The 258,594-nt window shown below is 40.3% G+C and overlaps 7 protein-coding genes and 2 long non-coding RNA genes across 16 annotated transcripts; 5 read left to right on the forward strand and 4 right to left on the reverse strand.

Annotated features, from left to right (window-relative positions):
* Positions 1–1,810: 1,810 nt before the first annotated feature.
* On the reverse strand, positions 1,811–5,387 carry LOC137850077 (uncharacterized). Its single transcript, XR_011092242.1, has 4 exons — positions 4,330–5,387; positions 4,108–4,247; positions 3,691–3,769; positions 1,811–2,175 (listed from the first exon to the last, which is right to left on the reverse strand). It is a non-coding gene; the product is annotated as an uncharacterized lncRNA (long non-coding RNA).
* A 6,004-nt stretch (positions 5,388–11,391) lies between these two features.
* Positions 11,392–31,079, reverse strand: SLC35F2 (solute carrier family 35 member F2). Of its 3 annotated transcripts, XM_068670381.1 has the most exons (10): positions 30,821–30,969; positions 29,785–29,847; positions 29,006–29,191; positions 25,578–25,753; positions 24,903–25,030; positions 19,746–19,905; positions 18,135–18,291; positions 17,275–17,327; positions 16,457–16,611; positions 11,392–12,717 (listed from the first exon to the last, which is right to left on the reverse strand). In XM_068670381.1, the coding sequence occupies exons 3-10, from the start codon at positions 29,038–29,040 to the stop codon at positions 12,499–12,501; spliced, it is 1,083 nt and encodes a 360-aa protein (XP_068526482.1). In that variant the 5' UTR covers positions 29,041–29,191; positions 29,785–29,847; positions 30,821–30,969; the 3' UTR covers positions 11,392–12,498. The 3 variants fall into 3 exon arrangements, with proteins under 3 accessions (XP_068526482.1, XP_068526483.1, XP_068526480.1); XM_068670382.1 differs by lacking the exon at positions 29,006–29,191 and having other exon boundaries at positions 30,821–30,968; XM_068670379.1 differs by lacking the exons at positions 29,006–29,191; positions 29,785–29,847 and having other exon boundaries at positions 30,821–31,079.
* Positions 31,080–39,804: 8,725 nt separating this feature from the next.
* LOC137850421 (uncharacterized) lies at positions 39,805–51,485 on the forward strand. Its single transcript, XR_011092534.1, has 3 exons — positions 39,805–40,144; positions 42,989–43,201; positions 47,468–51,485. It is a non-coding gene; the product is annotated as an uncharacterized lncRNA (long non-coding RNA).
* Positions 51,486–53,313: 1,828 nt separating this feature from the next.
* On the forward strand, positions 53,314–66,023 carry RAB39A (RAB39A, member RAS oncogene family). The gene is made up of 2 exons (XM_068670383.1): positions 53,314–53,912; positions 62,788–66,023. The coding sequence occupies exons 1-2, from the start codon at positions 53,560–53,562 to the stop codon at positions 63,212–63,214; spliced, it is 780 nt and encodes a 259-aa protein (XP_068526484.1). The 5' UTR covers positions 53,314–53,559; the 3' UTR covers positions 63,215–66,023.
* Positions 66,024–74,145: 8,122 nt separating this feature from the next.
* Positions 74,146–107,104, forward strand: CUL5 (cullin 5). Its single transcript, XM_068670388.1, has 19 exons — positions 74,146–74,535; positions 80,984–81,093; positions 83,425–83,524; positions 84,832–85,008; positions 86,551–86,692; positions 87,824–87,969; positions 88,046–88,126; positions 89,313–89,406; positions 92,133–92,263; positions 93,004–93,111; positions 93,699–93,763; positions 96,758–96,890; positions 97,426–97,557; positions 98,189–98,312; positions 99,076–99,251; positions 99,369–99,530; positions 100,230–100,348; positions 101,651–101,774; positions 103,428–107,104. Exons 1-19 carry the CDS (start codon positions 74,512–74,514, stop codon positions 103,620–103,622), a joined length of 2,343 nt encoding a protein of 780 aa, XP_068526489.1. The 5' UTR covers positions 74,146–74,511; the 3' UTR covers positions 103,623–107,104.
* Positions 107,105–112,743: 5,639 nt separating this feature from the next.
* On the forward strand, positions 112,744–127,519 carry ACAT1 (acetyl-CoA acetyltransferase 1). 2 transcript variants are annotated; one of them, XM_068670463.1, is made up of 12 exons: positions 112,744–112,857; positions 114,569–114,616; positions 116,738–116,855; positions 117,680–117,775; positions 118,782–118,882; positions 121,253–121,396; positions 123,206–123,356; positions 123,922–124,017; positions 124,500–124,613; positions 125,019–125,083; positions 125,661–125,818; positions 127,154–127,519. In XM_068670463.1, the coding sequence occupies exons 1-12, from the start codon at positions 112,801–112,803 to the stop codon at positions 127,272–127,274; spliced, it is 1,269 nt and encodes a 422-aa protein (XP_068526564.1). In that variant the 5' UTR covers positions 112,744–112,800; the 3' UTR covers positions 127,275–127,519. The 2 variants fall into 2 exon arrangements, with proteins under 2 accessions (XP_068526564.1, XP_068526575.1); XM_068670474.1 differs by lacking the exon at positions 112,744–112,857 and adding an exon at positions 113,096–113,287.
* Positions 127,520–128,084: 565 nt separating this feature from the next.
* Positions 128,085–150,047, reverse strand: NPAT (nuclear protein, coactivator of histone transcription). Of its 2 annotated transcripts, none has more exons than XM_068670449.1 (18): positions 149,866–150,047; positions 146,967–147,085; positions 145,332–145,392; positions 144,029–144,101; positions 143,517–143,557; positions 142,185–142,415; positions 141,604–141,685; positions 140,415–140,547; positions 139,731–139,822; positions 139,560–139,647; positions 139,179–139,275; positions 138,682–138,807; positions 136,245–137,927; positions 133,413–133,528; positions 133,215–133,323; positions 132,095–132,152; positions 130,237–131,386; positions 128,085–129,379 (listed from the first exon to the last, which is right to left on the reverse strand). In XM_068670449.1, the coding sequence occupies exons 1-18, from the start codon at positions 149,900–149,902 to the stop codon at positions 129,302–129,304; spliced, it is 4,374 nt and encodes a 1,457-aa protein (XP_068526550.1). In that variant the 5' UTR covers positions 149,903–150,047; the 3' UTR covers positions 128,085–129,301. The 2 variants fall into 2 exon arrangements, with proteins under 2 accessions (XP_068526550.1, XP_068526540.1); XM_068670439.1 differs by having other exon boundaries at positions 141,604–141,688.
* On the forward strand, positions 150,013–218,551 carry ATM (ATM serine/threonine kinase). Of its 4 annotated transcripts, none has more exons than XM_068670401.1 (63): positions 150,013–150,136; positions 151,218–151,310; positions 151,393–151,505; positions 152,633–152,778; positions 153,189–153,353; positions 158,833–158,998; positions 159,295–159,533; positions 160,342–160,505; positions 160,875–161,038; positions 162,393–162,764; positions 163,319–163,513; positions 163,850–163,945; positions 164,946–165,171; positions 166,946–167,077; positions 167,786–167,911; positions 168,031–168,120; positions 169,096–169,267; positions 170,432–170,631; positions 171,158–171,240; positions 171,349–171,504; positions 171,971–172,046; positions 172,200–172,330; positions 173,765–173,885; positions 175,336–175,512; positions 176,133–176,302; positions 176,617–176,863; positions 177,466–177,581; positions 178,481–178,607; positions 179,459–179,658; positions 179,985–180,156; positions 182,192–182,356; positions 182,631–182,763; positions 183,799–183,894; positions 185,213–185,384; positions 186,027–186,168; positions 186,820–186,996; positions 187,453–187,627; positions 189,908–189,995; positions 190,345–190,500; positions 191,558–191,660; positions 192,352–192,440; positions 192,535–192,637; positions 193,609–193,757; positions 194,737–194,841; positions 195,376–195,495; positions 196,383–196,617; positions 198,544–198,711; positions 203,459–203,578; positions 204,567–204,781; positions 205,324–205,531; positions 206,463–206,576; positions 206,971–207,129; positions 208,338–208,476; positions 208,810–208,892; positions 210,210–210,350; positions 211,255–211,371; positions 212,122–212,271; positions 213,373–213,538; positions 214,785–214,871; positions 214,957–215,071; positions 216,628–216,691; positions 217,361–217,497; positions 217,618–218,551. In XM_068670401.1, the coding sequence occupies exons 2-63, from the start codon at positions 151,224–151,226 to the stop codon at positions 217,799–217,801; spliced, it is 9,204 nt and encodes a 3,067-aa protein (XP_068526502.1). In that variant the 5' UTR covers positions 150,013–150,136; positions 151,218–151,223; the 3' UTR covers positions 217,802–218,551. The 4 variants fall into 4 exon arrangements, with proteins under 4 accessions (XP_068526502.1, XP_068526518.1, XP_068526511.1 ...); XM_068670417.1 differs by having other exon boundaries at positions 217,621–218,551; XM_068670410.1 differs by having other exon boundaries at positions 150,045–150,153.
* A 22,245-nt stretch (positions 218,552–240,796) lies between these two features.
* POGLUT3 (protein O-glucosyltransferase 3) lies at positions 240,797–255,245 on the reverse strand. Its single transcript, XM_068670487.1, has 8 exons — positions 254,936–255,245; positions 249,414–249,611; positions 248,093–248,379; positions 246,836–247,052; positions 245,242–245,438; positions 244,225–244,419; positions 243,096–243,200; positions 240,797–242,236 (listed from the first exon to the last, which is right to left on the reverse strand). The coding sequence occupies exons 1-8, from the start codon at positions 255,138–255,140 to the stop codon at positions 242,111–242,113; spliced, it is 1,530 nt and encodes a 509-aa protein (XP_068526588.1). The 5' UTR covers positions 255,141–255,245; the 3' UTR covers positions 240,797–242,110.
* Positions 255,246–258,594: the final 3,349 nt, after the last annotated feature.

Raw genomic sequence — 258,594 nt, forward strand, 5'->3', positions numbered from 1 at the left:
CTGAACACAGGCGTCTATTGTTTGTGTCATTATCTGCTGAGCACAGATTCCAGCACTGAACACAAATGCAGGGCATTGGTATGCCGGAGCTCCTGCGCTCCACGGCTTGTGTTAAATGGGTTCACGTAAGTGCTAGTGTAAATGGTCAAGCTCATTATTCCCTCCCAGGAATATGCTCGCTGGGTTTTAGATGAGAAGGAAGTGCTTCTGTTGACTCCTGCGGCTTCTTCAGACACCCAGAGCAGCGCTTGCCTGCAGCCCTGTCACTGCAACGCGGCCTCCAGTCAATTAGGCCATTTCAAAATGCAAAAAGAATATTTGGTGTCACCAGCAGATGGTGAAGCTCTGGAAGGAGATAGTCTGGATACATTTTCAGGGAAGAAGAATGAAAGAATAAGCACATAGAACTGAAATGTTGCTATACCTTAGAACAGAAATGTGGTTTTCTGGGTATGTTCTGCCTCGGCTGAGCAGTGGTGTACGAGGGGGCATTTTCCTGCACTGGATCATAGTCCTGTCTGCAGCAGTGAAATTTCCAGAAGACTCTACTCCTGGCACAGCCTAAACAGAAAAATAACAGTCCTGAGAGCTCCACACCCGTATAAAGATGCGTACACCTTCTCCCCTCCTGGTGGTATAGCACCTACCTGGCATCATGTTGGGGCACTGGTCTTTTTTGGGTGACTGGTCCATATTCTAAATGGGGCACTTTCAAAACGACAATATTACCTTCGGCTTGCTTTTGTATCACACTATTAGTTCAGATCCTTATCTTAGCAAGTTAGCATCAAAACGTCACCACATGATCAAAGCACTGGAATTTACACTACTTTCCTTCTTTGCTTGAAGAAGTGAAATTATTAACTAGGTTATTAAAATAAAATTTTAACACTGTATGCATTTACAACATTTTGCTTCCACTAATTAATTTCCAACTGAATGCCCCGCCAGAGGATCAGCTTACTACTGAAACAGAGGTCACAGCATGCAGAAGCTTAATTGGAAGAGAAGAAGTCCCAGAGGGACACAGCCCCACTGCATCCCCACACCGGGCTGGACCAACAGCTGCCACAGGCCAGGCAGAGCTGGAACTGCATGAGATTGTGCAAATGCAGCTGCAGGGCTTTGCTGCTGTGGGGCTCTGTCCTTACTGCAAGCACCAGAGCATGCACAGGAATGTGTTATCTTCATAACGAAGAGCCTGTCCACCTGGCCTTCAGCCAGAGAGGGGGAAGGTTATGGGAACAGAGGTTGTGCTCATCCAAGGGGCCACATCCCACCTGCCTGACCACAGTGTTGGGAGCCACCATAGATATCCCTGCTTCCTCAGCCAGGATGTCCACCGTCAGGCAGGGCTAACCTGGCTATCATGGAAAGGGGATACCAGCACGCACAAGTTCATTTTAGCGATCATTAATCAATATGACCGGGCATGTGACAAAACTCATCTGGAAAAAGCATCCATAGTTCAGTCACTTGCTGGGAGAAATTAGATTGGCATCCATCTTCTGCTGTCTCTTCCCTTTTTTAAGGGAAGCATGTGAAGGACTTGGTTTCAGGGACATCACTCCATCAGCTTTGTCTGCAGGATATAGGACACAAACCTCCGAGTTCTTCCTTGAGGCTATAGGCTGATCCAGTAATAAGTAACTCAATGTGCAACATCCCCAATTTATAATCAAAATTGAATATTGGATTATTTTAATGAAATTTCTCAGATCTGCCACTTCTGCTAATTTGGCAGTCAAAGGACTAGGGAAATTTCCCTGTGGAAAACTTTGTAGTAGTATCACCAAATTAAAAAGCAAAATTCAGGTCTTCTTTAAAGCAATTTTAATTCAGTTTGCTAAAAAAAAAAAAAGCCTCTAAATTCTACCAGCCATCTTACAATACTACCAAAAGACTATTGTACTATTTTTGCAGAAAGAAAAGGTAGCAGTTCTTCAAATTCTCTTCTTTTAGTACAGAGATGAAAGGTCTTTTTCTTTACAAAAAGTTGCCAGCTCTTAGTAGACCATAATCCTTGTAATGGAGTCTTAAGGTTAACTGTCTGGGATGGGATATTTGTCTTTTGAAATGTCTTTCATGTTTGGATAAATCATTCCCTTCCCTCGATGCAGTACCTTCTTTTTTCCCAGCCATCGTTCAAACACCATCAGAAAACCTGTGAAGAAACTGTAGAGGAGAGACAACAGACGAAATTACAAGGACTTTTGCAAACACCTAAAGAAAATGCAGATGGGTATTTGACACAACATTTTACTGCAAAAATGTTTTATTAGCAATAGTCAAAGTAGGTCACTAGAGTCTTTGAAGTGGCTCTCTCAATCCACTGGGTGACACCACAGAATTTGCAGAATTTGCAGAGCAGAATTAAGGGGTGAGGAGTGTGCTCTCCAAACCCAGCGCCTGTCCTCTACTAAAAATAGACTTCAGTGAAAGAAAGCAGGACCCAGGTATGCGCATGGGCTTGACATTTAAGAGGCTGTCGCCACACTGGCATTAATGAAGTTTGCACTAACACTCGTCACTGCTTGTTCCTGGATGAAGTACATACGGATTCCTGGCACCCAAAAGATTCACTGCAGAAACGACACAGCAGAGGGGAGAAAAGGACATTAAGAAGGCATCTGTTTTGGGGGTGGGGTGGGACTCAGTCTCCTGAAATGGTGTCACAACAGGATTGTTCTGCTCATCCAGACCCTGGACAATGGAAGAACTGCTGGGCCCTCCCTGTTCTACTTCACCTGAGCTATCTGGTGGTGCAGCTCACCTCTACCACAGCTTTCACCTGATAAAACACAGAAAATAAAACCAAAGGCCATCAGATCCTGTCCTGTGCTGACTGGTCTTCCCCGGACGAATTTGGGGAGGATGAGCAGAGACTAGAAGCTCTTCATGGAAGGCAGGTGCACGAGGCTCAGTTTTAAGGCAGGGATTTGACCCACAGGGACAGGAGCTGTGTCACACCACCTGTAGGCAGGGGCTTCTTCAAGCACCACTCCACATGGGCAGCAAGGGCAAGGCTGCACCAGCCTGGGCTCCCATTGCCCTTGGCAGAGTCCAGCAGTCTCCTAGAAGACCTTGCCCATCAGACAGCCCCTCAAACCATGTGTCAGGGCCTGAAAGATGCATCCTGAGTTTGAGGACATAAAACCATTCTTCTGGTGGACTACAACTCAGCCTTCACACCTTTTCAGACTCTGTGAACAAAAGGAAATCTCAAAATAATAACTAACATCCTAAAACCACTGAGGATTTCCACAGAGACCAGGGAAGACCAGGACCAAGTACTGTGCAATGGACTTGGAAGCAAACATCATATGGACACCACATGGGCAGGATCCGGTGTCACTCCCCACTGGATGCAGTTTGCTCCACTTCAGCAGAGCTCCCTTCCAGGAAACCAGAACCTGAGCACCAGCCACAGTATGTGACATTTTTTAGTTCCCCAGAAAAATACTTACTGCAAGTCTGAGTGTGAAGAGACACCTAGTTGGAGAATTCCTTTTCTTTTTCCTTCCTGGTGGACCAACCTCCCCAAGAAGAAGTTGTTTTTTTACAGCATGTGGCAAGAATTATATTCATACCAAGCATATCAGGGAAAAGAAAAAAAAAAAAAAAAAAGGAAATACAAGGCAAAGACTTAATGTGGTGATCTTTTGGTGTTTCCCAGAGCCTGCTACGTACCAACTTCTATGAAACCATCAATGCCTTTCTCTGTGCAGAAGCAAATCCTCTGGTAGAAGCTGCAGCTCTTCCACTTGTGCTAGAAAATTGAACAGACCAAGTGTGATGGTTTTACCCTGCTGGGCAGCTGAGCTCCACCACAACCACTCTCTCACTCACCTTCCTCAAAGGAAAAGGGAGAGAAAATACAATTGAAAGAGCTCAAGGGTTGAGATAAGGACAGGGAGACTGCTTAATAATTACTGTCACGGGCAAAACAGGCTCACCATAGGGAGATTAATAACATTTATTAATTATATTTATTAGAAATAATTATATTAACTAATAATTATAATTTATTGTCTATGACTAGCAGACTAGACTAGCAAGAACTAAAAACAAGCTAAAAACACCTTCTCCACATCCACCCTCACCTACCTCCTCCCCCTGAACAGCACAGGGGAATGGGCAATGGGTCCCCAGCAGGCCAGAAGGCTGATGTGGCTCCAAATCCTATTGCATGGGCCTCATCTCTGCCTTTCCTGCTGCTGCAAATCCCTTTCAGTAGAATTCATCACCTGTGTATTTCAAAGGGGGTTTCAAAAAGTGAGGCTGGGCCCATGTTTAACTGGCATGTGAAGATGATTTTCAGCCTCGTACCTTCACCCCGTCCTCATGAGCACAGACCAGGTGGTGCTGCATGACACCCCAACTGCTGCAGTGGCTGCCCTCTGCAGAGCCCGAGGGACACCTCCCTTTGGCAGATGACCCTCAGCTGGAACCTAAGACCCAAAGCCAGTCATCCCAGCCATTGCACGTCTCAGCTGGGTTGGGCCTGTGGCTCCTGCCAGGCCTGGCGGTGGGCACAGCAGCATCCTCGTGCTTCTGTGCAAGCCAAGCAGGCAGATCCTTCCTGCCCAATGACTTAGACTAAGGAAAGCAACCAGAATAAAAGCCATATCTCTTCAGTGGAGCAAAGTGTATGTCACCGTTCACAAGCTGGTGCAGCTCAGAGATAAAATGGCATCTTGAGTCTGCACATATGAAAGTCATAGGTAGCCCTCTGATTGTTTTTCAGTAATACAGACGTTTCTCATGTCTGCACAACTAGACAAATACTGTAGGGAGGAAGGCACCATATCTTTGTGAATGCTGATTCCTGTTTGACTAAATTCATAACCTTAATATCGCATTAACACGGCATGTACATTTATGCTGTAATTGCATTCCAACTGCCTGAATGCTCCTCTTAATTTGCTCATGCTCATGCTCTGTTTTGTTGTGAGTTATAAATCATTCTTGCTCTCAAGAAACAAATTAATTTATGGATGCTACAAGAGATAGGATTACCAAGCAGGATTTTTATTTATTTATTTATTTATTTTTGAGCACATGCAGTGTATAAACTTTATTAAATGAAAGTAATTTCTTCAGGGAAGTCCAACAGGCACTTGCACTATGGCAGAGGGAGACGAATTACACAGATTTTTTAGCTTCAAAGAGCGTGGAAGTCTCCTTGTGACTGATTGGAAGGAGCTCTGCTGCAGATAATTCAGCAAAGCAAAAATACCAGTGATATCATGCACTGGTCCAGCTTTTCAATATTCACTGATTTTTCCAGGGCACAAACATTATGCACACATACATATTATCATCAGAAGCAATGGCTTGTTTAAGGTCGGTTGACGCTTTCTACTCCAAGCAAGCTTGGAGTAATAATTAAAAATCATTTATAATTTTTTGTCATGTTAGTTAATTTTTCAAGGATGGGGTGTTTTAGTGGCTCAATAGTTTGAGACTAAAATGTAAAACATTCCTCACTTCATTACAAAGATCCATGTGTGGACGAGATATCTGGTTTCTTAAAAAACAGGAATAATCCATTAAAGCAAAACCCGTCTTTTGTGGAGGACTGACTGGCATCCATGCTCGTGTGCAGTCCTCTGTCTGCCACGTTTAACCTGTTTGCTGCCATCCTCTCAGCCACGCACTGTTGAGTTACACCGTTGACTTCTGGAAGGCGCACTGTCAGAGTGCTCTGTGCAGAATCAAAATAACTAGGTGTGGTGTCAGTAGATGGTGCTGAAGAGCAGCAACATCGACCTGGACTGCTGTAGCATCAAAAATATACCTGGAGAGTTGCAATGGCTTTTGCTAGCTGCTATTTACATAAATTTTCTGTGACCTGCATTTCTGGGGATATTGCACTATTTCCAGCCTTTGATACAAAATCACCCTTAGTATTTCTATAAAATCAATTTAACATTCTTAAATAAACATGGCAACTTTTTTTTGTACAATAATAATATGCCTTTTTTTTTTTTTTTTTGTTCGTCTTCTCTAATGCCTTCTTGGGATGTTATTTGTACTGTAATTCCAGTATTCATTATCTGCTGTCTTGGAATACTCTGGGTGTTCTGACACAGTGATTTATTAGAACAAAATACACCTTTATTACATCATTTTTACCTACTTATTCCCAGACTTTTTATGCCTTTGGAAACAGAGAAGCTAAATACATTTTCTGCTTTAAAAACTTGGTCTGAGACAGTGAAGCAACACACACACACATGCACACAACTCCCAATCAGTCAGCACTGCCTGATGCAAATAAATATTTAAGCCTATTTTGAAAAAGGATCTAGAGATGATCTCACAACTCTTTGCTGGTATATAAAGAGATGTTCTCACATCCAATCCAAGGTTCATTTCAGCTGCCTGGGGAAGGTGCAGCATGAGATGGGAGAGCAGGCAGGAATGTGCAGAATGCATTTCTCCTCCCACATCTCCCACTGGTGGGGACATGGGCCAGCTTCCTTCCAGCTAAAAAGGTTTTCCCTCTTGATTTTCTCTCAGTTCAGATGCAAAAAATTGCAGTCACTAGTGGTGTAAGTACTGGCCACCCAATGCAGTGGGTAGGTATTCTCTTTGCTGTAGCCGCAGTGATCTTCCTGCCGTGCTGCATCAGCTCTGCTGCTGGTATCAACAGCCGAGGAGATCAGCTGGAGATCAGCTGGAGAAATAAAGTTTATTTTGAATACGGTGATGTAATAAGCTTGAGTTTGGTGATGCTGACCCCAGGTCCTACATTTAAGATGAAAATATCACAACTGTTCCCAGCTGGTGGCTTAACAAAAATACACCAGGCTTGAAGGGCATGGGAACCTGCTCCTGGAGGCTGCTAACTCTCAGAGAGCTCTGAGTTGTAACTTTCTCTATTCACTCTTTATATGACCAAAAAGCAGCTCATGAAAATAAAATAAAATAATAAAATAAAATAAAATAAAATAAAATAAAATAAAATAAAATAAAATAAAATAAAATAAAAATAAAAATCAATTCTCCTACTTCCAGAAAGGGTGAATTCAACATTACTTTGGGAATTTAATGTCATAAAGAGATGCTACAGCTTAACTAAAAACTACAAATTTGATTCTGAACAATCGGCTGCAGTGCTTTGACCTGTGTTTTACAAGAAAGCAGATTTTCCCTTCTGGCTCTTTTCTGTAAAATGTATAGCTTGCAGTCTTGAACAGTCTTTTATAAGAGAAAAAATAAATTGTATCTGGAGAGGCATGCAAGATGCACATTTTGGACACCACTGCACACAAATCTTGCTGAACCTCCCATGGGCTTCCATAGCTTCTAGGCAAATCTCTCTTTCATCCCTCCCATAAATCGTTAATCTTCCAGCTTGGGTAGTCCCTTACTACAGACACTAATGTGTGTAAGAATGGGGCATTGAGCTTGGTTGGGATCTCCAGACCTGGGCTGATCCCACCCAAAACTAAGCACCCAAAATAATAAATCCTGATAAGGAAATATTTGCACCTCTAAGGGAAAGCTGAATAGATCCCCCCAGGGGATCTCTAAAGAGAGAGCTCAGGATGGTGAGGCTCCAACACCTCAAATGCTGCTCATTTGATACTATAGGTTTAGGTGTAGCCCCAAGTTAAAAATTAAATTCTATAACATCACAGCTCACCAGCTTCGCATCAGCTCTAACAAGTAAGTTGCCAAGAACTTAAATCAGCTGTATTTTGGTGAAAGACCAAGACAGTCCCAGGAGACTTCACTTTGCATTTTTAGGAATCTTGTGTCTGCTTGCTCAAAATTGTTCATGACTGATCATGTAGCCTGTGCTGCGTCTCTCTGTCAAACTTCCTAAATTGATTGAAATAGATATTTACAAGACAGATATTTATAACTCGATGAAATAGCCCACAATACGTAATGTGTGAGTGAACGCTGCTGACAAGGACCGATATGCTTGTCCCAGACATCACATCATATAGAACCAAGCGTGTGCAACATAGCAAAGGTCAAAAACCTTAAAATAGCTGATGTCAAAAAGCTCGTCTTCTCCCTCAGACTGTAGTGCAGATAATGTCACCACTCAATTACTGCCACACTAATTTTTCCTTTTCCAACACATCATGACATTCTGATGCCAGATACTTCTTGACGTCCTTGTAACCAAACCTTGGAGGGAGGCTGGATGTCACACGTTTTTACTTGGATACTTGGGTTTAACGCAAGTGACAGCTGGACTGTTTCTCCACCTTACTCCAATACTAAAAAGATATTTGTGAAGGAAACTTCTACACACCTTCTCTCAGAGGTGCCCGATGATCTGGCATCTGTGATTCATTACCTGAACATTTGTCCCACCCATGGGACAGCCATCCCACGGAGAGCAGGCTCCAGGGAACCAGCACCCTGTGCTTTGGGGATTGCAAGGCCAGGCTTCAGGTACCTGTTCTGTCATGGACACACACAGGCAATGCAGCAGGTGCAGTCACTTCCTTTCTCTTGGGAAAACTTATTTTCTTGGCTGTGGGCAGCAAGGAAGTGTAGGACACCTGGCGTGAACAACCACTGAATTGTGGCTGGCCACTGTCCTGGGCTGCCCGAGGAGGCCCCGACCCCAACAGGGTCACAAGGGGACAAATGAGAGCCTTATAGCAAGGGCATGGGGTCAGTGACAAAAGGACTGACAGAAAATATCAGCTTCTTCCTTATGGAAAGCTTGAAAGGCCTTCCAGACACTCTTGGTGACATTGATGCACACCCTGTTAGCTACCACTGGCGTGGCACAAAAACTTCTTGGCACCGAGCTGTGTGAAGTTAGGTCACACCCTCTATCTGTGAAACATTTGGGAAGTTTTCAGTTCTGACTATAAACCAGCCAAGAGATGAACCTGTCCCAGTGTAAGCGATGAGGAATTGCCACAGGGACGGGTGGGCTGGCACGCTGCAGCCCTGCTGCCTGCTCCAGGCAGCTCAGCAGACGTCCCGCTAGGCCCCATCTTTGTTTGGGGCCTGTTTTTTTGTTTGAAACAGATTACAATCTGCTATTACAGTCCTATTTCAAAAACCCTAGAACAAATCCATAGTTGATAGGCTGTGCTTGTAATCCCACACGTGTTTTACCCAATTCTTTTTCCAGTGGTCTGTATGTCGAGAGGATTAGTTACTGCTTATCACCACACCACACCGCACCACGGCTCCGTGTTTGAAGGCTGAGCCAGTACATGCTTCTGTGTACTTTCAGACAAAATTGGCGTTATGTTATCTCTGATTGTACCAGTAATTATAGAGAATAAAATACATCCCCCTCAAAGGGAGCATTATACATGGTAGGGGGCTGAGTAGCCACACTAAAGTTAATCCAAATAAAAAATAATACCACATTTAGAAATATGACAGACTGCACCCCCATAAGCATGATCCTATAGTAGTGACTGTATGAGATAACCACTTAATTAAAACTTTTTGGTGTTTGCAGTACAAATGTCATGCCATCCAAACTTCAGTAATGGGTCTTTCCCCCTGGATTCTGCTGCAACGGAGAGTTCACACTCTTCAGATGCAGCCTGATCCCGCTGATGGATTTACATTTTGATGACGTTGTATTTGTACTGCGAACACCAAACTGTATGAGTTAGATGGTTATCCCATCCCACCACTACAACAGGACAAAGAGCATCCTTGTGGGAGTGTAGTATGTTACATTGCTGTGTGTGGTGTTATTTCCAGGTCTGTGTTCATCTTGACCATAATTTGGGAGCATGGCAGCCACCAGCTGAGCAGCAGGAAGCAAAGGTTGCACCCTGCTTTCAAAACAGGGCTCGGTGCCTTCCTCATCAATAAAGAGCATTTCCCCTGGGGAAGCTGCCACGTTCCCTCCTGCTTGACTCTGCCACTTGGCCACTCCGGGACACTGCCTGAGCCTCCTCCTTTAGTGGAGCTGCTGTGACGTGAGCTGGTGGCCCAGAGTTCCCTTTGGTTATTTTATTTTATTTTTAATTATTTATTTATTGCACAAAGGGGAAAACCTCCACCTACGTTTCTTCTAATGGGAAATATTAGAGGGGATGCCGCCAACTTAAGAGCTAACTGACTTACCTGCCAAGGTTAGCACGCTGTTGCCAGCCTCTGACTGGGAGCACTTTCAATCACACCCCCCTTATAACTGCAGCTGCTGCCTCGGGCTTTCTCCTGTCTGCTCCACGATTCAGAGCCTCTGCAAAGGGCTCTGCTGTTTTTCTTGCGGTGCCTACAATAAGACCATATTTTCATGCCACACTGCAAACGGGATGTGCAGGCACACCAAAGCCCAGATACACGCAGCTGCTTTAGCAAAGCCCACGGAGATGCTGAAATGCCACCCAGCGACCACAGAAAGAAACTGCTGCAGGTCAGGCCACGGGCTTTACCTGGTATTCATGGCACCCAGCTTTAGCTGTGCAAATGTTAAATATCTAAAATAATCACCTATGACCCAACACAGTCATCAGGGAAGCATGCAGTGGCCCAACCACAGGCTTCAATGCTGTTTCAGAGATCTTTGGGCATCTCACCTGGCCTCCACCTGCTGCTCCAGGCTGGAGGTCTCCTCTAGAGCCTAGGTCCTATTTTGCCAGCCCCAACAAATGCCACAGACTCCACAGGGTGTCTCTGTTGACACCTTTATGGAACTGAATCATGCCCCACAGAGATGCAGATTAGACAGGACCCCAGCAACTCTATTACACAAACTACACAGCTTGCTACGTATAGGAGCTAAATCCCACTCTGCGTCAAAAACTGCAGAGTTCTGGAGCACTCACCTACAGATCTATAGATTTACTTGTCATTTGTTTTATAACTACACATAGTTAATTAACAACAGGCAACAGTGGGTGGGATTTAGCTCCAGATTGTAGGCATCTGAAATTAGGTATGGAGAACTACAGCTTCATCCAGATGGCCTCTGCTAGCTATCTGCTGCCATCAGACTTCCCTGCCCCAAATGGTCTCCAGCTCCCTGTTCAGCTTTTGATGTACAGATGTCTACCCAATCTAACCCAAACTGTAAAGCATAAGGGGCCCAAATGCTTTTCATAAAACATCAGTACCTCTTTACCCTTCTGTGCGTGAACTACGCAGTGAAAAGATGATGTCTGTTGCTTTAGTACACGCTGAAAGTTTGCTTGCTATTGCTAAAGAAATTGGGTAAAATTTTTGCTGAATCATTTTGCTTGAATAAACTATACCAGAAATACACAAACAAGTCTTTGTCATTTGATCACCAGTACCTCCAAGAAATGTCACGTTTACTCGTTATGGTATGAAGTTCAGTCATTAAAAGAATCATTTGGTCAGTAAAAGCAACTAATACTAATTTTGAGCAATAAAAAAATCTGAGCTTATAAAAATAAACAAATCAAGCACCAACTCTTCAGCTGCTGAAAACTTTATTCATTGTTACTTTATACGCCTGAACTGTGAAGACTCGTACAAAAAAGATCCCCATATGGTTTTACCGATGTGAAAACTGCAGCTTCATGAATTTTAATCATTTTATTGTAAATATGAAGACGGGGAGTAAAACTGCAAATGAATCTACTGAAAGCATTTAACCTTTGGGAGATTATGTCATTATCGTTGCAATGAGGATTGCCTAAGACCTCAAAAAAATTTAAAAATGCAAATTTTATTCAAATCTTTCTGCAGAAACGTGTCCCATTTCAAGAACTTCACTGAGAAGTGAACTTCAGTTCAAACACTTGCTGTTTCATCCAGAAAAAAAAATGAAATCAGTTCTTACGGGATAGAGGACTGTCTGTCTCCTCCACCTAGTGGGAATGCACCAAAGAGCAGGCTACTGAGAGAGAAAGAAGGGATTATAAAAACACATACTCAAACTGCCTTTCTAAGTAAAATTAAAAAATAAAATACTTCTTCTCTGTAGCAACCCCAGCTGCAACAAAGAATGCAGGAATATGATGAGACAAACATTTAAGCAGGAATGTCAGAAGCAAAAGCCTTCAGCAGATAAATAAAGTCCACGTGGAAGGTGTGTGCACATAACACGGCTCGCAGCGCTAGAACCCATGAAAAGCTGAGTGGCTTTTGCAAGATGCTATGTGAGGGTACCCACGTGAGGAGTGGGAACCATGAAGCCCTCCGATAACATCTTACAGATTTAGGTCCCTAATGCAATATAAAGTGTATTTGTTCTAGTTAGCAACCTGAGAACATTCTTTGGCTTTTTCCCCCAAGCATTTGCTGTTAAGTTAATTAAGCATTTAAAAATAACAGTCTCTCGCCTCCCAGAGACTCCACATAAATATTACTCTGTCTTCTTCAAAGGGCCAGATTTTCTGCAAGGGTAAATCAATACAGTTTCACTGATTGAAGATCTGGCCTTAAAAAGTCTATCCAGTGCATTAAAACCAGCGCAGCATGACATACGCCTTGGCTGTAGAACAGTTCTCCAGATTAATATTTGAAGGAAACTTTGGCAGTAAAATAAAAGCTCTGTTTTGAAACGCTGCCATTTTTTTAATCAGTGCTGACCACCACAGATTCCTCTCTTGTGAACTGCACGGTTACAGCCGGCGTTTGGCTGTCGTTTTCCTCAAGCTTCAGCCCAGCGTTGTCCAAGCCGGTGCTGCGCAGCTGCGGCACGGCAGTGGGCTCTGCAGTCCGAGTCGGAGTGGAGCAGTACAAGATGAAGCCCACCATGATGATGACAAAGGACAGGATATAAAGACCTGAAAACTAGCAGAGGAAAAAAGTGCATTAAGTCTTGTCTGATGCAGAACCATGCAAATGCAGCCTTGGTTTAGGACGGCAAAAGCCACCCTCCCTGTTAAAAGTATTTTAATAAGGATTACCACCACTCCCTGCGTTCAGGTCTGGAAGACAAAGATGAGCAGCTCTATTCACTGATAGATTCAAGCCACTGTTTCTCTCTGCAACTCCCCCTTACAACTGTTGGGCAAATAATACATATAGGAATCCTAATATTTAGAACAAATGTGGTGACACCTAGGGATAGTTGTTCACACGTGTGAATGCTGAAACACTGTTCCCCTCAGAGAATATTTTTTCAACACAAACATTTCACATCCCGGCAAGAGATGGATCTCTCCCTCCTTTTGCAAGTCACCAGAGCAGTTGGTCCTCTGCACAGCTCTTAACCAACTGCAGGGCCAAATAACTGTTATCACTGGTCCAAAATTGGCTTGTTCCCTACACCCAGCAAGTTCTTGAAGTGATGGAGATTGCGGCACCCTTTACAAGGTGGGCATCTCTGCTCCATACTGGAAATGAGCAGTCAGTGGTGTGAGGTGAGGATATGCACTGCTGAGGAACATCAGGCATTTGGATCACTATCAACTTGACTGTTGAAAGTCTAAAAATTGCCAAGATCCATCCACCTTGAAAGAAAAATAAACGCTTACTTCATAACATCAAATTCAATAGAGCAAAGTGCTCAAGTTATGCACAGCCAAGAACACTTTCTCAGCAAGTTTGGTAAAATCTTCTCTATTGTCTTTGCCAAACCACAGATTAAGGAGTAGGATGATGGACGCAGTGCATCTTACATCTTACTGTCATGCCAGTGGAAGCAGTATCTCTACCCAGACTGTGGGGTGACAGTCTGAATTTTCAACACAGCCCCAGAAATTCCAAAATATACCCAAATCTCCTTAGCTTCTTTGGATTTCTTTGAAAAATATGTTCTGGTTTGTCAAGCAGCAGAGCTGGATGAAGTGAATGGAGCTGGAATGGCACTGGACTCTGATCCAAAACCACCTGAGGCATCCACAGTTAAGGCACTGCAATTCCTAGCTGGTAGTCACTTGGCCTGGAAACCTTTGGAAGGCACTGTGCAAAAGGAAAAGCAGCCTGAAGCAGCCAGGCCTTCTCGTATCTGATGCTGAACCTCGAGGCTGCTCAGAATTAACTCATCTCTGAGAGGATTCTGATTTTACTCTGTGCAGCTTATATCCCTTTATTCAATACCAAGCCTGAAGAGTACTTGAGGTGTTACTGGAGGAGTGCAACTCCATCTAGTGTCTGTATTTGCAGTATACTCTTCCCAAAGGAGTTTACACAACAGAAACACTTGGAGACCTTCTTTAATATCTCTTGAGGGACTGCAGATATCTGTACATAATGAGCTCATTAGGAACAGGCACAGAAAAGATTAGCTGTGGAGTAAAAGGAAAAAAAAAAAAGAGCTTATCTCTTAAAAAGAGAGATGCAAAATTCACATTCCACCTGAAATGGATTTAGTTGGGATGAAAAGTTGACAGTGTCACCAAAACACTGTGCTCAAGTCAAAAACTCAAATTCCTAGGCTCAGTCTCTGCTGTAGCCACTATACTCTTCTGCAGCTTCTGTTTCACAGCAGGCTCAGACACCAGGAGCTCAGAACTCTCCATGCCTCATTCAGGCCCGCAGCCCAGTCAAGGCTTGAGTGGTTCACTGCGAAATATCATCTGGTAATGGGCAAAATCTTTCTGTATTGAATAGAGTTTGATTCATTGCATTTTTATTTGATCTGCTCCCAGGAAAACCTCTTCCTCAAATAAGCTAAAAATCCTACAGTTTATTGTGTCCCTTCCAAAGCTCTTGCTTACTTCTTCCTCTTTTCTATCATGAACATAGATTTATAATGTATAAGGTGCAGTCTAGTTAGAGATGTCCTCCAGGGGTCAGTACTGGGTCCAGTCTTGTTCAGCTTCATCATGAGGGGCATGGATGAAGGGTCAGAGTGATGGCACAAAACTGGGAAGAGTGGCTGATAGCCCAGAGGAACGTGCTGGCATTCAGAGACCTGGACAGGCTGGAGGGTTGGGTGAAGAAGAACCTCTTGAAATTCAACAAAGAGAAGGGCCCTTCACCTAGGGAAGAATAACCCCAGTACAGGCACCAGTACAGGCTGGGGGCTGACCTGCTGGAGAGCAGCTCTGTGGAGAAAGACCTGGGAGTCCTGGTGGACAGCAGGTTAACCATGGCCCCTTGTGGCCAAGTAGGCCAATGGGATCATGGGCTGCATTCGGAAGAGTGTTGCCAACAGGCCAAGGGAGGTGATCCTACCCCTCTGCTCAGCCCTGGGGACGCAACACCTGAGCATTGTGTCCTGTTCTAGGCTCCCCAGTACAAGAGGGACATGGACATGTCAGAGTCCAGTACAGGTCTACAAAGATGCTTAGGGGACTGAAGCATCTCTCATATGAGGAAAGTCTGAGAGAGCCCTGAGGGTGACAGAGCACTGGGACAGGCTGCCCAGAGAGGCTGTGGAGTCTCCTTCTCTGAAGATATTGAAAACCCTCCTGGATGCCGTCCTGGCTACGTGCTTTAGGTGACCCTGGTTGAGCAGGGGTTTGAGCTAGATGGTCTCCAGCGGTCCCTTCCAACCTCAGCCACTCCATGACTTTGATAATCACTTCTTCAGTTAAGCTATCTGGTGCTGAAATGTTTGAAAGTGACTTAGAAAGGGTATTTTTAACATGTAAGTACAGTTCATTTCCTACATTTATTTTTGATGGATGGTTTGTAGTTCTTAGCAATTTGGAGCAAATTTTGGAACCCCAAACAAGGAGAAAAGCTGAGCGAGGAGTCTCCTGAACACGAAAATCTAGCTGTCATTGGGTCCTATCATTACCAGACCTCTCTGCAATAAAACAAACTGGCCTTCATCATCAGAAACAAGTCTGACATAAAAGCTTCTGGCTCTCCATAATGCTGAAGAGAAAGTAACCACGTGGAATAACACAAATTAAGTGTCTTAGGAAAAGCTCACAGGCTTCTCACTGAGCCCCTCCAATCACTGAGCAACTGACTTGATTTCTCCAGTTGCTGTGACAAGCTACGTTTCCACAAGTGATTCCGGAAAGTATACGGTGGGTTGAAACATTTTTAGCACTGTCATTTAGCTCAAAAAGGCACTTCAAAAAGTATTTTAGGGAGCAGTAGAAGTAATTGGTTTTTGGAAAGCATAAGGAATAACAGATTTATCTACACTTTAGTTCATTTAGTCACTACTAAGCAGCAGTACTGAGAGAGCTCAAGTCTTCTGAGATGTTTGTAGTACTGAACAGATGAAATTTCTAACAGAAAACTGTGATTTCTCTAAATCACACTAAACTGCTACTCTTTCAGGACAGTTAGATTCAAATCCTCCCTTTGGACGCTCAGAGAGATGAACCAAATCTAAAGTACAGCTCCACACAGGGAGTACAGCAAGAACTCCACCATTTACGTCAGGAAATTATTTACTGTCTCTCAACTAATGTATTCCATGAAGTGTAAAATTGTTTTTAAAAAATCATTAACTGCCTAATGGTGCAACATGAGTCCTGACTGACATCTGTCAGTGACAACTCATACAAGCTGTAGAAATACACAAGTGCAAACTATTGTTCAGGGGCTCTTAAAGTGCTCTCTCTCTAATTCTGGAGTAAAAACTTGATGCAAACTATAGGGAGAGAAAGACGTGACTTACTTTGTAGTAAAACAGGAAAAGTCCAAAGAACAGGCTGTAGAGGTCCGCAGTCAGAATGCCCAAGTTGACCGAGGTTGCACTCGTAACTTTAATCACTACTGGCATGAAGCTGTACAGCCCAAACATACACAGGGCAAACACTGCGAACAGCAACGCTGAAAAATAAGATGACAATTGACTCCTCAGGGATGGAATAACGATTTTAAAGAACACTGATATTCCTCAGATGTGTCAAAACTACGTATGTTCATCTTTCAGGATAAGGTGTCCTAAAAGATACGGAAATGTAAATTTAAGAAAAACGCAGCAAAAATATTTATCTTTCAAAACTACCCTGTACTGCAGAAATGACTATACAAGGTTGTTCCTTCCCAGCTAACATGACAGCTGACTTATGAAATGTAGATCCATATTTCTTAATAATGTACAGTTCTGTACGTACAGTTCTGAGACCTAAATGTGCCACAGATCCCATTTTCCCAGTATTTCATCTAGGAAGAACCAGAGAAAAATATTCTTGCAATGTTCCAACACCAAGCACGTTTGTGATTAAAGGGGGTTGATTTTTGCAATTTATTTTGAAAAATGATTTCATGCTGTATGTAAAATGCAAAATCTGAGCTCAAAGTTCTAATGTTCGACCCTGCACTCTGTATGTCTTTGTTGAACTGCAAAGTTTGCAGAAAATAAATGTGCAACAATATGAATGTTACTTAATAACTAGAGAAAGGAAATGAAAACCCCAGCATTTCAAGTCTAAATCATCATCATTTTTCTAGTGTTCTGTAAAAATGCACATCATTTTGCCAAACACATACCAATTTTCCAGTTCCATTGAATTCTCATTATATCCCTATGTTCCACGATGGCTCTAGAGTTAGAGAAAAGATATAATATAGTAAAAAAGGAAAAAAAAAAAACACACATATTATATTGTATTCAAGGAGTGAATTTAATTAGCACAATATACAAGAAACATTTTGATTTGTAAGCCCTTCATTTTTGTTTGAAATGTTATTGAATGGCAGTAACTCCAACCTCTAACAAGCACGAGGAAAGACTTGAAAATTAAAGTGCCTGAAAGTCAAGAGCACTTTTATTGAATTCTCATGCCTTCTTCCCAGGCCTTTTCATCCTTCAGATTCATTCTTATTTGAAATATAATTTGAGGAAATTATTAACTATAATGATGAGAAATGAGGAACACAAAATTCATTAGATAGGCTTAAGTGTATGTGGTCTGTTCCTCTAACGAGGTTATTTGTAAAAGTATACATGGCTTCATTTGCAACTGAAGTTTAATACGGACGACCTCCTGCTAATGATTATCTCCTAAAACTATCCACTGAGAAAAGCCATTAGGAAACACATTCCCGCAAGCAGTCCTCAGCGAGCTGCATGTCCTCATCAAGGTCAACAGATCGAAAATAAAGCCAAGTATCACTTGTACTCAATTGTAGGATCTGAGCTTTACAATTGCTGTAATGAGAGCAGTGCAAACCAAAAGGATATAAAACGGATGCTGATCAGCAACAAAAATAAAATTCAAATAGAAGGACTCCAACATAGCCCAAATGCAGAGGCAACAAAGAATTAACAACAACAATAATTCATTGAAGACAAGCAATCATCTGCAGAATATTCTTAATTAGTTTTAAAATAAATATTAGATCCTTACAGCTGTAGACCGCTGATAATAGTCCCAAACAAGCCCACCATTCCTAGAAACTCCACTCTGCTCAGATTTTTCACAATGTATTCCTCACTCACATTAGATATGGCATACAAAGAAGCACCCAGAAGAACTAAGACATCTCCAATCACCACGTCACTTCCTGTACAGAAATATTAATCCACAATAAGGGTAATGCTGAAAACACTTTTGTTTTAAAAACTAGACAAGCAAATTTATCTCTAGCATCTCTATTTTCCTTGCACTTTTCAGGGTAGGGGGGAAGGAAACGTGTGTGCAGGCGAGTTGCTGGCTGACTCTGCTAACTGCTTGCATCCCCCTGCACAGTCTGGAAGGATCTGAACTTGGCATTTAAATCACATCCTGACCAAGCTGCTGTGTAGGTCCAGGTCTGCTTCTGCTGACGTTAGGTGCTGTTGGAGCTGCAAAGCCCAGGTTAGAGACGCTCTCTGCCTTGCTGAACATCATCCCGCCTTTTGCCATAAGGCAAAAATCCATCTATTGATTTCAGCGGGACCTGGACTGCACTTCAGGCTTCTGACAGATGGTAAGTGGGCGCTGCAGACAGGTGGTATCAGGTGTCACGCTGAGCTACGTGCACGCGGGGCAAGTGGGACTCCCTGTTACCCAACCGGTCATCGAGCAAATGCCATTGTGCATCAGCTGAACAGCAAGGCAATTGCTGTTGTTTAAAGCCTTGAATTGATTTCAAATTTCCTACCCTGAGCCAGTTGGCAATCACTGCAGAGATATGTCTGGAATCTGAGAGTAAGCAATAGTAAGGACATGCAAGTTGTGCACAACGGGCCTAAAGTCTAAGGGAAAGAGGATTTTTCTCCCTTAGGGCCAAGAGGTTTGTAGCACACAGCATTATAGCTAAACCTGTTTGTCCTTCTACCTTACCAACAGCAGTGACCCCAAAATAAGGCCAAAAGGCTTAGTTTTATGCTGCCTGATGAAGGCAATGCTACTTTCCTGCCCCTCTGAAATTTGCCTTGCCTCATACCCTCTGGCTCTAGAAATTCTCAATTCTTATTCAAAGTAAGATCACTGGGGTTCTGGGCATCCTTCCTGCCTGCTCCTCTTGCTCTCATGCCATAGGGCAGCACTTTCCAGGCTGGGGACCTTGGGGACACAGGGACTATTTCTGCTGGGTCTGCCAAAGACAACCAGAGAAGCGAGCCTATTGCTAAGTAGCTTCTGATTTCCTATTTGTACTCAGAGAAAACGCCCCACCAGCAAAGTCTGAAGCATCTTTTATCAGACCCCATCATATGTAAAATGAACAAGCTTTTAAGAATAAGGCCTGTCATCAGGTTTCATAAACAGCAGCAAAATTTAAGCTTATCATGAGGGTTTCCCTTTTAAGGTGGAAGAAATAATCCAAAACCACAAGCAAACAAAATTTCACAGCTGTCTATCTCCTCAGCCTCTATCTTGTTGAAGAAGAAATACAAATAGCAGTGTCTCTTCTCCTTTTCTTAAAATCAAACTACATCCTTTCCCCCTGCATTTGCCTCTCTTTCTCCTTTGCAAGTTGGACAATCACGGGAACTGTGACCCCTCTTTTCCCCCGCATGATAAGCGATTCCTTACCTTCACTGTCTTGCCTCCCTGCCAAAATGTCAGCACCCACCATTGTTCCCACACCCAGCAAGCAGACGGCAACTGCGATAAAATGGATCAGTCGGTATCTTGCGCGGAGGATGAACCAGGACAAAGCCATCAGCACGGGGATCCCAAAACAATCCAGCAGCTGTGAGCACAGAGAAATGAGTTCCACTAGAAGCCCATCCCAAATCTGCATTTCACTGTCCTGAAAGTGAACATTCAGGATTTTATCTTCCATCATCACGAGATGTCACTGAAAACCACAAAACAACCCCCATGGGTTTGTTTAAATGCAGGAGGGGTCAGACCCACGTCTTACCATGAAAAGCACATTGAGAGCAAAGGGTCTTGGGGTGGAGAGGAGGCACTGTCCCCTCTCTCACTGACCTAGAAACTCTTCCTGTGATGGATCTCATCAATCCTAGCAGCTTCCCAAATGAATGCTAGGACACTGCAGTGAAACCACACTGCTCCCCGTGACACCAATATGAGGAAGTGGCTCACCCACCCAAATCTGGACCTAGTAACAGACACAGCTGATCTGATTTTACAGCAAAGTGAGGAAGGCAAAAATCTGACTGTGCAGTTTTGTTAATTCTTTTTTTCTTCAAGTGGATCATACCAAAAAAGCACTGGTACGTGTGCTGGAAGCCATGTGCTAAATTGCTGGAAGGAAAATAGGATGGGAGGAAGAGGTTTCCTAAGCCACCTTCACAATCTTCCAGCTTCTCAAAGTCATGTACAATCCACCAGTGTTTTTTCAGCCCACCTCAGCCAGAAGCAGGTAACTGGAATTTATCCATGCCACAGCAGCAAAGACACACAAGACAGCTGGAGTTCAGAAGCACTTCAGATGTGTTTGCAGACGTTGCTCTGAGCAGATTTAACAGCCAAAGTTCAAGGATGCCTGCACTCCATGACAAACACTGGCTTCTCTTTCCTTTCTTCATTACCCCCTCCCTGTGTGTTCCCCAAACCTTCTGTATCTTTGCCTTGCTGTTAGCCTCACCCACGTTATGGGTAAGAAAATAAAAATCAAAAATTAGCTAACCACTTAATGCAAAAAAATAGGTAGCAGCATACAACAGACTTAATGTTCTGTAATAACCAAATAATACCAAGAACACTGAGCTAATCATAATTGGTTCAATATTTAATTCGACATAATAGATTCTGTTTCCAAATTTGTCTAGGGAAAAGAGAGGTGGATTTTCTGAGTACCGTATAGAAGGGACCAGGCTATAGCAGACCAGATAAGTCGGCCTTCCAAAGACTGCTCACAAATTACTCTTAAATGTCAACCTTTAAATCCTGGCCTCCTGAAGTCAATACCAAGTGTTAGGTTCAGGTCACTATGACTGTGGCATTCCAAACCAAGGCAAGAGTCCCCTGTCCTTCTGTAATGTTCCTGTCCAACTTCTGCCAGCTTCTACCCACCACCACGGTCTTCTGCTTCTGTTAGTTCAGCCATCACCCACAAGGGTTACAAGCAAACTTTCTTAAGTCTGTTTTTACATTTGTAACTACAAACATTAAAGCCTTACCAGCACAGCATTAAGGGGGTTGATACAGATTAAATCCTAATGGTTCTCTCTAATCCTTCCATTTATTTGTCTTTGTTTCTTGGATTGTCTCCAGCTTGTTCAGCTTCAGAAGTCTGTGTAAAAGCACAGGTACTTCCCAGGCTGTATTATCAGACATTAGAAGCACACAAGTCATAATACATGTATTATGTATTTTTGTATTGCAATACAACTTTGTTCTATTGAAAAAGTATCGTGCTGTGAGTTTCTATCTATTCATCATTCTCTACCTCACCTTTTGTCTGGGTTCAAAAAAAAAAAAACAAACAAAAACACCAAAATGACAAAAACTTGTAAGACTTCCTCCAAATCTGGCTGTTTTGACAAGTATCAAGAAGCGTCTGTTTCAGCACCATGTATGATTTAGCTTTCCTAACTCTGTTTTTTCACCTCTGGTCTGAAGCACTTCTGTCCTGAATACAGAACTGTATTTGAAAGCACTAAGTTCTAACCAAAGATCTCTGGTGTGAAGTTGTAATAATGAAAATGAAGAAATATTACAAAAATAAAGGAGCAAAATGTGTAACCCTCTCATAGTAGACATCTATTAACAAGTAAGCTTTCATCCCCCATTTATCGAGTTGTTATTTTGTTATTTTGCAGCTTTCTAACCTTCAAGCAGTTTTTCAACCCAAACAGAAAGAGCGGAAGAAAAAACCCTTCAGTAAAAAAAAAAAAAAAAAAAAATAATACTTAATTAGGATGTAAGGAAGTAGTAGATAATGTCCTCTTTCAGTAACACCAGATGGGGAACTGCTGCATCCAGACCAATAACATGCCGTAGAGCTACCGCATCCTGGTTAGTGGACTAGCAGCCAGGACATGCAGGCACCAAATGATGAAGAACACACGCTGGTAATCTGTTGCAGGGGACAATTACCCTCAATTACAGCCAAAAAAATCTGATTTCCAACTACTGGATCGTGACTTCCCTTCATCTACTACGTTACTAAGCTCTTTGGTGGAAAATGCTCTCTTCTGTACAGGATCAAGATCAAAGAAGTGCAAAGCAGATGCAACATGGCAATGAATTCTGTCAATGGAACCATTTAAAAGAATGAAGTTTATTTATTCCAGATTCGTGACACTTCCACCAGTACCATGGCTCTGATTACTATTGCCAAACTCTCATCTTCCTCAATCCTAGCATGCATCTTTACACAGGGGAAAGAAAAAAAAAAAAGATAACCTGTTGATTTGATTTACGAGTGTTTTGCCTCAAGACAGGCTTTGGCCACACTGTTTATAGGAAGGTTTTAAAGGTAGGGCGAGTAAATTATTAAAAGACGTTTTAATACGTGGTTAATCAATTATCACAGATTGCTGGAGGTTGCTGGTTTGCTGTAACTGCCAGCCCCAGACAGCTTTGAGAGCACTGAAGCTCACCAGCTCCTGCTGCTCACTTCCCCGCATGCCTTCCAAAGGGCAGCCTGCAGCTGAGCCCCAGGGGCTCACCCCGCAGTTCCTCCTGTTGAGGTTCAGACTCTTGCACAAGCTGCTCTGCCTATAAAACGTCCCCATCTGAATTATCAATGGAGAGAATGCTAATTGTGCCTCCTAATGTGCTGACAACACGAAGCCACAGCTGCACTGCTTGCTTTTTGCTGTGTGGTCAAACAACAGCACAGTCGGGTCCTGCCTCCAGCCTGGAGCACACCAACGCTGAGGAAGTCTCACCCAAAGCTGAGACCAAAGTCTTTCTCTGTTTTTACAGAGCAGAGAGCTGCCATCCTGATGTTATCTCTGTAAAAACCTCCCAAACCCCTCCTTGCAACACTAGCCTTTGATAACTAAAGAAAAACTTTTTTTTTCCTGTGTTTGTGTGAAAATACATGGAAGTTCCTTGCTGAGCGGAAACTTCTCTTTGAAGAAAACCACTGGGCTGAGCTAAGCTCCAGCCTGCCAGCATTTTCACAACAATTTCACTGTACTCAGGAAGGTCTTACATACTCCTGCTTTGCTCTTTCACTCCCTGGGCATCCATTTACAGCCACTACTAAGGCCAGAAGCTCTGAACGACAAATTCTTACATAACTGCTGAAGTGCTTGCTGCTGACAGAGAACAAAGGCCTTGTGCTGGAGCAAATCACGGGCTTTTCTTGTCCTGAATCTCGTTTCTGACAGTGGTGAGAACCTGGTAACTCCAGAAAATGTGCAAGAAACCTGGCTGCAACAGGCAGTTGCAGCAAATTCACAGTTGCTGAACTGGCACTTGAAGCATCAGTCTGAAGGTCATCACAAGCGAAAAAGGTTCAGCAAATGCTTGAATTTGGCAATTGAACTCGATGACCCCCTGTACCTATTCTTTCTTAATTTCCATGAAAGAAGTCATGGGAACAGCTTTATTACTGCTGAGAATTTGGATCAAAGTCCTGTCTTTTCCAGCAGTAAAGTACATGATCAAACAGTGTCTCAATTATCAGCTTAGCTTGGTCTTGAGACTGAAACATGTCATTCTTTAGACCAATTTCTGAAGCATTATTTGTAAGTAAATTAAAGGCTCAATGAGCCATAACACTTAATTACAAAGTGGAAATGTTACAAGAAGAACCCATAAGGAATATTACCGTTCTTTTAACAGTGCAAGGAAAAGTTACTGCAGCTCCCTAAAAGGAGCCCAGACCGCAGGAGTTTATTGCTTTATGGGTAACTCTCTTAAATATTAACCCTTGTTACTTTGACTCTGTAAAAACACTGACACCTAAACACTCTTTTTCACCTAACAGCTAATTCTGCATCACCCAGTATGCCTTTATTCAGGTAAACGGGGCCATGATCCAAGCCACAGATCCACCACCAGTAACAGCAGGCAAAGGCTGGCACAGCTCCATTGCCCTCTGCTCTTGCTGCCGCGCTGTCCCCACCTTGTCCCAGCAGATGCAGCTGATGTCCATGAAGGGTTAAAAAAAAAAAAATGCACCCTTGGTTCTTCTGCTGATTCAGGACAGGAGATGAGTCCTGGTGCAGCGATGCAGCACTGGCACTGCAGGGGGCATCGCTGTTAACTGGCACTTTGGGTGCCCAGCACACCTCCCTCCCTCCCTCCCATCTCTTACAGAGAGGGGTCTGAAGTGCCACATCCGAAAGCCTCGCTGCATGGTCAGAAACACCAGCTAACTTCCAGCGTGTCCTCATGTGTGGGATTGCATCTCACAAAGCCTCCCACTGCTTCTAGGACTAGGCAGGAGATCTACTTCGTTCCCATCAGCAAGAACCCAAGCTGAGTCAGTGTTATCCAGTCCTAAATCTTTATTCTGTCTCATGAAAACAAAAGCAAAACAAAACAAAAAAACACCTGAGTGGCTGTCAGCAAACTCTTAGAAGTGCTTCTATCAAAATAATTAGAGTTCAACTCAAGAGCTGGCACTGGGTAATACCAGCCAATTTTCCCTGCTTCCTGGAAATGTTATTCATGAGGCAGGATGCTCTTCTTTGTACTGCAGAGAAAATAGATATTGAAAAGCTTTTTCAGGTTTAAATAGCTTCCCTATCTGTCCCATGAATCTCATTTCAGAAACAAAACTGTAATCAACGCAACAGTCCAGAAACTGGTCCTTACCTGCACGCTCGTGAGGGTCGTGTACTGGTAGGCTTTTACAATCGTGTAATTGGCTTCAACATCAGCCAGTCCCAAAAATAGGTACTTCCACCACCTCTGCTTCAAAATTTGAAGAAGACTGTCACCGTCTGTATAGAAGAAGGCAGCAATCAACATGCTTCCTTGCATGGAAAGGAGAGAAACTTGCTTTTTAGAAGCCTAAGTAATACTGAGGTGATCAGTTTGGATTGTCCCTGCTTAAGAAAGGTATAACAACAGCAAAAGGTAGCCTGGGAAAAAACAGTACAAAGAGTGAAAAGCACAGAAATCCTTCCATGTGGAAAGAAAAAAAAAATTAGGAATGCTTAAAGAGTAAATTAATAATATAGGAACAATATTAAGTAGCCTCTGGTTAAAAAAAAAATATTACAACAATTCCTACTTCCTCCTAATATAACACAGAACTTAAACCCAAATATAAGAATTTTAAATAGATATGAAGCAAAATCTAATTAATTGCATATTTAACCTATGAAATTCATTCCCGTATATTATTATAAGGCAGGAATTTCAGCAGGATCTTTAAAAAAAGAGGACAAATATTCAGTAAGTTCTATGGTTTCAAAATCTGAAAGGAAAAAGTTGAAGAGAAAGAAGAAAAAAACAGCATAATCTACCATCCCGTATTTCACATACCAGTCCTAAATGCCAGTATTGTTGTATAAACTAGAAGAAGCAGAAAATAGTTGATAAAACTTTGCAACATCGGAGTATTCACTTGGTATTGTTCCGCTAGGTACTGGCTTGTAACAGCAGTCCCACAGATAAACAAGGAGAGCATCTGGCCCAGGAGGATGGTTTTCAGAATGTGCCTGTAAATATAAAGGACAACACAGCAAGCTTAGAACCAAACGCTCAAGCTGGTTTTGAGAATGTTTGGTTCTTGTAAAGGGAAAAAGACGTTTTTTAGTTGGCAATTCTTTTTTGACTGCCTACCAGTGTTCCTCCATTCCAGCTCTGTGCTCTGTCTGCACAGATCTCATCCAACCCCGTGACAGCCAGTAACAATAGGTGAGGCTCAGCCCGAACCAGCAGTAACTGAGGCTGCAAAACATTTGCAAAGATCTTCACACAGCTCAGCCCAACGAGAGGATCTGTTCTCATCACGAGAGATTTTGATAAGCACAGCCTGAGTTACACCCTCCATCCTTTTTGCTCTGTTCTGTTACATTCTGGTATAGCTGAGGACGGAGTTAAGAGCATATTTTGGCCACAGACCACATCAGCTTGTATGATGACTTATAAGTCCAACCCACAGCTGGGAAAACAACACCAACAAACCACCTCATGCTCTTCTAGCAGCAATTCTTCACTTAATATGAAGTGGTCTTGAACTATTCTGGTTTTTCTCAGATGAGTAAGAGCACGCAGAGATGGCTGTGCATCCTGTGGTGAGGCTGGCTTTCCTGCCACGGGAGCTACATGGTCATGCCACCCTGGTCCCTGCCTGCCTTCCCACAGACGCTGTCCAGCAAGGTCGGCTCGATGCTGCGCTGCCTGTGTGGGTCTGCACAAGTTCACATTTAATTTGTTTACTCTGAAGACTACTGATGACAACTTAACAGCCTGCACAACCGATTCTGTTGTTGCTACAGAGTAATTGAGCAAGGAAAGAGCATCCCCACTAGGAATTTGCACCTCTCCACAGCTCTCCACTGATCATTTCCAAGCCACTCCCGCGTGCCAGACACACCACAGGACAGACACTGGTTGTTTTTCCAGCGCGGGGGACTCCGACGCAGTAATTACCAGGTAACCCAGCCATGATGTGCAATCCGGCTGCCAATGTCATCCGTAGGAAGGGTGTGTTCTGAGGTGCTGAAGCCAACTCAAACCATGCAATCGATCCCTTCTTTTGGAGCCGACACATCATCTTTGCATGGACTCAAATTCAGCTGCCTGCATTTTGTTTTCAAGTCAGCCTGACCCCAAGGCCCATCCAGCTTTAGAAATGCTGCTAAAAACACTTCTGTCTCCAAATCCATTCTGATGAGAGAGCAAATCGCTGAATTCCAGCACTGCTGCACCTCCAAGAGACACAAGGCCCATGTTTTGCTACAGCTTGCCTTGAACATCCTAGCAACTGTGCACGTCCACGCTGCAAGTATTCATGTATCTCGTGGCAGCCTTTAAGATCCTATCCAGCCTGGTGCGAATGCCTCTTTCTGGCTCATGAAAGAACAAATGTTCTCATTTCCAGCATTTGGAAGGCTGAAGTAAGCAAGAGAAACCATGTTTCAGATGGAAATTTATCATGACTACTTTGTGGCACAGTGTTATCTGTAAATACTGCTGTAAAATGCACATACAGCAGAAGCTGTGGTTGCTGGAAAAAAAAAAAGAAAAAAAAGCTTTGGAGCTATCCCAAAAGCTATCCCATTTTTGTCATACTGGATTTCTTTTTACTCTAGCAAGTACCATCTGGTGAACAAATTAGCAAAGACTTCTTATATTCCAGCTAATCCTTCAGACTGATGCAGAAATGTCTCTTTATGTACACCCAAAGAACTCAGGCCATCAGGTGCCATTAAGAAGAATTCTTAATTAAGAATTTCAGAGCTGAGACTACCTCTTCCCTCCAGCAGACACAAGCATGGCTCCTGGCTCTCCCTTTGCCAGCCCTGCGAACTCTGGCTCCTCTCATAGGTGGTAGGGGGACAGAAGAGCCACTGAAATATCAAGGAAGAACTAAGGTGGTGAACGAGAGTAAGGGAAAATGGGGTTTCAGTAACACAGGCAACACCACCCCGCAGGCAGCTGGCCTGTTTAATATGGGTTTCTGTGGAGCAGGTTTTTAAACATCCCCCCAGGCTAGGCAAGAGGCAGCTCTGCTTCACCTGAACTACTGCACCCTCTTTATAGAAGAGGCCTGGACTCTACCCGCTCGGTGTTTTGGTTGGGTACTGACCAGGCTCCGGTGAGAGGCTGAAAGGACAGAGAATTTGCTGTCATTCAAATTTGCTAAGCATTAATGAGCTTCAAAATCAGCTTCATTTATCAAAATCAAGGATGACCTGGTTGTCTCAGTGGAGCTGACCATCAGCTTTCATAATAACTAAGTTCCTCCAGTTTCGAGGAGCTAAGGAATTCTCTCTTTGCATTTTTGCAGGTGGGAAGAGAAGCAGGTCCAGAAGCTGCAGGACTGTTTGCTTGGTGGTTACTGCACCAGCAAGCACTGCTACTTAATGTGTGCCCAGGCACTCCTACAGCGCTCGCTTCTGCTGAGATCAAATGATGCAAATACAAACACTGCTCACCGACGGTGGAAGTCCGTCCTCAAAAAACATCCTGAGAACCCCAAAACACTGTATTTCTGGCAGCTTTCTCAGCCACGCATACAATTTGGGCTTCTTGCATGGATGCTCTGTGCCACGACGAGGTGCACACCTGCCAGGAAGCAGCATGTCCTCCTCACTCTGTTTACCCAGGTATCAAAGTGAACTTCTTCCAAGCAGGATGCCTACAGGTACCTGTGGTGTGACGTGGCAGCGAGGCAGAGATTTGACACAGTAAGGTTGCTCATGTTAAACGTGTGCTCAGGTGCTTTACTTGAGCTTTAGGAATTCAGTGCTCACCAAATTCCAGCAACAAATGAGCAAACCTTTCCACAAAGTGTTCCTCTGCAAAAAATTTCAGAGTAAACTAAATCCTATTGGTTTCCTTTTACAAGACAATTTCTCATGGGAAAAACGCTTCAGAGACATGCTTCCCTTCATTCTCGTATTGACATGACTATTGATTACTGTGATTCTTATTAATAATTCACCTTTTCTTAAAATATATTAACTTTGCCATGCCAGAAATTGGTCCTCTCTGCCTTTTTTTTTTTGTTTGTTTGTTTTTAAATGCACTGGTAAGGACTAAACCACTTGGGACTCTGGTGACGCAAGGTAAGTGGTCTGAAATGGCCTTTTAGTTTTATAGCTTATTTTTTTGGTAGTATTTTTGTTCTGTTGTTGTATTTTTTTTTATGAGGGTACTTTGTTTTTTTTACTGCTTGATAATTAGCTACTCAGTAATTATTTCTCCTCTCCATTTAAACAGTGTATCTTATCTGACTATACCTGTAAGCAGCTGAGTCCTTGAATTTGCAGAACATATGATGATTTCCCACAGAGGCCAGTGCTGACCAAGCCTATTCAGGGTGCAGCTCTCAACACCATGAGAAAGGCAGAGTGGCTTTCTGTGGCTCCATGTGAAATGCAGAGGAAAAATACCCCAGGATACTAAAATATACTGAGAGTCTGTATCTGAGGAAGTCAAAGAAAATCTGTTAGGCCCACTGTTAACAGTTTTAGTGGCTATTTTAATAAACCCTATGATTTCAATCTAATTTTTTTCCCCAATTAAAACAAATACTGCTTTCCTTTCAGTAATTAAAATTTATTTATGCCAGAAGTTAAACAGTAATAGGTAACACTTGGCAACACTCCACGTAGACAGCTTACTCACATTTCAACTTTAACTACTACTACTACTACTGACCCCTTCCTGAACAAGAAAAACAAAAAGGAGACAGACTTTCATTTGAACAATCCCACATTGCCATGTGAATTAATATACAAAAATACAGGTTCAGACTGAAGCCATATTCCAATATGATGAGTAGATAATTCAGGAGAGAAAAAGGTTTTTTCCCAGAGTTACACTTTTCAGTGTTTTAATACTCTACTTTGAAATCGAGGTCAATTTAATTTGTAAAAGGTAAGGAACTGGAGGAAAAAAAAAAAAAAAAAAAAAAAAAAAACCTTTTGCTTCAAGAACCAGAAAGTATACTACCTATGTTTTTTCCCCATGTATTAAAAAAAAAAAAAAAAAAAAGTCCAGCTCATTTATTACATACAAGCATCAAACCTCCGCATACTCAGGCCTCTAAGAAATCTCAGGTGGCTGAGCCTCCAACCACCTGGAAAAAAAATTAAAATTAAATTCAGTAACTCAGAGAGGACCTTGCAGAAGTCAGCGAGAGCTACTTATTTTCTTTCAAGTACCAGCAACAGGCTCAGTACAGCCCTTTGGCAACATTTTGGCAAAACCACTAGTACAGGTGAGGTTCCTGAGCTCCTAATTCCAGTCCTATCCTGCCTTTTGAGGAATTCCTGGCATGCAGGAGGAACTGGAAGAGGAAAAGCTTGTAACCGAGAACAGAAAGGCGGGTTTTACCCTCGGGAATGGGTCTGTACCTGACCACACATAGCCCCGTGCGGTTCAGGTGTTAAGCGTGATGCTGGCAGGACAGCAAATGTCCTGCTTGTCAGCTGAGGGTACCTGAGGACTTCACAGAGACTCATGTGGAGCCCTAAAAAGGCTTTTAAACAGAGATCCCCTCCAGATGAAGGCTGAACGTGTGGGCAAGGGGTAGTTCTCACAAGCAGTTTGTGCTCGCTGAAGGCAGCCCTTGCCCTGCACACGGAGGCATGCGGCACCTGCACAGCCCGGTGGGCTTCTCCCCCAAAATTTTCCGTGCTTTACCAGTGCTGCCAGCGGAGGTGACACACATCCCCTGGGCTCTGTCCCAAGCTGATTCAAGGGATAAGGGGATGGGAGACCTCGGTCTCTGTGGACTCCGCACTCTCAGGTATTTTCTATTACCTGTCTCCCTCCACCCCCCTTTGCCACAACGCCACTAAAAAGAGAAAAGCACGGATAAAGAGCAAAACATCACACTAAACCAGACCTACCAAACCCAACCCAACGACCCCGGAGCAGCCCGGCCCCTCTCCACGCCGGGAGCTGCACCCCAGCGCTCCCCTCAGCGGGGCTCCGCTCCCCCCCGCGATTCCCCCCGAAGCCCCGCAGCCTCCTCCCCGTTCCCGATGGGGCTGAGCAGCTCGGCGAGCAGCCCGGCTCCACGTGGAGGCCGGCAGCTGCCGACTCACCATGTGCACAGCTTGGCCCTGAGCTGCGCCAGCAGCCGGCGCCGAGGAGGAGAAGCAGCAGCGGCGGCCCCTTGGGGTGCCTCAGCCCCGGCCTCGGCTTCGGCCCCCGCAGGCTCCATGGCGCGGCGCTGCCCCGCAGCCCCCTGCCCGCCGTGAGGGAAGGAGCTCGGCAGCGTTGCCTGCCGGCCCTGGCCCAGCTTTCCCTTCGCTAGAGGCCGGGCCCAGCTTTGTGCCCGCCGAGGAGCCGCCCGCCCCCAGGCGGGGCATGGCTCGTCGTGAGGCGGGAGGGTTGTGGGGATTCGTGTCTGTGTGGCAGGAGTGCCCGAGCTCTGCCTTCCTTGGGACCAAGTTACCCCAGAGTCGTAGGTTTGAAGTGATCTCTGCCGCAGCTCCTCCAAGTCTCCAGTTCGCACTGATGAGCTGCATCCAGAAAGATTTAACCCTGCCCTCGTCCTCTTCACCCACAGCTCTCACAGAATCACAGAATTGTCTAGGTTGGAAGAGACCTCAAGATCATCGAGTCCAACCTCTGACCTAACACTAACAAGTTCTCCACTAAACCATATCCCTGAGCTCTACATCTAAACGTCTTTTAAATACTTCCAGGGATGGTGACTCCACCACTTCCCTGGGCAGCCCATTCCAATGCCTCACAACCCTCTCAGTAAAGAAGTTCTTCCTAATATCCAACCCAAAACACCCCTGGCACAACTTAAGCCCATTCCCCCTTGACCTGTCACCAGGCACATGGGAGAACAGACCAACCCCCACCTTGCTACAGCCTCCTTTAAGGTATCTGTAGAGAGCAATAACGTCGCCCCTGAGCCTCCTCTTCTCCAGGCTGAACAAGCCCAGCTCCCTCAGCCGCTCCTCGTAGGACTTGTTCTCCAGGCCCCTCACCAGCTTCATCGCCCTTCTCTGGACCCTTTCGAGCACCTCGATGTCCTTGCAGCAAGGGGCCCAAAACTGAACACAATACTCTCAAGTACTCTCAAAGTAAGATTAAAAAATAGAAGAATTATCATCTACTACATGTTGTCATATCTGATCCCTACAACTGAGGTACTATTATCTTTGCCTTTCATTTTATTTGTCATATATTTGCAATCTGCTGCAGATTCACCAGCGATGGGGAATCATGGGTTTGGTGCTTTTGGTCTCCACCTAAGCTCCACACTTGGAGTTCAACAATCCAGGTAGGCTGCGGCTGCCCCACACCTGGGAGCTGCTCTGGTGTAACAAACTCGCTATCTTTGGAAAATTGTATGGTTTGTGGGTGAGCATGGCCATGAACACAGATACTGGGATATCTAGGAGCCAGGAGCTGGACTCAGTGATCTTTGTGGGTCCCTTCCAACTCGGAATATTCTGTGATTCTGCGATGACTTCGTGCTGAGGCACTCCTGCTTCAGGCTCCTGCTCTTTACCACAGTTCTGTGTTCACCTCAGGTGTGACCAGAGCTTCATGGTGCTGGTGAGGCCAGTGACAGAGACACGTCCCATTCAGCCCAGGACTGGCATTATCGCTCCCTTGTGCTGCCTCACAAGCAGAAACTTGTGTGTGAATGCAAAGGCTGTGCATCCTCCTTCAGCTATGACAGCTCTGCTCCTGGAGATCTACCAAAGCAACTGGGCTCACTACAATGTGGTTTACTCCGTCTTTACCAGGGTGAGTGATTAAGTTTAACCACATTCAGGATGCATTTTGATTTTCAGTGGTCCTCTAAAATAGGATACATCTCTTTTGACTTTGAAAAACATGGCTAAAGAACTATTAGCAATGTATTTGCAGAATTCTTTAAAAAATGAGGTATATTCAAGATTTATGTCAAACTATTTCAAAGTCTCATTGAAAGAACTGAGAATCTAAGTATTTCTTACAGCTGGTTATCTTCTAGAATGTTTGGGGGATACTCCAAAAGTAATGGCATAGCTACTTTTCAAAAGATAAAAATACAGATGAGAGGATATAAAAGTATTAGCACAGCCATTACAAATGAGACTCAGATGTACCTCACATATCATTATCTGCTTTCTTGTCCTTTTTGTTAAAGTTTGACTTCAGTGTGTTGGATCAAGCTGTTAATGCTGCTAAGACAAACTTAAGTTTCAGCAGGTGATAAAAGTAGGTGGGGGGAGGAGTCTCTCCTGGCTTCTTCCTACCAAAATCTGCTCAACGGCTGGAGTCAATCTGTTCTCTCTCACTGTGCTATTTGTGTATTATTTTCAATAATAGAAAGTAAAAACAAATAACATATTTTTTAAGTTGACAGGATCTGGTTTAAATTCCAAGGAACATAAAGCAAAGTGCCATTGTACACCCTGACACTTTACCATATATTGCTATTTTCTGGTTTTACTTTATCTACAGCAAGAAACACAAAATATTGTAGATGAACTTAAAATCTGAAACTGCTGCTGTGGTTCCTAATAAAATTACGAGCAAGCAAAATTGTGAGTTTTTTTATCAAAAGCATTTATACCACTAGAGGTCCTTCATGGTCAGATTATGATTTCTTACACATTTTTTTTTCCACTTCTTTATGCATACTACATATGAGAATTACTGTCTATAAAGAAATTTATTTTGTTCATTATAATATAATCTTAGAAAAATGGTGATTTTTCTTGCTGAATTGTTTTACGGGAAGAAAAACAAAAGAGTATATGGATTTTTCAAATAGAATATTTAATGGAAACTCATTTTTTATGAAGTAAAATGTAACTTTATTTTGTAGCTCAACAACTGCACATTTAACATTTCCAATTTTTCATCAACTTACACTCTGCTTCTCCAACAAAACCTCTCTTCTGTTATAAAAAAATAAATAAAAAGAAGCGAAGGTCAACTACTGAGACAATTCAGAATAATCAATTCAAACAACAGAAAAATATATAAGGTAAATTTTGTCTGCCTTATTTTCATGGCTTTCTTCATATTTTTCCAAGTTAGAAGACGGTTGATAATGTTTGAAAACTGAAAGAACTGTGCAACCTTGGGAACTTGGGTAGTAGGACTGAGATTAGATGTATCTTTGCAAAACACAACACCGCTTATCTGGAAACCAGTAACAAAGATTTGCAGCGTATGCTCATCGTTTGGAAACAATGAGGTCCTCAGACAAAGAAGTACTTGCTGTTCTCAGGATGGCCATGAGCTGGAAAGGCCTAGTAGCAACACAAAGGGCAAACGGTAATCCTAGGATGTGTCAGCACCCAGAGCCAGGACAAGAAGCAATGGGCACAAAGTGGCACACAGGAGGTTCCCTCTGAACATCAGGGAGCGCTTTGGTACTTTGCAGTGCTGTACTGTGCAGCACTGCTGTACTGAGCACTGTGCCTCGCTGGCACAGGCTGCCCTGAGAGGCTGTGGGGTCTCCTCTTTGGAGATCTTCAAAATCCACCTGGATGTGGTCCTGGGCAGCCTGCTCTGGGTGTCCCTGCTTGGGCAGGGGTTGGAGCAGACCTCCAGAGGTCCCTGCCAACCTCAACCATCCCGTGATTCTGTGGGCCTGTGATCAGCTGGAATCAAGAGAGATGCACTGGACTATCATCAGTCCTGGAGAGCATACCTGATGATTACTCATGTTCAAGAAGAATGCACAAAAAGATGCAAAAATGGAGGCCATGAGAGCATGGCTTATTAGTCTAGCTGAGATGCTGAGATGGACAAGGCTGCTGTCAAAAAAATGCACTGAGAACAAACCTTAGAAAAGGAGATAAACCTTTACAAAAATAAAAGACAACGTTAGCAGAAGAACAAGCATGTATATGCTAGACATCATTAATTTTAGGCTGAAAATGAGTGACGTGCGGAAAACAGACTCCACAATCAGTAAGATGGTAAAGTAGGTATGTTTATTCAGCGCTGAGCAGCACAGGGGTAGTCCCACCAAAGTTGTGCGCACCCCAACGTAGCAACTTGCCTTGGTTATATGCAGTAAAGAGTTACATATGCAAGGTTTCCCAATACAACTATAAATATGCATAACCCATCCCCACTTCATATTAAAATTAGTTCCAAGAAGTTATTTCCATAAACTTCTCCCATCTGCGCTTGCACAGTGTCTCCTGGTGGTGGTTGCCAGGGGTCATGGGGATGAAGGCTGATAACTCTTCTTCGTCACCACTGGTTGACCCCCTGCCTCTGTGCAGATTCAGCTGCTCTGTGGCACTTGTCCAAACCACAGGGTTGGTCTCAGCTGGCTTTTGAGACAGGTTTCCCGTTTTTGTCAGGAACCTTCCATTGTGAGGGGCCCCAAGACTTCTTGTTTCGGTTAATTTGCACAGTGGTAAGCAAAGACATTCAGCAACATCTATTTTTAAGGCAATAATCTAGGTGTTTGTTGGTCTGCCAACTGTCTACTAAGACTCTCTTAATTCCCTCTCTCGTGAGAAGGCATATTTCATATTTGCAATGCAGCTGCCTTTATCCAGAAAATCAGGCCCTGGAATGGATATTCTATGGGAGTAGTAGAAGAAACTTCTTTACTGAAAGGGTTGTGAGGCATTGGAACAGGCTGCCCAGGGAAGTGGTTGAGTGACCATCCCTGGAGGTCTTTAAAAGACGTTTAGATGTAGAGCTTAGGGATACGGTTTAGTGGAGGACTTGTTAGTGTTAGGTCAGAGGTTGGACTCGATGATCTAGAGGTCTCTTCCAACCTAGAAATTCTGTGATTCTGTGAAAGAATCACAATAAATTACTTAGTGCAATGTAAGCATTAGGCTGGCTGACTCGGCTAAAATTCCAACTTTTATGGTTCCTAACGGGCCTGTTTGCTGACAGCAGGCACTTATGTGGAGCGGGTGGCGGTGAGGCGCAGGACCCCACAGGCTGAATGCTGGGCATTTGGTGCTGTGAGGGAGGTGCAGCAAGCAGGCGGAGGGATGTGCCATGGCACCTACACCACGGCACCAAGTGCCACCATTTCCCATGTGCTGAGTAGCCAATCAGCAGGCTCTGCCAGAATCGCGCCTGTGGCTCTCCCACTTTGATTGGTCAGCTCAGCTGCCACTCCAGGAGGTGACCACTCAGCAGCGCTGGAGGCAGAAGTGGGGCGGGGCCCAGGCACGAGGAGTGAAGGCGTCAGGGTGGGGGCAGCTGTGGGCCCCCTGAGGGCACCTGGCTTTGTGGGGTCATCTGAGGTGTGACCCCAGGAAAATATCCATTGTTTGTGCAGGTTTACTGCCCCTGAGGCCTAAGTAAACTCATGAGAGTGCTGATTTCAGACATAACCAGTTAGATCTCACAGGGTTTCACTCCCAGCCCAAACATGACTGCCTCCAACCTTCAGTCCTCCAGCCCTGGCACCACCATAACTGAGCTGAGGGGATGCTGGAGGTACAGCTTCACCAGGGCAGCTACGTCTTGGGAAGGCAGGCACAGCAAAGCCCAAGTACCACCACAATTTGCATCTGCTCAGGACATGTTGATAGCATGACTTTTCCCTCATTCTACCACTGAAATGAAGGAAACTGTTCCTCAACCCCTTAGCAGATTTCTGTCCCTTTTCAGAGGCATTCTCCCAGTGGCTTCATGGAATAACATTTACCACCTCCAGTTATGCGGCCACAGCCTGAAACAAGACCTCTTTGACTTTAACCTTCTTTTCTAAGGACTAAACAAAATAGTTTTGTTTAGTTTTGTTTAAGTTGGTCACCCTGATGACAATGAGCATAATACTGGAACCTAGCAAATTGCCTCATGTCCTGGGTTGCACTTAGTTAGCAATTATAGCCTAAGGAATATTCCTGAAGTTTAGAAAGATTTTTCTTGTTGTTTTCCAGGGAGAAACTCCTGACTACATGAATTCAGTGGGGATCAAACAAGTGCACTTACACTTCCAGTACAAAAGCAGAGGCATAGGGGGTATGGGGCTGGAGTAACAAGAACAGCTCTAGTGTAGATCTGTTTTGTTAAGATTGGATTCTTCTTGGTGAAGCACATTTTTCTGTGGTCCCACCCTATTTTTAATATAATCAGTTTAGGAATTTTAATGTTGAAAAGAAAATCACTAATTGCTTACTACGTTGATCCCATTTTATTATCAAAATACTTTGTGACAATACTCAGCCTTGATATTACAGAATAAGATACTATGGGTGTATATTTATTTGCAAACCTTGCCATTCTGAGATCTGTCTTAACCAAGAGTGCATTGTTTCTGGAGTATTTATTTCAGACCACTTGTTTGTCGGCGATGGCACACTGAAAGAAATTATCACTAAACTCATCATGGCGAAGGCCAGAAAATACAGCTGATCTGAGTGAATGCCAGACTTTGCATTCTGTGTAGTTTATCCTTAAATATTAACACATGCATGCAGACCAAGGCTGAGAAGAGACTAACCAGGCACTGCCAAAACCAGGTTTAAGGCTGTGATAATAAAACCTAGTTCTTTCCTTCTTGTCCCTTTTTGCTATATTCTTGTTTTCAAGTATTAATACAATCAGAACTATGAGAATTGAAATGCATTATGAATTTTATTTTATTTATTTTGCAAAAGCTCCACAAAGAAAATGAATGTCCTAATTGTTATAAGGTAAGCACGTGAATGGAGGTCTCCAACTGCTCCGGCCTGATGAATGTTCCTTTCAAAGTGTTTCTTGGGTTTTATCAAAACATATTTTTGAATCGCAGAATAGTTTAGGTTGGAAGGAATCTCTGGAGGTTATCTGGCCCAACACCCTGCTCAAAGCAGAGTCAGCTAGAACAGGTTGTTCAGGGCCATGTCCAGTTAAGCCTGAATATCTCCAATGCTGGAAATTCCACAACTCCGTAGGCCCCTGTCCCAGTTTTTAAGTACCCTCATGATGTGTGAGAGAGAAAGATATGAAGAGAGAGAGAAACATTTCCTCTACTCAGAAATTCCCTTGTTGTAAATGGTGATTGCTGTCCTTTGTCCTTTTGATGTGTGCCACCAACAAAAATCAGGCTTTGTCTTCTCTACTTCCTCCCAACAGGAAAAGCAAAGTCTGCAGTAAGATCATGCAGCATGGTTTAGTAGTTTCACCATTTAGTGTCTCAGAAGCACGGTTTCTGCCAGTTTCTTTTTGAAGTCTTACATTGCCTTACTTCTTATTAACTGTTTCTTAGTTCTTTTTTTCTGTTCACATCTATATTGAAAGAAGGGTTACTTATTCTTAGGAAAGACATCGTTCTTAAAATCAATGCATGCCTTCTGACACTGAGAACCACGCTTGGAGGAAGAGTATTCTGTAGAAGAATATTCGGTGTTACACAAGGAAAATCAGATATTGTGTATCAACCTCAATATGGAACTAAGATCAAATTAATTTTTCTTCATTTTAAGTTTTTGTCAGTATCAACAAGACATGAGTATTAGTAGACAGTGCAAATGGTGTAAAATAAAACTCTATTTGACATATTAAAATACATGGTAGAAAATAGATACTGTAAGCTCATATAAATAATGCAGAAGTAAACAGAAAGAATATTTTTTTTCCTAATTTTCCTACATACACAAAAGACATTTTATTCATGTTACCTGCTTGAAGAAATTCTAGTTAAAAAACATGATCTTGTGTCACATCATTTTCCTCTTAGAACAATAATTACTTTTTTCTCAAGAACATTCTATTTCAGTATTAAGTACTTAAAGATTTTGTTGTAAATATCAATCTGTTCTATTATTAATGTTGGATCTTGGGTTTTGGTATTTTTATTCTGAAGAGTTCCTAAAAGCCTTCTCTAGAAAGAGAAAGAGGAAAATGCTTCATAACAGTAGAATAAAATATAAAGAGGTTATATGTCAACCAGACCTGTGGAACGACATTCCAGTCTTTGTTTTAATCCTGGCAAGACATCCAGCTAATGAGTGAATGATGCAAGCTGCACCTTTAACACCGCATTACCTTAGCTGAACTTTCGCTGTGTTGGAAGATACTGGAAGACATTTGGAACCTACAGGTTAGCATACATCCAAAGGGGATTTTGTTATTGTTGCTGTTCATCTCATAAGTGAACACCAAATGAGCAGGTTTTGTTTGTTTTTGTCAAAAGGAGTCTCAGAAAATAGTCTCGCAGACACTCAGGCAAAGCTCAGCTGCCATATTAGAAAAACATTCAGTACTTACTTCACGTGCTGAAGTGTTTTCCTAAACATTTTTACTAAGAAATGTAACCAGCTTGGTTTAGCCATTCTTTTTTCCTATTTCTAGAACTAAAATTTATCACAGAATTCTCTTTATGTGACAGTCATCATATATATACAACCTTAGTAAAATCAGTGTTATGTTGAAAAAATAAATCAATGAAGAAAGACTAATTCCTGGAGATTTGTTAGGAGGGGAGAGTTTACAAAATAAAATATGCTCCTGTCTAAAATCTCAACTGTTTCATAGTAAAATGGTTCAGGATTTTATCAGGATTTTATCTCACTTAAAGCAATATAAGGTAGCAGTGCTCTATGAACTTTGATAGTGTTACCCAAAGATATTTGTAACGTTGACCAGAATTTTGTTTGACTGTTTTTTCTTACAACTTTTCCTTATATTCCTGGCCATTAGTTTTGGAAACTACAAGTTAGACCTTTAGACCTCTGGAAACTGCAAGTTAGACCACTTATACCACTAAAACCTTTGCCACCATTTCCCAGCCTTAAAAAAAGCAGACAGTGTCAGCCACAACAGTCACAATGTGACACCTCAGTATTACAGTGATCACTTCTAAGACACCTTTTATTTCTATAACCGGTATGTACAAATCAATGGTTATTCAGTTCTCACAGCGTGCTAAATTATACTCCCTTGTTATCTGCATTTCATTAGCAGTGACTCAAAACTTTTTCAAATAGCTCTGATTACTTTTGCCTTTTGAAAAGACCATTGTGCTTCCTGGAGCTGTAAACAGTACAAGGTATTAGAGAATGCACACTCAGGAAAAAGGATTTTCAAAATTTATAGGCAAATATGTATTTACTTGTACTTTGACTCACTTGGAACTGTCAGACAATTTCCCATTTCTTAACGGGTAAGTCAGAACTTCACCTAAATCAAACAAAGGGCTAGGTAGCCAGCTGCTCACCTGACCCTGATGAACTGTAATTATTGGATATCTTCAAGGAAAGATGTAATAAAAATGTTCCTATGAACCTGATATAAATGCTTCTAATTGAATGAAGTATGAAAACCAGAATGTTTGATAAGGCTTAATCACTGCTAGCGAAGGCAAGCTGGCTTTTATCTCCAGGTCTAGCATGAAGAGAGCTGCTGAATGACCTGTAATGCTGCCAGCAGAGCTGAGCATGCCTAGGACTTCCAAAAAGGGGGCTTGTTCATAAAAATAACCCTCTTAAACTCAGGTAATTGTCTTCCAAATTATTTATTAGTCTCATACTGTCAGCTGTTTGTACTAACAAACATTCATTATTGTGTTACTGTTAGAGCAGTGAATGTGATGCTGTCATTTAAGGAGACTTCAGCAAAGACAATGGGGGAAACCCATCTTACCACAGCTATTGGAATTTATTTCTGGAAAAAAGTCACTTTTCTAAAAATGATTGGTCTGTAAATCTCTCTGTGGGTCCAGTCCTACAAAATACTGAGAATCTCTGCAGCACAGATGTTTTTTCCATTGGCTTTGACAAAAGTAAGAGGAACACTTCACTTAGGCAAAGTGGTTGTTTGGTTGGTTGTTGTTGTTTTGCTTTGGTTTTGTTTGTTTGTTTTTTGGTTGGTTGGTTGATTTGGTTTATGTGAAGTGGTTTTTTTGTTTGTTTTTGTGTGTGTGTGTTTTTTTTTTTCCACCCTATCTTAAAATTACGTTGGCTACAAAAAAAAGTCCCATTCTATGACACACATTCTGTGACATCTCCGGCATAGCACCTCACTAACACATTGTATCATTACAACTTCTGAACAAGCTTAATTTCTGCCAAGGCACCCCCATAAACCCAGCATGCCCTGTAAGGCACGACTGGCTAAACAGAACGTACGTGAAGGTAACGCACTGATATTGGCAGGCAAGACGTTGATTTTTTTTTTTTTTTCTACCACCGTGCTCAAACGTTTACTTTTATAAACTTTTACTTCATGAAGGATTTTCATCACCGCCCCTCAGGGCAGCAGCGGGGTCTTAGGCGCCAAGATGGCGGCTCCCCGGCGCCGCCTGGCGGCTGGAGGAGCGGCGGAGAGCGCGAGTTCGCGCGCCGGGGAGGGGGGAGGCGGGCGCATGCGCAGTCGCGCGCACGCCGGGCGGGATGGCGGCGGGATGCTCGCCCAGCTTGGGTTTGGCGCCAAGGCTGAGGCCTCGGAGCCATCTTTGGTGCCCTGAGCGTGGTTTAAGCTTCAGAGCTTTACCGGATTAGTATTTGCTAACGCCCTCCACACCACTGCTTACAATTTATGGATTGTTGTTAACAAACAGTGGAAATGTTTGTTAGCAGTACATCCAAAACTAGGTACCGGTATAAAAATCACAAAGCTGGCGCTGCGGTTTGAGCACCGGTGGCCACAGTTGTGGTGTCCATCTCTGTGGAAGCAATTAGGCTCAAGAGCTCTCACATGAGAAACCACTTCCTTTCCAAGCAAGAAAGATGATATGCAGGGCTACTTCAGTGATAACTGAGAAGATAAAAGCCCAAATATCCATGTAACAACTATTACGAGAATGAACAAAAAAAAAAAAAAAAAGAAAAGAAAAGAAAAAAGCACATGCTTTTCTATTAAAAAGCTCTACCTGTTATTCTGCTATCAGCATAAAATATTCAAGTGTAGCTAATAGTAAATATTAACTCTTTCATTGGTAATGTTTGTTTTTTAAATGAGTAAAGAGCCATTTCCTCAGTATACACCCCACTCGTTCAGCATGCCAGGCCATAGCATATATGTCGAGGAAGGAAAAGTAATTTCATTGTTCGCTTATCTGGGATAAACTTTTAACATTCATCTTCATATTTTCAATGTTAAAATGTGGGTTCTGCCAATAAAACACTCGGAAGGCACACGTGTTAACATGGCAGATACACGGATGCTAAACTGTCATGTTATGGAGTAGGTATATTTTGAGAACTGAGAGTGCTGGACATACTCAAAGATTTTTCCTTAATTTCTCAAGTGAGCTGGAATGACAAAGTCAGTTCATGCGCTTCACAGAACGTGAATTGTAAAATACCCTGAGTTGGAAGGAACAGACTCGCAGAGGGCTCCTCGTACAGCTGAGTAGGGAAATGAGAGATCTCCCAGCCTGCGTGGGTTTGTGCTGTCTCCCCACAGGAATCCAGCAGCTCCTCACCCCCTTCTAGGCCTGAATTCATCCCCAGGCCGCAATTTCCTTTGGGGTCATACCTGCTCCTGCAGGGGTTCCTTCATCAGCTGCAGTCCCTGCAGGGATGACCGCATGGGATGTCCTCAAAAGTCTCCTCCTGCATCTCCTGTCATCACCTCTTGAGCCTCCTTCTGTATCACTGCTTACACATCCTCATGTCTCCCATTGTACTTCTTACCTCCAGCAGCTGTTTTTTTTCTTAACTATGCTTTCAGAAAGGGCAGTATGGTTCTCTTAATTGGTTCTAGTTTTGGTGTAGGATGGGTTGGTGTTGTCCATGCCAGCTGGAACTGGCTGTGACTGAAGGGCTGCCAGTGACCTTCTCCTACAAAGGTCGCCCCTGTAGCTCCCCTGCTACCAGCACTGCCAGTTATGCCCAATATACCAGTTTCTTTCACTCCTGGCAACTCAAGATCTAATTAGCCGCCGTATTTAGGCAGAAGTGTTCTCAGCCTCACCTGTGCTGCTCCACTGGCCAGATTTCCTCTGTCTCTCACTGCCACCTGGTGGATAGTGCTGCTTGTCAGAATTGTCTACCGTGGCACATCGAGCAGACAGACCCAAGGAGCTTCCTTTCCTTTGACACAGTATCCTTTGGCAGATAAAAAGAGAGCTACATGCCCATCACTGTCAATATATTGATTCAAACCAGTCACAACATGTAAGTAGCAGCGTTCCAAGACTGAACACTGAGAATCCCTAAAAATCTTTGACTGATTCTTGACAAGAGCTTTCCTTGTGAACCCAGACACTTTCTGGGCCATAAGAACTGAAATGCTGAGAACAAAGATGTGTGGGAGACCTTTGAGAAACCTCAGGCTGGAGTTAGTGTGAGGGTTTGACCTGTTGGTAATCATTTTCATTTTCATTTTCATCCCAGGTGTCATTCAGATTCAGATTCATCCCTGGGACCAGGAGCAGGACTTGAAAAGAAGCTTCACCAATGAAAGGCTTGTCTGTGTTTTATCTGAACCAGAACAGTCTCGTTTGGAGGGCCGGTAATATCCCTGACAGTAACAAATGACTCAGAAGGGGTAGTGGAAGTGAAACCCTCCCTTCCTGGCAAGGATCTCAGAGAGCTGGTTCTGCAATGGTATGCAAATAAACCCTTCAGGAGAACAACCTTACTTCCCTCTGCACCCCTCTCCCTCCTCTTTTTGTTATCCTGTCCCCTCATCCACATTCCGTTCAGTCCCTTCAGTGAGACCATGGGCAAAGCAGCAGGCTGGGGTTGGCATATGGTGGTTCCTCCATCAGTAGCTGCCCCTTTAGAGTCATCCCTGTCTGGGTTGGAGTTGGGGTTTCTGTCACAAGCTCCATCCTGTGGGAGGGATGGTGCAACCCCGGCGGGAGGTTGGGTGGCTCAGCCTGGAGGTTCCTGCTGTGCTGGGTGTCATGCTGGCACGGGGTCATGAAGTTGTGCCGAGCTCTGTTCCCCTCCCTGGGCTCCCCACAAGTTGCAGAGATGATCCTGGTCATGGGTCTTCCCTCCCTGTAGTCTTTTTTCAGCCACAGCTGATTACCCCAGTACCTGGCAGTGCCCTTGGGTAAGGGATTTGCTAGAGAATACATTGTGGATAATTAAGCCATTTCTTTTCTGATTTGCTCTCACCATTGCTTATGTTCACAGTCTGCTTGCTCCAGTCTTTTCTGGATGCTTTTGCAATTCTTGGTGGTTAGTAGGCCGTTTGCACAGCTTGGCTGTGTCCTTGAGCAAAACCAAAAGCCCTCTGATTATGCTTTAACTGAGTAAAAAGTTAGTTAATGTTCACAGGTTCGTGCTAACAGCTACGCTAACTCAGCCTAACCCGTACTAATACCCACACACAGCAGCTCAGCTGCTCTTTCCAGCTGCTGAAGCCCCAGGTGTCACTTGGGGCTTCTTCTGTCTATTACACACACTTGCACACAGAGAGCCCCCTTTCCCAGGAAAATTTTTAGAAATGCTATTTTATACGAAGCTCAGACTAGATCTTCCTGGACTGAGGGAGACAGAAGGAAGGTTCAGCATATTGCCAGACAAGCTGTCATGGTCCTGAGGACTCTAACAGGCCTGAATTGCCCTGATCAGCCTCATCTGGGGCCTCCCCTCACTCTCCAGCTCATGGGAAACTTTATTTAAACTCTATTCAGCTTTAAGTGGCTTTCCAGACCCTACCAGAGTGTGAAGGTTCCCATCACAGGTCTGCCTCTGACAGCTGTACGGAAGCTGTAGTTCTTCAAAATCTCAGTTCTTCAAAATCTCCAGTAACACATTGTGGCAGCAAAAAGTCTTGTGTACCATAAAATATTTCCACAGCTTGGATTTCAGCATTTTTAAAATGTTCTGTGGCTGAGCCTCTCACTTCGCTATGAGTAACAGGATGGGGAACATAACACTGCTTAACAACTTGTTTAGAAGGCGGTTTGAAAAGTCTTTTCCTTCATCTGTTTGTAGTTTCTGCTGCGTGCATTCCCTGTTAAGAGTAGTTTTTAAAGTCCCAGCTATCTCAGAGCCCAGCTTGCCTTTCAGACCCAAAGTTAGGTCCTATTTGAATTTTATAAATATACATATACATATACATATAAATAATACTGCCAAGTTGCGTTTAACACTGTCATTGTATTTGGAAAACTCTTGAATAACTACTGAAATACACCCTCCATACATTGATCATCCCCCTTTTGACACAATCACGTTGTTTCTTCTAAAATGCTTTCTTGCAGGCCTGCAAAAGTTTTGAGCACTCCTTGTTTATGAGCCATTTTGCTCACCTGGTGTCTGTTCAGATCAATGGTTCGTATTTTAGCTGCTTCAGAAAATAAAATTTCAACACCAGCACTCCACATCTCTCCAGGAGCTAGTAAATCTCTTTGGTCAGACACTCTGGCCAGTGGGTCCAGTGACACACTGATAGTACACTTGTTTGATTTTTAAAAGAAAAGAAAGCAACAAGCAGGCAATCTAAGTCATGGTCAAAGACACCATTAATGAGGTATCTGGGATTTGGGGAGTTGCCTGTGTGGCACCTTCAGACTTCTTTCTTTTTGAACACCACTGTCTTTGACCTTTCTTTGAATGCTGCTGTGCCAGACAGAACTAAAACTGGTAAGAAATGCTGCCTTTTACTCAGACAAGTTCAAGTTTTGGAAACTTTCTGCAAAATCTCTGTTGACCAAATGACAAGGAAACACAGCACATGTATGTAAGATGTATTATGAGTAACTAGAGTGGAGATCCAATGCCTACAATTTACTTTATTTATTTTTCTTTCTATCAGGTTATGTTCCTTTGGGATCACGTCTCCATCCTTAGATCTGGGGTCTTCAGCAGAAGGTACAGCTTTAAGAATTGCAAAGACTTTTTTTTTCAGATGTCTCATGAAAAAACAATGGCAATAAGTGAGACTTCAGACTAATGGAGCCAACTGTAGGAGGAACCTCTGGCTTTGTCACAACTGTGGAATTCCCTTGGGCAGAGGGAGGACTTCCTGCCCTGAAGGCACTTGATCTACCTCCAGTGTAAGCCAGATGGGACTCCAGCTGGCAGCGTAGGGGCTGGCTTTTGGGGTGCAAGACCCTGGAACCTACTTGCAGTTGCTAAGCCTGAGACAAACCTTTGCCCTAGAAGGATGCAGGGCAGCTGACACGTTTGTAGGATTTACATTGCCCCTAGCCTACACCATTCCTCCAGCGGTCAGAGGGAGTTGGGTGTGTGCTCCTGTGCTCATTCTAAAACTGTTTATCACTTGCTGTATTAGATCATCAATACCTAAGCTGGCAATGACTCTGCTACTCATGTGTCTTTGTTGTTCCCTGTCCCTGAGGCAAACTAACAATTGCCACTGCAGTTTCTGTAACCCTTCAGCCTTCCACCCAAATTGCAAGAGAAGAAACCTTACCTGCGCTACCAGCTTCTGCTGGCGTAACCTAGTCAGCTCAGGCTCAGCAGATGTAATTATGGCTCATTTGTCTGGGCAGTTCTCCCGGGCAGGTGAAACTCAGTGACACCTACCATGCACGGAAGCCCTCTGTGTAATTTTCGTAAGTGGTGCAGGGAGAGTTGTCTTCCCATCCTGAATTAATTCAGCAATTCCATTTATGTATCAGTGTCTTCTGTGTCCTTTGTGAGGTCTGAAACAGCACAAAGCATAAGAAGAGTTGCAGGCACACGACAGGGAAGAGCAATTGGGAAAGCAATTAAAAATCATGTTTCTCTTCAGAATTTATCAAAGAATGCATCTGGGGCAAAGGTGGAAATTTGTGAAACACAGATGAGCATGAGAGTGGGCAATGACTTACAGGGTTCCTTCAGAGGTGCAAGGCTTACAGAAGAAAATACTGACTTTGACCAGCATACCCACAGGGTGTATGGCACAAAGCCGAGACAAAAAACATCCTTTGTGAGCTGAATTCTACATTGTTTCATGCCCTGGCACTTCCCAGACCGAACAGAGATGTAGGAGGTGGACGTCACCAGAGCAAAGAATGTGCAGAATCTCAGAAGGATTTATTCCAAATGACAAATGGAGAAGCTGACTGAGGTTACAAGTAACAGAAAGGAAGGCATGAAATTGCATTGCTCATTTTAGATAGTAGAATCAATTACTGTTTTGGATTTGGTTCTTAATCTAGCCTAAAGGCAGATTCTTATAGGCCTTAGGTATTAACTCTGAAATGCCAATGTGCGTGAATTCAGTTGAGTATTTCAGTGGGGCAGATTGCATGTCCCTAGGTTTTCCTGACCCCTCCCTGAGCTAATTGTACTTCTGTAACTGTGATGCCTGACAAGGCCAGATTTGTGGAAGTGGAGACCATCTACTACCGGAGCAAACAGACATTTGGGAGGCAATTGTTGTTGGAAGGTTGATCTAGACATAGTCAAGGTGAAACTGGGAGTGGCAGTGCTGGGTGTAACAGTATTACAGCATCGTGAGGGAGGCAAAGAGGGCGTCTGCTGAACCAGGTGACAGGCCTATGGATGGGAAGCTTACTTGTTTGGAACAGGGGTGGCTTACCAATCGGTGAGCTGTGAGGCAAACTACACAAATTACTATGTTTATAAAACATCAATTAGGTAAATACGGAATTTCTGGCTTTTAATGTTCTAAAGAGTTGTGGCTTTGTAAGCCTGTCTCTGAAACTATGGTGTTGGTCCTTCTGCAATACCGGGTTTGAGAAGTTGGAAGTTTTCCTTGTTCCACCTGGGTGTTCCTGAGTGCCTCTGTGAGTTTGTTCCGCTGTGGAGTTGCTTCACTTGTGTCATTTGCACAGAGCAATTAAAATGCCTCATGAGCAGAGCAGCTCTGAGCTATGTATGTGTAGGATCCGTGGATTTTGATGATTCAGTTCTGCAGCATTTTCTTTCTTATTTTTGCAGTGTTTATGCATTTGTTCTAGCACGTACACATCTGTCTCAGCAGCACAAGGAACACCTTCACATGCATCAACCAAGGACAGCTTCTGAGAGGACAGAGCGTACCTTTGAATGAACCACCGCATTACCACACAGAGACTTAGGAGGCTAAAAATACCCTCACCAACCATTTATTTGTGTTGAAATGACTGGAGACTGTTATTGATACCATAAACTGAAAGAAGCTTATAACTCCTACCATGTTTTCCCAGAATCTTCCTCTCTCCTTGGCCTGCGAAGAGCTCCAGGTGTTCCAGACACAGTGCCAGAAACGAAGCTCCAGCAATACATCACAAATGAAATAAGATTGTGTTAAGCAATAAATACAGGAATTTCCGACACATTTCCCTTTACTCAGTGGAGGTTTTATGATGCATTATTTTTTTTCTCAACCACCTCAGCTCCTTCTAACACATCAGCAACAGGAATTTGCCATCTGTCCCTAATACTGTTCCACAGGTCTGTGGCATTTTATGGTGGACATGCTGTCCCAACAAAGTTTAACTGCTTTTCTGCATGCAGTAGCATCACTTAGGTTATTCCCCAAACAAACTGCTCCCAGTCTGTCCTGAAGTTTGAAGCTGGAGCTGTATCAGAGCTGAAGAATATATAATTAGTGTTTGTATCTTCCAATAGGTCTGTTGGTTAAATGGAAGATACTTTCTTCCCTTACAAACCTTGCCTCTATTACAAAATAGAAGCCTCTATTCTTAGAAAAATGTTTTTAGTTATTCCTAAACTTTACTGTAGAAAGACGAGCTGAAGGTTCTCATACAGAGGACTATTTGGAGGAGGGAAAACAAAAACAAACAAACAAACACCAGCAAAAGACCAAGCAGGCATATGTTGGCATTCTGGTAGCTCAGCTATGAGAGTTGCATACAAACCAACACAGGGCAGAGACGCAGCAGACTGCCAGAAATACAGAGCACAGGAGTACTCTCATTATGTACAAACCAAAATTTAATCAAGATTGAACAAAAAATGTTCATTTTTATTTAGCATTTTAATTTACCTGCCAGTTGCTTCTGTTCCTACAGAACAGAAGGGGATAAAAGGAAATTTTTTCAGCTAAGAAGGCTAAGTAGGGTAGGGTAACACCAGAAGTTCACATGTGGTATCCAGTCCTGCAAAGGCTGCCTGGGGGAGCTCAGGCAGGTAACCTGGATCTCACTGCCTGAGCCCCACTTCTTGACATGGAGATGGCACTGCAGCATACAGAATGTAACTACACGGATATTTCTTACACATTTCCTTGTGATTTTGATGTGAGTTCGACAACTATCACTTAAAAGTGTATTTCTCTAACTTACCAGAATGCAATTTGCTATCAGTATGTAATTGCGTCATTGTTACTCCTTTTTTGATACAAACACTTCCCTGCTTGAAGATATTTTTCATATTTTTTCTTCCAAAAGTATACTTTTAACAACTTTAATGTTAGAGGGGAATAATACTTAAGGTGGTTCTGACCCTATCATTTGTTGGGTTTGTTTGCAACTGTAGACAGTCGTACAAGCAGTGTAATTTCCAACAAAAGCTGAACAGTATGATTGCTACAAACTTAATCATAGTTTCACCAGAAGGTGCACAAGCCCTTGTCAGACAAAAAGAGACTGGGTTCAGTGTTACCAACAAGAAGAAGGAATGTATCTGCCATTGAGGCTCTAGTAAGCAAACTCAGTGATTCTGAGGAAATTGATTAGTTTACACCAAGAGGAGTGGCTGTGTGCAGCTTTGTCTTCATTAGCATTCAGCACCTCGAGCACTTAATCCTAGTTTCCACTGATGCAGGCACGCACAGACCCGCTCAGCAGCTACTGCAAAACTTTCCATACAAACATAGTGCAAAAGCAAATGTGGTGGTCTTTTTTTTTCACAGTCTTGTCAGGTGAATATTCACTCTGCACTTCAGTAAAACTGTACCATTGGCTTGGGCTTGTGTTGTCAGACACGCCTTAGAATAGCATTTAAATACTATGATCTTCCTTTGGCATCGTCTCCTCATCCTTTTTTCTTAATGAATTTACTTGAAGATGTTCATATCTCCCTCTTACTGAGAGTAGAAAGTTCCATAAGCCATCGCAGAGGTTTATGTTAGCTTCAGCAGGAGTTGGAATGACTCACTGAAAACACCACAGGAGAAAGTGTGAAACCCATCAAATACTATGAGCTGCAAAAATAAAGAAGGGCAGCAGATTTATTCTCATACCACATAAGAGATTTTAAGGCAGACTGATCATATCAACATAGCGCCATTGTGCTACTCAAGATACTAAATTTATGTGTGCATCAAAGAAGTGAGTGAAGAAACATTACCAGACTGTTATGGTTTAAGAAACATCCTTCCTACTGAAACCCAGCTGGCTCCATGGCACTGAAGGAGAGTCATTATTCATTTGTAGGGAGTATCCCACCTCCAGTACTACTCTACAGAAAAAGAAAGAAAAAGAAGAAAAAAAAAAAAAGAAAGAAAGTGAAAGAGAAAGAGAAAGAGAAAGAGAAAAAGAAAAAGAAAAAGAACAAGAAAAAGAAAAAGAAAAAGAAAAAGAAAAAGAAAAAGAACAAGAACAAGAAAAAGAACAAGAACAAGAACAAGAACAAGAACAAGAACAAGAACAAGAACAAGAACAAGAACAAGAACAAGAACAAGAACAAGAAAAAGAAAAAGAAAAAGAAAAAGAAAAAGAAAAAGAAAAAGAAAAAGAAAAAGAACGCTCCCAGCATCTTTCAACAGCATATGCATAGTTGAGCTTTCTCTGCAATGAACTGAGCAGCTGTGTCAGCCTCCAAACTTACAACCTAGGCCATAAATATGGGCATGGCATCTTACTTCCAGTCTGGTCCCTCAGCTCTCTTCAGTTCTTGGGAAAACATAATTTTTCAGACCCAGGTCGACTGGGATTGAGAATCCATTACTTTGGTCCATATCTCTCTAAGCCTCTGTGTGACGATGTGTGCATGTTCTTCACCTGATTTGTGGTGACCTACCCACTTTAAAAAAAGTTAAGAATAATCCACCCAAAATCATAAATAAATAAATAAATAAATAAAAGAATTGAGGAACTTTCAGATTGCAAGGTGTTGAGTTATGGCTTAGTGCAGTCATCTATCTAATAATACAGTAGATTTGGAAGTAGTATTTTTGTAATAATTCCCCAGAATTTAGGCTGGATTTACACTTCCTGGGAAGAGCAGACTCCAGCTGCCAATGTCCTGGTAGTGGAAACTGTCTGAAGGAAGGTCAGGTTCTTGCTGCTGCTTTAACTTCTCTGTTTCATCTGTTCCAGCTCCTCAAACCAAACTAATTTTTGATTGATCTCTTCCTCCAACCGCTGGTCAGAGATCTCTGCAATGGACTGTGTGCTGTCAGGGGCTCTGCTCTCTGTCAGACTAACAAAATCTTCAATGACTTGGAGATAAAGTTCACCCACCTTGGCCACTCCACATCAAACACAACAAACACTGGTTTTTGAGGTAGCATTTCACACGTGGCATTCAAAAGGTCCCAGATGAAGGTACATGGATATATGTGACTTTGTCTGTCTTTCTACAATGCCAAGCTGAGTTAGGCAGACCAGACTCTGAAGCCTACAATACTTAGGAACATGTTTAGCTCAACTGTAGGCAAATTTCCTTCTGTCCCATGTAGGAATGAAACGAGCTGGGCAACTCGTTAGCGTGACGTTCTTCCAATCCTGATTGCAGAGGACAACAACCTACTGTGCCTCTAAGCCAAAAGGCACAGACCTGAGACTCTGAAGGCCTGGGGGTGTCAGCCAGGGCAGAGATCCACGCAGGGTCCAGGCACTACATAAAGAGCACTTCTGACAAGTATCAGAGTTGCTGATACCACATACCTCACGCCTCTATTTCGCAAACAAATGTTTTTTGTACCCAAGCACCACTTTTGTTAAAACAGTTGGAAAAGATTGATAGAAATAACCTATAAACGTGTCCCATATAAAACTACAAGAATTGGATTGATTGCATTCTTCTGAAGGTTCATTTATCAAAGTTAGAATTGTTTTATTTTAATTGTTACTCAAAGGAACAACTACACAAGTACAAGCTACATTCAATTTATTTTTCACAATAGCAGCTAGTGAAAGTAGAGGGGAGAAATGCACAGGGTTTGGCAAGAAACACACTCAGAGGCGCACATAGGCACAGAAGTCCTGGGGACTGACTGGCCATCCCAAAAGGTCCTTGGAGAGCTGGGATTCTTGGAGCAGGCGGCATCCCACGGCTTTGGCTCAGCATGCACAGCAAGGTGAGCCCCTGTGGCAGCTTTGCCTTTTATAGTTTCTGGGTGGCCCAGCTGAGTGTCCCAAGGCCAGACACCTGCACATCCCACCCCAGCTCATTTTGGGGCTGGAAGCTGTGATCTCCTACGTGATTCATGCAAACCCCTCTTCTTCTGACTTAAGAGCTGCCCTTACTCAGGCCATGCTCTTCCACACCACTGAGCTGCAAGGTCTACCAGAGCCTACATGGAGCTACACTTACCTCATCTCACCCTTGCGACCACCTAACACATTGGAGTATCAAAACCAGACTGAGGCAATGAGAAAAGTGGTCACAGATGTCCCCCAGAGTTACAACAGGCTGCATGAAACACATCTCTCCCTTTCCAAGTGTGCATCCATACAAGTGTCCACTTGCTGCAGATCTGCCAGCAGCAGCCCACCTGCCACCTCTGCCAGCCTCCTCCTCATGGCCCCCAGGTCAACAGCCTCCTAGGATTTCTGTGAATTTGTCCCCAAAGCCCTCACCAGCAACCTGTGGGCATCTGCTGTCCTTTGTGGTCCTCAGGCCTTACAAGAAATCTGAGGAAACTACTGCTCAGCAGACTGAGCACAGCATGATACTGAGCTGAAGATCCCTGAGACAAAGGAATTCCTCAGGAGGGCATCCACTCTGACAGAATCGTTTCATTGCCGGGGTAAGGGTATTTCAGCAAAGTACCCAAAAAGCGGTTTGTACCATGTGGAAATAAGGACTGCGCACCCATCTCCTCCCCTTGTCCCCTCACCTCCCCTGTACTATGCCTCTTCCCAAGACAGCACAATCTCCTCAGACACATCAAATTAAAGTCAAGGAGATTATTATTCCTCTGTTTGTATCTTAGGGAGAATAGAAGGAATAGAAGGGTGCCAAAGCTGGTAAAGGGACACAATTCCTATGAGGAGCAGCTGAGGGAACTGGGGTTGTTTGGTCTGGAGGAGGCTCAGGGGAGACCTCATTGCTCTCTGCATGAAAGGAAGCTGTGGGAATCTGGGGGTCAGCCTCTTCTCACAGATAACCAGTGATAGGACCAGAGGGAATGCCTCAAGTTGCACCAGGGGAGGTTCAGGTTGGAAATGAGGAGACATTTCTGCTCAGAAAGAGCAGTCAGGCACTGGGACGGGTTGCCCAGGGAGGTGGTGGAGTCACCGCCCCTGGGGGTGTTCAGGGAAAGGTTGGACATGGTGTCTGGGGACATGGTGGTGTTGGTGGTAGGGTGATGGTTGGACCAGATGATCTTGGAGGTCTCTTCCAGCCGTAACGACCCTGTGGTTCCATGATTTTAAATGTTCCCCCGTCACCACACACCAGCTCCTCGCCCACCTCCCCCCCTTCCCGCTCCGTGCCCGCCATTTCCTGCGGGCTCCCTCCCGCCTTTCCCTCAGGCTCCCCCCAGCCCCACCCCGGGGGCCTCCTCTCCACATCCCCAGCACCTCCAAGAAGAGGAGGAGGAGAAGGAGGAGGAGGAGAGGACAGAGGAGGAGAAGGAGGGGGCTGAGGAGGAAGACGAGGAGGAGGCGGCCCAAGCGGGAGGGCTCTGCCGCGCCGCCGCAGCGCAGCCGAGGGGAGGGCGGCCCCGGCGGGCAGCCGGTGCTGAAGGGACAGCGGCCGCCCCTGCCCGCCCCGTCCCGCCCCGGGCGGCCGCAGGGAGCCCCCCGGGAGCGGGGCGGGGGGGAAGCGGCCGGCTCGGGGCTCCCGTCCCTCCGCCCGCCCGTGCTGCCGCCCCCCCTCCCGCCCCGCTCGGCCCCCCCCCGCCCGCCGCCGCGCCCATGCCGGGCGTTGGGGCGATCGGAGCGCGGTGCGGGCACCGCTACCGCCACCGGCCCCGGCCCCGGCCCCGGCCGCGGGAGAGCCCCCGAGAGAGCCCCGAGGAGGAGCCGGGCCCGGGCGGGGCCGCCATGGACGCGGCGATTTGGATCTACCAGTTCCGCCTGATCGTGCTGGGGGACTCCACCGTGGGCAAGTCCTGCCTCCTGCACCGCTTCACCGAGGGGCGCTTCCCCGGGCCGCTGCACTCCGACCCCACCGTGGGGGTGGACTTCTTCTCCCGCCTGGTGGAGATCGAGCCCGGCAAGAGGGTCAAGCTGCAGCTCTGGGACACGGCCGGCCAAGAGCGCTTCAGGTAAGGGCCCCCCCTGCTCCCCGGCAGCCCTTCGCCGCCCAGCCCCAGCGACCAAGTGGCCTCCTGCCCTCCCTGCGCCCTGCCCGGGGGTGCCGAGCCCGCAGCTTGGTGGCCGGAGGGCCCCGCAGCCCTCTCCGCTTCTGACTTTGTCATCGCCTCCCCCGCAGCGCTGCCCGCCAGCTCCCTGCCCTCCGTCCCCGCAGCACCGCAGGCCCTGGCACCCGCTGGGTGTTACACCTGCCTTGGGCACCTGCCCCGCTATAAACCAGGGCAGCGAGAGCGCAGCCCAGCCAGCTCCAATGCTGCGCCGAGTGCTCAGCCCTCTCCCCTCTCTGTCACAAACAGTTTGCGTACAGCGTTGGTTTGGACCCAGGTAGGTGTGAGCAGGGCGCTATCACGCAGCCCATCTGCCTGCTGTGCTCTGTGCTGCTTCACCCATCACTGGGTCCAGCAGTGGGGCTGCAATGGGTCCCCACACCAGTGACAGCAGAGCCCTTTCTGCGCCCTGGCTTCCTCTGCAACAGTTGTGCAGAGCCTGGCACTCGGCTGAAGAGGTGGGGTTTCAGCATCTTACCAGGGGAGGTGAAGCCTCGTTCCATAACAAGCACCACAGTGAAACAACAAAAAAAAAACTTTCCTGGGCATGCATGAGTCACAGGCTTATATATATTTTTGCAGGCAGGCCTCTGAAGGGTTAGAAAAGAAATTACCAGTGATAATGGCAAGCTCTTAACATTTTTCATCCTCCTCGTGCTTTCCAGCAAAGAAGGAGAAATCCTTGTAAACAAGTGACTAAGGAGGTATAATCTCTTTATTTTGAATTTGCTGACGAATAGCCAGGATGGCCAATGACAAGGCACTTGACTGAAAGGAATGCAAATACAGAGTTTTGCATACATCCTAACTCCAATGATAGCCATCGTTTACAAGGGGATGCTCAGGGGATATTCAGTGATGAGTCATGCATTCAGCTGCTTTAAAATTTACCAGGAGTATACATCTGTGTTTTTTCCAATGCCCAGCAGATACAAGCTGGAGAAAGTAGTTTTAAACATCTGTGGTTGTTTTTCTGCTAGAAGTTTCTTGTTGTACCAAATATCGCAGCATTTACTGCATAGTCTGTTTTGCATGTACTCAAGTAAATTATAAATATTTTAATAAATTACACACCACAGGTTAAAAACTTGCATGTTCTGCTCTCTGCTATTGGAGAAGACTACACAAGCAAGGATAGTCTTAGGGAAGAACTAATTATTCCGAGAAATAATCCAATTTTGCGGAATGCCGAGCAGTTTGCAGTTAACATTCCCAGTTGTGCTCTAATTCACTTGCATTGGTACTTTACAGGAGGTAAAACCAGGTTTAAAAGCTCCTCAGGGAGTTTCCATGTGCAGGACAAATGCTGCCTGTATAATAACCCCCTTCTCTTGGTCCCAGCCATTAGGGACGTTCCCCGGGGACAGGTGGGACCCACCTGCCATCACACCATCTTGAACGAGAGCATTTATTTTCTCAGAGAAATCGCTTACCTGTGCCTGGTTCATTGATGCCTCTGTATTTGAACTGGGCTTCTTGCACGTTCTTAGAAATCATCCGTAACACGCCTTGTTTGCGTTACTGCTCAGAGGAAAAGTCATTCTTAACGCTTCCGCAGGCAAGCTGCGAGCACAGTTTACTTGTTATGAGCTCAGCCAGTGCGGTTACTTACCGTATTTGTGGGGACACCAGTGGGGCACCAGTAAGCAGGATCTCCCATGGTGCGGGCTGCCATACAGACAACGTGCCTCGTGTCAGTGCCTCGAGTGGGTCACTAGAAAAAGAACCTACAGACCTGCTTAGCATAGACTCAGGTCCATAACGCAGACTAAGGAAAAGAAGGGATTCTCCCTTTCTTCTTAACTTGGGGTTAGTTGTCATTTACAGCAGTCTGCTGCTCTGGCTATTTGTTTCACATGGTCTACTTCGCTGAGATTTGTTCAGTTTAATTTTCTTGTATTTAAAACCAACAAAAATGAACTTTAATCATGGAACTTCCAAGGCTATGAAGCAATGCTGCTAAGACTGAGAATTAATTTCAAGAAGTTAGGCACATAGTATTATGGGAATGCCTCAGCTACGTTAACCCCGTTAATATAGCAGACTATGATATTAACTAGGTACGTTCTGTTTCCAACACGTCTTGAAAATAATACACTACCCTTACTCTTCTTTCTGAGCAAGCAGTATGTATTTTCAAAATTGCTGTCATTATAATGTAGTCTTTAATCCTAGTATAAAATAACTCCTCAAAACTAGATAAAGCTTTCAGTGAAGGTTTGGTTCATCTGGTAAGCATCAGTAAGATCATAATAAGAAAGAAACACTATGACTGATTTAAAGTCATCCTAAAGCCATGGACTGATGTGATTAATACATCTTCTAATTCATTTTCAAAAACAATTGTTCAGTAGCCATCATCTTACCAAGACTTTCCTTGAGCGTATTAATTAGGGTCTTACATCTTTAGATCAAGCTAAGAAGATGACTTGTTTTTGAGCCTGTACTTTCCCCTGCCATTATGCTACCATAATCAGAATAAGTGAGTGGAAAGAACACGTGCTCTACGTGGGAAGTTATCATTTCAAAAAGAATTTACAATCTGCATTTAACAACTACTCCCATTAAAACTAAAGACTTTAAAGTTATCCTTTGTAAAAAAAAATCTAACATATCATTACTGTACATCATAACATATGCCTTCTTGAGGAATAGTCTCACCTCCAGCAGTTCCAAGTGTAGATCAATCTGGAGGAACCTTACAGCATTCAATATCAAGGTGTTGTGGTTCCCTTTTTGTCCTCGTAGTCTTAGCTTTTTAACAGGTTCTGGTTGGGGGAAAAGCGATTTTCTCCAGCCCTTTATCTGTATTTACCTTTCCTTTATTACAAATGCCAAGCATTTTCCAAAAGGAGCAAAAATATTATTCATACAAGTATTTTTGCTGAAAATCAGGATTAAGGACAGTCTAGAGGATGCTAGGACAGTCCGTATTTAACAGCAGCATAGTTAAGGAGCTTTGTAACCTAGATTTTGTTTGCATGGAGTGGGGGAGAAAATAAGAATTACCTTTTCAATAATGCTTACAGCAATTTTTGTAACTTCCAGACAAAGATGGTATAATGTGTTACATATTTAGTGTGGGCTGGCCAGAGGCTGTAGCATACCCACTGTCAATGGCCGGTGTGCCATGCACACTCCAGTCTGCACTGCAAGGAGCTGCACAGCCCCGAGACCCCAGGCAGAAGGGGTTGCACTCACCTCTGTAGGTAGGAGGGTTGTTTCCCTTCCTTCAGTGCTCCTTCCTTAGTGCTTTTTCCTTCCTTTAGTGCCTACTTCCACATGAAGCAGCCAAACTCCTTCCTGAAACATTATCAGTTTGCGCCTCCAACAAGGCACATGCAAAGGCATTGTTAGGACATTTCCATTACCTATTGCTTCGAGAAGGGTTCAGAGTCTCCTGTGAAAGAGAAGTGGAGAGAGGAGGAGAGGAGTCAGCAAAGAAGTATCAGGCACAAAGGAACAGAAGAAAAACGAAGTGTCATAGGCAGAATGATAAGACACATGAAAGGTAGGTGTGGGGACGGATCAGAGAGTTCAGTCCCCTTTCATTCAAAGACACAGGCAGATTTGCCAGATTCTAAATCCAAAATAAGTTGTGCTTCCCACTTCCAACACATTGTCTGAAGGTTCTGCAGGAAAGCAGACTTCATTGCCTGCCATCTCCCTCATTTTAGAATAGGGGAAGAATGAGGGAAGCCTTTAGAAGAAAGGCTGGTCTTTGGCCATTATTTTTTCATCCTGATCCCACCCTGTCCTTAGCTGAAGGCTCTCCCACTGCCAAAGGAAACACTCTCCTCTCCCTCCTTCCCCACAGAAAATGAATCATGGTGCTGCAAGTGACGCATTCCCTTCCATAATGCTGGTTTTATGGCAATTAATTAGCTGAACCAGAATTATGTCTACATAGGAAGACATTTCGGGAATTTAGGATCTACATGGGGATAACTGGAGTGATTGGAATCTGAACATCCTTTATGTATAAGCTGGACAACATTAAACTTTACCTGCCATCTGCTCCTCATCCTGACCCTAAGGTTTTCTTCTTCTCTTCAAAAAGGAGTTAAAAACATTTTGCTTTTGGAGTCTGATCCTGCAGTGCTTACCGAAGTGTTTGTAATCCTGTCAGTGGGTTCTCTGCTCGTCAAAGAGTCCAAGGAGGACTGGTCTGGTTTTGTCTAGGGGCCGTACTCAGGTATCTTGTCTCTGATAAAGTCTCTGAATTCTCCGGGGTACTCTGCTAGCCAGTACTTTCAATTTGAGGGATTTCCTGAGACTGATGTGGTTTATCTATTTACTAAACCTCAATCAGTCTCTTGTTTGGTCTGCTGTGCATCACAGACAACCTCCCTGCATTCATAACATCTTTCCCAAGGAGATCCACAAGTCTACCAGCTGCTGCACAAAGAGCCAATTTTTCAGTTTGTTTCTTTTGAGTCTGGCTCCTAGCTATACTTGGCAGCCTTGAGCTTTTGTACTTGAAGAGGTTAACTGTGAATCTTTATCTGCTCTGCCTGTGGCACTCGTGGTTTTGTAGACCTCTGTCGTATTTTCACCACGTTGTCTCTTTTCTAGGCTGCAGTGTCCTCGCCAGCTCGGGATTGCTTGCTTTGTTGAGATGGTGCTGCTGTAGAAGGGCAATGTCGTGTGTTGAAGGCTTTTTCCTTTCAGTTGTATCAACTGAAGGCTGCTGAGAAACACCACTTTAAAAGCTATTAGAAGATCTAGGGCTAGATATCACTTAGTTGCCTGGTTGCTGGGGTGAGATCCAGAGCCTTGTATTAGGAAGGTTCCTTGCACAATGCCTGAAGCATCAGACCGATCCCAAGTGGGACGTGTCCCAGGGACAGCAAAGGGGAAGTGATGGGGGTGGGAAAAGGACCAAAACCAACCCTGCTTTGAGGGGCTTCTGCCACGTGAAGTGCACAGCCTGGAGTCACCTCCTGGGAGCAAAGGTAGGAAGAAAACAAAGAATGCCCTCCCTGTTTGTGGAGTATAGATGCCTATAGCTCCTATAAAACGCAGCTCTTAGGGTTCTGAGCACATCAACAGTCTGCAACCTTTTGCTTTACCAGGGGCCTGGCTGCTTGGCATCCAGCCAGTTCTTGCTGTTTCTTTATAATAACAACACAAAACATTCCTGCAGGAAGCAGGAAAAGTGTGCTTGGACACATCTTTCCTAATCTCGGAGTGCATCTTACAAGAAGGCCATTCAGGGCTCTGGGTCAGTGTTTCTCACTCCTAATGGTGGCACTGCACAGAGAGGAGTACAGGCTTTTTGAGCCAGAAGCAGGAGTACAACTCTGTAGACTGGTGAGTAAGGGCTTTGCTCTGAACAGCTGCACTGCAGAGTCTGACCAGTGTTGTAAGTCCTTTGTGCATTTTACATTACCTGGCTATGGGATGAAATATCTAAGTGCTCCTGGGTTCAGAACTTAAGAAGTGCACCTTGAAAAATCCCTGTGAACTTGTCTCTCATGCACAGATCCAACAAAAGAAGAGAGTATTCCTCCCTTCACTCAACTTCTGCGTTTTCTTAGATGAGCCCAGCACCTCCTCTTCCCCTGCGGGCCTATGGCCAGTGGCCCCCAAGCTTTCCAGATGACTCTCAGCCCTCCTTATCTCTTGCTGGCCACCTTGCACACTCATCATCAGGCTTTTCAGTGAAGACCTACACAGTGTATTGACATGGTCTGCACCATCTCTAAAGGTGGAAGTGCTCTGAGCAGAACGCTTAGGGTGGCCTCTGTAGCGTGGGCCCTGTGCCTGGTGAAGCGATGCATAGGGAGCTGTGTGAGAGGTAGGTATTGTCACTAAGAAAGCTCACCTGCATTTCCTGAGGAGCTGGAATCTATCTGAAGGTGTTTGGTGTGTTCCTGGGGAGCTGCTCCTGGGACACTCGGGTTGGTTTCCAGCTGTGACAGGAGCCAAGGGAAGGCAGGCACTGCCCTGTGAGCCGCTCCCAGCCCGCGCAGAGGCAGAGCACACAGGCCCTGCAGAGCTCGTCTGGGCACCACGGTTAGATACAGAATCACAGAATCGCAGTCATTAAGGTTGGAAAAGCCCTCCAAGATCATCTGGTCCAACCATCCCCTACCACCATCACCCACTAAACCATGTCCCCAGGCACCACGTCCAACCTTTCCTTGAACACCCCCAGGGACGGTGACTCCACCACCTCCCTGGGCAACCCGTCCCAGCACCTGACTGCTCTTTCTGAGCAGAAATGTCTCCTCATTTCCAACCTGAACCTCCCCTGGTGCAACTTGAGGCCATTCCCTCTGGTCCTATCATTGGTTATCTGTGAGAAGAGGCTGACCCCCAGCTCCCCACAACTTCATGCAGCTGAGTGAAGCACAGCTAGAGATGCTGGTCTTTTAGCCCTGCCTAAGCCTTGCTGAAGGCACCTAAAAGTCCTATAATCTTTAGCCATAACATTAATGAGGTAAAATTTGCTCTTGCACTTAGTTTCATAGGGTGAGAGAAAAAAAGAAGCAGAGACTTACCAGACCATGAAGTACACCCACTTTACACAGTTCATTTTCGAAATAACTCTGACATCCACTGATACATTTGTCTATACTTACTCTACTCTAATTGTCGTATTTAAGTCAAATATTTTGCATCTGTGGGATGTTTCAGTACTGTTGAACAACCCACTATGTTCGTGTGCCCAGATGTTTTTCCCAGTTTTTGCGATGTGCAGCCCAGAGTTACAGATGCTTTTTAATCATCTTTGTTACAGGCAACATATACAGAAAATTAAATATAATGGCCTAGATCGCCAGCTAGTGCCAGTTGGCGTAGCTCTGCGGAACTGAGTTACAGCCAACAAGGGTACACAATTCCATGTGTAAGCACGCAGTAAGGCAATAAATACTGCTCTTCAGTGCTCCACTTCACAGACACACGATACAACATTATTCTACATAAAAATGCTAAGCAAATGATGCCATGCTTTTTCAGTACTAACCTTTTTTTTCAGCTGCTAATATATTGCTTTGGCATAACTGCTTTCAGGACAGGTTCTTTTTCTCAAAAATCAGTTGTATTAGCTATCACTTTTTGAAACCAAGTCCCATTTTTGTCACACACTTCAGCTCTGTGAAGTACATGATGAGTACATCAAAACAATTCAACAACTTGAATTGTTGTGATGTACTCATCTGTCTTTGCAACTGTTTTACTGAAAAAAAAAAAAAAAGAAAACCTGAAGCAGGTCGTTGTGATATCTTTATTTAGTACTTCACAAAGTACAACAGCCTTTATTTATGGTCATTTTTCATACCCAGGCTATGTGAGTAAGTTGAGGGTGAGACCCTATTGTCTGCAGATTTAAACTGCTCGGAGATGTACTCCATGGAGTTCTCTGTTGCTAGAAACATAGGAAAGATCTTTCTAAAACATTAAGACAAACAACCACCCCCCCACCACCGTTATCTAAATAAAACCCATTCAAATTCAGTTTGCATTTTACATTAATTTAGTTATGCCAAGAAATCTAAGCCTTATCTAACTGCACTTACCTATCTGCAATATGACTGCTGCTCCTAATTATGCCTCGGTGTTCAAATTGTTAGAAAACACTATCTGAAATGTGATTAAGTGAAAATCAGAGGGAGCTCCTTTTATGGCAAGATGCAGCTGTGTGCCATTCATCCTGATTCAAATGTTTTGAAGCTCCATTCTCCCCATAATCTTAAGATAAAATATAGTTAATTCCTTAATATATGACAGTTAATATAGATTTTATGTCTCATTTCAGCTGGAGAATACTTACATGTACACTCTTGCTATATGTTTACGCTACTACTATAGTGCTTGCATCCACTTCTAGGTAGGCCATCCCTTCCTTTAAAATGTTGCTTCTCGCCTTCTCCATCCTGCCCTATTGCACAGGATTACAGACTTAAAATCATTTGTTAGTCCCCATATCTTTCTCTACATTCTAATTAACTTTTTTTTTTTTTAATATATTATTATTATTCTAGAGCATATTAAAAATCTTTCTGGAGGAAGGGTCTCCTTCTTCCAAAATTACTTCCAGCGAATGGCCTGGAACATAGAGGGTTGAAAAGCAGAAAACATGTCCACCAATCCTGGAAGTGCCAAAAAATAATAAACGTAATTAATGAAGAGCTTGTGAACCTCCATATGAATGATATGCTGGAAGTAGAAGTGTTCTTTGTCAGTGCTGTAACAAGTGTGTGTTTGCCCAGCTCAGTTAATATTATACAGTGTTGTTGAGGGAGCTTCCTTCCTTGGTCAATTGACCTCTACAAGCACAAATAACTCGGGATTATCTGTACAATATTTTCTATCAAACCATTTGTCTGTAAGGAATACAAAAGGATACAGTTTACCTGTTCCATTTTAAAATGACTGATTAGAACAAAGTGAAGTGAATATTCATATAAAATTGAAGGACTCAGACTTTAACAAATGCTGTCAATATATATATATAAATATTGTCCTGTGAACATGTGCAACAGTTTGCTAATAAAGAGTACTTTGCAGAAAAATTCAGCGTTCAAAACTGGCACTAGAAATGTTGACTTCAAGAACATTTAGAATATGACTTCTGAAGTAGGAAAAAAGAAAAACGATCTTTTTTTTTGTGGAAAAGGTAAATTAATAAATTCCAGTTAATTTTGAAAAAGCAGTTAGTTCATAAAACTTACAGTGGGTAAAAAAGGAACATTATCACATGGAAACGTATCTTGTTTACAAATAAAGTGAAAAAATATTTTAATTTTCTTTTTTGTGTTTTTCTTCACAGATCAATAACACGATCTTACTATCGCAATTCTGTCGGTGGCTTGCTAGTGTTTGACATCACAAATCGGCGATCTTTTGAACATGTGAAAGACTGGCTAGAAGAAGCAAAAATGCATGTACAGCCCTTTCAGATTGTTTTCCTGTTAGTGGGACATAAATGTGACTTAGTATCACAGCGTGAGGTTACAAGAGAAGAAGCTGAAAAACTGTCATCTGCCTGTGGTATGAAATACATAGAAACCTCAGCAAAAGATGCCACAAATGTTGAAGAGTCCTTTACAATTCTTACGCGAGACATCTATGAACTTGTAAAAAAAGGAGAAATCACAATACAAGATGGATGGGAAGGTGTTAAGAGTGGCTTTGTTCCAAACGTTGTGCATTCATCAGAGGAAGCCGTAAAGCCCAGAAGACAGTGCATCTGCTGAATGTGTAGCATGCCAAAGAGCACATCAGGTGTTCAGAAGATGACTCCAACCTAAATAACAGAATAATAATTCTGAAACAATATGAGATCATGGCATAGCTGAATCATAGGATAATAACTTGGTTTTGTGTCCTTTTGTCTAATTCATAACTTCATAAAGCTTTAAGTGCTTTCTTTTTTTTTTTTTTTTTTTTTTCTTTTACAGAGTACAGTATCTTTGTGTGGTCTTCAGGAAAAGAAATTATAGATTGCTAAAGGAAAAATTAATCCTATAGCAAGACGCTGTGAAAGCGCAATAATCACCGTGACAACATCCTCTCTTGGGCTCTGTACTTTGAATACAGTTTAAAATCAAGCCCTGCTAGGTGAGGATGAGATGAGCTTATTACTTTTGTTCATCCTGCCTTAGTTTTGGACAAGAAAATACCATACCTTATACTTTTTTAATGTGATTCTTTACTCAAGTGCAGCATTGCTCAACAACATTGAAGTTTACTAAACTGTAGAATTTCATAATAAAGATAATTCTAAATAAAGCAAGCTGAAAGATTGCTCCAATAGCAAACACTTTTGATATGATTATGAATACAAGCCTTACTAAAGAAAAAGAATGTTTTAGAAAAGATGATTTATTTGTATATGAAAATGGGTAATAGAAGCAATGAAATTTAGCAATGAAATTTACTATTAAATATTTTCTGAATTGCCAATGAAACTAAATGTAACATCACATATGATCCAGCTATTTTGACTTGTATACAAAATAGATTTCCCAACTGCCTGTGTTACATTTTGGAGGCCAGATCCTCAGCTGGGTAGTTACCATAGCCACACTGATGCCTAAAGAATTGCATTAATTTACACAAACAATTTCCATATCAGCTTTAAAAAAAAAATTAAAAAAATCTAGCTAGATGTAAAAAGGAATTTAAAAGTGCTGCAACCCATGGGGACCCAGACCTTGCATTTGAAGAGAATAAGGATTGGTTTAAATCTCAGCCAACAAATGTTAATTGGTTGCCCAAAAAATAAAGGTTTAAAACCAAAACAGTTACAAGTACAGTGTTTGGAGAAAAAAGAATTTCTAAAATAATTCTTGGCTACAGGCAGCAAAGTTGGAGAAGCCCTATTCTAAGAAAGCAACACACGATAGCTTTTAATAACAATAATAATAGGAGAAATCTGTGATCATGTAGCATTTTACTGAGCTTGAGGTCATCCTACTACTACTACTCTGAATATAACACACACTAGCTTTACGCAAACTGTGCCCTGTATGTCTAGCATTTAAATACCAAATGAGTCTGTGTCTATTTTATCTCTAGTAGTGTAACAAGGTGGCTTGATCTCCAGAGTTGATAAGCATCTACAGTTTACCTGAGCATACTCATAACCTCTGAACATCAAGCCAATTACTTTTGTATAAAGACGTGTTTTCAGGTTACAATTCTCCATTTTCATGGTCAGGGAACAGGTCCATCTAATCTTAACTTTTTCTTCAACAGTTGTGCAATTGGTTTCCTTCAGATTACTTTTAGGTCCTTTTACAAGCCTTTTGTAAATATTCCATGGTATCAAGAAAAGTTGGTTCCAGTCAATTTCTTCATTTAGGGCCACTAAAAATCATTGTCTTCTGAGGGAACAGAAAGGTTATTTTTTCAATAGTCTGAGTCTCATTTGCACGGAGGCACAGTTATGCTGTCGTAGAATGATACAGAGGCCTTAATATAAACAGGAATCAGCCTTAATTCGTTAGCAATTAAAATAGTTAGCTAATTCTAGTCTCAGCATGCCACAAAGTAATTGCTGTGAGCCTGATTCTCTATTAAACTACACATTTTAGTCATTTCTACCAATTCCATTTTGATTCAAGGGCATTTTAGGCACTCTAAGTAAACGTCCATGACAATAGATGCCAAAAGCTAGTGCAGAAATCAGGTTGTGTGCATTTGACACTGATTATCATAGTAGGCCCATGTTGTGTATCTCAAAAGATCTTCTCTTAAGTTGTTTAAGAGGACAAAATGGACCAATAAATAAACCAGTGGCTGGGGAGCCAACAGGCCTGAAGTCTGCCACTGGGTCACTGTGTGTTTGTGAGCAAGGCATTTAAGTTTTCCGTGCCTCACCTGTATCTCAGAAATGGAGCTGATCGTTCTTCCTGGCATCCACAAAGTCCTTTGAGACCCAGTCTGACTGAAGGATCTCTAGTCTGGACTCTGTGTGTGTGTGCTATCTGTTGTAGAGCATTTAGCGGATGCAGCATCCATGGGATGTGGATGCTGCATTCTCCTATCATACCAAAAACGATTTAAAAGATTAAAACAGCTATATAAGTACCAGGTATTGCTGTTATTATAAATCTACTTTTCATTACACATTACCTTCAGGTTTAAATCTTTTCCCTTAAACTTTTCTTCCTGAATACTCTGGAACCAATGAGCTTTTCCTTCTGTATGAAGAAACCTGCGTGTGTGCGGCAGGGAAGGGGCTGGGAGAAGAGGGGAGGGAGGGGAGGTGTGCACAGAGAAATAAACACTCGTCAGAACAGAGCCTTAATGACCTCTGCCGCGAACGTTGTACCTGTAAGTGTCTGTCACATTTATTACAGTGGGAGTAGAGCTTTGAACCAGATTCAACTGTGTGAGGAACTGGTGTTGTCAATGCAACGACAAGAGAAATTCACTGCATTTTCAAGTACTGTGCACATCGTTGTCTTATTTGTAACTCCTAAAAATGTAGATTAACGTGTACATTCAAACATTGTCTATCCTGAAGATATATTAAACCAATACCGTACCTTCTCACTACATGCTCGCAGTTAATGGAAACGTCTGATAAATAGATTACATGCTGAAATATGTCAGTTTGCTTTCAGATGCTTTGCACTGAGTGTATAAGTAACAGGTTGAACATGCTGTAGAGCAGACTATAGTTCAGTGCATGTATATTCCTTTTTTTTTTCTCCAAGAAAGGACAAATGCGATGCTTACTATTGATACCAAAATGAAATTTCCATAAATTTGGCAACCTAATTAGTAAGTAGAAAAGATTAAAAATGAACAAACAAGAACAAACAAACAAACAAACAAAAAAAAAAAGTTGCAAAATAAAGTTTGGTAAATCCCAGATAGGAAAAGGAAAATACAGTTAAAATAAAACCTGTTTGTATTTGGGTTCGCAGGTCCAGCGAATGAATGGATATGAGAAACTGTTTTTGACTTCCTACAGTTTTTTAACTTGCATTGCTTTAAGTTTGATAAAGAAAATAATAATCTTTCTCTGCTCATTTAAGTGTTTTACACATGATTTCTTCAGATATTTTGGCTTGCTTATAACTGGATTTGTCCTGTGCAAGAAACAGAGCATAGCTACACACCTCAGGAGTCATGTCAGGGAACCAAGGAAAAAAAATGAGGTAACACACATTCATAGCATTCATTTCTGCCTTTGCTATGGAATAGGCCTACTGAGCTAACTCTGTGCTAGATGGTTGAATTCCTGGTGGCTGCCCTGTGCTCACAGAAAATAATACTGCTTAACTGGGTGCCCACGTGCACTTGAGCTGCTCGGTGCTGAGATCCCCCTGCTCCAGCCAACCCGGGACTGGTACCCGGGCTGCTTACTTAGAGCAAGGATGGGTGGATCCCCAAACCTCACAGGTATGTCAGGCACGGTGTTCCAGCTCCCTCGCACAGCACACACCTCCTTGCTCTCTTTACATAATTAACATCCGGGGGAGCAATTTTCCCCTAGCTGGAGACCCGAGCGCGTAACAGCAGCTTCTCCAAACCTCCACCCTTGCCTTTTGCCCAGAGCTGGCCCCGCAGCCTCAGCAGCCTTTGTTCAGCCTCGGAGAGCAAGGAGGGCCCAGGGCTTGTTCTCTGTGCCGGCCTGGAAGGGACATGACAGCCTACTGCAGACGTGCTGGGCTGTCTGAGAAATGGTTAAGCATCAAAACACAACTGTTTATAGCTAACATTTGCTATTCTCTAATGATTCCTCTAACAACGCATTGTCACAGTATGCAGCTGTATGCAGCACCACTTACAATGCCTAAGTTAGTTTCTTAAGGATAATAAGAGTATCATAGAATGTATTTAGAATGGGAGAAAGTTGACCAAAAAATTCATCTGCCTGATCTTTAGAGAGAAAGATGAATCTCATGAATGCATGTATACATATTTCCCAGCCTGCTTCTAGCAGTAATTCAAGGCCTGGGCATAGCATTAGGTTGCTTGAGGCTTTCAGCTGAAATCCGACTACCTACAGGCGGTGCCATTGTACTCAGCAAAATTCCCTCCTCTGTGAGGCGAATGCAGCTGCGGAAAAACTGATTTTTACTCTCGAGCACGGCGGGTTGTTGATCACGTTCCAATGAACGTGCACATCTGACGAACGTAGTGCGATTGAAGACGTGCCAGTCCAGCATAACGTGAAGACTATGAAGTTGTGCAGGTTCCTGAAGACGATTTGCCTTGCATAATACTTAATTAGTGGGAGTGTAGCCTACGTGTGAAGAAAACAAAGTTGGTTCTGAGAGCCCAAAAATATTTCACCGAGCAGCAATTCTGCCATGGAAGAGCCGGCTCTGGAAACCCAGAACTGCACTGAGCCATCATCTTTCTTCTTGGAGCTGCTGTTCCCACAACCAACGCCTGGAACAGCGAACACGAGACTCAAGTGTGTCCAGGAAAAGGACTCGCTGACAAATACCAAACTGTGATAACGTACCAGAATAGCACAATACGCACATGGTGGGCTTTTCCCCTGGGAGTAGCTGCTCAGTAGCAAACACCACTGCAGCACCTGAATGGCATCACCCACCCTGACTGCCCCTTGCCCTTGAAGGCTGGACAGGAACACGGAGTAAGAGCTTTTTATGTAGGGGCAGGTAAATTTTAATTTAAACTCACACCTGAAGGATCCAAAATCCAAATCCAGAGCTGCTAGAATGGATTGGCATCTTTGAGGGTGTCCCCTGTACTCATTTTGCAGCAAAAGTCCCGTTTTAGGCGAGGCCTGGGCTACTTGGGGACGGACACTGAGCGTGTCACCTGCTGGGAGTGGGAGCAGAGCTGTGCAACAGCTGACACCAGCCTTCAGCAGTGTCAGCCCACAAGGGCAGATCGAACTAAGAATAATCCTGCTTACTTCCACAGGCTGCTGAAGTCCCACCTTGCAGCCAAAGCTTCTAAAGAAACCTAGGAGCAGAAACAAGAAGTTGCATGCACTGTAAATAAAATCAATGCCTAGGTAAGAGAACTGAAATTTCAGCTAAATCACTGGGATTCTTCATTGTTGTGGCTTCAAATCTGCTTGTGTAAAAACTGAGTTTTCCTTTTCTATGAAAATTGTGGAGGGATGGACAAAGTCTCCTGTAGCAATAAACTGGCCAGGACAGAACTCGGTTGCCTGGGAAATGAATGCATCAGGTCAGGACAGAAAAGATCTCCTCCACCCCTGCCCTGCCCAGAGAGAGCAATGAGACTGAACGTTGTCAGAGCCCTTAACGCACTGCAGGAATTGCCATAATTGCTGTGGGACTGCGGGTGGGACAAAGGAAAGTGCCAAAGACCTGGAGCTGACAAAGATCTACAGGCTGCTGCATCCACTACTCCAGCTGCTCCCTAAGGGCTGGTTAATGCTGGGGGCAGCCACAGGAGAGGAACGGTTGGGTATAAATCCGTGCGGACACTGCAACCACCTTACAGACTTCTTCCCATCTCACTCTCCCTCCCTGCATGTCTGCTTTACAGGGAAGCACTGCCAGAAGCTACAGTTGGCACTCAGGTATCACAGGGAGCAGGGCGAAAGCAACAACCACTAATATTTTTAGAGTATGAAGGTCCTAAGACTAAAGGGAAGAAATACGGAAAATATTTCAGTCATAATCCTAGTAATAAAACCTGGCAGGGCTGGCACTGCTCAGCAGCACTTTAGAGAATTCTCAGGATTGCTTAAGTTTTCTATGACAAGCAGATAGTTTAGCTATTTAGTCATATTTTACATTAATTTGCTATGTAAAAATAATTACTGTGTATTATTCAAAGAAAAAAAAAAAAAAGGTCTTGTCTGTGCAGATCATGTTTGTCATTTCCCTGATGTACAGCCAGTGTAACATGCAATAAAAGAGCAACCTATGCCAGGGCATAAGCTCAGAAGCCTCAACTCTTGTCAGTCAGAGCATTGAAACAGCAGCACCGTTCATTTCACTGGGACTTTTTTCTCTGCCCATTTCTCTGTGGAAAAGTGTCTGATTTTCAGAGAGCTTTTAAAACAAAGCAAAGACAAAGCTCACTGAGCAGCAAAAACAAGCTGCATTTGTGAGCAAGTGTCAGAAAAGCAGCATACAAAATTATAACTTTTCATGTTAAATCCTCTTGCACTCCACCACGCTCCACAAAGTACAGCTCCCCGAGTACACTGAGTGAATGGAACAGTAAATTTCTAGCTGTCCAAAAAAGGCTAGGAGAGGAAAAATTAGATCAGATTCAATTCCCCGCAGCGGTTCTCTGCAGCTCCGTGACTGGGCACGGAACAATGGCCACATTTTGTCTAGCGCACGCCACGTGCTTCTCCATGTCCCAGGAGGAATTCAGCCTGGGCAAAAACCCTCCTTCAGGTTCTGCCTGCAAACAGTAGCGCTGCACCGCTACACATCATCTTCAGCATAACTCAGGGCAAAAAGCAAACTTTTCCACCAGGTAAACTGCGAGGGAATAGCACTGTTGTCTAAAAACATATCAGAGGGGAATAAACATCAGGGAGGGAGAAGAGTTATCTAATCTAAAGGACAATGTTGGCATAACAAACAGGATGGGCATTTCTGGTAATGCTAAGATACAAAAATCTTAAACAATTTTATGTGAAAGCAACAATAATCTCCATTCCTACATGCAGGCAAATTTTCCAGGATACTCTTGTCATTAGCTGAAAGGGTGAGCTGAAGCCCAGATAGTAAACAGGAAAAAAAAAAAAAAAAGAGGAAAAAAAAAAGTTTTTTTTTTCTTGCAGAAATAGAAACAAACACAGAAGTTTCACATTAAAAGTTTGGTCACTGATGGTGCTTCTGTTTTCAGCTGCAGGTGTAGGTTTCTGTGTCTCCTTGCCCCTTTAAAGTATCTTCAGAGACCATCATAGCACAGGTCATGCAAGGGACAGTACTGCGTGATGAATGAGGTTTCCTTTCGAGGGGAATCTCTACTAAATTTCTACTAAATTTATCTGGTTTGACTGGAAAGGAGTCTAAAACTGACTAATCACTCACCATTTTTTTCTTATTTTCCATCATGGACTAAGTAAAAATTAGAAGCAACCATGTATGTCTTACTCATACCATGTGTTTCAGGGAATTAGGTGCATAGCAGTGTGTACCTCTCTCTCTGATGCGACTCAAAGCCAACAGATTTGCCCCTGGACTCAATTCACTCCAGCCATCTAGGATATTATGCAGGGCATTCATTTCACTGATCATCCAAATCTTCATGAGCTGCTACTTGCAAATCACTTTGGACAGCTCTCGGATTAAGTGTCATTCACTCTGTCTTTTACAGTCCATGCAAAGGATATAAAACTCTAGAGCAATGTAGCACCATATACTAATCAATAATTAATATCTTCATTACCATCAGAATTTAGTAATAGTCCATTTGCAATAGAAATACAGCAAATAAAACAAGATTATGAAACACTTTGTACTTTCGAAGTGCCCTGAAGTGGTACTAAAATACCACAAAGCCTTGAGGCTCAGAGATGTCTTTACTTCCCAGAAAAATAATGCACAGATATTTAGAAAAAAAGTAAAAATAATAATAATTACAAAATCACAGTCATTATGTAAGCCATGCAAAATGAAATGAACTTTATTTTTAATATCAGTAAAAGTACTATTCACTCCTTGTCTCAGAGGCTTCTCAGTTATTCGTTTTCTTTATTCCTTGACTGGACTGTTCACAAGTACAGCACGGGAGCATGCCAGGGCAGGAGCATATCACTGCTCCTTCCAGGCCAGCTGTATGAATGTCACAGTAATGGGTACTAAATTTATAAGGTTACTGAGAATAGATAAGACCATGGAAGGTACTCAAATGCTGTTGCATCACATGTATTCTTACATTTTTCTGTAAGAATAGGTTTCCATGCCTCTGTTGGTGCCCAAACCCAAGCCCAAACCATGTTCCTGAGCTCTCACACTCCACTGCAATTTTTCATCTAGACACCCACCTAAGGCTGAGTCTAAATCTCCTTAGAGAAACAACCTCTTCCCCTCCCCTCCCCTCCCCTTTCTCCAGGCTTGATGTCTCAGGTGGTACCTGAGGCACCTTTTTGCTTTGCATACAGCTCCCATTGACCTGAGTGGCAATTGTGAGTACTTGACACTTTTGTCAGTAATGCCACTACCCTGCCAGATGGGCAACCAGAAAGTCACTTGTGGTTTTCCTGGCAGCTGGGAAAAAATGTGATGGCAATGACTTATGTCAGGTGAGCCTTTCATGACTCCAGACCTCAAAGGGTTCATGTAGAATTATAGAATTATAGAATCATAGAATCACAGAATGGCTTGGGTTGGAAGGGACCTTAAAGCCCAACCAGTTCCAACCCCCCTGCCATGGGCAGGGACACCTCCTACTAGACCAGGTTGCTCAGGTCCTCATCCAGCCTGGTCTTGAACACCTCCAGTCACAACCTCTAGACAACCTGGTCCAGTGCCTCACCACCTCCTGAATGAAGAATTTCCTCCTAACATCTAATCTAAATCTCCCATCTTTTAGTTTAAAACCATTTGCCCTTGACCTAATATTGTATGCCCGAGTAAAAGGTTGGTCTCCATCTTTTTACAAGCACCCTTTAAGTACTGAAAGGGTATTCTCCTGTGGACCTGCTCTAACAGCCCCACATCCTTCTTGTGCTGAGGGCCCCAAACCTGGACGCGACACTCCAGGTGGGGCATCACCAGGGCAGAGCAGAGGGGCACAATCCCCTCCCTCCACCTGCTGCCCACCCCTCTGTTGATGCAGCCCAGGACGCAGTTGGCTTTCTGGGCGGCAGGCACGCACTGCTGGCTCATTCCTGTCAAGCTTTGTATCCACCAGAACCCCCAAGTCCTTCTCTGCAGGGCTGCTCTCAATAGGTTCTCCACCCCATCTGTACTGCCTGGGACTGCCCCAACCCAGATGCAGCACCTTGCACTCAGCTTTGTTGAACCTCATGAGGTTCCCATGGGCCCACTTCTCAAGCTTTTCCTGGGCCCTTTAGACGTCATCCCTTCCTTCTCTTGTACCAGCTGCACCACTCAGCTTGCAGTGAATGGGGCTACACCTGGCTGGTGTCACTAGCAGTGTTCCCCATAGCTCAATTCTAAGGCCAGTCCTGTTCAGCACTTTTATCAGTGATCTGGATGCAGGAGTGGAATGCATCCTCAGCAAGTCTAAAGATACTAAACTGGGAGGTGCTGTTTACTCCCTGGAAGGATGAGAGGCCTTGTAGAGGGATCTACATATGTTGGAGCATTGGGCAATCCTCAACAGCATGAAGTTCAACATGAGCCAGCAGTGTACCCTGGCAGCCAAGAGGGCAAACTACATTTTGGGGTGCATTAAATGCAGGTCAAAAGAGGTGATCCTATGCTGTATTTAGTGCTGGTATGGCCTCACATTGAACACTGTGTGCAGTTCTGGGCCCCACAGTACAAAAAGGATGTCAAGGTCCTTGAAAGCGTCCAGAGGAGGCAACAAAGTTGGTAAAAGGGCTGGAAGGCATGTCCTGTGAGGAGAGGCTGAGGACACTTGGGTTTGTTTGGTTTGGAGGAAAGGAGGCTGAGAGGCAACTGCAATGCTCTCTGCAGCTTCGTGAGGGGGGAGATGCAGCTGGTCTCTGCTCCCTGCTAGCAGATGACAGGACATGAAGGAATTAGCCAGTGGAGGTTCAGACTGGACATAAAGAAAAATTTATTTACTATGAAGGTGGTCAAACACTGGAACAGACTTCCTTGTGAGGTGGTTGATGCCTCGTGTCTGTCAGTGTTCAAGAAGTGTTTGGACAATGCCCTCGGTGATCTGCTTTACCTTTCAGCTAGCCCTGAAGAGGTCAGGCAGCTGGACTCGATGATCTCTGATGGGCCCTTCCAAGTCAACTATTTATTCTATGCTATGCTATGCTGTGCTATGCTATGCTCTTCTGTCCATTTCTCAGGAGCAGTTTTCAGCTGACAATTTCAGGGCATGTCTGTCTCTTTCCATGGTTCCCTCTCTCATTCCCTCACTTCTTTCCACCTTCCTTAGCAAACCAGGCGGAGATGACCGAGACAAGCCGTGCTCTTCCATGGCGGGGTTTCCACTGCTCAGGTTCCCTGCCTGGGAGCCATGGAAAAATCACCTGGGGGGACAGCACACAGTGCACAGGTGACAGGGGCATGGGTGACAGGGGCATGGGTGACAGGAATTCTGAGGTAAAATAAGAAGCTGAAAGTCGAAATGTTTTCTGCAAGACATGTTTTAGATGAAGGCTGCATGTTTTAATGGGAACGTAAAACTGTGTTTTCTATAGCTATACACTGAAAAATCCCACCCTAAGGGTGCCTAAACCCCACACACTTCTTACTAAACACAAAACCCGTGGAGCCTAAAGTGTTTATGAAGCAAAGCGGCCAGTTAGGGGGGGATCGGGACGTCGGGAAGCGACACCGGGGGCCGTGCCTGTACCCGCGGGGAGCCCCCGGCCGCGGGGCCGCCATGCCGCGCGCCTTCCCCATCCCCTCACGGGGACCCGGGGCTCGCCCCCATGGCCCGGATCCCCTTTGGCGGAGCAGCCCCCACCCTGCCCGGCACCCAGGCCCTCCGGTGGCCGCCGAGGCGCTGTGGGGAGGCGGGGGGCCGGCAGGGGGCGCTGCAGGCGGCGCTGGCCGCCCGGGCGTCCGCGCTTGTCGGCGGGGCCGGCTCGGCGGCGCCGCATCATGTGGGCCGGCCCCTTCCATGGAGCCGGGGCTGCTGCCGAGCGCCTCCTGGGCGGCCGCCGCCATGAGGCTGTGAGGGGCGGCTGCGTGCCCAGCAGCCAGCCGCCAGCCCCGCCGAGCGCCCGCTGCGCGCTGCCGGCAGCTCCCCCGCCAAGGGCAGCCCGGAGCTGCAGCCGCCGCTCCTCCTCCTGCTCCTCCTGCTGCTGCCGCCGCCGCCGCCGCCGCGGGGCCGGGCGGGCGGGCGGGCGGCCCGCGGCCATGTAAAGCGGCAGCGGCCGGGGAGGGGGGGAGCCGAGCGGAGCCCGGGGAGAGGAGCAGCGGCCGCCGCCGGGCGGGCAGGGATCATGGCGACGTCCAATCTCCTGAAGGTGAGCGCGGGGCCCCGCACGGCCCTGCGGGAGGCGGCCCCGGCGGCCGGGCCTGCGGGCGAGGAGCCGGGGGCCGGGGCAGGCCCCGGGCTCGGAGCTCCGCGGGGCGGCTTGGGGCGGAGGGCGCGGGGCCGGGGGGCTCCTGGCGGTGGCCGCCGCTCGCCCTTCCCCGCCGGGGGGCTCCTGGCAGCGGCGGGGGCTTGGGGTCGGCCCCTTTGTTCGTTTGGGGGAGCCCGGGCGTGCGGAGGGCGAGCTGAACAAAAGAGTTGGGAAAAGGCCTTCCGCGGGGAGCAGGTGCTGGGTTGCCACCGCGTTCTCCTTTTTTTTGTATTTATTATTAGTAGTATTATTTCCTAACCGTGTTTTTTTCCGCAAAGGAAAACTCCGCGAGGCCTCCCGGTTACGTTCAGCAGCTTGGCTCCTGGAGGCAGGCGTTGGCGCTGGGTGACAGGCGTCAGCCCCCCCGAGCTGCCCCAAGTTTTAACGCAAGTTTTCGCCGTCGCAGGCCGGTGTCGGAGCCCGGGACTGCCCGTCCTGAGCCTTGTGGCACGCGTGTGGCCCCAGAGGCCATGGCAGCACGCAGCGGGCCTACCTCGGACAACTGCTCCCGGAGCCGCCAGCATACGCTTCAGGAATGCCAGGCTGCTTTGGGTGGAAGGCCCCAAAGAGGCTCCTTCCATCAGTTAGCAGTGTAAAATACACATAAATGTGAAGTTCATGTGTCCAGCACTCTGTGCGATACTTAAATACTATTCTGAAGACGTGCTGCCCGCGTTTGAGCAACCTGACCTATTTTGGATGTATAGGTTTGCCCTCAGAGTGCTGGTTGTACTGCTCGGAGATGCTCAGTGAGAAAATGAGGAATAATTGATAGCCTTCTTTCTGCTTGGTGTCCGAAACAGAAAGGTTTAACTGCCTGAAAATACCTATAAAATAATAATTTTATTGAAATTTAAGTGCACCTAAAATGAATTATCATTGATTCCTTTCTTTTTGCCTAAGTGGGTAGCTAGATTTTAAAGGAAATAAGGCTCAAATAAAAACATGAAATAAAAAATTCAAGACTCCTGGAGGAAAAACTTCAAGTTTCACCCAGAACTCTTGAGGCATAAAGTGATTTTTTTTTTTGTGGAAGAGGATGATTTTAGAGTGAACAAACTCGGTTTGTCTACTAGTTATTGTTTCAGTCCTTCACTTTGCAGTGCATCTAAGGATCTCTGGAAAGGCTGCTGTGTGCTTTGAGGAGACCTGGTTGTGTAGCCCATAGCAGACAGAAGAAACAGGCCTGTGAGATTTGTCAGCATTCCACTTCAGCTGTTTTGAAAGAAAAATAGGTGTACAGTAAGTGAAAATAGTCAAAGGCGTTGATTTTGTGAGATGGCTCTTTCTGGTCTGAAGCCTCGTTGTTGGCTTAGTGATGTCTTTTCAATTGGCTTTTAAACCATGAGCATTTTAAATTGACAACAAGTTGTATGTATGCACAGTGAGTTTCAGGAAAAAATGCTACGTATGTACTTAGAGCAGGCCTTTTTGACACTGTGGGTTTTTTTAAGCAATATATCTTAGTTTCCTAAAGACAATAATCTATGAGTCCTGTGTTACAAAAGGGAATTTTGTTCAGTGATTTGACTTTGTTTATAATGACATACTAAACCAGTAGGAAAATTGGAGCTAGAGAAGATCTTCTGTTCCCCACTTCTGATTCTCGGAGTGCTCTCAGAGAAGCAAGCTGTCAGTCCCAGGTCGCTGTCGATTGGCAGTGCCTTGTACTGATGGAGGTTTGGAGATGTACTTCTGCTTTCATGTTCAGGGCAAAAAAAGCAATGTCCCCTGTACAGGAAAAATCCTTGAGTAAGAAAGGAAAGGTGTTAAAATCTGTATTTTTTTTTCTGTATTTTTTTCCCAAAAAGCCCATGCAATCAAATCCAAGTCAGGTTTAAGTGGGTCTTGTTTTTGCTAGGATAAACAGGAACAAAGAATTTTCTCTGGTTTTCCCCCATCGTCTCTTGACCTTCTCCACAGCTGAGAAAATGAAGTGAAATGCTCGTTTCTTACTCTACTAATGGATCCTAGCAGAATCAAAATGGGACTGCTGCTCATCACTTTAAAGGGCATCACTGAAACTTAACTAATCCAGTTGTCATAACTGTGCAATGTAAACAGTTTTTTGGTGAGAAGCATGTTCTGAAAGAGCCTTCTTCAAATGCAGAATTAAGAGTGACCAATGCGAACTGATGCCATGCAGGGAATTGTAATGTGACCAGACTAGTAAAGCACTCAGGAAGAGCTGGGCATTGCCTGGTAAGCTAGTTTGTACCAACCTGTAGCACTGTTGAGGTTTGGTTTTTTTGTTTTTTTTTTGCAGGTGGCTCATGAGTACCATAGAAGTCTTTTCTCTTAAACTGGGTGTGAGGCTGGTACTTTCAGCATGGGGTACTTTGTTTCAGGGAATGTGTTGGATTTGTAACCTGTTCACTTTGTTGGTGGCAAGATCTTGTAAGCCAGTTCTCTCCAGACATGAAGGTACACGAGATTTTCTGCAGCTCCTGGAATAGAAAGCAGCACAGTTTATCGCAGCACAAAGAAAACCTGAAGCTGTATCCATGCTAGCAGGTCTTGACACTCTTGTAGAGCTTACTGGAGCTGTTGGAGGTGGCAGCAAGTGCAAGACTCCATGCATGCAGGATGAATTGCAGTTTGAGCCTGGTATTAGGAGGAAGCAGCAAGGGAAGTAGCAGATGCTCTGTGGATTTAAGTGAAACAAGAACCACGATTTACCCTTCCATTTGCTGTATTTTTGGATCTTATGCCTCTGTCACTTACAGCTGGCAACATCTGAATTTTTTTTAATTCTTCAGCTTAAAGGAAATATATCCAGATTCGTATTTTAGGTTCATCAGTTTCTTCCTGCTTATTTCTAATTAGAGTAGCTTTAAGAAGCTCATGAATGTTGCACGTTGGTTAGTTACACAGCAGAACATTCCATGTGGCTACTTTTCTGCTTTGTGTAGCAACTTCTCTACTATCATTATACTGATTTTTAGAGCTGCTGGGGGGGAGAGATCAATCAGATTGTGAATCTTCATGCTTATTGCAGTCTAGGAGCTCATATTTCCCACTTCATACGTCTGTGAACTAGCCTTTCATTGTCTGAAAACAGTTCGGTAGTAAAAGCAAAGATGTTATTGAAATGTGCTTTATAATAGAGGATGTTGCTTTTTCAGTGTTGTTTCAAGCATCTGACAGATCAGGACTGCAGTTCTGTGCACCTAAAATGTTGAGAATACACGGTAAAGAGTGCTGCTGAATGGCCGAGCGGACACTTCAAAGTACAGAGGGGCAACAGCAGGGAGGTCTGGGAGCAGAGCCTTGCTCCTCTGATTTCTAGTCTAGTTCCCGTTGAATTCCACATTTACTGAGGCTTTTGTACCGTATTATGTGCCTGCTTCTGCTGTGCTTCTCTGAAACTTGCTTGTAGCGATGGAGAAGAATTTCATGTTATGTGGTAGTACCCAAATCAGGAAAACTGTTAGTGCAACAATTCAGATTGCGTTCTTGTACTAATTCTACATAATATCCACCAACATAGGCTGGGAGGTTTTCTGTGTGATAGCGTAAAATAGTGTGTTTAGGTGTTTGTAGAAGAAAGGAAAGCTCTAGCATATATTTCAATATAATAGCCAAGCAGTACGCATTTCAAATGAAGTTTAGTGTTAAAATGGAACTTTAAATCTCTGAGCACATCTAGTAAAGTGACTTTTGAAACAGAGTATTTCATAAGTGCAGTTATTTTCCAAAGTGTTAAATTTTAAACTCCTAGGGTGGTTACTTAGCCGGGGTATGGCCATCAAGCCTAATCCATGTTGTCAGAGGAGACGTGGTAAGTGCAGTAACTCTAGTCGGAGGTGTGACTTACCTTCCTGCTTACCTTCCCTTATAGCTGCGTTTTGAGGAAATGAGCTGAGAAAGAAAAATCTCCAGGAAATACCAGTCAGAAGTCAGCGGGGTGCACAGGTGCTCAAGGAAGTGGGAACAGGTCCTTCGTTTTGTCTGGGTCACTGGTGGCTATATGACTTCGGTAACAACAAAGAATTACCACTGTTTGACATCTTCTACTGTAAAACTGTTTTTGAATTATTCTTATGTGCTAAGAGGGGCAGGGTTATTGAATGTGACCGATGCACAGTACGCTGTGTTGTGCACCCTTTCTTGTTGTAGCTTCAGTACAAGAGCATGAGATGAGCGGTCACAAAAGTGTGACTCCATCTGCAAAATGCTGAATTGTTAATTGAGATTAAAGAGTAGTTTAGCTGAGTGGGATTTTTAATCCCAATAATCACGTTCCCTCATCTGCTTAATTTAGGAATAGAGGAGGAAGTGTAAAAAAAAGTCTTAGGTATAGGAAACAAAGTTCTAAACTTCCTTTGTTGTGTTTTCTGCCAAGCTTTATTTAGGAAATTCTTTTTAATTAGGTGCATGTTTGTTGCAACTGGGCGTGTGGTTTTTACAACTGAAGTGGAGTTTGTGTGCTTCTTAGCATGTACCGGGAAATCACGATGTCAGTTGCATAAACACTACTACTTGCAAATACTATTTTACTTCCTCTGTGTTTTACAGTGAAACAAGGCTTACTCACAAAGATGGAGCATTCATTTTTATTTATTTTTATCTTCATCTGTGTTCAGCAAAGGGCTGAATTGCAGAACAGGCATCTCGCCTTTACCAGAAAACTTAGGAGATCTACTCTGAAGTTTCACTCCAAAGGAAAACTTTTAAAGACATTGGTTTTACTTACCTTGTAATGCTTTTGCTGGAACTTCTAACTCAGCAGCTAGTCTTTCAAGTTCATTATCCTGCAAAGAGGGACTGGGAACAGAAACGTCTGCAAGTAGAGGCTAATCATTTTCACAGGAACAGAAGAGATGTGAGAAAGTCATCAAAGTTTGGGAAGTAATTGTAAAGCCAGGCCTGTTTGGGGGAAGAATGTATTTGAGGATTTTCAAAGATGCGGCATTCAAATTATTATTATTATTTTACAGGGGAAGATAACAAGCAAAAGTCCCTTTCTCTGAATTTGACAAGCAATTCAAAATATTTTCTTACATGATGAAAACATTCTGAACTTCCTTGGACAGGGGCTGCTTCCATGAGGCCCATACTCAGTGCCTACCACAACGATTTGATAATGCTGTGAGGTCTCCCGGTGCTGTTGCTATAAAAATAGTCCCTGCGATGCCTGTTGCATCTTTATAACTTAAAGCTGAGACGTAAGAGCAGCAGGGGATACAGGTTCCAAACTGTGCTTATTCTGAATATTAAATAACAAATGAGTTTGTAAGTTTCCATGTACAAACTAATCAGAAGAAGGTGTTTTAGAGAACATGGCATGCTGCTCTGCTTATTTATCTGAAGAGATGCTGGTGGCAGAACAGTGCACTTGTCAGAATTTCAAGTAGTTAGACTGTGTTATTTGCTGTAGTTGAAGTGAATTGTATCAAATTTGCATTACTAGCCACGACAATGAGCTGTTCAGAAGTAAACAGTGTATTGGAACATAATGCTGGAGATAACCAATAGTCGTTCCGCCACAACTTCCATTCAACTGTTTCTTTAATTGCAGATTTTTCTTTTTAAAATGTGGAACTGCAAGCAAATAGGATTACAAGAGTAAAAGTTGTTTCTCTCTTAAAGTGGTTTGGTTTGGTTTTGTTTAATAATGGAAGTCAGCCTAATCAGAAAAATATGGGAGCACTTGGTTTCTTTAACTTTCCTCTTCATTTGTACAGCGAGCTTGAAAAAAATCTCCTTGGATTAGATTTTTGGGAACAGTGTGAATCCTTCTTAACTGCACCAACTGTAACCTTGGCTGTGGAGTTGCTGATGGCCAGTTAGCCCGCAGGAAGGCAGTCTGTGATACAACTGCTCCTGTGTTACTCTGCGTCCTTCCTCTCCTCGCTGCTCATGTCAAGCACACGTGGAGCTAAAGGTACATGGCAGCATCCACAGGGGTTACACCTGGCTCCTAGCTGCCATCTTGGTCGTGGTAACCTATTCAGAAGAGGTTTGCAGCCCTGCCTCCTGTCTGTTGCCGTGTGTGTCTTGGCTGGAGCAGTTCAGCTGATGGAGTATCATTCGTGTTGTCCGTGTATAGCTCCATTAACAGGTGGAGAACATTTGCTGGAACCTGTTGCACTGTACTAATGCAGTGAGTGAAGGAAGAAGTTGGCTACCAGATTCTCTAAGAAACAAGTAATAGCTTTGTCACTCTTTAGAATAATATTTTTTGTAAAAACTTGATTCGGCTATGGTGCTGTTGCTGAAATGCCGGGTAATATGAGACACCTCTGAGAAGGTGTTTTTATGTTATCCACAGAAACTGCAATCCTTAAAGATCACTCTAAATAATAAGCTATTTTACTTACAACACATTTTTTTTTGTTCCTTTTAGAATAAAGGTTCGCTTCAATTTGAAGACAAATGGGATTTCATGCGCCCTATCGTTCTGAAACTTCTTCGTCAGGAGTCTGTCACAAAGCAGCAATGGTTTGATCTGTTTTCGTAAGTAATTTTTTGGCATCTTGTGTTTTCCTGTGCAATAGAAATACTGTTATGGTACTACTTATCCTACTAGTTTGTTGGGTTTCACCAAGTGTGCCTACTTCACAGTAAATGCACAGAAGTAGTGTTTTACTGGGACTGAGATCTTTGCAAATAAAGTGGAGAAAGAACAGCAGAGCTTTGACTTCATCTGATCATAGTAAACGAGTTTTCTACCTGCCCACAAAGCTTTTGTTAGAGACACAATGTTGATTACTACTTCGGCAGAAATTTCATTTAAAGGCAGTTTGAATGTTAAATTGTTCTGATTTAAATGGTTTTCTTCTCAAGTAACTAGAATGCTACTGAAGTAAAAGGGTAATGCAGATTAACTGGTTTAAGCTGAATAATTGCTTACCTTAAGAGTAATACATAGAACATTTTTCAGACATTGTTTGCATTATTGTACTTTCTAAAAACCTAAGAGGTAGAGATCCCTCTCTCAGGATAAAAACACTGCTGTTTTCCTCCTTCCAAAAAGCCTGAAGTTACTTCCTGTTAGGTGCTGCTTTTTTTTTCCTTAAAATACATTATGTCACCTTTGTCAACATAATATGGAAGTGAGTTACAACATACTTATCAAAAGTTTACCTAAAATCATCTTTGTCTCGACATGGAGTTATTTTCTCTTAAATACAGTTGCAGCTTAAATCTGCAGTTTCTTTCTCTGATTGTTAAAATCATTCACAAAAGTTTAGTTTGAAATGCAGTCTTGTTGCTCTTTTTGAATCACAGTGCAGTAATTCCCTTTAGAGCCATCTGATTGCACCTGTCACACTTTTCTGCCAACCAAACAGAAAGGTAGTTTATCATGTAATGAATTTTAATATCTTATGATATCACTGCTGCAGTAGTTGCCAGAAATGTGGTGTAGTTAAGTTACGAATTCAGTCCTGAGTCATTGCCTTCATTTTTTTTTAATAACTAGTTCGATAATTCTGCATTGGTGTTGAAATTTTCTAAATATTATTTTGCTCGTAGCTGAATTGTTGAACTGAACTTAATTACCTTTAATTTAAGTATATCAAGGGAAAGTATCCCACTCTCCCAAGTTTCTGTTTTTGGACAGTGCTTTTTGTTAAACTTTGTAATAACAATTTGAAAGCTGTAGGTGTCTTCTACCTGCTCTTTGTGTATTATCTTCCAGCAGTGCTTTTTAACTTCTGCCGGAAAATGGTGGCATTCTGAATACAGTAACATCTTTTCTGCCCATGAAACTTACATAAGCCTCTTAAGTTAGCTAGACCTCTGTAAATCCTTGGCCAGCACCTTTGTTCTGTGTAAAAGGAACTTTCTATCTTGCAGGTTTTGTCTTTTCAGTTAAACTAAAAAAGTTGCTTTTGTATTGAAATAACTGAATTAGAAGGAACAAAGCCATACCTGTAGATTCTGTAGTTGCTTTCCTGCAAAGACTTGGCCTTATTATTGAAAGGAGGAAGAAAAAACAGGGGAACATAATGAGCCAAAAAAAAACAAAACAAAAAACCAAACCAAAACAAAAAAAACCTTGATAGTCTACACTAAATATGATGTTATAGGTAGGAGTGTGACTTGCTTTGTTTAGCCTTTAACGTGGAAAGGAAATAGGAATTAAGTTACACTTGCTGGCCTGTCACCTGAGAAACTCAGGAATTTATTTGAATATTGATTAAAACTCATTAATATAATTTAGCATTGTGTTGCTCTTTGGTAGCTTTTCTGCAGTAGAGCTGCACTTCAAAATGTTCCCACGATTGTGAAATGTTTAAGTGATCTTATTAAACTATTTAAAACTTTTTAAGTTCACTGATGCCTGGACCTTAGGTTTCTCACCTGGAAGGCTGGTTTCCTTTGCAGAAGGATTTTGTGATGCTTGGATTGTGAAAGTTTGAGTGAAGGCTGTGTCTTAGGGTATTTTAGAGTAACACAGGCTGAGTTGCAGTACTTCTGTTGGCAAGTGATTTCCATCATTGTTAAACAAAAGCTTTAAAAAACTGTCCGTAATGCAGCAAGGATTACGGAAAAGGTGGTGAAGACAAATTTGGCTTCTGCATATTCTTTAAATCTCCTTCTTGACCATAGTATTTTCCTAGCCAGGTTGCTGTTACTGCTTTCCCATACTTCCTTAAAGTTTCAGTCTCTTCTCCAAACATGTTTTCTTGCATGTGTCACTGTGATCTACTCACATATTGTTGGACAATGATAAATAAAGTATGTATTGTTTTCTTAGAAGTACTTATATGAGGCTGAAACAGCCATAATTTATTAAACTTTGCGTAGTTGCTACTAAAAGATGAATAAATTGTTTTCTAGAGATGTACATGCCGTTTGCTTGTGGGATGACAAAGGTCCAGCAAAAATCCATCAGGCTCTGAAGGAAGACATCCTTGATTTTATTAAACAAGCACAAGCAGTAAGTTGTTAACGTTTCATAACTTGTATTCGTATTATTAGAAAAAATAACCAAATGGTTCTGACTTTCTTTGGATTGAAATGCATTGCTTTTTGTTTGAAATGTTGATATTCTAGAGATTGTAATTACCCTGTAAACTTCTATTGACAAACAGAAGACTTAGCCTTGAGCATTTGCTTTGTCTCATTGTTTTCTCACAGTTCTTGAAACTGGGGCAAGCAATGACTTTCTTCTTTTAAGCATTATTTTTGTTAACCCAACGATACTTATGTAGTATTCTTCCTCTTGAAAATTACTTGAGGCAAAGTTTTCTATAAGAAATTACTGTCTGGGAAGTACTTTTTGTCTAACTTCAGTGCTTTGCTGACATTCATTAATGGTTTTTAAATGTCATATGTATGGCATATTAGAAACATCTGTTCTGTTGGCTCAGCAAGATTCGCTGTCCAGTTTTATGGACTCTCTGCAAATAGTCATCAATAGATTCAAAAGGCAACTTTTGTTTTTAAAAATGTATAGTAATAGATGTTCCATGTAATAAGGGATTTGGAAGTAATCTCTTGTGAGATTCAAAAAAATAAATGAATAAAATTCCATGACAAAGATTTGCAAAGGAGAAAATGAACCATTACAATCTTTCTCTAGTGAAGAAATTTACAATGCTACGGCTTTCTTCAAAGGAAGATACAGTTCTTGTATCTCAGGCCTGTATATAAGCAGGCATATATATGTTGATTTTTATTTACTTTTAAGCTCTATCGTGCATACATGCATAAATGCTGTGCTGAACTGGGGCCTTCAATGTGGTCTGTGTTGGCTGCTGGTTTAGGGGCATCTTTTTAGGCATTACGATAGTGGTTGTAGTTCCCAAGCATTGCTAAAATATACATGTTAACTACCTACCTGGGCCTAATCAAAGGTAAGTAGATGCATTAAATTAAACTTTCCCACTATATATAATGTAACAATCCTTACAGGCGTGTACTTTTTGTAGGTATAGTTGTACCAGTGCAAGCCTCTAAGACCAAAGATTTTAAGCTTCTTGACTTGCTTAAAAAAATTATTCATGTTAACATGTTAACAACTTCTTTGCTGGTACCTTTCTTTTCCATTTAGGAAAGGTCCACATGCCACAGGTTGATGACCACTGCTCTAAAGTAAATGGCACTTAAATATGTAGACATTCTTATTCTGATATATCCATGTATTTGTATTTTATGTGGGAAAATATTTCCAGTATAAAGTTAATCTGTTTTTCATGCAGAAATTTGTTTATAAAATACCTCCTCTTCTTCCCCCTCCTCCAGAGAGTGCTGAGCCATCAAGATGATACAGCTTTACTAAAAGCATATATAGTGGAGTGGCGCAAGTTCTTCACCCAGTGTGATATTTTGCCCAAGCCATTTTGTCAATTAGAGATTACTTTAATGGGCAAGCAGGGCAGCAACAAGAAGTCAAATGTAGAAGACAGTATTGTTCGAAAGGTAAGTGAGAGGTATTAAGGAGTTCTGTTGTGCACTGTTCTGCCTATGGTAATAGTACAGAAGATATTGTGTGTCTAAAGATGAAAATGCACCAACCATATAATATGATGTATCATTTTGCTTCAGTGTGAGGGTCAGAACAAATTGCACCTTTTTTTTTTTTCTCTCCATGGCAATTTCACTTTCTAGTTTTGCTTTGGCTATAAACAGTTCTGTTCAGATGATTAAAGCGTTTTTTTTTTTTTTTTTGAGTGGTTGTTGTTTTTTATTTACTTAAAATTGTAACTTCAGTCCTAGTGGAGGGGCAATTACAAACTCACCTACTGTGAAAACTTTTCCTATGCTTGGGAAGTTCTCCATATAATCACCCAAAATTATCTGTTTATTTTCATCAGATATCTGCATTAAATTATTCCCTGTCTATAATATCTAAAAGCCGCTTGACCATGAGAAATCTATGATGTGTATCTGAGGTTGGTTAACGTTCCCTCTGTTTTCTTCTCCATTTGTTACACATTGCAGCTCTCATAAACCCATTCTGTAATTGTACAGTGCAAACATAATGTGCATATTGATAATGTTAAAATTATCGAAAAGTAATTGAGGAATCAAATAAAGGTTTGCTTTAGAGAACATTGCAACGTTTTGAACAATTCCCTTCCAATACACATGACTTTAACATTAGAAATGGAAATTCAGCTGAAATTGCCAAACAGTTGTGGAGAAACTTAGAATAAAGACAGGTAAAATGAACTCTCAGAAGGATATCTGGCTTTTATCAGATGCTTCTTGTGTTAAAATCTAAAGTACAAAGCAACAGTGAAAGACTATGCAGTCTTACCATTAACTTTGTTGTGTTGCTGTGTCATCTTTTCTGAAACTTGTTTTTTGTAAGTTTGTTCACAATCATGAGTCAGAATTTGAACTGGTAAATTTTACAATTCCAGCTGCTTTCCACTGCCAGCATGGACTGATAAGTGGTGTGCTTAGGGTGCATGCATGGTAGTTACTGCCATGTTTGAAGGTACATGGTGATACCTGATGAATATGCTTTGCTCTGCGTATTGAACTTTTGTGTTAGGGAAGTGAAATCCAAAAACTGATTTTTCTTTATGTAACTGTTGTGTTATTTGAGTTTTGGCTTAATACTGAGCCTGCCAAATGATGAACTGTTTGTCTCAGAAGTACCCCCTGGTACTACAACTCCTGACACATACTATTGCTGGAAGTGGTACTTGGCTAATTAATGAGAGCTGTAGAAGGAATACAGAAGCAATACAGAATGCTAGAAGTTAATATCTGAATCAAATGATCTTTGCTTCTCCACTTGCCCCATTTCATAAAGTAAGCTTAAAATATAAATAGCATATTACTTCTATAACAAGCCAAGAGCAAGTTCTAAAATAGGTATATAACCTGCAAGCTACATTACAACCTTTTTGATTTCTGTTTCTGCTCTCTTGTATTATTTTTTTTTTGTATAAACTTAGGTCTGTGTATACCTTTCTGATGGAATTTTTTTTTTTCCTTCCTGATATGCAGCTCATGCTAGATACGTGGAATGAATCCATATTTTCAAATATAAAAAATAGACTTCAGGACAGTGCAATGAAGCTAGTTCATGCTGAAAGACTAGGAGAAGCTTTTGACTCTCAACTTGTAATTGGAGTTCGAGAATCATATGGTATGTCTCGCACAAGCTGATCTCTCTTGCCTCCTTACCCAAGGAAATGAATTTTCATCATAGAAGTTGACAGATCTGTTGGTAATTTTGGAATGATTATCTCATTTTGTACTGAAGATGTTGTTATGTGGTACCAACTAAATTCTGTTCCAAGTATCTATAACTTCTAAGTGATTTTGCTATGAATTGGTTTCTGCAAAATTGGTATTTTCAAGGAGCAAACGTTTTGATCTTTTAAGTTTGCAGCAATAACCTCAAGTCTGTGCTATTTTCCATACCATTTGAGATTTTTCTGACAGTTTGAAAAAGAAATACTGCATCTGCAGGCTGCATCTAAGACTCCCAGTTTTTGTCTTGTTTGTAAAATGTAGGTTGGTATATCAGAAACTTCTATGACGTTTCACCATTGTCTGCATTTTTTTTTTTTCAAAGCATTTTTCACTGCAGCCTGTTGAAGTAAACATGTGACTAATACTTTCTCAGATGACTTTATAGATATTCTAAATATTTAGAATTCTAAATGTATAGGTATTCTAAATTCTAAATGTTTTAAAGCTTATTCCGTTTAAGGGCTTGTTTTATTTTATTGATTTATTTATTTCCATAACAGTTGAGAGGAAGGCGGAAACTTTTTTTGCTCAAGGTGCTGGTTAGGAGTAACCCTGCTGTCTCCACTCCTAATTTTTTTAAAATAGGAAAAAATCCTAATACAGAAAAAAATGTTTAAAACGAAGACATGGAGACTCTTAAGAACATTGTCTAATAAAAGCTGTTTGTTCAATGAGGTAGAGAAGTTTTTGCTTCATTAGGCATTATGTTGAGCTTTGTTGTTTTATTTATTTTTTTAGCTTTTCAACTTTGCAGCTGTATGTGTATTTTTCTGGTTATAATCTTAGAATGTCTGAAAAAATGGAGATAAGTATACACTGTTTTCTAGTTCTCTACAGGTAATCTAAATCTAATTGCAACAAAGATTGAGCAGCTGATTACCTTAGATTCAATGTGCATTTGTAGGATATTTCAAATTGTTCAGTGGCATCTTGAAATACAGAACTTATTTTAATGAGAGAGATTTGCTTATTATTGGCCACATAGATTTCCAAGAATTAAGTTTGGACTTTCTCTTTGCAGTTAACCTTTGTTCTAATCCTGAAGATAAACTTCAGATTTATCGGGATAACTTTGAAAAGGCATATTTGGATTCAACAGAGAGATTTTATAGAACACAGGCTCCTTCTTATTTACAACAAAATGGTGTACAGAATTATATGAAATATGTAAGTAAAAATTCTGTTGTAAATTTGTTCTGGAAATGTTAGTGCTTAAAATGATTGCTGTTCTACTTTTGCACAGGCAGATGCTAAACTCAAGGAAGAAGAGAAAAGAGCACTACGATATTTAGAAACAAGGCGTGAATGTAACTCTGTGGAAGCAGTAAGTATAGCATAGAAAAAATGCTGTATTTTATATTTATATATAGTTATTATATGTGAGTTGATTTTTTTGTGTGTATGTTAGTGTACTTGGTAGCAATAAATTAAGAAACTGTTGATCTTTTTTTAATCATCTGTTATATTTTTTCCTTGCAAAAACCTATGTTGCTTTCTAATCTGGCAATTTACAATTTCTACAGGTATTTTAGTAGTAAACCTAGATTAAAGTTCAGATGGAAGGGCAGATTTTCATTTAAGTTGATTTTTACTCTTTCATTTTGAGTCAGTTTTTTTCCCCCTATGCTTAACAGTGGATGAGGTTGAAAATAAGTGCACCGATGTAGTAGGTGAACAGTTTCTCCATGCTCATTTAGAGCACCTGAAAGTGTTACTGTTCATTGCAATCAGAAAGAAAAATGAAAGTTTCATTAAATCTGTTCTAGATTTCCTCTTAGGCTGAAATACGGCCATTTAGTATGTTCCTGTCCTGCTCTCTTTCCCCCCAGCTGAGCAATATTTTACACAGTTCAGACTCAGGAGAAAGATTTAACTGCAGTGAATAGCTCATAATTGTCTATGTTGGAATCAGTTCAGGAAATAGGTTATTTTAAATAAGTACCCTTTAAATCTGAACTTACTGCAGTTGATCAAAATTTATTTTATGTCTTGTGTTAAGTTGTAAATCACTCAATTTGCATAGCTATAAATTGTAACCTGTATGAAGAGGCTGACAAAAGAGAAATGGTCTGGACATGTACAAACAGTTTCTGTGCTAGATCTGGCTGTAGTGTCTCGTTTAAGCCAACCAAGCTGGTCCGAATATGGTATGCTGGAATGAGAACTATTCTTAGCTCTTGGATGTATACTTGGAAACTAAGTAGGGTAGTTGGTGTTCCAGAAGTGATGGCTCCCTTGAGAGGAAAAAGGTGATAGAAATGTTGAGCTGGCTCCTGGTTTGGAAGAGGGTTTACCACATTTACTAGCCTACATGTTTTAAGGAGATACGGTTTAATGTATGAATTTTTCTTCAAACTACACTTATTTCTGTGAATCAATTCTTATTTTTATTAATTATTTTATACAATATACATGTTGAGAACAGATTTTGTGTCACAACAAACTTGAAAAGCTCAGACTTTGGAGTTCAGATGGCTAAATGAGCTAATTCTGTGTTTAATACGTTTCAGCTAATGGAGTGCTGCGTCAATGCCCTGGTGACATCTTTTAAAGAGACTATTTTAGCTGAATGCCAAGGCATGATCAAACGAAATGAAACAGAAAGTAAGTGAAGCTTCAAGAACAGTGCAGGATGAACTCACCGTCGACTGTATAAAAATAGATTTGTTGGCAGATTTATCAAATCACTGCTTTTAATAGATAGCGGCAGTGTTTTGTAGGTAAAATGTTACTTCATGTATGTAACTTTTATCCCACAAAATTATCGTGATTGGTTAGTGTTTTTTTAACATCATTTCTGACATCTGTATGTACTGTACCCTGACTTGAATGACTGAATAGCTCTCTTATTGTTTGAATGAAAGTAATATTATATTATTCTTTTTATTTATTTAGCATTTCTTATTATTTTCCTTATTTTTCTGACAGCTTATTTTCCTCATGTTGATTTTACTGTGATAAATTTTGCATGTGTGCCATTTTTTGAGTAGTTCATACTGTCATGTTGTTCCCTCTCTGGCTGCTCCTGCCCCCGCCACCCTCCCCCAAAAAAGATAAGAGATATTTTAAGAGATGTTTCAGTTTATTGCTCATCATCTGGTGCAGGACCAATAGGTTCATGAACCAAATCTCTACAAATTGTTCATTTGGTTTGATAACCAGTATGTGACTGTGAATTCTGAAAGTTAGCTCTGTATGCCTTGCTAAAGTTTCCAAAAGGCTCTTCTGCTGCCAGAAATCAAGAAGTTAGTGTTTAAAAGTTGTGTGGTGGTCCTATATGATACACCAAACTAGATAAATAACTAAAATGTCATAAATCAAGTTGAAATCAGAGGGTGATTACTTTTTTTGAAGGCTCAGTATCCTGCAGACAGTGATTATTAATTAATATCTATATGCAGTTTTTGCTTCTATGCAAATGTGAAAACTGGATTTTATAACTTAAAATAGTGTAGGAAATACTTCTAAAGCTAGAAATATTTGCCCTCAAAAGTATGTTATAGTGATCTGTTTGTGTAGCAGCATGATTTCTGGCAGTAGTCCAAAGCTAAATCTAGAAAGCCACCAAACTTATACGAGTATAGGTTACAGCCTCTGGAAGAATACAGGAGGTTTTTTTAAATGCAGAGATGCAGAAGATCTTGTCTGTAGCACCCAGAGCATCTTTCCTTTAGAAATTTGGTGAAGTATTAATACTGTACTCTGATTCTTTGTGGCTGCCTCTACCTCTTGATATTGCTGGGTTGCAAAATACTTCTGTTTTTATTTGGTGTACAAGAACTCAAGCATCTCTTTCAAATCTTTTCTTTCCTGGGCCTATGTTACACTGTTAAAAAAGCTTTAGTGAAGGATGCAGGTGCAGATGATTAAAGATTTAAAGACCAGAGCTATACGTAGAAATATATACATCTGACAGTATCCTCTGCTGTACTACACTTACTCATGACTCTCTCTGACATTAATTGCCCCCAACAGCTTCTTCATTTTTTTTTTTTATTGAACAGTATCTGACATAAAAGGGCTGTTATTTTTAATGCTATGAGCTGTGCACTGCTGTAAAATACCCAGTTACATTAAGTATTTAATATTTACGTGCCCTGAAAAGGAAGGAAGGCATAATGTTCTCCACATAAAAACTACCAAAGATGCCATGACTTGCAAACGCTCTTCAGAATCAGCTTCATGAATTCTTGTTTACTTACAGTACTGGGGAGGGAGGCCTACATTTTATTCTTGAAATACTTCATAACAAATGAAAAGCAAACTTGTCTTCTGTGAATGAAAAATGAAAATAGAGCTTGTTTAAATGTCCCCAACAACTACAATATGGATTTCTTTACCTTTCAGTTGCATTCTGATAGACATTTCATTGAAATGTTCATTTCTTTTTCTTTTTTTTTAACTTGGAAATCAGTCTTTGAAGACTGAAATATTCTTCTGCCACTGCTTATTAGGAGAGACCACTGAATTTTATTTTTTATTTTTTGGGGGATTATTCATGCCATCACTATCTTGCATGAACAGGCATCATACCCTTTAATATCCCACCCACTTTTTTTTTTTTCACGAAACCTCTGTGGTCTCTCTAAATTGATCTGCTGGTCTTAGCCCAAGTGATTCTTTGTGGCCAGCTTTGTGAAGGGATTATTGATAGTTCAGTCCTCTTTTCTAGTAATTTTAAAAAACAACTTCACAAGAAGTAGACAAATACACTGTGTTTGTTTTTTTTTTAACTTCTTGAAATGGTAACTGTAAGAACTAAATTCTTTGGGGAAAAATAAAGGAAAAAGTGCTACTTGCCTTGATCAGTTCCAGTTATTTTAGAATTTGGCATGCTTGTATTTAAAACATTGAAAATGATATTGGAAGACGCATAGAGAGAGCTTTGTTTGGCTTTAATTTTGAAAGAGAAATGCTGAGACCATATGATTTCTTACGCAGACTCTTGTAGGCTACTGACTGAAAGAGATCCATTTTTGCCAGGGATTTTAAGGCAAGTTACACTGAGAGCCTGGATTTGATCTAAATTGCCATTGAGGTCAGGGGGTTTTATTCATGTTTGTGATCTTACATGTGTAAGCAAGTTATTACGTGACAATAGATATTTCTTTTTTGCCTTCAGAAGAATATCCTTGTGGGTTCAGAACTAATACAGTCTTCAAAGCATTTTTCCTTCTAAGGGATGAATTGGATTATCTGTTCCTTACGTATTCAGTGTCTCACTTGAGATAATCCCAAGCAGCACACTTGTGTTTTGGTTTTGTTGTCTGTTTATTTTTTTTTTTAACAGGTCTTTGACTGGTGGCTTTATCAGTATTTGTATCTTTCAGAGTTGCATTTAATGTTTTCACTGATGGATAAAGTTCCAAATGGGATAGAGCCCATGTTGAAAGACTTGGAAGAACATATTGTTAGTGCTGGACTTGCAGATATGGTAGCAGCTGCTGAAACTATTACTACTGTAAGTGTGTTGTTTTAAAATGAATGAAAAAAAAAGTTAACTGCCCTAATTTTAAGATACACAAATGTGAACTGAAATAATTGTTTAAGATTTTTTGTTTAATCATAAATCTTTCACTCTATGAAAATTTGTGATGCCCTTAGAATAATGTCTGTATTGCTTACGTTTTCAGTTGTTGCTTTAAAACATGAATCCAATTTGTAGTAAAGAAAATGTTATAAGTTAATTGCAGAGAATACTTACATGTTAGGATTAAAAAGGCCTAATCACTTTTCTCTAAGTCCTAACTCTCTGATAAAATTTGGATTTTACTTTCAACCACTGATCTAAGAGTGGTTGTTCAGTGTGGAAGCTTAAAAAGCTTCCATTTTCACCATTCTTTCTGAGCATTTTATTTTTTTTATTTTTCTGGGTCTAGGAGGCCTAAGTATTTGCAGCAATTAGCAATTTGCAGCAACAAACCTGTTTTCATTGGCAAGTTGTTACACAATATTTACAAATTTTATGCATTCTCTCTATATTTTTTTCGTATATAGGTCTCTCTGTTCTGAAAATCTGTGAGGCTTACATGTTTTAAAACTCCTTTCAGTACAAGGAATAAAAATAAGATGTTCAGTCATAATCACTCAGGCTTGAAGATACTGTGTTATTGCAGATCAGAATGTTATATATAAGCTCACACTAACTTCTCTGGAGCCTGTTTTTTTTTTTTTGTTTGATTTTTGCCTCTTTAACTTTAGGATTCTGAGAAGTACGTAGAGCAATTGCTTACACTATTTAATCGATTTAGTAAGTTGGTTAAAGAAGCTTTTCAAGATGATCCAAGATTTCTTACTGCAAGAGATAAGGTATGTGTTTCTACTAACCACTTGTTTTCAGTTTTTTAAGAATTGTTGAAAATCATATTATGTCTCTCAAATCCCTTGCTTATTCTGGTAAATTCCTTGCTTATTCTGCTAAGTATGTGCACTAAAACACTGAAACATGACAATTGAGTAGTTTTTAATTTGTAGCGTAATAATGCATTTGTGTGTAGCTTTGTAATGTTGTAGATCAGAAGATGATCTTTGTGTTGAGCAAATTAAATGTTAATGTCTGACTCAGCGATATGTTTAGGAATTACCTAAAATTTGTACCTGGGTGTAGTCCCATGACTTCAGATATGCAACCCATTCCATGCAATCCCTTCCTAAGCTGCTGCTTAAGGTAGTGCGTTAACAGAAAAGAGGAAAACGTAAAACATCAATTAATGGAAAACTGAGTCATGGGATTTGAACTCATATTGAAAATCAAATCTGTAAACTTTGAGCTAATAAAAGAATTAGACGAATTTGTTTTTTGCAGTAATTTAAAAAGGGAGATAAAATCTTTATGATTCATACACTAAAGAGAGAAACTGAGTAACACACTAATCATCTCTAATTATTTATCTTAGGCATACAAAGCAGTTGTGAATGATGCTACAATATTTAAACTTGAATTGCCATTGAAGCAAAAGGGGTAAGTTATATAAATTTTAATGTGAGTCAAGGTTTTTAAGTTGTTAAAGACTGGGCTTCTCTTTTTAAATGTCCTTAGGAAGTAGGGCTGTATTTAAAAGTGCTTTGTATTCTTTGTGTTACAGAATTTCAGATTGATTATCAAACTGTTAAGATGCTCCTCACGTGGAGGCAGATCAGTGAATAGCAGTTGATTTAAACTGAGCCTTATTTCTTGTAATTATGGATCTGTTGTTTTGTAGCAGAATGAGTTGTTTCAGTGGTTGAACTTAATGACGCTTTCATGGATTATTTCTTCCAAAAAACTGAGCTACATAACTGCCCAAATTTCAGTAAAAGTCCTGGGGAAAACTGAGGCTGTAATCTTTGAGAACTGTGGCTGGTTAAGATGTGACCATCCAGCAGCCAGCTAGACGGCCTTCTCTGGTGCCAGCTGGGACTAGGACCTGTACGGCTGCTCCTTTTTGGTTTGAGCGCAGGGTTAACCACGTTAGTTGAAACAACTTCCAGTAGAAGATTAAGCTGACCTATGTGACCCCTCACTTGAGAGGAAAAAGCATGCTTACAACAGCTACTCTGCAAACCCAGCCCAGAGGAGGCAGAAGTCAGTCAGTTGATGTTAACACTTAACACATGGTGTGCCACCTGTGTAGGAATCTATACATTGTGTTTGGGCTTCCGTATGTATAGTTTGTAGTCTGATTTACTGCAGAAACAAAGCTTATGTAGCTGGGCTGCCAGCTTCCCTTTCTGTTAACTTCTAAACTAATTTGTCCAGTCATGTTGAAATTAGGGTGCATTGAAAGGTGAATGAAGGGTGCACATTTCCAGTTTCTGTACATTGCATACAAGTAGGAGCACAGCAGGTGAAAGAAAGCAGAAGACTGAAAGAGGAAGCGCTTAACTTGGGAAAAGCCAGACAACAGGAGACATGGATCCAGATTGTTCTGATGTTAGTTAGGACATAATTTCTTATAGTTTCTAGTTTAGAGAGCACTTAATGGAAAATAAATAAATAGAAACATCAGTTTGAAATTCAGAGGTGCTTTTAATTATTTTTTTTGCTAGGATTCTGTTAGAAACTGGGTGCATTCTCTATTTATGAAATATTAATGTGGTGCACAAAGTGATGTGTTCAATGGCAAGCTGAGCTAAGTTCTCTAAGAGCCATAGATAAAGTAAGTCTGCTTTATCACAAGACAGTTATACCAGTTGAAATGATTCTCTACATTTTTACAGTTATGGGTAAAGCCTGTATTTTTCTTAATTCCAGTTGATCGCATTACTCTTCCCAGGATAAGTTGCTATCAATTCAACTTACCTACAAGTTCCTAGTTTGTTTTTCCTGGGGAAAAGGCATAATTAAATTATATCTGTGAGAATTAATTATTTAACAGCCACCCTCCCCCAGCTCACAGGTGCTAGATACCTGTTCAGTGTTTGTGTTCACAGCAGCACAGAATGGCTGAGGTCAGAAAGGCCCTCTGCAGGTCGGTTGGTCCAACCCCTGCTCAAGCAGGGACACTCAGAGCAGTATCTTGCCCAGGACCAAGCCTAGGTGACCTGGTTCTTACACTGTTTGCTTTTGGACTGATGGTATGCCTGGACAGGGACTAGCCTTGCTGTTTTTGTTACTGGAGGAACACCTTTACAAAGGACTGAATTCCTGCTTTGCATACTTCGCACAGATGTAGGCAAGACAAAGGAGCTTATGGCTCTGCTAATGTTTAAATTTCCCATGGGAATATGCAAATCAATACCACATTAAAACTGCTTTTCACTGCTAAAAATAAACCTGCCTAGCGATCTCTTAAAGACCACCATGATGGCAATGGTCTTCTGTCCAGTATTCTTCTTTGCAAGCTCCTTCAAGTAGTCCACATACACAGTGTGTTTTAATTAAATTAAATTCCATTCTGCTTAATTTGTGCCATTAAATTCAGTTTAAGAATTTAGTTGTTGGCTTTTTTGTGTTGTCAGAATCTTGAAGATTCAGAAAAATGTCAGAACCCATTGATTAAGTAAGGCTCTGCCTTGTAATAAACAAAGATTAGAGATCTGCTTTTACTGCAGGTGGTCTTAAGCAGCAGACATCAGCCTGCAAGCTGCTGCATGAACTGGAAAGGATGAGTTCTCTGACGAGTTTTTACAGCCATCTACGCTAGGTGATAAGCAAGGGTGAGAGAATGAGGAAGAGCACTGGATTCATGAGCATCCCCACAGCATCTTACCTGTAATCTTGCTCACTGCCGTTGTTTCTCCTAGAGAACCTTGTACAGAGTGCTGGCCCTAACAGTTTGAGACTGGCAACCAGATGGTGCCACCTGGCTTCGGGAGTAGGATTGGTCACTGGCACTATTTTAGTCAACAGCCTAGATGCGAGTTCAGAGCACAGCCTTGTGCTTGCAGGCCTTTTGAAGAACTGTCTACTACTACTATCTACTACTACTAGAGAGTCTGCTACTGTAGCATCTGCTTCTTCAGCTTTTTTAATCTCCCAGTCATCAGCCTGTTGTTTCTTCCTGGCATAGTTTGACCATGTTACTAGGTGCTAGGCGTGTCAGGCTTTGCCTCCTGAGAAATGCAGTGCAGGAGGTTGTTCTTGAGACTTGTCAAGAGATCACACCACATGGGCAAGATGAGTGAGACATTTCACTGTGGCGTTTGTTGATTCTTTACTGGAATACTCACTGCTGTGCAATACTTAGTTGCTTAAAACTACAGTTTGAATGTAGTCATAGACAGAGTTCTAAAATTAAAAGCAGTTGGTGTGATCAAGCTGTAGAAGCTGTCTGAAAATGTTAAACAATATTTATTCTTCCAAGAAGAAAAGGGAGTTGGCCTGAATTTTTCATTAGCATAACAAGGGTATGAATTCTCCACCAAGTCCCCTGCCAAGGGGATCAGGAAAGAGTGGTCTGTCTTGTTAACAGTGCAACTACTCCAGAATAGCAGGATTCTCTTCAGTCTGAAGACATGTTGTTCTTTTATTTAGTGTTGGATTGAAAACACAGCCGGAATCCAAATGCCCCGAGCTTCTTGCTAATTACTGTGACATGTTGCTAAGAAAAACACCACTAAGCAAAAAACTAACCTCTGAAGAAATTGAAGCAAAGCTTAAAGAAGTGGTACGTTCTTGCTTTCTTCTGCTTGATTAGTCTTGAATGTATTTAGTTGTTTTATTTCCTTATGTGGGTGGAGGTCTTGATCTTCAAAAAGCTATGTGAAGTGTAACAGTTGGGAAAGTAGGTTCTTATATCATGAAGTGTGTGTGTTTATAACTTGTTAACCATGCAGTGTTTCGTGTCTCTGTGTTGTCAGGTCACAAAATTGAATACGCTAAATTATTGCCTATATCAAACTAGTGTTATGGTAATGAATGTTAATATAGAAAATAATACAGGATAGGTTTTCATGCCAGTTGTTAATGTCTTCTCTGATTTAAGAGAAGTTCCTTGATAGCAGACAACTGAAGAAATCAGATGTGTGATGTTATAAAAGATTCGTAGACAATGGCTATGATATGATACAGTATAGTATAGGTCCTATCGAGGCAATCTCAGGTAGCCTTTTTCTACTTCTTAGTCCACAAAGGCATTAGGTGGGCCTTTAAAGACTTGAAATTGACAGTACAAATAAGTGTATTACAATCTTTCTTGGCAGCTTTTGGTACTTAAATATGTACAGAATAAAGATGTTTTCATGCGATATCACAAAGCTCACTTAACACGCCGCCTGATATTAGATATATCAGCTGACAGTGAAATTGAGGAGAATATGGTGGAGTGGCTCCGAGTAAGTAGCCTGATGTCTTTCTTTTATTTGGTTGTTCCTGTTGCTTGTATTAATTCCCACTCTTAAACTGAGATACCCTTCTTGCTTAGGTGAGTTGTATTTTAAATCACAGGCCGCTTTGGTCTTATGCATGAATTTTATTTTGATACTTTGTGGGATTAAAGCAGTTTAAGTTTTTTTCCTAAGAGAAATGTTGATCCTAATAGTGACAACGACAGATTTTAAAATATTTCACATATGATTATCTTCATAATTTCCATATGCAAATGAGCAAAATGCAGTGTACTTGTTGTTTAGGTATGGAAATTATTTGAGACTGGTGGCCTGATTGTGAAACTTTATGTACACTTGAATATTATTTGCATGCTTTAATTGACTGATTCCTCGATGCATGCATATGTTCTTAAGCACCTGGATTTCTTTAAAAGACTCATCATATGCCTGTAAGGGGTAACTGCTTGCAGTCCATACAAAAAAAAGACCTTTATACTACATCACTGCTTGTTGTAATAAGGTGATGCTATCAGTGTACTTTACTGCTTTTCATTTCTTTTAGTTTGTTATTTTAAAAGTGAAGCTTTTTGTTCTTAGCTGTCTATGTCATAGTTTAGTGTTCTGTTTGTTTGTACAGGAAGTAGGTATGCCAGCAGACTATGTAAACAAGTTGGCTAGAATGTTTCAAGATATCAAAGTATCTGAAGACTTGAACCAGGCCTTCAAAGAAATGCACAAAAATAATAAACTTGCTTTACCAGGTATTGTTTTTCAAATGATTTGCTGTTTTTAATTTCTCCTGTGGAAAAATAATTCTGTTGAATCTTGAGTTAAAAATTACATCAACTGCAGGTTGAACATAGTCTTTGGGGCACTGCTACCCCCTAGACTGGAATGTCTGTACCCTGTGTAGGCTCTGCTTTCTCTTACAGTTGACACTTGAGCTATATTATTCTGGTAGTTTCTGTGTTTTCTCACTATTAGCAGTTTTGCAGATACAGACTCCCTAGCTAATTGTAGCTGAATTCCAAGCAAAATTTGAATCAGTTTCAACCAGCTGAATGCCTTAACTACCTCCTTCTTTCGTGTCCTCATCATTCTTCATGAGTGCTTCATGCTGTGCTCTTCCTTTACCTGCTGGCAGGAGAGCTGGATGCACGCTGCTAAGAGTTCAGATGATGTTTCTGAGATTAAATTTCACTGATGAGAAAGAGGCTGGGGAACATCCAGGTTTGGACCTGTCACTGCTGAAAAGCCTTAAGTAGTGCTTACAAACATCAGCTTTAAAGCTGTATCAGTGCATAAGGAGCTTTGCAGAGGCAAGCCAGAAAAGCAGAGGTTTCAGTCAGTGTTGCTGGCAGAAAGCCAGTGGTCCATAAATAGAGAACGTTAATGTTTAAATAGTTAGGGACCCTGCTAGTTTCTGAAAATTCACTCCTTCATAATTGTATTAAGAGTAGACAAAAATGCATTCTGTTCGTCTGTTACACCTGCAGATTCATCTAACCCAGTATTGTCTTACAGCTGACTCTGTGAATATTAAAATTTTAAATGCTGGTGCCTGGTCCCGTAGTTCTGAAAAAGTATTTGTCTCGCTGCCCACGGAATTAGAAGATCTCATCCCAGAAGTTGAAGAGTTTTATAAAAAGAATCACAGTGGTAGAAAACTGCACTGGCACCACCTCATGTCCAATGGAATTGTAAGTGTCCAGTTTTTGTTGCTTCAGTTTCAACGACTGCATGTTCTGTGTGTTTATAAGAGCAGGAAAGCTTGTTATTCAGAAAGGAGTAAAACACAATTGCCATTCTCTTCACAGATAACTTTTAAGAATGAGGTTGGCCAGTATGACTTGGAGGTAACAACATTTCAGCTAGCTGTGCTGTTCGCATGGAACCAAAGACCCAGAGAGAAGATCAGCTTTGAAAATCTTAAACTGGCAACTGAACTCCCTGATGCAGAACTTAGGAGGACTTTATGGGTATTTCCCTTTCTCTTGAAACAGATTTCTTCCTGATCTTTGTACTCTGGAGTACTGGATAAGTATTTTTAAAGCGCTATCAGATAACACTTTGAAATGTGGACGCCTTCCTTGCTAATTAATCTGTTGTAATGCTGGCTCTTTGCACTACTGTTGAGCACACACAGCCTTTATATTAACATGTTCTCTATTCTCAGAGTTACATAATCTAAGCTTTTGGAAACAGCAAAACCTTTCTGACCGTATCCTGCGTAAAGCACACAGTTACGATTGTGGTTTATGGAGCAGGACTGGTTTAATTCTAGGAACTCACTATCACTCAATAACTGTATGTTACTTAAAAATAACTTCAGTGTTTGCTTTATCAGACTTTTAACAATTTAGCTCACAAATAAAATGAGAAATCATGTAAATGAGACTTAATACTACAAGGTACTCTGTAGCCGTGAGTTCGTGCATTTTACTTGGTGTTATTTTACTTATGCTAACTCAGTTTACCAAATCTCTTTCTGAAGTATGGCCCCTTTCTGGTTTAACTGGTATCTCCCTGTTGCCCCCCTAGCGGCTCCAAACAAGGCTACGTGGTTCCTCCATTACAGTCTGCACAGTGGTGAACAATGTTCTTAAATAGTAACTGTTTCCATTTAGAAAGTCTGGTGTTTTATTTTCATTCTTTTTTTCCCCCCTTTTTCTCTGTAGTCTCTTGTAGCATTTCCAAAGCTGAAACGTCAGGTTTTATTGTATGAACCTCAAGTCAATTCACCCAAAGACTTTACAGAAGGAACCCTCTTCTCGGTGAACCAGGAGTTCAGTTTAATGTAAGATGATGTTTGAAAATGAAAATAACAATGTGCTATGTTATGATTAAGGGAATTCACCTTAACCTTCATCCTTGGAAGTTTTCAAGATTCAGCTAGGCACAGGCTTTGCTATCCTGTCCTCACTTCAGTTTTAGTGGTAGTCATGCTTCAAAATAGGTGGTTGGACCAGATGACTTCCAGCAGCTCCTCCAGAGAAGCGGTTGTACGGTTCTGATTTCTGTGAAGTTAAACTTCTTAAACACCTAGGGAAGAGATGCAAAATGTGAGGCTCTACCTTTCTGTTACTAATGAACCCATGAGATTTCATATGGAAAGAACACCATGTAAGCAGAACACCCCCAAACACACGCAGTTCCAAAAGCAGAATTTTAATTTAAAGGAAAGGGGGCTGCATAATATTCTGCTATGCTGTCCAAAGCTGGGCTTTTTTGTGTAACTTCCATCAGAGAGGAGCGTCTTCATTTCAGTGAGAACTGCAGTGCTCTTCTACTGGTGCTTTGAAATGCTTCAAAGCACACAGTAGCATAGATATATACAGCCTCTTATATATTGATTTTTACTTCTCTTTATTGTCAATAACTACAATTAGAACCAGCTCCTTGCTAGAAACTTGAGATTCTGGTCCTCGTACTCAGTAGCAGTTGGACATCTGGATCTGTGCAAAGAGAGAGAGGTGACAAATCTGCTGCTCTTGGGGCTTAGTTTCTTGCCATTTTGCCCAGGGCCACGATGGTTTGTTCATGTCGCCAGGATCACAAGCTTTGGGAAATGATGCAAGCACATGACAGAAGAGTCAGGCTGCACAGAAATTTTGGGGGTGACTGCTGAAGAATACCAGGAGTTTTTTTCGTATGTTTGTTATGGTCTGGTTTTTCTCTTTTTTTAAATGCCATACAGATGGTTCTTGTGATATAAATGAGCTGGTCCCGTTTTCTGAACTCTGTTGTAAAATCTCCTTTGAAGAACCCTAGTTTTATATAATTAAACTGAAATATATTTCTCTGGAAATATATTCTTTAAAATAGTGCTGGTAACTTTTCAATTTTGGACTCTGTCAGTTTCAGCTGCTGATTTTTTTTTGGTAATGATAGTATTTTCATGTTAGTTTTTTCCTTTTTTTTCATGGAGTTGGCATTGAATTCTGATATGGCAGCTGGCTATCTCACTCCTGCAATGCTAATAGCCTATAAATATCTGATATATGATGGTACTCCTTGCTGCTGTAATATAAGTTTAATAGGAATTCCTTAACTGAAAATGTATTTTTGCCTTATTTTTTATACAATACAACTTTTTCAGAAAAAACGCTAAAGTTCAGAAAAGGGGCAAGATAAATTTGATCGGTCGATTGCAACTTACTACAGAGAGAATGCGAGAAGAGGAAAATGAAGGAATAGTCCAGCTAAGAATATTAAGAACCCAGGTTAGTAAATGTCAGAGGAATATAAAATTATCTTCTTTCATTTGTTGTATTACTGCTACTGCATGTTGTCCACATTTGAATTTTGATGTACGAAAGGAATGCTTCTGGATCCTACGAGCTCTTACTTCTGCTGTATGGTTTTATTACTTTGTGAATAACAGATTTTGTTTGTGTGTGTGTGCCTGTGTACTTGTAGTTATTGGCCTCCTGTTCTAACGTAACAGATTACGATATTAATCAGGACAGAGCAGCTATTAAGCAAGCAGTAAAGGCGTAACTGTGTAGTGGTGGGTAAAGTTGACTTACTGAGCCAGCAACATGAAGACGATATTGAGATCTTTTTGGCTACTCTGTGTGAAGAGAGAGAATAATCTCAGAGATGGGGATCACTCTACCGTGACAGTGGTATAGGTTTCTGAGAGACCTAGAGGGAAAGTTTGTAATTGCATCTTGGCTGTACAGCCTGCTTTGTGGTGGATTGTCCTTTCTCAGTCAGGTATCATGTCAAACCATTTTAGCTGACAATTCTCAACAATTCATTTGGGGGAGCATCCCATTGTTACTTGTGATGGAGTCTCAAAATCCCCTTTTACCACCAAACTGCAGGTTTCTCCTGATCAGGCAGATTAGACTCCAAGCCAGTCAAGTTGTAAACTGTGTCACCTGACCTAACATCCTGGATGTTCTTTCAGCCAGAGGATTTATGCCTAGTGGTTCTTATCAAATAAGAACTCCTTGTGAATGTCACTTTGACACAAAACGTGCATTTCACGAAGTATTCACAAGGTATTCACCCTGGAAATGTGACTTCTGCTCAGAGAAGGAAGGACAGGTGAATGAACATTAGGTTTTAGTGACTAACACTCTAGATATAAAAAGTAACAGTAGATTCACCTTTGATTGGAGTTGTCATACTTCTCATGCATCTCGAGTGCTGCATTCTGTTACACTATCAACTGCTTTGTGAAGACAGCTTGGGATCTACTTAGGCTAAGGAATACAGCAGTAAGTGACAAGTAATGTGACTTACACTTAGTGCTTGATTACTGGCAAATTCAAAGCTGTATGCCTCAGGGATTTGTAACTTTAAACATGTTTTTAATATATCCTAAATGAGCCTTTTGTGTACTTCTTTGGTTTGAGTTTTGTCAAGTTCTTGGCCACAACTTAGAAGGTAATAAACTCTGTTGTTTGACCTTGCGAGTAAAGAGTGTTCTTACATTCTTTTCTAAACGTTCTTGGATTTATTTTACTTTGTTCTCTCTTATAAGACTAGGGGAATAGAAACTTCCAGGAGATCTTTCTACTGTTTTATTCTAGTGTTTAAAGTCTATGATGGCCCACTTGGACAACTGGTTATAATTCACTAAGGTGAAACACTGTGTTTGGAGTCTCTCTTTTCAAGTATGTTAAGATTTGGCCCTCACTTAATAAATATATAAGCCAGAACAGATGTTGGCACTGTCTTGTTTTAACTGAGGCATGTCTTAAGTGCAGTATTTATGATGGCAAAGTAACTTTTATATTTGATTTGTTAGGAAGAATATAGATTTCTTTGCTGCCTTGCCTTAACCAGGAGCCAATTATTAATACTGTGGTCACTTTGTCACTTCCACCAGATATTTCAATTTTTTTCCTCTTGTTCCCCACCAGGAGGCTATCATCCAAATAATGAAAATGCGGAAGAAAATTACTAATGCCCAGCTTCAGACTGAACTGGTAGAAATATTGAAAAACATGTTCTTGCCACAAAAGAAAATGATAAAAGAGCAAATTGAATGGCTTATAGAGCACAAATATATCAGAAGAGACGAGTCGGATATCAACACCTTCATATATATGGCATAATTTAAGGACTCTGTGAGATGCTGAAAACATAAATGGAAGGGTGCTTGGACAGACAGCTGCAACAGTTTGTGCTGCAGAAGGACTTGTTTTGACTTTCATTACATATTAAAATCCCTGCCTTACCTTAAAGAGGACTATATTTTGCCAATCTCATTCAGCTAGCATGATGGCATTCCCTTCATGTTGCACACTTTTAACAGCATGCTGTTTTGTGGGAAACTTGCATTCATGAAGAGCCCATTGTGAACTTTTAAAAGTAGATTTGATTTACACCCACTGGGAAGAATACAGGTTTGGGTTTTTAGATGACCAGTACTTGCACAAGGAAAAAATATTCAAATATTCATGCACTGAGGAACTGCTATTAGTTTTGTTTTGGTTTTTGTTGTGTTTTTTTTTTTTTTTTAAATGCGATTAGGACTAGAAGTAGCACTTTCACTTTTGTGTTTTGGATCAACAGAGTAATGTACTGTCCACCTTTGATCCTTTTTATGTAATAACATTTGAGAGACACACATGCCTCACAAACTGATATGTATTTGTTACAGTTAAAATCTGTTGGCTAGAGCAGTGCTTCAATCTAGTAACTGGATTTTAATATTTGACACATTAGTGACACAAAACTAATTCCAACTCATGGGTGATATTTTTCCTTAAGCAAGAGATCATTGTTTTTAAATTGCTGTAAAGAAGTGGATACACATTATTTGTTACTTTACATTATTTGGACAGGTGATTTGGTACAATCCTTTTTGAGAAGGCAAAGCGTTTTTGAATGATACTTCACTCTACAAACAGTTTTCACAGGTGGTTCTGTTATAGTGAACAGAAATATTAAGTGTATTTCCTTGTACATTTAATATTTGTATTCCAAATGTTTAAGTATGACTACATATATCTGAATGCATTAAATAGTAATTGATGCACAAATCCCCCAGAAAAGGATAACACTTAAAGATCCCTGTATTAATTCCTCATTGGTAACTCTAACCTTACATACATATGTAATCGAATTTGACTGGTTTTGTTCCTTGAAAGTCAAGGCCTTTATATAAAAAACAAACCCTCTGCTTTTTATTTTGAAATTGGCAGGATGGGAAATACAATTCTAGTGAAAATGGAAAAAAAAATAAGGAAAAATACCTTGTTTGGTGTATGCAGAGAGAGTGCCAAATACACATCAGGATCTTCAACTTTGTAATGTTACCTCTTCTATTTTCAATCATCTTAAGTAGTTGTTTGGCAATGCCTGCCTCTCTGCTACTCTGAAATGTCCCAGCATGTACTGGACTTGTAATTTATAAGAATCACTGGAGCAGAGTGCCTGTCTTGGGACAAAAGGTAAGTTGAGCTTTACTCAGTTATGTATGAATATTCTTATACAAATTGCAAGTGTGCAATTTATTTTTTTTTTACCAGTTCAAGTACAACATCTAAAGGTCTTGTCTTCTCTGATGGTTGAAAGGGGGTAGAGGATATAATTTAGTCAAAAAGGAAAGCCTTCTAATAAGATAGAGGAAGAGATTTATTTAACATGGTTGCAGTAAAGGATAAAATAAGAGTGGTTTGAAAGTGAACTCACTACAAGAATGGCTGTTTGCCCTCTTAAAGAGGCTGCGTGCTGTTAGTAGTGGAAATGCTAATGGGACTGCCTGAGAACAGTGTGTACTTGGACATCTGTTTGCCTAAGAAGTTTGCAGTAGTGAGGGTTTCATGAACAAGAAGAGATGGGGAGAAATCAAGACCTGGTAAATTACAATTGATTGAAATGCCACCGCTTATGTTACATGTTTTTACTGATAGTCACAAGTAGATGCTGTTTAAAAATACTGCATCTCTTATGTTCCCCTGTGGTGTTGCTATTGAGAATCAGAAGCAAGTGGTGCTCTGTGTAGTTAACCACTTAAACTCTTGGAATATTAGAAAATGAAATTCTAATAAAAACCTTGTGCTGCAAGACTTTCAGTATTTGTAACTTAAATTACAAGTAATAAACGCTCACTTGGGGTTGTTGGAGGGAAACTGGCAACCCAGAGCCCTAAAGCATGACAGTCTGAGCACGTTCTTTTCAACATAAGGAACTCCAGCCCTTAACCGTTGAAGAACAGGTATGAAATTGTCACACAGAAGGAGCTGCAAAGGGGATAATGCTAAATTAAGAAGCCATTGATTAAGATTTGGTAGGCTCCATCTCAGATACAACTGTTCAGGAAGGCAGAGAGTATGCAGAAAGCAACAGGTTGCTGAAAGCTAATGAGCTACATCTTCCCTCAACTAATAAATACGGAATAGTATAACCTAAATGCTATCTATATACTTCTCAACTCCTGGAATGTGGAAATACAATTGGTAATGTGCCTATGACATGGTCATTTTTCTTCAAATATATACCGAAGATGGATGTCGGGTTTTTTTTATTAAATCTGAGAATCACACCAGCAAATTTGTTAAAGATGCAGAATCTCATTTAGCATCCTTCATCAGGTCACGTTCACCAATATGCACTTAAAACTAGGATCACCTGGGGCACAGGGAGATACCTGGGGTAAACTGTTCTTTGGGGAGGGCAGAGTTCAGATCTCAATGAAAATGAACTATTCTTCACTTGCAATATGGCAACAACGCACTTTTAAGGCTGCAGTTTTTAGCTATGAATATACATGTCCAAAGACCTTGCTTAAAGAGGTGCTGCATCTGAAAAACATGTTGCCACACACACTGCCACGGTGAATAGCTACGGGAAAAAAAATCTGTTGTAGGAGAGGGGGGAAAAATCACTCTTAATGGGTTTAATTAAAAAATACTGTTAACACTTTCTCTGTCCCAACAACGTGATGAGTATCTCAGTTTCAATTCTGAAGTCTTCCATTTTCCTCTTTCCACAGTTGGTGTCCCTAGCTCCTATTTTTGTTCATCTTTCATTTGTTCTGACTGTAATGCAATTACATTTCCAAGAGAAAATGTGACTTTCTTGTTTTCACCTTTTTAAACTTGATATAAGTGTTCTGAATGTTCACATGTTGCATTGATTTGCATTGGGATGCCATTGTCCTGTAAAGTGCAAATTTTAAAAATACAATTGGCAAAAAGATTTGATAGTTTTACAGAAAGATTTGCTATCTTAAACTCAAACTGTTTTCTATTTTCATCTAAATGACTGGGATGCTATCTTTGTAATTCTTTGAGGTCATATTTGTGAAATAAACAATACATGAAAGCTTTCCTGTCATATACACTATATGTAGTCTGGAGTGTTGAGCAAACTTGAGTTCCTGAGTTGTAATATCTATCTACGTATGGTATTTACAATTTTGAATGTGTGCCACTACCAAGATAATAATGCTGTACAATTTTGAATGGTGGTAGTTTCTGTATGGCAGTCCAGCTGAACTATTTTGATGTACTGCTTAATTTTTGAATTTTATTTTTTAAGTTGTATAATTTATTTTCTTGCAAAATAAAAAATGTAATATAAAAGACTACTCCTTTTAGCAAGATATTTTGGTCTCTTTCCCCTGCAAAATTTTTTAAGTCTAGTTTGGGTACTGCTCCTGAAAAATAGCGTATGAAATGTATCAGATTGCAAGTCCCAAAGTCTTGATTGGAGTAAAATTAAAATTTAAAACAACAAAAAATGGGGGGGAGCTAAAGACTTGGTTCCTTTCTTGTTGTGATTTTCAAGTACTTGAGGATATACATAGAGTTATTTCAGTTTTCCAAATTCTATTTCGAGGTGAGCTGTAAGTCTTGCAATTCACATTTATCAACACCTGCCCTGCCAAAAGGGGCTTGGGGTGCCTGACTTTAGGCATTTTTAAAACTGGTTATGTCTCCATGTAAGTAAGGATGTAATTGGATTGCCGAATATTTTGGTTCTTGGGTCTCTGCAGTTACTTAAAATGAGCATATCGGAAAGTTACTGCTGTTGTTGCCAGATTGATGGGTCCGGCAGGTGCCTGATTCTGCCCGAAGCAAACAGAGGTGGGGAAACCGCTGATTGCCCACGTGAGTGCTTTTACTGACATGGCTTTTCTTCTCCAATCATCCTTGTCTTCTAATGGGATTTTTTTTTCTTACGTTTCAACTCCTTTTTTCTTTAAGTGCACCAGTTAAACATAATGTTTTGTGCTTTCTGGTGTATGCAAATACCAGAATTATTTGTGTGGAGTAAGTAGTAGTTCTGAGTGACTGAGCGCACAGGGTAATTTTCCAGCTGGCAGTTTGTGTAGGTAGAGCTTTCATAGCATGTTGCCATTATCCCTAAACATTTTTTTTTTCTTCACTCTTAGGGCAAAATGTTGCCTTTCACAACAGTGGTCTTCCAGGTGAAGTCATTCCCTAGAAATAAGCCAATTATCACAGCAGTTGCTTGGCTGAATCAGCTCCTACCAGTTTACATTGATCACAGTGTAGCCAGAATCAGAGGCCTAAATACAAAAGGTTTTAACCCTGCTTCATTCTCCTACTGAACTAAGAGTGGGGCTTTATTTCTGTCTTTGCTTTACCTGTAAACATCACTTTGAACAATACACAGGTGTGGTCCCTGCTTTTCATTGTCAGTTGATTTAGTGATGGGGATCCACTGTGTAACTTCAGCTGGATACTGTGCACTGCATCCCGCGAGTGATCTGAAAGCTGTAAGAGAGAAGGGCTGGTGGTGTGTTGTCTGCCGATCTGGGGCATGGTCACAGCAAATCTCACCTCCCAAGCGAAGGGAGAGGGCACATTGGTCATTTTCAGTCATCTAAAAGACTGAAAAGTGACAGCGGCTGTGAAATCAGTGTATTATAGATGCTATTGGTGAGAAGTGATGATAAAAGAATTAAAGAAGGGAATGCACTATTGTTTTTTTTTGTTTGCTTTTCCCATTTTTAGGACCGTGGTCTAACGTGATGTGTGTACAGCTCAGGCTTTGCTATCTGTTGGTTTCTACCACTAAAGACATGAAGGAAATCGGCACACCTGCAGGTTTTGTAGCAAGTAGTGGGAGGAACTTGGATCAAGGTAGGTACTGTGTGGGAGTTACTGCACCAAGCAGGTGTGCTAGATGCCTGTAAGCCCCCCTGGCCCCAATGCTGTTCAGCCAGCATTTTTGGGGGCACTGGGGCATGGAAGAGCTGCTGTCTGTGGCATGTCACCAGTCACTGCAGCCAGATTCGTGCCAGGGGCCTTGCCTGTTGCCAGAAGCTTTTGACAGGCTTCCACACCAAGCAGGAGCAAGGAAGGCTGATAGGCATGGAAACAGGGAAGCAAGGGCTTGGGGAAAATTCAGGTGTGAATGCGCCTGAGGTTTCCAAAAGTGGAATGGCAGAGAGTAGGGCAACACTATTTTCAGAGTCCTGTAGCATCAGCACTGTCAGGTATCTGATAAAAATCAGCAGCTTTCTTTAAAACACTGCACCAGGACTTGCTGCCTGCATCCCCAGCTCCCCCTGGAAACAGGCTGGGTAAATTCATGTGTAAGAAGTCCATAAACAAATCTCTTCTTGATTTTTACTTTTTGAAATATGAATTATCCTAAAAAAAAATAAAAATCTGAGGAAGCAACAGCTGCAAGGGGGAGGGAGGAGAACAATGAAGAGGGAGATCCCAGGGCCAAAACTGTAAAATGCTGGGGAGCAGCCTTGTCAGTGCCCACCATCTCTGTGAAGGCATCTCTGTGGCTTCTGCCTTGTGGAAAGAGACATGCCACAGCCAAAAGCATTTCTTCCCTCCTCCCCCTGCGGCATCCTCTGCTGCTGTGTGTGGCCACCATCCCATAACTTGGCATGAGGTCAGGGCACAGCTGCTGTAAATAAACTCTCCATTTATTTACCTTCCCACTTCCTAGGGGAAAGTGCACCCTGCTGCATCCCCAGGCACACGTGTGTATGAGGGAATGCTGGCTTAGGTGCATTTTCGGTTTGCCTCATTAAAGGAGTTCTTGCTGTATTTTTTGATGCTTGAGTAGGAGCTTCGTATCCTGGAATGTGTACTCTGGGGATGAGATGTTTCTTTTTCCTTTACTGAGCTTCTCTATCTGCTAGAGTTGTTCTGCAGCTTGAGACTGACTTGAATAAATGTTACTTCAGGAACATCTGTCCTCTTGTTGGAAAGTTAAAAATGCAAAGCAATAAAATAACTTCACTGTAGAGCTATGTTGTATGTTCCAAATACCCATAGACCTAACACTTATATCGCTGAAAACTGATAAACTACCCTGTGGGCCAGGGATGTAATGCTTTGTATGTTTTGAATGTCACATTCCTGCAGTGTCCTAAGCAGAAGATCACAGTGCATCACAGAGGTGCTTGTCCATGTACCAGCTAACCTGAGAAGCTACGGGCCTGTGTTGTGCTGTGCCTCGGGTGCAGCTTGGCTGCCGGGCCTGGCCTGTGCTGCACATTCCCCTTGGCTACAGGAAAAGTTCAGCTGCTTGATTGTGATGAAGGAACCTGTAGGAGCTCCCATGTGGACTGGCAATTACGCCACCTCATGTTCTTGTTATCTTAAAGGGAAGCAGCATGCTCTCCTGAGAACCCTTTTGTTTGGCTTGAGAAGTGGCATCTAGAACAGTTTTATTCCTTGACAATCCTATAAGAGCTCTGAAGACTTGGGGGAACCTCTCCATGATGGGATCTGCACCTTTCCATGATGGGATCTGGTGCCTGCCCCACCTCCCTGGTGTCCCATCCCAGTGCCTAATCACCCTTCCCATGAAGAAATCCTTCCTGGCTTCTAATCTAAGCCTCCTCTGGTGCGGTTTGAGCCTTTCCCTTGTGTCCTATCACTTCAATCAATATGTTTGGGAGTCCAAACACCTTTCCAGCTGGGATGATGTGAATGCTGGCCATGGTGCATGACGTTTGGCACAGTTGGCAGGATCCCAGTGAGCTCTGGCAAAGGGAGAGCGAGGAACAGACTGGGTGGCTGGCTGGCACACAGCCACAGCATTTGGCCAGGGTGACCTCCCTGTGGAGTTGGGAAAATGAGATGGAATTACCAGGATGCCTCACCTCAGCTGAAATAGTCTCAAAAAAAAAAAAAAAAAAAAAAAAAAAAAGGGAGAAAAACTCAGCAAGATTTGCATTGTGCTTGGTTGTCACCAAGATGCTTGATGCTTGAAATGAATATGCCACTGTTTTACTGTGAGGCAAGAAGGGTGAGAGCTGCAAATACTGCAGCTCAGAGCAGCCAGGGCTGGTGTGCCTGGTGCTGGGGTGTGCAGAGCAGGAGGGAAATCTGAGACACCAGGGGGTGGATGGTGGGAGGGAGATCTGCAGGACTTCACGCTCAGGAGTAGGCAGACAAGTCAGATGGTGGGATGTGGTAATGGCATCATTAATTCTTTGGGGATTAACGAAGCACAGAGGACCCCAGGGGCATCGCAGCACACCGTCAATATGCTCAGTTACATGGAGTCATAAAACTCTGCAGAAATAAACTAGCAAAGGCTGTGAGAGCAGTTATAGTGAGAATGGGAGCTTGGAGGAAACAGCACCCATTCGAATCCTCCTGAATTAGCGTGTTTGGGTGCTGTCTTGCAAAACCCTGTGGCTGCGCAGGGGCTGAGAGCACTGGATCTTCTGTGGAAATACCACTCCCTGTGAACGGGGCTGCAGGAAGCCTTAAAACTAGAGGATCCCTCGCCCTTTCATTGGGACACTGATGCAGTATCTTGAAAAGCATAGCTGAGGCTGGTTGGTATTTACTGGAACTCTAGCCACACGGTGAGGCATGTGTTCTCCGAATTTTGTAAGCACTGACAGGGAAGCTGTCACCCTGGGAATGCAAACCCAATTGTAAGGCAAGTGTCCCCCTTGCTTTGAAAGGACCGTGAACATCCCTGCAAAGAGCTGCACTCGGAAAAGAGGGCAGAGGTATTACTGTACTAGTGGGGCAGCATTTTGGGGCTGGAAAGGAGGCCTAAAGCACGTGAGCTGCAGAGAAAGGCTCCTCAGAAATAACAGTTCCTGGCACACCTAGGGAAGAGATGGATGGTAACCTAGCCCCTTACTTGCAGGGTTTGTATAAAGAAGCAAAGGGGAAAGGCCAAGGGATGCTGAAGCTGTGTCTCTTTTACTTGCCCCCCAGGCTGCCTGGCTGGCAGCAGGGCTTGGAAAGGTGTTGTCCCTCTCTATTGTAATAACAGGAGGCAATTGCTGGGGCTGTTGCCCCTGTGTCTGCCTTGTAACGCACTGCAGCTGCTGTAATAAGCAACAGGGTATAGCTATTTTAGATGACAAGTCAGAGGTAACCCTAATTTGTGGAAACCTGTCCTGGTTCCTCCAGAATAAATTAATAAATATTCAAATGGGGAAGGGGAGGCAGTTTGGTTTGTAAAGAAACTATGTGTGTCCTGGTGTGCAAAAGTAGGTTAACAGCTGTCGTATGCAGGTGTCCTTCCTCAGGCTGCAGGAGCTTCTGTCACCCTGTCAGGCCAGGCAGAGGCAAGCACCAGGCAAGGTGCTACCATCCTGCTGCGTGCCTTCTTTGCTGCAGCTGTTGGTAAGTCACAGGATCAGTGCTCCTTTTCCTGGGAAGCCCTTCAAGTTCAAGGGTACCCGCACAGGCACGTGATTTCTCGTGGGATTGTGCCTCAGTGCTTGGAGGACTGCGGTTTGTGCCCAAGGTGCAAAGCTGTCCTGCTGCATGGGTGCCATCCTGCTACCTGGGCTTACGGAGTGAGGGAGGTGGGGGCACAGGGTGTCGTGGGTGATAAAGCACAGCGGAAAATATGACAACCCAGCATTCTAAAATTGACGTGGTCAGGTGATGAATTTAACGGGCTGCCCAGGGAGGTGGTGGCGTCACCGTCCCTGGGGGTGTTCAAGGAGAGGCTGGACGTGGTGCTTGGGGACATGGGTTAGTGGGTGACACTGGTGGTAGGGGGATGGTTGGACCAGATGATCTTGGAGGTCTTTTCCAACCTTAACGACTCTGTGATTTATTTCCATGGGGGCAAAGCGAGGTCCCCACAGCATCAGAGCCTCATGGGGACGGGCGGTGCCCACAGCGACCCCCCCCTGAGGCGACCCCCTCAGCCCCGTGAGGCGGGGCGAGGGCAGGGCTGACATGGCACCGCGCCCAGCCAATAGCAGGGCCGATCGCGGTCCCGCCTCCGCCGCGCGGACCAATGGGGAGGCGGGAGGGGGAGCGGGGCGGTGCTGTCCGTGAAGGTGACGGGGCCGGCGGCAAAATGGCGGGCGCGGCGGGGCTGGGCCGGCGGCGCGCGGCCGTGGCCGGGCTGCTGCGGGTGAGGCGCGGGGCGGGGGGGGCGGCGGGAGGGGAGTGGGGGGCGCTGCTCGGCTCCGTCCTGTCACAGGCCCGGCACCGCTGTGCGGCCCCGGGGGCTCAGCCAAGGTCATGGCTGTGTCTGAGGAGGAGGAGGAGAAGGAGAAAGAGGAGGAGAAAAAGGGAGGGGGAGGAGGAGGAGGAGGAGGAGGAGGAGGGAGGGAGGAGGTGAGGTAGGGGCAGGGGCAGGGGCAGGGGGAGTGAGGGGCTGTGAGGAGCTGTGAGGCAGCTCCCCGCCGCCCGGAAAGTCTGGTTTTGTTCTTCTTATTATTTTTTTTTAAGTAACAAGCCTTTTGGTGGCACGGAGCATGGCCGCGGCTGGCAGGAGGCGGCTGCAGCGCTGCCTCCTTCCCTTGCGGTGCGCCTCAAAGGCGGGGGCCGGGCGGGATCTGGTGAGCAGCGGGATCCAGTGCGGGGCCCTGCAGGGGGGATCTGGTGGGGGGGGGTCCGGGAGGGATCCTGGGGGCACGGGTGTGGGGGGGGTGAGGGTGCTGTGAGGGGTTTGGTGCCAGCGAAGCCTTCACAGCCCGTGCTGGAGCCCGGTGCGGATGAAGGGCGCTTTGAGAGGAATTTTGTTCAAAATTCTGCGTTGGAAACCCTACCCTGAGCTGGGAGGGGGGAAAATAATGTAAAAATCGGAAAAAGGGCTTTTGTTAGTTGGAGCTTGTCAGGTGGAGAGAGAAACAGGCTGTGCTTTGAGCTGTCAGCGCAGTACAGCGGGCTTGGCTGTGAGGTGGATGGTGCCTCTGGTGTCTGGGGGTGGTTTTTACTTTTAATTAGCAGTTCTTCAGCTCATCCAGCGGTCAGAGTGCCATCAGTGTGCTGGAACGTGTTCTGAGTAAATGGCTCGACCTCTTTGTGTTTTAAACGTCTGGTTTCTGCTGGAACATAGCTCCCAAGGTTTGCAGTAACACCTGCGGGTGTATCTCTGCCCATAGCACTGCTGCTCACATGGAGCTCCCTGCCCGTGGGTCATTATGTCCAGGTGTGGTTTCTGTCCTTTCCTAGGTTTCATTGGCATCTCTTGTAGCATTCTGAGCTTGCTATTCCCATTTTGCTCACGAAATGCCAATGAAACGATGCTGTAGGTGTGAACTGCCACCATTTAAAAAGCAGTGAATTTAATGAAAGCAGTGGATGGACTGAAGTCCGGAGAAGCAGACAGACTGTTGCTGTATTGCTGTAGACAGACTAATGCTTCTCAAGATGGGTAGCTCCCTGGCTGTCGGACTGCTTGTAAGTGTACATAGCCAGGCACTAGGACGGGTTGCCCAGGGAGGTGGTGGAGTCACCGTCCCTGGGGGTGTTCAAGGAAAGGTTGGATGTGGTGCTTGGGGACAGGGTTTGGTGGGTGACAGTGGTGGTAGGTTGGTGGCTGGACCAGATGATCTTGGAGGTCTCTTCCAACCTTAATGAGTCTATAACAGATTTTCCAAAAATAAAATGCTTTTTGTTTTTGAAAGAGTATCTGATTATTTTTTCAGAAGATATTTTTATCATAGATGTTATGGTGAGACTTTGTATTAGATGATATATAAAAAAGGCATTTTTTGTGTTTTAATAGTCTTTGCTTCTAAAAGTACTTTTTGGGGAAAAATACTTCTGTGGAAGTGGTACTTTACTGAAATGTATTGGCTTTCTTCATATGAAATTAAGAGGTCTTTATTTTTCAGGCTTTGAAGTATACAAGCCGTGGCTATGCATCACAGCGTACTTTAAATGTAAGTATAAAGTACCATCTGAGCACCATCAGTATAAAGTACCATCCCTGCTATATTTGCTTCTTAACCTCTGAAGTTCAGAAAGTTATCACAAGAAACCTGCATTGTTGACAGCGTGTCTCTTGCCCAAGTCACGTTACTGCAAAAATTGGAATAAAGGTCAAATTTCCCAATTTTTTTTTGCTTTGCTGACTGTTAATGTGGAACAGAACTGGTTAGAATTACATCAGGTAACTTAAATTTAATGTAGCTCTCTACCATTTGTTGGAGAATACAGATGATGTCAATACAGATGATGCTCTTTGAAATGATTTGTGTGCTATTCCCCCTCCTGTGCTGTTGTAATGTGAACGATTAATACATTAACAATTAACATTATTATCACTTAAGTCAATCACGGCTCCAAAGAAGGAGATACAGGAACAGACCAAATATAACTTGTCCTTTTTTTTTCTGGTTTAAATATTTTCTAGTGTTTTGTTTCTTTGCTTGTCCCTGAATAAAGAAGTCAAGGTGAGACCCTGTGAAGTTTGACCAAACTTCCATTTAAACCAGCACAGTTGGAGTTTTTGCTGATTGTTATCAGTAGCTGTCCAGGATAACCAGAGATCAGAAACGTGCATCTTTGTGGTGCCAGGTCATCGTGCTGCTCTTCCAGGGTTAGCAGGTAGTCACGCTGATGTAACATCAAAGCCAAGAGGCAAAATAAAATAAATCTGTTTCAAGAGACTACTAAGCATGGATTGAATGTCATACCATGTCTGAAACCACTGTTTACACATAAGCAGATCTTTAATCTGATGGAGTTTTAGCAAAGCCTGGTAGGTTTCTTGCTCTTCCAAGGCCCAAGGTGGTACTTCACTAAGCGTGGGGTTAATGTTCATATAACTGCAGTGGAATCGGGAGGGAAGCTCCAGTGATGACAATACTGTCTGTGGGGTACAGACCCTGTCAGTACACTGCTGTTAAACTCCCTGGCATTTGGTAGGACACCTTTATGCATTAGTGCAGTGGGTTTGAGGAGCTGACCAAATGGAGGTTGCTTAAGCAGGGTCACCTTGAGCGTATTTCCCAGGACAATTTCCAGGCGGCTTCTGAGGATCCCCGAGGAGGAGACCCCACAGTCCCTCTGGGCAGCCTGTGCCAGGGCTCCGTCACCCGCCCAGCACAGCAGTGCTGCCTGGTGCTCAGAGGGAGCCTCCTGGGTGCCCGGCTGTGCCCATGGCCTCCTGTCCTGGCACTGGGCACCACTGAGCAGAGCCTGGCTCCGGCCTCTCTGCACCCTCCCGTCAGGGATTTAGGGACACGGATGAGATCCCCCTGAGCCTCCTCTTCTCCAGGCTGAGCAGCCCCAGCTCTCCCAGCCTCTGCTCACAGCAGAGATGCTCCAGTGCCTTCATCGTCCTGCTGGCCCTGCCTTGGGCTCTCCCCAGTGTGCCCAGGTCCCTCTGGTACTGGGGAGCCCAGAACTGGACCCAGCACTCCAGGTGTGGCCCCACCAGTGCTGAATAAAGGGGATGAATCACTTTCCTTGACCTGCTGGCAACACTTCAGTTTATGCAGCCCAGGTTGTCCTCAGCCTTCATAGCAGCGAGGGCACGTTGTTGCCTCAAGTTCAAGCTGGTGTCCACCAGGATCCCCAGGCCCTTCCTCTGTGCTGGGATGCATCGCTCCTGAGCTGAGAGGAGGGGATCCTGGAATATTACCCAGCTCTCTTGGGACCCTCTTCCCTGCAGGGCCCTGGGACTCTTTCGGGTATTGCCCACCCCAGGGCAGAGCTCAGTGCATTCCAGCTGTCCTCTCGTTTGAAGGACAACCTCACACCTCAGCCTCCCAGCCTGTGTCCCTTCACTGCAGTGCCCCAGCCATCAGAGCCACCCTGCCCCAACTCTGTCCTCCCACAAGACTGTGGCCCTGCAGCTGTGCCCAGATCCCCAGTTCTTTGTGCATTTGTTATTCCTCGTGCTGCATGCATTCATAAAGATAATTCTGGTGCTGTGAGCTACTTGCAGGATAAAAGGGAAGCTGTGACACGAATAAAGTGAACAAATTTAAAACATTGCTGTGTGTGTGTGCATGTGTAATGATGCTGTGACTTTCACTCCGTGCTTTTCCTCTTAGGAAGTGGTGATAGCGAGCGCTGCAAGGACGCCAATTGGCTCTTTCCAGGGATCTCTCTCATCACTGCCAGCCACCAAACTGGGATCCATTGCAATTAAAGGAGCAATTGACAGAGCTGGTAAATATATATATTTTTTTTTTTTTCATGAGAAAACATCAGACAGCTCTGAATGTTGTCAGTCCGGGTCTTCTGGTTTTAAGTTGCTTGTTAAACAGAAGGCTCTGGTGTCTTGTTTTGTTTTTACTTCTAGTGCTTTTATATCTTTATCCACAAATGGTATTTAAATAAACCTGCTTCAGTCTGAATTAAATGCTGCTTCTAAAAGCAGAATATGATTTAGGAATATCTGTGCTAATCCAAATCCCACTGAACAAGCTAATTGTCTGGCTGTAGTTCTGTGACACCCCTAAGCTACTTGCTGCTGAAACCAGGGCTCTGTCCTTGTCCTCTCCATTTCTTGACATGGGTACTCACACTTGTCTGACACCCCTGTGAGCCTTTTCATAGACTTTTAAATCAGGCAAAAAGTCACTTTGGAGAAGAGGAGGGTTAATTTTCTACAGATTTGGCTTCTTGAAATAGCAAATTACAAGAACTTTACACCAGGGCTGTTGCAAGAGAAGCAGTGGGAGAGCAGGCCCCTTCCATGTGGTGGCAGCTGGCTGTTAGCTTGGCTTGCAGGCATTAAACCAACAAACCCGTTTCTTTGGACATAATTCTTGGAGGTAGAAAGCTTTGTGGATCTGGGATCCCCAGTTCCTCATGTCCTAAGAATGTGGGGATCCAGATCTGGAAGGCACCAGACCTGGAGTGCTTTCAGCACACGGGTTGGATGTGGCATGCTTTGTCCCTTTACTATGGGAAACTGTAATGGGAAGGCTCGTAAAAGGGAATCACAGCTTTTGTGAGAAGAATCTCAAATCAGGAGTTTTGTTTTATAGGTATCCCCGTGGAAGAAGTGAAAGAAGTGTACATGGGGAATGTCTTGCAGGCTGGGCAAGGACAAGCTCCGGCAAGGCAAGCAGTCCTGGGCGCAGGTACGCAGTGTCCTGACGGGGCTCAGGGTGGTCTCACCTTTCTGCAGAGAGCTGCTGGTGAACTGGAGGGGTTGGAGCCCTCAGCTAAGGCGGGGTCTGGATCTGAGCCCAGCCCTTCAGCAAGACAGGCTGCACATGCTGCTCTTCCTGTGGGGGGAAAGGCTCTGTTGTAGCCATGTAAGTGAGCCAACAGTGCCAGTGCTCAGGAATCAGTTTTCGCATGACTACATTGACTACAGCACAAATTTCTTCTCCCTTTTGCTGTAGGGCTGGCTTTCCATGCCTTAGTACGGTTCTAAAAAAATGTATGGGTCCAGGCAGAACTGGGTGCTTCCTTGTCTGTGTCCCTGTACTTGTTTGAAAGAGAAGGAACCCCTGCTACCAGGGGCAAAGGGGTGGATATGGCTCTTTTCTCTCCCCTGGCCAGTTTCCCCACCTCATGGCTGGCATGGAGGTGATGTGCTGGTAGCGGAGCCGTAGGACAGAGGCACCCATGCAGGGCTTTGGAGCCCAGCTGTAAGAAAGAGAACGCAAAGCTGTTGTCCTGAACACTCAGTAGCAGTAATAACATCTCAGTGATTATGTTGGTGACACCTAATAAGTTTGGTCGTGTTCGGTACTGCATAGGTTGAGAGTTCCTGTACTGCTGGGATAATTTCTTGTAGGATTTAGCAACTGGCAGCAGCTTGTTCGTGGCTTTTCAGTTGTGTGCTTCTTAGAGTCAGGGGTCAGGCTGTGAGGAGGAGGAATAGTGCTGTTCTCTGATCTGCTGCTGTCTGAATCCTCACTTGCTTCCTCTCGTCACCTGAGTCTGTTGCCTGAAGGAGAGAAGTGACAGAAGTCTCCAAGGACAGTAATCAGGGGTGAAGTTGGGCAGGCCAAATAATGCTAGCTGGATGCCCTGGGGTTACATAAAAATTAGTCCCATATGAAATCTTGTTGAAACACCAACACAGAGGTAGTCTGCCCTTAAATAATAGCTGTTTGTGTAACTTACTTGACTTAGGTCTGCCCATCTGCACTCCTACTACAACTGTCAATAAGGTCTGTGCTTCAGGAATGAAATCAATCATGATGGCAGCACAAAGCCTGATGTGTGGGAGTCAGGTATGTGAATTTTGGTGCTGTTTTATGGAAAAAACACACAACTGATGTTGTAGATCCCGTCCTGCTGATGGCTGGGGTCCTTGATTTGGGGCTGTGTTTTGACTTGCAATAATGGAGCTAATTAGCGAGGTTTTATTTAGGTCATGCAACCTTAATGTTATAGTTACTCAAATATGTTTTGGTTTAAGTCAGGACAAAAAAAAAAGTGTTGTAGTTAGGGAACTGTCAGATTAATTTTTAGAGCTGTGCAAGTAGGGTAGATTTTGGTTTATGGTATTTGCATCCTCTCCTTATTGTACCTCCTTCCCCCCCCCAAAAAAAAATAAAATAATAAAGGAGCTTCAAGCTTTCTGATTTGAAAATTCAAGATTTTTTCCCCCTAAATTTAGATTTTGTTGAAAGAGATTTAATCTTGCCTTTCAGATCCTTTTACCACATAAATGAATTAAATGTACATATTAAAACAATCTTGTTTCAAAGTACATTAAAGATGTTTCAGGCTTTTTATTGCTACCAAAGAAGCTGAAACTATTGTTGCTGAACAGCATTTTCATTGAAGAGCTTGTTGGAGGGGAATTACTCATCTCTGCCAACTGTATTCTAAGATTTTCTGTATGAATAGGAAAAATTCTGTACTTGAATGGAAGGATGAGACAATGCACCATTTTCACCAAGCTGCTAAATGCTTGGCAGCAAAGAATAATACAGAAGTGTGAATTAGAAACAGTTTTGCTTTTAATTCTGAATCTAAAACATTTGGCAACATCCTTTCTCTAAAGTGCAGATACTGTGAGTTCAACATATATTTTTGGCTTACAAAATAAATGGCTCATAAGTGAGAAATATACTTACCTCTGTATACATTATCCCCCATGTGAAAATAGCATTTTTTTAAGCTGGGCAGCTGCATGCTGCTTTGGGCTCGCTGTGCAGGGAGCAGCACTTCACCCAGTGCCTGCTGAACTCGGTGGAAGTCCTCCCGCTGGACTTTGAATCAGGTCCAGCTGTGGAAACAGCCACGTTTTGGATTTAGTAACGTGCCTCCAGCGAGTTCACTGCAGTGGGCACGGATGTGGTTGGTTTGACAGCCACAGGCCGTGCGCTCTGAAGGAAGCTGGGCTTTGAGCTGAGTTTGGCACTGCTCTGCCACCAGCCCAAGCAAAAGCAGACCCGCTGCACAGTTAGTGCTCTCAGAGCTATAAATAATGCCTTTTTTTTTTTTTTTTTTTGGGGGGGGGTTGTTTTTCTTGGCTGCAGACTGCGAGGTATCTGTGGTGGGAACCAGGGATAGATCCCAGAGGCTTGAGTCAGTGCGCATTTAGCATTGTACAAACAACTGCTTTAACTCCAAGTCTTTCACGTGATGGAGCTGAAATGCACACGACTCCTGTGCCTTTGCTCTATTGCTGCTCCCGTGCCTCAGCTGCCTTTCCCATTTCCCTGCCTTTCCATTTGTCTGCAGCCTCATTTGTTTTCTTTATTACTCCATGCTGCTGTTCCTGTATCCAAACCATTATTTTTGTCTCAATTGTGAGACCTAATTATTACTCTTTTGATATAAAATATCTTTTCTAGTTATATTATCAGTCTCAAAGACTAATGCTACTTTTTTTTTTAATTTTTCTTGCAATTTTTTGTATCTCAAAATTGCCATTAATCACAGCTGAGAGTCTGTTCTTCACACGCTGAGGTGCCAGGGCTTTTACGGGTTGTAGCCTGATGAAGAGCAGATATGTGTATGGTCCTCATAGCTGTTTGTATTTGTTCTGTCTCAGCTTGGAAAATAAACTGATTTATCAACACCCACAATGATTCGGCTTAATTCAAGTTCAGTGATCTTTATTTTTTAAAGTCACTTTTTTTTTTTCTGGAATTTCAGATGAAAAAAACTGAAGTCATCTCTCTTTAGGTAGTGAGGTGTAACAATATTACATAAAACTGCAGGTACTTCTAAACTTCTGTCTCTTGATTGATCTCTTAGATTCTGGCTGCTGCTTGTTCCATAGGGAGCTGCTAACGAAGAGCAAAAATGAGAAATTTAGAGGAGAAAGAAACTGTTTAAAGTAAAACTTACAATCTGATCTTGGAAGCTTTTGGAGTAAAAGTGCAAGAGACCAACGTGGCTCTTGCAGCTTTCCAAAATTACATTCCAGGTAAAAGTCCAGCTGCTCTGTCAGCACAGATTAGCTCTCTTCAGCTGTTGTCCCTGCTGTTTGCCTTCAAAATGCATAATTTTTTTTTTTCCCTTTTTCTCTAAGACTCTTCAGAAATACAAAGTGTCCACTCTTAAGCTTTTCTTAGTATCTGTTCCCAGAAGTCATGTAGAACACGCTGCATTATTAATAATTTGAACGTGTTTTGTTTGAGCAGGATGTAATGGTTGCTGGTGGAATGGAGAGCATGTCTAACGTTCCCTATACAATGAGCAGAGGAGCAACACCGTACGGAGGAGTAAAACTGGAAGATCTGATAGTAAAAGATGGACTCACAGATGTCTATAACCATATCCATATGGTAAATATTCCTGCAGAATTCTGAATTATCCACCATACACCTCATGCTGCTTTGAAGACATTTATTATTAGGCTGCTTCATGTAGCAGACCTAGAAATTAGGAACATTGAGGGAGGAAAATGTTTTCCATTTCTAGGCTTCCTGCAGTAACTGTGATGGACAGACTACACAGAAGGTCAAAACAGAGTAGAAAATTGTGTTAATGTTTATTTGTCTCTCATTGAAGCCTGAACAGCCTAGAACAGGGATTGAAAAAACCAACCACCCCACAATTTCTGCCACTGCTTTCTCTCTTGGTGTAGGAGAGAGCAGTCGAGTTACTTGTGTTTGGGGGTAACCACTTCTTAGGGCTTGGTGGGCTCTCATGTTTGCTTTCCCTCCCATGTACATACCTCCTATCTTCTGTTAGAAGGTTGGAGTCAGCTGATGCACTTGGCTCATCGGCACGGTAACTTACATCAGACAAACAGCTGCAAACTGGGGATGGGTGTGGAAAAATTCTGATGTGAAGATAGTGAAGAGCAAGCATCAGGAAAGAACATTTTGAAAGGAGAGGAACTATTTTCAGCGTACCAACATTTCTGAACCTTGCCTCTAGTAATTCACAGTTGTAGGGTGTTATTTACTGCCAAGTTAGTGTTCTTGCTACTGTCCCTGAAAACATCTCATGAAGAATGTTCTGCAGTCTGTAGCTGTTCCATGTCCTTGGTACAGACCTCACTGCTTTTGCTGTATTGGTTTTGCAGTAACGTGCATGCTGCTTAGGCTATTGGTTGAAAACCATTCATGAATTTCAGCTAAAATGGTTTTTGACCATGAGGATTTTTATTTTTTTTATAGGAATGCAAACACTGACTTCGCTAGTTCCTGGTGGGCAGGGGGAAACCTCTGGGAGCTTGGTGTAATACACAAAGTTTTAATAGACTGGGACGCTATTTCAGAAATGTGTGTTTTTATTATAGGAGCTGTAGGTTGCTTGGAGAATTCTTAATGGTCTGTGAGAGAAAATAAAGGAAGGACCATCCGATGGCTTTAGGAACTCACCCGTGTCTGTGTTCTGGCAGTAGGCCAAGTTGCTGGTGCTGTGAACACTTCACGTGTGCAAAGTGTGCAGAAGTGAACTTGTTTGAGGAACTGGGGGAACAGTACTAGAGGGTTTTGTGGTGATTGAGTTTTCTGCAGAAATGAGAGGCCGAACAAAATCTCATTCAGAATAAATCTTTTACGTTGACTGAATGAGTATCCTTTTTATTTATTTATTTTTAAATTTTGTTCCCAGGTGTTGGGCCAACGTTGATAACAAATAAGGATTATATAATTTTGATGGATTAATCTATTTATGATTTGATTATTTCATTCTAATTATTTCATTCCAGTTATTAGACAAAAAGTATTCAGGCAGGTATTTGTTGACCCATTCCTGTAACCTTTGGAATAGACCAGCCAGCAGTGGCATGGGAACGCTAGGAAGATGATGCAAACACACTGCTCTGTGGCTGAGCAGTGTTCTTCAGTCTCTGAAGAAGTCAGCCTAAGCACTTTAAAACTTGCTTTGCATGCAGTTCTTTAATTTACTCAAAAGCCTTGTAAGGAGTGTTCCTTCCCAGCTGGATTATCTGGATCCAGAGAACAGGTGCTAAATCTGAAGTTCACACTTTAAAGGCAGAAGCTTCTGGTTGATCATGATTGTAGAAATGAACACCAAATATTAGCCACGTTCAATTCTGAAAATCTGCTGTCTTTTTTATTTAAGTTTCTAGTTCACCTCTCCAGAAATACCAAACATAACGTGTCTGATTTTTCTCCAAGGGCAACTGTGCTGAGAATACGGCGAAGAAGTTCACCATTTCACGAGAGGAACAAGACACTTATGCCATAGGCTCTTACACAAGGAGCAAAACAGCCTGGGATTCGGGAATACTCAAAAATGAAATAGTTCCTGTCACTGTTTCAAAAAAAGGTATTATGGAAAGGTGTGATAAAATGAGTTGTTTCTCATTGAAAGCCGTAATGTCTGTATTTAGTACAAATGATGCTGCGTAAATATGCAGATCTCAAGAACATACAAAACCCCTACCTGTGTATGTATATCTATATTATTACTTCAGAAGAGCTAAGAATTTTCTGCTATGCAGACTTTCTGATGACCAGCAGTCAATCACCTGTAATCTGATTTTATTTTAATTTTTCTCTAATGTTACATACTATATTTTTTTTTGTATGTTGGATGACTAGGTATTGAATCTAGCTAGAACAGCTTGATGACATGTTCTAATTTCTCTGTAAATCACCTTAAAAATATGTTTTGTCCCTTTCATTCACCCATCAAAGAGTATAAATGGATTTGCTGTGAATAAATGGGATCGAGGAATATATATTTTTTTTCATTTTCACACACTTTTGAGATGCATAAATTAGTTACATTTTTCAGCTAAAATGAATTGTTTAAATAAGGCAGCATTTAATTGAAGAACGTGTTAAAAATGGACTGTACTACAAAAATCTCAACTGAATTTGAATTTCAGGAAAGCCGGATACAGAAGTGACAGAAGATGAAGAATATAAACGTGTGGATTTTAGTAAAGTTCCAAAGCTGAAAGCTGTTTTCCAAAAAGAAAATGGTAAATATTGTTAAATCAACTGCTTAATTGTTTACCAGGTACACAGATTCTTTGTTAGAGTGAAGGGTACTGATTGCACTGACAGTGAACCATTAACTTTTAAATGCCTGCGAAGGAAATATCCTACCAAGAAATTCAAACCTTGTTTTCACACCAGTATAAGCTGGCCTGAGTGAAAAGAGGTGGTCCAAGAGCCTGTAGAACAGTGAGAACCTTAAGTTGGTGTTCACTCGCAGCTACGTCTTAACTGGAATCCTGCATTAATGCTGGCGGTGCTGCTGGCGTGGAACACGTGAACTCCCATTTTGATAAAGCGTATGAATACATGGGGCTATATTTGTTCAATCAAACTCATCTGAAAAAAAATAATAATAATGAAAAATTGCTAGTTAACTCAGTGCAGTATCTATTACCAAGGGCCTGGGCGATGTACCTGGGCTGTGCCATTTTCCCATGTTTAAACAATGCGTTACCTTTTCTAGGAACGGTTACAGCTGCTAACGCCAGCACTCTGAATGACGGAGCAGCTGCCCTGGTTCTGATGACTACAGAGGCAGCCAAGAGACTGAAAGTTAAACCTCTGGCACGGATAGTTGGTGAGTTTTTTCTTACCTTTTGACTACAGCACTGGAAAATATCCTTCTAGCATATTTATACTTTGACTGAGAATCCTGTTTGTCCTGTTAGCCTTCATAGGACAGAAAAGATGAGGCCTCAGGCATATGGCTGTATCTTCTTAATACAGTCCTTGATATCTTAAGTGTCATACCAGCAAGCTGTTAGTCATAAACAGTTTTCTATGTGGAATAACATCAAACATCTGCAAAAAAATGTTACTAAGCAACTCATTTGAGACATTACACTTCAGGTGTATCTGTTTTCAGGGACCATCATATTCAGAATTCTGCCTTGACTGGGATTGCTGTTTGCACAAATGAAAATTGTATATGCTAAAAATAAAAGGTGTTTAAACATCTTTTTTGACTTTTTTTTGTGTACAGCTTTTGCAGATGCTGCTGTCGATCCTATTGACTTTCCTATTGCACCTGCATATGCTGTTCCCAAGGTAGGAATCAAACTGCTCGTTTTCTGAAAGACAGCAAAATTCCTCAGTGCTGGATCGTTGGTTGAAACCTTGGTGTATCTTCCTGAAATTAACACTGAAACTATGATTTTTTCATAAATACAAACTATAGGTGTTTTTCAGGGGATCAAGGCTAGAGTGTACATCTTCAAATTCACAAACTTAGAATTTTTCTTGGAAAAGAATATTGCTTTCTACTGCTTTCACCAACTTTGGCCTTGTTTACACTTCTGCAATTAAGCAGCTGGTGTGGCTAAAAGGCAAAATAAATATGGTTATACAGGTATAGACTAGTTCAGAACGAAACTATTGGCAGCTGTATGGCAGTACTGTCTGACTTTAAATGTACTTTGTGTATCAGTGGTCTTTGTATAAATGTGAGGAAAACATGTTCCCGTCATAGGATACTCTCCATTTCTTCCTTTTCAAAAACTAAATTTGTGCTCCAGTACCTCAGTTTTGCTTTTTTCCATCTGAAAATAGACCTAATTAGTTCTGCAAAGTACTTTTAGCTTCCTATTTTTTTCACAGAAATTATTATTCTGATAAATATTTCTAGATTCTAAGTGAGACAGGCCTGAAAAAAGAAGACATTGCAATGTGGGAAATCAATGAAGCCTTCAGTGTCGTGGTGCTGGCCAACATTAAAATGCTGGGCATCGATCCGCAAAAAGTAAACATTAATGGAGGTGCCGTCTCTCTCGGGCATCCAATAGGGTACGTAAAAGAAGCATTGGTTTTTGTTTTGCATTGTTTTTTATTCTTCATGGAGGCGCTGCCTTCTACATGCTGCTAACATACTCGATTTTATTCTCAAATTTAATGCAAGTAGGAAGAGGCGTAAGAAATTAAACAGCAAGTGCATGTGTACTTGCATTAATTCAGGTGTTAGATGTCAGGGTACTTTGAAAAGAGTATGATCACAGTTTTGTTTTCACAAGTAGCTACCACCTTTTATAAAAGCTTGCTTGTTACCACAGCTATCCAGGTTTACGAAGCTTTGAAAAAAATCACTGCTAACGTGAGAAAATAAACAGTAATAATTAATCAACCAGTTAAGCTAGTAAAATGTACAGATAAAGTTTTGAAAATAGCCTAAGGACTTTAAGTACAGGGACTTGAATTTCCTTGTATCAGCAAAGTGAAATTCCTAGTCTTGTCCCAAGTATTCCCTGCAGGGAAGCCAAATGTTGTCCATCACCTAATGCAGCAGATGGGGAAACCCTGAGGGATGTCCGTGGGGCTATTGTGTGCTCTGAAGTTCCTTCACCTGCCTGAATTCCCTGCTGTGTTCTCCAGGAGCTGTAATTTACTCAGGACTCAAGTATATCTCATTAGGCCTTCTTAAGGGCGGTGAGGCTGCAAGCTCCAGGGCTGCGAGGACAAATCCATGTCAGATCTGCTAGCTACACGTAGGTGAGAAGGAGCCATGCTGTACAGCTGGAAGCAGTTGGAGTACTTCGTGGTTCAGAAGTTTGCCTTCACTAGATCTTTGCCAGCATAATCTGTCAAGATATGCTGATGTCTCCTGTAGAATAGCAGCTTCCTCTGATAAGGGAATAGGAATTTTTGTCTTAAAACACAATTTCTACAGCCTGATGACAGCATTTACATGTCTTAACTTGGCATGAGCTGGATGAGTGTACTGTACTGCATTATAGCAAGCTGTAACCAAAGAAACTGAAATGAATCATTAGTTTTTTTTTTGTTTGTTTGTTTTTAATAGTAGAGACTTAACATTACTTTCTTTGAAAGATCTTTGATACTGGCAGAGATGCTATGTAATACATGGAACACCTAGAGGTGACTTCCTTTTTCAGAAGAAACGTGGAGGTTCTGTTTGTGCATATGCAGAAATCTTTCTGCTCGTTAATACTGTAGCTAAAGAAAAACAGCCCACACTGCTTCTAAATGTAGGTTTGTTCTTTTTGTTGGTTTTATGTTCTTAGTTTTGTTTCTTTCCAATGAATCAGTTCTATATATTCTGCCAATGATCTTGTTTGAGCCAAATTTCCTTCAACCTAAGGTGTGCATATTCTTTCTTTTAATCAGAATGTCTGGAGCGAGAATTGTTGTTCACATGGCCCACGCCTTGAAACAAGGTCAGTATGGGCTGGCAGGAATCTGCAACGGTGGAGGTGGTGCTTCTGCCATACTCATTGAGAAGTTGTAGGCCCACACAGCTGCTGGAAACAAAGCCTTAACCATGCTGACGTGAGTGATGAGCAGCACCTGTTACATCCCACCTCTGAGTGGTGGAATTCCTTAATGGCTGTTGTAAAATTTCTAAAACATCACCAATACAGACAATGGGGCTTTTGTAACTTTGACTCAATGCAAGTTTTTATACAGCACAAGAAAAAAATAAGAAATCATGATGATGTATCAAGACCTGACAATAAAGAATGTCTATGTCAACTGTGCTCCTGTCACTTCCTTCTCAAATGCCACTGAAACTGACTTCTCTGGGTAGGTCATGTAATGCTGCTAGTAGAACAACTACCTTCTTAGAGTGCAGTTGCTTAATTTGCTATTTTAAAGTTATTAATTACTTCAAGCCTGCTTAGCACACAGCTTTCACAAGAGATAAACACTTAAACACTTCAAAGTTCTTTCAGCTGGGGTTTAAGATACCTGGTTTCTTATTTTGCCATTAATTTCATCAGGAAGTCCTCTTTATCAGATGCTTGAAGACATAGCAAATGAGCAATGGTGTTTAAATGCTACAAATAAAAAAAAGTGGATGAAAGTTGATTTTTATTAATCTAAAAAAAAACATTCACCCAAATTACAGCAGCTTAGGCGCTGAAAAAGCTTTTTTTTCGCTTGCTTGCTCTAGCCCCTGCCAATTGCTGCTGTTACAGCTGAGTGTTTAATACTGAAGCCCTTGTTTTCAGACATGACTGGGTTATGGCAACACAACACTTCTATACAGTATCCCCGAAGTTGCTTAGCTGATGTAAAACTATTAAACGAGACACACTTTTCATTAAAACAAAAATATTTATTCAAGCTGTAAATGCTATGCAGTATTCAGTTACTGGATGGGTTTAATATAAACATCTACTGCATAATACTGGTTCCTTAGGAATCCTTGTATACTGTCTGAAACATTGCCCTGTTGCTGTACAGAACTCTTACAAGAGAACTTGCGTTAAGAACTCGACAACTGGAGAACAAAGGAAGAAACACCAGTAAAGGAAATTCTGCAGTACTGGAGCAAGGCTTAGAGGGGTCGTTTTCTGCCATGCTAATTCGTACTGAAAATGTAGCTCGAGCATCTCTTTATTTGAACAATCCATATAATAGCTATGAGGAGGTCTATGTTCAACAGAAGGATGCAAATTTTACTGTGTCTGATTAAAAGCATAATAACAAATGCTTTCTTAACAACAAAAGTGACGGATGAAAGAACTTGTGTTTGCAGTAGAACACTTTGAAATCCTTGTCCAGCTGCAGCTGAACTATGCATACTGGAAGTACTTTGAAAATAGCTTTTGCATTCAAAATACATCCTAAAAGTACTTTAAACATGTGGACTATACAAATGAAAAATCTTATCTCAAAGACTGGTTGGGAAAAGCTTCATGAGATCAGAAGTGCTTTTGGGTGGCTTTTTTTTGGCCTCACATTTAGCTACTGGTGTTTTTGTTAACTCATTTTGTTAACTCATTTAAAGCCTTACAACCGGGGTTTGACAGTTCCAAGAGAACAGAATTTTAGTACCAGCCAGTTTTAGCTGAAGGGTAAGTTACTGTAGGATTCAACAAGACAATGGAAATTGGCCAAGTCAACTGTCAGGTGTCAGAACAGCAAATTCCAAACAGCGCCTTCAAATCCACAACCTTTTTGTAAATCGACTGAGCAATTCATGTGGTGAACAGAGAACGCAGCAGAACACAGACAACACGGTGTAACAGGAAACATACAACCTTTCTTACATTACATTTATACAAATTTACAACTTTGCAAGTTAAATGGCTCTGTAATTATGCAAGTGCTTTTTCAAAAATAAACATATACCAACGCAATATTTACACTTAGCAACCTGCTTCAGAAAGAGCATGATTTTGCTATAAAGTGAAACTTCAGTGCACTGGAAGTGCAACTCACCCTTTAGAATTACATGTAAGTTCTCATGCAAATCCTCAGCATAACAATACCTAGCTTTATCTGGTCACAGTTCACGTTGCCTTTTTTTCATTCATCATAATGCAAAGATAACAAGAACTTGTCCACATCCATTCCCTCTGGGAAAGAATTCGGTAGCTTCTTTTTCTGTAGGAGAGGAAAAGAAGAGCTGTGTTAAATGCGAAGAACCTGGGCACGCAGAACCAGTCTGTGAGCCTTCCTTTTTCCTCATCCTTCCACGTACTTTGTAGAAATAACCATGCAAAGCTCACTCAGAAACCAGGCAGTGAGCTGTGTAAACACTCGTGTGCCCCTGGTGTAACAAGTGCCTGACTGCGGGCCAGGAGTGACTGCAGTTCTCAGCTTGAGCAGCAGCCCACCCACACTTCTGGCAGGCCCGCCTCCTCCGGCTCTTCTAATGCACACAGCATGGGTGAGCGAACATTCTGCATTTGTAGTGGCTCAGGGGTATGCTACAGCTAGGTATGGCCACTACAATGCTTTACCGTGTCTCCTGTTTGGTTACTTCCATATACAACCTTCTCTTGTCTCACTGCACCTTTGCTATTTACCACTCAATCAAATCCCTGAGACAAAGGCAAGGTTCCATGCTACGAGGACTGGGAACACACAAAATGTGGGTTCACAGTCGTGGTGGGGAGTGAGGATGCAAGAACAGCCTGGAGTTTAGTAAGGCCTAGGTTGAGTTTGGTCTGATTTCCAACTTCAATCTAGAAACTTTGAATTTCTAAACTCTAACTTCAATCTTTTATGAGAATTCATTTAATTTTCATAGACATGTGCAATGCGAGTTAGTTACATGTATCTGCAGGTACACTAAGCTTAAGAAAACTGTTAGTTCAGAACGGGCTTGAGGCAAAGTTAGTAACTGACAAGCATAAACAGGGTATCAGGGACTTGGACTAGCACCTCTGAACCACTATAGATTAGATCTATATGTCTAACATATTTAAAACTTTAAATCAGATAATGCCCGTACTTGCCTTTATTTTCTTCTTCTTTGACGGTGTGGGAGAGCTTTGAAGGTCTTTTCTGTTTGCAGAACGAGAATTCCTCTCACCCTCACTCAAGTCCTCCAGTTTCCTCTTCTTGACCATGCTCCTTAAGGACCTGAACTGCTGCGTGTTGTCCTTCAGAGGGGTCGCGGCGCTAGTCCTTGCGATGGCAGCCCGCGACAGGATCATCAGCGTGTGCGCAGCCATGCTGACGCTGTTCTCACTGCCCGTTTCGCTGGCGGGGCTGCAGGCGGGCAGGTCCGGTGTGGCAGGAGGGACCATGATCCGAGGGGTTGCGCTGTCCTCGTTGAAGCGCTGACAGGTCGGCGTCCTCACGCTGTCTGCAGGGTCATCCGTGTGCCTGTCCCCAACTCCGGACGGCGTACGGGGCACTGGCAACTCTCTGTTTTCAACCGCCTTACTCGTAGGGCTGTGCCACTGGATGTCCGGCAACATCTCCATGCACTGCTTAGTGAACGGACTTGGCAGGCAGAGGCTCTGGCTGGCAGCTTTAGCTGCTTCTCGCTTCGGCTCCTTCGAGGACAGAGAAGCGGGGGCCGCAGGTTTGCTGTTCCCGTTTGAGAGCGACCCTTGCTTTTTGTTCAGGTCCTGCACCGCAGCGACCGTCTTCTCGTTCCACAGGCTGACGCTCTGCTGACCATTCGAGAGTTTGGCCGGGTCCTGGTTCTTCTGCTTCTCATCAGCATCTCTCCGCAGTTCATTCTCTTTATTTGCTGTGGTCTTGTGGAAGGGATCTAAGGGGAGCCCCGCAGCTACCACCTTCCGCTCGGGCTGCGGATCCTTTGTGGATGTGCTTCTGTTGCTTACTTCTGGCTTACACAGAATTCTCGGCAGTGTCTTATCCTTCTCTCGCTTTGCAGCCTGTGCTTTAGCCGAGGATGGTGCGGAGTCAACAGCAAGCAGGGTGTTTTCACTTCTTTCTTTTTGGGGCAAACTTTTAGCAGTCTGAACCTGGGCGTTCCCTCCTGGAGTCGGTAGGACGGTATCAAAGCAAAGCACTCTCCTGTGACTTTCTTGTCTTGAATTGGAGCTTGTGCTCTCTACCGGTACCGCAAGCAAGTTCTCCTCCACCTTCCTTCCTAGTTCTGCAGGGATAAGCTTGTCTGGGTTTCCTGTCCTGAAAGTGAGATGAAAATACCTCAGCAACACACTTGTTCCTACTGCACGAGTTCATTTCAGCTGGCTAGAAGTTGACCCCAAAATCTGTTTAAAGCCCTCCCCATTATGTAAATAAACATAGGGTTTGGTCTCCACCTGACAACAGCCCCAACAGAGTGAAAAAATTACCAGATGTCCAAAGAAAGACGCTTCTGCTGTGCCAGCTCATACCACTGCTGTGTTTGTGCCCTCTTCCTGGCTTATTCTGCATTCCCAAAAAAGGCTTATGCTTATTTAGGTGTGTGAATAATTCTCTCCCATGAAAACATAAACTCTAATGGCTTATAAGAGGAAAAGCCGTACTGGGATGGTAACTTTGGGATCTCTGGCACGGTCCAGAAGGTGTGAGTGGTAGCAGTTTGATTTATTTCTATGAAATTTGAGATAGGACAAAGGACAGAGCAGAAATGACAAATTACATTTCTTTGCAAGAAACATTTTCCTCCCTCTGCTATGCAAACCATGTCTGGAGATTGGTTACAATTAACAGGAAGCTGAATTATCAAAACATTATATCAAATCTTTTGCTTTCGTGGCTTTCCTAAAAGTGCTAATTTTCACATGCGTGAATTTCATGTGTATGCCTGGGTATGTTTATTTTTAATAAGCTGACTTACTTATGCACGGCAGGAAAAAGAAGCAGGTTTGAATACCGAGTGCTACTCACCGCTGCGTTCGAGAACTCGTATGGTTCAAAGTCTCTGATACACTTGCTACCAGTTTTCCTGGAACAGATAAACCATTAGTAAACTACAATGTTTGGAGATTATCTCACAGTCGGTACAATTTACATTTCACCTGACAGAATCAATAAAAACACAGCAACAACACTGCAACTTTTTCATAATTTTAACATTTACAGATACCTAGCTCAGCAAAGGTATTACCAACTAAGTGTAAATGAGAAGCTTGCTGTCTACGCCTGGGTAACAGACAGGCCTGGCAAGACAAAAACAGTTAAACTGGACTTACAAATGCAGAGCCAACATTTCCAAGCAGAAGGGAAGTAATTACAGAGAACTCTCAGTTATCCATCAGCGAACCTGAATGCAGCCTCACTACGCCATCCTAGGCTTTTTCTTAATTTGTGACTTCATTCTGTTTTCATTTTTTATCCCTAAGCCCATCCTTTTTAACAAGAGGTAGATGGGCTAATATGCCGGGTGTCCTTATAACTCAATTTATTTTTTATTTTAAAGTATTTTTCTCACCCTCCTCCCAATACTAAGAAATAACTCTAACTCTAGTCTTGTTTGAATTTGCTATTAATGAAGGAGCGTTTCAATGAAACGAATACGCAGAAGTGTACACCTGAAACCAGAAAGAGAAAACAGGCAGCAGAATGCAGTTTTGGTAATAGATATGCAACATATCTATTAAACATTTTTCCTTAATAAATGATTAAGATTGTTGCTCTTCTAATGAAGTCCATATTTTCTGTGGCTTGGTTTCAGTGGCAGCAGTAGGCTGTACTTACAACCCAGGAGATGAAAAAGAATCAGAAATATAAAGAAAACTATTGTTCTTAAACTGCAATAGTCTTTAAGCATTAAATTTCCAAAATAGGCTCGATCCCAAATCTGGAACAATCCAATATGCTGGGAGTTTTTCTTTGTAAATGCAGCAGATACAATTACTGCTCACAGGTATGGGCCTCTCTCAAAGCCATCCCAGCAGTTACTGGGCAGAGAAGCGCTGACATTTACAAAAATGTAATCACTCAGAACTGACACGTTTTTGGAGCCTAAAGTTTTCTTCTGCCTTTCTCAAGAACACAAGGTGAGTACCTGTATTGGTCTTGTTTCTTGCTCCAGTAATCTTCTGTGATTTGGGAGGGATGGGAAGTTTGGGGATGCTTCTATTGCACACCGGATTAGCGACAGGCATATGCAGAACCTTAGAAGAATCAAAATATTCCATTATGATTCACCAAAAGGCTTCAGCTTTAATTTTGATGAGAAAAAGATTCCTTTATGACACAGTACCTGGCGGGCAGGGGCTGAGAAAGCATTTCCATTTTGTCCTACCACCGAGAGAGGGATCATTCCCACCATGCCTTGCAGAACGGGCTGCACTGGGGATGCAATTATGATGGCAGAACCTAAAAAATATCAAAGTATTAACACCGTACAGAAACTAAAATATTTGTGAAGGTGACAAGAAAGCAAAAAGAAAAGTTTTAAAACAGGATTTCCTAAAAGTTATGCACGGTTACACCTGTAGCAAGAAAAGCTCTGTCTTTTCAGAAGAAAAATCATTGTTGTTAGTGTATATTACTACCAGAAAACAGGCTGTGGACGAGTTATTTCTAGTTTCAACTGAATTCTTCAATTAAACTCTGGTTTTCTTTGTAAGAAATGGTTCAAAATTCAGCTTGAAGTATAACACATCTATGTTAAGGCTTGAACTTTGAATTAAAGTAACTTACAAAAAGCAGAAAAACTAACACTGAATAGTTTGTTTTGCTGCTTAGCAAAAGGAAACTATTATTTGCATCCTGTTGCATACAATTACCATGCTTGCAAGTTGTTAGCAGCATTTTTTCCCTTCCGTTGTACCCACAACACCTTCCCTGTACAAGCACACACAAGCTGGGGAAGGCTAGTTTGGTCTGCATATACGTATCTGATGTTTATTCTGCCTGGTAAGAGGTGTTACATATGGCGCATGAAGACTGGAGTCAATTAGTGGTTTAAGATCATTTAATAAAGCCCAGCAAGACTTATTTGGGCTATTTAACCTCAAGTTCCTATTTAAATCACGATTAAAATAGAAGGCATTTTGAGCAAGTTTGCTGATGACACCAAACTTGGAGGAGTTGTGGACTCTGTTGAGGGTGGAAAGGCCTTGCAGAGGGATCTAGATAGGTTGGAGAGCTGGGCGATCACCAACCGCATGAAGTTCAATAAGAGCAAGTGCCGGGTCCTGCACCTGGGACGGGGAAACCCTGGCTGCACGTACAGACTGGGCGATGAGACGCTGGAGAGCAGCCTAGAAGAGAGGGATCTGGGGGTCGTGGCAGACAGCAAGTTGAATATGAGCCAGCAGTGTGCCCTGGCAGCCAGGAGGGCCAACCGTGTCCTGGGGTGCATCAAGCACGGCATCGCTAGTAGGTCGAGGGAGGTGATTGTCCCGCTCTACTCTGCGCTGGTGCGGCCTCACCTCGAGTACTGTGTGCAGTTCTGGGCACCACAGTATAAAAAGGACATGAAACTGTTGGAGAGTGTCCAGAGGAGGGCTACGAAGATGGTGAAAGGCCTGGAGGGGAAGACGTACGAGGAACGGCTGAGGGCACTGGGCCTGTTCAGCCTGGAGAAGAGGAGGCTGAGGGGAGACCTCATCGTAGTCTACAACTTCCTCGTAAGGGGGTGTCGAGAGGCAGGAGACCTTTTCTCCATTAACACCAGCGACAGGACCCGCGGGAACGGGGTTAAGCTGAGGCAGGGGAAATTTAGGCTTGAAATCAGGAGGGGGTTCTTCACAGAGAGGGTGGTTGCACACTGGAACAGGCTCCCCAGGGAAGTGGTCACTGCACCGAGCCTGACTGAATTTAAGAAGAGATTGGACTGTGCACTTAGTCACATGGTCTGAACTTTTGGGTAGACCTGTGCGGTGTCAAGAGTTGGACTTGATGATCCTCAAGGGTCCCTTCCAACTCAGGATATTCTATGATTCTATGAAAATAGTTCTTTTACATCAGTTCTGCTAGTAAGTTGTGTTTCCAGCTGCCAGACATATGGGAATTATAAAAAGTGAAAGAAAAATTTATTCCATGGTTCTTTGCTTACATGAGCATCACCAGGAAAAAACTAAAGTAAAATGCAGAAGAATTAACAAACTTATTTCTCTCTATGAAAAACAACAACAACAAAAAACAACTAAATATAACTAATAGCTGCATTAAGAAGCCCTAATGATTTGAAACGCCAGCAATCTTAAGACCCTGCACACCGATCAACACCTGTTGAACCGATCTCTGACCACAAGAAATGACTATGCACAGAAATAACTGGGACAAGCTTTCAGTTTTGGAAAAAAATAATAATGTGAATGTGCTGATTGTAACTAGTTTATGGTTAGCTTAACATTTTTAAAAGCATTTTAAAAACGTTAAGTAATGTAGCAATATAAACGCCCACACCAAGAAAAAAAATTGATTATGGAAAGAAATAATGTTATACTTCTATTTGTATTACTTATATTCATAATTTAATCTACTTATATATATACACTATATATATATTTATTATACATTATATTATGCTTATAATTATTATCTTTTTTTTTATACTCTCATTTACATTTATTTGTCTAAATACACTTCCACTGTATTTTAGGCCTTTGGAAAAATGAAAACAATATAAAACAAGGCAGTAATTTTAGAAGGACTGTCTTCATCTAGGCAGTTACCTAAGGTAAACATGGATATCCCTAACATTCTACTTATAGCAACTATCTTATTAAAACAAATAAAAAGCCTGCTTTATTTAGCAAGTTAAGGCAAAGTTAGCAGAAAAAAAAACCAAGCATCTTATCTAGTGCAAGCCAAGGTACCCCTCCTAAATTTAGCACTGCTAAATTTACATGATTTAAACTTCTGAAATGTGAGGATGTTTTTTTTTCAAAGCAGCATAGTCAATGACACTGCCTTATCTTTATTTCATTTTTAATAGCAATTAACATACAACATATTAGTTTCAAGGGGCAGACAGAGCAGTCTTTAAAAATTCAGTTTACTTCTAATGCACTTACAAAAAAAGAGAACAGAAATGCTACATAGAGAACACGCTTCCAGTTGTTTTTACTAATGAACTTACCTTGTGGGAAGTTTGGGGAGACGGTCTGGTTTGCTGCAAAGGTGCTGCTGGATCTGGGAGGAGTCCGTAACTGCTGTACTGCTGCTGGAGCTTGGGCAGCAAGAGGCATGGAATTGCCAGGCAGTACAACCACGTTTGATGGTGTTACAGCTGTGCCCAAGGTAGCTGGATCAGTCACACAGGTGGCAATATAAAGGTTGTTGGAATTGCCAAACGCTGTGCTTGTTGCTGGCATCAACTGTATAAATCCCCCTTCCTTGGAAAGATTACTTGTACCTGCAACTGAAAGAACCGTGCAGTCCTCACTCGGAGTGCTAACAGAGGTGGCCACGGGATCCTTCGGTCTGAGCACGAGAAGATTCTGCTCCGCCGAGTCCACACCTTTTTCTGCATCCTCTGAAGTGAGGCATTTGGACAGGCCTGTAGTTTTAGTTGGGGATTTGGCTGGGGAAGACAGTATGATGGTTGGCAAGTTTTCTCCTGTGATGCTGGAAACAGCATTATTTAACTCCGTGTCTGAAGAAATAAAGGGATCATCGCTGATGATGATCTTCAGGGACATTATATTAGAAGGATCAACATCCATTGGTTGGCTACTGGAAGATACACCACTTACGCTTTTGGCTTCAGTACTCGACTCATCTGTTGAGGAAGCCGTTTCTGGGAGAGGAGAGTGGCATATTTCCGATGTAGTAAGGTTATTTTCAGTGGATACTACAGGAATTTCTGTACACGCCTCAGCACCAGGAGAGAAATATATATTATCAGCATCTACTTTTGTAGAAGACGAAGGTTCCTGCATTTCCACTTGTGCTCCCTCTGAGTTTGAGGGTCCTGAAGGGAGGTTAAAATCCTTCTTAGGATTATCGAGCTGATCACTTGAGTATGGTTTGTTAGAAGTGTCAACAACTTCAAGCTGCAACTCCGTTTTGGCAAGATCTGGAATTTTCACTGCAGATCTTGCAGCACAGTCTGACTGCATACTCCGCTCCTGCTGATTGGCATGGTGGCTGGAGTTCTCCTGTAAAATACTAGGCAGTGGAGCTGTCTCGTTTGTTACAGGCTGTTCTTTTCCTGCATCTGCTGACGGGCCAGAAATTGGTGCATTATTTTTTCTCAGCAGTACACTGTGACCAGGGCTTCCATCAGAAGGGCTTTTAGTAAGTGTTTTTTCAGATATTGACGTATCTGGTGATAAGCAACATTTACTTCCAGATTGCATTCTGTTTTCACTGGCTGTAGAACCTTCTTCCAATGAAATCAAAGAAATCTGCGGACTACCAGAATGAACGTATTCTAAATTAGGACTATTTTGTACACTATGACTTAGTGTGCCCTTTCCAATTTCCATAGGTTTTTCACTTTCAGAAACTAGTGCAGGCGACTCTTTTTTATCATAAGCATCTCCACAGTGTTCGCTACACTCACTGTCAGGAATCTGCCTCTTGTCAGGCTCAGTCAAAACAGGCACAGAGTCAAAAGCAATTTCAAGCTCGCCAATATGTTCAGGGGTAACAGTTTTAAGTACATCAGCCTGCTTCCTTGGTCTACAACTTCCATGCAATTGTTCACTGGTTGCATTTTTCTTCACTGTATCATCATCACTAATGGTGTTCTTCAAGGCACATGACACTTCTTCTAACTGAAAACCTTTACAGGATAGTGCTTCTCTAGAATTATCACCTGAAAAACAGAGACTACGTTGGTTTCATATTTATTACAACAGATGATCCTTTTACAGGGTTTTAGAATTGATTACTCACTTCAATGGAAAGATGTGTCACACAAAACTAAGTAGGTATAATGCTGCTCAACCCTACTTTTGAGCCAAGTGAAAAATATATGAAACATACAGAAAGATTACACATATTGGGCAACCTGGTAACTCATTTTGAGCATAAATAATAAGCACATACATAGTAAGTAAATGGCTCAGGTCATTAAATCAGATTTCCAGAAGCTCAAAGAGCATCTCAAGATAAAAACCTTTTGGCTCTATTTCTAAACATACCTTTTGTCCAGAGTATGACTATTTGGGGGATTAATTAACCAACAGATTTCAGAAAAGAGAGAAAATAGTTATATGGCTAGACAAAAAAACATTATCTTTGTATTTATGTGCTCCATGGTGAGAACTGCAATGTGTCTCTGTTCTGAATTAGAAAACAATTTTACAGATATTCTGATTTCATTTAGGAGCTTAACCACTTGTAAGTACACTGATGGTCTGCTGTTAAATTCAATAGCCTGAAACTTTCTACCAGACCAGGTACATGTGTATGTCCATGCAATGTAAACATTACCACTGAAAATATAAAGATTTTGAAATGTACAATCGGATTGTCTGAAAATACTCTCATAATGAAAAATGAACAGACTAAAAGAGACTCTAGGGGAAACGAGGGGAAAAAACAAGAACAGACAAACCTATACTTACTAGTTTCTTCTGTTCCTAAAGAACTTTCAAGTGATTCTAGGTTGTCCTCATCCACCAGGATTGTATTTTCTACCCCACTCTGACCAGAAATACCAGCAGGTAAATTCTTGTTTACCTTGTTCTTCCCTATTTTAAAAATAACGCATGAAGAATGATTAGGAGTGTCATTTTACGCACATGTAATTATTGCATTTTAAATGAAGCGCATAGATTTCAAATTCAAGAAATGCCATCCTAAACTCAAAGGAAAACATTTTTCTGAATTCATTACAAATCCACCAATAGCATGGAAACTTCCTTCAATTTTATGTGAGGATATCCCTGATAAAACAAATAGAAAAAAAATTACAGTAGAATAGAAAAAACAAGTATGGACTATCAACCTTTATAACAGAAGAGTCTAAGTAACACACTAACACACTAATAACACACTAAGCCAGCACAAAAACAGAATTTCAGCTACATGAAACTGTACGATTGAGAGTAATACAGCCTACCATAATCAAACAAGTCAAAGAGTGCCTGAAAAGCTGGATCTGATTCTGTCTGTTCCAGAATGTCCTGTATAGCCTCTTCTGACATATGAATTTCACCCTGAGAAAAGACAAGACAGAGAGAACTGTTAGACAATTAAAAAACAGATTCCTCTACTTCGCAAACATACAACTGGCTTGAACTCTCCTTAGGCAAGGGAAGTTGCGGGATAGCCTCTCAGGCAGAATTTATCCTTTAGACAGGCTTAGCTGTGTTTCAAAGTGTGAGAGGGAGGAGGGCAATCTGATACTGGACAGTAGGCAGAAGTTCAGCATAGTCCCTGTAACTGTTCATTCTCATATGGCTGGTCTTCAAAAAACGTAAATAGAGTGATCCACACCTACCTGAAGTCCAAGAATTTCATCAATTGATGTCTCTTGTTCTGCTGGGCCACTGTCTGTCTGTTTGGGTGCCTGAGTGACGTTGCCATCACTGGAACACAGCCATTGTTAGTTCAGAACTCCAAAATTAATCAAATGAATGTACATATGAAGGTTAGAGGTCCTTTTTATTACCTGCCCAGGATTTTGTTGATGTTCTCAGCTAGCTTCTCCTGAAGAGATTTGTTGCTCAGGATCTTTTCTCTGGCATTTTCAATAACCAGTTGCTGGAACACAGAGTTTTAAAGCTGTCAGGTTTCACTCTTACTATTACCAGAAATTGAATTTCCAACTTACTTGTAAAATCAATCAACTCAACACACAGAACACTCTTTGAAACAGCAGACAGCGATAACAAACTATTTTAACCATTTCTTGTGTTACTAGTACAAACTCCTCCTCTTTCTGAAGGAACTGACTGACTTCTGCCTGTTTCATCTTTACACTCCACCAGGACAGCCGATCTATGACTGCATGACACCTCTATGAGAAGCATCACAAAACATTCCTCTTCTTCTGCTCTCCTCAAGTACAGCAAGTCTTATTGTGGTTTCTGGTTTTCATTTTCTAAATAAATACTGCATTCTGACAGCTTAGAGGTGTTTTAGCAAAGCCAGTAAGTCGAGGAAAAAAGCCTCTACCTACCCATGCCACACTCACTAGCTCAGCACACAGAGCTGGTTCAAATATAGAACAATGACTTATTTAACTTCTAAAGTTAACTGCTATAATACTGATGATAAATGACACATAAAAGACTAGTTCTGCTTTCTGAAATTAGATCTTAAATGTAAATACCTTTCATAAGCATATACTCACTGGGAAGTTACCATCTATAAATTCTTCAAGTGGCTCACTTTCTTTTTCTGTTACTACTTCATCGGGGTCTTGAGAAGTTCTACTTGCTGAAGGAGGCCCAGAGGTCGCGATAGTTTTCCTCTTCTGAGATTCACTGAAACATTCCAAGACATTTATGGCATGTTTTGTGAGAACATAGCAAACAACAGAGCTAACAGTCACTAAATCAAGTATCTCTCTTCCTTATTAGCAAATCAAAGATTTTAATCAACATAAAATTAACTACATATTGGAAATACAATAAAGCCCTATCTTTGCTTCAACATGTTGTATGTATATATTGCGTCTGAATTCATAAAGGTTACAAGCAAACACACAAAAATCGTGGATAAACAGCACAATGGCAAATTGCATTTCATGCCCACTGGTCACTATTTTTTCCCTCCAGTACACACTACTTTAACTGGTGGCACAAGTTCTACTTTACTGGCACTTATGAAAAATATTTTGGCATCACCACTGAAAGTAATGCGGTACAGCTCTTGTCAAAAAGGCAACCAAATGTTAGTTTGCATAAGCATTTAGATGGCAAATATGAAACATAATATTTTTTTACATGAGACCTATGTGAGTGTACATGTATATGAGTGTAGACTATTTTGAAACCATCGATCAACATCAGCATTAAATCACATATAAAGAACTTAAACAGGAATCAAGAGGATACTGAAAAGGTAACAATGAGTAAGGATCTGGAAAACTGATAAGCAACTGACAACCCTGATAAGATATTTTACACCGCTTTTAGTATGATTATGAAAAATTTTACTGAATTTTTGTAGCCAATAGTTTTTCTAAGTACAGACCAAACATACATTTACAACAATATTTAGAATTTTCATAATTGGTAAGGATATTTTGGAGGGAGTACTAAGTCTCAGTCTTCATGTTTATTTGTCTATCTCAGAAACTAAATCAATGATCATATAGATCAACCAATGCATACAGATCAGCTATATGCAAGGAGCACAGGCAGCCTCGCACCAGTCTAGGATTAAGTTCTTAGACTTGACTTTCCTTGGTGAAACACCAGACACTGGCCACTGTCTTAAATTTGGTCTTAAATCTGAAAGAATTCACCACCTGGAAAAAATTACACTAAAGATTACAACACTGCCTAATCTCTAAGTCATCCAGAAGAGCTGCTTACCTTTTCCGTCTTCCTGGAGAAAGCAAATTTGAATGGAGCTTTCGTTCCTGTGTTGTTGGAACTTGAATGTGTATGAAATCTCCTGCTTTATAAGGGAAGAAAACAACCATGATGCCAGTATTTCTTCCCGCGACATTCTTAAGGCACTGAAGAAATCTACATATAATATGTTCCAGGGAACTCCTGGGTGTTCATCGAAAATAATTTGGTATTGTCATGGAAATAAGGCACTACTTTTAAACACATCCTGAGAAGAATCACATCTTCTCTGCTAAAACAAGTGTTTTGGGGGAGGGTGATTACTCATAATACAATAACGACAAATTGATGCACTTCTTATCTCTGAACCTGCATCAGTAAGCAAGGATGCAAGAGCCACTTCTCTTTTGGGTACTCCTTTTATTTTAATCTCCTGAACTATTCTGAAGAACCAGGGAACAAAGCAGGAATTTTCTAAAACTTTTTCAATGGAAGATGATTAGTGCCAGTTCTGCAAAAATTCACCTATATCCATAGACTTTTCACAGAAAAAAAAAAAACAAAAAAAAACACATTTTAGAGAAAAATAGAGTGCAACTTACTGTTGATTTTGTTTTCTTGGGTTTGTGACTGGTGTACAAACAATGTATTCAGTCTTGCCTGTGATATATTCTGATTTATTGCTGGCCTGTGAATAACTTGAGGAGGTACAATAGAAGAGGAATTCTGTGGCACTGACTGATGGGCTACAGATAATAATCCTGGATTTGGAGGGGCTGATTGCTGAAGCATTCTCTGTCTTTTCATTTCTACTATTCCACTTCTAGTACGTGCTGGAGAAAGTAAAGACAAGATGAAAACATGATAAATGATCTTAAAAAGGCTGTTGAATTCCAATAATTAGTCCTTGAATATAGTAATTTTAGACCTAATTACAGACGCTCCAGTGGAACTTTTCTGTGCATCAACAACTACCTTATGAAACTTAACAAGTAAGGAATACATGCCTTTGTCTTCTGTGTTACATGTTTGAGATAAAATAATTCACAAAGTACAGACAACTTATACAAGCATGGTTACAATTTCTGTCACTGCTTAAATATTTACAAGAGTAAATCATGCCAAAATGACATTTTCCTACATAATATTCAACTCACTTAACTGACCTTAACTGAAATAGTTAAGCCAATAGATGTCTGCATTTATCAGACCAAATCTCACAAATTTAAATAAGAGCATGCTGCCCAATGCAGTGAACCTCAGATCCAAAAGCAATCACTACCTATATCTCACATTCTCTTTCCCCATACTGGTTACTCAGCTGTACTACAGAGAGAAAATCTATTTTCAAGTTAAATAACTTTGCCCTTTTAACTGTTCATTTGGCAGTTTTTGTATTGAAAGAAACAATTCTAGATAGAGCAAGTATCTTTTTTGTTACAAAGAACACTATATTCATATTTTATTTAGGCGTATATTTGTATGTATATAACAAATTTTAAATTTGGCATTCATTTTTATATTCACCTTCTACAGAATTGAAACTGCATCATAAGGCCTTATGGTTATGTTTTCAGTTCCTCTGTGAACCACAATTTAAATCAACAGCTGCAGCACTGAAGCAGCAGTTTTCAGACTTTTTAACCGTGTAAATTTCTAAAAAGTTTTCAGCAGAGAAAAGAATGCTATATAGCGAATTTAAGCCCCTTGCAAAAGGCTTGTTTTTTCTGACTTCCCTTTCCTGACCATCACAGTAATCCATGAACTGTACTGGCGACAGCAGACATGTTGAAAAACCACTGCATTAGAGATTGGGCAATATTTTAAGGGTAAAGATGAGTTATTGACTGCTGCAGCATTCCCTCATTCTTCACCAAAACAGATCATTCAAACATAAAGCCTACTAATCCCATGCAATTGGTTCAGTTACTTACTCCTTTGATTAGCAGAAAATCCTGTGGAATTCTGCATGCTCCTATAAAATAAAACAGGCGATATAAATTAAAGAAGCACCATGAAAGCACTCAACTACATGTTGTGATGATATCATGCAGTAAATGTCAGTCTGGTCCCAGTCAAGCATTTCTTCAGAGAGCTTCAATCTACTAGTGTTATTTTTATTATTTTAAACAATGGTCACAAATTCTTCAAATGACACTTACTGATGTGTTTTTGATCAAGTAACCACAATGGTATCGGATTCTATATGACTCATAGCATATTGCTTTATGGCAGGAAGGCCACGTATAAAACCGTACTAATGCCCTCCTTATCAGCTGTCTTGAAACATACACGCAATTACCAACTCTCACATACCTCCTATCTCTCACCATCTTTCAGAGGCAATAAATATCAAAACCATTCTCATACAATAAGGAGAGTTGATCAACATAGGACCTCAATCTTACAGTACATTTTACTTTTTTTGGTTTCAAAATTTTATTACCTGATCTGAGAAAGTGTGTAATCTAGTTTTTTCCACAGAGATGACATCATCGCTGGAACTTCATGTGTTGTTTCTAACGCAAAAGATAAAAAACAAAAACAAATAAGCAACAACAACGAAAAAACACAAACCAAACAAAAAAAACAACACACATTTTAAGTATCTAAAACAGGTAACACACTCAGAAAAAGTGAAATCATAATCAAAATAATAATAATGGTGTGATTCAGGCATCATCTAGTTTTAGGTATCTTCTTGCCTTCTCAATATTCTGGTAATTAGAGAGCTCTCCTAATTTAACAAAATTAATTTGATGTGATCATACACTCATCATGCATGGATATGCTTCTCAGTTTCAGAAGCCTAAATGAAACTGAGGAAAGTCTTTCAAAATAGTAATCCTCAATGGAATCTGCATGCGGTTTTGGTATCTGGACAAACACATGCTAACTTTCTAACTTAATTCTGAAAATGGGATTTATATTCTGAATTCACTTATGTGATTTTGAAAATTGTAACTTTGCACATGGCCCTTTAAAAGTAAAGGTTTCTTTTAAGTTGTCACCCAAACAAGTAAATACACTTGGTACTTCTGACATACATAACATTGAAGTATAAATGTATGGAAGTAAGCACATTCATTTAAGTGTTTTTCAAGGTGCCAAGTGCAAATGATTGTAAAGAAAGTGTGTTTGTGTCTTAATTGCCATTTCTATTAAACATGGTTTGAAAGGAAAAACACACTTGAAAGAAATGCAAACATGCTATTTCTTAAATTAGTCTTGAATCTAAGCACTGCTAAAAATCTAATCACAAAACATATATCAGAAGTTTTAAGATTAGGCAACAGAAGCTCAATAACCATTTTAAAAAACTGAATAGAAAAAGTTCTCTCTCTTTAATATTCAAATATAAAAAAGTTACTATGAATTCATTTTAATCAGTTTTAAAAACAAGACAAGAAGCATTTCACACCCTAGGATTCTTCCTCATTATTTATCTCACAATAAACCGTTCAACTTTACAAACGTGATCTTCCATATTCTGAACACTTCATTATATTTCCGTGCTTTATTCAAATTTGAAATAAGAATACTTAGGCTGGAAACTGCAAAGAAAGATAATTTGCTCACACGATGCTGTTCTAATTGATAATCTGCATAACAGGGAAACCTTGAACTTCAAGCATAGATGGGGGTCGCTCAAAGTCCAAATCTAGGTGGAGATACTACCCTTTTCCTCAAGGATGTTCACAACAAATAAACACAAAGATTTTTAAAAGAATCTCACCCCAAAGACTTACCTTTTGTTTTCATGGCTACATATTCATTCAGAATAGTTGTCAAGTTTTTTCCACACAAGGACTGGAAAAAAAAAACACAGATCTTAGAACCTTCACTTCTACTTGTACTTCAACTGCTACATCACATTATATTCAGGTAGTTCTTCAGAAGACTATATTATGCTGACCCTCAACACAAGAACTATGCTCTCAGCTGGTACTGAGTTGTCCCAAACTAGGCAGAGAGCAATCTATGGAGCAAAATGCCATTGCAAACACAAAATTTGCAGCAGATGATATTATTGCACAACGAAGGTAGAGCAGTCAGACCTGCATACCCTCTGGTCATCCTTGTTATTACGGAATAAAGACACAAGCAGATGATGAAGAAGAGCTCTGACAGATTAATGAGTAGGTACCACACTGGAACACTTCACATTACGATGCAAACGTGAAAAGAACTTCTGCCTCAAGTAAAATTCTTAACAGTCACACCAAATTAACTTTTGTATCGTATTTACTTATTCTGTTACTTTAAGAGAAATGAAGAGAATCAAGATTTTCATGTTATCACTGTCATTTGTTGTACCTTCTTGTCTTGTTTGCTAGAGGGAACTCTGTAGTGCAAGAAAAAAACAAATCCCTTTATTGCAAGTATTTTGAGCTCCAGTGAAACTTTTTTCTTAGACACTATTGTATTACCACTTTCCTATGAAAAACAAGAAAAATCTTTCCACTGACAACAATAATAGTAATAAAACAAACAAACAAAAACACCTGCATAATCTCTATTTACCACTGTTTTCTTTCCTAACTCTTGCTGGCCATAGGTTTGTCTCCACTCCATCCCACCACAGTACAGTTGACCAAACATTTGTAAATGAAACAGGTTCAAAAGTCTGTTTTGAACAGACACATCGAGACCTCAAACATCAGAAAAAACATTCCACACATTTTGAATATTGTGGATAAAACACCAGACCACAATATAACTGGTATATTATTAGAATGAAATGGAAAACAGGAAAACATACAACCATTAAAGGCTGATATGCAAAACCCACAATTTGCATGCTATATTAAAAATCTCGTTTTATATACATTAAAAATACAAAATATCTAGTCACCCTGCAGCTAAATGCACAGATCTACATATATAGCTACCCCCTGTATTTTGATTCCTCCCCAAAGTTCCACATTTCACCTGGGACAAAACACATGATACTGAGCAAAAAGGAACATGAAAAAAACATCTGTCATCAAAATTTGGTGCTCTCAGATAAAATTGAGTTAGCTTGCTTAAATTAGTATTTACATGAAATGGCACATTACGGGCTGCTATATCTAGGATAAGAAAGCAATCTTCAGTAAATAACAAGAGCAGCCCTGAAATGAGTAAAACCCTCACAACACCCTTATATCAATCAATCCTCAAAGCTGCAAAGCAGATTTAATGTAAAATGTCAAACACAATTTGCGTATTTTACACTTAAAAAGGAGAAAGTAACTGCTGATACCATTGGATGCCAAAAAATAGAACAAATGATCATTATTTTAAATGGCATTCAAGAAGTAATTGTAACATTGAAAAATGTCAATATACTTTTCCATAGATGTAGGATAATTTAAGTTGCTGCTCTGCAAATAAAAACTCACCAGCAAGCAGGCTGGAATAAACCCATCCTCTGTACAGTGCTCCGCGTATTCTTTCAAATCCGAGCTTTCTAAAATAAATTCACGGCAGGTAGCTAGAAGTTTTTCCTGTTGTAAATACCCTGCAACAAATCAGATTAAAAAAATGTTCTATTTCATTCATTATCTCTGTTCCATAGGTATCAAAACATTAAAATAACCAGTTGCGTACAACGCTGAAATAATTTGGTAAGATCTGTATGTTGGACAAGGAAAGCAGAATTAGTATAGAAGAGTGTGTATCTCACAAAATACTCCTTTAATAGTTATAACAACAAAGGACAAAAACCATTATTGACACTACACCGTATTTACGAACATTGAAGACTGGAAAGGGGGCACTATCAACAATTTTGGATTCTTGGCTTAACAGGCTGGCAGATTAAACATTCAATGCACTGAGCACCCACCTCAGTTTCATAATTAAAAGGAATTATACAGTACTTTACTAATAAAATGCAGTGCTATATAACAATACCTCTGCACCCACCTTCCTATCTCAAAACAGGTAAAATATGCAGTCGTTACAGTTGTATTTCATTTTTTCAAATAATCGCATTGTATGAAAATTAACAACAACAAAAAAGGCTTTTACCCCTCAGTTACAATAATTTCACTTTGAATAGATGCACTAGCTGCCATTTGAACAGTATACATCCCAGAACTCAATAGTTATGCTAACAGGAAGAATACTGAAAAAAAATTACTTTTCCAAAATTACAATCCTCAGCAAATATGTTTGGTTTCAATCAAGCTTTCTGAGTTTGCTTTAATCTTCACGTACTCTACGCACTAAAAGATAAAAATAGCTCAATCTGAATGATGGATTCTAGAACAAAGACCCACAAAGAAAATGTCTTTTCTTTCTTGTCTGTAGCAGAACTGAACATGAAATGTTTGAAAGAGTTGTTAAAATACGGAACTCGTTATACAATGTAAAATATGTGTATTTATGTAGAAACCCCAATTGGTCTGCCTCAGTTCAAGAATGCCTACAGAAAAGTGCTGCCTGGAGTTTGTATGAGGACACAACATCTTTTGGAAGATCTAAGTATAGAAAGAAAAAAACATCCTACTTGAGACATAAAGCTCTTGTCCGTGTTTCCAACAAATAAGCAAACTTTAAAAGCAGTCTGGGAATAAAAACCATGAGTTTAATCATGATGTGTGAGCTGGCCTACCTGGCAAAAAAAGGTGTTTGGACCTGCAGAAATGGAAGGGCTGTCCAATTTCATTTTTCAAACCCATTTTGCTAGAAAACTCTCAAACTTGCTAAAAGCTGTAAGCATATTTTGGGGAAATACAGTTATCTGCCAGCCTCGTTCATACCCACTAAACCATGAGGATAAGGTATTAGGTCAGAAGGAGCTTTGATCTGTGCTGGTCTGGCTGTTCTTACAATCAAACTCCACTGGACAATTACATAAAAAGTTGCATTTGTTCTTTCTCAAACCTACTGCTACTACACTACGCAAGGGATGACAGCCGCATACACCAACGTCCTGCTTAATAAGGCCTTCCAAACTTTAAAAAATGTCTGTATCAATTTTTTTCTGGGCATCTGAGCTTAAACGCTTACGTGTTTTACAATTCTGTAACATCACACAGCCTTCAACACTGCCAAAACCAAATTAAAGGCACAAAAGGCTGAGTACCTTCTGAACTAGGAATGAGTCAATATTTTGTTCCATCTTAAGAAACATAAACACACGTCTAACCCATAGTACTATCTCTCTCTCACATTAATTAGAAAAAAATAGTTTTCTTCTGCATTTTTCTCTGGGTGATCTTTTCTTATCAATTTAGTTTTGTTTCTTAACCTAATATTCACCACCCTTCACAGCAACAGAAAGGCTTGGCTAGAGAAAAAAATAAGATGGAAGAACTGCACTGGAAGCCTGTTTGTCCTCTCACAACCCAGGGATGCCTCATGGATGAGGAATCCCTGTTAGAGGACAGAAATAACTACGGGGCACGTCCTGTTCTACAACTTCGGCTGCTCAGAAGCTTTCTGGGCACGATGCACGCACTGTGGCACAGGAGGCGCGGGATGGGATGGGATGGGATGGGATGGGATGGGATGGGATGGGATGGACCGTCCCTAGGATGTGCCATTGCCCAGATTTTCTACCGAGTATGTTTGTGGGCCTCTGTCAAGCCTGTGAGATAAGGTGTTTGCCCAGGCACCTGTAACTCAACCAATTTGTGATAGGAAAGTTCAGTGACAGATCTTTATTGGGTAATTTGAGTTCTTCGTTTACAACGCAGGGAGTTTATAAAAATCCTCTGTGAGTTCACCACCACAAGGCATCTCTTACTAGCCTCAGTTCTCAACACATTGGGCAGCATTTATAATAAACAGAGCCATGGGAACACTGCAGAAAAGACTCAGCTTTAATGGGTTTAGATAGGAAAAACGCTGAACATCTGGATACAAGACGTGACAATGCAGACACTAAGAAATCCTAGTGACCCGTGCCAACAGGTGCTCACAGCTCACCTACCTCATACTGCAGAGGTCTAATTTTTGGATTTCTGCCTGTTTGCTCCCATTTTCCCATTACCCAGACACCCCAAGCCATAAGGTCCTTTAAAAACCACCCATGCCCTGGCACCCTTACTGTAAGGCTCCAGTAAACACCAACCGGGCTGAGTGCTGCCTCCCCAGCCACCAGCACCGTGTGGGAGAGGAATAAACTCCCCTCATCTCCCTTTTGGTTCCCCAAACCTCCCCCAGCGGGGACACACCGGGAGCCACCGCCCCCTCTCCAGCCTGAGGGGGACCCGCCCGGTCCCCCCGAGCCCCCCAACGATGCCCCCGGCCCCGGGCGGGCGCCCCCTCCCTCCGCCCTCCCGCACTCACCCAGCACCAGCCGGGCCACGTCGGACGGCAGCAGCATGGCCCGAGGAGGAGGAGGAGGAGCAGAAGGAGGAAGGCTCGGGTCCCCTCGGGGGGGCTCAGCGCGGCTCGGAGGAGGGCAAGGCGCCGAAACTCCTCCGTCCCCAGCGCCCCGCCCGGCCCTTTCCGCCGGAACCCGCCGTCCTCCTGCATCCGTTTCCAGCTCCGCCCCGCTCACCCGTTTCGCTCCGGTTTCGCTCCGGATTCGCTCCGCGGCCGTTGCTGCCCGCTAGAGGTGGGCGCCCAGGCCTGGTGGGGGCTCTGAGGGGCAGGGGGGAGCTGCTGGGGGTGAGGTGGGGGGGGGCTGGCGGCTCGGCCCCCTCAGGGCCCCGCAACGTGCGCGCCCTCAGCCGCCCTGCACCGAGGGGGCACGAACACGTTGTGAGGCTTTAAAGTCCTGCCTCGCTTTCTGGTGAATGCCCGGGGGGATGGATGTGGGCTAAGGCAGCAGGTCTTTAAAGTTTTAATTGCCTTGTTTGTCTAAACGGGTGTTTCTGTGCTCTCAGCTCAGGAGGCAGTGAGCGGGGTGCCCGTTCCCAGCGGCTGGGGGTGGCTCAGCGGGTCTGCCTGGCGTTCTCAGGCAGAGCTCCTCTGTATCTGGCCTCAAGTGGTAAAAAGCAGAAGCATGAAGTTGTATTCAGCGCCATTTTCATGATCAGCATAATCTTCCAAAAAAGAGAAATACAAGATTTAGCAAATTCCTATCTCTGGTAAAGGAGATAAGGCATACTTTTAAGCAGCCACTGAAGCAGAAAGTTGTTTCCCCGTATGATTGGTACTCAAACATCCTTTGGCAAGGCAAGACCTAAAGGGCTAGCTGATATGGTGGCGTGTACCCACAGAAATGGAGGATATTCAAGAGGAAGAGACTTTTCACAGTGCTCCCCTCTCCGGGCAGCTGGTTAAGAGTGCTTCTGGTAATGGCCAACTGCTGAAAATGAGGAATTTGTCTGATTGTCTTCAGCTGTGTTATTCTATTACCCTTGATAGTTCACTCAGTATTGTCTGACCAGCTCTGCTCTGCTGTCACTCACAGAAACAAAATAAGTCAGAGTGGTGTGAAGGGGGCCTCTGCTCTTATTATCTAGGACAGTTTGCTGTGGGAATAGCCTCCGTTCTTGACATCAGATTTTCTACTTCAGTCTCATGAGCAGTAAGACTGACCCAGAGATGAATCAACTTTTTAATGAAGTAACACCGTAGTTGTGTTTGAACATTGAATTTTAAATATATCGTGTTCCCACTTTTTGAACTGGTTGGCTTGGCTTTGTATTAAATAAAATAATTAGTGTTTTATCCTTTACTTTTGATTGCAGACACAAATGTTAAGCCGAACCAGGAGTTCTGCATTGCGTGATCTGCTTACGTGCTGTCATCGCCTTGAAAGTGAGAGAGCTACAGAGCGAAGGGTAACAAGTTTTCTTCTGGTGTGTGTGCCTAAAGCAACAAAGGGAACCATTAATAATTCATCTTCTTGAAATAAATTTTCAGAATGAAATCGAAAACTTCAAGCGACTCCTCCGTGATCCTGAAACAGTTCTCCAACTGGACCAGAATTCTGATTCTGGGCAAAGAAACCAACTCAACTGGGATGCTGTGTTTAGGTAGTTTCCTTTTCCTGTCCAGATCAAAGTTCTCTTGCATGGAACATCGTTATTTTGTTCATCAGGCTTATATTAATACTTCTGCAGATTGATTCAGATTTCTTTTTGGTTTGTAAACAAGAAATGACTTATGTTAGTCTCTCTCGCAAGGAGCTAAAGTGGTTCAGTGCAACACGTACCAGATGCAGACAGTGCTGTAGATCTAACCACTAGGAAACTAATTATTAATTAGGTAGTTGATTTTTCATACAAAACTAGTAGTTACTTTTGTTTATTGAAATTCTCTGTGTCTGATTTTCAGTGTATAGTTTGTATGTAGATTGGAGATAGCTCATCAGAATTGTTAGTGTTACTTAATTCTTCAAAACACAATGGAAGGTCTGTGGCTTTTCAATTAAAGTTGTGCTGTGCGGTTTGTAGAGGCCCATGTTGGAAATAGTCTGCTTCAGGTATACTACAAGGAAAGACTGAGTGGGATTTTGTTAAGTTCTTAGAGCAGTTGAGCCCAATGTTAATTTCATGTTAGAAGTACATCTAAAGTATTAGTTTTCATAAGCTGATGTCTAGGCAGCTTTCCAGCGTGTTTTTTAGTTGGACAATATTTCAATAGTTCTCATTTCTTAGATGTTCCACTAATAGTGTGAGAAGTATTTGACAATTTTTTTATGTTGCTTTTGGGATGACCAGTAACATATGAGAATACAAAACTGGACTTTCAACTAAATACAAGTAGTAGGACAGAAATTCTACAGTAGTTGGCAGTAACAAAACGAGTGAAAAGTTTATTCATGCTGTATTTTAATTGCAAATGATAGAGAACTAGGACTTGAAGGGACTATTATTATTTTGTGGTATAATTTTGTATCATAAATAAAAACTTGGTATTGCATTTTTTCTAATTAAAAATGTTGTATGTAATATCATGCAAAGATAATAGGAAAGTTTGGTTCCTGTACATGTTGCTTTTGAGTTATCTTAAAAAAAATAAACCAGTTTTTGTTGTTTTTAGTTTTTAATAATTAGAAAAGTGAAAAGGTTAAGCGCCAATGTTCTGGCTTAAAACATTTACCTGTTTTATTAGTCATAAATTTGCAGATCTTTCACTGGTATCTCTTATATTTTTGAAGTGTCTTGAAGAAATATTTCGAGAAAGAAATGGAAAATCTCAGACTGACAAAACCAAATGCATCTGCTTCAACCCAAAGTGCCAGACAGAAGAGGATGCAAGAGATTGGCAGCCTGGTCAAATATTTCATCAGACATGCTAATAGAAGTCAGTAATAAATGGTTGTATAAAATTGTTTTGTTTTGATGCCTTACCTTAAACTTCAAATTCCTTCCCTGAAATGAGTTGCCAGGGTGGGATCCATCTTGGTTGCTTCCAGACATTTATAATTCAAATATCTTCATGTGAGTTAGTCCTTTGTGTCTCTGTCCTTGTTCATGATTAGTGGTGCCTTTTTCTGATTATTCAGTGTGCTTATAACTGGTGTATCCTCTCCTCTCTCATGCATAATTTCATTCTTAGAAGCAGTTTAAGTGGATGTTCTCTAACAGAATGGTTTCTGAACTGTAGTTTTATTTTTAAGTAAACACGGAAATGTTCATTTTACAAGCAATTCATTCCACGTTTATTTGGCACGCTCTGGATTAATTAGAGTCTACCGTTGTTTTTTCCCATAGGAGGACCCAGACTGGAATGCCAGGAACTTATGAATTATGTCTTTCAAATTATAAAAGATCCAACAAGTTGTGCTGCTTATGGCTCTGACTGTAGTAGTATACTCCTAAAAGACATCCTCTCAGTAAGGAAGTATTGGTGTGAGATATACCAGCAACAGTGGCCAGGTAACATTTGCAAGCCTTCTTAGAAATGTCTTTTACTAGTATGGAAGTATGTTTAGGGGCATTCTAATTGTTTGATGCTTTTCCTGCAATGCCATGTTGTATGAAGTTCTACACAAACCTTTATTAAATTTAGTGTAAGCACTGAAGGCTTGCGGTTGAAATATACAGAGCAGCAAGGATTAGGAATTGATTTATTTCTGCTTACTGTTTGTATATTGCTTGCTGAAACATGCACTTATAACAAATGGATTTATGTGCAAGTTCTCTACAGGGTTTAACATGTATAATGATTTTATTATGTATAAAGAATCCATGGAACATGAGTACAGGAAATAGCCTCTGTAATACTGATGTTGGTGTGCAGTTGTTTACAAGTTACTAGGTACTGGCTAGTATCATTTTGGAATATTTCATGTACTAATGTCAGATTTTATTGAGTTTTGTTGGCTCATGGAAGTCTAAAAAAGCATTGATTCACTGTTGTTAGGCAAAAGAAGGGGGTAGAAATTTCACAGTTTAGTATGTTGAATGTGTAATTCTGGAGAAAGTGTAGAAGTGAAGCATAGAACTTTGCATTATTTGTATGGTGTAGTGTTTTAGAGGTAGTTGTTTTTTGAGAAAATGCTCTGCTCTGTAGCTTAAATAGTTGCTTAACTCCAGGATGGAAATAAATTTGCAGAGGACTCAGAGAGGAGTCTTGTAATACTGGGAGGCAAAATGGAGGCCAAAAATTCTATGTAAGGTTGGCAAAGCTATGAGGCTGAACTGAACCAGTATGGTATGGGAGATGTGATAAGAAAATTGGAGAGACTGAGGGTGGGATCAGAGAAGCTAAAGAAGATGGTAGCATTTGGCTGTAGAGGTAGAACTGGAAATTGGAGGTCAGAGTGGAAGCTTGAAATATTTGCGGGAGCTTCCTGAGGCTAGAAGCCAGTGAGGTGGGGGGAAAAGACAAAGGGGGCTGCCAATCCGCAGGTAAGAACTGGGAGCTCTGGTAAGATTGAGAATAGACAGATGGGGGAATGGGACAAGAAGTCAAGGGTGTTGGAGGCAGATATTGAAGAAGACAAAGAAGACAGGTTGCATGAGGAGCCTGTGGAAGTTGTTGTGTAGCAGTTAGGTAGTGTAGGAACACGTGAGCTGAGTCTATCGGAATATGGCCAGAAGCTCCTAAGGGAGGGGCACAATGGAATGCAGTCACTGAAGTGAGGCAGGACAGAAGGCCATAAATCTAGGGGAGGTTAAATCTGTTATATGAAGCAAGTTGCTTTATTAGAGGAGGAATATATGAGCTTTATAAAGGTTATTGTAACCTTTGCTAGTGATTCCAACTTAATGTTTGTTTATAAAATCTCAGAGTACAATTGATAAGTTTGTTTTCTGTTGATAAAATCAGTGATGTGGTACAGGAGTTGAGGATTTGAATGGAATAGAATAGTTCAGTTGGAAGGGACCATCAGAGACCATCAAGTCCAACTGCTTGGCCACTTCAGGACTAACCAAAAGTTAAAGGATATTCATGAGGGCATTGTTCATTTGACGCTTGAACATTGACAGGTGTGGGGCATCAGCCACCTCTCTAGGAAGCCTGTGTTTGACCACCCTCACCATAAAAATTTTTTTCCTAGTGCCTAATCTGACCCTCCCCAGCATAGCTTTGTGCTGTTCTCACATGTCCTGTCAGCAGTTACCAGGGAGAAGACGCCAACACCTCCCTCTGTGCTTCCCTCCTCAGGATTAGAACATAGATTCCAGCTGTTGCTCCAAAGCAGTTAGATTTGGCAAACAAATAACTACTTAATGAGGCCTTTATCTTTTGAAAGTTCTGAGCTTCTTGATGTAGATAATCATCGTTTTAAAAAATATGAGGAGCTCTCACATTGGTGTATATTGTCTGCATTGTCAAAGGACTCACCAAACTCCAGTAGAAGCAGTATTTCGGTAGAAGCTGAATGCAGCCTTACTAAAGGAAACCAGAAGACCCATGAGGTGCTCATGGGGCTGTGCACCCCATGCATCTTGGGCACTGGCTTGTTAATGAGTGGATATTTTAGAGACCCATGAGGACATCAATGGGCATTTGATATTATCACTCTAGAAATGACCCTGCAAACTTACTGAGGGTGCACTCAATTCCCTCAACCAAGTTATCAGTAAAGATATTAAAAAGGATGGGCCCCAACACTGACCCCTGGGGAACACCACCGGTGACCGGTCACCAGCTGGATTTCACTCCGTTTACCACCACTCTCTGGGCTTGGCTATCCAGACAGTTTTTAACCCAGTAAAGCGTGTATCTGTCCAAGCCGTGGGCTGCCAGCTTCTCCAGGAGAATACTATGGGAGACCATGTCAAAGACCTTGCTGAAATCTAGGTAGACTACATCAGCAGCCTTTCCCTCATCCACCTAAGGACCTGGCACTGAGGTCAGGCTGACAGGCCTGTAATTCCCCGGGTCCTCCTTACGACCCTTCTTATAGATGGGAATCACATTAGCAAGTCTCCAGTCATGCAGGACCTCTCTGGATGACCATGACTGGTGAGAGATGATGGAAAGCAGCCCAGCAATCACATCTGCCAGCTCCCTCTGCACCCTTGGGTGGATCCCATCTGCCCCCATGGATTTGATAGTGATAGTCCAGGTGGAGCAGCAGGTCTCTAGCTGTTTCCGCCTGAACTATGAGGGGTTCTTCTGCTCCTCATCCCATACTTCCAGGTTGTGAGGATGAGCACCCTGAGGATAAGTGGTGGATAAGAGTGGGAAGAAGAGATGGAGGACAGCATGAAAGCTGTGTTTGAAAGGATCATGAAGGGTCTTGGCTCACTTAGATGAGGCCTGATGGGGGCTTGGGAACATGAAAATCTAGAGAGGTGGCAGAAACAGAAGTTCCATTATGAAAAGACACTAGACAATGCTCTTTAGCAGTGACTCATGTGCAGCCTATTGGACTTGGAGAAAAAAGCCGAGTCAAGCAGTGAGGAGGACTGCAACTCCTCCAATGACTTGTGTGGAGGACTGGTTCACAAAGTGTCTATCCTATAAGTAGAGCTAGGAGGATGGTGCATGACAGTGGGGTTTAGAGATGATTTTTACAGTTTAGGCTTTTGTCTCTCCATGAATGGAGGTGGTGTGCCTGCTTGTTTAGTTTGGTCACGTTAATAAAATTTTGTTATTGGTAGTTTTCAGTAGACCCTGATGGCCTCCAGAAGACAGATTGTATCACTGGCTGCTATACTCCCTTTCCTATATTCAGATCTTGATTTTTAAAAAATCATATGTGGTATTTGTATTCTTACCTGTGCATCTCTGTGTACATTATGGCTGTATTTGCTTTCCCAGGGAATCACAGAAGCAGTATTTGTAGTCCAACCTTCTTGAAGGAAGTTCAGCTATGAGATCAGCTGGTGATGTGGGATCAAATTTTTTTTTTAAGCTTTTTGTTGACTAGCTTGTTTTGCTGCATGTCTTACCCTTCAGATTCTTGGCTTTGTGTAAATCTGTCTGCTTTCCTTCCGTGTGTGTTCTTTGAGGCTAGGTCAGCAGGGAGCACAGAGAGTTGCTATGAATAGAATTCAACCAGAAAGTGCTCTGTGGGTGTGACAGCAGGAGTGTTTTTCCAACCTGAGGAGGTTCCAGTACAGAAATCCCCCCAGGTTAGGGAGCTTTGTGCTATTGTGGCCTTGACCTGCTGTGCAATTGGCAATTGTGTAGGACTCCCAGTTTTGAGAGTGTTGGAAATGCTGGCTTCAAGTTTCTTCCTGAGGGTCCATCATCTCGCAGTGAGATCACTGATGCCCATTCCACTTCCACCTTTTATGTAGAAGAGACACAGTTAAATCAGGTGTCGGCACTGTTGTCTCCAGCTTAAAGGTTTGTGACCCAGTAATGTAGGGCTATGAGGCAACCCTGACTCCCATGATGCAGTCACCTGAGCGCTGCAAATGGCCCTATGCCTGCTTGGGAAGAATGTGTTGGTATTCCTTTTGAATAAGAGGTCAGAGTCATGAAAGACCTGGTGAAGGTGGCATTTTGAGCTCCTGGAGGAGACTGCTAAGATGTCCGTAAGTCTACCAAGGCCTGCACAACAGTGAAACAGTAGCCCTTGCAATTTATTTGTAGTTGTCCTGAGCTGGCTCCTCCACAGTTCAGGAATCTGAGATCAAAACTCTGGATGAAGTCATTGATATCAGCCCTTCACAGAGCATTCAAGAGCATTCATATTTTGAATACCTCAGAGGCCTTGATCTTGATTCTGTCTGTCAAGAGCTCACTCACCTTAAACTGATGAACTACTCACCCATAGAGCTGAGTTTTGTCAGACTCATCCAGGTGATAGTCTAGCGAACAGAACTACAGGCTCCTGAAGTTCATTCAAGTGTGGTGAAAGTATGGGGTCAGTTCTTGACAGAAGGCCCCAGTGGTTTCCCTTCCATTGGGAAGTTCAGTGGTAATTGGTCATTCTGAATCCCAAGGACTATATGAACTCAGAGCATGACTGTGAGCTAAGTAGTCATAGTGGCTGGGATTCCCAAAAGATCATTCTGCCTATGTATTTTCTTAGAGAAAAGGCCTGAGAGAGGTGGATGTACCTTCATTCAAAGTGTCCTCCCAGCACAGCTGCTAAAGTCATAGGACTGAGTCAGTATTTCTTCCTGGTGAGGATGTTTGCATTGGCTACTGTCCATCCAAGGACTGAGGGACAGTATCACATCACTTGTAGATGGCATAAAGCAAATAGTAATAAGGCTTTTGTATCTGTCATGTTAAACTCATGATGATGGTGGATCAGTAATGTGCTACTCTGATACTCATGATGCTCATGGTGTGGTAATTCTTAAATGGGCCTTGAGATAAGAAAGCAAAAATCTGTGGAAGGGACCTTTCCTTCAGGAAAAAAAAATTAAATGAATGCAAAGTATGGATGTGTGGCTTTGGGGCCTGGAGTAAACTATCCGAACTGCTTCTGAAGGAAATATGGTGAGTCTCAGTACCAGTTGCTCTGATCCGTTGACCTGTTCCTGCTGCACCAAATTCTCTGTTAATGTATTTGTAGCTGTAAATTGCTTCTGAGTACTTTTATTGTGTATTCCACAGCAAATCGAGCCCACTGTGCTATAAGCAGTCAATGTAGAGTGGAAGGAGTTGAATCTAGAAGTAGTTGTGAAAGTTGGCCATGTGGCTGTAGCCATTTTGCTCTGTGTAACACAAAACAGATTTTATCCCAGCTCAGAATGAGTATAACTTTACTTCTAGTGCCCACAAGACCACGTATATTTTCTGTCTTTTTTTTCTTCCTGGTTAACTTTAGTGGATAATGACATACAGCTGAATTCAGAAAGGTGGTTTATGTATATTTAATGTAATATTTTGCTTCCAGCATTTTTAAAGTAGTCATCTTAAATATATGTCTGTATATGTATAATTGTGTATTTATAACATCTCTATGCTATTACATATACTTTCAAAATACATTAGCAGATCTGCTGATGCTGTATGGACAATTTTACCTTACGCCTTCTGGGAAGATGAATAGAGTCTTGGTGGCTAGGATAATTCACACACTAATGAGGGGATATTGCTTCCAAACTGATGAGTTAAAATATGATATGTTTAACTTCTTTTCAAGAGCAATGCAGTGTGCAAGGTATGTTGCAAGTGTTCCTTTTTTATGTTAATACCTGCTTTTGTAGATAATAACTATTTAAAGTATTTTGGATTAAACTCGTGTAGTAGCAGGTAATCCTCTTTAGGAGTATTTCATCGTTCTGTCTTTGAACGCTTTTAATAAATTCTTAATATTAACAACTTCTGCACTTAATATTATATATGCAAATAATATTCAGATTAGAGTTACATGCTAGTATTTACTTTTAAATAATTAATGTGAAAAGAAATATGATTATTTGTTCTGGAAGTTTGAGTCTTTGGTTTATATTGCAGGCAAGACAGAAGTATTGCGGGCCTGGATCATATTATTGCAGCAATGAATATCTTCTTCAATACATTTGCTGTTAACTGTCGCAAACGGATTTGTAAAATTGGAGAAGAAATTTTGCCTACAGTGCTTTATATATGGACTCAGTATAGACCAAAAGATTCCTTGAAGGAATCAATAATTGAGTTATTTCGTCTCCAAGTTCATATGCATCATCCAAAGGGTGCAAAATCTCAGGAAAAAGGTACTATCGAAAGCTCCCTGTTTTATTTCTAGCACTGTATAGCTCAAATTATTGTGCTAATTTTCTGAATTTTGTTACCGAGTCTTGGAAATACTGATGGAAATGATCATTACTTGCCAGTAGTTTTATTTTATAGATCTACACGGAAAATAAGTTTGCAAATTGTGTGCATTACAATTTCAATTTGTGTGCAAATTGTATGCATTAATTGTATTAAGTCCTGTAAATTTTGGTTGTTGTTATCCTAAAGTTATTACTAAATCAAAGCACAAAGTCTTTGTCAAAGGGAATAGTAGTTCAGATTGAATTTAGATTGCCATGTGTATCATATAATCTTGAGTGTTAGGAAATGATTGCAGTCTGACTTACTATATAATACTGTCCAGAAAACATCACTCAGTAATTTCTGTTTGCCTGTCATGGCCCAGTTTGGTTATAGCATCATTATTTTTTAAGAAAGATGGCTATTTTTGACTTTGGCTACAAATGCCAAAGAGTTTAAAATTAGTCAATACAATAGCTTACCCACAGCATTTCACTGTAGTCTTCTTAGTTAGATAAAGAAATGAATATTTCAAAATTCTTCCCTATGCTTATTATATACTATGATTAAGTTGTCTTTTAAGTTTTTTCACTTTTTTATTTCATTCATTCTCCGTTATAAGACTTATTCTGCAGGCCTGCATTTGTTGTTAAGTTTTGTGTGCTCTGCTCTGATTTTTGCTATATTTCGTATTGTCTAAGTAGGTTTATATATTGTATGAAGTGAATGGCACGTGTTATCTTTTAATTTTTCTTGCATGTACAGGTGCATATGACTCCAAAAAATGGCAAAGTATCTTACATAACCTATATGATTTGCTGGTGAATGAAATAAATCTCATAGGCAGTAGAGGAAAGTATTCTTCAGGCTCACGAACTATTGCTGTGAAGGAAAATTTGATTGGATTAATGGCTGATATTTGTCATCAGGTAACATTTTTATCTGAATATAAATTTGTTGTATGTACTTATGGTATTGTACATTTTGCTTTTTAAGCTGATACGGCTTTAACATTTCCTCAAAATCATTTACTGAAGTATTAGTTCCTTTTGTCTGTGTTCTGTTGTTAGTTTTTAGTTTTTGTGCAGGTTAGAACATTTGGACTTCTAAGTTACACTATTTTTCACTAGTGTTCCATATTAGAATGGAAGCATAAGTTCTTTCGTAGTAAGAAATGGTAACCAATGCCACTGTTAAGAGGCTTTAAACAGTAAAAATGGACCAGTTAAGTTTGACATTTCAATTTTCCTGTAAATACTTCTCTTTATTTTCTTACTTTCTAATTTCTCTCCATGAAGGTATTTACAGAGGATACAAAAGCTCTGGAAATTACCCAGTCGTATACGGTTTCACAGTCCAGTGATGAACCAGTACCAAGCAAGCGCAGGAGGATTGAACTAGACTGGGAGGTAATTCGGGAAAACCTACAAAGATCGCAGAAGGATTTTGATGTCATACCTTGGTAATAACATCTTTACATGAACCAAATACCACTACAGACATCTTAATGTGTTAAATTATTTTCCTGCATACACTGTGCTTTCAAATTAGGTGTCTGAAGGTGCTGTAATTACATATCTAAGCAGTAAGCTTAGATTCTCACAGCATTTGGAAAGTAGTGAGTGGTATCTTGCTTTAAAAATTTGATACCTTTGGTTTCCTGAGAAATAACAAATGGGGTCTGGTAGATTGTGTTACAATGTGTAACATATTACAGCCTCTTATTTTTTATCTGTCTTTTGTGCTAGATATTACCAGTCATCATGTAGGTGAATGTGTCATCCAGCTCTTGAGTATTAGGAAATGAAGTTGAGGTTTACTGCTGCCTTAAGCTGGCTGGGTCACGGAATAGCAACTGTTAACAGTTTGGCTGTTCTGAACTAGTTCTCGCAGTTTGCCTTAATACCTTGCCTAAAAATTGTTGAAGTGCAAGGCCTGGCATCTTAGCTTGGACACCAATGAAGGTGAATTTTTGTTGACATTAGGGACCTCTGAACAGGAGGTTCGGAAAAATCTTCCACTGGCTTCCCCAGGAGAAGGAATCTGTAACAGAAAGAAGAGAGAGATTTTTCTAGGACTTGCCAGCTGTAAGCTCAAGAATGTCGAATTTTTAGCTTCAGTAGATTACACTAAATGATTTTGCTGTTACCGTTCCTCCCTTTTTTACTTTTCTTAGAAATTGCTGTACAGGGTACTAGAATAGTGTAGCTGCTAGTGAGTTGGGTTGTGAGCAGGGGCACGGTGTGTGTGTCTAATGCTCACTCTTAAGACAAGGTGACTGTTTAGGACCTGACTGAGAAGTTAGCCCACTGTTCTGAGGAGAGGTAGCAGTCTCCAAGAAGTACTGTGAGTACTGTGGAGTTGCATCCATTGCTGTGAAAAAAATCCTTTCAAAATTCACCATTCCCAGCTTAACTTTTTGTTCATTTGATGAATCTTAATTTTCATATCTGCTGAAGTGTTGTCATTTTTATGTAGTTTCTTCCTGGAAGTCACTTCCTGAGTCAGAGTGTGTAACAAGCTAGTCTAGCGAAAGGACAAAAATAATTTTTGTCTGATTTTTTCTTTTTCATGGTCAGAAGCTAATGAAGTCAGCTTGTAAGAACTTCTAGTGATAGTGAGGCTAGACAGGCAGACTTCCCAAGTGAAAAAGTAGAACTAGTTTATTATCAAATTTAACATTTGATAATCAACAAATCAGCTGAATACTAGAAAATATAAGTGTGAAATGGCAATCAGAGAATACAGTGTTTATTAACTTTTGAAGACACATTTATGTATGCTTCATATTGATTGCTTCACGTTGTGTTTTTAAGGTTACAGATTACAACTCGATTAATATCAAAGTATCCCATGAGTCTTCCCAACTGTGAGCTACCTCCCTTACTCAACATACTTCACCAGTTACTGCCTCAGCAGCGACGTGGAGAAAGGACCCCTTATGTGCTGAAGTGTCTTAAAGAGGTAGCTTTGTGTCAAAGCCAGAAAACTGATTTGAAAAGCACCTACAAGTTAGAGCTCAAGAGAACCTGGGCAAAAGTTTGGTCTCTTACCATTCGTAGCGTAAGTTTTCAGCAAATTGAAGTGGAGAGCTTTGGGTTACTTGGAGCTATGATTCAAGGAAACCTTGTTGTAACAGATAAAGAACTCTGGAAGATATTTTCAGGACCTCCACTGAAACCTTCAAGGTAAAATGGGAAGCAAAGATATTATTTCATGTCTGATTCACATGGCATTTTACTGTGTAACCAAAACCACTGCATTATTCAAAGTATTATTATTGTTGTTATTGTGGCTGCATTTCTAGTTAAGAACTAGCCATGTCTGTGTTGTAAGCATTTGAAATTGATGTAAATATGTGCGTAAGTGTAAAAGCAGATGTGGAAGAGGAGAGGCAAACATCTTCAAATGTTAAATCTGACTAAAAATATAAAATCTGTCTGAAAGAGATGTGGTTTAGTTGATTTTTCGAAGTTAAAAAGTATGATTTTTTTCTAAATATATATTTGATTCTGAAATCAGTGTCCGGAAACAGTCTTTAAAATAAACAGGAAACATCTATATTAGCAAAAATATGGCTTTTAAAAATGCAGGTTCTAATAAAGGAGTTTTCTAGTATGTATGCTATTAAATTGTTTGTGCATTTGATGCTCCCCAAAAGTGCAAAAATACTGACTTTGCTCTCTCAAATACTCATTTGTTTTTTTCTCATAAATGCCCTCTGTTCCTTTTTTTATTATAGTTCTTCAGTGTGTTGTTTAGCATTACTGATGTCTGCCTATTCAGTGCCAGAAAATTTGGACATAGGAATGGATCAGAGTAATTGTGAAAGAAATCTGGTTTCTGTATTAAAGGAGGCAATAATGAAATGGGTACTGTCCTGCTGTTTGGAGGAAGATATGGAAGAACGTGTGAAGTTGCCTCCTGTACTCTGCAGGTAGAGTCTTCGTGGCATAATTTTATATGTAAACTTGCCCTGTAATGCAGAAGACTGTCCGGGGGAAAGTGGATTTGCAGACCTGTATGATGGTAATGCTTTGGTAGAGGTAGGTTTTTTAAGCTTACATATATCATTTTTGGGGACATAGTTTAGTCATCTACCCAGAGCATAGTACATATAGGAAGTATGTGTTAGAAATCTTAAGTGAAAATTTAAGCCACTTTGAAGGTACACAGTGAATCTTGTCAGCGTTTGTGCACGCTAAAGGAAACCCAAGAGCATATTTGATCGAAAGAAAAAACAAAATAATTTTCTTTTTTTTTTTTTTTTCAGTGATTTTCCTCATCTTATGATACAAAAAATTCTTGTGAGCCTTACAATGAAGAACAGTAAAGCTGCTATGATTTTTTTCCAAAATGATGCTAAGTGGTATGTTTTTAAATCAATCATAATAAATATTTATGCTTATATTTGCTATTTTATCAATCAGAGACAATGAAATGCATAAATGTTCCTTGAGCTCTTTTGCATCTTTCTGTACAACATCTTCAATACCCCATAAAAATAAGAATTTTTGCAATTTGTTAAGATGCTTCAAGCAGATGTTGAAACATCAGCAGATGTTGCTGACAGAGTCAAAGATTCATGTACTGAACAAAATATCTTAGGAGGAATAAGTTTCTCAAGCAATACAGCTAAATATTTGTCTCTTTACACACAAATACGTAAGATACTTTTAACTCCATAATATCATTTTTTTCAAATAAATTGTAACTTTATACAAATACGCATTCATGCTTGTTAACATTAACTTCCAGTCTAAAGGACGCATATAGTGTAGGATTTTTCATGAAGATCAGAGGAAATCTGTAAAGGTTAGGTGATTAATTTCTGTGTCCTCAGACTACTCAGTATTTGTGGCCCAGCTACATGTTACTTGAGTCTTTTGGAGTAATTCTAAGAATGCTGTTGCATCTTTCACTGATGCATATGTTCAAGCTCCTGGACTATATCCAGCTTGCTCTTAATGAAATTAAAGTGTGTATAACTTCTTGCAATGAAAGATAAAACCATTAGTTTCAGACTTCTTTTGAATTTATGCTTCAGTGATGTGAAGCAGATTGATGTCAGCTATCTCAACACAAACTAGTTGCTGGTACGTGAGCTGCAATAGATCTTATGATGCATATACAGGCTTTATTTTTCCTTGTAGTTTCTTCAGACAGAGCTGAAATGGTAAGTATCCATTCCACAGTGAAAGTCACCTCAGAAATAAAAGATTAACCAGTTTCATTAACTTTTTAACAGAAGTTAAAATTTAAAATTAAAAAAATTTATTTTGCCTCTTTTTTAATGTTTAAATAACAGTGTTAAAGACCTGTGTTCATATATTGGCTGCTAAAGTAAAAAACAATGTCTCTTCTTCAAGTGTGCAGCACTTCCAAGGAAAAGAGGAAAGCGATTTTTCTGATGTTGAAGAGCTTTATCTACAGACAACATTTGATGAAATGGATATTTTCACTAACTTTGCAGTAAACGTTGCAGATAAAAATGTGACTGGTTCAAGACTTGCCATCAACCAAAATCTTAGGGAAACACTGGAGCACTGCCTTTCGACAATGTCAGAAAAGCTTTTAAGCAGCTATGCTCCTGAGGTAAGTTAGAAATTACTGTTTCATCCTTATGAATGTGTTCTTAAACAATATATTTTCAACGAAAAGTGTAGAGATTTTCATTTCTTTCGTTGCAAAAAATGAACTGCAAACATTTTAAAAACTGTTTTCAATAATTTGAAACAGAGAGCTCTATGCTTTTGTACATCATTGGCAAACTGTAATTTCCTTAAGCACATGTATGTGGGAAGCTACTTACAAGCTGTGTAGAAGTGGAAGTATGTGTGAAGTTGCCACACAGATCTTTGTTATGCTACTTTTTGAGATGTTTGCTTCAACTTCTGTGCCCCTGTAATGCTTTAAGCTCTTGCCAGTTTTCAACCAAGATTGAGGCACAGAGGTCTCACATAGGTTTTGTAAAAAGAGGCAGCAGTATAAAGGCAAATACAGGCTGTATTAACAAGAACACAGCCAGTGCTCAAGCCAAATGATTATCCTCCTCTTTTTGGTGCCCTCTAACTGTGTCTAGAATGCTGCATCTAGTTTTGGGCCTCCCAGGACAAGACAGTGAAGGCCACTGAGGTAATTAAGAGCTAAAGCCCTTAAAAAATAGCCCTTAATCTTTAAGGGCTAAAGACCTGTGAGCAGACACGGAGGGAGCTGGGTTTGTTCAGCCTGGAGCAGAGATGGCTCTGGGGGGACCTAACAGGCTTTGAGGGAGCCTCCCAGTGCCTATAAAGTTATCTGGAAGACAGCCCGGCTCATCGCAGTGGTGCATTGCAGGAGGGCCAGGGACAGCAGGCATAAACTGAAACAACAAATTAACACTGATGCAAGGAAAGTTTTATAGCTTGAGGACAGTCAAGCAGTGCCACAGCTTGCCCAGGGAGATTGTGTAGTTTTCATCCTTGAAAAGTTGATGAAGACAAAAGCAGCAGGCTTTTTAAGCTTCCCATTCCATTGACAGGCTAGCTTTGATTTTGATACAGTGCTGTGCCTCCTTGGCAACTTGTCGTTAAGGTCCTATAATATTTGGTGAGACAAAAGAGGGAATGTTACGGTTTGAAACAAGATATGTCAGTTAGGCACTGTAAAACCTCTTCCTGGTTTTGCATATGTAAACAGTGTGAATGCATGAGTTTCTTCATCTTTTTATAGGTACGTGTTTTTAAAGAACGTGGTAGCAAATCCTCTTTGGCCTCTCTCCCAGAGAAAGTAAAACTATTTATCTGCTCTTTCTTCTCCTTTGATCCAAAGAAGTTAGACAGGTAAAAAGGGGTCTCCAGAATGTTCCTGCAGTAGATTTGCGGGCATTCACAACCCTACATGCCATTTGTTTGTTGAAATTTGTTGCTGCTAAGAAGAAACATAAATTTACTAAGATAGCAAGAGGCAGTGGTAGGAATGTGTTGTAGTCCATGTCTAGGCTCATACTACTGCTTGTCCTGATGCGGTGGTTTTACTCAGCTGGGCAGCTCAGCTCCACCACAATTGTTCTCTCATTCTCCCTCCTTACACATGAGGAGAGCTGAAATTATTACTGTGATGGAACCTAAAGGACAGGGAGAATTTAAACTATTGTGAAGGAGGGAGGCGTAAGGGCCACAAGAGATGCAGAGAATATTATAACATGGAGAGCCGAAAGGACTTGCTAGGGAGCTAAGACAAATGCAAGATGCAGAACACTAGAATGCAAAGCTTCATTCATGCTGACAAAATATGTATATACAAGTGTTGAAAAGAGACTAAAGAATTTGTATTTTGCTGAAAAAAATCATATTAAACCACTGGTGCTTATACTGTGTGTTTAATTTAGTCTAAGCTTGTTGCTGCAGAACATCTTGTTCGATGTGTCAGTCTCTCAGTTGGTGTTCTTGGCTGCTATTGCTACACTGGTTTATTTACAGAAGAGGATGCCTGTAAATCAGAGTTGTTCCAGAAAGCTAAGGTAAGTAGCAATGCATTTGCAAACAACTTAAAGTAGTTTATTAAATATAAAATCATTTTAAAAACTCTATTCATATTAACACACCTTCAGACCATGAATATTTCCCCTGATTTATGCTTAAAAAAAAAAAAAAAGGCAGAGAGGTTTAAATATGTTACTGCTGCTGAAAAAGTCAGTGAATTCTGTCAATATACCAATATAGCAAATTTACAGATTCTAAATATTGGTATGTTTCTCTATCACCCCTTTTAGAAAGATAAAATAATCAAGGATTTTTGTGCCAAAGGACCATTTGGGATAAAAATTCCTTTCATTTATAGGTCTTTCATGCAGAATTTTTTTAATATGGGCTAAGCCAGTATGAAGACAGCTATTGTTGTTTTTATTGTTGTGTGAGGTGCTTTTGCACTTAAATATGGAATCCCGAAACTTTGCATTATGGACAGATACCATATTTTCCTTTCATGATGAAAATATCAGTGTTTCAGACAAGTCTGTGCCACTTACTTGTTGCTTCTGGAACAGAATGTTTGGGGGAAAAAAAAGGAAAAAAAAATGTGCCCAAACTCGCTGATGCACACTGTAAATATCAAAGCTGTATGAATCAGAATGTATGAATGATAATTACGTCCTTTTGTCCGTGTGTGTGCTGTGCATGTGCCAACATATAAAGGAATTTAACTGAACTATTTGTTGTATTTTTATTAGTCTCTCATTCATTATGCCGGAGAAAGCATTTCTAACTCAAGAAAGAAACTAAATGAAGATGCCCAGATCAATTCACTGAGGACTTTGATAATGCAGTGTACAAAATGCTTATGCAATTGTACCAAGGTAAAGCTTATAAAGTAATTTTTGTTTCTTTTCTCATTAATGAGATCACAAAGTTGTATATCACGTGTCATACGAGAAAAAAATGAATTAACCTATCTGTACATCTTACTTTCTTACAGAACAGTGCTAATAAGATGCTGTCTAATATATTCCTACGTTTGTTAACATCAAAATTTATGAATGATCTTGTAGATATTTGCAAAAATCTGGTAAGTACATTCCCTGTGTTTCTGAATGCAGAAATGATATATTTCTTATGGTATAATAGTTTGGAGGCAAACAAAATAAGGCACTTATTTCTATTTAACATTTGTATATTTTGAACACAGGCATAGGGGAAAAATGAGGACAAATAGATAATATTTGATCAATATTAGCATGCCTGTTCATATTAAAAAAATGCTATTTTGGGAATTTTTTAATACTTTATTAATGTTAAATGATATATAGATTTTATGCCATAGAAAGAATTTCTATAACACGACATTTAACTTTAATGCATGTGGAAATGTTAAGAACTTTTTTTTTTTTTTTTTTTTTTTTTTTAGTTTGTTGGGTTTATGTGTCTTAAAAAACACTGTAGATGCTAAATGTTTGAGCTGTAACTGGCTCTCTTCTCAATGACAAAAGTAATAGGATGGCACATCACTGTGTTTACTACAACTTTTGAAACTTCCCATTTTGGCAGATTGTGCTGTGGTCAGGTCTAGGTAGGCAAAATCCTTTTTTTTTTTTTTTTTTTTTTTTTTCGGGTTAGGAGAACCTGAGGGATTTACCTTCTGTTAGCTTCTCATCTAGTAGGGAAAATAGTAATTACTGTGCCCTCAAAAAGGCCATATGCTGCCTTTTCATTTCTGTGTAATTATGAAGTATGGTGGGAAGTTTGGTGTCTTCCAGAGAATTGTTTTTCAACTACTAACAATGTCCTTGGCACCATCTAAAACACAAAAACGTGTGTCTTGTCTCAGGAAGCTTACGTCTTGAAGAGAATAGTTCAAATACAATTCACATCTTTAGAAGACAGTTTTATCACGAAGAGTGAAATGCATCGCTTCAGTGTAGCCCTTATTTTCTTCACCTGTTCAAGTTGACTGGAAAACTGTAGTGTCTTTCCTCGTTCTATGCTTATGTGTTTTCTCCTGTCGTTAAAAGCCAACTTTAAAAGAATATTGTGTTCTTGTCAGATGACATTTACTGGAAAACCAAGTGACTTAGGAGAAATGGATGTAGTGGGGCATGATCCTGAGGAGAGTATAATGGAAGCAGATAACCAGGTATCTGATAATCTATTTGACGGTCATTCAGTGACTGACGTCAGTGGTACAAACGAATCTGGTGACATGCAAAATGTAACAGGTAAGCTTTCTCTCTGTCCAAAACTATCTGCAAAAGATTAAGACCCCTCTCTTCTGCCTTGTTTTTACAAATTGTTCTTTCCTTGAATGACAGTTAGGTACCATATTGTTCTGCTTTTAGTCAGGTAATAGTTGAACCAGGTACATTCTAAACAATTTTTGTATTTCAGTAGTGTTTTAAAGATATTAATCAAGTACTGTAGCTCATCTGGAAATGAGAAGTTTATTTTTTATTTTACAAATAGTGAAATGGAGGCAACTAGTTAACTTGCTCAAAGTCAGAAGTTTTGGAAAAGAAGAGAAGGTGTGTCTGTAGACTACCTGTCTCTGTCATTAGGTTGTGCTTCATTTTCTTAAAAGTAGTCCTCTTCTATTTCTTTTGCTGATCAGTAATTCTTGGCAAGGTCAGCTTTCTTGTATCTCTGGACCAGTAGGAGGAGGAACATGAATTTGTATGTTCTTAGGACAGGTGTTTATTGCTGTTAAGACCTGTAAGTACTGATGTTCTCTTTCACTTTAATTTCTTTCTTAAAATGATGTGTATTTTAGTTTCTAATCAGGACTACGGTTTCTGTTTTGTTATTGGAAAGGAAATCATGGTGTTATACTACTGCAACAAAGAGCTGGTTTGTTTTCTCCATCATGTTGAATAAATGTGTTTAGAAATATCTTCTCCAGCCATCCAATAAATGGTTCTAAAGTTTGGGATTGCAGAAAGTTGCTCTAAATGTGACGGGAAATGACATTTGTAACTATTTCTTTTAGGTTATAATTGAAATTTATAATGAAATGAGGACATTAATATAGTGGTAATTGTTGTAATTTCACTGTTGGGGAAGCTTTGAATCTGTAGTTTAGAATACATCCTAAGTAATAGTGAACAGTACAAAAAAAACGGTTCTGTTGTGTTCATTGTACTTTGATGGGAGAAATAATCCATCTGTATGAGCACATAACATTGAAAGCATTTGTTTTAAAGAGGGCCTTTTTAGATGTAGGAAGCATTCAAGAAACTACTTACTGTTGCAGTATCTGCTCAATAACAAATAAAGGTTTCTAGTACTCTGTCTATTATAAGAACTTAGTTTTGTAAAGACATAAAATGTTATAAAGCTTTTTTGTTGTACTTGGAGAGACATTTCTTACATGTGAACCTTATTTTCAGGTGCTGTGAGTCCATTAGCTGAAGAACAGTTGACAAAGCAGGATTTACTCCTCCTTGAAGTTTTGAGGTTCTTATGTATTTGTGCAACTACAGTCCAAACTCAGACAGTGAGCTTCCGAGCCTCTGATATACGGAGGAAGCTGTTGATGTTAACTGATAGGAGCGTCTTTGACAGTGCTAAGCCATTGCATCTGCACATGGTGAGTGTGAGATTATTTTACAGAAGACTCACCTCTGTTCCAGTACTGTTTTTAAAATTGTAAATTCTTAGTGCCCTTTCTCTTGTCATCAGTCCTCTGAGAAGACCAGAAAAAAGCTACTTCTGATGTTTTGAAGTGCGCTGGGGTAGGCAGGGAAGGAGCAGTTAGAATTTGTTGTAAATTAGAAAATAAACAGCTGAGAAGTATAAACATCTTGCCTTTATCATTAATTATTTGTTAAATACCTAAAAATGGTCTCTGTCATAGAATAGGATCTGTGTTTTAGTTTACAAAGGAAATACTTTTGGTTGCCAAATGCAAAAATTTCATAAGCAATATTACTGTGACAGTGTGCATAAAAAGATGGTAGGATTCTAACACATAAGAGCTGACATTAGGTATCCTTACTGCATGATGGCATTCTATGTGACAGTTACTGAAAATGTCTTCTAGTTTTTCTTGTAGTCTACATACTTTCTTAAGAATTATTTTCCATTTTGGTTCTTTTTTTTGTTGTCTTCCCCAGTACTTGGTCCTTTTGAAGGAGCTTCCTACTGAAGAAAACCTCTTGCCTGAAGATGAAGTTCTTATGCTTCTTAAACCTCTTTCGTAAGAGAGAAACTATTTTAGCATTATTAGAGCTATTTCAGTTCAACAGCTACAGGATTTGAGAGCTGGTTAGTGGTTCAAGATTTTTTTTCTTTCTTTGTTTCACAGTGCTGTGTGTTCCTTCTACCGTCGAGACCAAGATGTTTGTAAAGTAATTTTAAACAACTTGCTGCCTATAGCAGTAAGTTTGGGCCAGTCCAGCGCACATGCAGAAGAGACAGGAGATGCTCAAGGGCAATTTTTGACAATTATTGAAGCCTTTTGGTATGTTTTATCTATTTAATGCAGAAGTCTGTTTGCTGGGCATAAGATTTTTAACTTCATTATCCACGTGATGACTGTGTGTCTTGCTGTTGGTATCCCATGAGTCCATGTGCTTTTCCTTTATCCAGCATTTAACTTTCCGGATTTCTATGTCGTATTTGTATCAGTGTCTTTACAGTCCTTAAGATGATAGTGTTATAGAAATAAACACTACATGTTTGTATATTAACAAAGATTTTACTCTCAACTGGATAAGTATCACAAGTACTGGATAACAAATGATAACTTGAGCAATCAAAAATAAATATTACTTATTATTGTAGATTACCAGGAAAATCATGAAATCCTGCCAAACTTACCTGTTAAGCACAAAAGAATGAACTGCAAGCAGCAGAAACTAACTTGTTAGACTTTATCTCAAAATAGTTGGCAACTTTTTCATTTATTCAAATGTTCCGTATTTCAGGAAGCTATCTCAAGGAAAGAGATGCACGGCACCAGTAAGAGTAGCGCTTTTAAACTGCATGAAAGCCCTGCTTGAGGTAATCCCATTTTTATTTAAATTCATTAGCATATTACATATATACTTACGATGTGCTTGAAAACAGTTTCTAAAGATTTTTGTGCATACATCAGTAAGTATATCACTGTAAGTATTCTGTATATTTTAAACCTCAATATTCATTTTTTTTCAGGCTGATCCTTATTCCAAGTGGGCTATCCTTAATTTAAAAGATGGAGATCTTCCTGTGTGTGATGCTTTCCCACATTTTCTCGCTGATAGTCACCATCAGGTTTGCATTCTTGCTGCAAAGTCGATTACCAGGTGATAATGTAGATATTTTTTCTGTTTATAAGAATAACAGTAATTTTAACTTTAATTGGGTCTTACTTCTGCTATTGTATACCTGCTGTTTCTAGTAGTTCTGGGGCATTGATCTTGAGGGAATATAAAAGCCTATGAAGTATTCTGTGTATATATATAAATATATGTATATATATTATATATGTAAATATATATATATAAAATTATGTACATATATATAAACTGTGTATAATTGTAATTTTTGCATTAGATGCATTATGCAAAACTTGAATATGAAATAGTTGTTTATCCTCTAGAAATAAGTTGGTCACATTGTGTAGCATGGAAACTATTTTAAAGGATCTTGTATATTTGAATACCATGTACAGTTCTTTTTCCATTTCTCAAAAAAAAAATAATATAATGGAACTGGAGTAGGAGTGGAGAAGGGATGTTCAAAAGTAAGGAACACTTTACACACATCAATTGGTTGTATAAATTGTAGCCCTTCAGCATAAAAGGAATTGAATTGCAGGAGATATTACATTACAAAATCTGGAGTGGAATAAAATGAAGATTGATAGTCTTGTCCAGTTTCAAGGCTAGGGTACATCAAGTGAAGCTAACATGTTCAAGATTCTAAGAAAATATGGTTTACTTCATACAATATTCAATTATGGTGATTGTTATCCTACTATGTTAACTGTCTAGATGCCCAAAGTTTACAGGGGCTCAAAAAGTGACTGGACAAATTCATGAAAGAGAAAATCGTTGAAGGATACTAAATATAGTCACCACTTCTAACTCATGATCTGCCTAGGTCCCCAGTGGTCAAATATTAGGATATATTCAAGGGTGTTATTCTACATACAAAGCGAACATATGGTGACCTTTCCTAGGTATCTGTTGTTGGTCACTTAGAAATAGCTAGAGTGATGTCTGGTCCAATTCACTATGATGTTCCAATTTTTGTAGCAGAGTGAGTTGGGCCTTTATCTGAATATATATATATATATTTAATATACATTATATTTAATATACATTATATGTAAACACATATATATCTATATATATAGTATACTGTGTGTGTGTATATATATATATATAAATACATATATATGTATTTGAGAAACTCTTTATACATGTACATTTGTTTAGTAAATGTATTCCCAACATATTTCATGAGGCGGAATGTTCCGTTGTGACAACTAATTGAAGTTTGGATTCCTGCACTGGCAGAGATTGGGGACCTTTCATGTCAGCTTTTAGCCCCAGCAGATAATCTTCCTGTTACTGAAAAAAGTTTGAGGGAGAGGAAGGAAGGACTGCTATATACAAGAAAATTAAGAAGAAAATTAGAGTGTATAGAAAAGCAGAATCTTATTATTTGCTTTGCACAATATGCACCAATTCTGTAGTCTAAGTGTTATGCTAATAATTATTCTTTTTTTGAAGCTTGTTTCAAGATGTGAAACAGAAAGATTCTTCTGGATTGTCAAAACCTCTTCCCTTGAAGCTCCAGCAAAAGGCTTTTGAGAATGCCTATCTCAGAGTTCAGGAAGGAATGAGCAATCTGGTAACAAGATCTAATCATCAGTTTTGCCAAATTTTCAGGTTGTGAATGTGATGACTTTTGAAATAAGTGTGTTTAGCTTTCCAAGAATATTAATTCTTCATGGTTTCTGGTAATCTGAGGTGGTGGAACAACATGGTAATCCTTTATACATTCAATCAGTCTGTTTTGTCCACGTTAAAAATCTGTCAGCTTTTTCAGTGTATGCTTTTGATTGTATAATGCTACTTGTTGCAGATTTCACTACTGTAACACTTAAGAATCAAAGGAAAATGGAACCGTACTATTCTAAACAATATATAAATAGTGAATAGGTGGGAAGGTAAATTTAAATTATGTACTTTTACAGTTCTGTTTTTATACTACATATTTTGGTAAGGTAATGTTTCCAGTGGTATTACGACACAGATTTCCACAAAATTAAAATTTGCTTAAAATATAAAATATTCAGATGAAAATTCAAGTAAAAAAAAGTATTTTTTTAATGGTAGTAACTGGAAATGTAGTGGTGTATATTACTGCAGAATTTCTTTAACTATTAATATTTCTATTAGTGTCTCATTTTTCCCTCTTCCTTGCTACCATGCCTAGTCATCCACACTTTCCGTAATATTTTGTTTGTCTATCATATTTCCACCTGCTGTCTCTATTTGTTGTGTTTTCTCTCTTTGTTGTGCCGGGTTGCTGTCCTGTAGCTTGGGCTTGCTGTTGAGGCTTCATCCCTGTGATCTCGTTCCATCTGTTGCCTACAGACTTCTGTTGCTTCAGCTCTTCGTTGTTTCATTTTCTCTGTTGCCCCAGCTCTCTGCTCTGTCACCAAACCTTGCTGTCATCTCTCATTAGCCTCTGTCATTGGTTCAGTTTTATGTTACTTTTATTCAGTATTTGTCACTAGTCAACACTGTGCATTAGGAAAGGAAGAACTGTATTTGAATCACAAGGTGGCTCTTGCATGTATGCATTAGTGGCTTGTGCTTTTCTCCTCACATGGTAATACATATGTTATTATTAGGAAATTAATAAAAAATAATAATTAAAAAAAAAAAAAAACCAAACTTGAAAATCCTGCTGCTGTGTCTGCTTTAGAGGCAGTAAATTTTGCAGAGGAGCAAGAGGAGACTTGTTAGTATCTCAGTTATTTATCTGCTAAGTGTGTTGCCTTTGTCTGAGTTGCTAATACTACATGTGAACTAAAGTATATGAGATACAAGCTTGTATGCTAACATGATGGAGGCAGTAAATTCTGGTTGAGAGGTGGAGCAGACAGCTGGGGGATTTAATTTTTAAGCAACCAAAGCAATTTTTTCAGAAGTGTTTGTATCAGCACCCTTTGTTCTAACTTATTAATTTAGTTCTTCAGATATTTGATTGTTTTAACAATCAATTTGTTTTAACAGCATTAGATTATTTTAACAGAATTTTTATGTAAGTTCTTCATTATTTCTTCCTGCAGGTTAGTGGCGATGCAAGTTCTGAAGATCTCTTGGATAAGCAGTGTAATAGAAAAGCAGTTTTGCTGATGCTTGTAACCATGGTTCTGTGCTGCAGTCCTGTATGCGAAAAGCAAGCTTTGTTTGCCATTTGCCAGTCTGTGAAAGAGAATGGGTTAGAACTTCACCTTGTGAAAAAGGCAAGTAAAAAAAAATCTGGTTTATATTTAGGTTATAAATGAAGCAAAGCAAAATTGTAATGGTGCAAAATGCTTTTGTCAATTTTGAAAGTTGTTATTTTTTTTAATGCAATGCATGGCTAATGTGAGACTTAAATATCTGAATGAGTTTGTAATGAAAGCTAATGATCTGTGTAATGTTAACACAGAAGTAATGATATCATAAAAAGCAATTTTAACAGTAAATCCTGTACCTTAAAAGCACAGATCTAAAACACGAATAGATTTTTGAACACTAAAGATTTCAGAACTCATTAAAAATTCTTTCTCTCCTCTAAAAGTAAGTTGAGTTTTCCAATGTGGAAAATATGTAAAGTAAATGCAGTATATTGGAAGATGATATGTGTCTTGATGAACTTTTATGTTGCTCTTCATAAGGGTGTACTGAAATAATTGCTGTTCATACTACAGTCTATCATGCTGGTTGTTTTTTTGGTGTGTGTGTGTTCTCTCATTTTTATCACTTTCTACTCAATGTCTCTTGTTCTATGTGCAGTCTTTACCCAGCAAAATATATACCAGTTTGTCCTTTCTTTGCATGCTACCTCTTCCAAGGCAATTAAATCTTATTTAATGCACAGGTTTTGAAAAAAGTATCTGACATTTTTGGCTATAAAAGTATAGAAGACTTCATGACATCACATTTAGACTATTTGGTGGTGGAGTGGCTGAAAATAAATGACAGTGGATACAACCTGTCTGCCTTCCCTTACGTTCTTCTGAACTATACTAGCCTTGAGGAATTCTACAGGTAAATTTGCTATGTCAAAGTAGTTTATCTAGATTTATTTACAATTATGACACAAGGTTTCAAATATCTAAATGTAGTTACGCATCAAGATTTTACTGTAGGAAAAAGTATTGAGAGCTTTTCTAATGTATTCTTAGCATCTTGTATACTATAGTTATGCTGCAAAGACTTTTTGTGTAGCAGTAGCTAGACAATAATTAACAAGCTTAGTTATAGAGGAATCTAGTGGGAGAATGATATTTGCTGTATTATGCTTGAGATTTTTTCAAAAATGCAATTCAAGGACATTCTGGAAATGTATTTACTACATGTAGGTCTTGTTACAAAGTTTTGGTTCCACACCTGGTCATTAGAAGTCAATTTGAAGATGTGAAATCACTGGCCAACAAGATTGAAAAAGACTGGAGGCAGGTTTTGGCAGACTGTTTTCCAAAGATACTTGTGAACATCCTCCCATATTTTGCCTATCAAAGCCATGGAAAGAGTGAAGTAGCACAGCAAAGAGGTACAGCTTCTAAAGTGTATGACGTGCTTAAGGATGAAGACTGCTTAGGGAAACAGGTATCAGTTTTAAATGCGTAAATTGAGTTGTATGACGTGAAGGAAACTCCTATATATATATTTTGTAAAAATATAAATAATTCATGTTTATAGATACGAGATTATTGTTGTAATACAGCCAAGCTAGCTGAATTTGTATCCCAGATTTTTCAAGTAATTTGGGTTCAATAGTATCCTTCAGGCAGACAGTATCTGAAGTATAATTTATTTCAGAACGTGATAAAAAGAAGTTTAATTATACAAGCCTGAGTTCCCCTGTTACGTATCTCTTTATGTAAGTCATGTTTTCCTCCTAAAATATTTTTAATACTTTCTGAAGGCTCTCCTTCTTCCCCAGAGGCAGACTGTATACAGAACAAGTAGTAAGAATTAATCTTACTTTTTTTTTTTTCCAAATGCAAGGGAAGCAATTCTTCTGCGTGTGACTGTCATAGGTAAGACCTAGCCAGGTGTAATTTCTGAATAAATTGTATGTCTTGACTAATTCAACAAATAGAGAATCCAGACAAGAAAAGATTGGTTTTCACAGAAGGAAAAAAAAAAAGTGGTAAGTTATTTTAGCTAATTCGTTTCTTACTAAAATACTGTTTTTCCTCCTCTAGGAAATTGACAACTTATCTCATAATAATTTATCAGAAATTGTGGTTGAACTGTTGATGACCTTACATGAGCCACCTAATGAGGAGGCAGAAGGGTCTCATCTCAGTAAATACATAGGGTAGGTACTTGTAGATTTTTAAAAATTTGTAGGTTTTTTTTATGTATTTCTATAACATTATATATGAGTGTATTTGTATAACATTGTGTATTAAAATGTGCCCTTCAGGCATAAGAAGAGATAACTTTGAAACTGAGAATTAGTGGACTTTATTTGCATTAGTGATGATACGTCATGTGCATCCTTTCTAAATAGTTATTCCGTGATAGCAGTAAAGGGGGATCTCTCTACAATATGTCGGTTAATGGAAAGAATGAATAGGTGCGCAAGAGAATTCCATTGTATGTTGATAAGCTCTGGACTATGGCAATGTTGGATTAGATGAATTTAAACTAGGATGGAAAGCCACCCTGTAAAATTTTACTTGCAGTAAAATTAGCCAGGTTTTAATGACTAATTTCAAGTCATTCTTTCAAAGGTCTGTAAATATTTAGAAGTCAGAAGTGAAAGTGAACCTTTTCTTAGCAGTTCCTGTAGTGGCTGCTCTTGTACTTGGTAAGAAAATTGCTTAAACAATGTCAAATTAACTAATTCCCAGCTAATAGAAATATTTGAATGCTAAAAATAGTTTCATTTTCATTTTTAGATTTTCCTCCAAAGTACCTTATATTAGGCATATATATATATATATATATATATTTTAGCAATATGGTCTTTCAAAAAAAGAATTAAAGAGTGTTAAAGAGAAATGAGACCTTGAAAATTGCCTTATAGGGGCAACAGAGTTAGGAATAAAAAGTGTGTCACTCTGCTTGGTGTTTAGAGAGCTTCTCACTTACTGAAAGTAGAAAGGATTTCCTAGGACTTTTCCTTCTATTCCATGAGACATATGTCATTTAACACATGGGGTTTGATACTTGGGAAAAAAAAAAAAAAAAGCCTCTTATTTATTCATTCAGGGAACTGGATCCTTCACCTAATCCTCCTCATTTTCCGTCTTACGTGATTAAGGCGACCTTGGACTATATTAGCAGCTGTCATAAAAGCAAATTAAAAAGTCTCATAGCCGTTCTTACTAAAAGCCCTGTAAGTATGTAAAGTATGTAATAATGACTTTTTTTCCCTTTAGAATATAAAATTCATTTTATGGGTACATTTAAGTTTAGTTAGACATTTTCATCATGTATATTTGAGGAAAAAATACAAACTTAGATGCATTTTTGTTCTCTTTTTTGCCTTGTGAAAAGGAAGAAGTCCTAAGTTCTGGGATATGGTAACCTCACAAAAATTCCAGGGCTTAGAGTATAATTGCATTACATAATGCATATCCAGTAATGTATAAATGGAATTAAAGGCTGGGGAAATGTCTGTATACAAGATACAATTTAGATGTAATTTATTTATTTGGCGTATGTCTGAAAACATTCTAAAGTAATTATGTTTGGACAGTTTTTTTCTAATTACTCTCTACAATTCAGATATTAAAGTTAGCTTTCCTTAATGACAGTGTGAAATTCTGTAGTCTGTCATATTTTCAAACACTTGATTTTCTGTTGTTAATAGCAAATAAGAAGGTATATAAAATGATGCAGCATAAACATATTCCTGTTTTCTAACATAATTCCTTAGAAACTTATCTTTACAAAGATAATGCTATTTTATTGCATATGTTGTGAAGAACACAGCTTACTTTGCCCATCCATAATGAATTTAAAAATAATAATAATAAAAAAAAAACTTCATGAAGCATGTTTGTCTAAAACTTTTAAGCGTCAAAGTTAGTACTGCCAGCCAGTGGAATAAATTCTTTAAATTTTTTTAACGTCTTAGTCCATATAGATATGTCTCCCTATTGCTTAGCTTTTTTTTTTGATATACAGTATATATCTGTTGGCATTATGAATGATCTTTTTACTCATAGTTCTATTTATTTTTAGGATTCATTCCAGAAAATTCTTCTAGCCCTTTGTAAACATGCATCAGATACAAACAATGTCTACAAGAGACACAGAGTTCTTATAATTTATCATTTCTTTGTTACTCTGTTACTTAAAGAGATAAAAGATGGTTTAGGAGGAGCATGGGCTTTTGTCCTCCGTGATGTAATTTATACCCTGATTCACCACATCAACAGCAGGTAAATATGACAATTACGTCATGGGTGTCAATAATCCAAAAGCCTTTTTATTTTTTTATTTTGTTCCCTTTTGGAAATACATTCTTCTGTATGCTTTTTACTTGATTTTTAAGGTGTTTCAGTCAATTTGTGTATTTTTCAGTTCTCCTTTATCTCCTGAGCTAAATCCTTAGAGCCTTGATAATTTTTGTTTAGAATCAAATTTTCCCATAAAGATTCTTCATATTCGTCTTTTTCCTCTATTCTTCCATGTTGTATAATAGCTTAATACTTGAGACAATGGCAATTTGTATTTCGTTAATTTAATTTTTTGTTTCCTGTGGCAGACCTGTTATCAGAGACATATCCGTGCGCAGCTTCTCACTGTGTTGTGATCTTCTTCATCACGTTTGCCACACAGCAGTTACATGTTGCAATGATGCTCTAGGGAGCCACCTCCACGTTATTGTAGGAACACTAATACCTCTTGCCGTGGACCAACCTAAGATTCAGCAACAGGTAGTTCTGAGTTGCGGTTGTTTGTACTTATTCCTTGTCTGTTAGCTTTTAAGTTTATGTTTACTTCATAAAAGGAATTCTTAAATTAGTGTTCAATTTCAGTTCCTTTTTTCTGTGCTTCGTAACTACACAAAGCAATAACATCATAATGTTATTTGGCATGTAACTCTATACCTATAATTGTTTAGATAAAAATGTCTACTTTTGGTGTTTCTGTGTTCTGTATTTGTAATGCCTATGGCTTTAAGCAGTGATGGAGATATATTCCATCATAACTGCTGAGGTTACTCTATCACTTACTTTCTAATTCTCTGTTTACTTAACCTATTAAACAGTTATCTTTTTTAGTTCTTAAAGAGCTTTAATGCTGTCCTTATGCCTTTCATGTCTTCTTTGAATTTCTGTGTCGGTTTCAGTCAAATATGAAAGAGGTATAAAACCTTCAAGGTAAGTTTCAGAAAAAATGTTCTCAGTAGAGAAGAGACACCAAACCAGTGGTACCAGTAAAGAAAAAGAAAGACAGAACATAGCTATATGTAAACTGCTGGTGATGGCAAGTTGGTTACAAGAGATCAAGCAGCCAAGCAGTAGCCTACAAAGCTCTCACCTAGCCATGGCCACACTGCTTCTTGCCTTGTGGAAAATTACGCAGGAAATACAATGGAGACCTTTGGAGGGGGAAGCTGTTTAGAAGACAAAGAAGAAATAGGTGTAGAGAACAGATGTCAGTGGTTCAGCTGTTTATCGATTAAAACAATACTAAAAGTGTATTTAGCACTTCATCCTTAACAAAGAAATGAAGCAGTTTCTGTTGTGTGACAAGCTTTGTTTTCCTTCTGGTGATAACTTGTATGTGGGGTCTGCTGGGGATGGAAATACAGTTAGATTCAGAGACTTCTAATCTGTAGCTGAAGGTGAGAAACAAGTATGCTTCTTGCACTTGAGTCCTCACCCTTGCCTTCTAACTTACTCTGGTGACATTTTACCGTATGTTGGTCATGGTTGCAGTGTAGCTAGCAGTATGTTGACCTCTTACTGCTTCCAATTCAACTGTAGAGCTACACTGGTTCAGCTAATAATTACCCAGTAACCTTTTTCCCAGCCCAGTGGTCACCAACCTGATGTTTTATAATATCTCTGTGCAAATAATTTTACATGCACAGCTGTGAAAGCAATATGTCAGGGCATCCCTGGGCAGAAACAAAGTGGGGAGGACAGAAACTTCTCCAAATTCAAACTGCTATCATATGAAATCTTCTAATGTTTCCTGCAGGGATGTATTTCCTTTAGTGGTGTACTTTTTAGTTTCTTCTATTTATTTTCCTTCCAGCATTGAATGGAAGATAGTCAATTATTTTCAAATAAATACAAGTGTCCAAACAAAAACCTCATCATTTAGATTGTAGATCTTCAAAGCTGCCTGTATTGAATATCCAGTTGCATTCATTAGTTAGTAAGTACAGCACAAAAAAAATGCATTTTTCAAAGAAAATATGTTATCCCTTATGCAAGCATTTATTTAAATTGTAGACCTGCTATGAAACAAATTCTGCCAGAGTTCAGAGGTTTGGACAGTAAATCATTATTTTAGGCATTTGTTGGGATTTCAAATTACTGACACTACATAGTAGAAATTAACAATTCATAGATAAAATAGAAATAGTAGAAATTTTAAAAGTCCCAGTAACATCAAAAGGCCTGCTTGTGTGTAGTGTGTTGCTAAATCATATTCAATATTGTATTGCTCAATGCTTGAAATTAGCTTTATCAAAAGACAGGATAAAACTGCAGGTTGTGATGATAAACACTTTGTTACCAGTTAGGGAAGAGGCAATAGCAAAAACTCCTTTTCAGAGTATGCCTGTGATTTCCCTGTGCCTCTGAAAATTTTACAAGTTCTAATATTGTAAACGAATTATCTTACCAAGTTTTTAATAGAGTTCTCAGTTTATTGAAACTAAGAGAAATGCAGACTTTATAACCTAAAGAAATATGGCTCCAAAGTGTTTCTCTTTCATTTACTTTTTATGTTCAGGTCCTAGGCTTATTGAAGTATCTGGTGATAGACAATAAGGATAATGAAAATCTGTACCATGCAATCAAACGCTTAGATCCTTTTCCTGAATATTCCGCTTTTAAAGATTTGCGAACAACTCAGCAGAAGATAAAGTACAGTAAAGGACCATATTCTCTTTTGGAGGTAATTACATTTTAAATTATATCTCATGGTGTAGTGGTTTTTGCAATAAAACTTTAAAAGAAAAATAGTTTTGGAACTACATGTGTAATTGAGAAAGATTTAAATTAGATGTGAATCGTTTTTATTGCCAGTTTCAGAAATTGAGGTACTTCTAGTTCTCCATTCTTACTTTGCATCTCTTAATCTCCACATTGTGGACTGCTGTGTACCACTTCTTTACTTGAAGCCTTTATTTGTGTGTACCTTGTGCTTAATACAAACTGTTGTTTTGCAGGAAATGAATCACTTTCTCTCAGTTAGTGCTTGTGATTCACTGCCCTTAACACGACTTGAAGGACTGTATGATTTACGCAAACAGTTGGAACGATATAAAGATCAGATGAAGGATCTCCTGAAGACTTTCCAGGGTACAGACATCTGATTATGTGTTTTATTTCATCTGTATCTGGTTTTAGATGTGTAACAGTATAACCCTATTATAGTTTGACATCAAATGATTTATTTTGTGTCCTGTTTTTTGGTATGTTTAGCAATGTAACCTTATTGCAATTTCACACGCAGAGTAGAATGGCATGTATTATTGATGCAAAATCTGAAATATCTCCTGCAGAGCCTGTTATAAATGTTCTGTGAAATGTTATATGACAGACAGGGTAAAATGCCCATATAGTTCTTGGAGTGGGGCATGCATTATTGTGAATGACAAGGATAATGTATAAGTATATTGTTATATGGCTGCTTAATGAGTTTTCTTGTATATGAGTTTCCCTGCTCCTTTACAATTGCATTTAAGTAGCTTCATTACCAAAACTAGATTTTAGAAAGGCATAATATGTTAGAAAATAAATCTCACAAAAGTTTGAAAATAATAGGATTTAGTTTAGTTGAACCTTATCATATCACAATGCTTTAGCTTCCAGTCCAAACCTAGTTCGTTCCTATTTTGGATTTCAGATGTTTCTAACAAGGCCATTTCATTTTTTTCCTCTACGTCAAATCTGCATCTGCTTGTTTTACTGAATGAGTGGAATATAAAAAAAGATGATGTAATTTTCTTTAGATAAATGAAGAGTAAAATTCGAGGAAGCACAGTCATCTGTCCTAAGGCCATAAGTGCATTATGTCCACGTTTTGAATATCAGTTACAGTTTCAGTCTCAAAGTTCTGCTTGAAAATAAGGGTGTTTGTAAAAGGCCAGCAAGTTTGTGTGGGAAAACATCAGAGTAGAACTTGAACAATCTAGACCTTGTAAGCTTGGAAAAGGATTGAGTAGGAACAGAGAGATCTGTGAACTGCTGAATGGTGTGAGGAAGCTGAGTAGGGAGCAGCTATTATCACTTTTATCACAGTATGAGAACAGATGAAGTTCTGTGGTAGCATTTATAGAAAAAGAGAAATTACATTTTAATGTGTTTTGTTTTGTTTTTCTTTGTGAATGATAGAAAAACCAGAAGATTCTGTAATAGTGAAACTGGTGGTGAGCTTACTGCAGCTGTCCAAGAAGGCATTTAATCATGCAGGTGAAAAAGCAGTGCTGGGTAAGTTAATTGGTCTCACAGATCTCCTAGGGCTGTCATTGCAAACAAAGATTTGAAACTGTGGCTGTTCTCAGTGTTACTTCCCAATGTTATTTTGCCTTTGCTGCTAGAGGGCTAGAGGTAACCATCCTTAGAATGGTTAGAATGAATCTTCTTTTCAGTCACTGCATATAACAATTCAGACTAATATTGTAAATTTAAATCAGTTTAGACCCTAGTCTCTTTTATACTCATGAAGACACCTGCCATTATACGGGTCACTTAAGTAGGTTGAAAAATAGTAAGAAAAATGGCAGAGAACTTACCTTGAAATTTGAAAGGCATATTTTAGTGGAAATCAAAATAATTATTGTCCATCTTAAAGCCTCTCATGTATTACTAAATTTATTCTCACCATTTATGTTGAACACTTGATTATTGTTTAGTCCAATGTACCAATGTCAAAATACAAATCTGCTTTTCCCAAAGTGGGATTTCCTTCCATGAAGGTGATGTTTACTGAGATTAGATGTCTAAAACAGCTAGATACACAAATCATGAGAACATTTGCCTTAATATATGTATTTGTCTAAAGTACTAATAACTGATCATTGCAATTGCAGCTCACATTGACTTCAGTATGATACAACACTGCAGCACCTCTGCAAGCTGTATGTTTCAGCCCTTTCTGCATTGTGTTTCCTTAGATGATTTGTTAAACTTAATCCAAAACACAACCTGAGTATCTTCAGTTTGCTGTGGTTGTTAAAAGCAATATTGTAGAAGATGGAAATGTTATCAAGCATGGCAAGTAGAAAGGAAAAAACAGGGAAATAAATATTGATTCCTTTCTAATGAAAATTATTATCCCCCCTCTTTTAGAAACTATGTTCAAAGTCAAGGTCATTTTTTCCTTGTATATAGTCTTGTGTTTTAGGGAATATATTCATGATTCCCTTAGATTCATGATTTCCCTTAGATAGATTCATGATTTCTCTTAGTGGCTGTGATTCTGACCTTTTGCACTTACCTGATTTGGATACAAGCAAAAATAAAATCTGTGTCTGATTTAATCTGCAAAATCCAGAGCAATATACATTTTGAGAAAACTGAATTAGAAAGCATAGCTTTATTATTTATGAGGATTAAGCTGTGAAACATGCATGTGATTTTAATCATAAAGCTCCTGAAGTGATTATTTATAAAAGTTTGCAGCTTTTGACCTCATAATAATGAGCTCATAACAATGGTTTGTACTAATTGACTAGTCACAGCATTTTTTTTAGGGTCAAACCTTGTTTTAGTGTGTGTAAAAATATAAAATTACCTTCATTTGCAGAGGCTGTTGGAAGTTGCTTGGGAGAAATAGGTCCCATGGATTTTTCTACCATAGCTCTTCGACATGCTGAAAATGCACTAGATTCTAAAGCAGCAGACTTACTTGAAGATAAAAAGCTTCAGTGGGTCTTTATAATGTTAACTCAAATAAATACTGCTTTAACTGATAATTCGTGAGTATATTTATTTATTTAATTTATTCAGTCCAAAGCTTAATAGGGGCCGTTAAGCTGTATGTTGCTGATATCTGAGTAACACCTCTGAAAGTGCATTTGGTTCATCCCTGTTAACACACAACCATGTGATTCCTCAAGGCTCAGATTACTTATCCAGTCAAGCTAGAAATTGTCTAATTAAACTTGAGCCAGAGAATCTCTTCTGTGCTGTAGAGGATAGCGATGTTGTAGAGTAAATACTGAGGCTTTGCTTTATAACAAGGTATGGGATGGTGTATTTTCAGGTTGGAAATGAGGAGAAATTTCTTCTCAGAGTAGTTACACATTGGAACAGGTTGCCCAGGGAGGTGGGGGAGTCACCATCCCTGGGGGTGTTCAAGGAAAGGTTGGACCTGGTGCTTAGGGACAGTGTTTAGTGGGTGACATTGGTGGCAAGGTAATAGTTGGACCAGATGATTTTGGAGGTCTTAACGTCCAACCTTAATGATTCTATGATCCTAGTCATGAAATTTTTTTGATGTGATGCACACGTTGTTAGATTATGGAATTCATTGCCTTGTATGTTTATAAAGGTGATTTTGAAAATAAAATAGCTGAATGAAGTTATTAATAATGACATTCTGTATGTTGTTCTTTCAGTATTGATGTTAGAGCTGCTGCTGTTTCATGTTTGAAAAACATATTAGCCACCAAGTCTGGCACTGAATTTTGGGAAGTTTATAAAAAAAGAGGTGATCCCATGTTAATCTATCTACAGCCTTTCAGAATGTCTAGGAAAAAGGTACTTCTTCTAATATAGCTTATTTACAAGACATGAGGGGTAGGGAAAGCATAGAAATAATAATAATTAAAAAAAAAAAGTAAATTTGAAAACATTTTTGAGATCATCTTTGTTGAATCCAAGGGTTGACCTTTTCATCTGTCTTATTGCAGATGTTGTTGCTTTTGTACATCTCCTGTTTTTCCTTTATGTTTCAGTATCTGGGGCTTCTTCAGATAGGAAATTACCAATGTGATGTTAGAAAGCTATGTGCTTTCATTACTATACTGATCATTTCTGATTGCCTGCATAGAAATCTAATGCATTCTTTCTCAGGATTCCAACATTTTATGCAAAAACCTTGTGGAAAATAAGTCAAAAAAAAGGTTACGTAATTAACCATAAATCAGATATTTCCTGATTTTCAAACTTTTAATGTGCAACCTAAATGTGCTGTCTAATGTGGCCTTGTTGATGTTATTTGTAAAGTTTTAATATTAATACTTTTGGATTTCCTTGTAAAACTTCACATTTGCATGAACAAAGTCGATATTTTCAATCAGTTCATGCACAGTCAGTATTGTTTTAATATGTTTTAATCTGTGGAGATCGCAGTATGCTTTTTAAATGCTGCGTTTGTTTATATTTGCAATATATGTTTTTCTCTTCTAGTTTTTTGAACTACCAACTAACAATTCAGAGGCTTCTTTAGAAACTTTGGATGACACAAACCTGTGGCTTCCTCTGGGAGAAAGTCATGAGACCTGGATCAAGAGCCTGACCCGTTCAATACTGGACAGTGGAGGTGTAAAAAACGAAGTTCTCCAGTTAATGAAGCCACTGTGTGAGGTGAGCTGAGTTATACACAGACTTCTGTGGGCTGTGATGCACAAAATTATATGATTACTCAGGTTAATAACAAATAGTAATTTCTGCTGTTAAGTTACTACTTAGTAGTAAATCAAATACTTCACAGTCAAGATACTGCACATAAAATACATTTTTGAATACAAGATTTGAGAGAGAATTGCAATCAGTTGAAGTATGTGTGACTATTTAAACCGAATACTAGTATAGCTATATTGAGTGTTACACATTTTTGTATGTTACACGTTCATTCTTAAACATCACATGTTTGTTTTGAATAGTTTTCAGGTTTGTGTCTAAATTGATACATTTTAGTTTTTAGTTTTGTTGTACAGTAAGACAGTAGAATAGCTGTTAGGCTTTTTGAGTTTATTATAACCTGAGAAAGAAGGGCTTTTGGTTCTTTTTCTTAGCAGCTGTTCCCTAACTGCATTCTAGGTGAAAACAGACTTGTGTCAAACCTTGCTTCCATACTTGATTCATGATGTCCTTCTTCATGATTCAAATGAATCTTGGCGAAATCTTCTGTCAGCTCATGTCCAGAAGTTTTTTACAGCCTGTTGCAGATTTGTCTCTTCTAGTAGATCAGCTACACCACCAAGTTCTGATTCAGGTAATGTCACAGTATTTTTCTTTCAGTGAGAAGAGGGATCCTGGTTGTGAGAAGACTCTTCTGACTTCAAATACATGATGCATACTTGTAGGTAGATAGAATTCGAGAAACTTCTGTCCAGTTGTTTGGTCAGTGGAGGTATCTGTCATTTTGAAGCTTATCATTGAAAGGACACAAGTGGTTTCTTCTGTATATCTCCTTTATTCACAACTGGATAATGTTTCTTACTTGCTGAATTCAGATGTGTTCTAGTGTCGTATGCTGCAAGACTAAGACTTGGACTGTCTCTTAAAATCGCAAACAGACGGTTAAGTTTCTTCCTTACTTAAAAGTGAATAAAGGCAATTTCACCTAGATTTTCCCTTTGGAAAAAAAGATTAACCCTTGCTTGAACATCTGTCCAATGTTGATGATGGTCTCCCTATACATTAAAGAGACTTGTTCCATTCCAGTAGAATGAAAGGAGGCTGTAATCCAAAATAACTGTAGCTGAGTTTGAGTAAATGCAGTAAGTTCCATTCAAAAGAAAGTACTGCTTTGGAGTAGACAAGAGAGCTATTGGACCTTCTTTTAGCCTGAGGATAAAAGTTTGAATTGCTTTGTCTGGCTGGAATGTACCTTCTAATCCAGCAGACTGGTGTCCTTTCAGATTAGATTGTGATTGGAGTGAGCAGAAATTTACGTAAAAAGATCTCTGTTATTATACAGCGGGAGTAGTCTAATATGACTGAACTCAATTCCAGGAGCTGAAATCATATATTTCTCTTATTTGTACGTGGCCCTTAGCACATATACAGTAACTTCAGATTAATATATATATATTTTGAGCAGTAGCTACTCTGCCGTATCTTCCATACCTTCCGAGACTTACTTCTTCAATAATAAATCTCCCACAATAATAAGTCAATAATAAGTCTCCCACAGCATTCTCCTCAAGAAACTGGCTGCTCTTGGCTTGGACTGGCGCACGCTTCGTTGGGTTGGAAACTGGCTGGATAGCCGGGCCCAAAGAGTTGTGGTGAATGGAGCCAAGTCCAGTTGGAGGCCAGTCACTAGTGGCGTCCCCCAGGGCTCGGTGCTGGGGCCGGTCCTCTTTAACATCTTCATCAATGATCTGGATGACGGCATTGAGTGCACCCTCAGTAAGTTTGCAGATGACACCAAGCTAGGTGCGTGTGTCGATCTGCTCGAGGGTAGGAAGGCTCTGCAGGAGGATCTGGATAGGCTGCACCGATGGGCTGAGGTCAACTGTATGAAGTTCAACAAGGCCAAGTGCCGGGTCCTGTACCTGGGGTGCAATAACCCCAAGCAGAACTACAGGCTGGGAGAGGAATGGTTGGAGAGCTGCCAGGCAGAGAAGGACCTGGGAGTGATGGTGGACAGTCGGCTGAATATGAGCCAGCAGTGTGCTCTGGTGGCCAAGAAGGCCAACGGCATCCTGGCTTGTATCAGAAACACTGTGACCAGCAGGGCTAGGGAGGTGATCGTCCCCCTGTACTCGGCTCTGGTGAGGCCGCACCTCGAGTACTGTGTTCAGTTTTGGGCCCCTCGCTACAAGAAGGACATCGAGGTGCTTGAGCGGGTCCAAAGAAGGGCGACGAAGCTGGTGAGGGGCCTGGAGAGCAAGTCCTACGAGGAGCGGCTGAAGGAGCTGGGCTTGTTCAGCCTAGAGAAGAGGAGGCTCAGGGGTGACCTTATTGCTCTGTATAAGTACATTAAAGGAGGCTGTAGCGAGGTGGGGGTTGGCCTGTTCTCCCATGTGCCTGGTGACAGGACGAGGGGGAATGGGCTAAAGTTACGCCAGGGGAGTTTTAGGTTAGATGTTAGGAAGAATTTCTTTACTGAAAGGGTTGTGAGGCATTGGAACGGGCTGCCCAGGGAGGTGGTGGAGTCACCATCCCTGGAAGTCTTCAAAAGACGTTTAGATGTAGAGCTTAGGGATATGGTTTAGTGGGGACTGTTAGTTTTAGGTCAGAGGTTGGACTCGATGATCTTGAGGTCTCTTCCAACCTAGAAAATTCTGTGAAATTCTGTGAAAATCAGCAAAGGAATCAGTCTGTATAATGTCTTGTAGCCTCTTTACAGGCAAGTCATACAAGCTTTGGGTTGCTGAAGAGGTAAGTTCTCCAAACTTGTAGTTAGTTCAGGGACTAATGATAGAGGTCTATTCAAGCATTGTGCTTCTATGCAACGGATCTTACTGAAGCAATAAATGCAATATAAAGGACACTGTTATGACACAAGTTCATTATTTTCTCTTTTTTGAAATATACATCCTAGAGCAAGAAAACCAGCTTTTCAGAAGTCTGGATAAAGTGTCTCGACGAACCATGCTTGCTGTTGTTAATTACTTAAGAAGGCAAAAGAGGTGAATTATGGCTTTCCAAAATGTTGCTTAACTTTAATTTTGACTGTTTTAAGGTCTGTTGATGTTCTAGATTAAGAAAGAAAAATCGGACAGAGAACATTGCTTAAAAGAATAAAGATCTAGTAGTAACCTTACATTTATTATAGAATAGTATGGCTAGCTTTAAATGATAATAACTATGCTGAAAGAGTTTTCAGAAAACTTCTTGCATGATAAACTTCTTATGGTATGGGGTTGGGACTTAGGGCCTAAGGTAGATTCAGTCTTTGGAAGGCTTTATAGTTGAGTTGGATTTATTTTGTTTAATGTTATGTCTGTTACAACAGTATTAAAGTCTCTATTTAATCAGATCTGTTTCAGGTACAGTTTTTGATGACAGTTTCTGGCTAGATCTGAATTATCTTGAAGTTGCTGTAGCAGCACAGTCGTGTGCTGCTCACTTCACAGCCTTGCTCTATGCAGAAATCTACGCAGACAAGATAAATATAGACAAACAGCAAGAAAGGTACAAGGCTTGAGTATTTCAGTTTCTTGACATTTCTAGTAAAATGGATCATGTTTTATGTTTCCCAGTAGTATTTTGTTGTGTAAAAAGCTATGGAAATTTCAGAATAAATGCTCAGGCATGTGTACTGACCTTGAAAATACTCTATTAGTCCTTCAAAGTGATCCCAACCTTCCTAGTTTGCTAGCTATGACACATTTGAAATTGTGGCATTTTAATTACTAACCAGAAAGTGTTCTGTATGTGTGTGTTCTGGAGGAAATTAGTTCAAGCTAGTGCTTCTGTATACCAAGAAGTATTTAAACTCTCTTTCCAAATGGAACGCTTTTCAGATTTTATTTCAGGAAATTAATAGTGTACTGTCAAATTATAGTTTAGTATACTATCAAATAGTATACTGTCAAATAGTGTACTGGTCAAATTATGTCCAAAAGTGAAACAAGGGGGAAAGAAACCACAGACCCTTGACCAGAATTGTATGGTTTTAATTTTCATAATTTCATAATTTCTAGTGTATAACTGATCCTCTGCTGATCTATGTAGAGGGAACTTTCTTTTATATTGCACAATTACCTTTATCTTCTAGTCTAACAAGATCCAAATATGGAACTAATTTACTAGCTTTGGTTTTGCAACTCTAGTCAGTGAGCATATAACAAAAGTATGGTTGTAAGCATAGATATTATATAGTTGTTTCTATTGCTTCACAGAAGAGAGCATTATTGCTTCAGGAATTCACAAGAACACATTAGCAATTTGATTTAATAAAAATCAAACATTACAGTTGTTCCCTCCTCTCCTCCCCCAAAAACAAAACAAAACAAAAACAAAAAAGCCACAAAGCATTGATGTTGAAATCCCTTGATATGGATATTCTTGGTTCTACTTTGCCATTCTGGTAAATGCCATTCTGCCATTTTGAGTAACCTGGGAATGTGACAGGCTCAATTTTGTGTTTGGTATATGTATCCCTTAATTGTAAAGTGTTTTTTCAGCATTACTTTAATTCTTTGTGTGAAATCTCATTTAACTTTACTGGTTCAAACATTTCTTGTAGGTCTTTTAAAAAAGCTAAAAGTTTGACATTTGAAGAAGAAAGTCAAAGAACAGCTATTACTATCCTGAGTGAAAAAAGTAAAGAAACTGGCATAAGCTTACAGGTATATATGTTTACGTGCTTAATAATCTGCAAACCTTCTTATATAATCACAATTAACAGTAGGTCTCATCTGAGCTGAAGGCTGTATTTGAAAGTCCTACCTATGCTCTAATTCAAAGTGAACTCAGTGGCCTTGACAGACAAGTTAAATCAAGTATTAGTTCATATAAAACACTAACTGACAGGTAAACTTTCACTCATCGCAAAAAGACTGTTTCCCAAGCGAATTGACCTTATGGTGGTAACCAGTAAAGTAGGGGTTTTTTTTTGTTGTTGTTGTTTTGTCAGAGGGAATAGCTTATTTAAAAAAAAAAAAAAGTAAGTAAGCTGGTGTAGAAAGTTATAATAATCACAACCATAGTAGCATGGTATCTACAAGTCTTATATAATACATAAAATCTTACTCAATAGCCTTGTCTAAATTAGTTCTTTCCTTAGTTCATTGTTCCAGAGCTGCATTTTTTTTTTAATATCGTAGCTGAGAAATTATGTGGTCCTGAAGAGTTTTGCTACACTACAGAATTTTTCTTTCTGTGGTGATAACAGGCTCAGATATCACATACAGGAAAATTAAGCAATGATAACAATGTTAATGGAAGGGACCTTTATTTATAAATTTACATCATATGTATAAAACTCACTCAAACTAGTTCCAAGAGGGGTAGTTCTTCGTTTTGTGGTCTTTGTTCTAGGATCTTCTCATGGACATATATAAAAGCATTGGAGAGCCTGACAGTCTCTATGGCTGTGGTGGAGGAAGAATGTTACAGCCATTAGCACGGTATAACTCGTTAATGGTCTTATGTTCTATAAATAATGTATTTCATTTCCTAGCAAGGAACTTAAATTGAAAACTTCTCCTTGACTTATAATAGGATAAGAACATATGAGCACGAAGCAGTATGGGAGAAAGCTCTTCTAACATATGATCTTGAGGCAACCCTCTCTCCATCTACTTGCCACGCAGGGATAATAGAGGTAATTTTATTTTATAATAGGAAATGAATGTAGGAATTGATATCTGTTGTACTGTATAAAGTTATTCATATTAAAACCAAAATTGTTTTAGGACAAAGAAATCTCTTCAGTTATCAAGTTTAGTCCTCTCTCATTATAGGTAGCCAAACCGCATGATACAAGACAAATCAGCATTTGTCCGAAAACACCAAGGCTTACTGTCCTTTTGTCACTCACCCATTTTTCCATATCTTGGATCATTAATTTTGTGAAATACTTAAAAATGTTTTTCATTTTATACAAATTTTGGATAGCTCCTAAAATGATGAGATATAAAAAGTAATACAACTGGTTATTTTTATCATCTCATTATTTAAGCATCTACATTACAGTAACTGTGTTACTGAAACTTGTATTTCTTATTGAAATCAATACATAGAATTGATGTTGTCTTATTTTAATATCTTAAAATATGTTGCTTTTTTACCCTTTTTTTGCTTTTTTATGATACTAATTTAATTAGTTTTATTGTAAAACATAATGGCTGCACATGTAACCTGGATAAGTGATCACAATTAAAAAGTTATTATGGTCTTTGAATGGATAGGAATTAAAAAGTTGTAGGAAACTTTTTCAAATCTCCACTAGGAAAAATAGTTCCCTAGGAAGTAAAACCAGTTTTGGCTTACTACTCACGAATGATGGAATGGAGAAATGTCAGCAGTTCATTTTGAACACATCATAGAAATTTTGTTTCCAGGAATGTCAGCCACAGTAGCAATGAAATAATTTTCCAAGGTGATTGGTATTAGTAGTGTGATTTAATAGTTATCTTATTAGAAGTTTTTTTTTGTGCTGTGTTTAGAAATACTTTTGGTTCTATCTTACTTGCAAAGGTTTCTTTGTCACCAAAAGCAAAACAAATACTTTTAAAAAATAATTCAGTTTATCAAAGGAGGAAAAGCAACTTTCAGTAATTTTGTTAATTACAGGCTTTGCAGAATTTTGGGCTTTGCCACACTCTTTCCATGTATCTAAATGGACTGAAACATGAAAACACTGAGTGGAGTGCAGAACTACAGGAAATACAATACCAGGCAGCGTGGAGGAATACGCAGTGGGACCAAATCTCTTCTGTCAAGTAAATATTTATTTTTTTTCATAGTTCTGTAAGTGAAAGGCAACTGTTTCAGTTCCAAGAAAAAAAAAAAAAGACATTAGAATATCATTTCTGCGGTGCAAGTCACCTACTTTATTTTGGTCATTGAATTGAAAATCCATTGTTTTCACTTGGACCTATTTTGTTTGCACATCACTTTATCCTCAAGAACTATGCAGTTGATTCTTCTTTTTGTTTGTTCGTAACTATCTCTTAATGCTCTTCCTAAGTGAAATTTTACACTTTTTACTCATATAGTAAATGTGTCTTAATTATATATGAGGGATGGGTACTTTTTAATGTTTAATGTATAAACAAATGGGAAGGATAATAGTAAGCCATGAGAGGTCTTCAAAAACTGAATTAGAAAACAGCAGTGTTGATTCATGGCTACTGCACTGTAAGAAGCAATCTCTTCCCTTGTGTCTTGTTCTATACCTAGAATTAATTATTTCATACGACTGGTCAGGATATAACCACAGAATGGCTGAGGTTGGAAGGAACCTCTGGGGGTCATCTGGTCCAATCTCTGCTCAAGCAGAGACTCCTACAGCAGGTTGCCCAGGCATGTTCAGGCAGCTTTTGAGTATCTCCAAGGAGATACATATCATATCTTTCAGTGTAATGCCATGAGAATTCTTAGGATTAACTTTTTATTGTGATGTTGGTTTTGTCTTATTATATAACTGTATACATATACTCCAGCACTCCAAACATTTTGACAATTATTGTTTTTTCTTTGTTTTAAAAGAACAGATTGTGTTTATAAAATACTAAATTACTTTGAAATGTAAAGGGTTACTTTGTAATTTTCTATCACATGAAACAGCAGTTCATCCAGCCACGAAAAAATGTACTGGCAAAATATTCATCATCAAGCTAAAATTGAATGCTTTGCAGAGAAATGCAGTTTCCTTTTCATTTTTAAGTTGTTATTTTTGTTTTATTTTTTTTCTTTAAGAGATGAGACGGAAGGATTGGGGTACCACAAGTCATTGTATGATGCTCTTCAGTCTTTACGAGATAAGGAATTCTCTGCTTTTTATGACATTCTTAAAGATGCAAGGTAAAAAAACAAACAAACAAACAAAAAAAACAGCTGTGTCATCATTCTGCCCTTACAGAAAGGGGCAGAGGGGGAAGGAGAGATGGTAGTCACAAGTTACATAAAAAAAGACTTGTGGTGGTTCTGTGGGCTTAAATGAAGATTCATTCATAGAATAAAATCAGTTCTTCTGGTCTGCAACTTAAATTCTAGTTGTTTTTTTTTTTTTAACATGAATTTATCTTTTGTGCATATACAATTTGCGTGTTAATTGAGATTCATTTCTAGTATGCATTTTTTACTTCCTCTGAAATGGATTTGAATGCTTACTTGTCTTTTTCAAGTCAGTTATAACACGTGCCTTGGAGTTTATAAATATGTTTATCGTGTTTTCACTTACTGACAAATTTAATTTTTTGAACTTCAATGGTATTACAAAGTAATTCCAGACAGAATGGATGTGCTGTTTAATTTCTTCTCACTGTGGAAATTGTTATGGATATTTGTAATTCTTTGTGGATACTGGAAAAAAAAATATCTCTGTTAAATCCATAGGGTGAATGAAGTGGAAGAGCTATGCAGAGGCAGTCTCGAGTCTGTGTATTCTTTATATCCAACTCTTTGCAGACTACAGCTAATTGGAGAGTTGGAAAGTATAGGTCCGGTATTTTCCAGGTATTTTTTACACGTTGCTTTGTACTGCTTTTTCAGTTTTCTGTATGTTTGATAATCGAGTCTAGCACACAAATAAAACGACTTCATCAAATTTTATTCCTGGGCATCTCATATTCCATCTTAAAAACTGTATAGATTTTATCTTTAGGACAGGAAGACAAATCCAGATCCTCTTTATTTCCAGACTGGATTTATTTCTGGTCTAGTTTTAATTACTTGATACTATGTCAATATTGTATTTTAAGTAATTGCTTTCTTTCCTTTGTTTTGAGTTCCCTGGTGCACCCCAACGCTGCAACCATCTCTCTTAGCCTTTGGTTTGTTAAAATGACTAAGTCAAACTCCACTAGTTTCCTTTCTGACACTCTTTTCTATTTCCTTAATCATCCCCATGGTTCTATTGAATGTTATTTCAGTTTGAATCACTTTTGTAGTGGACCAGTATTACCATCAGCGTTCTAGCTGAATTCTTAACATTGCTTTTAATAGTGCTATTAACATTGCCTTTTTCTGCCATAGTTGTATCAGCTTGATATCTCATAGTCATTCTACAGTCATCTGACCTTATGAACCTTTGGTATTTACAGTTAATGAACTGTCTAAGAAAGTCATACATACAATGGCAACCTATATGGCTGTAATGACACAGTTTTGAATTTATTCTTAGTTTGATCTGTATTTAACTTATAGAACAAAATAAGAATCCTTTTGATGATTTTTAATGCATAATCAAGAATGTTTACAGCAGGGTTTTATGGACTCTTTCTTGTCTTAGAACTGCAGATTGTAAGCTACCTCTGTACTTTACTGTTGTTATTCATCTTGCATTTCACTAATATTTAGCAGGAATTGATAACAGATCTTTTCCATTTTGGTAATAACTGCAGATCTTCTACGACTCAACAACTGAATGATATTTATTTGAAATGGCAGAGACAGTCCTATCTTCTCAAGGACAGTGACTTCCGTTTCCAGGAACCCATCATGGCTCTGCGCACTGTAATCTTGGAGATCTTGCTTGAAAAGGAGGATGAAAATACTAAAAGAGATTGTATTAAAGACATGCTTACCAAGCATCTAGTGGAGCTCTCTAAATTGTCAAGAACTGCTAATAATACACAGGTAACAAATTCCAGGAAAGATCAGTGATGGATGCTTAGGTTTTTAGTGTATAAAATAACTTGATTTGTCAACAGTACTGAAGTCTAGCTGTATTGTAAGTTTATTCAATGAGTCAATTTTTTGGAGACTTAAAGTATGTAGAACTTACTCATTATTTGTATTTATTGTCATGTTTTCTAATTTTTTCTCATAGTTATAAGCCAGTCACTGAAGCAGATAATACTAAGATGAAGTTGTATACAAAAGAATGCCCTTACAGCTCTATTAGTTCATTTTAGTACACTTTTATATATCCAGCTTTCACTTGCATCATGTTGTTCTAGTGTCCCAGATTAAAGCTGCAGAAAGAACTCTGTTGCATCTGTATATTGAGTGTTGTCTTTGAGGATTTATATCGCCAAGGCACCATTGCATTGTGTTAAATATCTCTCTGTGAATGACTTAATGGGATTTGCAGTAACAGTGGTTTCTGCAGCTGCTAATGCTGAAAAATCCATTTAAGATCCAGAGTCAACCTTGGCTCATTCTTGCTAGTGTGTCTGCAAGTAGTATCACATCAAGAATTTATAGAGCAACAATATCCTCCAAGAACCTCTGAATGAAGTAATTCCAGATAAATATATAACTTGGAAATGTGTTCAACACTTCAAATATGTGAAAGTACATTAAAATTTGATTTCAGGAAGTTTCCAACTCTCTTTGTGCATAATGGTGTCATCAGTAGAAAGTTGCCTTTGATTTCATAAACCGAGAGGTTTACTCAGTGCCTCTGGAATTATCTTTAATTATTATCTTAAATTATAATTTTTTTATCGCATGCCTGCCCATTTGGGATGGCATCAGCCATCAACACAGTGCTGATGACCGGCCTGTAAGAGCCTAAACAGAAGCTCATATTTTTTCACTTAGGTTTTCAGTTCCAGAAAAAGATTAAAATTGAGGTGCTATATTTGGGGAAGATTAAAAGGTTCTGGAAGATCAAGCCAGTGTGTTTCTGGAAACACTATAATTCCAGCCTTTTCAGTGTTGTAGGGCATGGATAACTTTTGGAACATACTTCTGGACCTTACCAGTCTTTCAAACCATGTGGTGATAACTCTTGTCTTTTGGCATGCCACTAGCTGGCAGCGTGAAGTGTCTGAATGTAGGAAAGTTTTGGAGGAAGCATTCTTCACAATTAATGGCTTTTCTTTGTCTTTGTTGCCACTACTATCCATTAGGAGCAGGAGTAGAGTGCCATACGGAATCATCACACTGACCACTAATTGAAGTACTCAAACTTAAATTTTCATTTACAAGCATTCTTACATTTTAATTATTTACCTTATGTAGAATGCTTATTTAAAAGTTTGAATGATGTGGTTGTTAGTTGCACAGCTTGTGAAAATATATTAGCCTCAATCTTCAACGTGGTTAAAAATAGTTTGGTCTTCATTCTATGGTGTAGTGATGCTTGATTACTGAATAATAAGGATGTTATTTCACCAGTAGTATGAGTAAAGAGGTAGATATATAAACAGATTACGATATGATGGTCACATTTTTTGCATTATTTTTCTTAGGTCTCTTTCAACATAGTAATTGTGTATTTATCATTTTAGCTTAGTGATTATTTCAGCAGATATTGATTGTAGAGTTTCTGTACCTTATATTTCCAAATAATCTAAAATGTTAAATGTTGATAGTTCATTTTGGGGTTTCTGAAGTTCAATTCCATATTCTCTTTTTGTTGCAAGTCGGGATTGTCTGCAAATTTGTAGAATGATGACTTCATCTCTTTCTTCAAAATACATTCTTATCATTAGATAGAATATGCTGCACATGTAGAGCAAATTAAGATGGAGTTTAAAAACAAAATTTGCTTTAAGATCCATGTATTTGACTTAAAGAATTGTTGATGATCATGTATTATTTTTTCAATTTCAGCTTCCAGAAAGAGCTATGTTTCAGATCAAACAATATAATACAAAGCAATATGAAGTTTGTGAATGGCAACTAGAAGAAGCTCAGGTTTTCTGGGCTAAAAAGGAAGAGAGTCTTGCACTGAATATTCTTAAAGGACTGATAAAAAAATTAGATGCTGATTGGTTTCAGGTATGTGCTATATGGTGTGTTAATTTATGGCAATTAAATTACTGCAAATTGTATTGCCTCTTTCTGAAGCTTTTCCTTGAAACTGTAATAGTGTACATGTTTCTGTTACAGGAAGAGTTATGTAAAGGATTTTATCTCTTGTCTTTATTGTGCAAAAAAAATATATATATATATATGTTTATAAATATATATATATATATATATATATATAAAGAAGACACTAATGATACATTTTATGATAAAGAAACACTCCTCCATTGCAGGCATTTCCCTTACGTCTGTAGGGAATCTCTGTGAAAAGGTGGGAGTATGATTTGGGACTTCTGTTTCAGTGGGAGCGAAGCTGTACCGCAAACTATACAGAAATTCCAGGCAGGTTTTTGGCTGATGAACTTTAACTACTGTACCTTAGACTTCTTGAACTAATCCAGTATCAAGGAACATAGATGTGATCTGGGGCACTGTTTCACATCTTTGAATCCTTCCCCGTTTACAAGCACCCCTGGGCTTTTTATTTTTAACTTGTACCTCTGAAAATGGAATCTTCTCAAACAGGGAAGTGTTTTCTCATCAAACTTGACTTCACCAAGTGCCTCTGGATCTTCGTTATTTTAGATCCCTTCGACAGCTTCCTGAAAAATCATACCACTTGATGTGAAGCAAAGACTACATGCATATCTCCATATCAGAATACAAGGATTTAAACAAAAAATCCCTCTCTCTTGTCTCAGCAATGAATAATGGGAAGTTCCTAAGAAAACTTGTAAAGAATAGTTGAGCTCAATAGCCAGAGTACTCCTCCAGACTAATTTGTAGCACAAGAACTTCCAGAACCAGAGGTAGTTTATTTGTGTATAATTCTTTCCTTTTTTTTTTGTTTTTTTTTTTTTTTTTTTTTTTTTTTTTTTTTTTTTGTACCATAAATTTGTCCAGTCACTTGCTGAGTTTGTGGAAGTTTTTCGTATCCAGGTGTTGTGGTTTAACCCAGCAGGCAGCTCAGCACCACACAGCTGCTCACTCTCTTTTCCCCCAGGTGGGATGAGGGAGAGAATCGGAAAGGGAAAAGGCGGTTGAGATAAAGACAGATTACCAGGTAAAGCAAAAGCCATGTCACTCCAAATGTCCCCGCCTTTCCTCCTTCTTTATCCCTGCTGTTACTGCTGAGCATGATGCCACATGGCATGGGATGTCTCTTTGGCCAGTCTGGGCCAGCTCCTGGCTGTGTCCCTTCCCAGCTCCTCGTGCACTCCCAGGTACCTCGCTGGCAGGGCAGCACCAGGAGCTGAGCAGTCCTTGGCTCTGTGTGAGAGCTACTCTGCAACAACTGAAAACATAAATGTGTTATCACACTGTTTCATCAAAAATCCAAACACACAGCATCATACAAACCTCTGTAAAGAAAATGGATCATCCCAACCAAAACCATGACACCAAAAAAACTCTGTGACAAGGAATTCCACAGCTCAATGCTCATTGTCTTAAAAGCTGCTTGCTTTTGTTCATTTTGAACCCCCATCTTCATTTGGGGATAGTTCTGATCTTGGAAAAAACAAGAACCACATATTCCCTGTCACCATTCTCCATAGCGAGGTAACGCTTTATAGTTTTGTTTCTAGACAGGAATAGCCATCTCACAGTCACTACTGTATATAAGCCATGTATATGTTCTTTGCCTGCCCTCTTCATGCATCATTTAACACTTATTTTTTGCTGGTAGCTTCATCTGCTTTTTTCATTCAATTTATTTTCTTGTATTGCCTGTCATAAGTTTTTCAGTCTTTTTATCACCTTGAATACCTCAACATCATCACCAGATTTTGTTCACTATGCATTGCCTTCCCCACACTATTGTATTTCGAACAGCACAGATCATTGGGTCTTTGGAGCATTTTCATGGGTGACTAATGACCCTGTAAAAAGTGGCCCACTTATTTCTCTTTCTGCTGCCTATCTTACTTTTTTGCCCCTCCAGGAACCATGCTTTTTGTTTCTTGAGGCTTTGTTTCTTTAGCTTTTTGTTGAGGAGCTATGTCACACAACTGCTGGAATCTCTTGGAGTAGACTGGTATCAGACAGTTATTCCTTATCCCTGTGCTTGTTGACTTCTTCTAGAAGTCCATTTGAGCTGGGAAATGGGATGCATCCGAGGATGCTAAGACAGCTGTTATTTCAGAGCCACTCTTGTATCACCTCTGAATGATCATGGAGATCAGGGGAAGTTCTGATGACACCAAGAGGCAATCACATCCATATGCAGAAAAGGCAAAAAGCAAGGTCTGAGAAACTACAGAGCTGGTAACCTCATTTCCATCCCTAGGAAAATTCCAGAACAGGTCTTTAGGGAAGTTATTTCCATGCACATGAAGGACAAGAAAGTGATTGGGAAAAGCGAGCACAGATACACTAAAGGTCATCAGGCTTGACTAACCTGATCATCTTCTGTGATGAAACATTTTGCCCAGCAGATACAGGACAAGCTGTGGATGTCGTCTGTCTTGACTTGAGCAAGGCACTTGCAACAGTCTCCCACAACATTGTCCTTGACAAGCTGGTACGATACAAACTGGGTCAGTAAGACCACAAGACAGGTGGAAAACTGGCTAGACAGCTGAGCTCAGAGGGTGGTCATTGATGATGCAAAGGCAGCCTGATAGCCAGAAAGAAGCAAGTTTTCCCCAGGGTTTGCTACAGGCTTTGATACTATCTTTATGACAGAGATCTGTGTGACAGGACTGAATTCCTTCACCAAGTTTGCATATAACAGCAAACTGGAAGGAAAAGTGACTGGTGAGTCAGGCAGGCCTCAATAGTCTGGAAGATGATACCAACAGGAGTTGCATGAGATAAGTCCTTCACCTGGGACTCAGTAACCTCAAGCAGTGGTACAGGTAGGGGTCCGACTGGCTGGGATGTAGATTTGCCAAAAAAGGACTTGGTGGTCCCAATGCTAGAATAAATTGACGTTGTGCCCTTGTGGCAATACAGGTGAACCGTGTCCTGGGCTGCATCACCAAGAGTCTAGCCAGTAGGTTAAGAAATGTGATTGATTATTCTGCTTGGCACTTCTTAGCCCACACCTGAAGTAAAGTGTCCAGTTTTAGTCCACCCATCAACAGAGGCACTGAGAAATTGGAGACATCCAACAAAGGGCTATGAAGGTTATTAGAGGAGCGGGGAGCTTGGCACAGGAATAAACATTTTAAGGACTGGTTTTATTCAGCCTTGGGAAGGCTCAGGGGGCAGATCTAATCACAATCTTCCAATACGTAAAAAGGGGTTGTAAAGAAGATGGAGGTAGCTACTCACAAAGATGCACACCGAAAGAGCAAGAGACAATGGGCACAAGTTATTTCAAGAGAAATGCCATCTGGATACAGGAAAAAAAATTCTACCACTACCACTGTAACACATTTCCCAGATACATGGTGAAATCTTCCTTGCTGGAATTCGGTAGTTCAAGGCTGAGTTTAGGAGAGTCCTAGAAACTTAATATAAAGCCCTGTTTTCAATGGAAGGCTGGGTCTGGTATCTCTCCAGAGGTTCCTTTCGGCATCAACTTTTCTGTCATTCCATGGTTTATTTTTACAAAAGCTGTTCTGGCTTTTCCTTATATTCATCCATCAATTCTTTTTTGTGTTGTTGTAAAAACAACTCCTCATAGTAATAATAACTTCTAATAATGTTTTAAAATGCTTTCATAGTATTTATTTAGTTGTCTTCATATTGTTGTGGTTTTTTTTCTTTTGACAGTCTGTTTTGTGTGTTTTTTCTGTTTGATAAAACTTCGTTCTGCACACTGATGTGGTAGAAGTGTCTTCATCTTCCTTACCTTCCTGTTTAGCCATGATAGCTTTCTTAGAATATACTTTTTTTTCTTAGAGTGTTTTTGGAAGGTACTAGACATTCACTTTGAATCTCTATACGTTATGAAGGAATATCACACTTCAGAAGATTGGAGTGTTAGGGCAAAGTTTTACACATAACAGGACAAAATCAAGAGTTGCTTATCTGCTTTTCATTTATGTGATTGTTTCATATATAGGTTGATAAAGGCTTCAAAAAAATAGTTCGAATCTCACCTTCCAGTGTTACATTTACATTGTGTATATAAGGAGGTGTTGTGTTTTTGCAGTCTGTGATATTCACCAGCATTTCACAGTCAGTGTTGCCATCTTGATCAGGTGGTCTTCAATATATACCAAGTATATTGGAAATTTGTCCTGCTGTAGAATTCAAGTTGAGCTTCCAGTCTGGAGGCAAGTCCACTGAAAATCTACTCCATCATCTTCTCAGAGCACTTTTAACCAAGTTTCCATGGAGAAGTCTGTCTGAAAAATGTGATGATCACACAGTTATCACAATACCTGAATGTTCCCTACAGCGTGCACTATGGTACTTCAGATTAAAGGGGGATGTTAGAAATAACATTTCTGGAGACACGCTCTGAATTTACTTTATTTTTATTAAAATTTGTTATTTTTTATTGTCTTTTTAATTGTTCAAACTGTCAGGTATTTTCAAATAAGCACTCTCCTTTAGTCTCGTAGAGAAAGTAATTTAAGGTTATTGCCTACTGTTTATGTAGATAGTAAATGACGTTGTAGACGCATTACATGTAACAGGCCTAAGTGATTAAATTATGCTTAGAAGTAAAAAGTTTTATAAGTAGCCTACCTACTGTGTTCAAGGTATTTTCATTTGCTGCCTTCCTCTTATTTTCTTTTTCCAAAAATTTTCTTTCTTAAAGGTGGAGAATAATCCTCATCTGAAATTGATGTATACAGAGTGTCTGAGGCTATGTGGAACCTGGTTAGCAGAAACATGCTTGGAAAACCCTACAGTCATCATGCGGAAATACTTAGAAAAGGTGAGTCTAGTCTGTGAAACGCACAGCCTTTTGAGATAATGCAGTGTTAAAATGTCAAGTGAATTTTACAATGTAGCCTTCTTCTTTTTTTTGTGGGTTGAAAATACAGGTTCTTATAGAAAATACAAGTTTTGCATATTATTATATAACACTGTAATATGACTACTATTCCTGTTTTCCTTTTTCCTTCCACCCTATCCCCATCTTTTCACCTTCAGGATAGATCACTGACTCCTTTGTGTTTACAGTACAGGGATTGCATTCATTTACAGTCTCATTCCAGGTGCTGGAAGGTCTTACAGAAATGTTTCAAAGTACTGTATTTTTTTTTTTGGTAAATAATCTTAGCCATAGTAGAAACATTTTTATTAATATTTGTCTGCTCTGCATTTCTTTATTTCTAATTTATGAAATTGTACATAGTTGCCTTTTGTTACTCTCTACATGGTTTCTCTGATGATTTGAATCAATGACTTGCACATGCAATTTCCTTCTCTTTTTGGCACTATCTTTGTTTTTTTTTCCTCTTCATCTTATGCTGTAAGGTAAAACTAAGTTGCAAAGCTTCATGTGTACTTACTCTGAAAGATAGATAGTGGTAGGAGATTCCTGTATAGTTGTTAAAGCTGTTTCATGTATGATATTTGACTGTTTGCACTGAAAAACACCTCAAAAATTAAATTCACTTAAAAAAAAATCTCAGTTTTATTTTATTTATATATATATATATATATATTTCATATATATTATATATATATATATTTCATATATATATATATATTTCATATATATATATATATATTTCATATATATATATATATTTCACAAACAAGTGTCCCTGCTTGAGCATGGATTTGGACAAGATGACCTCAAGAGGTCACTTCCGTTCTGCTATTCTGCGATTATTAATAGCATTTGGTCAGGTATTATGCAGTAGTCACTATTCACCTGATTATCAGGCTTTTTATTATTGTAACTTCCCTTTTAGGCTGTGGAAATTGCTGCAAGCCACAGTGGAGACAGTGATGAGATGAAGAATGGAAAGATGAAGGCTTTCCTCTCTTTGGCTCGTTTCTCAGATAATCAGTACCAGCGAATTGAGAATTACATGAAATCCTCAGAGTTTGAAAACAAGCAAGCATTATTGAAGAAGGCCAAGGAGGAGGTTGGCCTCCTGAGAGAGCACAGAGTTGAGAGAAATAGGTGAGTGTTCAGACAGAGGTAGTTACTGTGGAGCCATTAAAGGCTTTGTCTTTACTAATTCTCTGTCTGGCTGGGCAAGTGGTACAGCATGGGTCACACCTCTACAACTGAATTTTTACTTCTTTTCATAAAATAGTGCCTGAGCCCATAATGCTTGTTGCATAGAGTTTCTTTCTTAACTGGGCTTGGACATCATCTAGGAGAATTGCTAGTTGATGTGGGCCAAAATAAGGAGCTTTACAACAACTGAACAGTATGGATGATTTCATCAAGACTGAGATTTTATCATTAGAAAGGAAAAAGACACTGACTGAAGATTTACTTAGAGTGGTGGATTTGCGTTGGACATGCACCAAAAGAATAGCTCCTGCAGTTTTGTTTTGTAGATGTTTATTTTACTGGGCTTGTTAATACACAAGTTTGAAAGAGGTAAAAAAAAAAAAAAAAAAAAAAGGTTAAATTGCAAAGCAACAGAATTTGGACAGCCTAATCCATTCATTGAGAAATAATGTGTTGTTTAAAAATAATGTCTGTTCACATAGATATACAGTGAAGGTTCAGCGAGAGCTTGATCTGGATGAATGTGCCATACATGCCCTAACTGAGGATCGTAAAAATTTCTTGTGTAAAGCAGTGGAGAACTATATCAGTTGTTTGCTAAGTGGAGAAGAACATGACATGTGGATCTTCCGACTCTGTTCCCTGTGGCTTGAAAATTCTGGAGTTGATAGAGTCAATGAAATGATGAAGGTATGTTTGCTGCTTTTTTTTTTCCTTATTATACTTTTACATGCAATTATCCACATCCTCCTCCTCCTCCTGTTTGTAAAGGATGAATTACAGTGCTGTGATGTACACTTTCTTGTATAGCTCCTTACCATTTCCATCAAAACTTTCCTTTTTCAGTCATTGCTCATAAGTTAGTTGCTCATCAGTAACGCTCTAATTCTCACTGCATTTTAATTTAATGTCAATGTAATTTAGCAAGTCGGTAAGATTTAACATACCTCATGATCTTTCACCATTGTTACCTTGTTCTTTACATACCTTGAATGCTGCCCATATCCTTCTATGTCCTTTAGTATGTTATTCTAGATATACCCTATATACTTGTGGGTGAAAGGATGTACTGTTAGACTATCTGTAGAACACAGCAACCATGGACCGGAAAGGTTCTCATTCTGAGGTTGGTTCATTCATTTCTGCAGTGATGTGGGCTATCTGTTAATTCTTGCATGAATGATATGTATTTATAACGGATATCTGTGTAATTTGTAATTGCTTCATTTTGTGTTAACTTTGTATTAACTTTCAAGAGTAGAAAGTGTTCCTTTTCTCAAATTTTTAACACACGGTTGTTTACGCGGTTGTTTATTGTCTTAAAAACAAGGTTGTAATTTTTTTTATTAGGAGTGTTTCTTGCCACAGTGAATCTAGAAATGTGGGCATTCTGAATTAATATATCTAAGCTCTGCTCTAGTAGAATAGCAAATAGTACTTTCCTCATGAAGGACATTAAAGAGGCCTGAACCAAGATGATGTGATACTCACTTGATCACTCAGCAATAGTTACCCTGTTACAAAAAAATGCAAAATCAAAATTTCTAACCTGGTATTTTATGATTACAGTCTTTGTTTTGGTGTGTAATGCAGCTTTCTTGCTGAATTTTCTCTACTACAGAAAAATGCAGAGAAAATCCCTTCATACAAGTTTTTGCCTCTGATGTACCAATTGGCTGCTCGAATGGGAACCAAGATGATGGGTGGACTAGGATTTCATGAAGTTCTGAATAATGTAATTTATGCTTTTTTTTTTGTATCTAAAGATACCTTGATTGGCTTAATGGTGCATACTCCTAAATAATATGTATCTTTCCTTATGCAGCTGTAGCACAATGAGTTATGGAGGTGGTGATGCAAAATCAATATTGTGGGTGGAGGGAGAGAGAGAATTGGGGAATTCTCATTGCTACTTTGTTGTTTTTGTTGTTGTATAAGAATAGTCTTATGCAGATATAGAAATGTACCTTGAATGTATTACAATTCTGGAGGTAATGTCTAATTGATATTACTACTCTTTATTTCTTATAAAGAGCCTTAGTAGCCCAAAAAAATAATTTTGTTAGTTAAGTCATTTTATTTCTTCTGTATAATTTTCAATAATGGGATCTTCTTCTTTTCCTTGACAGCTGATGTCTAGAATTTCACTGGATCATCCGCATCATTCTTTGTTTATAATATTGGCTTTGGCAAATGCTAACAAAGATGATCTCCTGACAAAACCAGATTCGATAAGAAGAAATAAGTTAATTAAAACTGCACCAAAAGAAATCTCCCAGCTTGATGTGGTAACTATAAAAACTTAAATTTCTATTCAGTTTTGTAATAAAAAATATTTACTTACTTATTTCAAGGGCTGTTTTAGTGTAGAATTCAGCAGCAGAAAGAGTGGAAAGAAAGAAGTACTTTGTGACAAAAAGCTTTCTTTTGTGTGTGAATTGATAATTACTGTTGAAATTGTGTTTTACTGAGGCTAAACAAAACATAACGAACATTTCCTGCAACAAATACCCCCAATTATTGCATAGAATTTTGTGGTGAATGTCCTTGATGAATTATTCTCTAAAAGGCACTTCAGTTGCAGTAAGTGTTTGACTAGGTTTATTGTTTATTGTTAAAAGTAGATACTGAGCATCTTTCTGCTTTAAGTGGTAACATCTGTTCTAGGTATTTAACCTGGCGCAGTATACCTTTTGTTCCTTTGTATGACTCTAATTTGCTAAAAGCCATGATGAAGTGTAGTACTGACCTGCAGTTTCATGTTAATGTTGTCAGTGTTTAATTTTTGTTGGAACCTGCCCAGGGAATCATCTCGTATCTGGATTTATGTCCTTTTTCTGCCCCATCATTATAGTCCTGGCATGGTTGTTACTATGGTCTCCTGTTTCCTTCTGGAGAAGACCCACAATTTCCCATGTCATCTTGTTGTCACCAGTGCACCTATAGAAGCCTTTCTTGTTGCCCTTGATGTCCCTGGCCAGGTTTAATTCTAACAGGGCTTTGGCTTTTCTAACCCAATCCCTGGCTGCTCCGACAATGTCTCTGTATCCCTCCCAGGCTCTGTCCTTGCTTCCACTCTCTGTAGGCCTTCTTTTTCTGTTTGAGTTTGCCCAGAAGCTCCTTGTTCATCCATGCAGGCCTCCCGGTGTTTTTGCCCAGCTTCCTCTGTGTTGGGATGCATCACTCCTGAGCTGGGAGGGAGGGGATCCTTGAATATTAACCAACTTTCGTGGGCCCCTCTTCCCTCCAGGCCTTTTTCCCCATGGTACTCTACCGAACACAGAAGAGGGCAGAATCTGCTATCCTGAAATCCAGGGTAGTGAGCTTTCTGTGCTCCCTCCTTGCTGCTGCCCTCTGGATCCAATGGTGATCTTTAAGGTCTCTTCCAACACAAACCATTCTATGATTCTAATTGTACTTAAATGACTGCATGTTACTATGCATCCTTAATCTTACAAGATGTAGTTTGCAATCGATATTTTTATTTTATTTTTAGGACAGGATGGAGGCTGCTAGCAATATAATCAATATCATAAGAAAAAGGAGAGCTCGTATGGTTAGAGATATTGAATCCCTTTGTGATGCTTACATCATATTAGCAAATGTAGATGCTAGTCCGTGGAAATCTCAAAGAAGTAAGTCTTGAAAAAAAGATTTTCATTTTCAATATTGAAGATATATGTATATATATATTCTTGGATGAAAAAAATATGTAAAAGAGATGCTGTGATAACATTGTGCATTTTGGTAAATGTAGAATTTAGTCTGGATTAAAAGTTGTAGTAGTTGCTCGTACTGTAAGGACTTCGTGACTATGAAACTCCAGAAGACCCCAATTGTGCGTTGGTCATCTTCATCAGTTCAGAAGACGTATGCAGTAAGATTTTGTATCTCAAAAACTGTTCTTGTGACCTTCAATGTGTGTTTATAATTCTAAATGTAAAGCTATGAATTCTATTTAATTACAGAAGGCATAAGTATTCCTGCTGACCAGCCAATTATTAAACTGAAGAACCTGGAGGATGTTGTTGTCCCTACCATGGAAATCAAGGTGACTGAAGTTGAAATAGTTCTACGTTATAATATCAAATCTTAGATTCAGGTTTCTCTAATGACAGAGCATTTCTCTCTTCATCAGATTCCCATGTTCTTCACAGGCCAGCCTATCTGGGCTACTTTTCCTGTGAGGTGGGAGATGCAGGGTGAGATCCTTGCCTTTGGAAGGCCTTTAGAAATTTTTAGAAGACCATGACCCCAAAGTATAGGATAGCAACTTATCCTATGAAGATGATTTTGCCACTGTTAGCACTAACTAGTCTTTCATCATCGAAAGGGGTGATGAGGCACCTAAACAACAGAGAGGATGTGGGAATCTGAATCTCTTATTTTATAGGTGCTAGCTCAGAGTTTTAAGGAGGCGTTTCATGTACGTAAAGCTGTGAGATTAAATAGATCTGCCTCTTCTGCTATTCCCAGTTGGCCAGCTTGTGTGCTTTAGCTCAGTAATTTAGTAATGGTAAATGATCCATTCCCATTAGCATGAGTTTTCGATTGGATGGGTGCATTGGCACCCATTCTTATATGCCTGAGTATGTGGGCATGCTTCCTCTACCTAGGAAACGTAGCTGTTTGAGGAGTGTGGAGCTGTATTTTGGGCCAGCTGCCTAAAATTTAAGTTTTTGAAGCTGAGCTTCCATACGTTGAAGTGCCCCTGGCTATCTCTGTACAGCTGAATAGAACAGCCCAATGGAATATTTTATGCTGTTTGACTTCAGAGATCAGAAATTGCCACCCATGCTAAATAACACTTGTTTGTACGGCTCCTATTGGTCTTGGGTGTTGCTCCTTGTTAAGATACAATTATTATTGTCTTTGCTTCTTCCCCTGTACAATTTATCTAAAACAGTAGGAGGTCTGTAGTGTAAACAACTCAAATGCAATTTCCTTACAGCTAATTTAGTAGGGTTGCTTTGTGGCATGGGGATATCCAGGATGGTTTAAGAGACAGATCATACAGATTTGGGCAGTTTTAGAATAGTAGATTGGGTCCGTTTGCAGGCTAGTGTAAATCTGATGTCCTCTGACCATACACGAATATTTTTGGGGAGAATGCTAGTTGGCACAGGCTGGAATTGAGTCTCGGGTTGTTTGGAAGCAGCAGGTCCCCTCCACCAAGGAGGCAGACAAGCAGGAATCAAACTTATTCCTTTGCTTAGCATATTCTTGTAGATTTTATGGTTATTATCCTTGTAGATGACAGAACATTTATATTAATACTTAGAATATAGTTTTCAAACAAATCATTAATGCTTTCTCTGAGGCAAATGGAGATCATATTTCTACTAATTTTAAACTAATATAATTTCAGGTGGATCCCACTGGAAAATATGAAAATTTGGTGACAATAAAATCTTTTAAGCCAGAATTTCACTTAGCAGGAGGCCTGAATCTGCCTAAAATAATAGACTGCATAGGATCAGATGGTAAAGAAAGGAGGCAGCTGGTTAAGGTACGTTCTGTCTGTTGTAGGGGCATCTCAGAGATTTGGCATGTTGGAATTTTTAAGTTCTCATGTCAGTTTTCTCTGGTATCACTCGTGTACTATATGCAAAATTTTCACAGTTCGGTGTCAGTTTTCTCTGTTCAGGGCTTTAATAAAGGAAATCACAAAGTATCTCATAATAATTAATGTTATTGTAAATATTTTCAACAATATACAATAGCTTACCTGACAATTACCAGACCTGCTGACTTGTGTGGTCATGTGACAAGTGATCTGCAGCATTTTCTGTAAAATACCTCCGGTTTTCTTTTTTCCCTATAGAAAAATAATTATGATTCAGAGACAATTGAATACATGCACGTAGACACACAAATCTTTAAACAAAAAAAATATTCATTAAACTCAGTTCATTACGTTCTGTCTGTTCCTTATGGCCTTGTAAACATTCATCAGCTGCTCTAAGAATTATGATTTGCTGTTAAGTATGCAGTACTTTTGAAAGTCTTGAAGGGAAGCCTGATGTACAATCCTTAATCAGAATTGCAGTACCAACTGATGTTGCTTCAGCTGTGTGCTGGATTGCTAAATACGGTAAATGAAACACCTTTTAAAAAAAAAGGTACCTTAAGGAATGTAGATTCATTGAAACCTTAATTGAATAACATTTGTGAAAAAAGAGAAGAAAAAAGTGATAAGTTAACGATAATACTGCTTAAACAACTGAGTACTATTAGAAAACCAAATATAGATGAAAACCAATTGTTAATTACATTTTATTACAGTTGATTATTGTGGAAAAGTAAGTTGTGTTTTGTGGATTTATTTTTTTCTGTATATTTTAAATTTGCAAAACAAGAAGTTGTATGCTGAAAAAAGTGCTCTTTAACTGCTTTTTCTATTTATGCTACAGGGACGTGACGATCTCAGACAAGATGCTGTTATGCAACAGGTTTTCCAGATGTGTAATACATTGCTCCAGCAAAACACTGAAACACGAAAGAGAAAATTAGCTATCCGAAGATACAAGGTAACCCTGAACAGATGCTGCAAGTGGAGGAATTAATACTAATGATACTGATAAAACATATTTTCCTATTCTCCTCTTCTTAATCTAAAGACAATTTCAAAGTATATTTATTTATGTGTTGTTAAAAGTGTTGCTGTGATGGTGACCTGAGTAAGTGCTCTAAAAGTATAAGTTCTTGTCCTTGATAAGTGAGATTTGTGTGTTCTGGAATCTCTAAAGGAAAATATGTGAACTGCTAGCATAGTCTAAGACACAGTTTGATTCACATTCTTAAAATAGTTTTCAATGAAGATGCATGTTTGTACATGTATAAAAATGAATGAGAGCAGGGAGGAAGAAAATGAGGGGTTATATTATGAGATAAAGAGTCTTACATAAGAAAAAAAAATTAAGGAAACAGGCAGTAGCTATTTCCCTGAGGCCTGGAGATTGTTCATTCTCAAGGAGAGTTCTGTCTTCTAGAATACTGATACAAACAAGCAAACTGAATAGACTAAGATGTATTGAAGTATGTAGTGGAAGGTCCTCTGGGCTAAAAAAAAAAATAAATTGCAAGGATATACTAGAAGAACCTTGAGTTTATGTTATATATGCATACCCATACATTAAAATCATATATTTTGGCCAGCTATATGGTTTGATTTTGTGTCTTTTTAAACAAATGCAAATATCCGCCAAGGATCTGCAGTATGTATTTGTAGCTCTGTGTGTGTTTCCCTCTCCCATGCAGCACTGGTTTTGTTTTCACAGGTAGTTCCCCTTTCTCAGAAAAGTGGCGTTCTGGAGTGGTGCTCAGGAACAACTCCCCTTGGGGAGTTTCTTGTGAATATCGAGGAGGGAGCTCACAAGAGATACAGGCCTAAAGATTACTCAAGTTATCAGTGCCAGAAGATAATGATGGTGAGTCAAAATAATTAAAGAAAAATATCTAGCTCATATTCTGCTACACAGAAAAGGTTTCTTTAAGTATATAAGGTTATACTTCTGGTATATAACAATTGTATTAATATATCTTCAGACTAATCTGAATGCAGCCTGGGAAGTCTTTACAACATAAAAATAGCGAAATGTATGTTTGTTGTAGGAAAGATTTGAATACAGTTAAATCTCCAGGAAATCTGTGAAATGTTTTCTAGAATATAAATACATCAGAATACCAGAACGATTGTTACAGAGACCCAACAGATTCAGTATAAAGTTATCTTAGAAAATTAATTTATACATGTAATTTATTCATGTTTCTCATTGCATTGAAAAATAATTTTATTTTCCTGAGTAAGCCAAAATGCTAAATATTAATCCTTGGGAAAAAATATGGGTTTAGAATGCAGCTGAGATGAACGCATGGTCTTAACTGCCATAAGACAGTGTGAAGAGGTCTGGCTGCTGTGTGCTGACAGCCATGCACAGAAAGAAAAAACAAAACAAAACAAAACAAAAACACTAAAGACTAAAAGGAAGACTAAATAATGACCGCTACCATATGTAAAGAACAGTAAATAGACTCAGCAGTCACTGCAAACAGTTTTACCTGTTGCTTTACATGAGGTGCAAGAAATTAATTTCTTTTAAATGTATATAAAATTAACAGGATAAAAGTGTGCTTAAGTGTGACTTTGTACAGCTTTTGCATTTGAATGAATGAGTGAGAATGACTTTCTCACAATTGTGTGAAGCCATCAGAAAAGCAACAGAAGAGAGAGCGGGGGAAGTATGTCCCAACAAGATACATTTACCTGTATATAAAATGCATGCAGCCACTGAACCAAAGGAACGGGATGTGTTTTTCACATGTAGTCCATGAGTTGTGTATGGAAATATAATCGTTTAGTAAACCAGACAAATAGGTGCATTAATGATTGCTGTAAAAAATGCAGTTCATAGCTGAGAGAAACGAGTGAGAACAGCATTTGGGGAAGGGGAGAAAGGGTAGGAGGGGAAGAGCTGTATTTCTTTCCAAAACAGGCAGTCACAGGGGAAACATTTCCTATGCATTTAAAGGATGCTCAGAAGAAACATTCTGAAGAGAAATACAACATCTTCATGAAGGTCTGTGAGAATTTTCAACCTGTGTTTCGTTATTTCTGCATGGAAAAATTCCTGGATCCAGCTGTGTGGTTTGAAAAACGGTTGGCATACACTCGCAGTGTGGCTACTTCTTCTATAGGTATCGTACTAAACTACGAACGTGGCTTTTTAAATTATGTAAAAAAAGAATTTATGCCATTTCAGATGCAATGGCTTTTCAGATTTTGACACTTGTCAGAAAGTGGTGGGGGGTGAACAAAAAATTTCATCAAGAGCACCAGCACTATTTTTGTAATTAAAATTTCTGACCCCCCCATCCCCTTTTTCTGCAGTAGAAACACAGAATGAAATTATGTTTCTTTATTTTCTGTATATGTGGTTCGTATTTTTAGGTTCTGGTAGTTTTTACCTGACCAATTCTGTTATGGTGCTTTAAGATTTTTTTCATTGCATCTGTAGTCTCAAATGTAGTAACTGATTTGAAAGTCTTAATCTCTTACTTTACGTTTGCTGGCATCATTAGGTATGGCCAAAATGGTTTGGCATTTTTCTTTGATTTTTCTATTTCAATAAATAAGGGTATGCACACAGATTCCAGATTTCTTCTGGATGACTCGGTTTCATATTGTGTCTCTGGAAGATATTTGATAGTATATTGTACCCATTACAGTAGACTGTATCTTATATATTAGCATATTGTTTATACACTCCCTTTTTGCTGAAAAATTAAGTAAATCTACAGTCTAGCAGAATTCAGATGAAAGAATTTTATAGGAAATATTAATCCATGTCCATTAGATAGGAAAAAAAAGCGTCAAGGTTTCAGTTGAAGGCTTTCTGAATGTGAGGACAGTAAAGCACTGAAGTAGGCTTACAGGGAAGATCTTATAATTTGGAGATTTTTAAAACCAAATTAGACAGGAATCACTTAGGAACAATTTAGTGGTAGAGCTGCCCTGACTGAATTATGATTATATGATACTGTGGGTTAAAACGTTTTCTTAGAAATAGTAATAATAAGAAACCCCTCACTTTACTGTGTACTTTTTATCTTTTTTTTTTTTTTTTTAATTCAAAATTGTTAAATTGTTTGTTTAACCTATCTACAGAGAGAAGTGGGCAAGAAGTCTGTGAAATAGATAGTAACCTTACGCATCTGTATCAGAACTGCCATTTTGCAATTGCATTCAGTCAACCTTTTTTTTAATTTGTGGAATGACATTTGCTCTTTACTGGAGTAACACATTTACATGGGGGAAGAAATAGTCTCACTTTAAATTTGTTTACTTGTGTTAAACTGATTTAAATAATCTTCTGTTTGTTAAATGATCCCTGTTTCTTATGGCATGTAGATAATGGTTTCAGAACTTACTTTTTTCTTCTAGTCGGCTACATACTTGGACTTGGAGACAGACATGTTCATAACATCCTGATAGATGAACAGACTGCAGAACTAGTGCATATAGATTTAGGTAAGTGGGACAAAACTAAGACAGCTTTCATTTTTATTTGCTTGAACTTTTTTTTTTTTTTAACATCTATTATTATTTCATTTAGGAGTTGCTTTTGAGCAAGGTAAAATCCTTCCTACACCAGAGACTGTTCCATTTAGATTAACCAGGGATATTGTGGATGGAATGGGTATTACTGGAGTGGAAGGAGTCTTCAGAAGGTAAGTGATCCCATACGGCATAGGGGTAAGGAGGCAGCAGTGTACTTATGGCATTACGGTTGTTTTATGTTGAGTAGTCTCAGTGCTTGAGAGGAGACTTAATTTCTGTGGATAATATCCAAAACTAAATGCTATCCTCTAAGTCATGCACTGTTATTCATGTAACCAGATAAATATTCCATTATTGTTACCCAATGTCTCATATTCTTCACTAAATAGTGGGTTAACGTCACCCTCTTGTGAATCTCAGGGTTGGCTCAGTGCTTCTAAAGGCTCCACAGCTAAATTTCATCCCTCAATTTACACTGCTAGGGTTTGTTTTCTTCAGAGCTATGTACTTCCTTTAAAACTATACTATATATCCAAGCCATGAAGTTTCTTTAAATTGTTTTGTTCTCTTATTTCTGTTCAGTTTTATTTTATTTTTTAAGTAATTTGTTGTCTTTTTCCTCTTTTGATTCATATTTTTGGTATCGCTTTGCAAGTGCAAAATATAAATCTCACAACAAATTTGAGCTGCAAGACAGAAAACTCCCCCAAAGGGATGAGTTTCTGTTAACTCCCATCTTATTTCATGCTAATGACCCAAGAGGGCCCCAAAAAGCAGGTCATTTCTCTCACTGGGGGCTTTCATGATATTAATGCTTGCAAACCCTAAATTTCATGTCTTTAAAAAACATGTAACGTAAGCATTGTCTTTGTAAGGTAGCATTTAATAAGTCCTAATGTACATTTGTACTGTGAAGGAACAGTCACTGCCACTTCTGTTCTAACCACGATGCTCTCAAATTCACCGTTTCTTGTTATTTCTGAAACTTTTGTCCCATGATACAGAAAAACGTGAATTGTTTGGCTCTGGCAGAAGGAAATACAGTTTCTGGTGCAGATTTTGTTTCTGCCTTAGCCATACTGATCTGTAACTGACAGAATAGGTGTAAGTGTACAGACAAGGCATCTCAAGATTGGGTGCGAACAGTCAGTTAACTTGTAGTGCTTGTTCTGATCCTGAAGTATTCTCTTTCCCTGAAGAGTATCTGTCTCATAAGGAAAGTTTCTTATGACTTTCAGACACCCAGTTCAGTGGGGAGTGAGTGTAAATAGCAACATCTACATCTAAAGCTGTTGGAGAGATTTCAGAAGTAGCTTAATGTCTTTGGCCACTGGATCTGCTTGTTCCATATGAAGGTAGCCCGCCAAGATTCTCTGATGTCTTGCAGAGCACCTCTGGCACGCACATTTTCACCCAGCCAAGCAGTACTGCCATTGTGGCATACCACAGTAATCAGTGGTGGCTCGGTGCTTAATTCTTAATAGAAACAGTTCAGACAGTGAAACAGGTGATCTCTTTCCCACAGGGAGTTAATCAGTTCTGTATATATTCTCCTTATGGTCTTAGAGTTCTCAATTTCTCCATCTTCTCTAAAATGGAAACAGACAGGTTACTCATATGTTAGAAATTAGCCTTTAATAAGGGTACAAATACCCATTTCCAAAATAATGAAAATGCAATTTAATTTACTCCAAATAATCTAAAAATGTGGTAAAATATTTTCTAGATGCTGTGAGAAAACAATGGCTGTTATGAGAAATTCTCAAGAAGCTTTGCTGACCATTGTAGAGGTAACTATTTTATCATTCTTTCTGATAGCAAGCTGCCATAAAGTTTCTGGTCTTTGTACACATTACTATGCTATTTAAATTTATATTTATGGCTTGTCTTTTATTTTTTTTTATTTTTTTTAATTTTCATTTAGTAACACTGGTCAGATTTGTAAATTCATGTAATCTTCAATAAGATCAAGACCAGTCTGTACTTTCTATGGGAACTGTTTGTTTCAGGCATACACAGTTCTCCCTGTTCAGTAACTAAAATATTTCTGGCTATCTTCTAACTGCAAAGCATCATTCCTAGCATGAGTAGTGCCAGGTGAATTAAATCCTCTTTGTTTAAGTCACAAAGAAGTGAATTAAACTTCAGCATTTGATATGCTTTAAAAATAAACAATATTTAGTGTCTGGACGTTTATTAAAAATGATCTGTTCATTGCTGTGAATGTCAAAACTGAGTCAAGTATGCAGAACACACACACCTGCAAATGATCAGATATTCTTTCATCATTACACTGTCTACTAAGCATTTTAGCCCAATTCTATTTGAATTTAAAAAAAAAAAAAAAAGTTTAATCTGGTTAGCATGAACATCACCAACTGACCATTTCTCTTCCTGTTAGGGCACTGAGCTAGCTGTAATTAACAGTTAAATTAAATAGATGTTTGTTTACTGTGTAGGTGCTGCTGTATGATCCCCTCTTTGACTGGACCATGAACCCCTTGAAAGCTTTGTATTTGCAGCAGAGACCAGAGGATGAGGCTGACATGAGTTCCACACTCGGTGCTGATCCCCAAGAATGTAAAAGAAAAGCCAGGTGAAAAATTTATGTATTTTTTATTGTCTTTTGCTGTGCTTTACCTTTTTATTACCAAAATTGCTTGTTCTGGTCAGGACCATACCTAGTGCCACTGTTTTTCTGTCTTTATTCCTCCAGCAGTGATGACCAGAGTTTTAACAAAGTGGCTGAACGTGTCCTGATGAGACTTCAGGAGAAGCTGAAAGGCGTTGAGGAGGGAACGGTGCTCAGCGTGGGAGGACAGGTGAACCTCCTCATCCAGCAGGCCATGGACCCTAAAAACCTGAGCCAACTCTTTCCTGGATGGAAACCCTGGGTGTGACTTGGGAGGTTCTAGGATTCTAGTATGTATTTTTAAGCAGCAAGTGTCTAAACATTTCAAGTTTGTATTTCCCAATGAAACATTGGATCAGGTAAACTCTAAAGGTTTATACCTATTAGTATTAGGTGGATGCTTTGGGAGTTTGTTTGTTTTTTTTTCTCGAGAACCTGTTACCAAGAAAGCGGTATTTTTTTCCCTCCACGTATGTTCACCATACAGTATAAAACAGCCAGTGCTGTGACGTTCCTTGTGACTTGCAAGGACTTTGCTCAGGCACACTGGATGCAGTGTTCTTTAAGCCTGAGATTCATTTCCTTTGTCTTTCTGTTAAATAGTCTGGATTATGATAATCCAGTATGGTGACATGGCTGGTCTGAAAACCAGGAGTCATGAAACAGCCAAAGTGCATTTCAGAAGGGAGGGGGCATCCTTTAAAGATAACGCTTCAATGACACTTGCCAAAAGTGTAAAAGAAAACTAGAGAACTTCATGTTTAAAGACTTGAAAGTTGTTTATTTTTTTTATCTTTGTTAAATGGACAATTTTTTATAGAGATAAGGTCATTGAGTCAAATGTAATACTGCTGTTTTTTCATGTTGAAATTATGCTTGTACCTAATTTCATAGTATTTCTTTAATACTATGAAACAAAAAAAAGACCATAGTTTTTGTAACTCTGTGACTGACTGTACAGTGAAACCTAATATACGAGTTAACCCCTCTGAAATAAACAGTCATTCTGTATCTGGAATACCTTTCAGAAACATTAAAGTTTTACTTTGGGCACACACACACACACACACACACACACACACACACACACAGACACAGACACAGACACAGACACAGACACACACACACACACACACACACACACACACACACACACACACACAAAAAGATTCTGAATGTATACATTTTTACAGAAGGCATTGCTCCTTTTGAAATAAAAATAATGGAAAGAATAGTCTGTGAATATTGATCATAGAAGAATCCCCTCAAATAAGTGTCATTGGTATATTTAATAAATCTTTCTGAATCATCTTTGTAAAAATATGAATAAAAATTGGGGTACTCTCACATTATCCTAGTTTACACTTTATGCATTTTTGCAGCGGTGTAAGTGAGGAAGTTCTGGTCTCATTAACATTTCACTGGTTTTTATTTTATTCTCACAATTTTGATGCTGCTTCTTTGTTTTCTATGTTATTGTCAACATAACAAGATGTATCTTTTGTATTTTGTTTCTATCAAGTTGGCATAAATTTCTGTTTATGTTCAGAACCAAGTGTGTGTCCTGTTTTTTCTGTGACAAATAACTCCCATGCAGGAATACAGTGATGTGTTCTCTGAAAATTAAACTTATGTGACAAGCTGGAAAGGACTGAACAAAAAACACTTGAAGAGTTTATACTTTTAAGCATGGATTAAAAAAATACAATACTGTTACTGATTTTTTCCTCATATGTTTTATAGTGGAAATTCTATGGGCTTTTTTGTTTGTTTTCCATATTAAAGCTCTAGCTATTCATACCAATGAATGTTGCACAAAAGCATTTGTCAGATGCTGTCCTTCCCTCATAAGTTACAGATGCTCCACTTGAAAAAGAACACTTTCATCTTGCTGAGCTGCAATTTAGCTTTGTTATTTAAAATAAGCATTGAAACCATTAATATTAATACAGGTGTCTAAGGAAAGTGTAACGTCAGAGGAAATAATTAAATTAATTATTCCTCTGCAGTGCTCTTAACTTGGTACTTAGTGTCTAGATTTTGAATGCCCTTATACTTGCAATTGTTCAAGGTGAAAGAAATGCAAATAAAAATGCAGGGTAAATATGGTAAATGTAGTTGAAACCTGCTTACATTCTTTGTAAGCTCCTGTAGCAGTCACCACCTAGCTGACAAATGTGTAAGCAGTTTGAATGATTAACAAATCCTGGAGTCTCCAAATCACTGTCAAAATGAAGGAGTTACAACACTTAATTATGAGATCTGAGTTCAACTAATATGTTCTTGAGCGAATTGCCAAGTTACCTGCGCAAAGCCTCATGGAGTCAAACAGTAGCCATCAAAGGCTGTGCTTTCTAACTATTTCTGTTCCAATGATTCCTTATTTTTTAAACATCAAAATTAGAAAGTGAATAGTTGTCAAAAATGCATCACCTATAGGTACATGCTTTGCTTGTATAAAAATAGGAAACGGTAAGCCTGGGAGGAAATGCTGTTTAATTCTTGACAATGGCTGTGTCAGAAACACTACTTCTGAAGATAAGGTGGATGAGTGTTTGAGAGTCTGATACACATTTACTACATTAGCAAACTACAAATACATGAAGACAAGTTAAGTTGCCTGTTAATGGTTGGTTTGTTTGTTTGCCTTGGAATTTGTTTATTGAAACCCATTTAGAAAAGATTATTTCTAAGGAAAATGAGCCCATGATCTGATGTGAAGAGTTTTTAGCAGTTTTTGTTGTTTTGTAGACAGCAACATCTTTTAAAATTAGCTGTTTGTGGTGTAATTTCTGTTGGACAAATGACCTCAAGGGTGTGAACTGGAAGTGTACCAGCATGTTAGCAGGTAAATCAATATGAGCAATATACCCTGACTGAAACTCTCTGTCAGCAAAATGGTCACTTGGTGAGATGCATCCTGTTAGATAAAAAAAGAATTTGTGAGTGAAGATCTGAGAACATCCATTGTTCTTACAGATGAAAACAAATGAAAATAATTTTCCCAGTAACTGTGAATTAATTAGGTCACTACTCTGTGTTACTATGAAATTCTGAGTTCATAGTATGTATTCACTGCTGCTATTTTTTGAGTATACTAAAATGTTAGGTTTTGTATATTTCAGGGAATAATTCACTTTTACACATTACCCCTACTTTTTCAAGTAGTGTTACTCCATACCTGCACCATGTGGTAATGCTTTGGCGATAAGGAGTCGATAGAGATAGAGATAAATTTTTGTAAACAGGTGGTTCCAAAATCTGCTTAGTTGCATGACGGGTGAATGATGGTGCAATAAATTTTTACTGCTGCTTTCATCCCTGTGAACTTAATTCGAGTGTTGTCTTGTGTAATGTATACAAAGCCTGAAACAGGTCTGAGACCCTACCTAATGGTAGCACTTTAGGGTGACACTGAAACATTAGCATTAAATAAAACTGTCCGTTTCAGCAAGGAGGTTGAAGAGTGGCTCCCTGGGAGAGCGAAACCACAGTGAGAAAGCTGGGAGCTAAGTGGGTGAGGGAGGGTTTAGTTTCTCTTCCCTTCACACTTCAAAATCTTACCTGTATCCTGATGGTATGAGAAGGCTAAGGTGGTCTTCACATAGTGCACGTTTTGTCATCTGTCCTGTATGTTAACGCTGTGAAGCACGCCTGTACTTGAGCATTCTGAGCTGCATAGCGAACAATGTCAGTGATACCTTTACAGGCACACACAACTTCGGGTTTTCCCTCTCCCTCCTCCGTTCCCCACCCCTGTACATGTGCCCAAAAAAAAGTGTGATGCAAAGTGATTCTGCCCTTTCATGCCCTGGAGAGTTCCCTTCTCAGCATCGTAGCTGTTCTTCCCCCAACGTGTGTTGGGTTTACGTGGCAAGGGTTTGGTCTGCATTTTCTGACTGTGCCTGCAGGTCAAGTCCAAGGATGGCTCCCTGTCGGTGTCTCTTCTGGGTACCGCATGCACTTCTTGCCTTAGGTCACAGGGGTTTCGTGCAAGGGTTTGGGTCAGTTCATTAAATAGCACTGTTGCAGAACAAACAGCCAGCAGTTGTTTCAGGATGTTCTGAATACCGTACTGCATGGCCAGGTTGTAACACGAGGTTATCTGGGGGTGGTTGAGGACGTAAAGCCTGTTGGGAGGAGCCGAACCTCCAGCAGTGCTATCCTCCGTCTCTTTTGGACATTGTTCCTGGAATGAACTGCCTTCCAGACCAAGGCGGAGGGTTGCTCAGAGAGAGCCAGCTGGTGCTGTCCAAAGGCCAGCCCAGAAATTGGATTATTAAGCACTTGGGAGAATTGGGGATCCAACTTGCTTCATATGTGGCAGGCTTCCTATCCCCTTTTGTATTCAGCATTATAGACAGACCTTAGTTAGAGCCAAATCCGAGACGAATTACACAGCTCTTTCAGGCTAATTCTTCAAAAAGTTGCTGTCCTTAGGCCTCTTCTTCCCTAAATGGGTACTGAGTGCAACAAAAATAAATAAATAAATACATACATACATACATACATGAATAAAGAAATCCCTTCCTGAGCAGTGCTTCTGGTGCTGAGATTTTCTAATTTGGCAGGTCAGTAACTCATACACTAGCCAGCGTTGGTTTAGTTGTCTCACCAGACTGCTCCAGCTACACTTAAGCTGAAGTTAGAAGGAAATCTATCTGTACCATAAAAATGGATTTGCTTGACAAGCCTCTGCATGTCAAAATATGAAGTCAAATAAAGCTATTGGGGAATTCTGTGTGTGGCAGCACCGACATCCTGAATATGGCTGAACTGGCAGGGAGGAAGGCTCAAGGAGCCTGGTGCACTCCAGCGCTTGAGCAATGCCTGTGAGAAGTAAAGGAAAAAGTCTTGGAAGGAGGAATAGAGCAACTGCAGCTTACAGGTGAACTGTGAAAGGCAGTTCAGTAAATGTTTTTGAGACAGGTTAAGATAAAAATTCTTGCCAGTGATGAGTCACTCTGAAGTTTGTGCATTGATCTACATTATGGAAGCCTTATGCTGTGCTCTGCAGAAATGTGTTCTGAAAAGGGAGATTATTGCAAATATGATTTAAAGCAGAACTCAATTCCACTGTCATTTGTGTTTCTAAACAGCAGAGCCCACTCTTGAGCAGCTGACGTGGTTTTTCAGTCAGGCAGTACTTGTTTAGTCAGCTTCTACCACTGAAATTATAACTATACTTCACATTGCAATGAAGTAGAGCAAAATACAAATGAATAGTAGCAAACTTACCATATAGGATTTGTATAAATTAGAAAAATTTCTTCCTCAGAGAAAAGGTGAACTTGGTAGTGCTACATTTGGTCTTGATGCAATGTCTTATGGGATGCTCTCTTACAGGAAAAGGAGTAAGAGTTTCTCTTCTTTCTCAGTTAAGGTGCAGAATCTGAGACAATCGGTATGGATAATGTTGCAACTTAACAAAGTGGAAGTCTAGGAAACAGAGTGGAAATGAAAGTCATGATATTTAGGTATTTAAAATAAATATGTCTATACATGCTTCAAGTCTTTATATACATGTATATACGTATTTTAAATCAAAGCCGGAGACAGTTCTTTTCTGTGCTACAGAAATGACAATAGAAGAGAATTAACTTTCCCTAAGATTCCACATCTAACTATCTAGTTTCTGTAAATATGAGAAATAATCTGATGGCATTGTTCTTGGCATTGCTCTTTTTTTTTTTCTTTACTTTCTATTTCTCTATTGTTAAAAAATATTTTTCATAAAATAGTTTTCATAAAATCAGACTATACTTGGCTTTTAAGTACAGCTCACTGGAGGTTTTGTCCAGACAGCAGCATGCATATTGAATTACATCACTTTCAATTATGTAAGTGTAAATGAGAACAGAATCTGACTCCTAGATTCTGTTTTGTTTTGTTGTTTTGACTCACTTCCCTAATCAGTCGATAATTTATGTTAACACACCTAGACCTTGCGTAACACGTAAGTATATCATACACACTAAGAGCCCCTTGGCTATCTCAAAACACAGAAACTGAGGCCTAACTGATGCCCTATCAGCACACAGCAGTCCTATGGGTGTAATTAAAACCAGTTTTAAAGTTTTATTTAGGTCTGTGAAAACCACTGTGGGTGCAAACCGCCATGTGACACACATCTGTTTATAATTACCTCTTATCATTTGATCTTAATTCTGTCATTTACATGCAAGGTCTCGCAAGGCAATGACAATAAATGAGGTATTGTGTTAAGGCAGACATTACACGGGGAAAGATAACACAGCCCTTTGAGACTGTGGTTCTCCTCAGCATATATGGTGATAACAAAGCAAGAGGGTTGTCATCATTCAGGTCCAAATTAGCAAGGTTTACTTTATGTAAAACGGGGAAGTGAGCTTGTGGGCTCCCTGTTTGCGCCGTTCCTACCGCCCTTGTCAACCTTTCCTTCTAACTCCCACAGTATTTTTGTGCTTGTTCTAACAGGTTCAAAGTATCTGTTTGTTATTATTATTCCCAAAGCCCTTTCTGCCTGTCTTTGAGCTTCCTGTTTTCATTAGAGCATCTGCATTACAGATGTAGCTGAGGGCTCTTCTTATAGCTTGCTGCTGTAAAAGAACTACTCATCACTTAATTAAAGGCATGTTTGAAGACTTTAAAATTTATATCATGTTTAAAAATCTATGTAAAATCATTTTAATAAATTGATCTGATGATATTATATATATATACATATAATATTATATATATATACACCCTATTGCATTATATATATATATATATATACACACCCTATTGCATTGTCCAATTTTTATTAGAGGTATGAACAATTTTTATTAGAGGTATGAACATCTCAGTAATCAAGTGATTGAATTGACTCCAAATTAATTTCATTAATTTCTTAGCTGGAGGAGGAGGCTGTCACATGTCCAGTAAATAAAATAAGTCATTTACTTTGATGAATGCTGGCTACTGCCATGCATTTAACATATCCAGCTGATGAATAACTCATTATTTTGCTATTGGTCCTCCAAAGTCTCTCTACCAACTAATTTGAATTTACTGAAAAAAATTATTAGAAATAAAATTAGGGTTCCCTTTTGTGGGATGCTCCATTATTTTTATGGTATAAAGGTGATTTATTCTTGTGGAATAATATGAACCTGGTGTTTTCTCCTGAAAGATTCGTGAGATCAGTCCTAGAAATGGATGCCTGGCCTTTGTGACATCTTCTTGTCATGTGCAAGATGACACAGGTTTCCTGGTAATGGAAGTACTAAGTGCATACAGAACAAAAGTGCTTCAAAGAACCTGATTTGCCTTTATGAGATAGCCTGTTCTTCTTCAGAATGGGCAATCAAGAGCAAAGTAATTCTAGAATTAGTAAGTACACCTGTGGTTGTATTACCCTGATTAACAAAATCATATGTTGACAGTAGAAGACAACAATACATGAAAGTGACTGCATCATCCCAAAGCTGATAAAACTTTGTATTTTTAAATAAATCTAGCTAATCCTCAGACTAATTCAAAACTATAGATAAAGTACAGGAATCACGGGTGGTTGCATGTTGCATATTTCAAAACGTGCTTTAATAGAGTGTTAAGGTCTTGGGAGTCAGCCAATTGTCTTGCTACATATTGCTATAGAGCAGGATTGGTGGTAATGATTGTATATGGGACTTGAGTGTGACAAAAAACAGTTTTCTTAGAGAGCATCATGATAAAAATGATTAGTGTCTGCTTGTTTTCTCAGAGATGAACACCACCTGTGCCTGGAATGATGACCAGTGAACGTCTGAAATAAACACTGCATTGTGACTGGCAATGATGAGCCCAGCACACTGCATTTCCTTTCCACAACTACTTTTATCTGGAGTTCTAGCTCACTGCACAAAATAGTAAATGGATTTTTTCTTTGGAAAGCTATGAAATCTGCCAGATTAAAAAAAAAAAAACAAAAACAAAAAAACAAAACACAACAACATTCCAACTTCACAAGTAGATCTATTTCATAGGTCTTGCAGGATAGTACTCAGAGCTATTTATACACATTGTTATTTAGGATATTATTTGATTAATAAATTGGGAGGAATATGATATAAATAAAGCATTTTAACTGTTTCTTGCATGTACCTTCAGTGATTAACTAAATTGACAATAAGGATCTTGTCCATGATATCTTTTTTTTTTTATTCCACAGAATAGGTGAAATTAAATCCTGGATGATGCATGGGGCAACAGTGAGGAAAAAGATGAGTTTATTTATCAGGAAAAAAAAAAAAAAAAAAAAAAGAATTTGCTTTTATCTGCTTACTCTGACAGAAAGAAGCCTCCAAGCATTGTTCTCTACATGCTCGTACCTGCCGCTGCCATCATCCATCTTTTCCGAAAATCTTCTCCTGCAGCACCTTCTTCAGTTCTGTATAACATCAGGGCTTTTGGCAAACATGACTGCAATAGGTCTAGCAGTGAATATTTTATAAGAAATATTTGGAGGAAAGTTTCATGAAAAAAATAGTTACATTAGAATATTAGCTTGCTTTTTCTAAACAGATGAATTCTTCAAAATACATGAAATATTGATAATTTCTAACAAACTTGGATAAGGGTTCAATATATGTGAAAAATTGTAATATATTTCTTTCTTGGACTAGAGAGGAGCCATCCGTATGTGTTTCAGGTGATCAAAACAGTCACAGATCCTCTGCATTTCTTTAAAACTGATCAATCAGTTGAACTTCCAGATGGTTTACTGTGTAACTGCACTCATTTGATTCAATCTATCTTTTGTCAAAATTGCTGTAATCAACCTTCATGCCCTGATCTATTTGTTTTGGTGTCAGAAAACACACCAGAAATCTTGATTCCATCACTCAATTCCTGTCTTTCTAAGCAGAGAGAAACGGAAAAGTTTCAGCTATCTTTTTAGCTGAGCATTCTCTGGGTGTTTTGGAACACCTTTGGTGAGAAATGGCATGAAAAAATGGGGAGCAGGTTGAAAGTCACAGGAGTCATTGAAAAATGCATCGCGTTATCTCCTATTACCAAGACTCAACCTTCCTTGATGGAAATTATTCTGATGAAAGGCAATCACATCTGCTTCTCTCATCCTTTGGAAAAGAAGCATAAAAATATAAGATGCCACGGTAAATATACCACAACTGAATTGATAGGATACAAGTAAAATATTTTTCCTTTTTATGTTTTGTCATGGTGCAATTACTTTGTAAATGAGGATTCAGATGGGTCTGTAATTCCCACCTACATACATTCTCCTTACATCATACTCCTACTAAAGGGGAGCATCTTGTAAATAGTAAGTTGACTTCCCACCCCAGCCTCTACACTACAACTTGAACAGCAACCTAAGTAATGCTGCCTAATGCTTTGTTAGCATTGCGTACAATTGACGTGAGGTATATTAATGATGTTTTATTCATAAAGCAACAATAAATAAGGAGGATAAAGTCAAACAGTGTCCTGGTTTCGCTGGGATAGAGTTAATTTTCTTCATAGCAGCTGTAGATAACACAGGGATGTTTTAGTTGTTGCAGAGCAGCGCTCACACAGAGCCAAGGACTGTTCAGCTCCTGGTGCTGCCCTGCCAGCACAAGGTGCACAGGGAGCTGGGAGGGGACACAGCCAGGAGCTGACCCAGGCTGACCAGAGGGATGTCCCATGCCACATGGCATCAAGCTCAGCAATAAAAGGGGGTGAGTTGGCTGGGGTGGCTGCCACTGCTCAGAGATTATGTTATTTCAAGTTATTTAAATATCAAATATCAAGAGGAGAGTATTTTATACCTAAATCTAAGCAGATACGCATACCAAGACATTTCAAGTTAAAGAACTTTTAAGCATTTACATATAGTTTTTCAAATTTGACTGAAGTCAGAAGCCTGTGCACCACAGGCTCACTCTGTAGCTAACAGAGGTAGAAAAGCACTTCCCCAGAGCAGTTTTACAACAGCTAAGCTATTAATGGCCACAGGGAGATGACAATGGGGACCTTAACATGCTCCTTGCTCCTTGCTGATACCTCTCTGGTAAGTGACTAAAGGCAGGTGGAATAAGTCTGGCCTCTAAAAGTCTGCTGTAAAAATGAGGCTCCACTGAAATCAACAGAAAAACAAAAACACAGCTTTAAAATAACCAGAGCTGTGCTCTTAGTAAGAGCATGCCAACCACAAATCTCTGAATCAGTAAGACTGACAAGTACGCAGGTCTGCAGAGACTGTGAATTCAGAAATCTAGTCCTATCCACCGTGATCTGTTCAACTGAAAACATTGAATTTATGCAAATATATGTCTAAATTTCACTCAGTGGCTATTCTGTGCATCCTGAATGAATACCACAGCGAGTATCATGTACTGTACAAAGACACGTAGAGCACCTAGCTGGATTTGATGAAAGCGCCTGCTGCAACACCTAGCAACTCTGCCTATGAAAAGAAAAATAATGATCTACACTGCTCCCATCCTACTGAGAAATTAAGTCAGAAACAGTTTCCTGCTGTGAATACTCTATTTCAATTACTTGGTAGTACTTGCAGAAACAGGCTCTTGATCAGGTTTAGGTCCTTTACTAGAGAGACTAGAAAACATGCAAAACATAATGAGGTTTCTAGCAAGCAAACAAAGCTGCTTAAAGAATACACCATCCACAGCCTCTCAGGAATAAGCAAAGGAAGTCAACTTGGCCTATAAATACTCACATAATTATTAAACAGCTTTCAAGTGGCTTACAAGAAATGAGTTCCAGTCCATTATACTTGCTTCTGAAAGGCAGATGTTTATGTTTTCGCTTTGATGCTCAGCTTTGTTTTCCCTTGGATCATAGTTTCAGTTGTTTTCAACTCCACAGTGCATCTCTAACTGTGGGACTCCGAAAAGACCGGGGGCAATCAAAAATACTGTTTGATTTATATTACTGTAAGGAGCCTTGTTTTACAACACCATATGGCAAACAGAAAACAAGACAAGCTCGTGTTGGAAGCTAAGTACCCAAATTTGTGCTGCACTCCGTAACTTGAGCAGTGACAAACCAGTAACAGACAAGCACAGCCTTTATCTCCAAGGGTCAGCGCACTTCACCAGAACATGAGGATCTGTTCCTCTAAAAATTACTAGTTCTTTGTTGTATTGAAATATCTAAATCGCTCAATTATCGCAGTTGTCTTGAAAAAAATGCTGGGTAAAACAGCTCTTCTTTTCCAGTTTGTATTTACAGGTCTACTCCTAAAAATAATGTTTTAATCCTACCCAACATTTTTATTTTATTTTTATTTTATTTTATTTTATTTTATTTTATTTTATTTTATTTTATTTTATTTTATTTTATTTTATTTTATTTTATTTTATTTTATTTTATTTTATTTTATTTTATTTTTATTTTTATTTTTATTTTTAAAGTAAGATCAGGCCATCATTATCCAGATCCTTCTTTAAATCCTTTTTTCTAGTCATCATTAACTATTCATGAGTCTTGAAGATATATCTAGATGTATCTTCCTCCTGCAATACAGCACCATCCTTCTCTCGGTGAGGGCTGTGCCTCCCACCTGAAGTCCCTGTCATGGGTACTTCACCGCATGTTGTGGATGAGTACAAAAAGGGAGGGTGTGTAGTAGAATAAAACCCACTGCTGATCTGTGCATATATCTGGGATATAACCAGAAGGGTATGGGAGGAAACAAGCAGAGAGACCTGAAGGCAAACTGGAAGGGAACAGGTCCGTGAGCAGCCTCTCAGAAGAGCTGCTCCAGAAAATGGACTTGTGTATCATTAGACATTAGAAAGGATGCAAGAGGTGGACACCAGGCTGAACAGAACACCACAGCATAATTCTGTGATTATCCTTAAGGCTGGGGGAAATAGGATTTCTTGGCCAATGTTAATTAAACCGATTTTCCCCTATATATAATGACATGATCTTTGATTACAATATTATAGACCTTTTGTATTTCCTACACAAACCCATTGTCATCTACAAATGTACTGCATACATATGTTGCTCTAATTCCTGTTATACCTGTAATTGTTAGAAGTTCATACAAAGTGAGATAAAAGACTTTGAGATAATAGACCTATTTTTTAAAGGTCCTTTGCAACTGGAGGCAGGTCATTACCACAGGCACTCACCATGATGTGTACAATCAAACTAGTTTGGATGCACACATGACTTGCAGTTCTGTGTCTTTGTAAACCACTTCTTTAGTGTCTTTGAATTGTTACCGAGAAACAGGACAGTACAGAAACATGAATAACTAGAATAATCTCAGACAATAATAGACTTTGAAGCTCCTATAAGAACTTCTTTGATTGTAATATTTTATCTAAAAAATGGAGACTATTATCTTAATTAAGACATGTAAAGCACAGCCACTTGGGAACCTGCTCTTCTATGAACGAAAGGGACACTGTCTTTGTCAGCAGCTGATTGATTCCAGGAGCTTTGATTGATTCAAATTTGATTGATTGATCAAGCTCCAGGAGATTGATTGATTCATCAAATTGGACACTCATCAAGATTGGGACAGTAGAGTTGTACTCAGGAGGTACAACAGTGCTCAAAATCTTTTCTTTTCTTGCCCAAACTGTATCATCATCAGCTCTACTGTTTCAGCTACATCAACATACAAGATTTTTTTTTTTTTTTTTCCCCAGAGATTAAGTGGGCATCCACAAATCCTGCACAAGAAAACCAAAGAAAGTAATATTGGTAACCTTTGCAGATAATGGAATACAAAATCCTATCACACTTTCTCACCAAATTTGACCTGTGGTAAACAAACCTGGACACAGTGTGGATCCTGTCTGTGGTCACACCTGGTGACTGAGGCTTGTATCAGACAAGCTGATCAGAACAGAAGTGCATATTTTCTGAAAAGCAGCAGATAGGATTAAAATTGACAGAAAGATAAAAAGAAAATACAGATTGTATTGTAAAGGTAAATGGGATACAGTTTCTTAGTATAAGGCAGAAAAGAGCTACCTAAGGAAAATAAAAAAGTACTGTTAAAACCAGAAATAAATCTAAGCAATAAAAACAACAAAAACTTAGACTGAAAATCAAGAACAGTTTTCTGGCAGATCTAAACACTAGAATGAGGAAAGTACCCAGTAATGAACAAATCTGTGTTATCTGGGGCACAAAATACATGAGTTTAGGGACTTCTGGATGTCTAAATACTATGATTACAATTTTCATAAAAATAGAACATCCTTTCTGTTATCTATGGAGCAGCACGAAGATAGACTCTGGTTAAAAGGAAAAGCTATCAATGTTGCTGCTTCAGCAAGGTTAATCACAGGCAGTGATTACTTATGATCTTTTCTCTTTTTGATGCATAAACTCAACTTCCATTATTGCTCTGAGATTATGCATTTTCAGGGAGTGAAGAGTAGACTTGTAAGTGAAGATACTTAAATAAACCTCATTATGAGGGGAGAAAAAGGAACACATTAAGAGTTTAGGGAAAGGAAGGAAAAAGTGATTATGGTGTGTTTTGTGTGTATGTGTGTGTGTATGTTTATTTTTGTTGTTGTTTCTGTGTAAACATCTCTGTTAAAAATAAAAATGCTAATTAGATGGCCTGCATGCAGAGTATTTCTTGTTGCTAATTAACCATGCTTAAACCTTCTGTCTAGAGACATTGCCTGTCACTATCCATCAAAATATCTGGCTTTGAGGCATATTTCTAGCCAACACATTCATTTTACCTTCACACTCATGTTTCTTCCTTGTTAAAACGTGATTGTAACTTTACCATACACAAAAATTAAAACAAGCAGCCCATGGAATGGCTGATTTGTCCCAAAAGCATGAGTTTCAGAGAGCCATACATGAGAAAACTGGTACGTAAGATCTATGGCTGGGCAAATCCTCTGTGCCATTACCCACAGCCTGTAGGAACGGCAGTTTCCAGCAGGGGAGGTAAGAGCTTTAGGAGTCTGTTTCAGAGCCCCAGCCCCGGGGAGGCAGCGCCATCAGGGTGGGCTCCCCTCAGGCAGCAGGCAGGGCGCGGGGCAGCCATCTTGTCCTCCTCGGGCTGCGCGAAGGCGGGAAGGGTCGGGGCGGGCGTCGGCCAGGGACTCGAGGCAATTCGTTCCTAAAAGCTAGCTTTTTAATAAAGATATCTATTTCAGGAAACAAACCTCTCTGAAATACAACTATGGTTATTAGCCCTTGAAAAGACTGACTGCAAAAGGGCGTATTGGGAACATCAGTGGGTGATAACGGCGAGCAAAGTTGCCCGTTCCCCTTACAACTTTTAAAGCATATCCCAAAGTGAGATGGCAGTATTTACAGCTTTTGTTTACTCTCCTGATATGTTTTTTTTGTCAGTAGAAGTAGCAATAGGGTGCTTTTTATTATTTTTAAATTTTTGATAATTCTTTAGTCTGTGACTTCTATTATTCTATATTTTATATTATAATTGTTCTGTTATTCTATAGCATAAGTTATGATCAAATACTTTAAATTACCATCAAATCATAAACATTCAAGATGGGAACACTAGTTGGTATTCTTCCTGTCCATCATTTGTCCATCATTTTACTAAGTAAGTGGAAACTCTGTTTCATAAATCAAAGATTATCAGCTCACCTAAGGAGTCCCTTTATTTCTGGATAGCCCAATTTGTCCTGTGATCAGATAGGAACTCATGTACAACTTTGACTTTCTTTGTCAATAATATCAAGACCTGATAGATGACTTCTGAATTCACATTGTTCCATGTGTGTTCCAATTTTAAAATCAATCAGAGAAACTGGAGACTTTATTTTTGTTTATTAATCCTTCTTATCACACAGCATATTATCCTGCATTATTAATTGAGTGCAAAACACAAGTAAATTATTCTAAAATAAATCTTTAAAATACAGTTAGCACTGTAACAATCAGTTAGACAAAAGAGAAGGAACAAATACATACTCTGATTGAGCCAGGAGATAATCTAAGGAAAATTTCTGTCTTTTATGTAATGACATTCAAAATCCTTAAATGAAGAAGACAAGAAGAACCCACCCTAGATTTACTGATGTCATTACAACTTGGTTTGAAAGACAAAGACTTTGAAACAGCGATCAAAAAGCTGTGCCAGTAATAGAATTCTGTTTGAAAATAGGCCCGAGTGAGCTTATGCACAAGATAGCTTTCAAAAGGTGCTCAGGCCAGTTTGAAGAGCCAGATCTTGCCAGAGGCCTTCATCTTCAACAGTACTTCAAATTAAAATTTATTAGAGAAAGTAATTATGTGTAATTTCATATTAAATTAAAATGCAAAGGCAAAAGTATTAGTTTGACAATTTAAGGAGAAGACAAAGGTATGTACATTATTATACAAATGTGTAGCTATAAAGATATAATAAATATATGACATTGCTCATAGGAAGAACGGAGACCATACTAAATGCTGACCTAGCTGAAAATACAGGGGCTAGTTTCTTTTCTGTGAGTGAATTCTGCTTGGTAATAGGGAACTGCCACAAGAGGTGTTGTGGCTATCAGGTCTTAAGATACTAACAGAGAGTATCTGCTAGCCCCATGCCAGGAGCAAGTGTTCCTGTGAAGCAGGAATGCTAATTTGACCACTTACCACTCAGGATTTGTTTCTTTGCTCATATTCCCGACTGAAAGTCTGTCTCAGCAGTCAGTGAAAAATGTATTCTTCATGAATTGAGAATTTTTCAAGCAAGGAAAGAGGAGAAACTTCATAGGTTTTTGATTCAATTGAATTACAAACTTCCTGGCATGAAAGAGAGCCCCAGTTTGCTTCTTCCAGTCTTCTTTCTCAGGCAAACCACTTCAAGTCTTTGGACACTATCAGAATACATTTATTTTATAAGAGCGAAATGTTTGAGTTACAGAAAAGAGACTTTAATCATTTATTAACCTGCATATCATACCTTCCTTGCAGTAGAAATAGGAAGTTGCCCAGCCAGAAGCTGCCCTGCATCTCAAACACAAAGATATTAAAGGTACTTTTCCATTTTTCTGTGAATAGTGACTTCTTTCCACTCACTGTTTTCATTGGAGCGGGTAACTTTGTAGACCTTCTTTTTTATTACAATTATGAATGCACTGGGCAAAAAATTCTATGCCATTTACTCTAATGGGATCAGAATTTAGCCTTTCTATGTGAGTATCATTTGTGTTTTTCATCACAAGTGATTTTATAATAGCTTCCTTAACAAGATAATCCATCAAGGAACTGATGTCAACTGCACCTAGTAACCTACTTAACAGATCCAGTTTGGCAACTATTACACACTAGTGCATGTCATCAAAGCAGGGTGTAACTTATATTAAATAACCATGGCAAACACATTTGATAGTGGACCAGAGTTGCTGGAGAAGGTTGAAGGTGATAACTTATGAGCAGAATAATTGTTTGGCTTTGGAGTACTTCATCTTGTGACTGGAACAGAGAAAACACCTACTGTGCACGATGGTAGTGCAATCATCAGATTGCAGTAAACGGCTGAGTTTGGTAATGATACTTACAGCAGTGTGTTCATGAAGGACTTCACAAAGATCTCGTTTCACTTTGGTTTGTGAACAGGTATATGATAGTAAATGTCCCTGGAGGAGACTTTATTCGGATTGGCTTCTTGAAGATTGTATCTTCATTGGATACATTGCCTGATTGAGTTGATCATATTAAGCTTTACAGTGAAAAACCATTTTTTTGTGGGTCTGGTCATTTTGAAATAGAAGATCCAACTGCTGCTATGTGTTTCTGTGACTAGAGTGAAATAAATTATCTTGCAGATGAATAAATAGCGATAGGCATTGTCTTAATTCCAGCAAACGATTCATTATACATATAGTCTTGTTAATGGTCAGCAAAAAAATGCAGTTTTTCTGGATCTTTGGAAAGATCTTTTATTTGATACAGCATTTTATCATAGGAACATTTATTTTCTTGATGGTAATTAGAAGTTAGAAACTATTTCATAAGAAATGCTTGGAATTATTCTTCATCTTATATATGTACTACTTGCATTTAAGTATTGCCAAGTATTTACAATACATCATGAAGTCATATCTACATGATCAGTACTGCCTTTAAAAGACTTTTTTTTTTTTTTTTGAGAGAGAGAGAGAGAGAAAAGATAGCCATCACTGAGTACAAATAAGGTATTTCGAGTTTACACCTTCTCTTTATTTTCAGTTACAGGAATTTTTGAGTCAGCTGTGACAATTGATTACGTAACAGACAGAAGAGAATCTTAGAGAATAGAGGAAATGTCAAAGCATGTAAATAAGATCAGGGCAGCCTGATCTAGTGGGATGTGTCCCTACCCCTGGTGGGGGGTTGGAACTAGAGATCTTTAAGGGCCCTTCCGACCCAAGCTGTTCTACGATGCTGTGATTCTATGAAGATGGAGTAGTGGTGTGAAAAGGCATGCTGGAGGTGGATGGTGGGTCCACATTAAAGTAACTATGTTCATAGGGCAGAAAAAAGCAGAATTTATTGGCAGAGATGCACCTTGCATCAGGAACATACACTCCTGTCATTTTTAAAATAAATCACCTTACCAAATAGCATAAGTAAACCATCTTAAGGACACCTGCTGGAATGAGTTGAATCTCCGTGTAGGATTTTGCTTGAGTGGTTATGTCAGAGAAAAGGTGTTTCCTTGACTCTTTTGTGTCTTATGTTTTAGGAGATAAAATTTTATTTTATAACCTCAACTCTTAATTTCACTGTTGTGAGTTATTTAATTTTGTTCTTCACTGTTACTGTACACTGTGGAGTATCCCTGTAGGATCCCTTTGAACTTAGTTTGCTTGTTAAGTTTACTTCATGTCTTCACTACAGAGTGTGTGCCAAAGAATCTGTATCAATCGTCTTTCCTTAAAAGAGGAACAACTTTTACCAGCAGATTTTGTTGTTGTTGTTGTTGTTGTTGGCTTGACTTGCGGTATTATTGGTGTTATTAAAACACCACCAACAACAAACCATTAAATTAAATGAATGGTACTGACAAAATTATCTTTTTCCTTGAAGTAATAGCTCATGGTTTTGACCACAGGAGTAAAAACATCGTCTCTTGGAAACAAAACCAACTTTCACTCTAAGCCATTTTCGCTCTGTCAACAGATTTCCATGTTAATGTAACATTCAAATCTCCTCCTGTTGCAATAGTGAAAAATTCGGTGTGAGCAGCAGGCAAGATCAAATCAGGCGTTGGAGCTGAAGGATGGTCACTTGGTAGCAACCATTTTGGTTTATGCTGGCCATCCAGTCATAAGGTGGCCTGTCTATGGTAAGGAGTGGTGTAACAGCTTGGCTGGACATTTGGGGAGAAAAAGAAGCTGGAAGCATGGTTACTGTTGACCTGAAGGTAAGCAACAAGGTCTGTTCATGCTAAACAAAGGTTTCTTGAGTGGCATAAGTTGTAGTGGAGACCATGGTCTTACAAGGATAGCTTGAATAGGTCATCTTACACATGAGTTCCATCTAGAATAATTTATTCCATGGGTTTTTAGCAGGAACGTAACCATGTGAAGGTCCATCCTACTTCACATAGGTCCCTCTGGTATCCTGCTGAACTTTCTTGAGTATGTTATATGATGAATGCGTGGCACAGATGCATCTGGATTGATTTTTTTGTAGCGTTGGGAGTAGGAGGAGCATCATGCTCACTCACCAGTGGCCTGCACTGAATACTTTGGCATTTAAGCATATGTCTAACTATATGTCTACCTGAATATTTAGTTTGCATAAAATTAATTGCTTTGAATGTTCAGAACTGTGCTCAAAATCTTTTGGAATTGTTTCCTGTGTGTAAAGTCTATAATCAGCTCATTGAAAGGTCAGGTCTTGCAATTTTATATAGTATTGTAAACCAACATTAAAATATCTGCATAACATAGTCGATATTATCAAGGGAGACATAAACATGAATAGTGTCAAAAGTCTCAGCAGAGGAAGGCAACTTGGCCTCTTGGAGACACACAAGAGCTGGATGTTTTTATCCTCCTGTTAGGTGGCTAGATAAATGTTTGGTGTATGACTGAAATGTAGTTATTGAATGATTTAGGTTAAAAGGGACATCTGGAGGTCATGTAGGTCAACCCCTATCTCCTTGGAGATACCAGTGTGAAGACTTTTTTCCTTACCTAATTGGAATTTCCCATGTTGCAGCTTGTGTCTTGATTTGTATGCTTCCTGCTGTGTACCTCAGAAGATTCTGGCTTCATTTTCTCTACACCCTCCCTCTGGAGTTCAGGAAGGCAATCTTTCCCTTGCCTTCTGTTTTTAAGGCTGAACTAACCCTGTCTTTCAGCTTCTTCTCATATACCATGTGCCCCAACCCCTTTATCACCTTGGTGGTCCGTGGCTGGATCTGCTTCATTATATCATTATGTTTCTTATGCTGGGGAGTCCAGTGTTGGACACACTACTCTGACTGAGTCTCCCATCTGCCAAGTAGAGAGAAAGAAACATCTCCCTTAACCAGCAGGCCACTCGTGCTTACACATCTCTTGCTTATCACCACTCACGTGACAGAACTGGATTAAGGCATGTGCTAAAGATGTCCCCAGTCTCTTCAAGCAGACATGCAAAATAATCCCCTTTCTGTTATTCTTACAGCAAAATACAAAATTATTTTACAATAATTACTGTAACCCTCTGCAGTATAGTTTTTCTTACACTATCAGCAACACTAAAGAAAAGCTAAGCATTACTACTCATATAGCCTCATAAAAATGCTATAAAATATTCACAGACAAGAAGATTCTAGTGGCTAAATCTTGTGAATTGAAACAATAATATATTTATCCAAAATACTGCACTTCATCACTGCCCTTACAGAACACTTCTGAAAACCCGACACTGTAAAGGAGCTGATAATATCCTAGGTTTATGTAATGCTTCTTTTCCTTATTATCATTTCTTTGCAAGCTTCTTAAACATGCTCAAACAGGTGATGTATGTTTTCCCTGTCAGCTCTCCTCCCTAACTAAATAATTTACTTTCTAATGTAATAAATGCCGGGCGTAGGCTTCCCAGGATGGATGCTTGAATCTAACATTCCATCAGGCAAGCTTTGATTATAGGGTTTTTAAATTACGAATCTACAAGGCGGATCTGGAACAATACTGTCATGAAACTAATATATTAGTTATCTCGAGGCAAATCTCAGAAAACAAAGTCTAAAAATGTGGTGAATTTATCTCTCTGTTACGGTCAACGTATAATGATTTACTGGTTCTTATTTCGAGATGAAATTGATGCTGGGTTATTATTTCCAAATGTGGGTGTCTAAATATATTAGGACATAGTATATATATAGATATGACAGCAAAAAAGGTTGAATTTTCTGGAGTATTCACTGTATGAAGCTACTGTTAAGTTTAAAGAGATCTGAAAATAAGAAACCTCAGTGAACTCAACTGAAGGCTCTGCATGACCACCACTTGGGGAAGTCAGACCACATCTACATAGATGCCTGTGCATGAAAATGTTGGCCCTGGACTCTAGGACATGCTGTTTCAAGCAAATAAGCCTGTGCCTGTCATCAGCGATAGTTTTGTGATGGTGTGTTAAAACTGACTACTGTTGACAAAAGCAGGACAAAGGCTTTATTCTTGATATTAAATCCTATTGTGCGCTTTAAAAGCTGAAAATACTGCAGCAAAAGTCAATGCTGTGGTACAATATATATATTTAATTTCCACCAACTTTAAAAAATATATATATTTCATTTTTTGTAATTACCACCAACAGCTAGGTGCACTAGAGGTTTGCTCAGTGCTGTTCAAGAACTGCTGGAGAATAATAAAACCCTAGTGTACGTATGCAGCTTAACGCTGTGCAATATGTGCATTGCACTTTGCTTGTACAGACAGGTTTTACTGAATATTTAGCAATTCCTCTAACACACCAGGCCAGTGAATATCATTCTGTCATCAAACTAAAATAGATCTGACATCTTTTCTGGCCTGGAGGGGCAATTGTTACGATTGCTCATCATTACAATTTACATTGCAATATAGTACCACCAGTGGAAACGGGACAGGCTTTGCCTTCCCTTCTTTTATCTTTGGGAGATCTGTAGTTATAAACCGAACCAGATTTTCCCAAATGACTAAGCGCCTTTCATGGCAGTTCTGCCATGGCTCTTCTGTTTTCTCATTTTGGCGGGAAGACGAATATTCCTCAGGGTGTTTCTTGCCTCTAAGCCATAAAAGCATCTTTACAGATGCTTTCTGTGACAAACTAGTCTTTGCTTTGAAGGGATGCTTATTACCAAAGCAAGTTGGTTTTGGCAGAGAATTTCGAAGATTTTTTCCCCTTTCTTTGAAGGAAAAAAGGACGGGTGAAATATTCCTATTTATTTATATTCATGACCATATAAAAGTTATCTGATTCTTCTTCCAGTTTAAAAGACTTATGTTTCAAGCCAGGCAGGTTTTCCAACACGGGTATTCGAAAAGGACCCTAACATATCCAGCGGAGGGCCACAAAGATGATACAGGGCCTGGAGCATCTTCCCGATGAGGAAAGGCTGAGAGACTTGGGTCTGTTCAGCCTGGAGAAGAGAAGACTGAGAAGGGATCTCATCAATGTGTATAAATACCTGAGGTGTGGGAGACAGAGGGATTTGGGCAACCTCTTTTCAGTGGTTTGTGGGGACAGGACAAGGTGCAATGGCCACAAAATGGAGCCCAGGAAGTTCCGCACCAACATGTGAAAGAACTTCTTCACAGTGAAGGTGACAGAGCACTGGGACAGGCTGCCCGGGGAGGTTGTGGGGTCTCCCCACAATATATTCAAGGGAGATATCCAAGGTCCATCTGGATGCCTACCTGGGCAGCTTGCTCTAGAGAACCTGCTTTGGCAGGGGGTTGGACCCGATGATCTCTTGAGGTCCCTTCCAACCCCTACAGTTCTGTGATTCTGTGATATGTATCATGACTACCCGTGTTCCACTTTTTTTTTTTTTTTTCAATTTTTTTTTTTTTTTTTTTTAAGTACAAACAGATCATTTTTGGACTTTTGCTTTGAAATATGTGTGCAAGGTCAAAAATTTTGTTGCTTCAACCATCTGGTATGCTTAATTGCCTTTGCTGAGCACAATATTGCATAAATCCTGATGGATACAAAATGCAGATAACATAATGGATAATGTAAGATTATATCATACAGTAAAACTGGCTGCATACAGAGAAGGGATGAGGAGCACGTTACCCAGTTTTAAGTGTCAGTGTCAGCAATGGAATTGTGCTTCTGAATTCTGATGTAGAAGAGTTTATGTCAGATGAAATGGAACATGTATTTATAGTCTGAAGTCTTAGGTCTGATTGTCATGCCAAATAAAAATACAACCACTATTTATATTAGTGTTAGAACTAGAACAAAGAGGTTGACAGGTAGGACAAGATGTTTCAGGTTTTTTCTTAACCAGTGTAACGTAATAAATGACTGAGAGACAGATGCATTAATCTCTTTAGAGACCTGAGGTTCTTTCCATATTTAGCATGCTGAAAATCCAGTCTTTCTTCCAGTTCTAGTACATATTTATTATTTTTTTTAATGTATTTTATGAGAATAACTTGCAGTGTTACTTGGAGCGTTACTTGCAGGAATGAAACCTACATGAGGTATGCAGCACTGAACTTCGGACACCTCAGCAATTAGATGAGTCCACAGTCTTAAAATGTTTCCACTCCTTTTTGCACAGGGAGAATTAGGTATTCAGGAAAGACATTGTCTGCGTGTAGCTGAGTAGGAAGAACACAGATGCCACATAAAGTTAGAAAGCTGAGGCATTCTGAAAATCTTTCTTTTCTCACTGCAGTTTTGTCACTGTGTCAACACCAAATATCTTTGTGTTTGCCTCCTGGAAGAGAACTTAGGAGTGAGGTGAGCAGTGAGTTTGGTGTTGCAGGTGGATTTCAGCACTTACCTTGCCTGGATGGTTTCAGCCCAATTGAACTCATGGTTTATTTCATATGGATTTGTTTTGCTGTCTGCCTTTGCTGCTTTTCAGTGCCTTCCATTTCAAAGTTAATCTGAATTTAAGTAAGGCGTCAACTTTGAATGGACTTTAACCAGAAATCTGAAAGCTGGCTTTGAATCTGGAAGCCAGATGTTAGGTGGTGGCCAGTTAACTCTTCATGATGTGGGAGGGAAGATTTGGCATTGGTCTCTCCTTCCAGGACAGTTTATATGTTTTGAAGTAGACAGTGTCTTGGGTAAAAATCAGCAGAGACACTGGGAGCAGCATGCAAGACTAGGATTTTTCCTTGAACCCACCCAAAGACACACTTCATTGCTGTTGTATGGCCAACTCCTTCTGGCCCTGTTTATTTTGTATCATTAGCTTCATGGCTTCACAACTTCAGTGCAAGACCTGAAGTATTTGTCTCCAGTCTGGAGCTAAGGCACTCTGGAAATATGGCTTTGAAACAAACCAAGGAGAACCAAGTTGTTTTGTTGCTCAGTATGGCCCCCAACCCCTACTATTAAGACAAAAAATGCAGCATAAGTTTTTCTACCAGAACTGTGATGGCTGATCTGCTGGCTACTCAACTCAGCGCTCTCAGTAGATTAGGTAGGGTTGATCTAAATTCAGAAAATGGATAAGCTCACTGTGGGGGCTTAAACACAGGACAAGTAGTTCATGAACCCAAGTGAAAAAGATGGTGACATCTTTAGCCTTACACAGAAGTAAAACCTAGGTAGTCTAAAACTTCACTAATAAATTTCAGATGCTTGAATACTCAAGTAGGCCAGAATACTGTAGACTGTAGCTGTTGAAACAAGATACCAATATTTTACCTGGCCCTCACCCGAAGTTCCTAAGTCCTTTTGTGGATCTGTACCTATATTCAAAGACATGAACAGGAGCAAGGAACAGGCCTTCAGAGAGATGTCTTGGCACTCAAAGCACCATGATTGTGAAAGCTACACAGTCTGCTCTAAAGCAGAATTTAATTTTGGTGATACTCAGCCATGGTGCTTGCAGAAATATTATTCTGATCTTTCCCTCTCCTCTCCATTTTCCTCTCAAATTAACAAAGATTAAATCATGTTCACTATTGTTATGTCATACACCACGGAATGATCTCAATGCAACACCAGATTTGATACCTGTAAATCTCAAATACCAATTTTCTTTGTCTAGTTAGAAAATTGTTTTGTATACAAGAAACAATCTCACACTGAGGTAAACTTTATGAAGAAATCATAACACTGTTTTAGTATGTTGCAAATGCTCCTTTAGAGTAACTTGCCCTGACTCATGGCAGATCTTTTGGATGACTGGTTCCTCATAAAATTTGGTAACTGGGTCCCAGCAGGAAGATGCGCAGCAGTGCACTTATCTTCCTGGTGATGCAGTACATCCAACCAGTCCCCCAGATGCTCCCCAGTACAGGCTCAGCATCTGTCTGTTGGTGGTCACAGAGACAAAACTGTGGGAACCGACGTTGCAGATCAGAGTCAGTGTGAAAAAGGATATGTAAATACAATGAGGATGCATAACTAAGAATGTCTGCTAGTGCATAAGTGTCTTCGGTTTCACAGCTTAAATCCTATTTAAATTCTTGCATTGTAAGAGGGTGATTTTGTCCATCCGGTACAGTTATAGATCTTCCCTTAAAGGCTTTTTCCTGTGGCAGCTGCATACTGAGTCTCTGTCATCAGGCTGAGGTACAAGATCCATTCCATCCCGTATTTCAGGTTTGCTGGCTTGGCGTTCGGCATATTTCTGAAATATGTAAACAACATTTAAGAATGCTGAAAGCACCAAGGTATAATTCATGAAACAGAATTTTCCTCCTCCCTTCCACTTACCAGCTTCCCTTTATCCTGGCTCCTTATGTCATTGTTTACAACCTGTTTACAAGATGTCTTTATAACACGCCTAGTAATAGGCTACATTGCCTCTGAAAGCCTCCTTTAATGTTTTCCCATGTGCTATGATTAATGTCAATCTGAATATTGTCGTTATTTGTGCCTCTAACCACATTATGCAGATAATAATGTCATTTTGGTACACTGAGCTATGTCAAACTTTGTGTCAACCTGTGACTGCTGAGGCCGAGCTCTACCTCTGTACAGCAAGGGAGGAAAAAGAAACGAGTACTTTCAGAAAACACCAACTCAAGTTTCACTAGAGACTTGCATCTCCTAGGGAAGCAATGACTGTTTGGCCTGCGTCACCCTTCCCCACTCTGCAAACTGTATTTCCAGAATTTCTTTTCCAGGTATTCATTGTTACGTAATACAGCAGAGTAGCTAATGAGTGGATAAATATGAAGGGAAAAAGAAGGTAAGTTGTGTGCAGATGATCTCCTACCTCTATGTCATATACCAAGTGACACCAAAAACAGGTCTGACTGTGCGGATGGGGGAAAAAAAGATATAAATCTCTCATTCTGTAAAGCAACTGTTATGTCAGGCTGCTTCTCTAATGATGAAACAAGTTTTAGCAAAGATCTTTACACTGATCTCCTGTGAATAATATAAACAACGTCTGCTACTGATGTAAGGACTGAGTATGAAATGGGTATCATCAGTAGCTGTAGCAGTTGAGGAAAAGTAATAAAATGCTTTATTGTACTAACCTGGAGCACTTTATAATAGTAGCAGTAAAGCCTGTGAGGTTGAAGTAATTCTCTTGCCATTAACTGTCCTTCTCTAGCAATTTTTTGTGCTTCTTCATCATTTTCCTGGAAAATTGAGAGGAGACAGGAATGAATAGGAGAGCAATCAGCGAGTTACTTGAACCCTTGCTGGCCTAAGTATGTTTATCAAAGGGGCTATTCAAATCTGAACTTTTACAATTGCTGGTACGCTGCAAAGGCACACTGTTTAAATTTCAATTTTTTTTTTGAAATACTGGATTGCTTTTGTGGTTTTAGTTAGTAGCTCAGGGCTATCAGTAACAGCTTTCATGGGTAACTGTACAATTTCAAAAACTAAGTATTGTTACTCCACTGTTTTGGCCAAGTCAAAGCCTCTTCAAAAGCAGCCCTGACAACTCCCACACATACTTAGTTACACAGAAGACAGAGCTGCAGCTGTTGTCCTTTCCTATGCAATGCAACCCAGTGTTTTCCTTTTAAAAATAACTGATTGACATTTAAAAGTTGTATAGGTAATGCCAGCATGAGCATGTGAATTCATGTACTTACTCTCAAAATTTTTAGGTCTGTATCTCAGCTTTTAGTATTCTCATCTGATTCTTTATGAAGAACTACAGTACTGTCAGAACAGAATCTTTTCCTACGTATTTAAACTTACAGTTAAGCTTAAAACACAAATGGTATTTGCAGTCACACAGCATGCCAGCCTCTCTTATCCTGAGATTATATAGAGCAGTGATTTTTTGTACATTCAGACAAACATGCAATGACTTCTGTTCTAGTCAGGACCTGAAAAAAGTGATAGAATAATTAAGTAGTACCTAGGATTCTGGGCATTTCTTTGAAAATTACCTGCATTAGTCAGTATACTAATGCTCTGACTCATGAAAACACTACTGCACATACCTGAAATTAATTCTCAACTATTTCCCTGAATAGAGATGGTTACTTGAATTAAGGCCTTCCCCTCTAATACAGCAAAATGTACTTCCTTTATCCCAGGATCTCAGCAGAGAGTTTATGCAAAATATGTATGTGGAAATACAAAAAGAGAGCACTAAGATTTTTTTAAAACATATTTATTTATTGAATTTGTAATGGAACTTACCTTAGCCCATTTTATTTTTTCTAGCAAGTCTTCCAAGCTTCTCTTAACTGGAACATAATGCTTCCATGGTTTTAATACAGAATAAAAATGTTCATAGTACTGGGAATCTTGCTTCAGTACTAGGCTGTCACCCAGCATGAGGTATGGAAACCTGTAAGCTGCTACAGTCCCATCAACATTCACTTGGTATTTGTACTACAAATGAAGATAAGAGGGAAAAAACGTGAAACATTTTGAAACAGAATAGCAACACTGATTATATAAAAAAATATTTTCACAGACTATTCATAATTTTTTTTATTAGTTTTCAAACCTGTTTTAGTGTCAAGCAGGTGTAGTTTAGTGGTGTTAGGATAACATAGTGGAAAAATTATTTGTTTTCAGCCCAAGACTGACAGCGAAGAAGCTTTGTGTCACATGAAATTCCTGATGGGCACTATTATCCTAAAGTGTCCTGTGACAGAACAAGGGGTAGAGCTATGAAGAATTCAAAACTAATCTGTGCTTCAAAAGAGTAAATTTATTCGCACTGAAAACTATATAGAACAATCTAACATAGTAAACTAAAAGCAACCATGAATACAGTGCTCTGCCAGATACTCTTGGCTTTTACAGCATTTCCAATATATTAATCTCTGGAATAGAGCTTCAGCTGCCATTGTTACAATTACTTTTTACAAGACTCTGTCCTCTTTATACCCAAGTTTTGTCCATTGTTTTAATATTTTCCCCAAGTAAAAAAAAAAATGATGGTGAGCAACCACATTTTTCAATCTCTTAAAAAAAAACTTCCATGAATTCTCTCAAAGGGAATCCATGAAAAAAATTGTAGTGGCTTTCTTTAATGTGCCACACTACAACTTTGATTATGGGTGGTCTAGCTCCCCATGGACCAGGGCTCACAGTGTAGCATGACTCTTTCATTTACTGAATGGAATTAGCAAAATCAAGCCTTGTTATTTTAGTTGGTAAGCACTTGGCAGCAAAATTAATCCAGGATTGTAATTTGCTTGCTACCTTAAAGAAGTCAAAGAAGCCCATCAGTGGAACCTTTCCCAGCTCTTTTTCTTTTTCTCTGAAGAAGAAATATCCTGTTATTCCAGCATCAAGTAGTTCTGGATTTTTCCTGGATAACTTGACAAGATAGAGACGTTCTTCTCTGCTGTCTCGACCTCTAAATAAAGCTTGCTCAGTTTTGTTTTCCCAGAATGGGCCTATGAGCATTAAGATAAAAGCGAACAGTCATGAAATATACATGATACCTTTTGTGCAAATAATAGGAACTTGCTATGAAAGTGGTATTACTCTCAGAGACATGGTAGAACAGACGTGATTTCTTGTAATTAACCCATAAACACTTATTAATCACAGGGTTTAGACTCCCAGTTCTGCCTTGAATTTTGGGATGAGAAACTGAGCAACTTTTAAAAAGAAAAATAGAAAATTGCTTTTGCACTCATCAATTTTACATTCAAATAACCTAAAATATCTTGAAAGTTGTATAAGAAATTGTAATCAAATTATTTATATGAGTAAAATAGTAATTAAAGTAATTATCTGCCCTTAAAGACTGCCACAATAACGAAACTTTCTTTAGAAAAATCCACTTGTGTTACACAGCAATTTATTCAGGTCTTTGAGAAGTCACATAATGATAACCTATAAAGGAAAAAAATGCTATACTGTGTCCTCAGGATACTTAGCTAGAGCCAGAAAGACTTCATCTCTGCTTACTTCTTTCTTTTAAAAATGTTAAATATGTGTCCTTCTTCATCCTTCTGCTGGAAATTTCCTTAATGGACATACCAAGTTAGAGTAGGACCTTAATTGTATCCTAACTGGAAAAGCAGCTGCACTAAACAAGTAAACACAGACTGCTTCAAACTGATAATGTAATTAAGATGGTAAATTTAAAAACAAAGTAATAAAACAAGGAGAAACTGTCAACTATTCAAGTAAAAAGAAACACCTACTCGCTCAAATTTTACTCCTTAGGTATTGTGCGTGTCACCTGCCTGATCCTATTCATGAATATCCTGGGGGAAAAACACACCTGTCAGTAAAACTGACTCTTCCTTTGAAGCTAGAAAAAACATTCAGAAGATCCCACTATGAGGTATTTCTTATACAAACAATATTTTTTTCAGTTGAAAGAAACTACAACATAGTTCCAGTTTGCTACTTTCAGGATTCAAATTCATTTTTATGAAAGTGTTACACTGGGCCACATCACTGTCAGAAAAAGGATTACTATTTTATTAGAAGGAGCATTATTTCTCCTTTACTGAGGAGACAGGCCTTCTAATTATATATATATATATTTGACATGTCATGGTAGCTATCTTCTGGATGGTAGCTATCTTCTGAATTTAAATTAAAATTCACCATTATTGTGAATTTAATTTCTTAAATTTTGGCTCTAACCCTGTATTAAACACCTCCTTTTAGCAGTGTTGAAAGTGTGTAGACTCTCTAAAGACCAAACTGCTTGTATTACGAGATGTCCTACAGCATTTCATGTGTCCTGTAAACTGTAACACACATTATTTGAACACAGCTTACTCCAATGGAATGACAATTTCTTTCTTAAAATTCACCATCTCTAACTTACCTGTATTTCCCTGAATAGAAAGGAGATCATTTGTGACACCACGTAGGGTTTCAAGAGTTGAGTGGGTTACATCATACGTTGGCAGGACGATGTCTCTTGAATCCACAGAGCCACACCATGAAATTATAGGTATAGGGCCAGGCGTATCATTAACTTTTCGATACTCAACTGGCCAATCTCCAACATTAAGATAAAATTCCACATCTGGAAGATGAACCTAAAAGTATACCCAAGAAAGCATAACACAAAGGTAATCATTTGCCATTCTTAAGTGAAGTATAATCCTCAGTTCTCTTATGAAATGTCCTGGTTTCAGTTAGCACAGAATTAATTTTCTTCCTAGTAGCTGGTGGAATGCTGTGTTTTGGCTTAGGATGAGAAGAGTGCTGATAACACCCCGATGCTTTAATTGTTGCAGAGCAGTGCTTATACTAAGCCAAGGACATCTCAGCCTTTTGCTCTGTCCTGCCAACGGGCAGGCTGGGGGTGCAGTAAGAGCTGGGAGGGGACAGACCCAGGACAGGTGACCCAAACTAGCCAAAGGGGTATTCCATACCATCTGACGTCATGCTAAACAATATATAGGGGTGGCTAGCTGGGGGGAAGGGGCCGGACTGCTCGGGGTTAGGCTGGGCATCGGTCAGCGAGTGGTGAGCAATTGCATTGTGCATCACTTGTTTGTACATACTATTATTACTTTCCTATTATCACCATTGTATTATTATTGTTATTATTTTTATTATTATTTTGTTATTATTATTTTCCTGTCTTATTAAACTGTCTTTATCTCAACTCACGGGCTTCACTTTCCATTTCTCTCCCCCGTCCCAGAGAGGGAGGGGGGAGGGTGAGCGAACGGCTGCGTGGTGTTCAGCTGCCGGCCGGGTTAAACCACGACAGAAACTACAAACTTACTGAATCAACCTACCTTAGAATCAACAAGCCTACTAATAGATGTTACAGATTTAGCTGATATTAAGATACTGATTTCAAGTTTCTGTCCTGCAAGTAGGTCTGAAGGGAACACTTACAGAGGCCAGGAAGCTTGCCAGGTTGAGCTTCAGCTCCTGCAGATTTTCTACCAATCCCACACATTAAGTCTAGTATGATCCCTAAACATATACTGTCATCTTGATGGAAAAATAAAATAAAGTATCTCATTGCAGCAACTACAAATCTGGAGATACAACAGTGAATGCAGCACAGCCATACTGGAATAAGATTTAATGGTTTGAAGTAAATGGTCAAAACTGATACCTTTCTTGCCAGTGACAGTAACATCTCATCGGAGAACATTTTGAAGTCTGTGTACTTCCCTAAGGAACGACGGTAGATGCGATTATTGAGAATAGTGTAATGCACAATAGCACCTCTTGTCTGACTGAACTTCGATGGGATTTCTTTAAGCATTCGCTGAAGGTCAATGGTGGGAAAGGAAAGGAAGTCCTTTGTAATCTGAGGTTCTTGGGATGGACAAGACAGAGTGTTCTGCCAGACCTCAGGGTCTTCCTCAGGACAGTCACAATATTCATGATAAACTGGTCCTGCAGAAAATGAAACACTGAGAGTCAGTATTTGTGATTCTACACCAATCATGATTCCCCAAACACACGGGCATATAAATCTAGAAATTAGAGTGGCTTGACATTCTTTTTCTAAGTTTTCTGAAGTTTCCTGGGAAATCATCAATCTGGGGGAAAGCAATGTAATTGAGAAAACTGCATCATTATTTTCAGAAATAATAATACGAGACGTGTTGTTACTTGTTGAGGGCAAAATTCATCTGCAAAACGAAGCTCCATTCTTGTGCTCCCTGCCAACCACAGAGAATGTTTAGAATTGGTCTAATGTCCATAACTAGTAAAGCACAGGTATTATTTTCAATTTTAGCCTAATTCAGGACTTTGATACAACAGTCTTTAGCTCTGCTGTAAGGTACTGTCTTTCATATATCATCAACTATTCTTTCTGTTCTTTTGAAGCAGCAGGCTTAAACAAGAGCCTCTCACAGCACGAGAAAAGCCTTTATGGACTCTACTCAACACAGGTGCTGCCCTGTGCCATATTATCATGGTTGCTGGTAAATGTACACCAGCAAAAACAAGACAAACTGCTGCCTTGACGACACAGGACAGTTTTATTTCAGTTTGAAAGCATTTCTAAGTTTGTATTTATGATGCTTTACAAAAATAAAACATAACCAAATTCTGGTTAAAAATAATGATGTTATTTTTAAGTGAATACCTGCTTGAAAAAAAGTAAAAGTACTAATCCTCTCTTACTCCTCTTACAAAATCTGAAAAAGTCTGCTCCTGTATGCACGAGGGAAGAGGATATATTCAGACACAGGACCTTAAGATCAGAGGCTGTAATCTGCCTGCCTATGTGTCTGCGTCCTGTAACTTGGCAATGTACAGGGATTGTCTCTGCTTACTGCTCTGTGTGAGGGGAAGTTTGTGATGAGACTGTATGAACAAGAGCAACCGAACCTCTACTCTCCCACCTCTTGCAGTAAATTAGTCCAAAGCATTTCTGTAGCTACCATCACACATTGCATTAGATCAGAAAAACAACATACCTTTCAAGATATAAGGAGATTGAGCAACATGCTTATCGCCATAAAGTATCTCAATTTTTAGCCCTTTTTTGACACTGCCATACATCCGATACCGCATAAGAAACGTGCCGTCGTTTCTATCCAAAGGGAGAGGAGTATGTATTCTGGTGATCTCTTTTGGAGAAAGTGCTTTAATTACCACTTTAAACTGTGTTCGTCCTGAAAAGAGGAAAATAAAAACAGATAAAAGCACTTCGAGCTATTAGAATCACATGTATGAATTAAAGGTGAGAGCAAACTTTACTGGATGAAATCGATGGAATTTCATTTAATGCCACATTGGATTTTTTTTAATTATACCATGTTGGAAAAATTCATTTCCAGCCATGTAGTGCCATCCTAGCAATTTTTCTTGATCATCACATGCCCAATAAATGGAAAACTTGTAGACAGTGATAAAAAGTTAAATAATGACTACAACATAGAAAGAAAAGCTAACAATATTTGGAAGCAAAAATTTGCTTTAATCTTCTGTTTTCATGTTAATGCTTTGGGCAACTATCATTTCCTCTAGAATAAGAGAGACAGAAAACAAAGTTAAAAAAAAAGACAGAACACTTGCCAGCTTGCAGAAAGGCAGTTGCAGCATGCAGCAGTCGGATACAAATTGCTCATCTTTGGGCTGCAGCTGACCAACTTGCACATTTAAGGTTCCAGATACTGAAAAGCAGGGATAAGAGAGTGATGGTGGAGATGTTTCCTGGTCATCTGCCTGACCTGTGCTTTCATCATTAATGCCCTGTGACTTTTTAACTGGGCATGGAACATTTTGTGGACAAGATGAGTGTACGTAAACATAAACCTGTTTTATTTCCTTACTTCTGTCACACATGGTCATAGTTAACTTTATCGCTCAAAAAAGAGCTGGACAGTTTATTCTCAGAAATTTGATTGTTTGCAAAGCAAACAAATACAATTAAACTGACAAATTCCAGGTAAAATCAATATATTACTACAATCTGAGCATGTCCCAACAGCACTAAATGCCTGAGATGTTACGCTTGTTTCTGTACAATCTGCATCTTAACATAATTTACACCCACAAATACAAAACCGATAGTGAACGAGCAGTCACATAATGACATTTCTGTCTTCCTCAGAACACTGGATCTTGAGATCAGATGAAGCCAGTTAAGGTGCAAGTCTCCAGAGCAGGCAGAAGCCTTGCAGGAACCCAGCTGTGCATTGCCTGCTACCAGATGCCCTGCCCCTTCAGAACAGTCACCATGACTGACACAGATCCACCCAGATATTGCTGTCAGAGAGGGTCCCGCTGTAAATAAGCACAGGGACAATGTCTGAGAGCAGAAGAATCTCGTGAGGCTGATCACTCCCCCTTTTCTGCTTTGTATTCAAATGTACGAACACAAAATGTGGATTATTTGTAATCATCCTTCAGTTTTCTTACCATTCAAAAGTCCTTGCCAGCAAAACACACCAAAAACCAAGTCAGAATATCTTCACTGAAGAGCATACTGAGGAAATAAAATCATTATGAAGTAAGCTTTCAGTCTTTCCTGGAATGTCTCTGCGGCAAGCAGCACTCCCACTGCTGAGGAATGTGGAATATTGTGTTTTTGGTAGCTGGCAGATCTGCCATGAAAAGCCCTCATTTATCTGCCCAGCGGGACTTCTAAAAGTGCACTTCTGGCTTCTGAGAAACAGAGGAGTGTTAAGGTTGCTCCAGATCTGTGGCATGTTGTTTTCAGAGGAACGATGAGCGGACACCTCTCTGCTCGCCTAGGTGCTAGGCTGAAGATACGTTTGAAGTGAAGTGACACAGTGCAAAATTTCCTTGGGCAAGTACCAGTACAGCTCTGTACCAGCCCAGGGTAGCTTTCTGGAATCCCACAATGTGCAGATATGCTCCTTTTTTTTTTCTTTGGGAAACGGTCGGTATGTCAGAGTGACTCCAACGCTCTGAAGCTGCAGCTCTCTAAGGACTTAGAGTACTGGGTGTAGATGCTCTGTGATGAGTGGACAACCCATGTGTGTTTTAGGAAATAATGGAGCTTTATTCGTATGCACACTCAATAACTTTATGATGATTTTCTCCTACGTGAATCTGCCTGAATCGTGTAGCCGGACTCCAAACTGTCCATGACTGAGATATCCAGAACTATTCAGTGGGCAGTCAGGTTCTTTCCAAATACATCCTTCAGCTCTGCTTTGCTCTGTGCAATATTATGTTGCACCAGGCAACACATGATAACAAAAACACAGAATAATGAGAATAACAGATGTTGAGTTTGGAGGGGACCTCTCGAGATCATCTGGTCCAACGCCCCTGCTCAGGCAGGGTCAGCTAGGGCAGGCTGCCCAGCACCGTGCCCAGCTGGGTTCCGAGTATCTCCACTGATGGAGGCTCCACAACCTCTCTGGGATCTGTTCCAATGTTTGATGACCCACAGTAAAAACAAAAACAAAACCAATAACTTTTTCTTGCGTTCAGATGGATTTTGACTGTTCTTCTAGTCTCCAGGAACCTCTCCTGTTCACCACGATCTTTCAAAGATAATCAAAAGTGGCCTCGCAATGACATCAGCCAGCTCAGAATTTCTAGGTTGGAAGAGACCTCAAGATCATCGAGTCCAACCTCTGACCTAACACTAACAAGTCCTCCACTAAACCATATCACTGAGCTCTACATCTAAACGTCTTTTAAAGACCTCCAGGGATGGTGACTCCACCACTTCCCTGGGCAGCCCATTCCAATGCCTCACAGCCCTCTCGGTAAAGAAGTTTTTCCTAACATCCAACCTAAAACTCCCCTGGTGCAACTTTTTGATGTCATTCATATCCCTCACCAGATCCAGTTCCAGATGAGCTTTGGATTCCCGAAACGCATCTCTGCACAATCAGCAAGCATCTCTGTACTCCTCCTCGGTCACCCGCCCTGCCTTCCACCACGTGCACGTTTCAGCAGAAGCTCCTTATTCATCCGTGCAGGCCTCCTGCCACCCTTGTTCGATTTCCTGCTTGTAGGGATGGATCATTCCTGAGCTAGGAGAGGTGATCCTTGAATATAAGGCAGCTGAGATGGTAACAAGGAAGGACTTCTTCAGAAGACAAAAAGGACTCTTAATTTTTGTTCTTCCTTTTAGGAAGACGGAATTACACTTCTCTTGGCTTGCAGAGGAAATGAACTAATTCTAATTAGGATGACACTGGAAATGCTTCATCCCCTGTACTAAGACTTGGGAGCAATTTTATTAAATAAGAAGGGCAACGTACCCAGGTGTAAAATTTGTTTTACCATGAAAACCTGTCTGGGACAGCATTTTAAGGAAAAAAATAATGTTCCTATTCTGAAGAGAAACTAAAATACAGACAGTCAAAATGGGATACTTCAAGAAAACCACCTGGTGAAACTTGTTTTATGTATTTTTTTTTCTCTTGTATAGCTTGTGAATGCAGTATTCCATACATGGATGAAAAAGTGACAAAATACAGAGAACGAAAGGGAGAAAAAGTACGAAGGTATTGGTTTATGAAAATTGCTCGAGAAGAACAAAAGAAAACAGGCACCCCATTTCTGAAATGCAAGCAGAAAATGAAAGAGAAGATCTGAAAACAAATTGTTTTTTTCCCCTCAATGATTTTATTGAAATCATTGCTGGTTGCTTCTTCAGATGGAAACTGGCAGTATAGTCAATATATGGCAGTTGAACAAAAGAGGTTTACTTAGCACTTGACAACACGGGTTCCTGTGAATAGCACAGAATTCATGAAAAGACATGGGGACACAGTTCAGTGTAGGGGAAAGCCTAGCAGGAAAGAAGGACAAGGGGATCCAAAAATCCAAAGAAAAAATTATGCATTTTATATTAAAAATAAGTTCTGTATTTTCAGCAGTGATTCTTTAATATTTTGAATGCTTTTTTTTGCTTTTTTTTTTTTTTTTTCCTAGGGAAGGAATGAATTCTGCATCATTTGGCATCTTCCTGAAAAGACAGGTCAGAGTTGGAGGCTGTAGGTTGACATTATTGTTCGGTGTGCAATGGTGCGCATTAGTGCTGGTAATTAGACTTCATACTCAGAAAACCCATCTGGATTTAAAATCTACTAATTACCCTATATAAGTGTCATGTTGTGTACTGAGCTACTTGATTGAGCTTCTGATCCACACAAAACACAGCTTAATAGCTTAGTGCTGGTTTCACAAATGGGAAGCCTGAACTGCAGCACTCTGATTGCAGTATTCTTGTTGGTGTGATGGAGATGGTAACGTGGAATTATTTAGCTATCCCAGTAGGGATATTTTGAGATGTATTTAGTTTATATTGGGAATAAATGCCTTGGTGAATATTATTAATTATAATTCTTACTGCCATTTTACAAGTGGAATCTGAACATTTTAACATTTAAAACCATTTGAGAACTGGAATTTATAGCCTGTGTTTATAGGAATAAATTGAACAGTGCTCGTGCACTGGAATGTGATCAACTGTACCGCTAAGTTGTTAAATGATCCTTGGCACTCTCCTAAATAATTCCTGGCACAGCTCAGGAGCTAGCCTGGGCCGAGCCAGCAGCCGTTCCCCACGGGCATCCTGCGTGCACCGCCTGGGTCCGGAGGCTACAAACGCCACAGAGCGAACGGAGGCCACTCCATGCCAGATGGCATCACGACCTGAAAACTTCCCCAAGGGCGTTTTATTTATTAACATAAACACAGACATACGTGTATGCACTGAGGGCAAAACTAGGTTTGCAGTACCCACTTCCTATCAGCTTATCTGTGAGCATTTAAACTTGCAGAGAATCCTGCTGAGCTTCACCCCTTTTACCTTTAGCCACCTGTTGCTCCAACCTGAGGATCTTCCCTCTGTGGCTGAAATCGGCCTCAGAGCTGGCAGCAAGGGTGCAGCTGCACTGCTGCAAGCTGCGCTGCAGCCCGGCACCACATTGCAACAGAGGCTGGAGCAGGTCCAGCACTGAGGCGTGTGGGGCTCTGTCTCACATCTCTGCTGGGCAGCTTGCTCGTCGCTGCCTTCAGGATAAAATCTGAGGCGCAGAAGTTCTTTTTATCCTAAACTGCAACTATTTGTACAGAGGGTGTGCGACTGGCTGGCGGCAGAAACCAGCTGCCAGGCAGCACAGCGCGGGGCTGCGGGAGCACAACCCCATGCCCACCCTCAGGAGAAGTGTCCGGGGCTGTTTTGTGCCGGCGCTGAATGAACAGGAGATGAAAATTATTCCCGTTTAACGGGGCAGCAGTAGGATAACGGAGCGCTGCGGGACCGGGATGCGAAGCGAGCTGGATGCGTGCAGAGGGGGAGAGGAGTTCAGGGCAGGGGCTGAGGGAAGGGGCTGCCAGGGATGGGTGCACAGAGCAGGCAGGGAGGAGGAAGAGGAGAAGGAGAAAGGGGAAAGGAGAAGAAAATGGGGAAAGGGAAGGGGATAGGGGGAAGGGAGGAGCCCCGCTGCCCCCGGGGCAGGGCTTGCAGCCCGCCCCCAGCCCCGGAGCCCGAGCACGGTACCTGGGGGCGAGCGGGTGAAGTTGTGTCCGGCCGCGCTGACCGCCTGGAGGTGGAAGTAGCGCACGGGCAGGGCGAGCCCCGCTTCCAGCCCGGGGCCCCACGCCAGGCTCCGCTCGGGGCTGACGGCGGCCGCCTCGGCGGAGCTCAGCAGCGGCAGAGCGGCGCCCAGCAGCAGCCGCAGCAGCCCGCAGCCCCGGCTCGCCATGGCCCCGCCGAGCCGAGCCGGGCCGGGCCGGTCCACGGCCTCCTCCGGGCCTGCGCGGCCGGGCGGGCCCCAGCGCCCGTTCCCCGGGGCGGCCGCCGCCCGCTCCCCGCCCCGCGGGGCGGCCCGAGGGGGCCGGGGCCGGGGCTGGAGCCGGGCGCGCCCCGCGCCTCAGGGCGGTGCCGGCCCCCGGCTGCAAACGCCCGGCCCGGGGCTGCCCTGGCGGGGAGCGGGCGGCTCTGAAGCGCCGAAGGTGTTGGTGTGCTGCCAGAGAGGCGGGGGGGAATGGCCCCGTCCTCGTCCTGCTGCCGGCTGCTCCGGCCTCGTGTTCTCGGGCCTGAGGTGGTCCTCGTGGGCTGCGAGCGCTCTGCAGGCCAGGCGGCAGCAGAAATAGCCCCCGTGTTTCCCTCCAGCCTGTGCTTTAGCAGTCAGCTGAACAGCTGGCACTGCATCAGTGACTGTGTTTCGTGATGTTGCACCAGCTAAACAGCTGGTATTGAATTTAAAGAGAAAAAAAAATGCATTTCTCTTAATCACAACTGCACGAATCAGTCCATATAGAGGCTGCTGTGAAATAAACAAAAATGCAAACACAATTTAAAGTTCCCCCTTGCTGTTTCTAGGATTTTCCATATAGTGACCACATTCAAACCAAAGGACAGACCAGGGACCCTGCTGGGACGTGGGGGCACCTTGCTCCCTGCTGCTGAGCTCTCCTGCCCGTCCCAGGGAGGAGGCAGGGTGCTGAGGAGGCTCAGCCCCATGTCCCGGTGCTGAGGAGGAGGCTCAGCCCCACGTCCCGGTGCAGCTCGGGCACGTACCCACAGTCAGGAGCTAGAGCGTGCCCTTGGCTCCTGCTGTCTGCATCTTGCAGTTGGGTCTTGTCAGGGCTGGAAAGCCTGGTGAAGGGGAAGGAAGGGTCACGATGTTGTTCTCTAGAAAATGGAAAGTTTTGCAAAACAAAGTAATTTCATAGATCTAACCTGGTGGAAAATGAATACAGAGGGGAAAACCCCAATGATTTGTCTCCTGAAGTTGTATCGTTTTTATCACAAGTGCCTTTGTTGCTACTAGGAAGTAGCTCAGGATGACAGTAGACGTGGGGGCTTACAAGGCTGAAAGAAAATTAAATGATGCTTCCATGAAAGCTTGGACTTTTCAGATGCAAAACATTGAGAGCATGAATGAATGCTGCATGTTTTATATATAAATAACATGAACTTCAAGGCTCCGTGCATACAGACCATGAAAAACAGGTTCTTTGAAAGGAATCATCAAGTCTAGTTTCCTCCCTGCTTTCGCCTTTAGTCTCCTAAATTCCCTCACCTCAAATTACCACAGATTTCCACCAACATGCCATATATGATACTCCCAATGGGCAAGAGAAAACATGTATAGCGTTAATTTGGAGTTACATATTTGCTTACTGGCCAACCACTACCTCACTGCCTGTCACTTTCAGCAAAGGGATCACTGAGAGCTGCTTTCCTCTCCCTCTCCACCAGTTTGGAGCACATTTCTGGGCACTGGAAGGAGAAGAAGCTGACTGGGAGCAGTCACTGTGGGCTGACCAAGAGCCAACCATGCCTGGCCAACCTGGTGGCCTTCTGCGATAAAATGACTGTGGATGAGGGGAGGGCAGCACATGTAATTTAACTTGAATTTAGCACAGACGTCAGGGTCTCCCACAACAGTCTTATATCCAGGTTGGGATGTTATGGTCTGGATGGGCGGACAACCAGTTGGGTTAAAAACTGGCTGGGTGCTTGGCTGGGCTAAGAAGGTGGTAGTTAATGGTTCATCTCTGCCCGGCAGCTGGTAACGAGGGCAGCGCCACAGGGACCTGGGCTGGGATGAGATGATGGAGTGCTCCATCAGTGAGTCTGCAGGTGACGCCAAACTGGGGGACCAGTTGGTATGCTCAAGGGCAGGACTGCCATCACGAGGCACCTGGGCGGGCTGGAGGAACCGGCCATGACATTTGACAAAGTCCCACACCTGGGTGTTGGGGAGCAGCAAGGGCGAGCTGCTCCCTGGGGGAGGGGGAGCACAAGGCCATGGCCTCCCCGGTGCTTGTCCCCAGGGTCACTTCACTTGGCAAGCTCACGGGGACAGGGCAGTGCTGAGGTCAGGTGGGGACGTCAATCTGAGGAGAGACGGGGTCAGACTCAGCCCCAGGATGGCTGTAGGGCTTTGGGGACAGGGACTGGCTGAAGCTGGGCTGGCACCACAGACAGCCAGGCTCCACGGGGCTGTGGGGAACTGGAGATCGATACCCCGTGGTCACTGTGACAGGGACTGATGGCCCTGGGTGGCCTCAAATGTTGTCCTGGCCTGTGGGAAAGGTGAGGGGAGGTCCTGGAGGAGGGGGTCAGGGCCTGCTGGTGCCTGTGGACAGCTTGACTGGGGAGACTCCCCTGTGCTGGTACAGGCCAGGAGTGACTGACCGGGAGCAGCTCTGGGGGAAGGGCCCTGGGGTCTCAGGGGGTGGTGAGCAGGACATGGGCCAGCAGTGGGTCCTGGCAGCAATGGCTGCCTGGTCTGTGTGAAGACAAGCTGAGGGAATTGGTTGTGCCCATCGATCCTGCACTCGTTGGAGCACATCTGGACGCTGCATCCAGTTTTGGACTCCTCAGTGCAAGATCCAACAATTTGGATCAAATTCAGGTGAGGCCACTGAGATGGTGGGGCTGGAGCACCTGCCTTGTGAGGGGAGCCCGGAGGAACGTGGGTTGTTCACCCTGGAGCCGGGGCAGCTCTGGGGGCACCTAACAGCACTTTCATAGGCTCTTCACAGTGATGCTGGGCAGGACAGGAACAAACAGGCATAAGCTGAAATGAGACATTCAGCCTGGATATAGAGGTTTTTCCGCATGAAGACAGTCAGGCACAGGCTGCTCAGAGAGGTGGTGCAGTCTCCACCCTTGCTATGACGAAGATGGACCAGAGAGTGCTTGACCTTCCTCCCAGCCTGAGCACTCCTGTGATGACACTAGGAGCATGCTGCCCCTTCCTTCAAGTATCCAGAGCTCGGTTATTACGTTCACGGGTCAGATGGGGATATAAGCGACCTAATGGGTGTACCGAGATAAAGACACAAACACAGCCTTTGCACATAAACTGTTTCCTTACGAAAGCAGGCTGAGGGATGGTGTTACTGAGCTCAGGTGCCACATCCACTGGCTGTAGTAATTAAGGTTCAAAGTGAGTGGTGAGTCTCACACCATCACACTGCACGTGGCAGCCAGTCTTCACCAAGGTCTAATTCTGGCCGGAGTGATTTTCACGTGGATCTCATTGCCTTGTGAAACTACTCATCAACTACTACCCTTGGCCCCGTGTGGAGTATTGTCTCCTCAAGGTGCATGTCTCCTGTAAAGACTTGTAAAGATGTAGGTTTCCTGCTGATGGAAAAGTACTCGTACCAGAGACTCACTCATCAAATGGCAGAAAACTA

This window comes from Anas acuta, chromosome 1, assembly GCF_963932015.1.
Source record: "Anas acuta chromosome 1, bAnaAcu1.1, whole genome shotgun sequence".
NCBI lineage: Eukaryota > Metazoa > Chordata > Aves > Anseriformes > Anatidae > Anas > Anas acuta.

Coding starts and splice junctions, on each gene's coding strand:
- CUL5 (XM_068670388.1), top strand. CDS start 74,512: ATGGCGACGTCCAATCTCCTGAAG. Junction 87,970..88,045: donor TACAGAATTATATGAAATAT/GTAAGTAAAAAT, acceptor ACTTTTGCACAG/GCAGATGCTAAACTCAAGGA. Junction 93,112..93,698: donor TTCTTACTGCAAGAGATAAG/GTATGTGTTTCT, acceptor TATTTATCTTAG/GCATACAAAGCAGTTGTGAA.
- RAB39A (XM_068670383.1), top strand. CDS start 53,560: ATGCCGGGCGTTGGGGCGATCGGAGCGCGGTGCGGGCACCGCTACCGC. Junction 53,913..62,787: donor GCCGGCCAAGAGCGCTTCAG/GTAAGGGCCCCC, acceptor TTTTCTTCACAG/ATCAATAACACGATCTTACT.
- ACAT1 (XM_068670474.1), top strand. CDS start 113,204: ATGGCCGCGGCTGGCAGGAGGCGGCTGCAGCGCTGCCTCCTTCCCTTG. Junction 121,397..123,205: donor TCTATAACCATATCCATATG/GTAAATATTCCT, acceptor TTTTTCTCCAAG/GGCAACTGTGCTGAGAATAC. Junction 125,084..125,660: donor CTGCATATGCTGTTCCCAAG/GTAGGAATCAAA, acceptor AAATATTTCTAG/ATTCTAAGTGAGACAGGCCT.
- ATM (XM_068670401.1), top strand. CDS start 151,224: ATGTTAAGCCGAACCAGGAGTTCTGCATTGCGTGATCTGCTTACGTGC. Junction 189,996..190,344: donor TACTTAAGAAGGCAAAAGAG/GTGAATTATGGC, acceptor CTATTTAATCAG/ATCTGTTTCAGGTACAGTTT. Junction 195,496..196,382: donor ATAGGTCCGGTATTTTCCAG/GTATTTTTTACA, acceptor TAATAACTGCAG/ATCTTCTACGACTCAACAAC.
- SLC35F2 (XM_068670379.1), bottom strand. CDS start 30,939: ATGGAGCCTGCGGGGGCCGAAGCCGAGGCCGGGGCTGAGGCACCCCAA. Junction 18,292..19,745: donor AGGGAGGCAAGACAGTGAAG/GTAAGGAATCGC, acceptor ATTTCTGTACAG/GAAGTGACGTGGTGATTGGA. Junction 17,328..18,134: donor ATTATCAGCGGTCTACAGCT/GTAAGGATCTAA, acceptor CTCTAACTCTAG/AGCCATCGTGGAACATAGGG.
- POGLUT3 (XM_068670487.1), bottom strand. CDS start 255,140: ATGGCGAGCCGGGGCTGCGGGCTGCTGCGGCTGCTGCTGGGCGCCGCT. Junction 245,439..246,835: donor TTCTATTCAGGGAAATACAG/GTAAGTTAGAGA, acceptor TAATGCTCATAG/GCCCATTCTGGGAAAACAAA. Junction 242,237..243,095: donor ACTATTATAAAGTGCTCCAG/GTTAGTACAATA, acceptor TACATATTTCAG/AAATATGCCGAACGCCAAGC.
- NPAT (XM_068670439.1), bottom strand. CDS start 149,902: ATGCTGCTGCCGTCCGACGTGGCCCGGCTGGTGCTGG. Junction 145,393..146,966: donor TTATTCCAGCCTGCTTGCTG/GTGAGTTTTTAT, acceptor TTTTTTTTCCAG/TCCTTGTGTGGAAAAAACTT. Junction 144,102..145,331: donor TGTAGCCATGAAAACAAAAG/GTAAGTCTTTGG, acceptor CTTTTGCGTTAG/AAACAACACATGAAGTTCCA.